Source organism: Phyllobates terribilis, unplaced genomic scaffold, assembly GCF_046119375.1.
Source record: "Phyllobates terribilis strain yellow unplaced genomic scaffold, ASM4611937v1 Scaffold_9__5_contigs__length_417890890, whole genome shotgun sequence".
Lineage (NCBI taxonomy): Eukaryota > Metazoa > Chordata > Amphibia > Anura > Dendrobatidae > Phyllobates > Phyllobates terribilis.
The window spans coordinates 112,215,226-112,496,320 of NW_027362769.1; the positions used below are offsets into that span (position 1 = coordinate 112,215,226).

A 281,095-nucleotide genomic window follows, 5' to 3' on the forward strand; every position below is an offset into this window, starting at 1 on the left:
TGAATACGAAATGTTGCGTTTTCACTGTGTCAGTAAAACGGTTACTGGCGGAATGTCCGGTTGCCATAGAGATGGAATGTTTGGATTGTTACATCATGCGGCAGTTTGTGATGCCATCGCTCACTGGTCAGAACTATTTACTAGAGGGTCGTATTCATCTCTTATTTAAAGTGCCCCTGTCTTCTAAATACATACTGTTTTTAGATGCAATCACATGTAATAATGATATATTGTATCATGTGAGGAGGAGTTTGTTGACTTTCACGCGTTCCTTCATCAAAATAATACATAATTAAACATCTATAAGACACTACTCTCCCCCTAAAATATAAAATATGGTATCTTCCACTATATGCTGGCAGCTGATTGGCCGGTGCTTTGACTGTCATAGCAACATGGAACGCGATTATTTAAAGTCCTCCCATGAAGTAACCTCTACCCTATAGACTCATCATAGAGGGACTCTTTTATTCTAATTCACCTTAATACAAAAATGAAAAAAACATGAAACATGACACCAAGAAAAGAGGCTTTTTATTACGTGGGCAGCACAGTGGCTCAGTGGTTAGCACTGCAGCCTTACAGCGCTGGGGTCCAGGGTTCAAATCACACAATGGACAACATCTGCAAAGAGTTTTTATGTTCTCCTCGTGTTTGCGTGGGTTTCCTCTGGGTTCTCTGGTTTCCTCCCACACTCCAAAGACTGATAGGGAATGTAGATTGTGCATCTTTGCTTCTGTAATGTGTGTTAGTACTCTGCTCTCAAACATGAAAAATATACATGGGCAAGCCACCAGTCACCGAAAATCATGTTTGAATCCATTTGGTTGAGGTTTCCACTTTGAGGCATCATGGGCCATAGGTTCTGCACCTCTGTTGTAAGTGGTCTGTAAAATGGTCACGTGGTGGCTCTAAGAATGGCTGCAATGAAACAAAGAGTGAAAAATTAAAGGGGTCTGAATACTTTCCGTACTCACTGTAATTCCACATTCCTTTACAGGGGTTAATGGATGAAGGACAAACCCTACACAGGGGCCACTGGGATGGAGTCATGGAGTTAGCTGCTGGCCGGTGGTGCAGGCTAGCAGACCTGGTCAGGTTCTCTAGCACCAAGCTGTGTAAGTTGTGTATGTATGGTCCACGTCTCCACTTAAACTGGGATCTTTTTATTTTTGTAATATCAATTATTTTTAATACAAAATTAAATGTGGTGTTTTAACATCCTTTTATTCTTTTATTTATTTCTGCAGCCACTAGGGCTGCCATTCTTATTTATTTATTGAGTGTGACACTTACACAGCACAAATATGGCATCCCCGGGCATAGATGTCTGCGGTCGGTGTATGAGCTACAATCTCTTCCGGTCACTGCTCACCGTGTTCAGCACGAGGAGTGACAGAAGGTGCCGGGATGCGGTGAGTATCAGGGCAGTGATCAGCAGCCTGACATTGTGCTGCTGTCAGGATACCGTGCTGTTCTCACCACTGGAGAGGTCACCGCTGCAGCGCTGCTCAAAGCGGTGAGAGCACTGCGTACAGACTTTTTACAGCAGTGAGAATGGCGCGGTAGCCGGGGATTAGGACTGCAATGTCAGGCTGACGACCACCACTTACCACTGCTGTCACCACAGTGTTCAGAGCACAGCAGTGTAGTCATCACCCTGTTGTGCTCTGAACACTGACTGAGCTCTGCAATGTCAGTGTAACGCTTCATTCAGACGTCCCTGTGTTAAAGATATCTGAAGAAGGCTTTACACTGACATAACAGAGATGAGAATCTAATCTCATCATAAATGATACAACCCACAGAGCCACGTATCTAATCCCATCATGTGTGATACAGTCCGCAGAGCCACATATCTAATTTCCATCATGTGTGATACAGCCCGCTGTGCAGCGCATATAATGCCCATCATGTGTGATGCCACCCAAAGCCGCGTATCTAATCTTATCATGTGTGATACAACCCATAGAACTGTGTATCTAATTCCATTATGTGTGATACAAACCTCAGAGCTGCGTGTCTAATCTCATCATGTGCAATACAGCCTGCAAAGCCGCGTATCTAATCCCATCATGTGTGATACAGCCCTCAGAGCCACGTATATAATCCCATCATGTGTGATACAAACCTCAGAACAACGTGTCTCACCTAGTGATGAGCGAGCATACTCGCAAGTACTCGATGCTCGGGGCTTGCCGAGTACTTGCGAGATGCTCGGGCGGATGCTCGGGTCCCTTCCCTGCATGTTTGGCGCTCTTTAGAGTGCCAATCAACATGCAGGGATTGCCTGCCACTCACTGTAATGCCGCAGCCATGTTGGTTGTGGCATTACAGTGATTGGCTGGCCGTACAGTGTCATCAGGTCTATATCAGACCTGGCGCCGCTGTGCTCATCAGTCTACCCCGCAATCAGGCAGTGTAGGGAGAGGTGCTGCTGAGCTAGAGAGAGATTTGGTTGTGTATTAGGTAGTGTAGGGAGAAAACTAGTACATTACACATATCCATCTCAACAAACTGTCCTTCTGAGGACTAATCCATCCGCAGAGATATCAGGCAGGCAGTGTTTATAGGCAGGCAGTGTATATAGCAGACTGCAGTGCATATAGCACAAGAGGCTCCATTCCAGTTCTGCCTTCTACTGCTGTTAGATATTTCTAGAAATAGGCCCAGGTCTCAGGGGCCAGGAATAATTTTTTTGGGATCTTAATCCTCATTATTTGCTTAAAAAGCAATCCAGAGAACACAGATTTTCTGCGCCGTTTGCTTGTTGGCACTGCAGAATACAGCCAGGTCCTTTCCACATTACAGCGCTAAAAATCCAGCTATTTAAAACTGTGGTTTGTCCGTCACACGGATCACATATAATTGCGCTGAAAATACTGCCATTTTTGGCCTCCATTAAAAAAAATTTTCAGTGTGTCAGCAAAGTTTTTGACACCGGTTTGCTGTTCAAAATAGTTACCTACAGGCCAGGTATTTAAAACTGTGGTTTCTCCGTCACACGGATCACATTCACATATAATTGTGGTGAAAATACTGCCACTTTTGGCCTCCATTCAAATTTTTTTTACAGCGCTAAAAATCCAGCTATTTAAAATGTGGTTTGTCCGTCACACGGATCACATATAATTGCGCTGAATGAAAATACTGCCATTTTTGGCCTCCATTAAAAAATGTTTTCGGTGTGTCACGAACGTTTTTGGCACAGGTTTGCTGTTCAAAATAGTTACCTACAAGCCAGGTATTTAAAACTGTGGTTTGTCCGTCACACGGATCACATATACGTTTTCTGAAAATTCTGCCATTTCTGGCCTCCATTCTAATTTTTTTTCAGTGTTTCAGCAAAGTTTTTGGCACCGGTTTGCTGTTCAAAATAGTTACCTACAGGCCAGGTATTTAAAACTGTGGTTTCTCCATCACACGGATTACATATAACTTCGCTCCAAATTCAGCCATTTGTAGTGAGCGTGGAAGATATTGTCCCTCATTTAAAATGGGCAAGGCGCATGGCAAGGGAACTGGACGTGATGGTGATGGCGCATGCAGAAGCCGAGGCCGTGGGCAAGCTGAAATTGTGCCACAACAAACACCCACATCTTCTCGCCCGACCTTCCTGTCCCAATTCCTAGGTGACCGCAGCACACCACTATTGAACCCAGAGCAGTGTCGAAAGGCTGTTGGTTGGATAGCGGATAATGCTTCCAGTCACTTGGCCACCACCACCCTGTCTTCCACACGGTTAAGTCTCAGTAGCCGTGAGTCTGGACCGCATATTCTTCACCCTGATCCTTCTTCCTCCCACTATGCCGAGTGCCCGGAGACAACTGATCCCACATTTGGACACTCTGAAGAGCTATTCACTTTTCCATTTATAGATTCAGGACTCTCGCCCGGTCCACTTGAAGCGGGGCAAGAGGAGATCGCATGTAGCAATGTCCAAATATTTGAGCAGCCACGGTCACACAAATGTGATGGTGGGAAAGTTTCACAAGAGGTGGACGATGATGAGACACAATTGCCAGAAAGTCAGGAGGAGGACCAGGGTGCGGAAGTGGAAGATGAGGTGGTGGATGATATAGTAACTGACCCAACCTGGCAGGAGACAATGCAGAGTGAGGACAGCAGCACACAGGGGGAGGGAGGCAGGGCACCCCAACAGACAGGAAGAAGCAGTGTGGTGGCCGCAGACAGAAGGCAGGCAACTGTTCCCCGTAACACCAAGATGAAGGAAGTTGCCAGTACAACTGTTAGGCCTTCCCGAGTCTGGTTGTTTTTTAAAGACTCTGCCGATAATCTCAAAAAGGCCATTTGCACCACCTGCCACGCCAGCATCAGCAGGGGTGGCAAAACTAGCAGCCTGACCACCACTAGCATGATCAGGCACATGGCAGCAAAGCACCCGACTTTGCGGGCCGAACCCCAGGGTCCAGGAACAATGTCTGCGGGTGGCACCATTGCTTCTTCTGCTGTTGTGCATGCAAGCCAATCCTCTGTCCATGGTGCATGCGAAGATGCCTCCTGCCCTGCACCTGTCGTTGCACACTCTCAACTAGCAGCATCAGGAAGCACGTCCACGTTCTTGTCCCAGCGCAGTGTTCAGTGGTTCATACCCCAGTCCTTGGAACGCAAGCATAAATACGCAGCCACACTACTAAATCTCCACATTTCACGACTGCTTGCGCTCGAAATGTTGCCTTTTAGGCTCGTGGAGACGGAAGCATTCCGCAACCTGATGGCGGCAGCCGTCCCTCGGTACTTGGTCCACAGCCGCCACTATTTCTCCCGGTGTGCCGTCCTCACATTACAAAAGCACGTGTCCCAAAACATTAGCCGTGCCCTCAACAACGCAGTTACCGGGAAAGTAACCACGGACACGTGCTTGTGGGCAGGGACGGTACATCTCGCTAACGGCACACTGGGTTAACATAGTGGAAGTCGGGACCCAGTCGGACCTTGAGATGGAACACATCCTCCCGATGCCAAGGATTGCGGGCCCTAGGTCAATCAGGGTTGCCCCCACAGTCTACAGCTCCTGCACCTCATCCTCCTCAGCCTCCCTCTCCTCTTCAGCCTCCATCTCCGAAATGACCACATCAGTCACAAGCTGGAAGCACTGCAGCAAAGCCTCGGCCAAGCGGCGACAGGCTGTGCTGAAGCTAATAAGCTTAGGTGACAAACCGCACAGTGCTGAAGAGTTGTGGACAGCTTTGAAAGAGCAGGCAGATATGTGGCTCACACCGCTGAACCTACAGCCAGACATGGTCGTGTGTGACAATGGCCGGAACCTGGTGGCGGCTCTGAGGCGAGGCGAGCTCACACACGTACCAAGCCTGGCCCATGTGCTTAACCTCGTGGTTCAGCAGTTTCTCAAATCCTACCCAGAGCTGCCAGATATGCTTGTTAAAGTACGCCGCCTGTGTGCCCATTTTAGAAAGTCATCTACAGCTTCCGCTGCCCTTGCCGTGTTTCAGCAGGGTTTGCAGCTTCCGGCTCAAAGACTGGTGTGTGATGTCCCCATGCGTTGAAACTCTACACTGCAGATGTTGGGAAGGATTTGTGAACAGAAGAGGGCAGTTGTTGAGTACCAGCATCAACAAGGCCATCGGTATTCAGTTCAGACTCCACACATAAGACCTCAGGAGTGGACATGGATGTCAAACATATGTACCATCCTCCAAAACTTTGAGGACTCCACCAAGATGGTGAGCGGCGATGACGCCATAATTAGCGTCACAATCCCGCTTCTCTGTCTTCTGAAATGCTCTCTGCTCACAATCAAAGAGGATGCATTGCAGGCGGAGCACGATGAGATGGAGCAAGGAACTATACAGGGTGATTACACACAGCCCAGCCTCATCTCATCCCAACGTGGATTGAGTGACAATGAGGAAGAGGAGGAGGAGGAAGAACAGGAGCTAGTTTCAAGCGCTATAGACAGTACTACCTGCACAGCTGTCATACCATCTGTTCAGCGTGGATGGCCAGAGGACAGAGAGGAGGAGGAGAGCATGGTCAATCATCCTCTTGGTGAGGACACGCAAGTCTTGCCTGTTAGCCGTCTGGCACGCATGGCTGAGTTTATGTTACGCTGCCTTTCCCATGACCCTCGCGTTCTCAAAATTTTGGGTGACAGTCATTACTGGTTGGTGACACTTCTAGACCCACGCTAAAAGGAAAACTTTCTATCTCTTATTCCTGAGGCGGACAGGTCTACGAAAATGGGGCGGTACCAGAAGGCCCTTGTTGCGGAACTATTAAAAAAAATCCCATCTGAAAACGCTGGCGGCAGAGGTCACAGTTCGTTGGACAACCGAGGAGTGTTATGTATTGCAATTTAGAACTAAGGAATAGGAGGGAAAAGTTGTCCCTGCACTAAGACTCAGCTTAACCCTACGCTGGGGTGGGTGCCCTATTCCTTGTGAATAGCCCCACCGAAACTCCTGCACTGAACTCAAACGAAGATCTGTAGGAAGGGGAAAGGGGTCCCTAAAAGATCTAAGGACTGGGAGCAAAAACAGGAGACCTTCTAACAGAAAAGTTAGTTGCAGAAGCGAAGATTAAAGGGAACAAAACTGGTGGAACAAGAAGTCCCTCGATATCAATTGTCCAAAGCAAAGAACTTAACAAGGCAACTTAGCCAGAGCACGAGCGTAACAACACTGATGTCCTGCGGGTAATGGGAGACAGGTGCTGAGTAATAAAGAGTGCAGAGATCACGTGACCAAGCCACACAGCACCAGAGGAAAAGACTAGAAGCCAGCAAACCACAACAAGATGGCCGATAGTAAAACAACATAGATTCTAACAGTACCTCCCCTTTAACGAGGATCCTCCGGATCCTCTAGGCCAAGCCTTACCAGGAAATCTCCTGTGAAAAGCCTTGATTAGCCTTGAGGCCAAGAAGTCCTCGGCCTTTCACCCAGGAATTATCCTTGGGGCCGAAACCTCTCTAGGACACAAGATACTGTAAGCTTCAATAGCCTCAGTGGACCATTGGACTGTATTAGCATTCTTCTTGGTGAGATCAGTAATGGGTTTAGCGATGACAGAGAAATTCTTTATGAATCTCCTGTAATAATTGGCAAACCCCAAAAACTTCTGTACGGACTTCAAACCATCAGGCCTCAGCCACTCCAGCACAGCCTGAACTTTCACCGGGTCCATCTCAAAACCATCACAAGAGACAAAGTAACCCAAAAAAACTAAATTTCGGGACAGCAAACTGACACTTCTCCAATTTAGCAAAGAGTGTTTTATCTCTCAGTATCTGAAGAACTTCGCGGACTCTCTGCCAATGAGAGTCAAGATCCGATGAATAAATCAAAATGTCATCCAGATAAACAATAACACTCCTACCGATCAAGGGTCTCAGAATGTCATTGATGAAATTTTGAAAAAATGCAGGGGCGTTGGTAAGCCCAAAAGGCATCGCCAAACACTCAAAATGACCTTCCAGGGTGTTAAAAGCTGTCTTCCATTAAGAATCATAGAATCATAGAATGGTAGAGTTGGAAGGGACCTCCTGGGTCATCTGGTCCAACCCCCTGCTCAAAGCAGGATTCACTAGATCATCTCAGACAGATGTCTGTCCAGCCTCTGTTTGAAGACGTCCATTGAAGGGGAACTCACCACCTCTCGTGGCAGCCTGTTCCACTCATTAATCACCCTAACTGTCAAAAAGTTTTTTCTAATATCTAATCTGTGTCTCCTCCCATTTAGTTTCATCCCATTGCTTCTAGTCTTTCCTTGTGCAAATGAGAATAAAGATGATCCTTCTACAATGTGACAGCCCTTGACATATTTGTAGACAGCTATTAAGTCTCCTCTCAGTCTTCTTTTTTGCAAGCTAAACATTCCCAAATCCTGCAACCGTTCCTCATAGGACATGGTTTGCAGACCAGTCACCATTCTGGTCGCTCTTCTCTGAACTTGCTCCAGTTTGTCTATGTCTTTTTTAAAATGTGGTGCCCAAAACTGTACACAGTATTCCAGATGAGGTCTGACCAAAGAGGAGTAAAGACCGATAATGACTTCACGTGATCTAGACTGTATGCTTCTGTTAATACATCCCAGAATTGTATTTGCCTTTTTTGCTGCTGCATCACACTGTTGACTCATGTTCAGTCTATGATCTATTAGTATACCTAAGTCTTTTTCACATGTACTGTTGCTTAGCTCTATTCCTCCCATTCTGTATATGCTTTTTTCATTTTTATTGCCCAGATGTAGTACTTTGCATTTTTCCCTGTTAAAAACCATTCTGTTGGTTGCTGCCCACTGCTCCAGTTTATTTAGGTCTTTTTGAATCCTCTCTCTCTCTTCTCTAGTATTAGCTATCCCTCCTAGCTTTGTGTCATCAGCAAATTTAATCAGTTTACCCTCAATTCATTCATCTAAATCATTGATAAAGATGTTGAACAATACAGGTCCCAGGACGGAGCCCTGTGGTACCCCACTTGAGACATTCATCCAGCTGGATGTGAAGCCATTTACAACCACCCTTTGAGTCCGATCACTAAGCCAGTTATGAATCCACCTAACAGTTGCCTGGTCCATTGCATACTTGGTCATTTTTTCAATAAGGATGATGTGAGATACTTTGTCAAATGCTTTGCTGAAGTCAAGATATACTATATCTACAGCATTTCCCTGATCCACCCAGTCAGTGATTCTGTCATAGAAGGAAATTAAGTTAGTCTGACATGACTTGTTAGTTACAAACCCATGCTGACTCTGGTTAATCACTTCATTCTTATCCATGTACTTACATACATGTTGTTTAATAATTTGTTCAAAGATCTTTCCTGGTATAGAAGTCAGACTCACCGGCCTATAGTTCCCTGGGTCCACCTTCTTCCCCTTTTTGAAGATAGGAACAACATTTGCTCTTCTCCAGTCTTCTGGGACTTCTCCTGTTCTCCAAGAATTTTCAAAGATTATGGAGAGTGGTTCTAAAATTTCTTCTACAATCTCCTTCAGTACTCTGGGGTGTAATTCATCTGGACCTGGAGACTTGAACTCATTTATGTTAGCTAAATATTCCCTCACAATCTCTCTGTTTACTGATAACTTGGATTCCTCTATTCCTTTAAAAGGACAGTGAAGATCAGTTGATGTTACATTTTCTTTCTGAGAGAAAACAGATGCAAAATAGGAATTAAAAAGTTCGGCCTTCTCAACATCCTCTCTTACCATTTCTCCATTTTCATCCTGTAAAAATCCTATAGCATCTTTGACTTTTCTTTTACTTTTGACATACCCCCAAAATCCTTTTTTATTGCTTTTGACATCTCTTGCAAGCCTTAATTCATTGTCAGCTTTAGCTAACCTGATACGTGCCCTACAGGATCTGCAGACTGCATTATAATCTACTTTAGATATGCCTCCCTCTTTCCATTTAATAAACATTTCTTTCTTTCTTTTTAGCATGTGTTTAAGTTCTGTGTTCATCCATCCTGGTTTCCTTAAATGCTTCCCATTTTTCCTACTTTTCGGGATTGTTAACGATTGTGCTTTGAGAATCTCATTTTTAAAAATTTCCCATCCTTCCTGGACATTTTTGTCCTTAAGGACATCCAGCCATTGGATCCCTCCTATTCTCTTTCTGAGTCTCTTAAAATCTGCCTTTCTAAAATCTAACCTTGAAGTTTGAGTCTTCACATGTCTTCCTCCTCTAGTTATCCAAAATTCTATAATAGCATGATCGCTGCCTCCTAGGGTCCCAGCCACCTTTACCTCCTCAACCATTTCCTCCCTGTTTATAAGAATTAGATCCAAAGTAGCAGATCCCCTTGTTTTCTCCCCTACCTTTTGGAAGATAAAGTTGTCAGCAAGAGAGGATAAGAATTTGCTTGACCTGTTAGTTTTACTTGAGAGAGATTCCCAACAAATGTCTGGATAGTTGAAATCTCCCATGACCACTACGTCATATTTTTTGGAGAACTTGGTCATTTGATACATAAAGAGTTCATCCATATCTTCAGCTTGCCCAGGTGGCCTGTAGTAAATGCCTACAATGGTGTCCTTTCCGTTGTTCTCTCCTTGTATTCTTACCCAAACAGTTTCCACAGAACTCCCAGTCTCCGAAGCTTCAATCTCTGTGCAGATATACGCTTTTCTAACATACAATGCAACACCTCCTCCTCGTTTATCAAGTCTGTTTCTTGCAAATAAGTTGTATCCTTTTAGCCTTTTATTCCAATCATGTGTATCGTCCCACCAAGTTTCAGTGATTCCAATGACATCATATTCCTTTTCCTGCATTAGTAGTTCCAATTCTCCTTGTTTGTTGCCCATGCTTTGTGCATTTGTATAAAAACATTTTAGTTTGTGATTGGTTTCTCTTCCTCCCATATTTTTATTATTTCGATTTTTTTGTCTTTGTTCTTCTTTTCCACTTCCAGTAGCAGAGATCTCAATAGTATTTGTCAGCTGTATGGCTTTTTCTGGCCTTTTGCTTCCCTTCCCACATTGTTCTAGTTTAAAGCTCTTCTGATGAGTGTAGCAAGGCGACTTCCAAATACATGTTTTCCAGTCTTCGTAAGGTGCACCCCATCTCTAGCAAGTAGTCCATCGTATAGGTAATTCATTCCGTGATCCAGAAATCCAAATCCTTGTTGACGGCACCATCGACGTAGCCAGTTGTTCACCTGTAGAATCTTATTCCACCTCATTGTTCCATGGCCATCCACTGGGAGGATGGATGAGAAGACCACCTGCGCTCCCAATTCTTTCACTTTCTTGCCTAAGTCTTCAAAGTCACTGCAGATGGTTTCCAGGTCCTTTCTTGCGGTGTCATTTGTCCCCACATGTATTAGCAGGAATGGGTAGTGATCTGTAGGTCTGAAGAGTCTTGATATCCTGTCAGACACATCTTTAATTTTAGCTCCTGGAAGACAGCACATTTCTCTTGAGGTTATGTCTGGTCTGCAGATAGCGGCCTCTGTTCCTCTTAACAGGGAATCCCCCATGACCACCACTCTCCGTTTTTTCTTCACAACATTCTTCTTTCTCCATCCAGGAGGATTCTGAGGGCTTACAAGGTTATTCATTGCTGGCAAAGTCTTATCTTGCTGTATTTCTTCATGGTTCTCCTGTGTGAGAGCCTGGTACTGGTTCCTGAGCAGTATGGGTGCTGACTGCCTCTCGATCCTCCTGCTTCTGTGGGTCACATGCTTCCATTCCTCTGTTTCGTCAGGTGCAGTTCGAATTTCTTCTCTTTCTGAATCATGAAGAGATAATTCTGCTCTGTCTAAGAACTCTTCACCTTCCTTAATGATTTTCAAGGTAGTTAACCTCTCTTCTAGATTTCGCAACTTTTCCTCCAACAGGGACACAAGCTTGCATTTCTGGCATGTGAAGTCTGGCTTTTCCACTGGCAAGTCTGTGAACATGTAGCAGGATATGCAGCTCACCAAATGGCTCCTGGACTCTTCCATGTTCTTATTGTTAATGTTCTGAAAACAGTGAAAAAAGCTTAAAAAAAAAAAGCTTCAAAATGCGCGCGCCTACCGGCGCGCGGTTTACCGATGTCCTCTTTTCAGCTCCAACAGCCAAAATCCAGTGTTCTTTGAGCTCGCGGAGACTCTTCACTTACCCCAAAATGCAGTGGGAATATGCAAATTATCTCCTCAGGACTCCTCCCCTGGTTTACCGATGTCCTCTTTTCAGCTCCAACAGCCAAAATCCAGTGTTCTTTGAGCTCGCGGAGACTCTTCACTTACCCCAAAATGCAGTGGGAATATGCAAATTATCTCCTCAGGACTCCTCCCCTGGTTTACCGATGTCCTCTTTTCAGCTCCAACAGCCAAAATCCAGTGTTCTTTGAGCTCGCGGAGACTCTTCACTTACCCCAAAATGCAGTGGGAATATGCAAATTATCTCCTCAGGACTCCTCCCCTGGTTTACCGATGTCCTCTTTTCAGCTCCAACAGCCAAAATCCAGTGTTCTTTGAGCTCGCGGAGACTCTTCACTTACCCCAAAATGCAGTGGGAATATGCAAATTATCTCCTCAGGACTCCTCCCCTGGTTTACCGATGTCCTCTTTTCAGCTCCAACAGCCAAAATCCAGTGTTCTTTGAGCTCGCGGAGACTCTTCACTTACCCCAAAATGCAGTGGGAATATGCAAATTATCTCCTCAGGACTCCTCCCCTGGTTTACCGATGTCCTCTTTTCAGCTCCAACAGCCAAAATCCAGTGTTCTTTGAGCTCGCGGAGACTCTTCACTTACCCCAGAATGCAGTGGGAATATGCAAATTATCTCCTCAGGACTCCTCCCCTGGTTTACCGATGTCCTCTTTTCAGCTCCAACAGCCAAAATCCAGTGTTCTTTGAGCTCGCGGAGACTCTTCACTTACCCCAAAATGCAGTGGGAATATGCAAATTATCTCCTCAGGACTCCTCCCCTGGTTTACCGATGTCCTCTTTTCAGCTCCAACAGCCAAAATCCAGTGTTCTTTGAGCTCGCGGAGACTCTTCACTTACCCCAAAATGCAGTGGGAATATGCAAATTATCTCCTCAGGACTCCTCCCCTGGTTTACCGATGTCCTCTTTTCAGCTCCAACAGCCAAAATCCAGTGTTCTTTGAGCTCGCGGAGACTCTTCACTTACCCCAAAATGCAGTGGGAATATGCAAATTATCTCCTCAGGACTCCTCCCCTGGTTTACCGATGTCCTCTTTTCAGCTCCAACAGCCAAAATCCAGTGTTCTTTGAGCTCGCGGAGACTCTTCACTTACCCCAAAATGCAGTGGGAATATGCAAATTATCTCCTCAGGACTCCTCCCCTGGTTTACCGATGTCCTCTTTTCAGCTCCAACAGCCAAAATCCAGTGTTCTTTGAGCTCGCGGAGACTCTTCACTTACCCCAAAATGCAGTGGGAATATGCAAATTATCTCCTCAGGACTCCTCCCCTGGTTTACCGATGTCCTCTTTTCAGCTCCAACAGCCAAAATCCAATGTTCTTTGAGCTCGCGGAGACTCTTCACTTACCCCAAAATGCAGAGGGAATATGCAAATTATCTCCTCAGGACTCCTCCCCTGGTTTACCGATGTCCTCTTTTCAGCTCCAACAGCCAAAATCCAGTGTTCTTTGAGCTCGCGGAGACTCTTCACTTACCCCAAAATGCAGTGGGAATATGCAAATTATCTCCTCAGGACTCCTCCCATCGTTCACTCGCAGCAAATTATATGCCCCACGAAGGTCAATCTTAGAAAACCTTTTAGCTATGGTCAATTGGTTAAACAAATCCGGAATAAGTGGTAACGGATAAGGATTGCGCACAGTGATCTTATTAATCTCCTGAAAATCCAGACATGACCTAAGACCCCCATCCTTCTTTTTGACAAAAAAGAACCCAACCGCCACAGGAGACTTAGAGGGTCTTATGTGACCTGCAGCTAAACTAGTCTGAAGGTACTCCTTCAAAGCCTCCCTCTCGGGAATTGTCAGATTAAACAACCGACTCTTAAGGAGCTTAACATCTGGGACGAAGTCAATAGCGCAATCGTAATCTCTATGAGGTGGTAAAGCTTTCGACTCCACCTCTGAAAAAAACCTCCAAAAATCCTGAATGGGAGGCTGGACATACTGTTATGTACTGCAACTTAGAACTAAGGAATAGGAGGGAAAAGCTGTCCCTGCACTGAGACTCAGCTTAACCCTACGCTGGGGTGGGTGCCCTATTCCTTGTGAATAGCCTCCTGAAAACAATGGGAACATTGTTTTCAGGAGGCCCTCCTCTAAGTCTCTTCAAAGGGATATTAGGGTGCGTCCAAATATTCAAAGTGGTATTGGGGTGCGTCCAAATTTTGGGCAGCCCTGCCACTCACTGCATATGCAATAACAGTATAGGAGACCTACTCTTTAGTAATGGGAACAATAAAACATAGCCGGCTGATGGCTCTCTAAGAATAGTGAGGGCCGACTGCTGGCCCTTTAAGAATAGTAAAGGCCGCCTGATGGCCCTATAAAAATAGGCTTTGTGACTTTCAGAGTCCCTCCTTCATAAATGAAACAGGATGTGTCTGATCATGTCTCACACACCACATGGCCAGATAAGGTTGTAAAATGTTAAAATGACATTTCCTGGTGAATGCATTTGTCACGGTTGAAAGCAACGCAAAAGTGAAAAAACGCATCAAAAACGCTACGTGTGAACATAGCCCAAGGTGGGAAGGAGCATTTTTGGTTTTGGTTATTTATTTTGCTTTATATAAAAGTTATTACCCTGGAAAGGATGTTCCTTAACATATTTCCCATGAAAATCCATTTTGGTTTCGTTTTTGTATGTTTTATTGTGAGTCCGTAAAAGTGGTGTAATACTCTGACAACGTTGTTGACAGAAGTGACCTGGGAGTCAAAAATGCTTCCAGGGGCCTTCTCCATGCTGTTCCCATGTCATTTGAGCACTGTTCCCATCGATTTGGCCAATTTTTAGGCCCTCTGCAGACGGCCGGGGGGAGCCGTCTAAAAAATACTCGAGTTTCCCATAGACTTACATTGGGCTCGTTGCTCGGGTCGAGCACCCGAGTATTCCAATGTGCTTGACTCGAGCATCGAGCACCCGAGCATTTTAGTGTTCGCCCATCACTAGTCTCATCCCAATATGAGTAAGGCAGCCCACAGTGCCACGTATCTAATCTCATCATGTATGATACAGCCCTCAGAGCATCTTAAATATTCCCATCATGTGTGATAAAACCCTCAGAGACGCATATCTAATCCCATCATGTGTAATGCAACCATTAGAGCCACATGTCTAATCCCATTATGTGTGATACAACCCTCAGAGCTGCGAATCCAATTCCATCATGTGTGATACAGCCCACAGAGCTGCACCATTTGCTTATCCAATGCCAGTGAGTGATGCAATCTGTGTATCCAATCCCAGTGCATGATACACTCTGAGTATTCAATGCTAGCCTGAGATTTACTCTGCATATATGATTCCAGCACGTGATACAGTCCATGTATCTAATCCCACCCTGTGTGATACAGTAAACGAATATAATCCTCCATTATTCTTTTACTAACGCCCAGAAGAGGAGTGGAGCAGACATCACACACTTGACCAGATCCCGCCCACTTTTACTGCAGTCGTAAAGTGACCCACCAGTACACTGGGTTTTCATGGCAAATTTCAACAGCTGCCCCAATAGTGTTTGAAAGTGGAAAATGTCATACCTTTTTACATTTTTTTCATATTTTTCATATCTTATACCATTAAAAAATGCAATAAAGCAAATAAAACAATAAAACTTTACATTTCTTAAATAGTTGAAAATATTTTATTGGATGGCACATTCCCTTTAACTCTGGCAGGAGCAGAGAGCAAGAGCATTGGTAAAGTTGTGTTGAGAGCAGCACAGGTAAGCAACAATAGAGATCAGCATCAGTAGGGATCGGCAGGATTATTCATAAATTAAACCGCTGCTGTAAACCACTCTGTTACCAGTGTATGGGGCCACGCTGCACAAGTCACACAGAGCATTGCGGCACACGACATTAATAGCCTAACACGTCAGTCGTCGTATTGATAATTGGAACAACTTTTAAGCAGGTAAAGAATCATCATCTCTTAGGACAGAGAATTTTTGTAGAGGAATAAAAAACACAATTCACAACCAGCAGATGGAATTTAGCTGTAGATGTGCTGGCAAGTGGAAGCTAGGCATAGTTGTTACTAGAAGGTTGTATTTAGGCGTAGATGGCAGAAAAGTTAGGTATAGTTGTTACTGGCAGGTGTAAGTTAGCCATATATGGAACTGACAGGTGTAAATCAGGTGTACATGGTACTGGCAGGTGGAAGTTATTCATAGATATTACTGGCAAGTGGAAGGTACTGGCAGGTGTAGGTTATCCGTAGATGGTACTGGCAGGTGAAAGTTAGCCGTAGATGGAGGTGCAAGTTAGCCGTAGATGGAACTGGCAAGTGAACGTTGGCCGTAGATGGTACTGGCAGATGGAAGATTGCCATAAATGGTAATTGCAGGTAGAAGTTAGGCAGTGATGGAGCTGGCATATGGAAAAAAAAAAGTGGATGGTACTGGCAGGTGGAAGTTAGCCGTAGATGGTATTGGCAGGTGAAAGTTACCCGTAGATGGTGCTGGCAGTTGCAAGTTAGCCGTAGATGATACTGGCAGGTAGTAGTTTGCCGTAGATGGTACTGGCAGAAAAGCTAGTTATAGTTGTTACTGGCAGCTGCAAATTAGCTCTAGATGGAACTGACCAGTGTAAGTTAGGTATAGATGGTACAGGCAGGTGGAAGTTATCCGTACATGGTACTGGCAGGAGGAAGTTATCCGTAGATGGTACTGGCAGGTAGAAGTTATCCGTAGATTGTACTGGCAGGTGGAAGTTATTAGTTGATGGTATTAGCAGGAGGAAGTTATCCGTAGATGGTACTGGCAGTTGGAAGTTATCCGTAGATGGTACTTGCAGGTAGAAGTTATCCGTAGATGGTACTGGCAGGTAGATGTTATCTGTAGATAGTACTGGCAGCTGGAAGTTATCTGTAGATGGTAATGGCAGATAGAAGTTATCCGTAGATGGTACTGGCAGGTTGAAGCTATTCGTAGATGGTACTGGCAGGTGGAAATTATCCGTAGATGGTACTGGCAGGTGGAAGTTATTAATTGATGGTACTGGCAGGTGGAAGTTATCTGTAGATGGTACTGGCAGTTTGAAGCGATTAGTTGATGGTACTGACAGGTGGAAGTTATCTGTAGATGGTACTGGCAGGTTGAAGCTATTCGTAGATGGTACTGGCAGGTAGAAGTTATCTGTAGATGGTAATGGCAGGTTGAAGCTATTCAGAGATGGTACTGGCAGGTGGAAGTTATCTGTAGATGGTACTGGCAGGTGGAAGTTATTAGTTGATGGTACTGGCAGGTGGAAGTTATTAGTTGATGGTACTGGCAGGTAGAAGTTATCTGTAGATGGTACTGGCAGGTTGAAGCTATTCGCTGATAGTACTGGCCGGTGGAAGTTAGCCGTAGATGATACTGGCAGGTGGTAGTTTGCCGAAAATGGTACTGGCAGAAAAGCTAGTTATAGTTGTTACTGGCAGCTGCAAATTAGCTCTAGATGGAACTGACCAGTGTAAGTTAGGTATAGATGGTACAGGCAGGTGGAAGTTATCCGTACATGGTACTGGCAGAAGGAAGTTATCCGTAGATGGTACTGGCAGGTAGAAGTTATCCGTAGATTATACTGGCAGGTGGAAGTTATTAGTTGATGGTATTAGCAGGAGGAAGTTATCCGTAGATGGTACTGGCAGTTGGAAGTTATCCGTAGATGGTACTTGCAGGTAGAAGTTATCCGTAGATGGTACTGGCAGGTAGATGTTATCTGTAGATAGTACTGGCAGCTGGAAGTTATCTGTAGATGGTAATGGCAGATAGAAGTTATCCGTAGATGGTACTGGCAGGTTGAAGCTATTCGTAGATGGTACTGGCAGGTGGAAATTATCCGTAGATGGTACTGGCAGGTGGAAGTTATTAATTGATGGTACTGGCAGGTGGAAGTTATCTGTAGATGGTACTGGCAGTTTGAAGCTATTAGTTGATGGTACTGACAGGTGGAAGTTATCTGTAGATGGTACTGGCAGGTTGAAGCTATTCGTAGATGGTACTGGCAGGTAGAAGTTATCTGTAGATGGTAATGGCAGGTTGAAGCTATTCAGAGATGGTACTGGCAGGTGGAAGTTATCTGTAGATGGTACTGGCAGGTGGAAGTTATTAGTTGATGGTACTGGCAGGTGGAAGTTATTAGTTGATGGTACTGGCAGGTAGAAGTTATCTGTAGATGGTACTGGCAGGTTGAAGCTATTCGTTGATAGTACTGGCCGGTGGAAGTTAGCCGTAGATGATACTGGCAGGTGGTAGTTTGCCGAAAATGGTACTGGCAGAAAAGCTAGTTATAGTTGTTACTGGCAGCTGCAAATTAGCTCTAGATGGAACTGACCAGTGTAAGTTAGGTATAGATGGTACAGGCAGGTGGAAGTTATCCGTACATGGTACTGGCAGGAGGAAGTTATCCGTAGATGGTACTGGCAGGTAGAAGTTATCCGTAGATTGTACTGGCAGGTGGAAGTTATTAGTTGATGGTATTAGCAGGAGGAAGTTATCCGTAGATGGTACTGGCAGTTGGAAGTTATCCGTAGATGGTACTTGCAGGTAGAAGTTATCCGTAGATGGTACTGGCAGGTAGATGTTATCTGTAGATAGTACTGGCAGCTGGAAGTTATCTGTAGATGGTAATGGCAGATAGAAGTTATCCGTAGATGGTACTGGCAGGTTGAAGCTATTCGTAGATGGTACTGGCAGGTGGAAATTATCCGTAGATGGTACTGGCAGGTGGAAGTTATTAATTGATGGTACTGGCAGGTGGAAGTTATCTGTAGATGGTACTGGCAGTTTGAAGCTATTAGTTGATGGTACTGACAGGTGGAAGTTATCTGTAGATGGTACTGGCAGGTTGAAGCTATTCGTAGATGGTACTGGCAGGTAGAAGTTATCTGTAGATGGTAATGGCAGGTTGAAGCTATTCAGAGATGGTACTGGCAGGTGGAAGTTATCTGTAGATGGTACTGGCAGGTGGAAGTTATTAGTTGATGGTACTGGCAGGTGGAAGTTATTAGTTGATGGTACTGGCAGGTAGAAGTTATCTGTAGATGGTACTGGCAGGTTGAAGCTATTCGTTGATAGTACTGGCCGGTGGAAGTTAGCCGTAGATGATACTGGCAGGTGGTAGTTTGCCGAAAATGGTACTGGCAGAAAAGCTAGTTATAGTTGTTACTGGCAACTGCAAATTAGCTCTAGATGGAACTGACCAGTGTAAGTTAGGTATAGATGGTACAGGCAGGTGGAAGTTATCCGTACATGGTACTGGCAGGAGGAAGTTATCTGTAGATGGTACTGGCAGGAGGAAGTTATCCGTAGATTGTACTGGCAGGTGGAAGTTATTAGTTGATGGTATTGGCAGGAGGAAGTTATCCGTAGATGGTACTGGCAGTTGGAAGTTATCCGTAGATGGTACTGGCAGGTAAAAGTTATCCGTAGATGGTACTGGCAGGTGGAAGCTATTAGTTGATGGTACTGGCAGGTGGAAGTTATCCGTAGATGGTACTGGCAGGTAGAAGTTATCCGTAGAAGGTACTGGCAGGTGGAAGTTATTAGCTGATGGAACTGGCAGGTGGAAGTTATCTGGAGATGGTACTGGCAGGTGGAAGTTATTAGTTGATGGTACTGGCAGGTGGAAGTTATCTGTAGATGGTACTGGCAGCTGGAAGTTATCTGTAGATGGTAATGGCAGGTAGAAGTTATCCGTAGAAGGTACTGGCAGGTTGAAGCTATTCGTAGATGGTACTGGCAGGTGGAAGTTATCCGTAGATGGTACTGGCAGGTGGAAGTTATTAATTGATGGTACTGGCAAGTGGAAGTTATCTGTAGATGGTACTGGCAGGTAGAAGTTATCTGTAGATGGTAATGGCAGGTTGAAGCTATTCATAGATGGTACTGGCAGGTGGAAGTTATCCGTAGATGGTACTGGCAGGTGGAAGTTATCCGTAGATAGTACTGGCCGGTGGAAGTTATCCGTAGATGGTACTGGCAGGTGTAAGTTAGCCGTTGATAGGACTGTCAGATAGAAGTTTTTCTTAGATGGTATTGGCAGGTGTAAGTTAGTCTTAGTTGTTACTAACAGGTGGAAGTTATCCATAGATGGTTCTGGCAGGTGGAAATTAGCCTTAGATGGAACTGGCAGGTAAAAGATAGGCATGGATGGTACGAGCAGTTGGAAGTTAGCCATAGATGGTACTGGCAGATGGATGTTTAGGCATAGATGTTACTGGCAGATTGATGTTAGTCACTTTGGTATAAAAATATAAATCTCTTATTTATAATATATACAAAATATACAAAAAGATAAATATATAAAAAAATATATAAAAATAATTGTAACTACAGTAATAAATGCTCAAAAATTAACTAAATCTAAAAATAACAATGTATGTATGAGAATAAATAGCAAACCCTATAAAAAACAGATAATATATATGCTAAATTATGGTGGTGGCTGGTGGTTGTTCTTGACATTTAGTGGCAGCTTTTCTTATTTAGGCAGAGTTGTTAATGGCAGGCGATCTTGGCTGGTGGTCATAGCTGGTGGTGCTGATGTTATGGGGCAGTCACCACCTAGAACAAGAAAACATAAAAAGAAAAACAAAGTTTAGTGAAATCTTCATTCACTGCAGACATATAATCATGGTTCTTTGTACCATTCCTGACCACTGTGATGTGTCGGCCTTTGTTACAATATGTAGCACATTGTGGTCCTCCTCTCCCTTCCCCCACGCAGAAATGAAGGCATCGGCGCTATGTGTTACCTCATCACTATTAGTTCTTTTTTGCTCTTTTCTTGGGGGGCGGCTTGCTGGTCTTATCAGCTCTTTTCCTTGAGTCGTTCTTTGGTTTTTGTGTCGTGAAAAAGGAATAAAAAATCCTGTACTTCTACATGTGTAATGGATAAGAAATAAGATCTTGAGATTCGTGCAGTGTGAGGCTGGTACCATCACTGATTGTAACTCACTGCTCAGATGTTCTGTGCTCCTCACATCTTCTTGATAGCTCAATAATCGCGAGCGCGACATCAATCTCATCTTTGTTTAGATGAGACAATGAATACATTAAGGTTAAGTGTGCATTTGGCTCAGGCGTAGCCAATCGCATTCAGACATGGACATGGGTATGACGTTAGCAAATGGGCTTGACCTTATTTTTAAGTGACCAGCATGTTCGTGGCGCCATACATTATACATGTGTAACCGATGTTAGCATGTGTAACGTGGCATGGGGCGGCAGCTGTGGGCGTGGTACTCGTGTCTTATGCCCCGGCATGTTACATGAAGGTGGGGGTCCTGGCTGGGTGTGAGGATTTGTGCTGTGAGGGCGCCATGCCTGTTCAGGCCACATTAACCGATGTTGTTGGTTGGCCAGGACCAGATGTTTTACAGTTCAAGGAGAGATACGAACAGTTCAATAATAATTTTACTAATTATTAACTTGGGAAGTGATATATACAGGAGACAGCTGGTACACTATCTTATGAACATTTCCTTTCACAACTTGGGTCCTTTTCCATGCAGTTTCAATTCCTCCCTCTTAACTTGTCCCCTGCATTCACTGCTTCTCATTACTTCACCACAACCCTTTGACCCTTTTCTCACCTTTGACTCGGCAAAAACTCTTACTGTCGCTATTATTCATTCTCGTCTGGACTACTGCAACTCTCTACTTATCGGGCTCCCTCTTACTAAACTCTCCCCTCTCCAATCCGTCCTTAACGCAGCAGCGGATCATATTCCTCGCCAACCGCTACACCGATGCCTCTTCCCTGTGCCAGTCATTGCATTGGTTACCCATCCAATATAGAGTTCAATTTAAACTTATTATGCTTACTCACAAAGCGCTCCATGCTTCAGTACCCCCCTACATCTCCTCCCTTGTCTCAGTCTACCACTCTACACGTGCCCTCCGTTCTGCCAATGACTTAAAACTTAAATCCTCCATAATCCGAACTTCCCTCTCCCGTCTCCAAGATTTCTCGCGTGCTGCGCCAATTCTTTGGAATGCATTACCCAGGACAGTTCAATTAATTCCCAATACCCACATTTCCTCATAGACTGTAAGCTTGCGAGCAGGGCCCTCACTCCTTTCGATATGAGTTATGTTTATTCTGTATTGTTGTATAAGTCCCCCCTAAAATTTGTAAAGTGCTGCGGAATATGTTGGCGCTATAAAAATAAAAATTATTATTATTATTATTATTATTAACCCAGCTCGACACTACAGTTCTGTTTAGTAAGAGTCCTTTACTCAACGAGTTCTGCGTTTTCTTACCCCTTCTGGGAATCTATGGTGCCAGTATGACCGGTACTTATCTTCTCTAATGCTGACGCTCTGGAACCCTCTCCACGGCTACTCTGTTCGTCTCGTGTACTCAGTCCTGTCTAGGCCCATTACCTCTTGGAGATTTAAACTTTGGGCCTTACTGCAAGGCATCCTCTCTCAGGACCCGTCTCTGGAAAATCACTCTGTCTCTCAGTCACTTCTGCTCTAGATCTTGTTATCTCTTTCTTTTGGTCTTCTCTCACTTAGGGACACCAAAGAATGTGGCATTGCTCACATTGAACCTTAGGTCCTTTCTCTATGCACTCCAGGCCCTATATGATGTCTCAACAGGAATCTGTTTAGTGTACCTTCAGCTTAGCCCCTCCCACTCTAGGCTAGTCTCAACCATTAACTCTTGCTTCCCTATCAACTACCTGTTGCTGGAGAGAATATAGCCTCGTCGGCAACAACAATGATCACTACACATATAAACCTCATCAACGCATTCACATTACACATTATAACAATATACTTGTTTCTTTAAGGGTGAACGTGGGCAATATATCCACCTCCTTACACATGCAGGGAGCATCTTTGGCATCCTGCACTCTTGAATGTTGTGTGGCAACTTAAAACAACTGGTAGTAAGCAAATGAGCTAATAACAATATGCTTGTAATAGAGAAGGCCTGATCGCGGATTAGTGCGATATATGCTAGACTCTGAATGCAAATTATAGAAATTTACAATGAGGGACATTTACAATACAGATGATAGCTGGATCCTCACTGTGAGCTGTCGTTGGTGAATGATCGGACTGATAGGGCAGATAATACCAGATCCCAAATGATATAAGAGCTGGGGCTTATGTGCAATCACTCTCACTGTGAGGGACAATTATTGAACACTCCGACTGAGGGGTAAAGGGGACCTCATCGTAAACGAGATGATGATCTTAGCATGCATTTGGATAATCCATGAAAATAGAGCGATTGATATATCATATGGATAGTTACACGATCAGTCCAAAGTTGTCTGATATACTATGGAGGGAGGATCACAGGGACAATAAATTGTCAGCAATTAAATTGAAAGCAGTTAATTGTAAGCAATTAATTGTAAGCAATTGTAAGCAATTAAACGTGATCTTGCCTTTAGTGCTGGTATAGTATGTAGGAGTAAAGAGGTTGAGCATATAAATGATATATTCTAGCACAACAGTAACTCTATTACCATAAGAGTTACATGATGGTCTTATGTGTTATAATAGGTCTTTGTAAATAGATGTCTCCTGATGAGTCATCTGCTAGTGAGATGACGAAACGCGTAGAGAAGTGTTCCCCTACTCCGGTCGTCCAGGTCCACCAAAAGGTCATGTTTTCAGGATTTCCTTAGTATTGCCCAGGTGATGGAGTTATTGCCTGTCCATGTGATGCAATTATCACCTGGGCAATACTAAGGAAATCCAGAAAATATGACCTGTTGGTGGCTCTTGAGGACCGGAGTTGGGGAACACTGGCGTAGAGACTAGAGACCTTTTAGGGAGAGTTATTGCTTTGATGTCCACATCCTATGAGGTTTAAGAGACGTTCGGTATTTGTATGTATTTTGTTTCTGTACGTATCAGTCATCTCCTGAGTGGCATATTGGTTAATCAGGACTTGTACTTTCCTGCTCTAATTGTAGTTATTTATTGGGTTTGTTTAATGTTTGGTGATAATAAGGTACATTTTATCCCTTTCTCAGAGAGTCTGTGTAACGGACAAGAAATAAGATAAGATGAAGTTATAGAGTCAGGCCGGTGCCATCACTGAGAGTAACTCACTGGTTCGGGATTCTTTTCTCCTCAAATTGTCTTGATAGTTCCACAAGTCCGAGCGATGCGTCAATCTCATCTCTATTTAGAATAGACAATGAATGCATTAAAAACAGCGAGATTTTGCACTTAAGATTCCTACTATCCTTGACACATGGACATAAAAGTAAATGACCCCTCTGACACAGCAGGTACAGTACTATACAAATGGTGAATTACGTTGTGTACAGTCTGCAGTCTACTTCTGTATCGGGATCTCCGATCTCAGGGAGTACGGCGGCCTGCTCCAGGAAGAATTTTAGTGTTCTTCTCTTTCTATATGTTGGTTTAGCTTGACGACCAGCTAATAGTGGAGAAAATGGGGAACATTAGGAGAATTATCTGCTTAGGAAATGATAGCAGCCGATTTCTGGTTTACATTTTACCTTGGACTTTCTTCCACAAGGTTTTCTCCCTTTATCAATAATTTCTATCTATATTAGTAGGAATATTGGTAATAATAAATATTAGCAAATATCTGTTCATCCAGCACTTTTCAGGCTGCTCTTATGCCATATTAACCCCTTAAGCCCCGCGGGTGGTTTGCACGTTAATGACTGGGCCAATTTTTACAATTCTGACCACTGTCACTTTATGAGGTAATTACTCTGGAACGCTTCAACGGATCCCCCTGATTCTGAGTGTTTTTTCGTGACATATTGTACTTCATGATTGTGGAAAAATTTCTTCGATATCACTTGCGTTTATTTGTGAAAAAAACGGAAATTTGGCGAAAATTTTGAAAATTTTGCAATTTTCAGAATTTGAATTTTTAAGCCCTGAAATCAGAGCGATATATCACACAAAAGAGTTAATAAATAACATTTCCCACATGTCTACTTTACATCAGCACAATTTTGGAACCAAAATTTTTTTTTGTTAGGGAGCTATAAGGGTTAAAAGTTGACCAGCGATTTCTCATTTTTCCAACAAAATTTACAAAACCATTTTTTTAGGGACCACATCACATTTGAAGTCACTTTGAGAGGTCTGTATGACAGAAAATACCCAAAAGTGACACCATTCTAAAAACTGCATCCCTCAAGGTGCTCAAAACCACATTCAAGAACTTTATTAACCCTTCAGGTGCTTCACAGGAATTTTTTGAATGTGGAAGAAAAAAATGAACATTTAACTTTTTTCACAAAAATGTTACTTTAGACCCAATTTTTTTTATTTTCACAGGGGTAACAAGAAAAAGTGGACCCCAAAATTTGTTGTGCAATTTCCCCTGGGCACGCAGATACCCAATATTTGGGGAAAAAACACTGTTTAGGCGCACGGCAGGGCTCGGAAGGGAAGGAGCGCCATTTGACTTTTTGATTGTAAAATTTGCTTGAATAATTAGCGGACGCCATGTTGTGTTTGGAGAGCCCATGTGTGCCCAAACTTTGGAGCTCCCCCACAAGTGACCCCATTTTGGAAACTAGACCCCCCAAGGCACCTTTCTAGATGCATAGTGAGCACTTGGAACCCCCAGGTGCTTCACAAATTGATTCGTAACAATGAAAAAGTGAAAAAAAAAAACACTTTTTCATTTTTATGAATCAATTTGTGAAGCACCTGAGGGTTCCAAGTGCTCACAATGCATCTAGATAGGTGCCTTGGGTGGTCTAGTTTCCAAAATGGGGTCACTTGTGGGGGAGCTCCAATATTTGGGCACACAGCAGCTCTCTAAATGCAACATGGTGTCCGCTAACAAATTTAATGCAAAATTGGCTCAAATTGTTAGCGACACCATGTTGCGTTTGGAGAGCCGCTGTGTGCCCAAACATTGGAGCTCCCCCACAAGTGACCCCATTTTGGAAACTAGACCCCCCAAGGCACCTATCTAGATGCATCGTGAGCACTTGGAACCCCCAGGTGCTTCACAAATTGATTCGTAACAATGAAAAAGTGAAAAAAAAAACACTTTTTCATTTTTATGAATCAATTTGTGAAGCACCGGGGGGTTCCAACTGCTCACTATGCATCTAGATAGGTGCCTTGGGGGGTCTAGTTTCCAAAATGGGGTCACTTGTGGGGGAGCTCCAATGTTTGGGCACACAGGGACTCTCTAAATGCAATATGGTATCCGCTAACAAATTGAATGGAAAATCGGCTCAAATTGTTAGCGGACACCACATTGCGTTTGGAGAGCCCCTCTGTGCCCAAACTTTGGAGCTCCCCCACAAGTGACCCCATTTTGGAAACTAGACCCCCCAAGGCACCTTTCTAGATGCATAGTGAGCACTTGGAACCCCCAGGTGCTTCACAAATTGATTCGTAATAATGAAAAAGTGAAGAAAAAAAACACTTTTTCATTTTTACGAATCAATTTGTGAAGCACCTAGGGGTTCCAAGTGCTCACTATGCATCTAGATAGGTGCCTTGGGGGGTCTAGTTTCCAAAATGGGGTCACTTGTGGGGGAGCTCCAATGTTTGGGCACACAGGGACTCTCTAAATGCAACATGGTATCCGCTAACAAATTGAATGGAAAATCGGCTCAAATTGTTAGCGGACGCCACATTGCGTTTGGAGAGCCCCTCTGTGCCCAAACTTTGGAGCTCCCCCACAAGTGACCCCATTTTGGAAACTAGACCCCCCAAGGCACCTTTCTAGATGCATAGTGAGCACTTGGAACCCCCAGGTGCTTCACAAATTGATTCGTAACAATGAAAAAGTGAAAAAAAAAAACACTTTTTCATTTTTATGAATCAATTTGTGAAGCACCTGGGGTTCCAAGTGCTCACTATGCATCTAGATAGGTGCCTTGGGGGGTCTAGTTTCCAAAATGGGGTCACTTGTGGGGGAGCTCCAATGTTTGGGCACACAGGGACTCTCCAAATGCAACATGATATCCGCTAACAATTTGAGCCAACAATTTGTTAGCGGATATCATGTTGCATTTGGAGAGTCCCTGTGTGCCCAAACATTGGAGCTCCCCCACAAGTGACCCCATTTTGGAAACTAGACCCCCCAAGGCACCTATCTAGATTCATAGTGAGCACTTGGAACCCCAGGTGCTTCACAAATTGATTCATAAAAATGAAAAAGTATTTTTTTTTCACTTTTTCATTTTTACGAATCAATTTGTGAAGCACCTGGGGGTTCCAAGTGCTCACTATGCATCTAGAAAGGTGCCTTGGGGAGTCTAGTTTCCAAAATGGGGTCACTTGTGGGGGAGCTCCAAAGTTTGGGCACAGAGGGGCTCTCCAAACGCAATGTGGTGTCCGCTAACAATTTGAGCCGATTTTCCATTCAATTTGTTAGCGGATACCATGTTGCATTTAGAGAGTCCCTGTGTGCCCAAACATTGGAGCTCCCCCACAAGTGACCCCATTTTGGAAACTAGACCCCCCAAGGCACCTATCTAGATTCATAGTGAGCACTTGGAACCCCAGGTGCTTCACAAATTGATTCATAAAAATGAAAAAGTTTTTTTTTTTTCACTTTTTCATTTTTACGAATCAATTTGTGAAGCACCTGGGGGTTCCAAGTGCTCACTATGCATCTAGAAAGGTGCCTTGGGGGGTCTAGTTTCCAAAATGGGGTCACTTGTGGGGGAGCTCCAAAGTTTGGGCACAGAGGGGCTCTCCAAACGCAATGTGGTGTCCGCTAACAATTTGAGCCGATTTTCCATTCAATTTGTTAGCGGATACCATGTTGCATTTAGAGAGTCCCTGTGTGCCCAAACATTGGAGCTCCCCCACAAGTGACCCCATTTTGGAAACTAGACCCCCCAAGGCACCTATCTAGATTCATAGTGAGCACTTGGAACCCCAGGTGCTTCACAAATTGATTCATAAAAATGAAAAAGTTTTTTTTTTTTCACTTTTTCATTTTTACGAATCAATTTGTGAAGCACCTGGGGGTTCCAAGTGCTCACTATGCATCTAGAAAGGTGCCTTGGGGGGTCTAGTTTCCAAAATGGGGTCACTTGTGGGGGAGCTCCAAAGTTTGGGCACAGAGGGGCTCTCCAAACGCAATGTGGTGTCCGCTAACAATTTGAGCCGATTTTCCATTCAATTTGTTAGCGGATACCATGTTGCATTTAGAGAGTCCCTGTGTGCCCAAACATTGGAGCTCCCCCACAAGTGACCCCATTTTGGAAACTAGACCCCCCAAGGCACCTATCTAGATTCATAGTGAGCACTTGGAACCCCAGGTGCTTCACAAATTGATTCATAAAAATGAAAAAGTGTTTTTTTTTTTCACTTTTTCATTGTTACGAATCAATTTGTGAAGCACCTGGGGGTTCCAAGTGCTCACTATGCATCTAGAAAGGTGCCTTGGGGGGTCTAGTTTCCAAAATGGGGTCACTTGTGGGGGAGCTCCAAAGTTTGGGCACAGAGGGGCTCTCCAAACGCAATGTGGTGTCCGCTAACAATTTGAGCCGATTTTCCATTCAATTTGTTAGCGGACACCATGTCGCGTTTGGAGAGCCCGTGATGTGCCTAAACAGTGGAGCTCCCCCACAAGTGTCCCCATTTTGGAAACTATACCCCTCAAGGATTTTATTAAGGTGTATAGTGAACATTTTGAACCCAGAGGTACGGCACATTATTTGTTTACATTAGGTCATCATATTGAATAAGTTGTCATTATTCTTGAGCGCAAGTGCTCGCTACTTGAGTTTGCATCGGGTACTCAGGTATGCACCATGTACAGCGTGTGCTCGAGTGACATGCTCGAGTCCCTGCTCCGCATGTTTCACGGTTATTAGACACCCAAAAAAAAAACATGCGGGGATCGCTCGTGCATGGCAGGCAATCCCCGTAAAGTTTTTTGGCCGCGAAGCATATGGGGCAGAGACTCGAGCATGTCACTCAAATACCCACGATACTCAATGCATACCAGAGCACCCGATGCAAACTCAAGTAGCGAGCACTTGCTCTCAACACTAGTCGCCATATCGTCATCTTTTTTTCTTACTTTTGAAAAAAATCACAACCCCAGCCCTAACCCTAGCACAACCCTAGCCCCAGCACAACCCTAGCCCCAGCACAACCCTAGCCCCAGCACAACCCTAGCCCCAGCACAACCCTATCCCCAAACCCAGCCCTAACCCTAGCCCAATCCTAACCCAAGAGTTTATTTTTGACGCCGTTCCTTGTGCGGTATAAGTGATTAGACGACTTTATTCTTCGGGTCGGTGTGATTACAGCAATGCCAGAATCATATGGGGTTTTTATGACTGACAGCTGTCACACACTAAAAGACGCATTTTTTGTAAAATCTAATTTTTGCATCGCCATATTTTGAGAGCTATAATTTTTCCAGATTTTGGCAGACAGTCATGTGACGGCTCGTTTTTTGCGGGATGACTTGACGTTGTTATTGGTGCCATTTTCAGGCACGTGACATTTTTTGATCGCTTTCTATTCCGATTTTTGGGAGGCAGAATAAACAAAAACCAACAATTCAGGAATTGTTTTTTTTTTTTTTTTTTTATTCTGTTCCGCGTGTGGTAAAATTGATGAGGTAGCTTTATTCTTCGGGTCAGTACGTTTACAGCGGTACCACATTTGTATCATTTTTCTATGTTTTGGCGCTTATACACTATAAAAGCTATTTTATAGAAAAAAATATTTTTTAGTATCGCTTTATTCTGAGAGCTATAACTTTTTTAATTTTCGGCTGATGGAGCTGTATGGTGGCTTGTTTTTTGCGGGACGAGATGACGTTTTCAGCGGTATCATTTTTATTTATATGCGTCATTTTGATCGCGTGTTATTCCACTTTTTGTTTGGCGGTATGGTGATAAAGCATTGTTTTTTGCTTCGTTTTTTTTTTTTTTTTTTTACCGTGTTCACTGAAGGGGTTAACTAGTGGGACAGTTTTATAGGTCAGGTTGTTGCGGACGCGGCGATACCAAATATGTGTACTTTTATTGTTTTTTTTTAATTTTTTTTATAATAATATTTATTGATGGGTACATTATATTTTTATTTTTGGTGTATTATTATTTTTTTTTTTTTATAATATTTTTGCACATTTTTTATTTTTTTTTTTTCCACTTTCACACAGTTTATACACTTTATTACTTTGTCCCACTCTGGGACTTTCACTTTTTTTTTTCTGATCGCCTGCATGGCACAGGAATGGAGCACCATCCCTATGCCATGAAGGCTGTCAGAAGTGCACAGTGTGAAGATTGCTTGGAGATGCACTGCGCATGTCCAAGCAATCTTCCTGCTCTCTGGTGACCCGGATGTTGTCATGACGACATCGGGTTGTCATGGCAACACCCGGGAAGCCTTTGCAGACTGCGCTGGAAGCCGGAAGAGGAGGTGAGTATCGCCGATCACCTCCCCTTGCCCCCGCAATGCCGCGATCGACTTCGATCGACTTCGATCGCAGCATCGCGGGGGTTAATGTGCTGGGAGCGGTGCAGGACCGCTCCCTGCACATAGTACCGGGTGTCAGCTGTGACAATCAGCTGACACCCGGCGGCGATCGCGCCCGCACAGCCTGTATGCGCGCGCGATCGCCATGACGTACTAATACGGGTCTGGGTATTAAGTCCCAGGGCACAGACGCGTATTAGTACGTCAGATGTCAGTAAGGGGTTAAAGGGAGCCTGTCACTCAATTCATCGCAGCCAGGTGTTTTTTCTAACTATTCTCTGGCATTTCAGAGTAAATATATTTTAAATAGCCGTTCGTCTCCCTTCCACCATCTGGTGACCATCACGGCTTCTCCCTGCCTCTCTCCAGGTGATTGACAGATTTCTTCCTATGTTCACACTTGAAAGATCTGTCAATCAATTAGAGTGGTGTGAGGAAAAGCCGCCGGAGCATTTCAGAAAAAAACACACCTGTCAGCAATCAAGCAGCCAAAGTCTCATTCATGTTTCCCGTAGTTCGGGCAACATTTACAGTGCCTTGAAAAATTATTCACACCCTGTGAACTTTTCCACATATTTTCACTTTACACCTACAAGCTTAAATGTATTTTATAGGGATTTTATGTGACACTGTAGTATGAAGTCTTTGTGATGTGTGTAGTGCCGGCGTCCCTGCCCTCTGCTAGGCAGGGACGCTGCTCCTCTCACCGCTCTGCTCCGTGCCCGGCTTCCTCCCCCCGCTCTGCTGTCAGCGCGCGCTCCGTCCCGGCGTCCTCCTCCTGCTCTGCTCTCAGCGCGCGCTCCTTCCCGGCCCCTGTGCTTAGGGCGCGCGCGCGCGCGCTCCCCTCCTCTTAAAGGGGCCGCGCGCGCCGCCCTAAAGAGTCCCCGGCCAATGGCCGGAGGACTTCATCATATATAAGGCACCTCCTCCAAAATGGAGGTGCCCGAGCAATGTTGTTTGCACCTGTGTCTCACCTGTGCTTCAGCCCTCAGGTCCCGTTGCCAGTTACCTGCCAGTTACCTGCCAGTTTCCTGCCAGTTTCCTGCTAGTTACCTGCCAGTACCTGCCAGTTTCCTGCCTGATTCCTGCCTGAATACTTGTTACCTGTCTGCCAGTCTGAGGTCCGACGGTCTGCCTTACTACTCCTGTCAGTCTGTCTAAAGGACCAGCCTGCCCGCTCACCTGGGAGCGCATATCAGCTACCTGCCTGCTTGCCTGAGGTCCGACGGTCTGCCTTACTACTCCGGACAGTCTGTCTATGGACCAGCTTGCCCGCTCACCTGGGAGCGCTTCTCCGTTATCTGCCTGCTTGCCACGCCGGAGGCTCCGTTGTCACGTGCTGTGACCACCAGCTACTCCAGACTCTTGCCCGCTCACCTGGGAGCGCATCTCCGTTACCTGCCTGCTTGCCAGCCCGGAGGTCCCGTTGTCACGTGCAGTGACCATCAGCTATTCCAGAGACTCTTGCCCGCTCACCTGGGAGCGCTTCTCCGTTACCTACCTGCCTGCCAGCCCGGAGGTTCCGCCGTCACGTGCCGTGACCACCTGCTATTCCAGAGACTCTCGCTTGCTCACCTGGGAGCACACATCTACCACCTGCCTGCTAGCCTACCCGGAGGCTCTGCCATCACAGGTCGTACCTACCCCTTACCCAGAGACTGCCCTGATCACTTGCCGTAACTCCCTGTCCGTTCACCCAGAGACTGCCACCCGCTCCCTTACAAGGGCCGCCCCCTTGTATAGTAGCTCAGAGGTTCCGCCTCCCGGACCCGTTACAGTCCGCCTCCCGGACCCGTTACAGTTTGCTCGGGCCATGGAACCCGGTGGCACCCAAGCTCCCTCGCTCTCGGACCTCGGTCTTGAACTGTCCCGTCAGAGGTCCCAACAGGAGGCCATCCTGGGTCACCTGCGGAATGTTAATACTCGCCTGAACACTCTGTCTGATCCACCAACAACCTCCGCCAGTGCCATATCTTGCAATCCGGCGGCTCCGCTGCTCACTAATACTATGGTATCCTACCCCGGACCCCGGCTTTCTGCACCTCCTCGCTTCGGAGGCGACCCCGTCCAGGCTCGGGGCTTCTTGAATCAGTGCACCCTGCATTTTGAACTTTTGTCCTACCAGTTTAACTCCGACCGGGCCAAAATTGCCTTCATCATGTCCCATCTCACCGGGGAGGCCCTGGCCTGGCTGAATCCTCTATGGGAGAGAGGAGACCCCCTGGTGTCCAACTTGCCTGCTTTTCTCACGGCTTTCCGGAAAGTCTTCGACGAACCCGGACGGAAGACCTCATCTGCATCATCGTTGCTACGCCTCCGTCAGGGGAGTCTCACCGTGGGCCAATATGCCATACGGTTCCGTACCCTTGCCTCGGAGCTGGCCTGGGATAACGACGCTCTGGTTTCCGTCTTCTGGGAGGGTCTGTCCGGCCGTATTAAAGATGAACTTGCCGGTCGGGACATTCCTACCACTCTCGATGACTTAATAACTCTTGCCACCCGAATTGACCTACGGTTTCAGGAGCGTGCCAAAGAGGTCACCCGTGAGAGAAGGATTCCACGTTTAGCTCCTACTTTCCAGAAACCCGTCATTCCCTCCATCTCTCCCCAGGTACACTCTCCTGAGCCTATGCAGGTCGACCAGACCAAGATGGTCAAAACCCGTCAGGACTCACGCCGTGCCGAGGGGAGCTGCTTCTACTGTGGCAGTAAGGAGCACCGGATCCGTGCCTGCCCGGAGAGGTCGGGAAACGCCTGTGTCTAGGTTCGCTCAGAGAGGTCCACCTAGACAAGAATAAATCCTCTCCATCCCTGCTGTTGTCAGTTTCGATCATCTACGGGGAGAACCGTTATTTCGAACTAGCCCAACTTGACTCTGGAGCAGCCGGGAACCTTATTTCACAGTCCCTGGTTGAGAAATACCGCATCCCCACCAAACCTCTGGCTGTACCCTTGTCTGTCGCTGCCGTGGATGGGGGCCTCTTACCTCGCCCCATTCAACTCATCACCGAATCCATTACCCTGCAGGTGGGAATGCTGCATTCTGAAAGTATCTCCTTTCATGTTCTGCCTGGACTCTCTCACGCCCTCTTGCTAGGTCTGCCCTGGCTCCAGAGACATGCACCCGTGCTAGACTGGCAAACCGGAGAGGTCCTTCGCTGGGGACAAGACTGTCATAAAACCTGCCTGGTTCCCGTCCATCCCGTCCGTCCCTCTCCTACCCCAGCTAATCTACCTGGACTTCCGATTCCTTATTGGTCTTATGCAGATGTCTTTAATAAAAAGGAGGCAGAGACATTACCACCACATAGACCATACGACTGTCCCATCGATCTGCTACCCGGTACTACTCCTCCCCGTGGGCGTATCTATCCTTTATCCGCTGCTGAGACCCGGTCAATGTCCGAATATATTGAGGAGAATCTGGCCAGAGGATTCATCCGGAAATCTACCTCCCCGGCGGGAGCAGGCTTCTTTTTCGTCAAAAAGAAGGACGGCTCTCTCCGTCCCTGTATAGACTATAGAGGCCTAAACCTGATCACGGTGAAGAATAAGTACCCCCTTCCGCTCATTCCAGAATTATTTGATCGTCTGAGGGGGGCTAGGATCTTCACCAAACTGGACCTTCGTGGGGCGTACAACCTGGTTCGTATTCGTCAGGGGGATGAATGGAAGACGGCATTCAACACCCGGGACGGCCACTATGAATACCTGGTAATGCCCTTTGGTCTCTGTAACGCTCCTGCCGTCTTTCAAGAGTTGGTCAATGACATCTTCCGGGACCTTCTCTACTCCTGCGTAGTGGTGTACCTGGACGACATCTTGGTCTTCTCTCCGGATCTCCAGACTCACCGGAGGGACGTTCGTCAGGTCCTGCTCAGGCTAAGGCAGAACCATCTCTACGCTAAATTTGAGAAGTGCCTCTTTGAGCAGACCTCGCTTCCGTTTCTGGGCTACATTATCTCTCAGACCGGCCTTCAAATGGATCCTGAGAAACTGTCTGCCATCGAGAAATGGCCCCGACCGGAGGGGTTGAAGGCCATTCAGCGTTTCCTGGGCTTCGCCAACTACTACCGCCTCTTCATACCACACTTCTCTTCCCGGACGGCCCCAATTTCTGCGCTCACCCGTAAAGGTACTAATCCCAAAGAGTGGCCACCCGAAGCAGAGGAGGCCTTTCTTTCCCTTAAACAGGCCTTCTCTTCCGCCCCGGTGCTGCATCGCCCAGATGGCAACAAGCAGTTCTTCCTGGAAGTTGACGCCTCCTCCTCTGGAGCCGGAGCGGTACTTACTCAAAAATCATCTTCCGGGAGGATGGTAACTTGTGGCTTCTTCTCTAAACTCTTCTCCTCCTCTGAGCGCAACTATTCCATAGGAGACCGAGAGTTATTGGCCATCAAACTGGCATTGGAGGAGTGGCGTTACCTGCTCGAGGGGGCTCTTCACCCGGTAATAATTTACACTGACCACAAGAACTTGGCTTACCTCCAGCATGCCCAGAGACTTAACCCGCGCCAAGCCCGGTGGTCCTTGTTTTTTGCTCGTTTTGATTTTGTCCTTCATTTTCGCCCGGCTGACAAAAACGTCAAGGCGGATGCCTTGTCTCGATCCTTTCTGGTGTCTGATCTCGAGGAGGATCCGAAACATATCATCGATCCCGCCAGAGTAATGCAGGTGGCTCCCGTGAGTCTAAATCGTCTTCCTCCTGGTAAGACGTTCGTACCAGTACCTGATCGGGAGAAGATTCTACACTGGGGTCATTCGTCTAAACTAGCTGGCCACGCCGGTCAGAAAAAGACCCTCCAGCTTATTACCCGGCACTACTGGTGGCCTAACCTGCACAAGGATGTAATAGACTTTGTTTCTGCCTGTGTGTCCTGCGCCCGCAACAAAGTTCCGAGACACCTGCCGGCCGGCCGCCTCCTACCTCTGCCAGTACCTGCTGCCCCCTGGCAGCATATAGCGATGGACTTCATTACTGATCTGCCCGTCTCTGCCAGTTGTACGGTCATTTGGGTGGTCGCTGACCGCTTCTCCAAGATGGCTCACTTCATTCCACTGCCAGGTCTTCCGTCTGCACCCGAGCTGGCTAAAGACTTTATCCGCCACATCTTCCGTCTTCATGGCCTGCCCCGTCACATCGTGTCGGATCGTGGGGTACAGTTCACTTCCCGTTTCTGGAGAGCCACTTGTAAATTGCTGGACGTCACCCTGGACTTCTCCTCCGCTTACCACCCACAGTCTAATGGTCAAGTGGAGCGGATCAATCAGAACCTGACCAGTTACCTTCGGCACTTCGTTAATGCCCACCATTCTGACTGGGTGGATCTCCTGCCATGGGCCGAATTCTCGTACAACAATCACGAGAGCGAGTCTTCCTCCAAATCCCCGTTTTTTGTAGTCTACGGTCAGCATCCTCGGATCCCGTTTCCCGTCTCCACCTCGGCGGACAATCCGGCTGCGGAATCTCTTGTTAACAAATTTTCCTCCATATGGGAGAGTACCCGGTCCGCACTCCTTCTGTCATCCGAGCGTATGAAAAGACACGCTGACAAAAAACGTCTGGACCCTCCTCAATTCCGCCCTGGGGATAAAGTCTGGCTCTCGTCCAAATATGTCCGGCTCAAGATCCCTTCCTATAAGTTAGGGCCTCTGTTCATCGGCCCACTGGAGGTCATCAGTCAGATCAACCCGGTGGCCTATAAATTGAAACTCCCGGCCAACTTACGGATCCCTAACTCGTTCCATGTGTCTCTCCTCAAACCTGTGGTACTTAACTCTTTTTCCAAGTCTACAGGTACGCCTCCTGCTCCGGTTTCTGCTGAGGACGAGTTTGAGGTAGAGAACATTCTTGCCACCAAAAGGGTAAGAGGAAAGACCTTTTTCCTGGTAGATTGGAAGGGGTTTGGTCCTGAGGAGAGAACGTGGGAGCCCCGGGAGAACATCCATGCCCCTCTCATCCTAGCTAAATTTCTGTCTGGCCTAAAAAAGGGGGGGCCTAAAGGGGGGGGGTACTGTAGTGCCGGCGTCCCTGCCCTCTGCTAGGCAGGGACGCTGCTCCTCTCACCGCTCTGCTCCGTGCCCGGCTTCCTCCCCCCGCTCTGCTGTCAGCGCGCGCTCCGTCCCGGCGTCCTCCTCCTGCTCTGCTCTCAGCGCGCGCTCCTTCCCGGCCCCTGTGCTTAGGGCGCGCGCGCGCGCGCTCCCCTCCTCTTAAAGGGGCCGCGCGCGCCGCCCTAAAGAGTCCCCGGCCAATGGCCGGAGGACTTCATCATATATAAGGCACCTCCTCCAAAATGGAGGTGCCCGAGCAATGTTGTTTGCACCTGTGTCTCACCTGTGCTTCAGCCCTCAGGTCCCGTTGCCAGTTACCTGCCAGTTACCTGCCAGTTTCCTGCCAGTTTCCTGCTAGTTACCTGCCAGTACCTGCCAGTTTCCTGCCTGATTCCTGCCTGAATACTTGTTACCTGTCTGCCAGTCTGAGGTCCGACGGTCTGCCTTACTACTCCTGTCAGTCTGTCTAAAGGACCAGCCTGCCCGCTCACCTGGGAGCGCATATCAGCTACCTGCCTGCTTGCCTGAGGTCCGACGGTCTGCCTTACTACTCCGGACAGTCTGTCTATGGACCAGCTTGCCCGCTCACCTGGGAGCGCTTCTCCGTTATCTGCCTGCTTGCCAGCCCGGAGGCTCCGTTGTCACGTGCTGTGACCACCAGCTACTCCAGACTCTTGCCCGCTCACCTGGGAGCGCATCTCCGTTACCTGCCTGCTTGCCAGCCCGGAGGTCCCGTTGTCACGTGCGGTGACCATCAGCTATTCCAGAGACTCTTGCCCGCTCACCTGGGAGCGCTTCTCCGTTACCTACCTGCCTGCCAGCCCGGAGGTTCCGCCGTCACGTGCCGTGACCACCTGCTATTCCAGAGACTCTCGCTTGCTCACCTGGGAGCACACATCTACCACCTGCCTGCTAGCCTACCCGGAGGCTCTGCCATCACAGGTCGTACCTACCCCTTACCCAGAGACTGCCCTGATCACTTGCCGTAACTCCCTGTCCGTTCACCCAGAGACTGCCACCCGCTCCCTTACAAGGGCCGCCCCCTTGTATAGTAGCTCAGAGGTTCCGCCTCCCGGACCCGTTACAGTCCGCCTCCCGGACCCGTTACAATGTGTAAAGGAAATGATACATGATATTCTAATTATTTGGTCAATATGTACACTACCGTTAAAAAGTTTGGGGTCATTTAGAAATTTCATTATTTTTTAAAGAAAAGCACATCTTTTTTCAATGAAGCTAACATTAAATGAATCAGAAATACACTCTATACATTGTTAATGTGGTAAATGACTATTCTAGCTGTAAAAGTCTTGTTTTTATTGCAATATCTGCATAGGTGTATAGAGGCCCATTTCCAACAACCACCACTCCAGTGTTTTAATGGTACATTGTGTTTGCTAACTGTGTAAAAGGCTAATGCATGTTTAGAAAACCCTAGAAAACCCTTGCACAAGTATGTTAGCCCAGCTGAAAATGGTTTGGCTGATTTGAGAAGCTATAAAATTGACCTTCCTTTGAGCTAGTTGAGAATCTGGAGCATTACATTTGTTTGTTCTACGAAACTCTCAAAATGGCCAGAAAAAGAGAACTTTCATGTGAAGCTCGACAGTCTAGTCTTGTTCTTAGAAATGAAGGCTATTCCATGCGAGACATTGCCAAGAAACTGAAGATTTCCTACAACGGTGAGTACTACTCCCTTCAGAAGAGAGCACAAACAGCCTCTAACCAGAGTAGAAAGAGAAGTGGGAGGCCCCGCTGCACAACTGAGCAACAAGACAAGTACATTAGAGTCTCTAGTTTGAGAAATCTACGCCTCACAGCTCCTCAACTGGCAGCTTCATTAAATAGTACACGCAAAACGCCAGTGTCAACGTCTACAGTGAAGAGGCGACTCCGGGATGCTGGCTTTCAGGGCAAAGTGGCAAAGAAAAAGCCATATCTGAGACAGGCTAATCAAAGGAAAAGATTAATATGGGCAAAAGAACACAGACATTGGACAGAGGAAGATTGGAAAAAAGCTTTATGGACAGACGAATCAAAGTTTGAAGTGAGGTGTTTGGATCACACAGAAGAACATTTGTGAGACGCAGAACAACTGAAAGGATGCTGGAAGAGTGCCTGACGCCATCTGTCAAGCATAGTGGAGGTAATGTGATGGTCTGGGGTTGCTTTTGTGCTGGTAAAGTGGGAGATTTGGTCAAGGTAAATGGGATTTTGAATAAGGAAGGCTATCACTCCATTTTTCCATGCCATGCCATACCCTGTGGACAGAGCTTGATTGGAGCCAATTTCATCCTACAACAGGACAATGACCCAAAGCACACCTCCAAATTATGCATGAACTATAGGGAAGAAGCAGGCAGCTGGTATTCTATCTGTAATGGAGTGGCCAGCGCAGTCACCAGATCTCAACCCCATTGAGCTGTTGTGGGAGCAGCTTGACCTTATGGTACGAAAAAAGTGCCCATCAAGCCAATCCAACTTGTGGGAGGACTTCAGGAAGCATGGGGTGAAATTTCTCAAGATTACCTCCTCAAATAACCAGCTAGAATGCCAAAGGTCTGCAATGCTGTAATTGCTGCAATGGGAGCATTCTGTGACGAAAGCCAAGTTTGAAGGAGAAAATTATTCTTTCTAATAAAAATCATTATTTCTAACCTTGTCAATGTCTGGACTATATTTTCTAAACATTTTGCAACTCATTTGATAAATAAAAGTATGAGTTTTCATGAAAAACACAAAATTGTCTGGGTGACCCCAAACTTTTGAAAGGTAGTGTATCTGAAAATTGTAATGTGCATTTGTATACAGCCCCCCTGTAGGCTGATACCCCTAGATAAAATCTTGATAAAATCTTGAGTGACCATTTGCATCTAGAAGTCACATAATTAGTAAACTGAGTCCACTTGTGTGTAAATTATTCACAGTATAACCACAGCTGTTCTGTGAAGGCCTCAGAGATGTGTTTGAGAACATTAGGAATCAAACAGCATCATGAAAACCAAGGAACACACCAGACAGGTCAGGGATAAAATTGTGGCGAAAAGAAATGCAGGGTTAGGTTCTAAAAAAATAGCCCAAGCAAAGAACATATCACGGAGCTCAAGTGGGAGAATCTGTCCATAGAATTTTATACTCCAGAAATCTGGCCTTTATGGGAGAGTGGCATGAAGAAATTTTTTTTTTATAGGAAGCCGTAAGAAGTCCCATTGCAATTTGTAAAAAGCCATATAGTGGGTCACAACAAACATGTGGAAGAAGGTACTCTGGTCAGATGAGACCAAAGGAGAAATTTTGGGCTAAATGCAAATCGCAGCTAAAAACACCATCCACACCATCACATATGGTGGTGGTGGCAGCATCATGCTGGAGGGAAGCTTTTCTTAAGACAGGGAAGCTGGTCAGAGTTGATGGAAAGATAGATGGCTCCAAATACAGGGCAATCCTGGAGGAATACATGTTAGAGATTGGGGTGTAGGTTCACCTTCCAGCAAGACAACGACCCTAAAGATACTGTCAGAGATACAATGGATGATTTAGATCAAAGCATATTCATGTCTGTGAATGTACCAGTCACAGTCCAGACCTAAATCCCATTGAGAATCTGTGGCAAGATTTGAAAATTGCTGTTCACAGACGCCTCCATCCAATCTCACTGATCTAGAGCGAGTGTGGAGAATGGGCAGAAATGTCAGTCTCTAGATGTGACAGCTAGTGGAGACAGACCCCTAAAGACTTGCAGCAGTAATTGCAGCAGTAGTTGGTTCTACAAAGTATTGTATCAGGGGGACAGAATACAAATGCACGTCACAATGTTCAGATTTATATTTTTTAAATATTTTAATAAATGTGTATCATTTCCTTTACACTTCACAAATACTTGCTAATTTGTGTTGGTATCACATAAAATCCAAATAAAAAAACATTTAAGTTTGTGGGTGTCACGTGAAAAAATGTTGAAAAAATATTCATTCCTCGTGAACTTTTTCAGTCACTGTATGTTTCTAATTAACGGGTTCCCATAAAGGAATTTTATTATACAATTATTTTACGTCTTCATTTCACACTTACGTGGTTTTTCCTTTTCCCAGAAAAAGTTGAGCAGGCCATCAGCTACATATTCCTTGTATCTGGCCCCTTTATTTGCTCTGGTAGACCTTCTTTCAGTTATTATTGCAGACAGCAATTTCAACAGAAAGTGAATATGAAATGTCGCGTTTTCACTGTGTCAGTAAAACTGTTACTTGCAGAAGCGTCAGTTGCCGCTGGGCAAAACTACTTCCTGCAGCGTCGTATTCACTTCTTATTTAAAGTGCAAGTGTCTTCAAAATCTTGTTTTTGGATGTAGTCACATATGATAATGATATATTGTATCATTTGAAAATGAATTTATTGACTTTCACATGTTTCTTCTTCAAAATAATACATAATTAATCATCTATAAGACACTCCCCTCCCCCTATAATGTATAATATGGTATCTTCCACTGCATGTTGGCAGTTGATTTGCCGCTCGTTTGAATGTCATAGCAACATGGATCGCGATTATTTAAATCCCTCCCCTGCAGTTACCTTCACCCCATAGACTCAGACAGACACTTTTATTCTAATTCATCTTATTTAAAACAAAATGTTAAAAAGCCTGACACCAATGAAAAGTGGTCTGAGAGGCTCTTTATAGTCTGTACAAATGTCACCGATCAGCTTGTTATGGTGAGAAAGTATCTGAATGTGTTACATGGGAATGTGCTGCTTCCTCCTCTCTGATGCCGCTCGCTACATTTCTGTGTGTATCACTTTAGCGAGTGGCGGCTACAGTGTGCCCTCCTCTGACTCCTGCATAGTAAGTGGGCACGCGCAGCGCTGCGGTTGGGATTCAGGCAGCGCTCTCTTTGGCCAAACGAGTGCTATCAATCAGTGTCAGGGGAACTGCTCAAAATACAAATTGAGGGAGCGAAAAGGTGCACCGAGCTTTTGGCCGCACAAAGGGTCCACCCAACCCCCCTCATTTGCATATGGACTAAAATAAGTTTTAAAAGTAATTACAGCAATGAAATATAGTGGGGAAAATAAGTATTTGATACACTGCCAAGAACTTGAGAACACCCCATTACACATTACATATTGTTTTTATTTGTGCACAAATTAACAAGCATAAATTCTGATGGATAATGCTATGCATCAAACTAGTACATCTAAGTTTAATCCCATAGTAATCTATGTATTTAAATCATTCCCAGCCACAGGCTCTGTATAGCACAGGGATTAATATACTGAATTAAAGGCAGTTATACTTAATTCCACTAACATTATAAAAAAGCACTGTCATTTCCCAATAGATAACAATACTGCATTATATAATACCCTAATCAGCAGACTTGTGGTACAGAAACCACAGGCTCACACAACAGGTAGTATCTAGAAAGGAGCGGGTCTAAAAATCTTTTTGTAACTGTTCTCATGTTAGATTTTTTAGCATTTTATTGTAGCTGTTAGAACCCTCCTGTTTGTTTTTTCCATCTTGTGTTTTGCGGTCATGTGACCATCTGCCTTTATATTCCAGCTCCGCCCTTCTGGCTGTGCTGGACTTCAGTGTTTGACTGTTTCTCTAGCCAGGTGCTTCAGTGCCTATCTCTGTCAGTTCGCTTTGTCCTTCTGGGGCCTCTAGTACCTTTTTCTTTGTTTGTTTTTTGTGTGTTCTGCAACAACTTCTCTGTTTAGGAGGTGTCCCATTTTTATTCCAGTCCTTAGTTCATTTAGGGACCCTCCCCTTATGCTATAGGTCTTCGTTCAGACTAGCCGAGGACAAAGGCGGGTCTGTTCGCTAGGAACAGGCAGCCCTCTACATCGTAGGGATTCAGCTTAGTCTTACTGAAGGGACAGCTTTCCCCTATCTTTCCTTAGTACTTGTTGCAGATCATAACAGTAAGTCCAGCCCAAAAAAAAAAAAAACTAAAGGAAAGAAATTCGGGGATCAGTATGGCTTCCGTCCAAGTTTTGGCTCAACACTTGCAGGGATTGTCTCTGAAGGTGGCCGAGCTCCAGCAACTCGTGAGTAGCTGTTCTGGAGCGCATTTTGTGGAACCCAAAGGTAGGACTGCCTGATGTTTTTTATGGTAAACAGCAAGATTTTTTTCCTTTAAAAATGCTTGTTTGTTATATTTTCGTTTGAGACCAAGGTCCTCTGGGAATGAATCACAGCGCATTGGTTTTATTATGTCACTTTTGCGCAAAGAACCACAGGGGTGGGCCTTTCTCTCCAACCTAATGATCCATGCTTAAGGTCTATAGAAGAATTTTTTTCGGCTATGGGTTTATTATATGATGATCCTGATCGAATCTCATCTGCTGAGGCAGAACTCAGGCATTTGAATCAGGGGTCAGGTGATGTTGAAAATTATTGCACACACTTTAGAAGATGGGCTTCAGAAGTCAAATGGAATGATCCTGCTCTGAAATGTCTATTTCTTGCTGGTCTGAGTGAAAGGGTTAAGGATTAGCTAATTGCATTCCCCGCACCTGAGACTCTACAGGATGCCATGCAATTAGCTGTTCATGTGGACAGGAGGCTGAGATTTAGGCAGAATGAGGTAAAGACTCCTGTAATGCCAGGTCCTAGTCCCCAGAAAATCTGCTCTGACGGCAGAGAACCGATGGAGGTTGGGGCGAAGTCGCTCTCCTCTCAGGAAAGAGACCGGAGGTTCGCCGAGGGATTGTGTTTTTATTGTGGTAAAACTGACCATTTGATTAAGAATTGTGAGCTTCGTTTAAGTAAAGAAAAAAAAGAGGTAGGTGCGCCCGTATAGCTTGTTTACGCTCTGCAGTAGTATTTCTTTCAGGGAGTACTACTTTGCAGGAAAATTTGATTGAATTTCAGGTATTTGTGGATTGTGGTTCAACACTTAATGTGATTGATAAAGGGTTTTTGGAAAAACTTAAATTGAAATCCAAACCTTTGTCATCACCTATTTCTGTGATTGCAATTAATTACACTCCCTTGAAATGTATTACTCACAAGGTTGCTGCATTTCCCCTCACTATGAATGTACTTCACCAAGAAATTTTGGACTTGGTTGTATTAGATAATTTACCCTCTCCGGTCTTTCTAGGCTTGCCTTGGTTAAAACTGCACAATCCTTTGCTGGACTGGTGTACTAATGTGATTAAGTCTTGGAATCCGAAGTGCTATGATAAATGTTGTAATGGTCGCATTGCAGCTGTGGAAAAAGGGGAATTACCGGTACCAATTCAAGATTTTTGGGGTTTTTTTTCGGAGGAGAAGTCGCAAATTTTACCTCCTCATAGGGATTATGATTGCGCCATTGAGTTTGTTCAGGGAGCTACTCTTCCCAAGAGTCGCTTGTTTAATCTGAATATCCCTGAAAGAAAGGCCTTGGAGGAGTACATACAGACTAGCCTGGCTGCTGGTCACATTAGACCTTCTAAGTCGCCTGTGGCAGTTGGATTTTTCTTTGTTAAAAAAAAGGACGGGGGTTTACATCCATGTCTGGATTTTTGTGAAATTAATAAGATTACCATACGCAATTCCTACCCATTGCCGTTAATTCCTGACTTGTTTAACCAGTTAGTGGGGGCCAAGTGGTTCTCTAAAATTGATCTCAATTTGTTTGAGTGAAGGAGGGTGATGAATGGAAAACTGCTTTTAACACTCCGGTAGGTCATTTTGAGAATCTGGTGATGCCTTTTGGTCTTACCAATGCACCTACATTTTTTCAGAACCTTATTAATGACATCCTGAGACCTTTGATTGGTAAGAATGTGATTGTGTATTTGGATGACATTTTGATTTATTCACCAGATCTGGAGTCCCATTGGCAGAGTGTACGTGAAGTTTTGCAGTTATTGAGTGTTAATTCATTCTTTGCTAAGCTGGAGAAATGTGAGTTCGCTGTGCAGAGAATTAGTTTTTTGGGCTACATTGTCTCCAGCGAGGGCTTTGAGATGGACCCGGTGAAGGTTCAGGCTGTGCAGGAACGGCCTAGGCCTATTGGTGTGAAATGTATACAGAGATTTTTGGGTTTTGCCAATTATTACAGGAAATTCATTAAGAATTTTTCTGTAATTGTTAAGCCTGTAACCGATCTCAGCAGGAAAGGTGCGAATACGGTCCAGTGGACTACTGAGGCCATTGAAGCGTTTGAGTATCTCAAAGAGAGGTTCAGTTCTGCCCCTAACCTTATGCAGCCTGATGAGACCAAGCCTTTTTTGGTCGAGGTCGATGCTTCATCGGTGGGGGTTGGAGCAGTTTTGTCTCAGGAGAACAGGGATGGAGTACATCCTTGTGCCTTCTTTTTGAAAAAATTTTCGGAAACCGAACTGAATTATGATGTTGGAAATCGGGAGTTGCTGGCTATTAAACTCGCGTTTGAACATTGGAGTCATTTTTTGGAAGGCGCTAGATTTCCTATTCAGGTTTTCACAGATCATAAGAATTTGATCTATCTGGATGCTACCAAGCGCTTGAATACCCGTCAAGCTAGGTGGGCACTTTTTTTTTCTCGGTTTCATTTTTCTGTTACCTGTATCCCTGGTACTAAGAATGTTAAAGCCGATGCTTTATCTCGCAGCTTCTCTCCTATGGTCAGTGCCGAGGAGGAGGAGAGCATTTTACAGAAAGGAGTTGTGGTGGCGGCATTGGACTCCGTTTTGGAGAATGGGATTCTGAAAGCTCAAGATGATGCCCCATCTAACACTCCCCATGGGAGGTTGTTTGTGCCTAGAACCTTTAGGAGAGATTTGTTTGTGCAGTGTCATGAGTCTCGGTTTGGCAGGTCATCCAGGAATTTCGGAGACTAAGAGACTGATCAGTCGCAGTTTTTGGTGGCCTGGATGGCAGAAGGAAGTCATCAAGTGGGTGCGTCAGTGTACTGTGTGTGCTAGGTCAAACGCTTCACATACTCCTGCTGCGGTGTTGCTTTGCCCTCTGGAGGTTCCTAGTGCGCCTTGGACGCATCTCACAATGGATTTTATTACTGATCTTCCTGTGTCCGAGGGTTTTACTGTCATCTGGGTGGTCGTGGACTGTTTTAGTAAGATGTGTCATTTGGTTCCAAATAAAGACCTTCATTTAAAAACTGCATTTTTTGTTTACGTGGGTTATCTTACTCTAGTATTTAAATTTGTTTTGTGATCTGAAACAAATGTGATAAACATGCAAAAGAATAAGAAATCAGGAAGGGGGCAAACACTTTTTCACACCATTGTATATACTCAGGGGAGCAGCGGAAATAAAATAAGAGCAAAAACTGTCCTCTTTTGACCTGGTGACAGGTGCTCTTTACAATCCAAGTAACTGAGCTGTGTATTTGTGTGGTCATCTCATGAACAGGACAGATTTTTATCCATTAGTAAACATTGAAGGTCTTTATTTTATGACTACAAGCACGGATCTTGAAAACCATTAGGAATTGGTGTAGAAAATACAGTTTATTGGAAAATTGTATAATTGAAATTGTTAACCAACTCTGTAATATTCCTTTAGTGCTGCATCTTCCACCTTGAATATTTGTGAATTCCCACAATATCATGTTTGCATTCCATGTAAATGAGACGTGCAGAGCGTTGAGAGAAAGTCAATCCTAAAACCAGTTTTACCACTTGCTTCAATGTCTTGCACAAAGCTTCTATTTAGATGAACTTAAGAATGTTGTCTTAACCTTGCACCTGAAAAGTTAGCCATGAGAGCGAAAATAGGTTGAAAACTTAGGACTAAAGTCACCTACTCTGTTTTATTTGCTTCTATACATTGTATTATTCCTTACCTGTAGAGAAAAATTGCATTCAACACAACTCAAACCTTTTTTGCTTGTTTGTTGTTTTCATTGTGGCATTTAAATAAGCAAATAATTTAATGTCATTGTCATTGGTTGTGACAATTAAAGTTTTTTCCTATTTTAATCAAGGCTAGAAAACTGAAATTGAAATAGTGGAATAATCCAGTAATTATATGCAATAATATTCACCTGCAACTTGCTACATAAGATGTCTTTTATCTACAGACCATAACAAGGGACTTGGTTTAGGCGTGGCGTCTTTCTTGTTATTTTTACTTGTCAGGAGGTAGGAGACTGTATAGCAGTCCCTTGTATATAACAGACTTAAGATCTGTTCTTTTGTTATTATGGACAATTGGAAGCTTTAGGTAAGATTAGTTACACACAGGCGTATGAAAAATTGTCCAAATTTCATCCACAAAACTCGGAAGATTTTTATCTAATTTTCATCCATGTGCCATCTATGTGTCTGTTTTTTACGTCCATGTTCAAATACAGTTTCCTACGTTAATAATATACGGTAAATGTATCAGTAAGAATCAGATACAGGTGTTCTAAGTGGGATCCGATTTTTTTCAGCCCTCAATCAGAATTACATGGGTGAGTCTCATCTGATACAGTATATGCAAGAAAGTAATGCATGCTGTGAATTGTTTCTCAAGGACAGTCGGACTGAGAGAAAAATCATTCATCCGAACAGACCTAATGAATGACATGGGTCGGTGTACTGTCTGTGTGCTATCCGATCACAAATCCAACAGCACATGTCGTCCGCATGAGCCCTTAGGCTCAAGAGAGAAGGGGAACATTTAACAATATATATTTAATATTGAAAGTTTCTACTTCTGGGAATGTTCACATGAGGTGGATACACTGTAGAGTTTCCAACTGGATTTTTCTGTTGGAAAATTCACAGTATATTACAGTAGCAATAAAGTAAATGAGATTTTACCAAATTTCCTCCAGTCGCAGAAAAAATGTGCAGTAGAAATCAATCAGCAGCAGCACCACTAACTGACTAAGGCTACGTTCACACTATCAGTATTTGGTCAGTATTTTCCATCATTATTTATAAGCCAAAACCAGGTGAGGAACAATCAGAGGAAAAGTATAATAGAAACACGTCACCACTTCTGTATTTTTCATCCATTCCTGGTTTTGGTTTACAAATACTGATGTAAAATACTGACCAAATAGTGAACGTGTGAACGTGGCCTTACAGATATTAAAGGAGAAATAATGAGTTTTTATATGGCCTTTAGCACAATGTGATTTACTATTACAAAGAATGAGGGTATATGGCCTCGATGCAGATTTGAAGCAGAAATTTCCTGAGTGTTTTTTCCTCTCCCTGGCAGAAAAAATGCATGTGGATTTTACATGTGTTTTTTAAGCGTTTTTACATGCGTTTATGCATGCGTTTTTTCAAGCGGTTTTCCAAGCGATTTTGAGCATCACTCAAATGCATTTGGAAAAGGGCTTGACAATATAAATTGGTCACACAATATAAATCCATGCAACTCGCATGGATTTATATTGTGTGATTAACTTATGAGGAGAGTTCTGCTTTCAAATGGTGCATCTATACTAAAAAAAAGAATTAAAAAGTAAAAAGAAAAAAAAAACCTTATACTCACCTCTCCGGAGAGGCGAGTATGAATATTTTTTTATTTTTTTACTTTATAACTTGCGGGTACGATGGTACCCGGGTCAGATGAGAGTCTCCTCTTCTCCAGACCCGGGTACCATCCGCGCATTGAACCGCATAAAATCCGCATGTATAAATCTATAAATGCGGATGTTATGTGGTTCAATCGCGCCCAAATTGGATGTGCGGCGGATTTTTCCGCAATGATAATCCACAGCGGAAATTTCCGCAGCATGTGCACAGCACATGCGGATTATCATTGGGAAACATGGCAGAATACTTAACAAGTGATTTTAATGCGTTTCCGCGGCGGAAATGCCGCTGTGGAAACGCATTAAATCCTCATCGTGGGCACACAGCCTCTCTGTAGCCTCTCATAGCGGTGAGAGTTTTCTGATCAGTACTGGCTTTACATCTTAAGGGCCTGTGCATAGATTGCATAGCTCCTTAAACTCTGGGCACATAGAGAAAATACTTTTCTTTTTTTTAACAATCATTTTTTTTATTGAAATTTTCATTTAAAACAACTCCAAGAACAAAAACAATATGATAAATACACTGATACGACAACAAATGAAACAGCATAATACACCTCCCCACCCCCTTTACCATTCTTTCCCAGGTATCTAAAACATCGCTTGTTGTTTTTAATGTAAGATACATAGTTTCTCCATACAGGAGGCGTCTTGAAGCTGTCATCACCAACGAAGACTTTTGTACGAAGTATTAATTAAATTTCGGTAAGCATGATCAATACTTTATCCCTGTGACATTTCCCATTATTAGACATAATTTATGGACATGTATGGTTTGATTTCTTTGCCTGTGCGGATTGGATGGGTTGTTACCGACATTTAGCGAGAATTTCATGTCAATAGAACCTTTAGAAATATATTTACTTAGATAATTGGTGACGTGTCCAATACTTATTTCACCCGCTGGAGATAACGTTCACATACTATAACCGAATTAAATTCCCTTTTTGCAGGCGGTGATGATTGAACCCAGTGTAATGCAATTAACTTGCAAGCTATATATAATAAGCGCACAATAGCAATTTTACCAAAGGTGTCTGTTATTAATTATTCTACATAACAAAGTATACATGTCTTAGGGTCTCTAGTTATTGTTATGGGGTTGTGAGGACTCCCACAACATGTGGATCAGGTCTGGTGGATCCATAAAGAAATAAGGATATTTGGCATCTGACCTGCAGCCACTATTTTTGGGGTCCTATAGACCCTGTGTAAAATATAGATTTGTGAGAGTCTAGCACCCACAATCAGAGACAATTCTTGTATGGTTTTGAGAATATCATTCTATTGTTCAGTTGTTATTTCTCCTATATTACTTTCCCATTTATGTATATTTACCAGCATATATTTGTCTATGTAGTTGTAAGGATGTAGACAGTGACTGTCGTGTTCCTGCCCCTGAAGACAACATTCGCACAAAGTGAATAGTGTCATGTGTTTTTGTACATATGTGAAGTGTGAACTATGTCATGTGGTTTTAGGAATGTAATGTGTAATAATGCATAGTGTTTTAGGTAATAATGCGGCTGTGTGGGTACTATAAAGGTAGTACCTAGTGTGAGTAATGTACACTCCAGCAGGAGCACAGGGTAAGCACAGGATGAGACATAGAATAAGATTTAGGACATAAGATAGAATGTGATTGTCATTGTAAGTGTAATATGCTTAGTGTATACTGTTAGAAGATAGTGACTGTAGTTAAGTAGGTGAAAGGTTAATTCTGCCCAGCAACAGACTACTGGGGCAGACAGTAAAGAGACAGTTAATGATACATCTAAACCACAGTGGTAGGGGTTAAGGCCAGGAAAAGGGAACCAGTTCCTGATTTCGTCAGTCAGTGAGAAAGTTCGTTGGTGACAGTGATAAGGTCAAGTTCAAAGACCAGTGGGCCTACAGCGAGAGGAGTACATTTGGTGTTGGGTGGTATGAGACCTTACAAGAATTCTTGGGACATTCCTGCAATGTCCGGAGCCTGTGGCTCGATACAGATGCAATGGAGAGTACCTTAACTCCTTCCGTACAGAGGAAGATGGACGTAGAACCGGGTGTAGGAAAGGTAGTGGATCTCGACAATACTGCGGGGCCAGATGGTAAAATCCCTAGTGCTGAAGGAACCAGTAAGCGTAGGGGTAGTCCAGGCAGGACTAAAAGTGAAGCAGGAAATGTACTGTGTTAATGAAACAAGAATCATAGGGTGCTGTACCTGATACTGCGTGTTAAAGACTGATGTACTTAAACTGTCCAGTAAAGTTGAACTTCTAAAAACGAACCTGGTGTCCCCTGACGTGTATGCAGCTGTTCCTGGAACCGAAGATGTGGAGACAGCGAAGGCCTCCGGCCTGCATGTGAGTACAATGCAATGTACACAGCACAACATAATGGGCTGGGACATGATATTCTTGTAATGTGCCAGAGCGTTACAGAGCAGCAGCTCGCCCACGGCTACCGTCCTGGGCACCTCACATAGTTGCAGAGCAGGAGTTTATATAGCTCTTACACTGTGTGCCGAATTATTAGGCAAATAAGTATTTTGATCACATGATACTTTTTATACATGTTGTCCTACTCCAAGCTGCATAGGCTTGAGAGCCAACTACCAATTAAGTAAATCTGGTGATGTGCATCTCTGTAATGAGGAGGGGTGCTGACTAATGACCCTATATAAGGTGTGCTTAATTATTAGGCAACTTCCTTTCCTTTGGCAAAATGGGTCAGAAGAGAGATTTGACGGGCTCTGAAAAGTCCAAAATTGTGAGATGTCTTGCAGAGGGATGCAGCAGTCTTGACATATCCAAACTTTTGAAGCGTGATCACCAAACAATCAAGCGTTTCATGGCTAATAGCCAACAGGGTCGCCAGAAGCGTGCTGGCCAAAAAAGGCGCAAAATAACTGCCCGTGAATTGAGGAAAATCAAGCGTGAAGCTGCCAAGATGCCATTCGCCACCAGTTTTACCATATTTCAGAGCTGCAACGTTACTGGAGTATCAAAAAAGCACAAGGTGTGCAATACTCAGGGACATGGCCAAGGTAAGGAAGGCTGAAAAATGACCACCTTTGAACAAGAAACATAAAATAAAACGTCAAGAATGGGCCAAGAAATATCTTAAGACTGATTTTTCAAAGGTTTTATGGACTGATGAAATGAGAGTGACTCTTGATGGGCCAGAGGCTGGGTCAGTAAAGGGCAGAGAGCTCCACTCCGACTCAGACGCCAGCAAGGTTGAGGTGGGGTACTGGTATGGGCTGGTATCATCAAAGATGAACTTGTGGGACCTTTTTGGGTTGAGGATGGAGTGAAGTTCAACTCCCAGACCTACTGCCAGTTTCTAGAAGACAACTTCTTCAAGCAGTGGTACAGGAAGAAGTCGGTATCGTTCAAGAAAAACATGATTTTCATGCAGGACAATGCTCCATCACATGCATCCAACTACTCCACAGCGTGGCTGGCCAGTAAAGGTCTAAAAGAAGAAAAAATAATGACATGGCCCCCTTGTTCACCTGATCTGAACCCCATAGAGAACCTGTGGTCCATCATAAAATGTGAGATCTACAGGGAGGGAAAACAGTACACCTCTCGGAACAGTGTCTGGGAGGCTGTGGTGGCTGCTGCACGCAATGTTGATCGAAAACAGATCAAGCAACTGACAGAATCTATGGATGGAAGGCTGTTGAGTGTCATCATAAAGAAAGGTGGCTATACTGATCACTAATTTTTTTGGTTTTTGTTTTTGCATGTCAGAAATGTTTATTTCTGAATTTTGTGCACTGATATTGGTTTACCTGGTGAAAATAAAAAAGTGAGATGGGATTATATTTGGTTTTTATTAAGTTGCCTAATAATTTAGCACAGTAATAGTTACCTGCACAAACAGATATCCTCCTAAGATAGCCAAATCTAAAAAAAACCACTCCAACTTCCAAAAATATTACGCTTGGATATTTATGAGTCTTTTGGGTTGATTGAGAACATAGTTGTTGATCAATAATAAAAATAATCCACTAAAATCCAACTTGCCTAATAATTCTGCACACAGTGTAAATAATCCCTACCTTATGTCCTTATGGTCGCTATAATAAAGAGCATGGCATCCTTTGGCAGACTTATAGGTTTGCTTCTATGCTGAGTATCAAATGCATCTAGGACCTGTAGATATTGATAGAATGTTTTGTCTGGTAGATGAAACTGCTCTTGTAATTAACTAAATGATTTAAAGGTGTTATTTGACAGTAATATAGACAACACTTTAAGGCAACCTTTTGATAGTAGGACATTTAAGGCGTTGTCCCATTACAGAAATTGGTGCCATATAGATAGGATATGCCATGACTTTCTGATTGTAGGGGGACACCTGCTACAAATCTGGTCAGGAGAACAACAGCAAAGGTTTATTAAATAAAACCCAAAATAAAGAAGAGTTTGCTTCTCTCACTAACTAGCATCCTATATATCCCTCTGTATGTTCCTCCATGCGTCTCCTACTATTATTCCCACAGTAGTGTGTGTGCCCCTCACAAATACACAATTGTTAATGTAGAGCTGGCTGTTTAGTTCCCAAATCATTTCCGAGATTGAATACAATAGTAGCAAATTCTAAACTCTGAGAAGTATTAGATTTACACAAATTTTTAGCTTCAGGGCATAAGGGCAGCACGGTGGTTCAGTGGTCAGCATGGTGGCTCAGTGGTCAGCACGCTGGCTCAGTGGTTAGCACTGTTGCTGGGGACCTGGGTTCAAATCCCACCAAGGACAACATCTGCAAGGAGTTTGCATATTAAGGCTATGTGCCCACGTTGCGGAAATGAAGCAGAAAATTTCTGCTTCATTTCCGCATGTCCTCTCCCGGAAAAACACATGCGGAATTCCACACGTGCTTATCGTGTGTTTTCCACATGTGGAATTGCCTTGCATTTTTAATGCATTGCACAAGGCAATTCCGCATACGGAAACGCAAAATTAATGGACATGCTGCGGATTTATAAACGCTGCGGAAAAATCCGCAGCATGGGCATAGAACTTGCGGATTCTCATTGGGGACAATGGGATGCGGATTACCAAGCGTTTTACAAGCGTTTCCGCTGCGGAAAATCCGCAGCAAAAACGCTTGTAATCCGCAACGTGGGCACGCAGCCTTAAAGAGGTTGCATGGAATTAAAAGAAATCCCAGTGCACTGTTGTTCCCTGCTGGTCTTTGTTTACTTTCTTGCAGCGATGACGTGTAAGTATCACCTCTGACGTCAGTGATTGGCTGCAGAGGTCACGTGGATGCATACATCAAACAAATCAGTGCAGGAAAGTAAACCAAAACAAGGACCACCAGAGCATCGGCACTGCAGTGGCAAAGAATTTACCATGTCAAAATAGGTTATTTTTTTTAGTGGTCCCATTTCCTGTCATTATTCTAATTATTTTTGAAATGACAGAAAGGGCTTTTAATCTGCCTTCAGTAATAATAACAACAATAATAGGGATAATAATAATAATCAGCAATACCTGGAAACACAGGACATATTTCTGGCACACATGCACATCGCACATTTCTGCATAGTTTCCTATTGTAAAACTTAAAAATAAAAGCTAAACAACATTCCTGCGATTACTGAGGAATTTCCAGATAATGATTAACTTGGAAATTGTTGTTACATGGTAAATGGTTAACTCAGCTTTATTAATATCTATAGGTATCTACTCTGACCGGTTTTATTCTTGCCATTACACCTACTAAGATGGAAGAGAATGAAATAGATGCTGACCAACTTGAACTCAAAGTTAAAACAACCTCTTAATGAGCTCCATCCTCCCACATGCCTGGCCTTTCTTAGACACATCTCAAATAAACTAAAGAACAAAAGATATTCTGCTCAGTTTAATATAGACTTTTTAGGCAGTTTCATAAATCCTGTATCGTCATTTTCAGCCATGTTAACAAATATGGTAATTCATAGATTGCCTTTAATTTCCTTCTTCCATCACTCCATATCACCCATCAACATAACGGGATTCTTGCCCAATAATGTCCAAATGACAGTGAGGATCACTTTCTTGTATTTGTTCACGCAATCACAGCCGCATTTTCTTCTTGGAACATTTTTGCCTCTTTTACGTTCTACTTGAAGACAAGAATGACATTACCATAGAGCCAGTTCTTGCTTACTTCGATTGAGAATATTGCACTTACTGAAAAGGCCTTTGTAGGTTTACAATACCATTTATGTGTAGTTGTCTTAAAGGGGTTGTCCACTACTAGGGTAACCGCTTCTGAAACTAAATGTTCGGCCCCGATAAAATTAAAAAAACTATACTCACCTACCGTGCCGGCTCCGTTCCAGCGGTGTCGGTACTCGCGGTCACAGGGCTGTGATGTGGCGGAATGACACGTGATGCCCGGTGCTCAATCAGCGCTGGCAGAAACGCTCACTCCTGTGTTACCTTAAGCAGGGAAATGTGTTACCTTAGAAATCAGTAGAAGTTAGCCCCTGCTGTGTAATCTGAATACTCATTTATCATAATTGACTTATGCTACCACTTCTCCTTGGTCAGGAGCTGTGGTATGAACTGGAGCAGCTCTGCATGGTCCACACCAAATTTTCACCAAGAATTCTACTTTATTCTTAATCATTTTTGAGGTGGTCATGCACATTATACTGAAACTGATAAAAATGGCCAAATTCAACCAAAACAATTATTTGTTAGGTCGAATTTAACCACAAATTATCATTTTAGCCAAACAATTACAGAGTGTCATCATGTGGGAAGAAGTTAACCATGTTCAAACTTTTCATTCAAAAGTCCCTAGCCCACAAAAAAATATTTCTATGAAAGAATGTTCCCAAAAAATTGTGGAAGTGTAGCACACGTCACTAGAACTAGGGGTGCCCTAGTCTATTCCTTTTCATCCGGATTACTCCTCAAGGTGGAGATGCCAGATTCACGTGCCTTGCTATGCTCCAATACTACCCTTATCTGTCCCCTCCCCCACTCTGGGAGGTGGGAAGCCGAAGTGTATAGGAAAACAATAACCAGACAAACAAGGAAGACAGAAATAAATGAAAATAACAATCATACAAAATACACTTAACAAACAACAGTGTGGAACACAGGGGAGTTAAAGAATGGAGAAACCAAAATAGGAGAGGATGAGGATGTGCACACAAACAAAACTCCAAGCAACATACTCCTGAACAAATCTCCAAACGTCAACTCCAACTACGAACTACACCTCCAACTCCAAACCAGGCAGTAGAACTAACACTGGTAATTCCTAAGTGCCAGTGGCGAGCATATGTAGCAGAGGGGAGAGGCCAATATTGAACAGCTGAGACAATCCAGGTAGGAAAGCTCCAGGAGCTTCAACTGAACAGATTAACCCTTGTACTGCTAGCAAGGAAAAAATCTGCACTGTTTTCAAAGATGGTAAAGTACTTCTAACCAATGCAGGAGTTCGTGAAACCATTATACTCTGGCTCCGCTCTGTCGCGGTATCCCAGTGACAGGAAGGCTTGGGTGACCCCAGCGTTCCTGTGTATGGGGGAGTCGGGGGAGATAGCTATCAGCTGAACGATCATTCTACCAACAATTATCTAATGTGTATGGTTAGTTTTAGCTGAAAAATTAATTTTTAACATTTAACTGCCTAGTTAGTACATGCGATAAAGAATCACTAAAGTGCTATAATACTGATTGGTAGGGAAGCTATGTGTCAGAAATTCACTGATCACACATTGATCACCTGTCCTATAAATGATTAGTGCATTTTATATATTTCTAGAGTTTCCCTTTTAAGCCAACAGCGTTTGCTGCAGCTCATAACTGTAGACAGATGGCAAAGAACATAAAATGTTTACATGTCTTCATTTCAGTTAAAAAAAAACCCTCTTCTAAGCACAAAAAGCAAAACTCATGTGTGAAAGACATTGCATTCTCTCCCTTGAAAGTGATGTAAATGTATTATTACAATGACTCACTCCATCTGCCAAAATTTACTGTACGCGGCAATTTAGAGAATATTTTTTTGCTAGGGTAAACTATGTGACAGCACTTTCTTGTTCTTTATAACATTTAATTTTATGTTTGGTATCAGAATAAAAATTATACTAAAATAACATTTTGGGTCCTTGTGACATCAGATCACGTTGTTTTTAATGTAAGGAACTCCAAGGTTGATACATATTTTCAGATTCATTATACAATCAGAAGATCCTAAGCTTTAGGCTATGTTCAGATATTGTGTTTTTTCATCGTTTTTTTTTTCTGCAGCAAAACCTGATCTCTTGGCAGGAAAGAAGCTGCATCAAAAGCGCAGTTTTTGGTGCGTTTTTTTGGTGTATTTTTGCAGCGTTCTTCAGGATCCCAAAGTTCAGATTTGCTTCCACCACAGAAGCATTGAACACAGGTCACCATTGCAAGACATATGTGAAACAATATTAACCAAAGTTTCAAATGAAACAGTGGGGGAGGTGAATTGTTCAAGAATAATTTACATAAGACACTGGCAGTGCATTGAGTTTGTAGGACACTATTTATTTTCACACTATGGTCTGCCATTCAGTTGCTCAAGCATTGTTCAATTTCACACCTCCCTGGGTCAAAGGTATTGTTCACATCACTAATTCTGTTCTAATCCAAGATGCCATCTCAAGAAAAGATTGTAAAATCACAAAAATAAATGAGTTTCACATATTGTTATAACACCTCACCACCTGTAAACTTGACCCAATCCCGTCCCACCTCATCCCAAACCTTACCACTATCTTCATCCCAGCCCTAGCCCACCTCTTCAACCTGTCACTAACAACTGGTGTCTTCCCCTCATGCTTCAAACATGCCTCAATCACACCCATCCTCAAAAAGCCCTCCCTTGACCCATCCTCTCTGACTAGCTATTGCCCCATATCACTTCTCCCCTATGCCTCAAAACTACTGGAACAACACGTCCATTCTGAGCTGTCCTCCCACCTCTCCTCCTGCTCCCTCTTCGACCTCCTACAATCTGGTTTCCGACCATACCATTCTACTGAAACTGCACTGACTAAAGTCACCAACGACCTACTAACCACCAAATCTAAGTGACACTACTCTGTCCTCCTCCTCCTAGACCTGTCATCTGCCTTCGACACAGTGGACCATTCCCTCTTACTACAAACGCTCTCATCTCTCGGCATCACAGACTTGGCCCTATCCTGAATCTCCTCATACCTAACAGACAGGACATTCAGTGTCTCCCACTCACACACCACCTCTTCATCTCGCCCCCTATCTGTCAGTGTCCCCCAAGGTTCAGTTCTAGGACCCCTGCTCTTCTCCATCTACACCTTAGGCCTGGGACAGCTCATAGAGTCTCATGGCTTTCATTATCACCTCTATGCTGATGACACACAGATCTACCTCTCTGGACCCAATATCACCTTCTTACTAACCAAAATCCCACAATGTCTGTCCGCTATTTCATCCTTCTTCTCTGCTAGATTTCTAAAACTTAACATGGACAAAACAGAATTCATCATCTTTCCGCCATCTCATTTAACCCCTCCAACTGACCTATCTATCAACGTCAATGGCTGTCCACTCTCGCCAGTCCCTCAAGCTCGCTGCCTTGGGGTAACCCTGGACTCGGAACTCTCCTTCAAACCACATATCCAAGCCCTTTCCACTTCCTGCCGACTCCAACTCAAAAATATCTCCCGCATCCGCACATTCCTCAACCATGAATCTGCAAAAACACTAGTGCACGCCCTCATCATCTCCCGCCTTGACTACTGCAACCTCCTGCTCTGTGGCCTCCCTTCCAACACTCTCGCACCCCTCCAATCTATCCTAAACTCTGCTGCCCGACTAATCCACCTGTCCCCCTGCTATTCCCCGGCCTCTCCTCTCTGTCAATCTCTTCACTGGCTCCCATTGCTCAGAGACTCCAGTTCAAAACCCTAACCCTGGCATACAAAGCCATCCACAACCTGTGTCCCCCATACATCTGTGACCTAGTTTCCCGTTACATACCCGCACGCAACCTCCGATCCTCACAAGATCTCCTTCTCTATTCCCCTCTTATCTCCTCTTCCCACAATCGCATACAAGATTTCTCCCATGGTTCCCCCCTACTCTGGAACTCTCTACCCCAACACATCAGACTCTCGTCGACAGTGGAAACTTTCAAAAGTACCTGAAGACCCACCTCTTCCGACAAGCCTACAACCTGCAGTAACCACCGCTCCACCATACCGCTGCACGACCAGCTCTACCCTCACCTACTGTATCCTCACCCATCCCTTGTAGATTGTGAGCCCTCGCGGGCAGGGTCCTCGCTCCTCCTGTACCAGTCGCTGTCACATTGTGTTCAAGATTATTGTAATTGTTCTTGTAGGTATACCCCTTTTTCACATGTAAAGCGCCATGGAATAAATGGCGCTATAATAATAAATAATAATAATATTGTTGTACTTACTTTTTTTCCGTAAAACGCAGCAAAACCTGATAGCTATGTTCACACTAGGCGTTTTTTTTCAGTGTTTTTTCACTACCAATTACTTTGAATGGGTGAAAAATGCTGAAGAAACGCAGAAAAAACTCTGAAAGAAGTGACATGCTCTATTCTGCAAAAAAAAAACACGTAAAGCACAAAATACTGATCAAACAAAAAACAAGGTGTGTACATAAGATTTCTGGAATCTCATAGACTTTGCTGGTACTGGAAAACACAGCTGAAAATTTGCATAAAAAACGCAATGTGTGAACATAGCCTTAGAGTAAAATCCCTTTCATCTTATTACATAGTATAACATTTATACAATGGAAAAATACCAGGAAATTCTTGCTTTCCTTACTTATAGACAATTTGAAACACCAACAAGCTCGATCATTACAATGAACGATTTTTAACTGTAGTGTTTCAGAAAACACAATGGCTGAGATTTAACAAGCTAAATGCAAATTCTGGTGCAATTTGTGTAAAAAAAAACTAAAAACTGTTTTTCATGACATCATCCATATTAATTATTTGGAAATGGGGTGTGGCTTAGCAGTTAGGGGTGTGTGCAACAAAAAAATGCACCAAAGTTTTACTGCAAAATCCATGCGGTAAGCCAACTAATAAGTGGTATAAATTTAAACTATACCATCTAAAGATGTGCCAGGTTCATCAAACACAATAAACTACTAAGATAAATCTGTAGCATTTTAAAAGGAAAGTGTCAGCAGGTTTTAGCTATGTAATCCAAGGACAGAATGATGTAGGGGCTAAGACACCGAATTCAGGGATGTATCACTTATTAGGCTGTATGCTGTTATTTCCATACAATGAATGTTTTATCACCAGGAGATTATCACTGTCTGGACTACAGTGCACGAGAGCCCTGGTCCGACCACGCCCCCTTCTCTGATATCCAAATTGCTGTCAATATACGATGTACACAAAAGCTGTGATGAGGGCAGGGTCAGCTTTCTAAGCCCTGCTACATGGTAATCTAAAAACTCTGATTGTGTCAAAGGTTATGAATAACCTTGCCATTGTTAATACTGTTTAAAGGAAATCCGTCAGCAGGTTTTTGCTATTTAATTTGAGGGCAGCTTGAGATGGGGGCTAAGACACTGATTTCAGCGATGTTCCCTTATTAGGCTGTGTACTGTTCTTTCAATATAATGAATGTTTTATCAGCAGGAGATTACCATTGCTGGACTAGGTGCCCACATGCATCCTTGTCCAACCTCTCCTCACCCACTGATTAGCTGCTTATTGTCCATATAAAATGTACACAGAAAGCTGCTAATCAGGGGTATGGGCAGGGTTAGCTTTCTCAGCTCTGCTACATGCTACATCTAAAAACTCTGATTGTATGACAGCTGCTGCACCCAGTAAACTAAGTGATACATTTCTGGAATCAGGGTCTCTTTTCCTACATTATACTGCTATCAGAGGAGGTAGCAAAAACCGGGTGACAGATTCCCTTTAAGACTATCTAAGAATTAGACAGTATTGATAAATATGTCCCACAGTTCTTAAAGAAACAGGCAAGGGGAGAAGAGTCCGCTAGGCAGCTCTCTTTCTGCTTTTCGGGACTTTTTTGTTACATTATTGATTAACATTTATTCAACTTTATTGAGTGAGCAGATTTCCAATACCCGAGATCTATTAAAGTGGGCTGGCAAAATTGGCTCTAACTGATACAGTAGCAATGCACACAACAATGACACCAGATGAGAAGGAGGGTGTACTATTAACAGAGGGATCTCTAATACAGACACCAGATCTCAGATATGTGGGATGACAGCACTGCTTTCTGCCGTGTAATCTAGTTTTCCCATGATGTAAACACAACTTCCCAAGAAGTAATCAGATTGTGCTCAATTGACAACATCAGGCCTCGGCAATACAGATATTACTGGCAGAAGTTAAAACATGGATCGGTTTAAATGAATAAAACAACTGTAAATCATTTCTGTTTTGCATTGTGAAATCCCAATTCATTAAGTTGTATCTGTTCCAAATCTGTTTATGTTATTGTGTTTATAGTTTGGAGAGAAAGTAAAAGTGAGAAGTTAATATCCCAGTGTTTAACTTGTTGTTTAGCCTTACGCATTAACCACAGGATAAATACATAATGAGGCTTTTGATAAGTTGAAACCATAGTGATTGAAACCACAAAACCACATGAATCTTTATTAGTTTCCGTCCTTGTATTAAAAAGGCTCCTTCAGTCTCAGATCTTATGCTTCAAGTGAATTATTAATACAATAATTATAGTGAAGTTTTTATATTTTGTACACTATTATAGACTCTTCAGTGACATCAGTTCAGGAAAAAAGATTGTAGGCTTTCCTGTGTGCCCAAGTTGACCTTGGGAACTAGGTTCCCAAGGTCAACTTTCCTGACCAACATGGATGGGTTTTTGCAATTCCTCTGAATCAACTGAGGTTTGTAAGTAGGATAGATTGAATTTGATACATTTTCTTCTTAAAGGAATCTGTCAGCAGATTTTTGTTGTGTAATCTGGGAGCAGCATAGTATTGAGACTGAGACCCTGATTCCAGCGATGTATCACTTACTAGTCTGTGTTTTGCTGTTTAAGTACAATCAGTGTTTTATCACCAGGAGATTATCATTACAGGACAAGCTACCTTGTGACTCCTGGTCCAACCCCGCCCTCGGCACTGATTAGCAACTTCCTGTCAATATACAGTGTACAGAGAAAGCAGCCAATCAGTGGTGTGGGCGGGGTTATAAACAGCTCAGCATTCAGAGCTCTGTTAGATCTGCAGAAGAAAAAACTATGATTCTATCACAACTGCAGCACCCAGTAAACTAAGTGATCCATCGCTGGAATCAGCATCTCTGTCCCTATCTCTGTCAGATTACATAGCAAAAACCTGCTGACAGATTCCTTTCAAACAAGTCTATTGTATCCAATTTTTTAAAATATTTTTACAATGTATCTTTCTTTAAATGGTCTTAATTAAAATATTGTTAAGTGTATACAGCTATTAAACAGTCCAATGTGCCCATGATCACAAATTAAAAAAAAGGTGAATTCTGATTTCAAATTACCTTTTATTTGTTCCCTTTTTCTTTCTTACCTACATAACAAATATAATGTACAGTACAGACCAAAAGTTTGGACACACCTTCTCATTAAAAGATTTTTCTGTATTTTCATGACTTTGAAAATTGTACATTCACACTGAAGGCATCAAAACTATGAATTAACACATGTGGAATTATATACTTAACAAAAAAGTGTGAAACAACTGAAAATATGTCTTATATTCTAGGTTCTTCAAAGTAGCCACCTTTTGCTTTGATGACTGCTTTGCACACTCTTGGCATTCTCTTGATGAGCTTCAAGAGGTAGTCACTGGAAATGTCTTTCACTTCACAGGTGTGCCCTGTCAGGTTTAAGAAGTGGGATTTCTTGCCTTATAAATGGGGTTGGGACCATCAGTTGTGTTGTGCAGAAGTCAGGTGGATACACAGCTGATAGTCCTACTGAATAGACTGTTAGAATTTGTATTATGGAAAAAAGCAGCTAAGTAAAGAAAAAGGAGTGGCCATCACTACTTTAAGAAATGAAGGTCAGTCAGTCCAAAAAATTGGGCAAACTTTGAAAGTGTCCTCAAGTGCAGTTGCAAAAAACATCAAGCGCTACAAAGAAACTGGCTCACATGAGGACCGCCCCAGGAAAGGAAGACCAAGAGTCACCTCTGCTTCTGAGGATAAGTTTATCCGAGTCACCAGCCTCAGAAATCGCAGGTTAACAGCAGCTCAGATTAGAGACCAGGTCAATGCCACACAGAGTTCTAGCAGCAGACACATCTCTACAACAACTGTTAAGAGGAGACTTTGTGCAGCAGGCCTTCATGGTAAAATAGCTGCTAGGAAACCACTGCTAAGGACAGGCAACAAGCAGAAGAGACTTGTTTGGGCTAAAGAACACAAGTAATGGACATTAGACCAGTGGAAATCTGTGCTTTGGTCTGATGAGTCCAAATTTGAGATTTTTTGTTCCAACCACCGTGTCTTTGTGCGACGCAGAAAAGGTGAACGGATGGACTCTACATGCCTGGTTCCCACCGTGAAGCATGGAGGAGGAGGTGTGATGGTGTGGGGGTGCTTTGCTGGTGACACTGTTGGGGATTTATTCAAAATTGAAGGCATACTGAACCAGCATGGCTACCACAGCATCTTGCAGCGGCATGCTATTCCACCCGGTTTGCGTTTAGTTGGACCATCATTTATTTTTCAACAGGACAATGACCCCAAACACACCTCCAGGCTGTGTAAGGGCTATTTGACCAAGAAGGAGAGTGATGGGGTGCTACGCCAGATGACCTGGACTCCACAGTCACCAGACCTGAACCCAATCGAGATGGTTTGGGGTGAGCTGGACCGCAGAGTGAAGGCAAAAGGGCCAACAAGTGCTAAGCATCTCTGGGAACCCCTTCAAAATTGTTGGAAGACCATTTCCGGTGACTACCTCTTGAAGCTCATCAAGAGAATGCCAAGAGTGTGCAAAGCAGTCATCAAAGCAAAAGGTGGCTACTTTGAAGAACCTAGAATATAAGACATATTTTCAGTTGTTTCACACTTTTTTGTTAAGTATATAATTCCACATGTGTTAATTCATAGTTTTGATGCCTTCAGTGTGAATGTACAATTTTCATAGTCATGAAAATACAGAAAAATCTTTAAATAAGAAGGTGAGTCCAAACTTTTGGTCTGTACTGTATATGTTTGTATATTGGCCACGTAGCGTATTTGTGTACCTGTATATTAATTTAATACTCAAGGTGTGCAGGTCCTATTTTTCTTTTTTGCTGTACATTTCGGGGTTGTGGCCTCCTCCAGGGCTCAGCACCCTTATCCAGCCATCTTTCCCATACAAGGTTTTAATAGTGAGCTATGCCTGGTATCATTTTCACTCCCCATTCATATGAGGCTAGTTTGGCACATGGAGATGTAGGACATTTAGTAGTTAGGGGCCATCTATATTAAAAGGTCACCTTGACATGTGGTTGGATGTCTTTTGCACTCTTTGATCAAAAAACACTAAGTAAGTACTTTACATTTTTAACATTTGCAGCAATATTGGAATCTGTGTATTCATTAGTCGCAGAGTGCTGACATATCATGTATGTAGAGTTTGCACATGATATGACCGCCCTTGCGATAGAGCATGTCACTTTCTTCTACTGGATTTATTTAGAATCATAAAAAAACAACACTCTTTTATTCCATAAAAGTCTATGGGCACCATATTATGACTCTTTTGAACGCTGAGATCACAATACACCAATATACAGTACAGACCAAAAGTTTGGACACACCTTCTCATTTAAAGATTTTTCTGTATTTTCATTACTATGAAAATTGTACATTCACACTGAAGGCATCAAAACTATGAATTAACACATGTGGAATTATATACTTAACAAAAAAAGTGTCAAACAACTGAAAATATGTCTTATATTCTAGGTTCTTCAAAGTAGCCACCTTTTGCTTTGATGACTGCTTTGCACACTCTTGCCATTCTCTTGATGAGCTTCAAGAGGTAGTCACCGGAAATGGTTTTCACTTCACAGATGTGCCCTGTCAGGTTTAATAAGTGGGATTTCTTGTCTTATAAATGGGGTTGGAACCATCAGTTGTGTTGTGCAGAAGTCAGGTGGATACACAGCTGATAGTCCTACTGAATAGACTGTTAGAATTTGTATTATGGCAAGAAAAAAGCAGCTAAGTAAAGAAAAATGAGTGGCCATCATTACTTTAAGAAATGAAGGTCAGTCAGTCCGAAAAATTGGGAAAACTTTGAAAGTGTCCCCAAGTGCAGTTGCAAAACCATCAAGCGCTACAAAGAAACTGGCTCACATGAGGACTGCCCCAGGAAAGGAAGACCAAGAGTCACCTCTGCTTCTGAGGATAAGTTTATCCGAGTCACCAGCCTCAGAAATCGCAGGTTAACAGCAGCTCAGATTAGAGACCAGGTCAATGCCACACAGAGTTCTAGCAGCAGACACATCTCTACAACAAGTGTTAAGAAGAGACTTTGTGCAGCAGGCCTTCATGGTAAAATAGCTGCTAGGAAACCACTGCCACTGCTAAGGACAGGCAACAAGCAGAAGAGACTTGTTTGGGCTAAAGAACACAAGAAATGGACATTAGACCAGTGGAAATCTGTGCTTTGGTCTGATGAGTCCAAATTTGAGATCTTTGGTTCCAACCACCGTGTCTTTGTGTGATGCAGAAAAGGTGAACGGATGGACTCTACATGCCTGGTTCCCACCGTGAAGCATGGAGGAGGAGGTGTGATGGTGTGGGGGTGCTTTGCTGGTGACACTGTTGGGGATTTATTCAAAATTGAAGGCATACTGAACCAGCATGGCTACCACAGCATCTTGCAGCGGCATGCTATTCCATCCGGTTTGCGTTTAGTTGGACCATCATTTATTTTTCAACAGGACAATGACCCCAAACACACCTCCAGGCTGTGTAAGGGCTATTTGACCAAGAGGGAGAGTGATGGGGTGCTACGCCAGATGACCTGGACTCCACAGTCACCAGACCTGAACCCAATTGAAATGGTTTGGGGTGAGCTGGACCGCAGAGTGAAGGCAAAAGGGCCAACAAGTGCTAAGCATCTCTGGGAACTCCTTCAAGATTGTTGGAAGACCATTTTTGGTGACTACGTCTTGAAGCTCATCAAGAGAATGCCAAGAGTGTGCAAAGCAGTCATCAAAGCAAAAGGTGGCTACTTTGAAGAACCTAGAATATAAGACATATTTTCAGTTGTTTCACACTTTTTTGTTAAGTATATAATTCCACATGTGTTAATTCATAGTTTTGATGCCTTCAGTGTGAATGTACAATTTTCATAGTTATGAAAATACAGAAAAATCTTTAATTGAGAAGATGTGTCCAAACTTTTGGTCTGTACTGTATACCAACTCAAACTCCAGCTCAATGTGTGTGATTTTTCTATTTTTGTAGTACAATGTGCAACCTATTCTGCTGCAAATGGGCACTGAAGATAAGCGGAGACATCGCCACCTTAAAAGCAGATTCCTAGTGTCTGTTAGATTACACGGAAAGACCAACGAATCTGAAAGCTCATAATTACTAATGTAGAGCAATAGATAGATGACGGGGGTGTTCTATAATGAGCTATAGGAGATCCAGGGATTAGGAATGAGTGAACCCAAACTGTAAAGTTTGGGATTCGTACTGGACACTAGGTGCTGAACCCCGAACATGGACTTCTCTTAGAAGTCTGTTTTATAGTTCGGGAGTTCAAGGAGGAGAGAGAGAGATTTTCCAGCTCCAAAGTTCGGGTCGCCATTGATTTCTATGGGGTTCGGGTTCAGGTTCAAGTTCGGGTACAGTTCTGGTATCCGAACCGAACTTTGGACTAAAGTTCAGTCGAAGCCGACAAACTTGAACTTCCACGTGTCTGCTCATCCTCACCAGGGATCCCTATAGTGTTCCTGCACAAGAACCCTCTGGTGCAGGGTCGGACTGGGGTGCCTAGGGCCCACCAGGGGAACTGACTCTAGGTGCCCACACTACAGCCCACCATAAACGGTTTTATTACTTGTTATGCTTGTCTATAATGCACTATAGTTACATGATTGGCTGCGCTGTGGAGCACTGAGCGGCAGGACTTTGTTCGAACAGTCATTCCGTACTGCCAGAGTCCCTTTAATGGTAACTTGTCACCTTGAAAAACGCTATTAATCTGCAGATATAGGGGTAATCTGCAGGTAAATAGGGTTTAAAGCCTGGTTAGACGGCTTAATGGAAAAGCGTTGGCTACACGGAGAAAATTACGTTTTATTCTCCCTGCCGCCACTCGCTTCCTGTCATAGGATCGGTGCAAGGAGGGAGACATTACAGTCACTGCGAACTACAAAGTGAGGGTGCTGCAATAACGTCAGGCACCTGGATTGTGACATTTCCATGGAGGCCAACCTCAGGCTGAGCTTCATTGAACGACTAACATGGCAGCAGCACCTGGTAACTAGTGCTGAGCGAGAATGGTCAGATAAGGTGTGATCCCAGCATGCTCAGGTGTTATCCAGGTATCTTGTAGTGCTCTGCTAATATGCTAGAGTCCCCAGGGTAGCATGTTTTGCGGCGGTAGACAGACGCAACACATGCAGGAATTGCCTGTTTGTTAGGTAATCCTTGCATATGTTTCTTCTGTCTACCGCCGCAAAACATGTTACCGCAGGGACTCGAGCATATTAGCAGAGCACTACAAGATACCTGGATAACACCCGAGCATGCTGGGATAACACCTTATCCGATCACGCTCACTCAGCACTACTGGCAACCCATCAGCAACCTGCAACTGCGTCACAGGGGGCTGAAGAGAACAGGTGACTGCATGCACCGGCCATCGTGCTAGCTAAATGCTGCTGTCAGTGATTGACAAGGGCACTTAAATACTCAAAACAGCAGCAATCAAGGCGAGCTCTGATCACTGCTGTTACAGGCAGACGCCGGCTATGTAACACAGCCGACATCTGCCTGGTATGGAGCAGGCTCAGCTCCTGAACCCGCTCCATACAAGTACAACCCTATGGTTATGACAAGGTTAGCAAATTTCACTTGTCTGTTCCTAAATGTGGAAAGACAAATGGAATTCCCTAACACATGTGAGTGAGTCCTAATAGATTTAGTAAAGGTGCCTCAAGCATATGAATGTTATTACACACCACAATGGACTCTTACATACACGCATCTTACAAAAATACATATTATTCCAGATACGTAGACGCGCACAAACACGCAGAAGCGCACACACACGCAGACGCGCACAAACTCATCAGTACATGAATACATCATCTGAACCACCATCATTTGTAATGTCAGGTCAGCCCCATATATCTTTGTATCACATAAACCTACAACTCCCAGTATGTAACTAACAATAGAGATACTGGGAGTTGTTATCAGTCATCATCAGACTGCGGACCATACAGGAACCACAGTACTGATGAGACACAGGCAGGATCACAAATGAACATTTACATCCAGGTATCTTACCTGAGACGTCTTCTCTGATTAGAGTCGTTCTCTCTCTTTTCGTCTCCCTCTTGTCCAGTCTCCATGATGACTTTTCTCATCCACAGCTCGTCTCTGCAGACTTCCATCTTCTCCAGTCTTCTGCAGCTCATCCCCACACGATGCCCTTAAAGATAGCAGTGTCATTATAATGCTCCCGAATAAAAATATCTACACTGAGCCCCTGAATAAACCTAACTCTTACAATGCTCCCTGCACAAAACATGACATACACTCTACCCCTCTTATGGTACCTGCTCTCCACACTGTCCTCTCCTTACCATACTGGGCCCCCTCTTCACATTGTCCTCTCACACGGTGTCCCCCCTATACTGCCCAGTCTCTATACTGTGCCCCTTCATCACACTCCCCCTCCTCAGCACACTGTTCCCTCCTTTCTGTGCCCTCACACTGTTTCCCCCATACTGCCGCATCTCTATACCTTCCCCCACACTACCTAGTCTCTGTGCTGTGTCACCTCACACTTTTCTCCCCCCATACTGTCTCCTCACACTATTCCCCCACTCTCCATACTGTCTTATACATCCCTTCCCCATTCTGTTCCCGCACCCATTCCCACCCCTCCCCTAGTTCACCATACTGTTTCTTCACACATCTCTCCATTCTGTCTCCTAAAATTTCTCTCCCATCTCTCTCCAAATATAATAAATCTTCGGAAGAGCACACAGACATGCAGAAGCACGCTTACACACACAAAAGCGCACACACACACATACTAAGGGCTCTTTCACACGTCAGTACATGCGGTGACCGTTTCCACACGTACCAGAGACACTGACACACGTAGACCCATTCACATGAATGCGTATGTGCTCATGTCAGTGTGTTTCCACTTTCTACAGACCATGTGGTGTCCGTGGGCAAAACACGCTGGCATGTCTGTTTTTTACCTGCTGTCCAGACCGCAAAAAGTCCCGCACACTGATGACAGTTAGTACCCGGTGCTTGGGAAGAGCGCTGAGCGCTGCCCTCATCATAGATCCCTGCAGGCGCTGCGATCAGTACCAGCAGGGTCAATGATGAGAGTAATAGTCTATACAAGCTGTGTCCAACTGTAAAAAGAATAAAATAAAAAAATCCTTATACTAACCTCTACTAAGTGTCACCCACTGTAATCCGTGCGAGCGCTCACGCCGAGGAGAATGTCTCCTGCAGCGAGTGGGCTCCGGAGCTGCGCTCAACAAGCGGTGCCCTGTCATTCACTAAGCGCAGCTCTGGAGCAAGCTCGCTGCAGGAGTCATTCTCCTCGGCGTGAGCGCTCGCACGGATTACAGCAGGTGACACTTAGGAGAGGTGAGTATAAGGATTTTTTTATTTTATTCTTATTTTTACAGTTGGACACGGACACGGTGGGAGTAGACTACTACTCTCATCATTGACCCCAATGCTGCTGATCACAGCGCCTGCAGGGATCTATGATGAGGGCAGCGCTCAGCACCCGGCTCTTGGGAACAGCGCTAACTGTATACTGATTCCCAAGCGCCAGTATGAGTCACTAAGGATGACACACAGGTGGACACGGATATCTCCAGTCCCGTAAATATCAGGACATGTGAAAGAGCCCTAATATACACACGCAGATACACATGCTCACAGAAATGGGGACAAGTACACACACAGGCAAGCACACACAGAAATGCACAGACACACTCAGACAATCACACACAAAAATGCAGACACGCAGGGAAGCACACACACACGTATGTGTGAAGACACATAAACACACAGGCATACACAATGGACACACACAGGCATATACACACACACCGGCATATACACACACAGGCATATACACACACACACATACAGGCATATATACACACACACACACACACACCGGCATATACACACACAGGCATATAAACACACACACATACAGGCATATATACACACACACACACACACAGGCATATACACACACTGTACACACACAGGCATATACACACACTGTACACACACACAGGAATATAAACACACACACAGGCATATAAACACACTGTACACACACACACAGGTATATACACACACACAGGCATATACACACACTGTACACACACAGGCATATACACACACTGTACACACACAGGCATATACACACACTGTACACACACAGGCATATACATACACTGTACACACAGGCACACAGGCACACAGGTATATACACACTGTACACACACACAGGCATATACACACACACTGTACACACACAGGCATATACACACACACTGTACACACACACATGCAGGCAGCATATACATAAAAATCCATACAAACACACAAATATTACAGTACTTTGGCTTGTCTCCAGCCCATACAGTGTACAGACACGCTCCTAATGTGGGAGACTGCAGTGCAGGGCGCGCTGTGACGTCACTTTTAGCAGACGTGCTTCCCTGTCTGCTGAGTGTGACGCTGCAGTGCAGCCCCTGCTCTCCTGCTCCCAGGCCCCTCCCGCTACTGTCCTGGGCATCGCGTCGGTGAAAGTGCGTGCGCGCGCCCTTAAAGGGCCCACGACCACTTTTTTTTTTTAAATTCTTCAGTTCCCTCTGAATGGGGCCCGGGGCCCGGGGCCCACCGGGAAATTTCCCGGCGCCCCGCCAGGCCAGACCGAGCCTGCTCTGGTGCCTGCATCCACCCCTTGGAATCCATATTACACGGGTATTTATTCTAGCGTTGCTATACATTCTTCTAATTCAAGGACTGTATCATTTTCAGGTCTAGCATCAGAAACCTCATCATTGTATTTTTCCATATTTCTCTATTTCCTAATCATTATATTCACTTATCTCCAATAAAAATAATGTTTGACATGCCTGTTCTATAGAGAAGAAATATCTTCTGAGTCTGGATCAGCGCAGGCAGGATTCTTCATTAACAGATACATTCTTTTCCTTTATTGCCACGTGTCTCTTTGCCACATCTACAAATAACATTTGCAAAGATTTATTACGTCTTGGATAATATTATACAACGAAAGCTACAGGCTAACAATTATTTCACAAACGTTTCTCCAACTTTATTAAATGCATGTCAAGGGGCCAAAATCAAGCATGAACTCTAAGTCTGGGGACATGAATTTAAGCCCAAGATGTTGCCAAGTTCAGACGTTGTTTTACTCTAGATAACTTTTTTTCTTAGACTGTTTTCACATCTGTAATTTGTTAAAGATCCTTTAAACCTTTCCAAGCTCGTGAAAGTGAATTTTTTGCACTTGTGTTTAGAAATAGATGAACACGGAATGGCTTCATCTAATAAATAGTTAAAGAGGACTTTGAGCTACTACCAAAATAACATCCCTCATAGTATCCAAAGTTCACACATGGATGTACATTCCTTCTCTGATGGCAGCCATCTGACACAAAAGGGAACAGACTTTTTTAGTTACATCAGGGGATGTTGACTATGTTCCCCCTTTGAAAAAGAATCTGTCACCAGGTTTTTGCCATCTAATCTGAGGGCAGCAGGCCCTGATTCCAGCGATTTGTCATTTACTAGGCTGCTTGCTGTAGTTTTAATAAAATCACAGTTTTATAAGCAGGAAACAATCTCAAGAGGATTAGTAAACCTGTTGCCATGTAGTCCTCCATATTCATGAGATCTGTATAACCCTGCAGCCACCACTGGTTGGCAGCTTTCTGCCTATGCACAGTGTACACAGAAAGCCGCCAATCAGTGGTGTGGGTGGGGTTATACAGAGCTCAGCATTCAGAGAACTGCTAGACATCCAGGTGATAAAACAGGGATTTTATCAAAACTTCAACAAGTGACACATCACTGGAATCAGGGTCTCTGCCCCTACATTATACTGCTCTCAGATAGGGTAGCAAAACCCAGTGAAACATTTCCTTGAAATATTTTGGTACAGACACAGACTGAAATGCAACACCGATTGTCAGCTCTAAAGGTGACTTTAGAGCTATAATAGCTGCCAGCTATTTGTGCATTTGGCCTACAAGTAATCCTCACGACTCTCCCATATACTGTACATGCACGCTCAGCGAGACAAGCCTGTGTTTTTAATGGTACATGGAAATAAGACTCCTCTGATACATGACTTTCTCCTTTGGGAACAAATGAAGTCAACATATCTTATCCTGCTTTCCTCCGACATCAGCCATTGGGACAGCTCCATATCCATTATAATAGTCGGCTGATCGCGGTTTGGGTGATTTTTCTCCGATGTGTATGGGCAGCTTTAAAGTTTTAAGGGATTGTCTAGGATTTTTAAAAGGGTGGAAAAATGTACTGAAATTATAAAGTAAGCATTACTCACTTAATCAATTACCTGCCGTTCTGGTACTGACATACTGGCGCTCCGTGGTTCCCACTGGTCCTGTAGCAATGATGACATGAACATCGTTTATGTGACATCTGCAGACAAGTGAAGAACAAAGGAGGTCTTGTGAGGATCGGGGACTACTTGTGGGGACATATCTGTAGATATAGAGATATATGGGGGAGAAAGTTTAAGGATAACCTTGTAAATCATCGTTAATACTGTTAAATGTAACTTTTGGTCTACAGGTTAAAACTTGGATGCTATTTGTTTATCATCCAAGTGCTGTTGATTTTTTACTGTCTAATGGGTAGGAGAAGTTTGGAAGTTTTTGGACACAAAGAACCAAAAAAAAAATTTATGAATTAATGAATATTGGATCCAGCAAACTGATCAACATTGATCAGTTTCTCTCCTACACAGAAAAGTAATGCGAGACCAAAGACATGGGCTGGAACATAAGTTGGCATATATGCAATGTGTAGGTGCACGTTCACACTGTGGACATTTCACAGATAAAACCCAAGAAAAAAAAACAAAATGAGCATATACCCTGCTGTAAGTAAATAAATATATAGTAGTAGTACATGTAAATAACATAGGGGACTTGGTTAACACTATTTTGAAGAAAAAAGCATAAAAGCCATCCTACCACGACAAGGTGTACCCAATTGGGACAGTCCTATCTCTAGTATTAAAACCTTACCTTGTGTCAACCGACCACAATATAGATAAGGGCAGAGCAGGACCTAGGCCTGACTGTTCAGACACCTGTCCATGTGAAGCTATACAGATGAAATATGTAGCTCAAAAAGGGGGAGCCACGTCCCTGTTTGTACAAAGTACAAGAAACTACTGCAAAACCAAAGAAATGATCCGGAACATAAATTGGTATACATGCAATGTGTAGGAGCATGTTCATACTCACTTTGTACAAACAGGGGTGTGGCCCCTCTTTTGAGCTAGGCATTTCATCTACAGTATATAGCTTTCCATGGACAGGAGTCTGAACAGTCCAGTCTGCTCTATCTATATTGAGGTTGGCTGACACAAGCTGAGCTTTTAATACTAGGGATAGGACCGTCCCGATTGGGTACACCTTGTTGTGGTGGGATGGATTTTACGCTCTTCTGATCAAAATAGTGTTAACTAAGTAACCTATTGTATTTACATGTACTATTATTATTTACGTACTACAGGGTATATGTTCGTTTTGCTTTTTTTCCTGTGTTTTGACAAAAAAGTAATGGATGTGTGAGGCCTGATTTGTAAAAGAGAGCAAATAAAAATGATGGAAATTTAGAAAATGTGTGCATCAGATGAATGCGGTGGGACATCTTTACTGCTGTTTGGCTGTTTCCATGGTAGACGAAATCAGACACAGCTGCACTCTGTGTTTTAAAGAAGCACTCTCAACAAAATTGTTATCCTCTTAATATATTGCAGTCATCATATTATATAGCACGGTGTACTTACAATTGCTCATTTTGCCTTTCTACCCAGCTAATTCTTCTCTTTTCCATTAGGTCTATGACATTACATGATTAAAAACTGACTAGCTGAATCCTTCTAAGCTCTATGTAGAAACAGGAGGTCAATTTTCCCTGTATGACTCATAAGTCTCAGAAAAAGTCAATGGCAGGTGGGAGGAGTGGAGTAGCTGGGTCAAAAGTTGAAGAGGGGAATGATTTCTTCAGGGACAAGAGACTTCCTGTTTCTACATAGAGCAGAGAAAAGAGAAGAATTAGCTGGTAGAAAGACAAAATGAGCAATTGTAAGTACAAAGTGCTATATAATATGATGATTGTAATATAGTAAGAGGATAAAAGCTTTGATGGGAGGAGTGCTTTTTTAATTACAACGACTGTATAGGATTTTCCTTGCTACAGAGGACTCCGGGCGGCTTTAAATCAGAGGATTAGGTTAAATATAAGCAAATGTTCAGAGATCTGGGGAGGTATCATGCCCAATGTTGAAGTAATGATCTGACTGTACGAGAAATATGACAGTGCTATTTGCAAAACATAAATAAATCAATAGTTACAGAAGAATATGCATTGCCTGCATTCCCACAAGCTGTTCGCCAAAATTTGTAGTAAATACATGGCATTAAGGAAACCACACCTAGGTAAAAGAATAGAGAACATGGGAAACGTTAAGGGTGTGATCTGCTGTGTTGTGACACACAATCAAAAGGTAAAAAAAAGATAGATTTTCTGGTAGGTGACAGGTATTAAACTGGATTCAAGAAACATTTCCGCAATAAGACAAATAGGAAATCTGAAATAACAATTGTGCTAATAAAACAGCAGTGGATTTATGCAGAGTTCAGCAAACTAGGAGAATAACTTTACAGTCTTGTTCAAAAGTCCACGGAGTGAAGTCTGGTAATGGACTTGGTTGTTGTAACAAAGCGCTAAAACGCCCAACCTTTTTGCTCAACTAAATGTTATGCAAAAATGATTGACTTTTATACGTCTGTTTAATTGCAAAAACTGAATGATGAATTCCTCCTCCTATTTCTATGTATGCTCAGACCCTGAACGATGTTCAGACTGTCTACGCAGACTTGTATATTATAGTTATAGGCTGCCAAATGGTGACACAGCAAGTCCTTGTATTCTCCTAGTAAAATTGTGCCTGATAATCTGATTTCCTAGCAACTTTAATTTTTGGCTAAAAGTGATAACTCAGAATCTTCGGCTTCATGCACACTGGTTCCATGCGGCCATTAACAGAAAAAAAAATTATAGCATTCTCCATCTGATATATATCATATACAGTGTATATAGGACTTTTCTCTCCTAGAAACAATGCTCTATGCATACACCACATAACATAGAATGCTAAATCCTTTAAAAGGGTTTTCCAGCCTTAAGCCACGGTCCCACTATCAGTATTCGGTCAGTATTTTTTCTCGGGAGTGGGAGCCAAAACCAGGTGAGGAACAATCAGAGAAAAGATATAATAGAAACAAGTCACCAATTTTGCATTTATCACCCACTCCTGGTTTTGGTTCCCGCTCCTGAGAAAAAATACTGACCAAATGCTGATGGTGGGGCAGTGGTCTTAGGCTACACGTCTGTAGTCACTCACATCACATGCACTACACACTGGGAGGATTCTCCGGTGCCGGCGGGCACGTGATTGCAAGTATGTGATTTGCATACATGCGGTCACTTGCCGACTAGATGGGCACGGCCAGACAAAGTCTAGTCGGAATGTGGCCAGAAGTATTCAAATCGCATACTAACGGTCACATGGCCACCTGTTCCTAGCGCCTAGAACCTTCACAATATGCAGTGTGTGCAACTGAGGATTCAAATGCCTTCAGTCACATAGAGTAAGGCAGGACAAACCCCTTTAAGGCTCCATTGTAAAGAGCCACACAGGACTCTGCATGGTCTCTCTACTACGTACATGAGGCCTGCAGCTGGCCATACATATTACATAAGTGTCATCTATTCCTGTTTGCAAATCAAGTTTACAGATGCAGGAACACTAACAAATAACGCCAGGTCTGAGTAAAAGTCTGGTGGCTATTGTCGATTTGAGCAGCTATCTACGTGTTACTGCTCCTCTACATTTTAGAACTAAAGTGTCAAATAAGGGGCATCTGAATACCTTTATAAGGCAGGGATACAGCCACATTAACACGTTCTAAGAAGAGATATCGGATAAGACTGCATGAGACAAAATTGGAAAATTGTATTCTAATACAGTAAAACTGTGTACCATCCCAGCATATTGCTTTGGCAAATTAATTATACAATATAGAAAAATGCTTTGAAGAGGACGTTTACCAAATTTTTCATGTTGAACTGGACACACAATGCAATAGTGGCTGAAAAACGAAGTAATTACTTTTTTTTTTCGCCTCCCTGTTGCAAAGATACTGACAAAGTATTTGGCACCTAATGAATTAACTTTTGTTACGTCCAAGTAGGTGTTATCAGATATTTTTCACTGAGGGCGTGTACTTCTTCTCCCTGTATGAGTCAATGAGCCAATCATTAGAAGTCAGCAAAACAGGAGAAAAAGAACACGCCCCCTCCATAGCTTAGGTTTCTCCTTGTGTGAGATGTAAGGATACAGCTCCGATCTCCTGGTCTAACCTTGTACATAATTACGAACTGCTGGGAGATAAGAGCACAGATGAGGTCCCTGTGAGGGGAAGCAGCAGTACAGCAGAGTTTAACTGCGTTTGTTTTAAAAAAAAATTCATAAACTAATAATACACATGAAAATAAGCAACTTTCTATTATATCTCATGAGATAAACTTGTTTCTCCCTCTGGATTGATCTTTCTCTCTCATTTCATTTGCAAAAACTGTTAAATCTTTTTTCAGCGAAGGCAGATTTTCCCATTACTGAGATAGGAGATGGCAGTTGGTGCTTTTAAAACACTATAGAGAGGGAGGAGCTAGAGACAGGCACAGACATTCTGCTGCAAGTTCTCCTGAAATGACAGTTACACTCTCTGTAGAACTTTATGAGCACCAACTGTCATCTCCTCCTGTGAAGACAAATTTTACCCATGAATTGAGAAATTTGAGAATGAATGATACGTCCAGGAGGAGAAAGAAGCAGATAGATTACAAAGTTTCTTACTTTCATGTGAACTATTGATTTATGGTAAAAAAAAATGAAAATGACAGTTACTCTTAAAATAAATGTGATGTAATAAAAACTTTCAAAAAGAAAACAAATAAAAAAAAATAATGTGCTTAGTTGTTTTTTCTTGTGTCCAGGAAATGAAGTCAGTCACCCATTGCGAATATTACGATTTAGTTTTTTACACACGACGACCAGAAGGAGGCATAATAAATAAATTATGGAAATTACATGTCCGTCATAGTCCTGTAACAAGCTTCACAGCTGTCTGGGATTTCAGAAGAATATGCATGAAATTATTTAAACAGTCTCAGGGAAAAGAAAACTCTTTCACTGGTTGTAAGTGTCAATTCAAGTAAATATTTCCACTATTGGGGAGCTGTTCCACCAGGCAATTAGTATGAATAAACTGCGCTGCTGAAGGACATACCCCCCCATGACCATATTACTGCTCCGATAATAATACTCACAACTAACATCTTGACCTTCAGGCTTTTTTAAGATAGGAAATTGGAAATGGCTTAAAGGAAGGGTTAACCATTGCGACCTAACTTTTTCTTGACCCAAAATATCTAAAGTTACAGTAAAAATCTATTTTATAAACAATCTCCTAAAGTTTTGTGTCTGCAGCTCCTATGCAGAGCTATATTTTTCCATAGTACCAGACTACAAACAAAGCTTTTATAGTCTAATCCTGTAACCAAACTCTCTTCCTATTGGTCTTAAGGCTCTTTCAGACATTAGTGTTTCGTGTACGAGTTTTATCTGTGTTCTTCATGGATAGCGCTCATATGTAGGATAGTCTATACGGACCAAGTTGTACTTGCAAAATTGTGCACACGTGTTCGATACGTCATATCAAAATCGACAATGCAAGTCTATTGGTCGGTAAAAAAATTGTACAGCACTAAGATGCATCCAAGTCCTGTCCGTTTTTCTCAGACTGCTAGATAGAAGGCGAGAAACTTTTTTTATTTTTTTTTTATTAGAGAAAACTTGATGAAACTAGGACAATTTTTCTCATACATGAAAATAAAAACAGACATCTCAATGAGGCCCTATAAACATTCATTTGTTAAGTTAGCAAGAGGTCGGGGGCTAAATGAGCTCATCTTAGTCCATTTAAAGGGAATCTGTCAGCAGGTTTTTGCTACCTCATCTGAAAGCAGCCTAATGTAGGCAAAGAGAAGCTGAATCCAACGATGTATCACTTAGATTACTGGGTGCAGCCGTTCTCACACAATCAGAGCTTTTAGATTTAGCAATGAAGCAGAGCTGAGAAAGCTAGCCCTGCCCACACCAGGCTCTGTATCTACAACGTCCATAGACAGTGAGCTGCTTATCACAGGAGGGAGTGTGTCGGACCAGAAGGCTGGCACTGCTGGGTCAGAGTAATGATAAGCTCCTGGTGCTAAGACAATTATTGCAGGCAAACAAAACCACAGAGCTTGATTAGAGAGGCATCACTGAAATCTGTGTTTTAACCCCTACCTCATGCTGTCTTTAGCTTACATAGCAAAAACCTGCAGACAGATTCCCTTTAAGTCAAACATATTAATATTAAAACTAGAAGGTGAAACCAGCTGTATCAGTATCAGTAGTTAATACCCACACATTCATTATTTGTTGTTATGATTGTCATCATACTTATTATTATAGCATTATGCAGCACAGTTGGATTATGGAACACAATTAATTAGTATAATGCAAAGTTATTTGTTTGCCAAATTACAATTATGTACATGCACACTTTTATTTTAGATTCCAGTAGGTTTTGTTAGTGCTGCCAAACTGTTCTTGCCATTGTTGAAAAGCTTCTGTGTGTGGGTGGTTGTGCAAGAACATAGTATTTTTAGCAGTTGGTAGCATATTCCTTCCATTTAGATGGATTAGGTAAAGTTATACTAATTAGTTTTATATCATTTTAGGATAACGTTTTTACCTAATTTACAGGCAGTTTTTCCAATTTAGTACGTTCATGAGAAATGTGATAAAGGTGTGATTGGTGAGCATCTAACTGAAGGGTCTGCCACTAATCCTATGAACACAGGTGTCTAGTCTTTATACCTGGCAGTGAAGAGCAGCCACACATGCATAGTCTCTCTCCCTTAAAGGAAATTTGTCAGCAGTATTTCACCCCCCAAACTATTTATATATTTATATGTGCATGTAGACTTTTTCAAAGACAAGTCCAGCAATCCCTTTACATGGCCAGTCCGTTCCTCTGTTACTGAGAAATCAGCGCTTGAATTTATATACAAATGAAGCAAAAGGACTATAGTAGATCTGAAACCTCTGTCACTCCAGCTCTATTCCCCACCCAGTGCTGCCTTCTCCTGCTTGACTGATGACTCCCTTCCTGAAGTCACACAGCATAGAGGCAATCAGACAAGCAGGAGGAGGCGACGCTGGGTGGGGAATAGAGCTGGAGTGACAGAGGCTTCAGATCTACCATAGTTCTTCAGCTTCATTTGCATATCAATTCAAACGCTGATACCTCAGTAACGGAGGAACGGACTGTCCTTGTAAAGGTATTGCTGGACTTTTCTTTGAAAGAGCTACATGTGCATATAAATATGGGAGAGGGAAAGCCTGCTGACAGATTCAGCTATACTGCTATTATTTTGCCGTACCCAGTATCTGGTGATGTACCAATTATACAGTTAATGCCCACAGTGATGTCAGTGCACAAGAGTAATGTTAATCTGAAACCATGCTGCATAAACAATGGAGAATGTGATGTCACGCTACAGTGATAATGCAAACAATAATGTCATATTAGTATGCATGATGTGCAAATTTGGATAATTCACATATAAGAAAGAGGGATTATGCACAAAGTGATGCTATAATACAGATATAATGCAGCTAGTCACAAAACTGTATCCACAGTGATGTCACAGTGCAATTATTTACACAGAAACGCCTTTTGCCATTGGTCATCTAAGGGCTGGGGATCTGAGTTATCTCCATTCCCGGCTGTTACAACAGGATCATGGTGTGTAATACACCCAGCTTCTGCTTTAAATGCCTCAAGCTCAGCAACTGTAAATACATTTCTGGCACCAGCAATGTAAATGTACGGCAGATGGCGTCAAGAGGTTAATTGTTAAAGGGAATCTATCACCCCCTGGCACTTATCAGACCTCTAATATGGGCATACAGGTGATAGAAATGTAAATCTATACCTACCTGTATGGCCTATATTAGAGGTCTGCTTGCTTTGACATATCTTTTCATAAAATCCGTTTTCCTAGGCTTGGTGTCCGGGGGGACGCCAAGAAATCCCCGCCTACCTACTTAATTTAAATATCCCCCCCCTCCCCTGCACGTCACAGGGCCCTGTGAGGTGCAGTCTAGATCTGCAGATAACACGTATGCACAATGCGCCTATAACTCAAGGTGCTTTTTTTTTTCTCTCGGCCCTATTTTACACTGCCGGGCTCTAGAGCGCAGACGCCGGGGAGTCACTGTGACTTCCGCTCCAGTGACCTCCAGCGTGCGTAACAATAAGGTTTGGTCACCACTTCCTCCCGGCATCCTGATAGTTAGGAACTATATTGTATATATGTATATTGTATATACGTGGCAAATCAACTATAAAGCTGTAGTAGGCTGCTGGGCGATGAAGACTTCGAGTCAAGAAGGGGTTCTTTAGTTCTCTGATAAATGTTATATATGTTTATAAGGTTATTTATTTGATAAAGTGTTTGCTGTGAAATCCCTATGGCCATTATTGTATCCGGTTCTCCATAGGCTCTGCCTAAGGCCGCCCCTGGAATTCGGGAGGTCTGCCCAGAGGGGAACCATACAATAGATAGGGATTTAGTTACACCCCCCTCTTAGACACTAGAGAGTTAAGACAGGGGTTTACATCATCTACTGGGAGGGGTTTAGAGTTGTTTTATAGAAAACTAATTCCGGGTTGCAGACAGTAGGGGAGAGAGTGAGTAGTGAGGAGCAGTAGTCAGAGCGTGACTAGGCAGAGTGAGACTGCCATTAGGGGAGGCCTGTGTCAGGCCACCTCATTCCTCGGTTCAAGACCCGATTGCACAGGACTGGTGTAGGTTCTGTCCCATGTACAGAGAGAGAGAGACAGAGTGTGGAGGAAGACTGAGCAGATAGGAAAGCAGACTCCATCAGCAGTAGCAGCAGCGAAGAAGTGTTTTACTAGTGCAAGTTATCAGAACAGAATGAGGACACATTTGAGATGGAATCTGGACGCCGGCACAGTCCTAGGCTCATGGCCTGTCAGAGGTGCTCAAGGCGAGGCCTCTATATCCCTAGAGGTGAGATTCTCAGCTGGGTCGCAGAAGAAGTGGATGATGTTGGGTCTCAGGACAGGACGAGAACGGACGCTGGAAAGGCACATAACCAAGGGTACTTCAGTAACCAAAGAACTTGTCTTGATCTGTATACTGCAGCGGTGTATGGAAGACTTGCACAGTAAAAGTGAGTCTGTTAACGATCTCCTGTCTTGCTTGAAGTCAATGTCGGTTCCATGAAAGGTGTAACAGTGAGTACAGCAAATCCTCCCTTGCAGCACACACTCCTGTCTCAGTCCTTAATAGTAGAGGGGGCATTGGGCAAAGAGAATAGAGTTTCGGCACACAGCGTGATGGTAACAGCCATGGGTGTCCCCCTCTACAAAGCCACTGGGCAAGGTCTTCAAATTGAGGAACATTTCACTGGCGAAGAAGACACGACTCATACATAGTTCGGTGTGTTCTATGGTAACAAACGAATGTGAAACCTGGATGCTAAAGAAACAAGACAGAAGAATTGACACCTTCGAAATATGGTGCCGGAGAAGGATGTTTTCAATATGGGCAGCATGGTGGCTCAGTGGTTAGCACTGTTGCTTTGCAGCGCTGGGGTCCTGGGTTCAAATCCCATCAAGGACAACATCTGCAAAGAGTTTGTATGTTCTCTCTGTGTTTGCAAGGGTTTCCTCCAGGTTCTTGGGTTTCCTCCCACATTTCAAAGACATACTGATAGGGAATTTAGATTGTGAGCCCCAATGGTGACAGCAATGATAATGTCTGTAAAGCACTGTGGAATCAATGGTGCTATATAACTGAGTAAAATAAATAAATACATAAATACCATGGATGGGAAGAAGAACATCAATTTTGGAACAAATCAAGCCAGACATGTCACTCGAAGCAAGAATCACCAAGCTTCAATTTGCTTACTTTTGACACATCATAAAAAGAGAGCAATCATAAAATGAGAAGGACATCATGGTCAGAAGAATAGAAGGGATAAGGCCAAGGGGAAGACCAGCAACCCGTTTGCTTGATACTTTCAAGATAACGGCAGAGAAGACCCTGGTGGCCCTGTCTAGGCTTGCACAAGATCGATCTTCCTACAGATCGGTCATCCATCAAGTAGCCACGGCTCGAGATCAAACCAAAGGCTGTTACAAAAAAAATGCTAAACCGAATCTGGCGTTTCATGTGATTGTTCAGAATAAGCTAGTGTGTACATGAGGAATATCACTATTTCTGGCCATTATAGGTCTTGTATCCTGCATTTTTTCACTAATTTTCTCCTCCGCAGGTCCATTCTCTACTTTATGGTTATCTCTGAGCTGGTGGGTGGAGTATAGCTGCTATGATTTCTCTAATACAGAGAGGGATTCTTGTAGAGATTAGGGTCTTGTAGAGATTCAGAGGACCCGGGTCCAGCAGCCATGCCAGTATCTCATGGCTACTGGACGGGAGCCCTGTAAACTGCCTCCTACCTGCTGACATACCCCGCTCCTCTTTTGATTAGCTGGCATGGCATAATGTCATTGTTACTGGGTGAAAAAAAGGAGCCGGCGATGTCGGCAAGTAGGAGGCTGTTTGTATGGGCTCCTTTCCAACTGTCACAGAATGTCAAATAGGAATAATATTAATTTATTTGCTCATTTCTATATTCCGGTTCTCCTATCTGTAAGTAGAACACCTTTAGGCTGAGATCAGACTAGTGTATTTCATGGTCTGTATATAGCCTGCATTGTTCGGTCTGGAGGGGGGTCTATAATCCTAGACTTATAGCCTCATATGTGTCTATAAGGCTGTAAGCTTGCATTGGAAGAGCTGTGCGAGCATTGTGGTCCGTAGACAGACCATGAAATATGCTCATGTCAACCCGGCCTTAGAATCAGAAGCATTGAGTAAATTATACAGCAATACTTAGCAGTGTGAATGTGAATTCAGCACTTGGATGAGATAAAACACTTACACAGTGTTACGCTCGCGCCTGGACTGACTGGCGTGAGCGTGATCCCACTGTACCATGAGCTGAGGAGTGCCTGGAGGGGCGTAACTAAGTATCAACCCGATCCGACCAAGGTCGCACGGCGGCGACTCCGCGGACCAAGGAGGAACCGAGCAGAGGGACCAGGTGCGACTCCAGGTCAGACCCCGGTCACAGTTGTTGACTCACACCGGGGAATGCAGGAACAGGCAGGTTAGACTGGCATACAGGCAGGTGGGTATTGGCAAGTACGGCTGGTATGCAAACAGATGGGCACTGGCAAGCACGGCTGGTATGCAGACAGGTGGACACTGGCAAGCACGGCTGGTATGCAGACAGGTGGGCACTGGCAAGCACGGCTGGAGTGCAGACAGGGAGGTACTAGCAGGTTGGAGCGCAGGCTGGTTAGGGTCCAGTAAAGCATGGGAGACGGGTTCAGAGCCGCAGATGCGGTAGTCAAGCAGAACAAAGCGAGACCACAGGTGCGGTGGACAAGGCTGAGCTGAGCGAAACCGCAGGTGCGGTGGACAAGGCTGAGCAGAGCGAAACCGCAAGTGCGGTGGACAAGGCTGAGCAGAGCGAAACCGCAGGTGCGGTGGACAAGGCTGAGCAGAGCGAAACCGCAGGTGCAGTGGACAAGGCTGAGCAGAGCGAAACCGCAGGTGCGGTGGACAAGGCTGAGCAGAGCGAAACTGCAAGTGCGGTGGACAAGGCTGAGCAGAGCGAAACCGCAGGTGCGGTGGACAAGGCTGAGCAGAGCGAAACCGCAGTTGCGGTGGACAAGGCTGAGCAGAGCGAAACCGCAGGTGTGGTGGACAAGGCTGAGCAGAGCGAAACCGCAGGTGCGGTGGACAAGGTTGAGCAGAGCGAAACCGCAGGTGCGGTGGACAAGGCTGAGCAGAGCGAAACCGCAAGTGCGGTGAACAAGGCTGAGCAGAGCGAAACCGCAGGTGCGGTGGACAAGGCTGAGCAGAGCGAAACCGCAGTTGCGGTGCACAAGGCTGAGCAGAGCGAAACCTCAGGTGCGGTGCACAAGGCTGAGCAGAGCGAAACCGCAGGTGCGGTGGACAAGGCAGAGAGGACAGGGCTCTGTTCACATGGAACAGACAGGAAAATGCAGGAAGATGGCTAGAACACAGGGGGAAGATACGGAGGAAGGGAATAGGGACAAGCAGAACCAGATACACACAAGGTACTACACATGAAGTAGCGAGTGGACACAAAACTCACAAACAGAAGTACAGAGACAACGAGTTGGCGTTAGGTGCAGGTTCAGATACTGCAGGAAAAGGGAAGGTACGGACATAGAGACAAACAGGCTAGGAGAGTGTTCAGACAGGAACTGACACTGCAACAAGATACAGGAGCGAGTCTGGGTATATGGCCCCTAGAGAGGCGGACAAACAGGCTAGGAGAGTGTTCAGACAGGAACTGACACTGCAACAAGATACAGGAGCGAGTCTCGGAATACGGCCCCCAGATAGGCGGACAAACAGGCTAAGAGATGGTTCAGACAGGCCTGGGAATACAGCCCCCAGGTTGGCGGACAGGCAAGAAACAGAACGGAACCCGGCACATCAGAGGCAAGGAGCCCTCTGAAGGTAAGAGTTGCTCAGGCATCTCCTACAGGGTGGAGTGGGTTTAAATATCCAGTGACTCACAGCAATAGGCTGAGGATGCATTAGGAGTGTGCCCACAGCAGCTATAAGAAACAGGAAGTAACCGGGCCGCCGCCCTAAGCAGTCAGACCAGAGCATGCACACAGTAGAACAGGAGCACGGCTTACAAACTGGACTGAAGGTTAAGATGCGATCTTGCATAGTGGAAGATGGTGCACTATGCAAGCACGCCGCCAGGTATGTTACAGTACCCCCCCCTTTACGCCCCCTCTTCTTCAAGCCTGCAAGGGTCTTCCGCAGAGAATTTGGAGGCCAATCCTTCTCTTCAAGAGGATTACCTCTTCTGTCCACTAGAGGAAACGAAACTGGTCTCATCATCTTGGTAACTAGGATGCTTCCTCCCATCAAGCCATCCTCAGCAACAGATGAAGTGGGTGAAGTACCAGGAACAGCACACAGGAAAGTCTCTCTCCATTTGTTATCATATAGCACCCCGGAGGATTCAGGAGACAACTGGAGGTCCTCCGCCTGGTTGGAGGGGTGCAGAGACTCAGGGGTAACCATCGCCTTGACGTACACTTTGCCAAGCTTACTGGATGAAGTGGGCGGCGTACCAAGTACAGGGTGTAGGAAAGTCTCTCTTCCTTTGTTATCAGGTAGCACCCCGGAGGGGATTCAGGAGACAACTGGAGGTCCCCCGCCCAGTTGGATGAGTACAGAGACTCGGGGGTAACCACTGCTCCGAAGTATACTTTGTCACGCTCACTGGATGAAGTGGGCGAGGTATCAGGTACAGGGTGTAGGAAAGCCTCTCTCCATTTGTTATCAGGTAGCACCCCGGAGGATTCAGGAGGCAACTGGAGGTCCTCCGCCTGGTTGGAGGGGTGCAGAGACTTGGAGGCATCCAATGCCTTGATGGACATAAGGCCAGATTTATTAGAGATGTAGGGTCCATGCTTTGGGACCATCTTAAGTCTGGTTTCAGAGATGACATGTCTGTGAGGCGGGAAGGTACCCGAAGCCAGATCATTGGTACAATCGTCGAGACTGTGTGGGGACATTGCCTCCGCTTCTCTTCCTTCGGAGACTTCAGTGCACAGCGAGTCAGCAACTAGCAGATCTGGTGAAGAAGAAGAAGAAACTGCTAACTGTCCTGATGATATGGGAACTGGACACCCCTTGTACCTTAGCAGTCCCCCAGGATACACCATGCAGGGTCTCCAGACCTGAGCGGGCACTAGATCTCTTGGCTCTGGACGACTTGTGGGTAAACTAGTCAGCACCTGGAATGTAAGCTTCTTCATGTGTAATGCTCCAATCTGGAGCTTAATTTGTACAGACATATTTTGACTGTTTCTGAGTAGGGCTCGTCCTTCCGCTGACAATGCCCAAACCGGCTTCTGGAGTTCTCGGACGGGAATCAAACACTGACTCTTCAAGGCTTTAAGCCCGAAACTTCCGGTTAATCCGAGGCTTTTACTTGCCACGGAGACAGTCATGGTCATCTGTGGAGAGGAAACACTAAGGCCAAGGGCAGCCTCTCCTACAGGCCTAATGTCTTGGGATTCTCCAACCTTTGCTGGACAAGGACCGTCAGGGGGTCCCAAACAACAGCAGCGGGACCGCAATCCGATTTTGTGACTGAGTTCTGGCCTCTGCTTTGCCTGACGAACATGGTCAACCTTCATGGATTCAGTGCGGGTAGCTGCTTCTTCAGGCTGGGGAACAGGAGGTCTTTGGGAGGACAGAACCTGGCGTATGGTTTGCCTCTACGCCTTGCACGTCTGGACTGCCTCTTGAGGTTGGGAAGAGACTTATTCTGCCGAGCGTAGTCATCCTGTGTGGATTCTGAGTGGGCAGCAGTCTCTTCAGGCTGGAGAACTGGTGAGCTACCCACACACATTACCCATCGGGGCTGCTCCGGGATATTGGGAAGGGAAGCTTAAGCAGAGGCTTCAGGATTAGGGTCATCGAAGACCATTAGAAAGGCCACCAGGAAGGCCTGCAGGTCAGAGACGATAGGATCCCATGCTTCCCATAGGGGGGTGAACCATTTCAATGCGTCACCCGCTAGGTAGGACATCATAAATGCCACTTTAACCTGATCGGTAGGAAAATAGTGAGCATAGAACTTGAAATGCAGCATGCATTGCTCCACAAATGCACGGCTTCGTTTTGGATCCCCATAGTACCATGGTGGATCTGCAGGAACGAGTGCTGATAGATCCATTTGGGCTGATGCATAAATCGCCTGGGCCATAGCTTGAGAAAATTTTTTTTCCTGGTGCACGTATTCGCCAGACAAGGATTCAAAATGTCTCTGAGAGCGAAAGGCCGTGGGGCTCAACGGGAACCATGGCCTGAGCAAACTGTTATGCTCACGCCTGGACTGACTGGCGTGAGCGTGATTAGTGATCCCACTGTACCATGAACCAAGGGGTGCCTGGAGAGGCGTAACTAAGTATCAACCCGATCCGACCAAGGTCGCACAGCGGCTTAGTCGACTCTGTGGACCAAGTAGGAACTGAGCAGAGGGTCCAGGTGCGACTCCAGGTCAGACCCCAGTCACAGTTGTTGACCCACACCGGGGAATGCAGGAACAGGCAGGTTAGACTGGCAGACAGGCAGGTGGGTATTGGCAAGTACGGCTGGTATGCAAACAGGTGGGCACTGGCAAGCACGGCTGGTATGCAGACAGGTGGACACTGGCAAGCATGGCTGGTATGCAGACAGGTGGGCACTGGCAAGCACGGCTGGGGTGCAGACAGGGAGGTACTAGCAGTTTGGAGCGCAGGCTGGTTAGGGTCCAGTACAGACTGGGAGACGGGTTCAGAGCCGCAGATGCGGTAGTCAAGCAGAGCAAAGCGAAACCGCAGGTGCGGTGGACAAGGCTGAGCTGAGCGAAACCGCAGGTGCGGTGGACAAGGCTGAGCAGAGCGAAACCGCAGGTGCGGTGGACAAGGCTGAGCAGAGCGAAACCGCAGGTGTGGTGGACAAGGCTGAGCAGAGTGAAACCGCAGGTGCGGTGGACAAGGCTGAGCAGAGCGAAACCGCAGGTGCGGTGGACAAGGCTGAGCAGAGCGAAACCGCAGGTGCGGTGGACAAGGCTGAGCAGAGCGAAACCGTAGGTGCGGTGCACAAGGCTGAGCTGAGCGAAACCGCAGGTGCGGTGGACAAGGCTGAGCAGAGCGAAACCGCAGGTGCGGTGGACAAGGCTGAGCAGAGCGAAACCACAGGTGCGGTGGACAAGGCAGAGAGGACAGGGCTCTGTTCACATGGAACAGACAGGAAAATGCAGGAAGATGGCTAGAACACAGGAGGAAGATACGGAGGAAGGGAAAAGGGACAAGCAGAACCAGATACACACAAGGTACTACACATGAAGTAGCGATTGGACACAAAACTCACAAACAGAAGTACAGAGACAACAAGTTGGAGTTAGGTGCAGGTTCAGATACTGCAGGAAAAGGGAAGGTACGGACATAGAGACAAACAGGCTAGGAGAGTGTTCAGACAGGAACTGACACTGCAACTAGATACAGGAGCGAGTCTGGGTATACGGCCCCCAGAGAGGCAGACAAACAGGCTAGGAGAGTGTTCAGACAGGAACTCACACTGCAACAAGATACAGGAGCGAGTCTGGGTATACGGCAACCAGATAGGCGGACAAACAGGCTAAGAGATAGTTCAGACAGGCCTGGGAATACAGCCCCCAGGTTGGCGGACAGGCAAGAAACAGAACGGGACCTGGCACATCAGAGGCAAGGAGCCCTCTGAATGTAAGAGTTGCTCAGGCATCTCCTACAGGGTGGAGTGGGTTTAAATATCCAGTGACTCACAGCAATAGGCTGGGGATGCATTAGGAGTGTGCCCACAGCAGCTATAAGAAACAGGAAGTAACCGGGCCGCCGCCCTAAGCAGTCAGACCAGAGCATGCACACAGTAGAACAGGAGCACGGCTTACAAACTGGACTGAAGGTTAAGATGCGATCTTGCATAGTGGGAGATGGTGCACTATGCAAGCACGGCGCCAGGTATGTTACACACAGACTGTGCTGCTGCTTTATAGCAAGTTTTTCTTAGGCCACGCTCAGTATTTGGTCAGTATTTTACATCAGTATTTGTAAGCCAAAATCAGGAATGGAACAATTAGAGAAAAAGTATAATAGAAACACGTCACCCCTTCAGTATTTTTCACCCGCTCTTGATTTTGGCTTACAAATACTGATGTGTGAAATACTGACCAAATACTGAACTTGTCAACGTGGCCTTACTCTGACCCTCCTTTGTCCTCTCCCCACTTCATAGACTTCAATAGGCAGCTGTAACCAGATCCCTCAGCCGGCAGCAGTCCATTTTGTTTTGAGCTAGTCAGAAATTAGCTGTAGTTCTAAGTAAATGAGTTCAGGCGGGAGAGGAAGTGTAGCACCCTGAGGATTCGGCTGCTACAGGGGTATTGCACCTCAACCCAGAGGTGTGATATTCCACTCCCGGGTAAGGATGGAGTGTGGAACTGAGCTCGGTAGGCTGCATGCACTACACACATCCCATTTCCGAGGAGCAGACCGACGGTACTCCCACTTAGAAATGTGCAGGTACGACCGAGTCTGTTCCTGGCTGGAGTGGGAGGGGGGTGGTACATCCCAAGTAGTGTAGGGGCAGATAGGGGGAGCAGCCTGGGTAAAGTTAAGAGCTCATTGGGTGCTGGTCACCTGAGCTCACACATAGAGGGTGTATATAAGGTGGGCACCAACTAAGAACAGGGTCAGTTGCAGAGAGAAAGTCAGCGAGCGGAGGAGAAGAGAGACCCAGAGTGAGAGAGGAGAGAGAGAGACCCAGAGGGGGAAACAGAAGAAAAGGACTCTAAGAACCCAAAGTCCAGCAGCGGGTGAAGAGTCGGCACAGGGTACCGGAACCCAAGCTGGTGGGGGCAAAAACACACCCCAGCCAGAGACCGGAGGCCGTGGGCAGCGTCTGCCACGGCCACCCACCACATCCACCCCGAAGGCATACCACGTGGAGGGTCAGGGAACCCAAGGCCAAGGGTCTCCCAACAGAAGGCCCGAGGGAGCTGGACCTGGGTGGATCTCTAGTGGGGACGGCCAGAGGAAAGGACAGAAGGAGAGCTCAGGGTCACGCTCCGGACTTATTTGGGGGTTGGCTGGATCCAGAACCTGGTGGACGCAGCACGGCTCGGGAGGTCACTTGAAGCTGGAGTGACCGGAACATCAGCAGTGAGTAAACATCCTAAACTGCATAACCCGACTCTGTCTCTGATTGCCGTCTACACTGCATCACCACAACCCCCATCCTCTGCACCTGATCCCCCTGAGGCTATACCCCTCCCGTTGGGGGTTATCCTATCAAGCTGCACCAACACCACCAGCCTCAGCGGACCCTGCTGCAGCGGCGGCCACAGTGACCGCAACACAACGGGTGGCGTAGTCGACATTAAGAACTTAATAACATCTGTAGGACTGCCACATACAACTGAGTTTGACACCCTGGGCACGGACCGGGTCACAGCCACTCGGAAGACTACAACCCCCATCTGATCCGGCTCCGGGTATTCCCCTGAAAGAAAGGAATATGTCCCAGGGGGTGCGTCAACTTTGGCGTAGTCGGCAGGATTACGTGCCCGCAACACCCGGGTACTGCGTGCCTGAAGAAAAGAACATCGTTACCTCAGAAAGAAGTCTCCTGCCGGTTCCGGAGGGTCCCCGCCATCGGACCCCATCACCAGTCGATTCCAGCCGGTTGTCCGCCATTAACAGCATTTTCCCGCCATCTGCAGAGTTTCCCGCCACTGGGAAGCGATTCCCGCCATTTCCAAAGGTTTCCCGCCTTGGAAGAGCGGACGCCATTATGGGCGTGCCAGAGGGTGGTAGGAGGCCGCCTCCCATCGTGGGCCAGGACCGAAAATGGCGCCAAAAGTGGAAACCGCCCCCACCAACAGAGACTGTGATGCTGGAGGTGTCGGTCAGCGTGAAAGAACCGCCCCTGGAGCTGACAATCACCAAGTGGCCCCGGGACCGCCCTCGAAGTGGGAGGAGACGAAAGGAGAGAGCAAAGATGGGTGTCGCTTGGAGCAGTCTGGAGCGAGCGCACCCGGAGGCAAGAAGCCTGGAGAAGAGTAGCGGAGGAGCTCACCCGGAGATGGCGAGAGAGCAGAGCAGCACCGGCCCGCTGGCCAGGAGCCTGCTGGAAGAGGAGCAGAGCAGCACCGACCCGTTGGTCAGGAGCCTGCTGGAAACCACGACCCCACTAGGCCTAGTGGAGGTCCTTGCACAGCTCCCCCGAGACCGGGAGTGTGCACAGACTGCCCTGGAGGGCCTCGCACGGAGGATGGCCCGGGTACAGCGAGAGACATTGGCGGAGTGGAGCCGAGAGATGGCCCAGCAAACCAAGACCCGGAGCACGCCAGCCAAGATGAGGAGACAGACCGCCTCTGAGGATGGCGCGGGAGGACCCAAGGCCGGAGACGGCGCCGAGAAGGGAGCCGAACGCATGGAGGCAGGTAAAGGGGACGTCTATACCCCAAACCGGGACACCGCTTACCTGCCCCAGCTCCCCGTCGCAGAGCCCGAAAGTCCCCCTGCTGTGCCCGAAAACGCCATGTCACCGACGCAGACTAGGCCCCAACCGGAAGCCGCCGCCGCGACCCCTGTGACGCCATGCGCACCGACCCCGAGCGTGGCAAAACAGGAAGTAACACCAGCCTGGTCGCAGGGCCTAGAATTCCCGGGCGTCGCATCACCAACAGCGCCCCCTACCTCCGCGGAGCCTCCGGCCTGGCCGCAAGGCCAGGTAGCCCAGGGCGCCGCCGTCCTAACGGTGCCCTTCACCTTCCAGGTGCCCCAGGCCTGGCCGCAAGGCCTGGGCAACCCGGGCGCCACCACCACCGCGCCCGCACCCGTAAAACCAAGGGTGCCGCGTCTGGGAGAGGACTTGTTTGCCCAGCACACGTGGCCGGACGGGCAGCCTTTCATCTGGCCCCAGAAATATTATGAACTGGAGCACCAGAGGAGAGTTGGGGCCATGTGTGCACCCCTGATTCCGGCTCCGAAGCCCGTGATAAGGATCTCGCCCCCGCTTGAAGAGACCCAATTTGAGTGGGACCCCACCGGAGAAGACCTAATGGGGTTCACTCAAGAAACCAGGGCAGCTGCTGCGGAGCGTGCTGAGTGCTGCCGACAGCAGCTCGAGGAGTTTGCGAGGGAGCGGAGAGAGAGGCGGGTCCGGGAACAACAGGCCCAAATAAGGAGCGCCGAGCAGAAGAGCCGAACCAGGAGGGACCCCCGTGCAGCGCACAGTCCCCGCACCACCGGGACTGTAATTAAGTTCAACATGCAGCATGGGTGGGGCTTCATCAGAGACCACAACACCCCCGGCGACGTCTTTGTCACGCGCAGAGATGTGGAGTTCCATCTGCCGGAGGGGCACAGAGGTCGTGACCTTTATATCGGGGACGAGGTCACCTTTACCCGGCACAAGTGTGCCAAAGGACCTTACGCCCTCCATGCGCATCGCCTGACAGAGGAGGAGCTGCGATGTGAGGAGGAAGAGCAAGAGGATCCGGACGGGTCTGAAGCTGAGATCCCCAAAGAAGGAGCAGGAGGAAGACGTTGTTGAGTACAGCGGAGCAGGTGCTGTAAATAGTTACCCGACCGGGGTACAAAGAAACTGTTACTGCAAATATAGTCCCCGTTGGGACCAGCTGAGTGAACTGTTCACCCGTTTACCCTTAATCCCACAGGCTGAGGACTGTGAGCAGCCATTCCCTTTCCCTCCTTAACTGGCCGAGGACTGAGAGCGGCCATACCCTTGTATATAGTTGCGCGTCCTAAAGCGCCCCCTACTGGTTTTACTGTTAAATCATCTTAAAGAAAGGAACTGTCGCACCTTGCCCGGTCAACAGTTGCCCAGTGACCGGAGGAGGAACAAGAGACGACGAGAATGTTTAATGCTGCTAAATTATATAAAGTTTTATATGTTTTATATGTTTATGTTTATATGAAAAATTTTGTATGTTTTGTGATGTTTTTGTCTTACAGCCCGAGGACGTGCTGTGATTTACCAGGGGGGAATGTAGCACCCTGAGGATTCGGCTGCTACAGGGGTATTGCACCTCAACCCAGAGGTGTGATATTCCACTCCCGGGTAAGGATGGAGTGTGGAACTGAGCTCGGTAGGCTGCATGCACTACACACATCCCATTTCCGAGGAGCAGACCGACGGTACTCCCACTTAGAAATGTGCAGGTACGACCGAGTCTGTTCCTGGCTGGAGTGGGAGGGGGGTGGTACATCCCAAGTAGTGTAGGGGCAGATAGGGGGAGCAGCCTGGGTAAAGTTAGGAGCTCATTGGGTGCTGGTCACCTGAGCTCACACATAGAGGGTGTATATAAGGTGGGCACCAACTAAGAACAGGGTCAGTTGCAGAGAGAAAGTCAGCGAGCGGAGGAGAAGAGAGACCCAGAGTGAGAGAGGAGAGAGAGAGACCCAGAGGGGGAAACAGAAGAAAAGGACTCTAAGAACCCAAAGTCCAGCAGCGGGTGAAGAGTCGGCACAGGGTACCGGAACCCAAGCTGGTGGGGGCAAAAACACACCCCAGCCAGAGACCGGAGGCCGTGGGCAGCGTCTGCCACGGCCACCCACCACATCCACCCCGAAGGCATACCACGTGGAGGGTCAGGGAACCCAAGGCCAAGGGTCTCCCAACAGAAGGCCCGAGGGAGCTGGACCTGGGTGGATCTCTAGTGGGGACGGCCAGAGGAAAGGACAGAAGGAGAGCTCAGGGTCACGCTCCGGACTTATTTGGGGGTTGGCTGGATCCAGAACCTGGTGGACGCAGCACGGCTCGGGAGGTCACTTGAAGCTGGAGTGACCGGAACATCAGCAGTGAGTAAACATCCTAAACTGCATAACCCGACTCTGTCTCTGATTGCCGTCTACACTGCATCACCACAACCCCCATCCTCTGCACCTGATCCCCCTGAGGCTATACCCCTCCCGTTGGGGGTTATCCTATCAAGCTGCACCAACACCACCAGCCTCAGCGGACCCTGCTGCAGCGGCGGCCACAGTGACCGCAACACAACGGGTGGCGTAGTCGACATTAAGAACTTAATAACATCTGTAGGACTGCCACATACAACTGAGTTTGACACCCTGGGCACGGACCGGGTCACAGCCACTCGGAAGACTACAACCCCCATCTGATCCGGCTCCGGGTATTCCCCTGAAAGAAAGGAATATGTCCCAGGGGGTGCGTCAGAAGTGGCTCATAAATGGAGAAAGAAGATTCTTCTAGTTTCTTGCACTATTAATTTATGCAAAGTTTGTTGAAATGAAGGTGACCATTTAACTTATCTTTCTCCTTTTACAATATGTACTTCTCTATCTTTTTTACTTACCTTCACTGTTTCTCTCTGTAAAAATCCCAATAAACTTATGTTTTGAAAAAGAATTTAGCAAAGTAAAGCTGTTACCATTGATATTTATTTTAGGATGTTTTTTTTTTTTTTAGTACAGTTATTTGTTAATAAAAAATATATTTTTATAAATAATATATAATTTTTTTTTTTGTATCGTTTTTCTTCTCTCCTATTTATATATGTATTATCTATAGAGGTATAAGGAAATGTTCACAGTATCGTTTTTGCATGTCTATCATGATTTTTGGTATTTTTAGCAGTAGGAATAGCATATTTTTCAGAATCTTTCTAGCAGTTAATAAAATCTGCACCCCTGACAGATAGCAATCATTATTTTCTTTATACCTTGCCCACATTATGACCAGATCCCGGTACACCATTGTATATACAATTTGTACACTCTGGTGTATATATATTATTTTTATTATAACTGTGTGTTGTTTGTAACTTTTCCTTTTCCAGGCTTTTACCTTCTATTTTGCATTTTAAATGCCTGAAGCAATGAACAGACATGTATAGGAATGTGTCGCTTCCTCTTTCCAGAATGTGAAGCAATGTAATATGTCCAATACACATGACGCATCACAGCATTGCTTATTCAAACATGTTACATGAAGCAGCTTGCTTAGAAAAAATAAATAAGAATCTTCATTTATTATGAATATTGCAAAGCAAACACCAGGAACAGACCTTTAAAGGCGCAGTCATATAATTCCAGTGCTTTTAAACAGTTATATAAATATGATGTCAGACATCATCGGTGTTCAACCTGTCTGGACATGCGGGGAAAAGCCCGAGATTGAAGAACTGATAGTCTGTGATGAAAAAATTACGGTATGTAGCAGTCTTGTCCGTTTTGTGGAAAATATAGTGCAAGCTTTATCCCCTTGGTGACATTTACAGTGGATGTCTACACTTATTCTCAGGATACAGTGCAGGTGCCGGCTGCATTATACAGCCGGCACCCAGAGAATAACTCCTGCAATTGGAGCTAGCTCCGATTTGCAACACTTTAACCTCTTAGATACCACTATCAATCGTTACAAGCAGCATTTAGGAGGTTAGGAACGGACATGTCCCTTCTGATCCCGATCTGTGCCTATCCACTTCATGGCATTTTTTTTGGGGTGCTGTTGGGTTGTAACATCAGTCAGGGTCCTACTGATGAGCTTCATAAGAGATTAGTAACTCTAAAATAGACAGTGCATTGTGTAGGTGATCAAGTGGCCCAAGATTCTAGTCCCCTATGGGGACCAATAAAAAAATGTAAAAAAAAAAAAAAAAACCTTGAAGAAATATTTATTAAAAAAAGATCCCCTTTTTTTTTACATATATGGTATCAAAGCATGTATAATTATGCACACTAATAAAATATAAAAATATTTATCTGATACCATAATCACCGAAAAATTGGAATAAAAAAAGATCAGAAAGCTGTAAGGATGCCAATATGGTACCAATAATAGAAGGTTTCACTCTGGTGGATGTGGCCCATCACTGTACTACATGGTTAGCAATTTATTTCAATGTCCAGCATGTAATACTGCATTTCCATTCAGCAGAAACACTGCGAATGGTTACAGAGGCCAGACCCATGGAAATGAGCTGATCACTTGCCCAATCTTCATGAGAAAGCTAGAAACAGAAAAAAACTGACGGCACTTCCAATACAAGAAATAGGTGTGAACAGGTGCTTACTAAGGGGAGCTACCTCCATATACAATTAACAAACAAAGTAGCACTCTGTAACGCTTAGTATATAATTATGAAGTATGAAATATCAATATCATTACTGCTGTAGAAACTAGAAATAAATGAGAAATTTTAGCGCATGTAAATATGAAATATGAATAGCATTACTGCTGTGGAATATAGAAATAAATGAGAAATCTTAGCGCATAAATTGGCCAATTCATGTGTATCTGGTAGCCGCGATAAGGCGTTTCTCGATGTCAGGACCCTACCAATGTGAATACCTCTCTAAGGGACATCCGTCTGCTTATAAGTGGGAAAGTAAGATCCTACTGCAATTAAAACCACCTGCGGCATCAGGGTGGAGTGCTCAGACAAAGCTTAAACATAGAAACAGAAATTTAATGTTGTTGAAAAAAAGCAGATCACAGACATGGCACAAAACTAACTCATTTCGAATGGCCACTTTAGGGCTTTAAGAAACACTAAAAGAAACCAAGAAAAAATGTGGTACTCAGTAAGGGTAATTTTTTTCAGACCAAGCAGAGGGAAAAAAATTATGGAATCACTCAATTCTGAGGGAAAAAATATGGAATCACCCTGTAAATTTTCATTTCCAAAACTAACACCTGCATCAAATTAGATCTGCTCGTTAGTCTGCATCTAAAAAGGAGTGATCACACCTTGGAGAGCTGTTGCACAAAGTGGACTGACATGAATCATGCCTCCAACACGAGAGATGTCAATTGAAACAAAGGAGAGGATTATCAAACTCTTAAAAGAAGGTAAATCATCACGCAATGTTGCAAAAGATGCTGGTTGTTCACAGTCAGCTGTGTCTAAAATCTGGACCAAGTACAAACAACATGGGAAGGTTGTTAAAGGCAAACATACTGATAGACCAAAGAAGTCATCAAAGCGTCAAGACCGGAAACTTAAAGCAATATGTCTCCAAAACAGGAAATGCACAACAAAACAAATGAGGAACGAATGGGAGGAAACTGGAGTCAATGTCTGGGACCGAACTGTAAGAAACCGCCTAAAGGAAATGGGATTTACATACAGAAAAGCTATTAACACCTAAACAGAAAAAAACAAGGTTACAATGAGCTAAGGAAAAGCATTCGTGGACTGTGGATGACTGGATGAAAGGCATATTCAGTGATGAATCGCGAATCTGCTTTGGGCAAGGTGATGATGCTGAAACTTTTGTTTGGTGCCGTTCCAATGAGATTTATAAAGATGACTGCATGAAGAGAACATGCAAATTTCCACAGTCATTGATGATATGGGGCTGCATGTCAGGTAAAGGCACTGAGGAGATGGCTGTCATTACATCTTCAGTAAATGCCCAAGTTTACATTGATATTTTGGACAGTTTTCTTATCCCATCAATTGAAAGGATGTTTGGGGATGATGACATCATTTTTCAAGATGATAATGCATCCTGCCATAGAGCAAAAACGGTGAAAACATTCCTTGAAAGAAGAAACATAAGGTCAATGTCATGGCCTGCAAATAGTCCGGATCTCAATCCAATTGAAAATCTTTGGTGGAAGTTGAAGAAAATGGTCCATGACAAGGCTCCAACCTGCAAAGCTGATCTGGCAACAGCAATCAGAGAAAGTTGGAGCCAGATTGATGAAGAGTACTGTTTGTCACTCATTAAGTCCATGCCTCAGAGACTGCAAGCTGCTATTAAAGCCAGAGGTGGTGCAACAAAAGACTAGTGATGTATTGGAATGTTCTTTTGTGTGTTTTTCATGATTCCATAATTTTTCCCTCAGAATTGAGTGATTCCATAATTTTTTCCCTCTGCTTGGTCTGAAAAAAATTACCCTTACTGAATGCCACATTTTTTTCTTGATTTCTTTTAGTGTTTCTTAAAGCCATAAAGTTGCCATTTGAAATGACTTTAGTTTTGTGCCATGTCTGTGATCTGCTTTTTTTCAACAACATTTAACAACTGAATGAACATCCTCCGAGCCCGGTGATTCTATAATTTTTGCCAGGGGTTGTATATTAATGAGATCACAACAGAGAACAGTTCAACCATATTCTCAGTAACTTTCACCACTGATCCATCAGACTTTATAGACACAAGTCGTGGCTAGTGCGTCATTGTGCTATTGTTATTTAACCATCATCACACTTCAAGTATTGGTCTCAAGCACAACATTGAAATAAAGTGAAGATTCTCCTTTTGAACTTAACATCCACTGCAGTAAAAAGTGCGAGTCAATTATGGGTAATCATAAAAAAACACTTTGAAATTAAGTACCGCGCCCTGTACGCCAGGAAAATACAGATCTGACTGAACACGCTCGACCTTTGTTATCAATCCTTAAGGATTACAGTGAAAAAAATCTCAACAGTAAATCTAGAAAATAAATGAAAATACAGTGTGGAGTGTATCCTAAAGTGAGAGGAAGTCAACTTAAAGAATCATACGTCACCTTAATATTTTTCTTTTTACCTTTAGGGCAGGTGTAGACGACCGTACACTCTACATCAGAGAAAAACGGTCTGATTATGCTAATCACAATCTGAACAGAGTTTGATCAGAGTAAGATCCGATTTTCTTGGATGTGGAGAATTAAAAAAAAAAAAGAAAGTTTCTCCATCTTCTCTAGTCTGTCTGATGTTTTCCACCGACCCATAGTAATGAATGGCTGAGTGCCATCTGATGTCTGAGGCAAATTGTCTATGCTGTGATTCTTTTCCTTGGACCACTCGATCCAAGCACATAATCAGACATGTGCTCGGCCTCATTGAATAATATTGGTCCTACTGCGATCTGATGTTTTGACGGGTCGCACTGTGACCGAAACTACAGCTGTCATAACAAGTCCTAAATCATTCAACAAGGTAGAGTAACATGACAAGAGATCACAAAGTCCACCAATTTCGATCAATTATCGTAGAGTGCCGATCAAGAGAAAGTCTTAGAACACCTGTAAAATAACTGTCTCATATTAACCCTTTAAGGACCAGGAAATATTATTTTTTGCGCTTTCTTTTTTTCCTTGCTTTCTTTGAAGAGCCATAACTTTTTTATTGTTATGTTGACGCAGCAGTAAGACGGGTTATCTCCTTACAATGTGCACTGACAGTGCGCTCTCTTGCTGGCTCATCACTTCTAATTAGAGCTGGCAAGGGAGCGCACTGTCACTGTGCACTGTGAATAATATTGCACAGTAAGAAAGGAGCTTGTACTGAGCATACATTGGAATTGACATTCGGTGCATGCTTAGTAGACCACAGACTAGACCAGCCTCTGAAACAGAGGTCAATGATGACGTTTAGTTTCTGGGTTGGGATAGAGGCTGCAGCAGTGCCCCCAGATGACTTCTCATTTGAGTATCCCAGCATGCACAGGGATTCTCGAACGAAGCGTCATCAAAATGTAAATGGGTAAAAAAAAAAAAGCAGTTGGATTAGAGAGGAAAGGGTAGGGACTTTTTAATTAAACCATATTAGAAAAACGTACTGTATATTATTCAAATAACCAGAGAGACATTTAGAATGAAAATCAATATTAGTTTTGGACCAACTATTTAAACTTCTATGAAGGGCAAAGAGGAGCTACAGGCATACACAGACATTCTGCTGAAAGTTTTGAAATTACAGTTATAGTTACATAGAACTTTATGAGCACCAACTGTCATCTTCTATCTCAGTAATGGAAAAATCTGTCTTCACTGAGTACATATTTTACCAGTGAATTCAGAGTTTTGAGAATAAAAGATCTGTCTAAGAGGAGAAAGAATCAGATTTCTCCAATAAGATATATTACAAAGTGGACTTTTGATTTATGAAAAAATATTAAAATGGCGGTTACTCTTTAACAGAGATTGATGGGAGACTCTTGGACCAGTGGAGCTTGAGTGTCAAGGTATTTAAAGGGTGATACATAAAGTTAAGATTTGTAGAATATTTTAAGGGATATAAGAAATATTTTTGAAATATTATTTTGAAACACTATTCTAACAATATGTTTGCTGCTAAGAATAAAAGATCACTTGGTTGTGCCGACACAATGTAATTACGGTAAAATGTAATCTGCAACACACTGCTCCATCGGAAAAGCCCCTCGGATTAGCGTTACTCTTTAAAAAAAATTCTACAGCATTTGACAGTGCATTTACCTAAAATAGCTTCATGAATTGCAAGCATATTGCAAAGTGCTTAACTCCAGCATCCCATGTCCTTAGAGAGTGCATGAATTTTTAAAGAAACGCCAAGCTTTTGAAGGTGATGTAATTAACTATTGGGTGGTTGCTGTGCAGGTCTAGCCAGGAATGGTTCTACTGTACCAATTTTGAATGTCAAAGAGCAATATAAAGCTGGAAATACTGTAGTGATAACAGAGCCTAAACTTGTCAGAAGGTCATACATTTGTCCTGTGAAAATCGTCAGGTAGACTTTCTTCTAAAGTGTATGGAGGTCTTCAGGCTTCCGTTCTGTCCCTGCATCCAACTTGTATATGAAAGTCTTCTGTAGGTCTTGTCCATGAAGCACGGGCAGAGCCAGTATCTTGCGTGCCCAAGGCAGAGTTTCAGGGTACGTGCACGCGTTTAGTATTTGTAACCAATTTTTCTGCTGCAAAACCAAGAGTGTTGGTAGGAAAAATGCTGCGTAAGATATCTGCGTTTTTGAGTGCGTTTTTTATACACTTGAATGGGTGAAAAACTGAAAAAATTGACGTTGCAGATTTGAAAAACCAGTTTGAAAGTTTAAATTTGCAGGAAAAAAAAAAGCAAAGTGCATGAGATTTCAGAGATGTCATTCACTTTGCTGGTCCTGTAAAACACTGCGTTCTTTATGTTACCAAAATGCATAGAAAAAATGTGGCAATAATGCAACATGTGAACAAGCCCTTGAGTGCTTCCTCAGCACTGGAAGCTCAGCATGCTGGCTGTTGGATAGATGGTCTGTAGGAAAGCACTGAGTGTTTGGTGCCTCCAGCACAGAGGCATAAATCGTGCCGCCTTTCCTTATTGTCACCCTAGGCATCTGCCTATTTCACCTACCCCTTTTTCAGACCCTACCAGAATGTGTTTTCCTGATGCAAAGTACCTATGTTATTGGTAAGTGCTTTCACGTTGCCTCCAAATTCTCCACTGCAAGTTAGAATGTTGTATCTCATCCCGCCTATGGGATTACTTTATATTATAGGATTCCTTTAAAGGAAATTTTGCCATAAAAAAAATTACCTTTTGTTTTTGTATTACATGTATTTAAAAAAATGGCAATATTATTTTTTTATATCACATTCTTTATTAAAAAACAAAATTAGTAATCTTGCAGTTTTCACGGTAGCCACAGGGGCTATATTAGGTTCATAATTCCTGATCTTTCAGTAGAGTTTTCAGCAGGCTCCTTATCATCAGAGGCAGGATTCCTATGACAAGTAACAACTTTATACACAGCTAATAAACAGAATCCACCAATCACAATGGGTGATGTCACAGCTCCCCTGCTCCCCCTCCCTTCACAATAACCTTTGCACACGCTCATTAGATGCTTCAATACAAAAGATCGGGTCACAGTCTGTTCATTGTGGTGAATGTACATGTGTTGTTTCCTGAAACCAGAAGTTAGAATCTAAAAAAAAGTGAAAATAACAAAACTCCCTTGTGTGCATACGAGAAACCAATACAGAGTTATATTATATGCAATCACAGTATTAAGGACTCAAAAGGTAAAAGCCAAAATAGCCAGTGCTGTGTAACTTAAAGCCCTTTAACCTCTTCAAGACATCCACCTCTCATGTATGGCCCAAGTCGGAAGCCGGTGATGGCTGTCTGTTACAGCCAGTACCTGCCCCTAACAATTGCGGGTGGAGTGGAGCTTCAAATCACCCCCATTTCACCCATTAAAAATAAAGATATTAATTTTTTTTTTTAAAAAATACACATTTGTAATAACACCGCATTCAGACAGGTCCAATTTATCAAAATATAGAAATAACCCAATCGATAAACACTGTAAAACAAAAAAAATAAATTCCTCAAAAAATATTGTAACTAGTGATCAAAACTTCACATTTATCCCAAAATGGTATCAATAAAAACATTGTCTCGCCCTGCAAAAAATAAGCCATCACACAGCTCAAAGCAAAAACAATGTTAGAATTGCATTTTTTTTGCAATTTTGACTGACTTTTTATTTTTTTTCCCACTACACTATGTGGTAAAATGAATGGTGTCATTCAAAAGAACTTGTCCGGCAAAAAAACAAGCCCTCATATGATTATGTGGGCAGAAAAATAAAAGAGTTATGGCTCTGGGAAGAAGGGGAGGAAAAAACGGAAATTGGCCCTGTTGTGAAGGGGTTAAAGTACATACAAGTGAGCAAGGAGAGAATGATATTAAATGAGTGTTCACATAATGATAATAATGCACAGTGACATGGGATACACTTTATTGATAAAAAAATGCACCCATAGACGATGTCACAGCTCCCCTGCTCCACCACCAATTACAATAACCTTTTCACACGCTCATTAGATGCGTCAATACAAAAGATAGGGTCACAGTCTGTTCATTGTGGCTGATGTACATGTGTTTCCTGAAACAGAAAGTTAGGGTCTTAAAAAGCTGAGACGGCTATGTGCTCTACCAACGTAAAGGCTATACACATTGCCTACGTCTGCGGAGGATCCAGCCTGTTCATGAATTACATAGGAAGCCTATTAATTTTAATGAGAACTGCTCTGAGGGACGTGGGTGAATGTAATTTTCACATGTTCCCGTTTTACAACCCATGTTAAAGATTGGGTGTGGAAAGAAGGACATGTTATGAGTTTTATATGACACTATGCCCGGATAGGTGCATCACTTTAGCAAAGAGAAACCCTTTATATACAATGCTATGCACGGACAATGATGCAGGGATACAAGAATACATTGCAAACTTTGCACACACAATAATATAAATATGCATAGAGTAAAATGTATGCAACAATGGCAGCTCCACAATTCATTAACACTAGTAATTAAATCACCATAGGTTTATAAGAAGGAAATATCTGATGAATATGACTTGTGCCATAAATGTCAAGTAGAGCTCATCCTGCAATATAAGGCTGTAAAATGTATCATCCATCGGGGGGGGGGGGGGGGGGACTTCTAGTTTTCTGCATTTGTAGCAGTTTGCACTTCTGGTTACCCTGGCAACTTTTATTTAAGTTTGAAAAAATGATAGGAGCAATGAACACGAGAAGCAGAACCCAACGGTAAAGTGTCATTTACATTTATTGTAACGGATTGTGAAAGAAACAAATGTTTCATTACAAAAATAAGAATAATATATAATGTGGGTACGTTTTAAAATGTGTGATTTTGCACCATACAGATAGACCAAGGGGCCCTAAAAGAGGTTGTCCAGACATATAATAATGCAGATCATCGCCTGCTGCTCTACAGTTCTCCGCAGCAGCAGCTACACTTTGCACACAGCTGTGCTGTTCAGTGCCATCTAATGTTTACATCCAGCCACGGCGGGAGCTAATAATAGCTGATCAATTGTGGTGCCAGGTGTCGGACCCCACTGTTTTGATTCTGATGACTTGTCATTAATATTATTGGCCTGGACATCTACTTTAAAATGAAGGGGTTTAACAGTGGTTGGTCAAATTCCCATTAATATTGAGCACTGAGAACCAGTGCAAGACTCTCTAGTCCCGATGAACAGCACTGTACAAAGAGGGAGGGATTGGACCTTGGAAAGAATGTGGATACATCCTTAAAGGGGTTGTCCAGGCTTGGGGTTCAACTCTGCAGTCATTTTGTTTGTGAATAATCACAGAGTGCAGGGTGAGAGTTGCCAGGAACGTGACTGCAAGTATGTGATTTGCATACATGTGGTCACGTGCCGACTAGACTGCATAGCCTCGCTTAATACAAGTGAACTGAGAGAAGTCGGGCATGTCTAGTCAGAATGTGGCTGGAAGTATGCAAATCGCATACTTGCAGTCACTTGACTGTCAGCTCCCAGACAAATGTGCCAAAAAATAAATTTAACTTACTGTGAAATGTTTAAAAAGTTGTGAAAAGTCTTATAGAGCACTCTTGAAGTTTTGAAAGATATTGGGGCGATCACAGAACCATCAAAAATTATGTTGCAAATAGTCAACTTGGTCGTAAAAAAGAGGGAAGAAAAAAAAGGTGCAGATTAACTACCAAAGATTGGAGAAGAAACATGAAGTGACCAAGAAGTCATTATCCTCCAGTGCTGTCATATTCCAGAGCGGCAAGGTGTTCGGTGCTCAGAGACATGGCCAAGGTGAGGAGGCTGAACCCGACCACGACTGAACAAGACACAGAAGTACAAGGTGTTCAGGGCTCAGAGACACGGCCGAGGTAAGGAAGGCTGAAACATGACCACCACCGAGCAAGACACAGAAACGTGAAGACTGGGCCAAGAAACATCTGAAGATGGATTATTCAAAGGTTTTATGCCCTGATGAGATGAGAGTGACTCCTAATGGACCAGATGGATGGGTCCATGGTTGGATCAGTAACGGGCAGAGAGCTCCACTTCCACTCAGACGCCAGCGTGGTTTAGGTGGGCACTACTACAGGCTGGGATTATTATAGATGAGCTAGTTGGACCTTTTAGAATTGAAGATGGACTCAAAATCAGCTCCCAAACCTACTGAGTGTTTTTAGAAGACACTTTCTTCCAGGAGTGGTACAGGAAAAAGTCTGCATCTTTCAAGAAAACCAGGATTTTTATGCAAGAAAATGCTCCATCACAACATCAAAGTCTCCACTGCTCGGTGCCAGTAAGGGCCTTACAGAAGCCTCCTGTGAAGATCTGTTTTTACTAAATCTGTGTATATATGTATGTAGTTTAGTGTGTGTTAATACCCTCACTTACAACTGCCTTCTCCGGGATCCAGCGCCATTCTGCTCTTCTCAGTGACGTCAACACTATGGCATTATATAAGAACTATATGGTGGTATTGTAAAAGCACTGGTGGCATTATATAAACAGTGTATTGTGGTATTATATAAGCACTAAATTGTGGTATTATATAAGCACTGTATAGTGGTATTATATAAGTGCTGTATGGCAATATTATATAAACACTGTAGAATGGTATTATAAGCACTGTATAGTGGTATTATATAAGCACTAAATTGTGGTATTATATAAGCACTGTATAGTGGTATTATATAAGTGCTGTATGGCGGTATTTTCTAAGCACTGTATAGTGGTATTATATAAGCACTAAATTGTGGTATTATATAAGCACTGTATAGTGGTATTATATAAGTGCTGTATGGCAATATTATATAAGCACTGTATAGTGGTATTATATAAGCACTGTATAGTGATATTATATAAGTGCTGTATGGCAATATTATATAAGCACTGTATAGTGATATTATATAAGTGCTGTATGGCAATATTATATAAGCACTGTATAGTGGTATTATAGAAGCACTAAATTGTGGTATTATATAAGCACTGTATAGTGATATTATATAAGTGTTGTATGGCAATATTATATAAGCACTGTATAGTGGTATTATAGAAGCACTAAATTGAGGTATTATCTAAGCACTGTATAGTGGTATTATATAAGTGCTGTATGGTGGTATTATATAACCACTGTATGGTGGTAGTATATAACCACTTTATAGTGGTATTATATAAGTAGTGTATAGCGGTATTATATAAGCATTATATAGCGGCATTATATAAGCACTGCATGGTGGTATATAAGTGTTGCATGGTAGTAGTATATAAGCACTGTATAGTGGTATTATATAAGTGCTGTATGGCGGTATCATATAAGCACTGTATAGTGGTATTATATAAGCACTGTATGGTGGTATTATATAAGAAGTGTATGTCGGTATTATCTAACCACTTTATGGTGGTATAGTATAAGCACTGTATAGCGGTATTATATAAGCAGTGTATGGTGGTATTATATAACCACTTTATGGTGGTATTATATAAGCAGTGTATAGCTGCACTGTGTTAGCACTGTATGGTGGTATTATATAAGCAGTATAGCGCATTGTGTAAGTGCTGTATGGCAGTATTATCTATATGCCCATATTAACGCCTGAAAATTGCCATAAACAAGCTGTAAATGGCTAATGATGACAAACAGTACTAATTGATCAGTAGAGCATTACTTCTGATGACGTGCTGTACAGAAAACGTGACCAAGGCAGAATGTAAATGCTGAGACTTCTGGTTCCGGCCGCCAGAGACGCACAGGTGGTCCGCGCTCTGCCGGGCATGCGCGCTCGTCCCCGCGCCCTGTAGGTGGCGCAGCGGGCAGCAGTCGGGGGCGCGCCTTGGGAAGTTTTCAGCCACCTCCTCCTCTCAGCCCTGAGTCAGAGGCCGGCGGGAGCGCGCTCTGCCTGGAGCCCTGGATTGGCTGAGTATCGTGGACGTGCTCGGCTGGCGTTTGGCAGTTAGTTATTTGGGAAGAACGAGGAGGAAGAAGGAACCTGAGCCCGGGGGAAGAGGGAAAAGTGATGGCGGCACAGCGAAGAGTGGCATAAGAAGCCCACGGTAGTGCGGAGCACTCTCCCCCCCAGTTCCCAGTTGGATTAGTCCTTGGCTTCATATTACTACTCGGGACGGATCCATCGCACGCTTTCTGGCGGGGATAACAGGAGTTCAGGTAACTTTGTAAAGTTTGTAGGGAGGTGGCATGGAGCCTGCAGATCTGTGGTCGTGAGCTGGGGTCGGTCCTGGAGGGTCGGGGGGCTCTGCCGGGGTCCCAGACTCCTGTGTCTGCCGCAGTGTTGTGTTTCTTCCACTTCCCCATTTGCTCCTCTGCATCCACATCCATTGTGCGCTCCTCATTGTCTGCAGGCGCTCATCCTGAGATCCCCCGGCCGGGCTGCCGGCCAGAAAGACTTGGAAGCCCTTTGTGGTGCTTGAATGGAAGTCTGAGTCCTTCTATAGTATCACAGCAAGTTCAAGAACAAAGTGTCTTCAGCAGAGAATCCCTCCTGGTTTTCATGGAGATGATGTTTGTGCCATCAGCGGACTATAATCAGGAGCTGTCCCCAGCCATTGTGCCCTATAGGGGTTGTAGTACCAGCCAGTACTGCCCGCACACCTGGCCCATGCTGCCAATCTCCTCCGTACTGGGCCGCTGCCGCTCTATATAGACGTCAGTGGAAAGTCGCCGCCGTTACATCAGTCAATCACCACAACAATGTTACATTGTAAAAGAGTAAGAAACTAAGCTGAAGTAATTTTAAAACAAAAAGCCCAAACATCCCTCAATAAATCCCCAGTAGCTCCAGGTCCGCTGAGTCTTTGTTTACTTTCCTAGACGTGACCGCTGTAGGCAATCGCTGGCCTCAACAGTCGTGTCGTACATACCAGCATCACTAATAAGGCCAGCGATTGTCTGCAGAGGTCGCTCGTTCCAGGAAAGTAAACAAATGTCATTAACGCTTGGTGGCTGAAGATTAATGTGGGTTTAGTCATCTTCTAATGTTTCCTACAGTCAGGTCCACTTCCTAGGGAGGCCATACATCTTCTATAATGTGGCCAACACCTTTAGCCGCGAACGAAAGATTGGACATATTGACTTTTAATATGCCCTATCCTTTTTTCCATGTAGACCCCATACCAGTCCTGCTGGAATGGGTGGGATTGCTTGACTGTTCTGATGGGTATGTGAGTGGGGGGGGGGGGGGGGGAGTCACATTCATAGGTAGGAGTGTTGTCACAAGTCACTCTGCATATATCTAGATAACTGTATCGGCCGGTGTCCCAATGTTGGACCTATATCTCGAATGTGCAGAGAAATTCTTCAGAAGAGGATCCTCATTTTCCACCTTTTTCTGCACATCTAATGCATATAGAGGGCTTTTAAACTTTGGAACAGCCCCCTTTAAGCGGCTTTTTTTACAGAATGCCACCTTAACTGCTGTGTACAGCGCTGTGGAATATGTTGAAGCCTTTCAGGTGCTGCCAGTGCCACATTCTTAAAGGGGTTTTCCCATAAATAACATTTTATCGCTTATTCACTGGATAGAAGAAGAAATATTTGCCTTCTGGTGGTTCACTGATCATGAAAGCAAAAGTCTCCTGTGTGAATGGGGCAGTAGTACGCATGCGTGACCATTGCTCCATCCGCCGACACTCTATAGGACTTTGGAAGACGACTAAAGGCTTTATACGTCAGTCAAATAAGAACCAAAAAAGATAAACCAAAAAAGGGCCAAATGGTATTAAAAATACATATCAAACTTTATTAGATCAAGATAAAATTTTATGCAGAGGGGGACAACCAGAATGAAGGCATTAATCAAAGATGTGCACCCATATGTAAATATATATCACAAACATATACCAGATAAAAAGAAATCAAAGGTATCAGAGTATGCTTATATTAAATAGAGAGTAAAAGACATGATGTAAGGTATTTGTAGCTATTAAAGTAAATCATGAGTATAGTGCATAGATACCTCAAGGTAGAAAAAGAAACTCCTGGCATGTACGTTAGCGCTGACTGAACCCAGTAAAAGTAAATGGTGTAAGTATTTATTAAATATATATACCTGGGTAACAGGAATCAGGGGACACACAAGCACCACCCCCGACGCGCGTTTCATCGTCAGCCTTGTGACTGCCGCTTATGTGACTGACGAATTTTACTTATGGATCTCTCAGGATGGTCCCAAATTGTTTCAGTTCCTCTGAGCTTTCGTCTGAAACAATGTGATGTGCAGATGTCTGTACAAGTGAGTCTTAAAGGGGTCGTCCGGAACTTTAACATAGGATAAGGCTATGTGCCCACGTTGCATTTATGAAGCAGAAAATTTCTGCTGCATAAATGCAAGTCCTCTCCCGGAAAAACGCATGCGGAATTCCGCACGCGTTTATCGCGCGTTTATCACGCGTTTTCCACATGCGGAATTGCCTTGCGTTTTTTATGCATTGGACAAAGGCAATTCCGCTTGCGGAAACGCAAAATTAAATGACATGCTGCGGGTTTTTGAACGCGGCATAAACGCTGCGGAAAAATCCGCAGCATGTGCATAGAACTTGCGGAATCCCATTGGGGACCATGGGGTGCGGATATACATGCGTTTTTCAAGCGTTTACGCTGAGGAAATTCCGCAGCATATACGCTTGAAAAATGCTTCGTGGGCACACAGCCTAAGTCATCAATGTCTGATCGGATTGGCAGTACCCCCCCCCCCAATCAGCTGTTCCCTGTGTCGGCTGGAATTGCGCAGTTACGGATCTGCACAGCTCCATCGATGGAATAGTGTCCGCAGCCGGGTCACTTTTCCATCAATGGAGCTGTGTTGAGCAGTTTCGGCCGCCGCTGACACTGGGAATAGCTGATCGATGGAGGTGCCGGGAGTTGCACCCCAACTGATCAGACATTGATGACCTATCCTAGGGATAGGACATCAATATTAAACTCCTGTACAACCCCTTTAAATAGCTGAGGCCTTAAATTTGTTAATTCTAGGAAAAATGATTAAGGAAATGACACTTTGTCAAGTTTTTGTTTGTAGCGGAAATGGTTTGTGCCTCTTACACACTTGGCCCGGGCAGACAGCTGTTTTGGAGTTACTGTTCCCTATATTCCCCAGTTGGCTGACTATTGGAACCTGATGTAGTTGTTGATTTTTGGAACATGTTTATTTTCTTATTGTGATTGTTTATCCCCAGATCTTGTATAAATGACCTTGGTTCCTCCTATTGTAAATATTATACAAGTACTTAGCGGCTCTTCCATATAAGTTATGAAAATCTTTTATTTAATGCAAAGCTGATGACCAAACATCATGGACCCATGTCTCGTTCCTCCCGTATGATTCTGTTCTTCTTTCCTTCAGCAGATGGTTGTCTTGTGGCAATGAAATTAGACAGACAGCTGAGCGCGGAGGGAGTGATTCACTGCTTGGGATTTCCCATGAACCCAGCGCTGCATTAATTCCTGTGATCCTCGTTTGTCCATGTGGAGAGGGGAGTGACGCTGAACATTTTCTCAAACAGGCCAATTTCGTGACAGAAAAAAAAAATGATGAAAACAGAAGGCAAAGGGGAGAGGAACCTCCGGAGTGCTTCTCCACACAGGAACGCGTATAAGTCTGATTTTCAGGCAATCAAGTGTTCATTTGATGGGGTCAAACCGGAGATCTCTCCGAAGCCCACCACTTTAAAGCTAACTGCTAATGGAGCACAGGGGGACCTTACCCGAGGCCGTGCCTCCTATGGCAATCGGGTACACAAGATCAAGAATATGTTCATGCAGATGAGCTCATCTCCTCCTGATCCAGTAGAAAGCAAACTTATAAAGCCCGAGATTTCTTCTTGTCCTTCTCCTCCTCCGACAACCACTTCTGTAAGTGTGCAAAAGAACAACGCCTTAAATATCAGCCCCGATGTGCCGTGTCCTGATAAAGTTGTCAGGACAGCGGAAGAAGTCGATTTGGACAAAGTAGCCTTAGCGGAAAAATTTTCAGAAACCAGAAAACTCTTCGAAAGAAATCTCAACCGCCAGACTACTTTTGACAGATCTTCTCCAACCAAGGAGGACAAAGTGACCAGGCTTGACCGCAGACATGGATCTATTGAAATGGAGAGTGACTCTTGCGATCGTAGCCCTAGTAGTGTTTCTGCAAAGTCCACCACTTCTTCATCGTCTGAAAATCAGTTCAACAGCCATCGGTCAACGTCTACATCATCATCATCTTCCTCCTTAAATGCAGGACCTATAAGCAGGAGATTGGAAAGTTTTCTTGCCGATAGTGACGGAGAGGAACATAAAGATTTGTCCAAGACTAATGAAATTGTAATAGAGTCTGGTAGTACTTCTGTTGTAGACGTTAATTACTCTACTGCCTTGACGGATATGGGTCTGAATAATAATGGAGGGACCCAAAAGGTTTCTGCTCAGGATCAAACGTTAGAAGAGGACCAGAGCCTGGAGAATGATCGGGCTTCAAGAAATACTTTAATCCTAGAGGAATCTACTTCTCTTCAGAATAACAATAAGCTTCCAGGTACGAAAGAGAACGATTCTGAGGCTCCAGTATTGGCCAAAACTCAGACTGAGATGGTGCGAGCCGAGTTAGTAGTGTTACAAAACGAGTCCTCTGAGAGTGAAGAAGATGCAAACTTAAAAGATGATGTATTCGAGGACATAAAGCCTCTTGGTCCAAAGCCATGTCTAAATGATAGCTTCCAGATCGCCGAGCGAAAGGGCAAGGAAGAACGTAAAAGTCCATCAGATGATGTAACAAAAGCAAGCATGGAGGTCGTCATGAAACCAACAGATGACGCCACCGAAGAGGCGGACAGTGACGAGGAGGACGGAAGTGAATTTGAAGAACAGATTGACAACAACAAAAACTTAGTACGCTATTCTGCTCAGGCTTTTGGGATTGAAAATGCAGCCTTCGATGATGATAAAGACATTGAAGGGGAACATCCTACAGCCGACAATGTCACATTCATCGTAAACGAAGATGCGGATTATGACTTCTGCAGCGATTATGAGGAAGTACCTGGCCTGTCGGAGGAAGAAGACCTAATGTCTGCCAGGAAAGTGAAGTTTTCCACAGCTCCGATTAAGGTATATAATAGTATTCCCCCCCCCCCATATTTACAGGAGTTAGTGTTTATAGCACCTATTGGTTATTTTTATTTTATTTTTTACTGTTTTTTGATTTTGTAGCCAAACTAATACATCATGAATTTCTGAATCAATCACCGAGGATAAATGCTTTTTGAGAAGTGTCAAACAACAATCATGGCTCTTTTCACACTACTTTCATAGGCCTCTATTCATGTCGTCAGCCGAAAAAATCTGAGCTTTTGGATGCCGTCAGAATTGTGAAAGTCAGTGTGTGTATATATATATATATATATATATATATATATATATATATATATATATATATATATATATATATATGTGTATATATATATATATATATATATATATATATATATATATATATATATATATATATATATATATATATATATATATATATATATACATACGTCCAAAAGTAGGTGGACGGAAAGTGTAATAAGTTTATGAAGGGGGAGATTTATGAAACACTAAATTGCAATAGATTTCAGGATTCGCATGATAGAAGCTCGTGAAATTCACAATTCCAGAGAGGCTCTTCTGTGGACTTTTTTGGACTCTGAACAAATGTTTCAGAAACAAGTTGTTTATTATCTTCTGCACAGACTGTTTTGGGTCGACCAGTTTTTGGAGCATTAAGGATTGAGCCAGTGGCATTGAATTTGTCACCAATGCGGTAAATGGTTTGTCTCTTTGGGGCTTGCGTACCAAATGTTTCAACCCAATTTGCTCTAACGGTTTAAGCATTTTGAGATTTCCGATACTCTGTTAAAATCCATTTTCTTTTATCTGTATTTAAATTATTTGCCATTATGTGTTATCTAAATTATCTGAAAAGAAAACAGATTTGGGGGAGATCTATCTGTGAAAACTAGATCTGTGAAACTGGCTCAGTTGCCCTTAGCAACCAATCAGATTCCACCTTTCATTTTCCAAAGAGTCTGTAAGGAATGAAAAGTGGAATCGGATTGGTTGCTAAGGGCAACTGAGCCAGTTTCACGTTACACCATGTTTGATAAATCTCCCCCTTCATAACCTTATTAGACTTTCTGTCCACCTACTTTTGGACCACCCTGTATATTAGCAGTCTGCTGTAGTATTCCATCCCGAAATAAACCTTTTTCTTTTTTTTTTAAAAAAGTTGGGCGACGTACGTCTTTACTGTGCCATATGTCATTGCGCCTATCATTGGAGGTAGACTTTAGTACAAACTAGCAATGTTTTCCTTCCACATAGACTGCAAGAGCCTTTTGGGTAAACTCCTAGTCTCTGATTCATTATAGTTGCTTCTCCGCTATTCTGGAGTAATTTTCTTCTTTTTAGTGACTTTAATATTTGCGGCTTATTCTCTATATGTTTTGCGCCACTTTTAAATTATCTATAATTTCTAGTTTTTATAATTTTTTTTTTTCTCTAGACAAATTTTTGCTAAATGTCACCTTTTGGCTCAGATATTTTCAGTCCCTGCCTGGAGTTTCAATTTTGGCAAATTTTTGCAACTCTTTTTTTTTTTTTTCTTAAAGATTTGTGACTTTTGGTGCCCTGTATGCCATTTTGAAGAGTTTGTCGCAAGAAAAAAGTCAGCAGATTTGAACAAGACTAAAAAAAGTAACTTCAAGAAATTGCAAATGAATCGGGCCCTTAGATATTACTGACTTTTGTATTTATGGCTGGAAAAGCTTGTTGTGCTATTCTGGCAGATGAATAGGAGTGGATTTGCAGTACTTGGCAGTGGCCACAAAACAAGTTGAGGGAGGTGTGCAGTCTGTGCAGCTGTTTACACCCTGATTGGTGGGGTGGGCGATAGTTATGACCGATTAACTAGCTCATTAAAGAAATGTCAAAAATACTATAGAAAGTCTAAAGGAAATACCAGCATGTACTGTAAAATCGGACATAAATCACAGTTATGCCACACGAGTGCTGCAGCCGATCAGTGACTGCTGATGGACTCCTTTGCTTACACTTCAGAATGGTGCCGGCAGCGAGTATGGTGTGTATTTTATTTTTTTTATATACACTGGGACTACGGCATTTAACAAGGAGTCGTCTCTATAGTGGACAACAGTGTTGACACAAAAACATTGAAACCCAGAACAAGATACCCATAGTATCCAAAATACTAACATTTTTGATAAAAGGAATTCTCGAAATAGGAAAGAACATTGCATTCTCTTAGCACTCTTGTTATACTGACAGTTTCTATGGTGATCTAATTTTATTTGTTTTGTTTTTGCTTTTTTCATTGTTTTCTTCGGGAAATGATTTTCTGCATGTTTCTTTTATACCTTTTTGTTGGTCCTTACCCAAAATGCAGGGAGCACTGCAGCATTACATACATGTGTTCTCATTCCTATAGAAGCAATATTTTTTTTGGCCATGAGAAATGTCAGTGTAAATGCATCACAGGATTACACATTCCCATCGACTGACTGGTAATTCTCAGTCTTAATAACCGGGAATGTCGGCTTGATCCAAGTCATAATTGGATTTGTTGTCATAGATGTGTTTTTGTAGTTTTGGTAACGTGATGATTAATGAAATGTTCTGGACAAAGCTGGATAAAAATGGAATATGGACAAGCAAATTATTATTATTTTTTTTTTAATTTACATACTTCTTAGCAAACATTAAGAATAGTAATAGCTGTTAGTGACCCCCTTAATTCTCTAGCCACCATAGACCAACACAGGGACATGTAAAGGCATCTATGTGGTCACCATGAAATGACTTATCATATCTTTACTCATTGACACACACACACACTCACTCACTCACTCACTCTGCTATTTCATGGACATCTTAGGCCTGATGAGGCTGCTGTACTTATCTTGGTAATCCTTTTTGAAAAAATAATAATTATATTTTAAAATGAACATTTTTTTAACAAGTTATCTCAGTCATCAGGAGTGCACCACTCCCCGGCCTCCCAACTTTCTGCTTCACGGGGGGTGGAGATGCGCTCATGATTGACAGTCAGGACCAGTGGTGTGACAAAGCCCAAGCATGTGCTGTCCAATGCTGAAAGCAGGTGCAGCATTTGAGGAGCTCGGGGGCACTGAAGCTGGTCAGATCCAGAGCATCGCATGCAAGATCTATAGCACAGAGCTTGCAAGTGCTGTGCGCCTTGCCTAGGAAACTGGTCAACTCTGATAGACTTTACAGGAGGCTGGCAACTTAGTAGTAAACTATTGAATTCTAAATCCCTCAATTCTTAAGAACAGAGAAAATTTTTAGTAAGAAGTGAGTTGCAAAGTTGTTTGATTTTTACAAAACACATTTAGGACCCCTGTAAAAGGCTCCTCTTCATGTCAGGATTATACAGACATTACAGGGGTTACTCTACGAGAGATATGAGTGATGTGAAGGTGACCGGGTGCCAAATATCCAGGCAGAACTTCTTTTCTTGCTCTGAATACGTGATCACTCCTAGTGAATAGAATTATTCTGTTTTGTTTTTTTTTGTATTTCTAAGCATCTTCCCTCTGCCCTTGCTCCCCATACATAATTATGAATGGCCCTTTCATCCTTGTATTGCCATGTTTGTTTTGTGACTTTGTCCTCTCCCAACAGTATTCCTTGTCTTTATCATGGCTCTTGTATCAGTAGCTGATTTGCTGACTTGCAGCTGTGCTTGGCATATTGCACTTTTATTTCCCTGCAAAACTTTTCTCTAAAATTCCCATGTGTGAAGATTACATCAGTCTCAGCGTTAAAAACATATGAAAGATGTTTTATTTTTCAACCAAAATCTGTTTACATGTCATAAAATTCACAAAAATAATCTCATTTGCTAAAGTGATTTTACTAAATTATAACATATTATATATAATTATACAGTACAGACCAAAAGTTTGGACGCACCTTCTCATTTAAAGATTTCTTTGTATTTTCATGACTATGAAAATTGTACATTCACACTGAAGGCATCAAAACTATGAATTAACACGTGTGGAATTATATACTTAACAAAAAAGTGTGAAGCAACTGAAAATATGTCTTATATTCTAGGTTCTTCAAAGTAGCCACCTTTTGCTTTGATAACTGCTTTGCACACTCTTGGCATTCTCTTGATGAGCTTAAAGAGGTAGTCACCGGAAATGGTCTTCCAACAATCTTGAAGGAGTTCCCAGAGATGCTTAGCACTTGTTGGCCCCTTTGCCTTCACTCTGCGGTCCAGCTCACCCCAAACCATCTCGATTGGGTTCAGGTCTGGTGACTGTGGAGGCCAGGTCTTCTGGCGTAGCACCCCATCACTCTCCCTCTTGGTCAAATAGCCCTTACACAGCCTGGAGGTGTGTTTGGGGTCATTGTCCTGTTGAAAAATAAAGGATGGTCCAACTAAACACAAACCGGATGGAATAGCATGCCGCTGCAAGATGCTGTGGTAGCCATGCTGGTTCAGTATGCCTTCAATTTTGAATAAATCCCCAACAGTGTCACCAGCAAAGCACCAACACACCATCACACCTCCTCCTCCATGATTCACGGTGGGAACCAGGCATGTAGAGTCCATCCGTTCACCTTTTCTGCGTCGCACAAAGACACGGTGGTTAGAACCAAAGATTTCAAATTTGGACTCATCAGACCAAAGCACAGATTTCCACTGGTCTAATGTCCATTCCTTGTGTTCTTTAGCCCAAACAAGTCTCTTCTGCTTGTTTCCTGTCCTTAGCAGTGGTTTCCTAGCAGCTATTTTACCATGAAGGCCTGCTGCACAAAGTCTCCTCTTAACAGTTGTTGAAGAGATGTGTCTGTTGCTAGAACTCTGTGTGGCATTGACCTGGTCTCTAATCTGAGCTGCTGTTAACCTGCGATTTCTGAGGCTGGTGACTAAGATTAACTTATCCTCAGAAGCAAAGGTGACTCTTGGTCTTCCTTTCCTGGGGCGATCCTCATGTGAGCCAGTTTCTTTGTAGCGCTTGATGGTTTTTGCAACTGCACTTGGGAACACTTTTTCAAAGTTTTCGCAATTTTTCGGACTGACTGACCTTCATTTCTTAAAGTAATGATGGCCACTCGTTTTTCTTTACTTGGCTGCTTTTTTCTTGCCATAATACAAATTCTAACAGTCTATTCAGTAGGACTATCAGCTGTGTATCCACCAGACTTCTGCACAACACAACTGATGGTCCCAACTCCATTTATAAGGCAAGAAATCCCACTTATTAAACCTGACAGGGCACACCTGTGAAGTGAAAACCATTTCCGGTGACTACCTCTTGAAGCTCATCAAGAGAATGCCAAGATTGTGCAAAGCAGTCATCAAAGCAAAAGGTGGCTACTTTGAAGAACCTAGAATATAAGACCTATTTTCAGTTGCTTCACACTTTTTTTGTTAAGTATATAATTCCACATGGGTTAATTCATAGTTTTGATGCCTTCAGTGTGAATGTACAATTTTCATAGTCATGAAAATACAGAAAAATCTTTAAATGAGGAGTGTCCAAACTTTTGGTCTGTACTGTGTGTGTATGTGTGTCTATATATAATATATATATATATATATATCAGATTTATCTAAAAAAATTCTGTTTTAACCTCTGTAAAATAACACCAAATTGGTATTTGCAGCAGAGATGTCTCATTGGGTCTTTGCTTCTGCTCTCCAGTCTGTCAAACTGCTTATGTAAATAAGAGGCAGGTTTTCAGTTCAAAAAAGCTAATTGACAATGACTGGCATAGTGCATGCTATAAAGTAAGGGAAGTTCTAGCGCCTTTAGTGCTGGCAGAATGTAGTCCACTCAAAAGGAGTACATGGCAAGCTACAGAGCATGAGGATTGGGACAGTTCCTGGACATATTAGACTAGTATGTTCACCAAAAGCAGTTTTAACTTCTTAAGGAGTACTGCAAGATTATACTTTTCTATAGGTTTTGTGTGAAAGGAACAGTTAACGCTATTAATCTTGATGATCTTTTGTACATAAATGTTTATTTTTTTTCTCTCATGAACTTCCACAATGCATTGCACTGTGGTAAGGAAAACTGCAGAAGTTTGAATTTTAACTTTTCAATTAGAAAAGCAAATTTGACTTAAAGGGTTAGTACCATCTCCAAGAACCTCTCCCAAGTCCCAATATGTAATGGGTGTAATAATAATATTAGCAAATACCGCTAATTACAAATGTAGTATAGTTTTTCTGATTCTTTATGTCTCTTTCCTCATGTGCAGGCATCGCAGGACCTTAGGTGTCTATGGTTACAACCACTAATATAGTGTTAGCTAGTGCTCGTAACCATGGATACCGAAGGCCCTGCAATGCCTGCACATGAGGAAAGAGACCTAGCGAATCAGAAGAACTATACTACATTTGTAATTGGAGATATTTGCTAATATTATTATTATTATTATTATTATTATTACACCTACAGCATATTGGGATAGGCTCTTGGATATGGGAATACCCCTTTTAAGTGTTACAAAATGAGCAATTTTGCTAATATTTTTCTTGTACCTGGGGTTTTTTTTTTTTTTTTACTATTCTCACCTAAACCTATGATAAATTCTTATTTTTCGTGAATTTTTGAAGTATGGTACTCCAGTATAGTGGATGTAGTTTTATACTACAGCTGCGTTCCGCTTTCTCTGACAGTCCCACAGACATAAATGGAGCAGGAGTGAAGCCTGTTCCTCTCTGCTCTACTCAGTACCGTCTAATCCCCAGTTTCCAGAGAGCCCAATCTCCGAATCAAGGGGGTTCCAGTGGTCAGGCCCCACACCCTCCTCCCCTTTCTCCCGAGATCAGAAAGTTGACCAGATAACTTTTTAATATTTTTGGGAATCACTCTTGAAAATCAACAACATGCAATAAAGCAAAGTAGTTTGACAAGTTTTGTCATACTTTAAAAAAAAAAAATCTATTGCTCTCCTGTGGAGATGACCAGGATGTAATAATCTGTTCCTGATTTGGCAGCTCGGGGTGTTCTGCTCGATGACGTACATGAGGAGCGTCAGCGTCTCCGGAGAATCGTTTGACAGTATGGAAAGCTGCCAGCACATGATTAATTGCTTACAGACCACTTTCTGTAGGAAAGGTAAAAGTGTTGCAACATGTCTGCTTGTCTAAAGGGACCTTCCAAAATCAATCTCAAGGGCAACTGCGGAGTCCTGCTGTTAGGAAGCCCCCACTGATGCTGAATGACTGTCCAAGTAGTCGAAGTACAAATGCGCCACTGATGCCAGATATTGGACTTGGCACAAATAAAGTGCATCTGACGATCACATATATAGGGCTAGTTACATTTGCAGTCTTTTTCCAGATTCCAGTGTTTTGGTTTTTTTTTTTTTGCATCCACAAGAGCAGTTTCATTGAACTGAACTTCGCTCTCTAAAATCCTTATGGTGCCCAAAGATGAGCATAATAAAAGTTTAGATGCCTGGACGTTGCAGCTGCAATACGACCCGGGACCACTTTGAAGTCGTATAGTAGGGGCCCTACAAGTTGGCACCCTTTTCTTCATGGGGGAAATGATTGTTTTCTTTGGCCTTCTATATTCAGTTCGTGTACTGTTTTTAGACTTTTTTTTTTTTTTGTTCAATGCTTATTGTGTAAATGGTCATTAACCATAAATAGGGGAATAAGTGATGGTGCATCACTAGGATATCGCTGGACATCAGATCTTTGGGATGAAGGGGCTGTAGTTCTGATGCCCCTTTAAGTGTTTTCTTTGCACGGGGGCATTCTCTGCCACCAGCTGCATCACTATTCCGGTTAATGGGGCCAGCTGCGGTTTCCTGGAAGCGTCACTAAGTAGTGTACTTGCAGGAGAAATCGACATCTTGTTTAATAAAGGCACTATTGTCCCACCCCTCCCAAAAAAAATGGCCAATTTTTGAAGTGTGGATCAAGCCCGCTCATTAAAAAAAAAAAATACAACAAATAGTGCTTGTACGTTTTGTGATCCAAGCCCTATGTTTTGTTGTATTTCTGTTTTTATTTATTTATTTTTTTACCACATGCAAGAAAAACAGATGCTACACTAAGGCCTAATTCAGACGTCCGATTTTTCACGTACAAGTGCCATCCATGGGTTTTGCATAGATAGCACTCAAACTGTGGGGCCGTTCACATGTTCATTATTTTTTTTTTCCTCTTGGACCGTGTAGTCCTCAGAAAATATCACCGACTTGTCCTATTTTTGATCCAAAGGTCGGATCATAATCAGCAATACAAGTCTATGGGTCCGTGGAAAAAATTAGACTGATTTTCATTAACTGTCAGAAAGGAAGTGGAGAATTTTTATTTATTTTTTATTTTTTTCTCCCCTATTCATCTACATATGAGAAAATCGGATGAGGCACATACCACACTCTAAGTCTGATCAGAATAATTTATTTAGAATAATCGGTAAAAATGGATGAAAATCGGAACCAGCACAGTGATGGAAAACAAACTAATGAATGGCTCCTTACTGAGGTTTTTGACAGAGCCTCAGAGTTTGAATGACGGGTTTGGCTGTTAGATGAGTATTTGTCTCCTTAATAGTACAAGTTGCCCTTTCTTCCTACCTCCTTGCTTAGCTAAATATTTGTTCCCTTTTCTCCCAGTTTGTTTGGCACTCCTTCCCCTACAAGAATAATCCTTATTTGAGAAATCGGTCTCCTCTCCAGCACACAGGCTTGAGAACAAACATTTTAATTTGCTTGTAAATGAAGAACGAAGCATCTAATTGTGTACTGGGAGGCACGGTGCTGCCCTCGTCCTTTTGTAGGTCTATCCAGTTTCGGGTGTGCGGTTTTGTATTTTCAGCTTTTGAAGTTTATAGGACGTTCTTGTAAAGTTTGTGTAGGAAGAACTTGTGAGAACGAGGAGGTTTAATCATTGCTCGTACTGTGTAATGGAGAGTGCAGGTAACTATTATGGATCCACGTTATACTTGTAATTGACTTTTCATATAGGAGAACTCTTGTATAAAGTCTTTTTTGTTTCTTATGCTAAGTTTGATCATCATTACCGCTCCTGTGGGGGTTGACATGTTTTCCCATTACTTCGGCAGGGATAATATTTGTGATGCTACACATATTATATTTTTTTTTATAATATGTGTGGCATCATGAGAGTGGGGATGACCTGTCTGTCCTATCTTGCCAATTGGTTGTCTGGAGTTTAAAGGGTTAAAGGGGTTTTGGAAAACCTCCAGTCCACTGACTTTTTTTTAATTTTTTTTAGATATTTTTTTTTCCTGAGCATAACTTGCCCTCCCCGGGTCCAGCACTGAGTCTGCGCCACTGCTCCCTGGGGGCTGTGATTGTCAGCAGCGCTGCAGCCAGTCACTAAGCTCAGCAGCTCTGAGCAGCTCGTGCTGTCGCCTCGAGCCCCATGATGTCAACACGGCATATAAAAAGGACCAGGAGCAGCGGCTGAGACTTTGGGTCAGTAAAGCACAATTTTTTTTTTCATTTTTATTTTTTTATATAAACATGCGACAGCCAGGAGACATGGGTCAGAGGTGCACTTCCAAATTCTGTAACAAACTCTTTCCGCTTGTAAATGCTGTGTTCTTTGACTAGGAGACTGGCCACCTCAGGTAGACTGCAGAGGTGACCCATAACCTAGGTAACAAGCCGTAAACAATAAAATTAAAAATCCCTCTGTTCTTTGGAACGGAGGAGTTTTTTTTAATATGAGGTAAATTGCATAGTTGCTTGTTATTACAATTTTACCCATTGAAGAAGATGAGACAAACCTTTAAATGGGTTATCTACTCTTAATAGCGTTGACAATGTTTAAAAGGCAAAACCGTACTCAGCTGAACAGCTGTGAATCCAGCACTTAAGTGAGAGAAAAAATGTTTCTAGGAGCGGGATCAGGATCTCGCTGTTCTGAGTGCTCTTCTTCCCTCTTCATAGAGTTTAATAAGCGCTGTAAGCTCATACTTCAGTGACTGGCAATCCTTCTTGCTTTTGACCAAGATGGATTTGAGCTGTTTTTCAGAGTCGTTGAGGGGAAGAAGTGTCTCATAAGTGGAGAAAGAAGCAGGTTTATTTGAGAAGATGCATCGCAAAGATTTTTTTTAATAGTCTTATACTATTGATTTATGTAGTTTGTTAAAACTACTGTCTGTGACTATTTAATTCCAAATTCCTGAGTTCACGTTCCTTTGACAGTCACATGAACACATCTATTTATTTATTGGGGGGGGGGGGATTTTGCATAGGAAAATAACAATTCAGCATTCATGTTTTATTTTCACATTATGCCTTAGAAATAAATCCTTCTGTGGACATTGTGGTTTCTACTTCTCTTTGATGCCTAGATGCAGACGGCACTTGTGGTAATGCTGGTTTGTGAGCGTCTGTCCACAGGGAGAAAATTACTGGGTATCTGCTGGGAGCTTGCAGCGCGCATCACCCGACGTTTATAGTGAGGCCGTAGGTTTGATCTCCAGTCCGGGATAATCTGTGTGAGTGTAAATACCTTTTACAAGAGGGAACTCACTTTAATGTTTTCTGCTTGTTACAAGTGCAAGTTTTGTATTATGTCCATGATGTAAAACTTTTATTAGCTTGTTAATTCTATTGATGTAGATCACTTTATATCTAATTAGCTGAGACTTCTATTGTTATATTAATCTGGAATATTTTAGGGTTTGTTCATGAAGTCATATCAAGTATGTACGGTGTTTGTGTGCCCTAGCAGTAGACTTCAGAGAGGTGGGTCGTCCACTTGTGGGTCGTCCACTTGTGGGTCGTCCACTTGTGGGTCGTCCACTTGTGGGTCGTCCACTTGTGGGTCGTCCACTTGTGGGTCGTCCACTTGTGGGTCATCCTCTTGTGGGTCGGAGGTGGACCAATTACCATACATTATATTAAGGCCATCTATGTCTACTAATCCCACATATTTTAACAGGTCAGGCTGACCATGTGCATGGGGCATCACCTGACTGTACCCAAAGGCATATATGGATTTTAACATGCCTTTGTTCCCCCTTTCTCTTAACCCTCCCCATATCCCTTCAAAACAGGAGATAAGCTGTTACCAGGGTATTCGGGCCTCTGGTATTCTCACCTTCCCATTAAAAATACATGAAAAACTTTAGATGTTTCAGCTCCTTCGTTAAAATCCAGAATTTATTCAGTTCATATTAAAATGTGTAAATGCTCCTGAACCGCACTCAGACAGGGGAGGTACAGCAATGTGTTTCGATCACAAGCGATCTTTACCAAACTGACACCCTTCAAATCCCACAGTCCTTTAAGCTGCACAATGACCAATCAAATTCTCCAGCCATGTCACATGACATGTTGCAGGTCCTATGTTTAACATATATATATATATATATATATATATATATATATATATATATATATATATATATATATATATATATATATATATTGAGACAAAGATTAAAAAAAAAAAACAAACATAAAACATCATAAATGTAACCGTTGCCTTGATATCAATAATGAAACATCTAATTTTGTTGCGTTTATTTAAACCATTCGACCCCCATCGTGCCAAGGTTATATATCCAAAAGGCATCGCGTGTGAGGAGACACCGCCTGATGTCTCCTTCCCTTAATGATGTCGTAACGTGTTCAATTCCACATACCTGGAGGGAAGCTATGCTACATGAGTGATTGGAGATGAAATGTCTCGCCACTCGTGAAATATTACGATTTGTGTTTGTAGTGTTTAAAATATCGTAAACATGTTCAGATATACGTGTTTTTAATTTATGGGAGATACATCCCACATATGCTTTGTTACAAGCAGAACAATTAATTTTATATATGACATTAAATGAATTACAATTCATGAATGAAGAAATCCGTATGGTGGTGGTTCTTTAATCAGCATTTAAAGTCTTGGTGTAATAAGCTTTAGGTGCATAGGGAAGCACTCTGCGTAGGGTCTTCGGTTTCTGCCCCTGCGCCTCCCTCCTGTTTGAATTGAAAGTTTGCGCTGCGGGCGTCACTTGTGCATATTAATCTCCCATCGGTCTTCAATAACCTGTTGCCGGTGGCAAATTGAGAGATCAGCTGGCGCCATTTTATTGAAAGCCGCCGGGAGATTAATCTGCACAAGCACCGCCTGGAGGCAGATGCAGACACCAGAGGAAGGCGGAGGGGTCGGGGATTACCCGAAGACCCTACCCACAGTCCCACACTTATGCACCTAAAGCTTATTACTAGTGTTGAGTGAGTATCTTCTATTAACCCTTTCGCCGAGTATGCTCGCGCCGAGCTTCAAGTATTTATAGCTGCTCGGTGATATGTTTGAATCGCTCCCGTGTGCATGATTTGCGACTGTTTGACAGCTTTATTACATGTGAGGAATGTCTATTTCTTACACATTCCTCACATGTAATAAAGCTGTCAAACAGTTGCAAATCATGCACACGGGAGCGATTCAAACATATCACCGAGCAGCTATAAATACTCGGAGCTCGGCCTGAGCATACTCGGACAGAACATACTCGCTCAACCCTACTTATTACACCAAAACTTCAAATGCTGAGTAAACACGGGGAGAACATACAAACTCCTTGCAGATGTTGTCCTTGGTGGGATTTGAACCCAGGACGCCAGCGCTGCAAGGCTGCAGTGCTAACCACTGCGCCACCGTGCCTTTTGAGCAAGTACAGCCATGAGTCTTCTTGGGAATGATGCAACAAGTTTTTCACACCTGGATTTGCGGATCCTCTGCCATTCTTCCTTGCAGATCCTCTCCAGTTCCGTCAGATTGGATGGTGAACGTTGGTGGACATCCATTTTCAGGTCTCTCCAGAGATGCTCAATTCGGTTTAGGTCAGGACTCTGGCTGGGCCAGTCAAGAATGGTCACAGAGTTGTTCTGAAGCCACTCCTTTGTTATTTTAGCTGTGTGCTTAGGGTCATTGTCTTGTTAGAAGATGAACCTTCGGCCAAGTCTGAGGTCCAGAGCACTCTGGAAGAGGTTTTCATCCAGGATATCGCTGTACTTGGCCGCATTTAGTTAAAAGTTGGTGAAGTCCATCAATTTCCTATCCTGTGTGTAGCGGCCTCCCGACTCTTCCCTAATAAATGAAGTTATGGGAGAGAAGGATCCTTTTGGATCGGCGGAGAGATAAGCCCCTGCCGTAGTGGACATAGGAATGCTCGGCCTAATTGAGTATTCCTGTGTATGGGGGGAGATGGCGCTCGTTAGGCCAGCGATCTGACTGCTATCTAATATGCATGATGAGCTTTTAATATAGTTTCCTCTTTAAAAAAATTCCATAAACATTAATAGATTCCTCATTAATACTCCGTCTGAAGTCATTCTTAGTTGCTTCAAGCCTGCAAAGTCATGCAAGTTGCAATCTGTTCCTCGTCTATAACAGAAGTCTTGCCACCCCTCTACAAACTCTTCATCACATCAACTGAGTATAGGATAATAAATACCATATATGCACCTACCTCCTGAGTGGTTTGCATAAATAGAAAAATAACTTGCGCGGTTTCTGCACCGTTCCCTTGTATACCTCTGTGCACTACAAAGTGGGGCCGGAGCTTTTAAATGCTGACTGCTTGAGTCAATGGGTCCATTCTTCTCATCTTTCGGTCTTGTAGAGCTGCGCTTCTGTATTGGATAACAAACGACAGCGAGGCTATTGTCTGATACTGTTTACTTGTTATGTGCAGCCGGATGGGAGCCAAAGTCAATTGCACTAGGTCGTACAGTACTCTATCATCACGCTAATATTCCTCATAAGCTGTAAGTAAGGAATAATGCTGCTGCATACCTACCAGGAACCATTGATGGTAAAGACTAAGATCACCTAAAATACCCACGTCGCCTGTAAGGACCTGTGGAAACCCACATTTCTTCTTTACACTACAATTAAAAAATTGTAACCCTCGTTCTACTAAAAAATGCTAACCTAGTAAATGTAATCTCTCCATCATAGGTCACTCCACTCCTCTGTCGCGTCTGTGATTGTAATAGAGTCCGGCGTATACCTGTGGTCCATAGTGACGTTACTGCAATGTGCCGGCCTACTGATGTCCACTCGGATGTTATGCCATCCACTATATTTTATTTTTACTAGTCTTAATGAAGAAATGTTTTCTTTTATAGGTATTGTCTGGTCTCCACATATTGGTAAACTATCCTGAGGATAGATCGTCATTATTGGGTCGGAGGGATTCGACTCCCTGCACCCCCACCAATCAGCTGCTAGTAATTCCGGCGCAGCTCCATTCGTTCTGTAATGACCGCTACAGGGTGGTGTAGATCAGTTGTAATACCCGAGAATAGCAGCTGTTCTGCAGTAGCCGCTAGTAGCCGCTTCACAAATTGCATGGAACTGCGAGTTGGAATAAGATTTGTTCCTACAGTGGGGAAAATAAGTATTTGATACACTGCTGATTGGAGAGGTCTGTAATTTTTATCGTCAGTACACTTCAATTGTGAGACAGAATCTTTAATAAAAAAAAAATAAAAAAATCCAGCACATCACATTGCATGATTATTACATAATTAATTTGCATTTTATTGCATGAAATAAGTATTTGATCACCTATCAACTAGCCAGAATTCTGGCTCTCACAGACCTGTTAGTTTTTCTTTAAGAATCCCTCCTACTCTGCACTCATTACCTGTATTAATTGCACCTGTTTGATTTTGTGGACAGGTGTCTTTTATACAGGTAACGAGCTCAATCACACTCCAACCTCTCCACCATGGCCAAGACCAAAGAGCTGTCTAAGGACACCAGGGACAAAATTGTAGACCTGCGCAAGGTTGGGATGGGCTAACGGACAATAGGTAAGCAACTTGGTAAGAAGCCAACAACTGTTGACACAATAATTAGAAAATGGAAGAAACACAGGATGACTGTCAATCTTTTTCGGTCTGGGACTCCATGAAAGGTGTCGTCTCATTGGGTAAGGATTATTCAGAGAAAGGTCAGGAATCAGTCCAGAACTACACAGGAGGACCTAGTCAATGACCTGAAGAGAGCTGGGACCAGAGTCTCAAACATTACCGTTAGTAGCACACTAAGCCGCCGTCATAGATTAAAATCCTGCAGGGCACGCAAGGTCCCCCCTGCTAACGCCAGCACATGTCCAGACCCGTTTGAAGTTCGCCAATGACCATCTGGATGATCCAGAGGAGGCATGGTAGAAGGTCATGTGGTCAGATGAGACCAAAATAGAACTTTTTGGTATCCACTCCACTCCCTGTGTTTGGAGGAAGAAGGATAAGTACAACCCCAAGAACATCGTCCCAACCGTGAAGCATTGTGGGGGAAACATCATACTTTGGGAGTGCTTTTCTGCAAAGGGTGCAGTCGTCATGTCCTGTTATTGAAGGGAGGATGGATGGGGTCATGTATCGCAAGATTTTAGCCAACAACCTCCTTCCCTCTGTAAGAGCATTGAAGATGGGTCGTGGCTGAGTCTTCCAGCATGATAATGACCCTAAACACACAGCCAGGGCATCTAAGGAGTGGCTCCATAACCAGCATTTCAAGGTCCTGGAGTGGCCTAGCCAGTTTTCAGACCTGAATCCAATAGAAAAATCTTTCGAGGGAGATGAAACTCAATATTACCCAGCGACCGCTCCAAAACATGAAAGATCTGGAGAAGATCTGTATGGAGGAGTGGGCCAAAATTCCTGCTGCAGTGTGTGCAAACTTGGTCAAGAACTACAGGAAACGTCTGACCTCTGTAATTGCAAACAAAGGTTTCTGTACCAAATATTAAGTTCTGTTTTTCTATTGTATCAAATACTTATTTCATGCAATAAAAAGCAAATTAATTATGTAAAAATCATACAATGTGATTTTCTGTTTTTTTAATTTTAGATTTTGTCTCTCACAGTTGAAGTGTACCTACGATAATAATTACAGACCTCTCCATTCTTTGTAGGTTGGAAAACCTCCAAAATCGGCAGTGTATGAAATACTTCTTTTCCCAACGGTCCAAAATCCACTACTAAAATTTTTACTTTTAATGAATCCTATTAAAATGTGTCGTACCGATTTATGGACCACATTGTTAAATTTAAAACTCGGTGTCACAATCCGTGTAAGAAATTGTATCCGTGTATAGGTTAAGTGCTTATTATCATTATGTCTACTTCAAATGTTTTTCTCGAGATGGTACCTCTATTAGTAATGCACTAATCTTACATTAAAATCTCGATAGCCTTCCCAATATGTTTCACTGGAGCATCGGCTTCATCTGGGGGATTGAGGCTAATCCTCAACTCCCCTAAGAAGCCGATGTGCCAGGATTTAAAAAATGAATGCTTAATAGATAAGATACATTTTAATACGATTTAAGATCTGTTTTTATTAGTAGTACAGAAATGGGTAGATTCATTGTGCCATTAATGGACATAAAGGAACGGGTAATTAGAAATGTTTTTCACATCTTTACTATAGGGCGTTGATTATTCATTGGTGTAAGATGCACCAATTCATTGAGGCGTTCACCTCTTAATAAGTTTGCTTGCTCCAGCAAACAAGATGTACTCGAATCATGGACTGGACAGCTATCCAAGGCTAGATTTAAAATTTTTGTCATAATTTACACTTTCAAGGCATAAATTAGGACAAATTTGCCTGGCCGTGCTCAGCTACGTCTCCTCACCCTAAGCGTCATTCATTTTTCAAAAGCATTAATAGCGCTGGCGTAAGACTGTTCACACGCAGCGTTTTTGCTGTAGCCAAAACTTGCTCTCTTGGCAATAAAAACTCTGTGGTTTAAAAAAAAAAAAAAAAAAAAAGTAATAAAAAAATACAAAAAATTTCACTTTTTGGGGGAATATGCATTACAAGACCTCATTCAGATGTCCGTGTTGGACGTAAGTGTTCTATCAGTTTCTTTTACGGATACAACACGTATCCATTATCCTATGCTGCTATTCACATGTGCGTGTTTTTAGAAGGGTCGTGTATTTGTGCAAAGCACATGGAGACGTGTGTTTTTTTTTTTTTTCCGGCAGCACTGATGAGATGGGCCAATACAAGTCTACGGGTCCGTGAAAAACACATACAGTCCGTACTTAACATTGTAGAGTATAGGAGAAGCGTTGTAATTTTATTTATCAATTCGTGAAAAACAGTGACTGATAGTAAAATGACACACCTACCACACAATGACTGTCATCAGGACAACTTTTTCTTGAAAGGGATTGCCAGATCACCACATATTGATAACCTATCCTAAGGATAGACCATCAATATTAGATTGGAGCAGTTTGACACCCTGAACTCCCACCAATCCTCTTCTAACTCGGGCACAGCTCCATTCATTGTGTAGTGACTGCTGCCAGGTACTGCAGATTAGTTCTGTTTCAAGAGAATAGGAACTGTTCTGCAGTACTCTGCAGCGACTGCTACACAAATTCAATGTGTTTCCATCCAGCCATCGCCAGACTTTACAACAGCTGATTGCTGGCGGTACCTGGCATCAGACCCCCACTGATCTGATATTGATGACCCATCCATCTTGTGGCCTTTTAAAATGTGGAAGAAAAGGGGTATGCCATAACCATTACAAAGATACGTTGTATGGGTAGAGAGGCCAGGGACGCTGAGGCTGTAATATATTATTTCCAGCGGTCAGTGGATTCCTGTGACAAGCTGAGCATCTGCCCGGAGAGTCTAGGAAGTTTTTACAGAATAGGGAAAAGCAGTAGAGTAAAAAAATGTCACTTTATGTGGTCTCCAAAAAGAGTGAAAAGTAAAAAAAGAACACTATTGCAATGTTTTACCTTTTTAAAAATATTAATTGGAAGACACTGAAAAAAAGTCATTTTACATTTCCTTATAACATGTATGATGCTATTTTAAGGTGATTTAAAGGGAATATGTGAGCAGGTTTTTGCTATGTAATCTGAGAGCAGCATGATGTAGGAGCAGAAAGCCCGATTCCAGGGATGTTTCACTTATTAGGCTGTCTGCTGTAGTTCCAATACAATCAGTGTTTTATCATCAGGAGATTATCCGTGCAGGACTAGGTTTCACATGCACAAGCAGGCTAATCTGTGTGAACCCTTCCCCACCTCTGATTGGCAGCTTGTACAGTATACACAGGAAGCTGCCAATCATTGCTGTGGGCCGGTTTTGTACTCAGCTCAGCATTCTGAGCTCTGCTACATCTACAGCAGAGAAAACAGGGATTCTATCAAAAGTGCACCAAGCAGTGCAGTAAGTGACACATCGCTGGAATCAGGCATAAATCTGATGACAGATTCCCTTTAATGAACACTGTAAAGCAAAAAATAAAAAGTTGGGAAATGTTTTCTCTATCTAATAAAATAAACATTACTGTAACCCCCCTCAACCCCCCCCCCCCAAAAAAAAATGCTCCCAAACAAAAGAACATTTAAGGGGGAAAAAATCATAAATAATTCCACTCTAAGAGACCAATCCTTGATTATTTTATTCTTATAAAAATAACATTACATATGCTATATATTACATTTTTAAAACATTTTTTTTCTTTCAATAAAACGTTCTAATAACTCGCATTGGTCACAGTTAAAAGGAGGAAAAAAAAACACATACAAAAGCAATACATTTACAGCTGACTGTTGCAGTGACCCGCGCTGGGTCGTGGGTACCTCCAGGCATCTGGTTGTCATGGGAACGGTAAATGTTTCCAGCATAACACATGAATGCTGTAAAGCATTACTCAGTCCTCTGTGTGGAGGTGGCCGGAGCGGACCGGTGCCGATTCTGCCGTGGGCCTGTGGAATGTCTTCTCGCAGTTACCTTGTATTCTCCCCTTGTGTACTGTTCCCAGCACACAGTGACTGCAAGGACCTCCGCGGACATCTGCGCGTCCAGTTCATTTACAATAAGGTCTCGTTCCTATACTTGTAAAAGCACGCCGGCTAAACGAGAGCGTTTGGGATTTTCTTGGCCTCCCCTTTTATTAAGAGGCTTTTGGTAAAGAAAGAGGCATTGTGTGCCATAGCTGAGATATTCCTTAGCAACCACTCACATTCTTTCTGCAGATCGCTGGCAGCGCAGACTGTATATTGTAATGGCGTTACTTGTCCTCCTGGAGATAATGTCAGGGTCCTGTTCAGTAAAATATCCAATGATTTTTCTTTTTCTTTTTTTTATATATGTTTTTTTCCATACACTATTGTTGCAATTCATACACTGCTCAACATTGAAATTCAGGACCAACATGGAAAAGTCATAAAATTATGGAAATCACAGGATAGATAGACATTTTACTTTATACGCAAATGATTAAAAAATGGAAACGGTCAAAAAGCATCTTGATTTATTCAGTATTGAGTATGAGTTCCATGTGCAGAAATTCCCGTACCTACAGCCTTGGCTGCTATCAGTTGGAGTATTAAAGGTTGTCTGAGGAATGTTCTGCAGTGCTGAATGCACTCCGGCATGGAAATCATCAAGATCCGCTGCTGGCAGCTCGTAGCGGTGGATGCCGCGTTGTGATGTCCAAGCCCCCATGTGCTTCGTAGCAGTCAACTGAAGAAGGTCATTAAGACCGAAACGTTTTGTGTTATTTCTGTGTGCAGATTAAAGTTCCACAATAAATTTTCACTTACAAAGGACATTTGAGTGCCGAGGCTTTTTGAACATTTTTTAGGAGGACACCTTTTGTAAAGTAGGAAACAACTCATGGAAATGTGAACAAGGCATAACGTTATACTGATTAAACAAAATTGTATCATTTTTATATTAAAACAATTAAAAAATAGGTCATTGATCAACTTAACAAAACTGCATTGTTGGTAAATGTGAATTAGAATTACTAGTGTATAATTAATGGAATCTTTGAAAAGTTGGATTTGTTATTATTTGGATAAGAGACGAAGGGACCGGAATTCATCTGACAATTTACTGCAGAAAACTGGCACTCACAAATTTTGCGGATTTGCCATTTTTACCCCAGCTCCGCAACTATTCTGAAAAGTTGGCGCTTATTGGAAGACTACGTAGCCGCATAGATTTATTATGCAGATAATTATAACTTACAACATAGTGAGAATGTACTCGCCAAGTGTTTTCTTCTGCTTGAAATGGTAAAGAAGTTCACACGTGCCGCCCGTTGAACACCTCTGGTTGTGGCAAACATGGGAATTTTCAACATTTAGTAGTCAAACTGATCCCCATTTGAGTAAAAGTATGAACATTTCCAAAAGTAGCCAAATAAGTTCACTAATAAAGTTCATCCATAGACCAAACTCAGAGATTTAGATGTTTTCCAGTAGACCTTATTAATCACTAAACTGCATACACTGGAGTTTGGATTCATTACAGAGCATAGGCTTTCTATTGAATCTGTACTGGGGTCTACGTGCACTCTGTCAGGAGCTTGTGTTCTCTCTTCTTTTGAGCGATCATTGGGGGTCTCGACACAAATCCTCACCAATTTGTGGGCAGTTAGAATGCCGGCAAAATATAAAAGAATTGCTGAAAAGTTTAGTTACTCTTTTAAAGCATGATGGAGAGATTATAGATTATATAGAAGTTGTCTTAGTAGAGGAGGCAGGCAGAGTGATATCAAGAATACAAAAAACTCAAACTACAGTTTTTGCAAAAATTCTAATGTCTATTTGAACTTTCGCAAAATTTTTCACAACTCCTTTTATGCCGGTCTTGGCTAGTTCCGCCAACTTTTTTTAAAAAACTTTTTTTGAAACTACGACTGAAATATACTTGAGTCATTCACTGGAATGCTTGCGCTGGCGCACAATATTTGAAAGATGGAGCAAATTCATTGAGATACACTGTTAATGAATTGAGTGCATCTTACTCCAGTGCTCTGTTCATCAACATTGGAATATAAAGCACCCGTCTTGATAAATCGGGGCCATTGTGTCCAGTATATTCTTTTAGCTAATTTTTCCTTGCTAAGATTCTAGGTTCTAGTAGCCCTTACTTAGGAGGAGAGCTCCTCAAGACCATCTCTATAGTTGTGCTTGAAAGGGGCTGGCTGTCTCCTTCATTAATGTCAGCTTCCTTCTCTGTGCATCAGCGTTGACGGAGATGGTGGCTGGCTACGTTGCTGAAATGAACCAGCACCCTTCGTTGTGTCTGGGGTATGTTCCATTTTTTGCGCTGTCAAAACAAACATGAAAGTGGAACTTCTGGGACCATGACTGGGCTGAATCCAGGTTATCGCTGCGGATTTTAATAAAAAAAAATATATTCGTAAATTGAATAATAGTACATTTTATACATAATAAAGCGTATGTTTCTTCCGCTGGGCAACTCATTTAAGCTGCCAGAGGCAATTTAATGAAAGTTGAAGTATTGTTACTGTCATTTGTAAACTCAATAAAATAATTTTCTGATCCTCACTTTCTTCAATGATCCTATAAACTTGTGCTCACTTTCTGGTGTTGGCTCATGTCTCACAGGACAGAAGCATGGTGCAAAGTGCAGTAAATGGTCTCCAGCCACCTAGTAATGGACATACAATAGGTGCCTGTATTGTAGCCGGATGCTTGGCGTGTCATACCTGAGGAATGTGCTCCTCCTTATATGTCTACATTCCTGCTTTCTAGCTCATGTATTGCACACACCCTTCAGCAATTGTTGGGCAGGTGAGCGCTTCCTATGGCAATGTACACTCTTCCGGCCTTTGCTCTCCTACTACTATGAACTTTCTAGAGCTTAATAGAAGTTTTATAGGTCTTTAATCTGTGCTACTATATTTCCCAGCATCAACCGACAGCCTCCTGGTAGGAATTGTAGTTGCGGACCACTGATATTATAAGCTAGTGCAGGCGTGTTGTGTATGAAGTCCTGACCGATGGCTAGCTCTTGTGTTTGGCAGGATTTGAATCTTGGCTTTGTTCAGAAGAAGGGCGCTCTACACCCTTTGGCAGGGGCGCTCTACACCCTTGGGCAGTTCAAACGTTTCTTTGCACCCATCCATTTACGAAATACCTTTGCAGTTGTATTTCCACACCAACTGTTGCCACATGCTGTCTATGTATGCTGAGAGTTGTAGTTTAACAATTGGAGTGCCGAAGATTGTTCGTCTTTCACTACCCCCCGTTCTTGACATCATACTGTATTCATCACATCTTTTGTTGTTGGCCGTTTATTTCAGTAGAGGGGGGAAAAATAATCAAGGATCATGAACTGCTTGTGTAAACTATAACGCCTTGTTCACACGTTACGTTTTTGCCGTTGAAAAATGCAGCGTATTACAGTGCTAGCAAAGTGAATGCTGCTTATTTTTTCCTTGCAGTTTTGAACCTTCAAAGTGTTTTTTCAGATCTGCAACATGTCAATTCTTTTAGCATTTTTTTTTCACACATTCAAATGAATGGGAGAAAAAAGTTATTAAAACACATATTATTCAGTGATTTTCCTGCCAACGCACACTATTATTTGCAGCAGATTTTTCTGTTGCAAAAACAAGAAAGGTGCACATATCATGAGGACCTTTTGGAGCAGGTCTAAATTAAAAAAAAAAACAAAAAAACAAAAAAAAACCAACCCAAAAACTTCAAAAACTCTTGGAAAACTCTTCAAAGTCACTTCTGGAAACGAAACGCTCCCTAATGAGGGAGGGTTTCCAGAAACAGATTCCAACCTGGCTTGGGTCACATTCCAGTGTTGGGAGCTCGATCCCCTGTGTCACAGAAGAACACAGTATGTAGAATGATATTTAGGCATTCTGTATTCTTTGCACATGTCTTCTTTTGTTGTTCTAACATAGATACTTTTGCATTACTAATTCAGCCTAAATATCTTCTCCATTGAAGCAGTAATGACTCAGTCTTGGGCCAGCCCTCGATGCCCTAACCATTCCTTGCATGCCAGTGGTAAGAGACTACGAAAGCCCTTCTCCCCACAGCCGCCATTTACGGTAACAGGATCTGAAAAGCAGCTGCTTTAGAAATAAGTATATGAATATAATTTTAAGCGAAGCAGAACGTGCACAATGTCTTACTACCAGGAATGCAGACGCATTAAATGTTTGTGATTCTGTGGTCCCCGCTAGTATAATCCAGTTGTGTGCGCCAGAAATAAGTGATCATATTCTAGGAAACGCTCGAGCGTGTGATATACTGCATGCGCTGCTCACATTACTTGGGGCTTTCTTTTTGGCAGACCTCATTTTAAGAGGGTCTTTTTTTTTTTTTTTTTTTTTTTTTTTTTTTTTTCTTCTTCAGGTCTTCATAATTCTGAGAGTTTCAAAAGTTTATTTTTTATTCTTAGTACATATTCTATTAATAAAAATAAGAAAATTGGAGACCATACCCAATGGAAACATTTCATGGCCTGCACAAATGTGTGTACACACATATATAATATAATATTTGTACTCAAAAGTTTGACATACCCCGGCAGAATTATTCCTTTCTTGGCCTTGTTTCAGAGAATATGAATGATAACAATTTATTGTAAAACTACTGTGTTCTCTCTTTTTAACCGGTTCCCGACCGCCCACTGTAGATAAACGTCGGCGCTTGCTGGGCTCTGTGCAGCGCCGACGTTTAAAAACGGTGGGTGGTATCGCAGCGCTCAGGACCCCCAGGGTCCTGCAAGCGCTGCAATTCCAGTGCAGAGCGTTAGCTCTGACAGGGGACATCATCGGGACCTGATTGGATCAGGTCCCAGTGATGTTAACCCTTTGCTGTGTTCTATATGCCGCGATCTATAGTGATCGCGGCATATAGAAGATAGAAGGAGGAGAGGGGGTCGTCTTACTTACCTCTCCGACGACCCCTGATAGCTTCCAGGACCTGGGGTTGCTATGGCAGCTGGTGGTCACATGACCGCCTCCAGATCTGCCATATATGGTGTCCTGCCTGGCTCAGCCTGCAGCTGAAGCCAGGCAGGAGACTAACTGTGAAACAGTCAGCGAAGATCTCATGTAATGTAATACATGTCTATTACATTACGTGAGATCAGTGATCAGAAAAATAAAAATTAATGTCCCATACAGGGACTAAGTAAAAATGTAAAAAAAAAAGTTTTTAAATTGTTAAAAAAAAATCACAAAATAAATAAAAAAAAATAAAATATTAAACCAATAAATCCGTATATTTTTACAAAACCAAAAAAAGTTCACACATTTGGTATCGCCGCGTCAGAAACAACCCGAGCTATAAAACTGTCACACTAATTAACTCCTTCTGTGCACACCGTAATAAAAATAAATAAAAAACGGAGCAAAAAAATATGCTTTTTCATCATATCGCCAAACAAAAAGTGGAAAAAAATGCGATCAAAAAAACAAAATAGAAATAAAAATGGTACCGCTGAAAACGTCATCTTGTTCCGCAAAAGAAAGCCGCCATACAGCTCCATCAGCCTAAAAATAAAAAAGTTATAGCGCTCAGAATAAAGCAATGCAAAAAAAATATTTTTTTCTATAAAATTGTTTTATTGTGTAAAAGCACCAAAACATAAAAAAAATATACAGTAAGTGTAGTATCGCTGTAAACGTACTGACCCGAAGAATAACGCTGCCTGATCAATTTTACCACACGCAGAACGGCATAAAAAAACCTCAAACAATTCCTGAATTGTTTGTTTTTGTTAATTTTACCTCCCAAAAAACGGAATAGAAAGCGATCAAAAAATGTCACGTACCCAAAAATGGTACCAATAAAAATGTCAACTCGTCCCGCAAAAAACAAGCCATCACATGACTGTCGGCCGAAATATGGAAAAATTATAGCGCTCAAAATATGGTGATGCAAAAACTAGATTTTGCAAAAAAAAAGCGTCTTTTAGTGTGTGACAGCTGTCAGTCATAAAAACCCGATATAAATCTGGTATCTCTGTAATCGCACCGACCCGAAGAATAAAGTAATCTAATCAGTTATATCACACTAGGAACGGCGTAAAAAAATAAATAAAACCAATTCTTCACCTGCTACTGATTTGTTTATTATGTCTCCCAAAGATCGCAGTAAGGCTCTGCTCACATTTATCCTGCGCTCTGCGCTGAGCGCTTACACCAGAGTTTCCGTGTAAATCTCTGAAATACGTGATTCAGACCGAACCCATGACGGAAGATTCCCTGTAATGAGGCAGATATAGGCCACTGTGGATGCCGTCTGGCCTGTGATCCCACGGTGTCATTTGTTTTAGGCGTGCATAAAAGTGCGGTTGGCCACAGTTTTGTGCACTTCTGAAAAAAAGGACACCGCTAAACAGAGACCAGACGGAGTCCAGAGTAACTCTGCTGCCTCATTACAGTGAATGGATCCCGCAGGAGTTTCATCTGAATTACATCACTTGGAAATTTAGATGGAAACCCTGATGTAAGTGCTCAGCCTAGAGCGCCGGATAAATGTTACGTAAAATGTTCCCAATAAAAGCTTCAACTCAGTCCTCAAAAAAAGCTAGTCCCCACTCAGGTCCGTCATCTGTTAAAAATATAAGGGACTTCCAAGTTACTGGTAGCAGAAAGGCTCTGGAAAAGCAAAATGGCCCTTGCCCCCCAAAAGAAATTCAGAAAATTTTGTGCTCCCAAATCTAAATGCCTATTCTACAATAATTTGTTCTCCAATTGTCAAATAGCACTCCGTCCCCCCCAGATCTCGCCGTATGGCTGAGCGGTACGATACAGCTACATATGGGGTATTGCCACTTTTAGAAGAAATTGTGTGACACATTTCGGCACCATTTTTTACCCATTGCCCTGTGTGAAAATGTAAAATCTGAGGGTAAAACATTTTTTTGTGGTAAAAATATAATTATGCTTTTTTCACTGCCCAATGGTATAAATTAAAAAATGAAAAAATACTCACTACTTCCCTAGATGAATTCCTTGAGAGGTGTAGTTTACAAAATGGGGTCACTTGTGGGGGTTTCTGCTGTTTAGGCATGTCAGCGACTCTTCAAATGTGACATGGTGTCTGCTGCCTATGCCAGCCAACATAGCGCTCCTTTCTCTTCCGAACCCTGCCGTACACCAAAGCAGTGGTTTTCCCCCACATATGGGGTATCAGCGTACTCAGGAGAAATTGTACAACAAATTTCATGGTGCAATTTATCCTATTACCCTTATGATAATGCAGAATTAAGGGATGAAAAACGTTTTTGTGGGAAAAATGTGAAAATTTTATTTTTACAGCTCAATATTATAAACTTCTGTGAAGCAGCTGGGGGTGCAAGGTGCTCACCACGCATCTAGATAAGTTCCCTAAGGGGTCTAGTTTCCAAAATGGTGGCACTTGTGGGGGGTTTCCACTGTTTAGGCACATTAGGGGCTCCCCAAATGCGACATGGCATCTGCTAATTATTCAAACAAATTTTACATTCAAAAAGTCAAATGGCGCTCCTTCCCTTTCAAACCCTGCCGTGCGCCCAAACAGTAATTTGCCTCCACATATGGGGTATCGGCATGTTCAGGAGAAATTGCACAACAAATTTCATGGTGCAATTTATCCTATTACCCTTATGATAATGCAAAATTAAGGGATGAAAAATGTGAAAATTTTATTTTTACAGCTCAATATTATAAACTTCTATGAAGCACCTGGGAGTGCAAGGTGCTCACCACACATCTAGATAAGTTCCCTGAGGGGTCTATTTTCCAAAATGGTGTCACTTGTGGGGGGTTTCCACTGTTTAGGCACATCAGGAGCTCTCCAAACGCAACATGGCGTCTGCTAATTATTCAGACAAATTTTACATTCAAAAAGTCTAATGGCGCTCCTTCCCTTCCGAACCCTGCAGTGCGCCCAAACAGTGGTTTTCCCTCACATATGGGGTATCAGCACGCTCAAGAGAAATTGCACAAAAAAATTTGGGGTCCATTTTTTCCTGTTACCCCTGTGAAAATAAAAAAAATTGGGTCTAAAGTAACATTTTTGTGAAAAAAGTTAAATGTTCATTTTTTTCTTCCACATTCAAAAAATTCCTGTGAAGCACCTGAAGGGTTAATAAAGTTCTTGAATGTGGTTTTGAGCACCTTGAGGGGTGCAGTTTTTAGAATGGTGTTACTTTTGGGTATTTTCTGTCATAAAGATCCCTCAAAGTGACTTCAAATATGATGTGGTCCCTAAAAAAAATGTTTTTGTAAATTTTGTTGGAAAAATGAGAAATCGTTGGTCAACTTTTAACCCTTATAGCTCCCTAACAGAAAAAAAATTTTGGTTCCAAAATTGTGCTGATGTAAAGTAGACATGTGGGAAATGTTATTTATTAACTATTTTGTGTGACATATCTCTCTAATTTAAGGGCATGAAAATTCAAAGTTTGAAAATTGCAAAATTTTCAAAATTCTCGCCAAATTTCCGATTTTTTTCACAAATAAACGCAAGTTATATCGAAGAAATTTTGCCACGATCATGAAGTACAATATGTCATTGAAAAAACATTCTCAGAATCAGGGGAATACGTTGAAGCGTTCCAGAGTAATTACTTCATAAAGTGACAGTGGTCAGAATTGAAAAAATGGGCCCGGTCACGAAGGCAAAAACAGGCTCTGGTGCGAAGTGGTTAAATCTTAATGACAACCAAAAACATCCAAATGACCCTGATCAAAAGTTCACATACCCTGGTGATTTTGGCCTGATAACATGCACAGAATTTGACACAAATGGGTTTGAATGGATACTAAAGGTAACATCCTCACCTGTGACCAGTTTGCTTGTAATCAGTGTATGTACATAAAAGCTGAGTTGAGTTTCTGGGATCCAGACAGACTCTTGCATCTTTCATCCAGCCACTGATGTTTCTGGATTGTGAGTCATGGGGAAAGCAAAAGAATTGTCAACGGATCTACGGAAAAAGGTAGTTGAACTGTATAGGAAAGGGATACAAAAAATATCCAAGGAATTGATAATGCCAGTCAGCAGCGTTCAAACTGTGATTTAACAAAGGGCAAATCAGGGGCTCTGTAAAAACCAAACCACGGTCAGGTAGACCAACAAAGTTTTCGGCCACAACTGCCAGGAAAATTGTTCGGATGCAAAGAAAAACCCACAAATAACATCAGCTGAAATTCAGGACTCTCTGAAAACTAGCGGTGTGACTGTTCAAGATGCACAATAAGGAGGCACTTGAAGAAAAATGGGCTGCATGGTCGAGTCACCAGAAGAAAGCCGTTACTGCGCAAATGCCACAAAGTATCTTGACTATAATATGCCAAACAGCACAGAGACAAACCTCAAAACTTCTGGTACAAGGTAATTTGGAGTGATTTGACCAAAATGGAACGGTTTGGTCACAACCATAAACATTACATTTGGAGAGAAGTCAACAAGGTCTTTGATGAAAGGAACACCATTCCTACTGTAATGCATGGAGGTGAATCGCTGATGTTTTGGGGATGTCCGCTACAAATGCACAGGAAACTTGGTAAAAGTTGAAGGAAAGATCAATGCAGCACGTTATCAGCAAATACTGGAGGCAAATTTTCACTCATCAGCCCGGAAGTTGCTCCACTCTGGGGAGATCTCGCGCGCGGTTCATGCTAGACAGCCCAGGATTTTACAGGAACTAGAGGCTTTTTGCCAAGAAGAATGGGTAGCTTTACCATCTGAGAAAATAAAGAATCTTGTCCACAACTAATAGAAAAGACTTCAAGCTGTCATTGAGGTTAGAGGGGGCAATGCACAGTATTAAGAACTGGGGTATGTGAACTTTTGATCAGGGTCATTTGGATGTTTTTGGTTGTCATTAAGATTTAAAAAGAGAAAACACAGTAGTTTGACAATAAATGGCTTCACCCAACTAATAACCATGAGTGGAGAAAAAGTTTTTTGTTCTCATTCATATTATCTGAAACGAGGTCAAGAAAGGAAAAATTCTGTCGGGGTATGTAAACTTTTAACCACAACTGTATGTACAGTAGAGACCAAAAGTTTGGACACACCTTCTCATTTAAAGATTTTTTTTCTGTATTTTCATGACTTTGAAAATTGTACATTCACACTGAAGGCATCAAAACTATGAATTAACACATGTGGAATTATATACTTAACAAAAAAGTGTGAAACAACTGAAATATGTCTTATATTCTAGGTTCTTCAAAGTAGCCACCTTTTTCTTTGATGACTGCTTTGCACACTCTTGTCATTCTCTTGAGGAGCTTCAAGAGGTAGTCACCGGAAATGGTTTTCACTTCATAGGTGTGCCCTGTCAGGTTTAATAAGTGGGATTTCTTGGCTTATAAATGGGGTTGGGACCATCAGTTGTGTTGTGCAGAAGTCTGGTGGATACACAGCTGATAGTCCTACTGAATAGACTGTTAGCTGCTTTTTTCTTGCCATAATACAAATTGTAAGTAAAGAAAAACGAGTGGCCATCATTACTTTAAGAAATGAAGGTCAGTCAGTCCGAAAAATTGGGCAAACTTTGAAACTGTCCCCAAGTGCAGTTGCAAAAACCATCAAGCGCTACAAAGAAACTGGCTCACATGAGGACCGCCCCAGGAAAGGAAGACCAAGAGTCACCTCTGCTTCTGAGGATAAGTTTATCCGAGTCACCAGCCTCAGAAATCGCAGGTTAGCAGCAGCTCAGATTAGAGACCAGGTCAATGCCACACAGAGTTCTAGCAGCAGACACATCTCTTCAACAACTGTTAAGAGGAGACTTTGTGCAGCAGGCCTTCATGGTAAAATAGCTGCTAGGAAACCACTGCTAAGGACAGGCAACAAGCAGAAGAGACTTGTTTGGGCTAAAGAACACAAGGAATGGACATTAGACCAGTGGAAATCTGTGCTTTGGTCTGATGAGTCCAAATTTGAGATCTTTGGTTCCAACCACCGTGTCTTTGTGCGACGCAGAAAAGGTGAACGGATGGACTCTACATGCCTGGTTCCCACCGTGAAGCATGGAGGAGGAGGTGTGATGGTGTGGGGGTGCTTTGCTGGTGACACTGTTGGGGATTTATTCAAAATTGAACGCATACTGAACCAGCATGGCTACCACAGCATCTTGCAGCGGCATGCTATTCCATCCGGTTTGCGTTTAGTTGGACCATCATTTATTTTTCAACAGGACAATGACCCCAAACACACCTCCAGGCTGTGTAAGGGCTATTTGACCAAGAAGGAGAGTGATGGGGTGCTACGCCAGATGACCTGGCCTCCACAGTCACCAGACCTGAACCCAATTGAGATGGTTTGGGGTGAGCTGGACCGCAGAGTGAAGGCAAAGGGGCCAACAAGTGCTAAGCATCTCTGGGAACTCCTTCAAGATTGTTGGAAGACCATTTCCGGTGACTACCTCTTGAAGCTCATCAAGAGAATGCCAAGAGTGTGCAAGGCAGTCATCAAAGCAAAAGGATGCTACTTTGAAGAACCTAGAATATAAGGCATATTTTCAGTTGTTTCTCACTTTTTTTGCTAAGTATATAATTCCACATGTGTTAATTCATAGTTTTGATGCCTTCAGTGTGAATGTACATTTTTCATAGTCATGAAAATACAGAAAAATCTTTAAATGAGAAGGTGTGTCCAAACTTTTGGTCTGTACTGTATATATGTGTATATATCATATATGTGTGTGTGTGTGTATGTACAGTGCCTACAAGTAGTATTCAACCCCCTGCAGATTTAGCTGGTTTGATAAGATGCAAATAAGTTAGAGCCTTCAAACTGCAAACGAGAGTAGGTTTTATGAACAGAAGCATAAATCTTACAAACCAAAAAGTTATGTTGCTCAGTTGAATTTTATTAAATTTTAAACATAAAAGTGTGGGTCAATTATTATACAACCCCTATGTTTAATATTTTGTGGAATAACCCTTGTTTGCAATTACAGCTAATAATCGTCTTTTATAAGACCTGATCAGGCCGGCACAGGTCTGTGGAGTTATCTTGGCCCACTCCTCCATGCAGATCTTCTCCAAGTTATCTAGGTTCTTTGGGTGTCTCATGTGGACTTTATTCTTGAGCTCCTTCCACAAGTTTTCAATTGGGTTAAGGTCAGGAGACTGACTAGGCCACTCCAACAACTTGACTTTTTCCCTCTTGAACCAGGCCTTGGTTTTCTTGGCTGTGTGCTTTGGGTCGTTGTCTTGTTGGAAGATGAAATTACGACCCATCTTAAGATCCTTGATGGAGGAGCGGAGGTTCTTGGCCAAAATCTTCAGGTAGGCCGTGCTATCCATCTTCCCATGGATGCGGACCAGATGGCCAGGCCCCTTGGCTGAGAAACAGCCCCACAGCATGATGCTGCCACCACCATGCTTGACTGTAGGGATGGTATTCTTGGGGTCATATGCAGTGCCATCCAGTCTCCAAACGTCACGTGTGTGGTTGGCACCAAAGATCTCGATCTTGGTCTCATCAGACCATAGAACCTTGAACCAGTCTGTCTCAGAGTCCTCCAAGTGATCATGAGCAAACTGTAGACGAGCCTTGACATGACGCTTTGAAAGTAAAGGTACCTTACGGGCTCGTCTGGAACGGAGACCATTGCGGTGGAGTACGTTACTTATGGTATTGACTGAAACCAATGTCCCCACTGCCATGAGATCTTCCCGGAGCTCCTTCCTTGTTGTCCTTGGGTTCGCCTTGACGCTTCGGACAAGCCTGGCCTCGGCACGGGAGGACACTTTCAAAGGCTGTCCAGGCCGTGGAAGGCTAACAGTAGTTCCATAAGCCTTCCACTTACGGATGATGCTCCCAACAGTGGAGACAGGTAGGCCCAACTCATTGGAAAGGGTTTTGTACCCCTTGCCAGCCTTGTGACCCTCCACGATCTTGTCTCTGATGGCCTTGGAATGCTCCTTTGTCTTTCCCATGTTGACCATGTCTGAGTGCTGTTCACAAGCTTGGGGAGGGTCTTAAATAGTCAGAAAAGGCTGGCAAAAGAGATCTTTAATCCACACATGTGAAGCTCATTATTCTTGGTGCCTGAACTACTTCTTAATACTTTAGGGGGACCAAACAGAATTCTTGTGGTTTGAGGGGTTGAATAATAAATGACACTCTGAATTAACTTTTAACGTTTAAAAAAAAAAAAAAAAAAAAAAAAATTTGCTGCAGTGCATTTCCCACTTCCAGGCTGATCTACAGTACAAATGTCACAATGCCAAGTTAATTCCGCATGTGTCAACCAGCTAAATCAGCAGGGGGTTGAATACTACTTGTAGGCACTGTACGTACAGTTGGTACGGAAAGTATTCAGACCCCTTTAAATTTTTCGCTTTGTTTCATTGCAGTCATTTGGTAAATTCTAAAAAGTTCATTTTTTTTCTCATTAAAGTACACTCTGCACCCCATCTTGCCTGAAAAAAAACAAATGTAGAAATTTTTGCAAATTTATTAAAAAAAAGAAAACTGAAATCACATGGTCATAAGTATTCAGACCCTTTGCTCAGACACTCATATTTAAGTCACATGCTGTCCATTTCCTTGTGATCCTCCTTGAGGTGGTTCTACTCCTTCATTGGAGTCCAGCTGTGTTTAATTAAACTGATAGGACTTGATTTGGAAAGGCACACACCTGTCTATATAAGATCTCACAGCTCACAGTGCATGTCAGACCAAATGAGAATCATGAGCTCAAAGGAACTGCCCAAGGAGCTCAGAGACAGAATTGTGGCAAGGCACAGATCTGGCCAAGGTTACAAAATAATTTCTGCATTACTCAAGGTTCCTAAGAGCACAGTGGCCTCCATAATCCTTAAATGGAAGAAGTTTGGGACCACCATAAGTCTTCCTAGACCTGGCCGTCCAGTCAAACTGAGCTATTGTGGGAGAAGAGCCAATAACCCATCAATTCAAAACCAAACAGAAATATGTTAAGTTAAGCAAAAAGAGCAGCAACTACGAGAACAAGTCTCTCTACAAATAAAGCCAGGCAGAGATGAATGTTTGCACAAGGGAAGAATATGATATATATTATATTATGTTTTTCCACATTTCTCCCCTCATGACTTTATTGGTACTTTTGGATCTTCACTTGTTTTATCCTTTCATAGATCCTGTGACTGTTGTCTATATAATTGGATTGAGCAGGCCCGTGAGCTTTTGGTGCTTTTCACTTGTCCAAGGAAGCTTTGGCTTCTCCATTAGTACAACCTATGGATAAATCTAAGCTCTCTGGCACACTGGTAGGACATGGTGACAAGATTTCCCTTTTAGCCAGTGATTACTCAAAGCTTTGCCGTGTTCCATCACCCACTCGCTTGTTTACAGTTGTTATCTGTGATCTTGAACCTTACCTTGGCTCCACCATGACGTCTGATTACGATGGTGACCATAAACAAGACACTAGATGAGCCGGCGTACGTCATCTGGTGACCGATCTCCTAAATACATGGGATACGTGCGCTGTGCGGATGATGACAAACCTTTTACATGACTGTAGGTAATGTTTTATCGGATCCCTTTGACTCCTATTGTCTGCAGTTCAGGGGTTGTGGTTTCCCGAGTACAAAGAGCGGTTTGCTGTACGGCTGAGTAATTGAGAACATGTCTTGTGACCAGAATATGCCCTGATTTCTGATCAGAGCCCTCATCTATCCATGTCTGGCAGGTAATTGCAAAAAAAAAAAAAATTCCGAAAGGATTTCCGCATTCCGTATTCTTCCCTTGTACAAACATTCATCCCTGCCTGCCTTTATTTGTAGAGAGACTTGTTCTCGTAGTTGCTGCTCTTTTTGCAACTTTACATATTTCTGTTTGGTTTTGACTTGTTGGGTTATTGCAGTCGTGTCAGAACAAACTTCAATTTCCTTTTTTCTTTATCTCCAGGTAAAGTTGTAAATATTACAAGTAAATTCACTTATTGCGCAAGAGACTCATTTTATTCCGGAATCTTGCGAAATCTTAATTTAACAACAAAATGTGACTATTCTACTAAGTACGGTAAATAAATTTGTTTTCTTTGCCAGTATATGAAAACAATTGTTCTCATTATAAGAAAACTATTCCTATAGTTAGAAATACTAGTAGGATTAGAACAAATCCGTGCCATGACCCCATCTGGGTACTGGTTATTAATCGCAAAGACAGACCTATAAAGCCCTCAGTTGGTGTTTGATCAGCTTATTGTATTCTCAGGTTCTTATTTTTCCGAGTCATTAGTTAATTATGGTTTCTAAAGGCGTATGTTGAGTAATGGTCGTGTGACTGCTGCGCAGGTGTACAGCTCTTTACATGGTTTGTAGAGCTCTGTCCTGCTGCAGTTTGTCCATCACATCACAAGGAAGATTTTCAGCATCTGCCAGCAGAGATTTTTATAGCTACAAGAAATTGAGATAGAACAAGTATAACATTTATTCATAGAATGGTAGAGTTGGAAGGGACCTCCAGGGTCTTAGTGTCCAACCCGCTGCTCAATGCAGGATTCAATAAACCATCTCAGACAGATGTCTGTCTCTGTCCAGCCTCTGTTTGAAGACGTCCATTGAAGGAGAACTCTCTACCTCTCATGGTCGCCTATTCCACTCATTGATCACCCTCAGGCTATGTGCCCAACGATGCAGAAATGCTCTGGATTTTTCCTGAGCGTTTTTGCATCTCCCTGGCAGAAAAAACGCATGCGGATTGTACATGCGTTTTCCTGCCAGGGACATGCGGAAGTGAAGCGTTTTTCACATGCGATTTCGCATGCGGGTTGTCAAGCGCTTTCCAAGTAATTTTAGCATCACTTGGAAAAGTGCTCGACAACTTGGTCACACTATGTAAATCCATGCAACTGGCATGGATTTTATATAGTGTGACCAAGTTAGTTAAAATGAAGAATAAAAATGGTAAAAAAAAAAAAAACCATATACTCACCTTCCGATGGTCCCTGGTCGTCTTATCCGATGCGTCCGGTCTCCCCGGGTGTCTCGCGGTGGTCTTAAAGGACCCTCCATGACATCATTTAGTCATGTGGCCCGTCACATGACTAAATGATGTCATGGAAGGTCCTTTAAGACAATCGCTAGCTGCCGGGGAGCCAGAACGCATCGCTATGGAGACCGGGGGCCATCAGAAGGTGAGTATAATAATATATTTTTTTATTTAATTTTTTTTTTAATTTTTTTTTTTTTTTTTTACAAGTACTATGGTACCCGGGTCTGGAGGACAGCCTCCTCTTCTCTAGACCTGGGTACCATCCTCACATTGAACTGCTTAATATCCGCATGTGAACATGTAGTCATGCGGATATTAAGCGATTTCAATGCAAGTCAATGGCAGCAAAATCGCCGTGATTCCGCAAAATAATTGGTAGTGCTGCGTTTTTTTCCGTAATGATAACCCGCAGCGGAAATTTCCGCAGCATGTGCACAGCACATGCGGATTATCATTGGGGAACATGGCAGGCCTTCTACCAAGCGTTTAAGCGTTTCTGCAGCGGAATTGCCACTGCGGAAACGCTTAAACGCATAGTGGGCACACAGCCTTACTGTCAAAAAGTTTTCTCTAATATCTAATCTGTATCTTCTCCCTTTCAGTTTCATTCCATTGCTTCTCGTGTTTCCATGTGCAAATGAGAATACAGCTGATCCTTTTACAGTGTGACAGCCTTCCAGATATTTTGTAGACAGCTATTAAGTCTTTTCTCAGTCTTCTCTTTTTCAAGCTAAACATTCCCAAATCCTCTAACCGTTCCTAATAGGACATAGTTTGCAGACCGGTCACCATTCTGGTTGCTCTTCTCTGAACTTGCTCCAGTTTTTCAATGTCTTTTTTAAAATGTGGTGCCCAAAACTGGACACAGTATTTCAGATGAGGTCTGACCAAAGAGGAGTAGAAAGGGTTTTTTTTTTTTTTTTGCTGGAACCACAATTGCCATGTTAATTCTGTAATACGCTTGCTTGATATGATTTGATTGCAAATGTTTGTTAGTTTTTGGAGCCCCTTGCAATTCCAAGAACTGCTCTGGAGCTCCCGATTTGAATGCTCGAGTGTGCACCAATGTTCTGTTCACTGTCAATTCGACTGACCGAGATAGCTGTGTATCTAGGTTATGTGCGTCAGTACCATAGTCAATAAATGGTGCAGAGCATGCTCAAACTTTGCTAAAATCAGAAGGGGGACTGCAGAGCCTCTTCTCAAGATTGATTGGGATCTCGATGGTTGGATCTGCAACTTAGCACCAATCCTGTATATTAAGTTGTGATAGGGAGAAAACGCTAGAAAATGTACAAAGAGTAGAAAAGATCTCCGGACTCTTTGCTTCCTCACCCATGTTAATTCATCACTTATGATCCTATTTTATTTCTCCGATGTTTTATTAGATAGCACTCGGCCCAAGGTTATCCTATACGCCAGTGCAGACCATGAACCCATACAAGTGTATGGGTGCATGTAAAACATTGAACTGCACTCGGATGACACAGACAATAGAGAAGATGGAGAAAATCAGTTGTCCGTCTTTTCTGCATCTGTAATACGATTCTGTCATCAGAGAATCCGATCACTGTGAACTAACACTCTGATGAGAGTTTGAGTTGAGTGTCATTAACATAATCAATCCCCCTCTGATCTGTTTGCAGTTAAGGCCCCGTCACACTAAGCGACGCTACAGCGATCCCGACAACGATACGACCTGTCAGGGATCGTTGCTGCGTCGCTATGTGGTCGCTGGTGAGATGTCAAACAGTCAGATCTTCCCAACGACGCAGCAACGATGCGGCGACCCGTAGCGATCTGTATAACGATACATGCCTATGTTTTTCTGTGTCTGAGTCGTCAACAAGGTTGTTGGTAAGGTGTCAAACACACCGATACATGCTACCCAGCGGGGCCTCAACGATCAAAAAAAGGTCCAGACCATTCAGACACGACCAGCGATCTCACAGCAGGGGCCTGGTCGCTGCTAAGTGTCAAACGTAGCGAGATCGCTACTGAGGTCGCTGTTGCTTAGTGTGACTGGGCCTTTAGACAAAAGTTGTCATTTCCTCACAACCTCATCTATTTCCCAGCTGAAAATGCAGCAGAAAACTAACCCCATGTTCTCTACAGCATTGCCAGATTTAAAGATATTTCCATAATTTGCTGCTGCATTATGAGCAATTTACCTCTTGCTTTCCTTGTATAATTTATTTCTAGGTATAGTATAGTATAGCACCCTTTTAATCATTCTGCAAGTGTATTCATTGGGGTTTTTGCACGTGTAGAGTACTACAAATATCTGAAAATTTGCATTGAGATTGTGTTCTCTTGTAATTCTATGCATTCATAAGGGAATGCAAGAAAAATCGGGTGTGGAAGTATTATAAATCAGCTGGCGTTCTACCCCAAGTATAACTGCTACTTTGCTGACTTCTTTTAATATGTTGCCTTTTCCCTTCAAGGTATTTCCTACATTTTCCAATGAAGACTATGACCGACGTAATGAGGAGGTGGACCCGGTTGCTGCTTCTGCTGAGTACGAGTTGGAAAAAAGAGTGGAAAAGATGGACGTTTTCCCCGTCGAAATTGAAAAAGGTAATTTTTTTCCCACATAGATGTGAAGGAACCTGGCTGACCTTATTGATTAAACAAATCATCTGGGTCCACCGGTCACCGATGGTTATTCGTAGCTTTTTATAATGGTGGTTCTGTTTTTCTTGCTTACGTGTGATTTGTCTTTGTCCAGGTGACAGTGGCCTTGGAATCAGCATTATTGGCATGGGGGTCGGTGCAGACCAGGGCTTGGAGAAGCTGGGAATATTTGTTAAAACGATTACAGAAGGGGGAGCTGCTCAACGGGACGGACGGTAAGGAATCTTAAGTTGTTGCTCCCGGACAACTCTTTTGTCACCCACCTACTGCATAGGTGATAACTTATTGATCTGTGGGGGTCCGGTCACTAGGACTCGCACTGCTGTTCAGACTTGGCAACTTTCATCCCTGTTGGAATGGAGCAGGGTGCACGCTTGATCACCATTCCATTCTTTCTTTATGCGGCTTACGAGCTGTGCTCGGCTTTTTCAGGTAGATGTTTGGCGTTGGATCTGCCGCTCCATTTTAACAGGCATAAAAATTCCCCATTCTGACAATCTGTACTGGTTCCCATAGTTGGACACCCACCAATCAGCAAGTAATCATCTATCCATTAGATGGATAGCTTTTCACCAGACCAATCCCTTTTGATATTTATCGCTTGAACTTTTTTTTTCTCCCCAAGTTTGGATCTTTAATAATGAGAACGCGTGTTTAAAAGTTCTACAGGTGGTAGTCAATATGAAAATCTGCACTGATCAAGTAATTTGGAACCAATTTAAAGGGGACTTTATAGTCAATCCTTTGGCAAACTTCTCCGCCCCTGAGGAAGCATGTGTGAAACGCGTGTTGGGGTGTGGAACAGTTTTGCAGCGCTGCACTATGAACCTGAGTCAGTACCTGTCTTTTTGGTTGTTTTTTTATTACTTATCCCTACTACGTCATATACTGCTCTCTTTTATGGAGATATTATTTTGATATTTGTTGGCACTTGCACTTTATGTATTTATTTGACTTTGCTATCAAACAATACACTTTTCACTCTTCTTGGCCTCATTGGTCCATTTTTATCTCTCATTTGTATCAGGTTCTGACTTAATTTTTAGGTTGTATACACTGCTCAAAAAAATAAAGGGAACACTGAAATAACACATCCTAGTTCTGAATGAATGAAATATTCTCATTGAATACTTTGTTCTGTACAAAGTTGAATGTGCCGACAACAAAATCACACAAAAATCATCAATGGAAATCAAATTCATTAACCAATGGAGGCCTGGATTTGGAGTCACCCCCAAAATTAAAGTGGAAAAACATACTACAGGCTGATCCAACTTTTATGTAATGTCCTTAAAACAAGTCAAAATGAGGCTCAGTATTGTGTGTGGCCTCCACGTGCCTGTATGACCTCCCTACAACGCCTGGGCATGCTCCTGATGAGGTTGCGGATGGTCTCCTGTGGGATCTCCTCCCAGGCCTGGGACATCATGTCTCGCTCCATCCACCAACGTCACGTTGCACCACAGACTGTCCAGGAGTTGGCGGATGCTTTAGTCCAGGTCTGGGAGGAGATCCCACAGGAGACCATCCGCAACCTCATCAGGAGCATGCCCAGGCGTTGTAGGGAGGTCATACAGGCACGTGGAGGCCACACACAATACTGAGCCTCATTTTGACTTGTTTTAAGGACATTACATAAAAGTTGGATCAGCCTGTAGTATGTTTTTCCACTTTAATTTTGGGGGTGACTCCAAATCCAGGCCTCCATTGGTTAATGAATTTGATTTCCATTGATGATTTTTGTGTGATTTTGTTGTCGGCACATTCAACTTTGTACAGAACAAAGTATTCAATGAGAATATTTCATTCATTCAGATCTAGGATGTGTTATTTCAGTGTTCACTTTAGTCTTTTGAGTAGTGTATGTTTGGATGTTCTACAGTGGGGTAATTCCTTCTATTATAGGTTTGAGACTCAGGAAGAAATCTGTTAAATTAAATGAGTTTTTCTTAGAAATGTCTGGCATTTCAGTGGGAGGTTGATTGGATCATTGCTTTGCTCATGCCATTATTATCTCATGGGGGTTACGGCCACCTTGCCTTGTGGAACAGTGGACCCTCGTTTTCTCAGATCCTAAAGATAGCACCCAGACGTCTACGCTAGAAGCCAGTCCATCCAAGATTTTGTCGCCTTCCTATAATATTGTTATTACTTGTATCTGCAGGAATAATTCCGTAATCTATGGAATGATGGAGGTTATAGGTTTCTCTGGCCTTGCATTGCAGACCTCTCAGCAGATGCATGCTCCTTTTGCCTATGAGAGTACATACTGCCTGTATTTGCGGTTTCGCAGGTCATCGAGTCCTATGGGCATGATGCGGCTACTCCTAATACCATTATATTAAGGAATGTAGCCGTTGGGTCATAGCTAGACTCCCGTAGCTTGCTGTTGTTATTAATAATAAAGTAATATTCAGAAACTCTAGACGAGCAGCATCGTGTGAAGTTTTGCCAAAAATATTTTGAGTATTTTTTTCATTTCAGATTTATTAGGAGAATAAAATATAAGAGAGATAAAGGATCTCACGCTCTGAAGATGTGACCTGTAATTGTTACTCATCATCCCAACATTTATTGTCATTGCTCATTTAGAATTGTACAGAATTATCTGGCAATGATCAGAGCCTAATTGACTTAAATGGGGATTAGCAGTACCACCAGGCTGAGACACACCGGCATGCCTGGAAAACATTGACGGGACAACGACATTTCCAGGAATGGCGTATGTTCCTAACCATCAGTGTGTCTACCTGGAAAACTTCTTAAGGGAAAGCAGAAAATGACTGTTCAAACCAAGCTCAGGCGCTCGGTGCACCCTGGTTGCGGCCGAGCAGTTCAGTGCTCGGCGCACCCTGGTTGCGGCCGAGCAATTCAGCGCACCTTCTCCCTCTTTTGTTTTCCACCTCTCTCTGCCCTCTTAAGATTCCTGTAAAGCCAGAGCAGTCAATCCAGGAAGAGGAGGGTGGAGATAGCTGTAAAACAAGTAGGAGGGAAGGTGCACTGAACTACTCTGTCGCACCAAGGGTGCACTGAGTGCCCGTGCTTGGTTTGAACAGTCATTTTGTGCTCACAGACTTCCCATGAGGTTCTCCTGTTCTGGGGGCCCTTTTTCTCCACACTGACCACATTTTCTTAGATGTTTGACATTTTTTCGGCATAAACCGTTTCATAAAAAAAATACTAGTTCTAAAATTCGCTGTTTTTCTTGTCTCTTGCCAAATTTGACTGAAAAAGTGGCCATAGTTTCCAATAAGACGTCTTCTGTCATATTTATTAAGAAGAAAGTTGTAAAGCGCACCCGTTAGCAGGATTGTGCTCAGTAAACTACATACACTGTCTGGTGGGTGATATTACACTGATTAATGTGATACCTTGGTTGATGAAATCCATCTTGTGGTTCTTGTCTAAGCTTTACTTTCAGTTTGGAGATAATGATATGCTTGGGCTCCGGGGTGGCCTGTGGGGGGCGCTCTATCTGGTGCTCTGCTTACTTATTCAGCTATATGCTGTTATGACAGCTCACTGATTGTTCACTGACCTGCCTCCTATTTTACATATCTTCTAGTAGTGCAGGGCTAGGTAAAATAGGAGGCAGGTCAGTAAGCAGAGCACCAGATAGAGCGCCCCCCACAGCCCACCCCGGAGCCCAAGCATATCATTATCTCCAAACTTAAAGTAAAGATTACACAAGAACCACAGGACGGATTTCATCAACCAAAGTATCATGGGAATATAAAGGACATTCAAAATATTGAAAATAACCCTTAAATAAAATAAACTTAAATAACACGTATTAAAAGAAATACTAGACAACTGGTTGGATAAATCAAGGCCGCAGTGCTTTATTAAGGATATCATATTTCAACGAATAATAATATATAACATAACTTATAATAAACACATCAAAAACAACCGACTCAGTCCTTACTTGACTCCAGTCGGTAATCCAGTCCATTTATAAATTAATTAAAACCACACAGCCAGAAGGCTGAGTGTTAGCTCCCTTCAATAAAGCCAAGCGACAGTAGAACCTAAAGAGAAAAAGGGGTGGGTGGGACGGGGAGCTTTCAAAAAATTTTCTTCAGACAGCGCCCCTCAGTTTAAATCCAAGGGATTGGACACGCCCTGCTGTGTTAAACACCAATCAGCTGATCCTGTATGAGCAGAAGAAAGCATCACCAGGTGTGTAAATTCTGCCCAGCAAACTGTTCAGGTTTATCTTGCCGGCTTCATTAACCCTTAAATAACTCCGGCAAGAATAAAACAATAGTTAAGTAAAGCAAGCTGATAAATCACAAAAAACAGTAACTAGTCCCAATATTCCCATGAGCCTCATTTTCTCATTATCGGGGGCTTTACATTTTAATCAGTGTAATGTCTCCCACCTGACAGTGTATGTAGTTTACAGAGCACAATCCTGCTGACAGATGCGCTTTAAAAAGGCACAAATCTTCACCTGATCAGTTTTGGTTGGTAGACAAAAATTTGGCACATGTCAGTCCAACTACGAGATCTCGTTACTTACTGGTGTACATAATGTGTATGTGAGCTATAGGAGAAAGCGGAGCGCGGCTCCCCGGCTGTTTCTAACAGTCCTATGGGCTACGAATTGAGCACACATTCCTGGCCACCACTCCATCCCATCATGGAGAGAGGAAGAAACGTCTGTTCTGGTGATTATGTGGTTGGTTGATAAATGTGCATTGTGGAAACCCCCTTTAAGTGCTCACATACTTTATTTTTATCTGTGTTCTGTCCTGTTTTTTTGCTAGGTCTCTTGTGCCGAAAGTATCTTGTACTACTAGTTTGGGATGGGTCTGCACGCCGCCATCAATATTGTAAACCTTTTCATATAGACACATGGATATAAATATAATAATGATAATTATTATTTTCAAAGCTAATAGTTGTGTGCAGTCACATCCATATTTATATAAGCTTTGTGTCTATATGAAAATACTTTGACGTCGCTGGTGACTGTGTGCGGTGACCGGACTGAGGCATGTTCCCGTTCCCATAGAGAAGATATGCTGCAGATTTTCTGCCCAGAAAAAAAAAATTACCAAATCTCAAGGCTGCAGAAGAAAATCTATATGGAAACTGTTCTTAAACGGCAAATTCTGTTGCTGCGCCCCCCCCCCCATTCAGTTTTAACGGCGAAGTCTAAATCTGCCAAAAAACTTTATTTGCTGTGGATTATTGTAGACCTGAAAAAATGTTTAACTTCTTAAAGGGAGTGTCCACTAATTTTAATTTTCATGTTGATTTAAAATAAATAAATCGTACCCCTGCTACTTCTCTTTACTGCTGTCAGTGTCCCCCACCTGTCTCTTACTTTTTTGGTGTAGGATCAAATGAAGTGATTGGCTGCAGCCCCCATGTTTTGTCCATGCTGGAAGAAAGAGCTAGTAGATTGTTTGACTACAGTGGTCACCTTCCTTTTTAGCCAATCAGTGGTGGTTGATTATCTGTAATGGCCACCTAACCCTCCCCTCCAGAGGAGAAAACCATGAGATCGGCATGGGACCCTGGCAGCAGTAAAGAGGGTGAGCAGGGGTCCACTAGGGCAGGGTTCCCCAACTCCAGTCCTCAAGGCCCACCAACAGGTCATGTTTTCAGGATTTCCTTAGTATTGCACAGGTGATGGAATTATTGACTGTGCAGGTGATGCAATTATCACCTGTGTAATACTAAGGAAATCCTGAAAATATGACCTGTTGGTGGCATTGAGGACTGGAGTTGGGGAACCCTGCACTAGGGAAGTAAATGGTGGTTCATTGTTTTTTTTTGTTTTTGTTTTTTTTCGGGGCACCTTTTTAAAATAATAGTGGACAACAAGTGTAAAAACAGAAGAGAAAAGCAACTTTTTAATTAAAAAAACACTATACTTGCCTTTAATAAAACGTCTCCTTTTATCGCCTCTTACCTTTTGTGACCCCTGCTGCGATCACTTGGGCTGAGGCGTCATTGCAGGCAGAGGACTGGGCAAGGGGATCAGGGAAGCACCAGGAAAGCGGAGTATAATATGTTGTTTAGTTTCTTGTCCTACTCACAACGGTTAAATCGGCACAAAAATTACACTTTTTAGTGCGACTATGTGGCTGCAAATATTCCTGTGCTTTCTAGCAGCCTTTTTCAACAGTTCCACCCCTTGCCGCCTTCGCCACACATCAGTTATTCGCGGTCAAATGATATATCTGTATCTACCATAGTCTATGGGGGTAGTTCACATGTCCTTCTTTTTTTTTTTTCTTTTCTTGGACTTGGTGGTCACTTGTCCAAGTGTCAGATCAAACTCGCAAATAAAAGTCTGAGTCCGTGAAAAAAATCGCAGCACTCGAATGCCCTCTGTGCCTGTGCTGTCAGTCTTTCACAGACTGTTTTGACAGATGCTGGCGAAACCTCCTTTTTTTTTATTTTTATTTTTTTTATTCATACAATAAAAACTTGAATCTCTTACCAAAGACTGACAATGACCAAACTGATGAAAAGCACTGATGAAACCGTTTTTTGCCTGCAAGAAAAATCACTTATGTCTGAATGAGCCCTACAGAAGCATGATCAGTCCCACTTCAAGAAACTGATCAGCAGTGTAAAGCATAGGGGACATGACTATATTAGTGGTCAGAACGGAGTCATTTAGTCCTTCTATTATGTGGTGACTCCTGGAGAATCCTTTTACTCAGCCCGAAGTCTATAGTCACCATGGTATATGACTATAGTGTAACAGATCCCGTCCTCCCCAGGGTTGTGCACTGTATACGGGGTGCGGCGTCACTGATGTAATGTTTACCATGTCACACATTGTACACGCTATATGTGTATAAATCATTACACAGTCAGCAGGCAGGCAGCATGGTGTGTGGAGGTTTTCCTCCCTGCAGGGTGTGTTTAATGCTGGGAGTTTTGCATTAGTAAGACATATTTCTTAGTAATTATCACGTGTCACTCGCTCGTATATTTTAGTGTTCTCTATCCAGCCTGAAAATAAAGATTAGTTTTATATTGGAAGCCATTGTTAGAATATTCCCACCAGAATGCCCATGTCCTCATGCCCAGGATATGGGAGGGGGGTCACCAGGGTTTATATAGTAGTAGCAGTACTGCTCATTGAATCTGCCTCGGAATGGCTCCTAAAGGCCCCCCCCACACACATCAGAATTAAAGGGGTTGTGTCCTTTCCAAAAAGTTTTTCCTATAAGCTCCATTAGTAGTAAAAAAAACAAAACAAACAAAAAACCCCTAATAAACTGTGCCTTGCTCACCCTACCCAGGTCCATCGCTGAGTCTGCGCCGCTGTTCCTGGTGATGTTATGCTGAGGGTTTGCTGCCAATATCTGAGCTAAGCGGCTTTCCCAGAGTTGACAGCACAAGCCGCTGAGCTGACTGACTGGTTGTAGAGCTATGAACGTGATGTTACCGCTGCAGGTGATAACAGACATCGGGAGCAGCGGCGGACCGGGGTAGCATGAGTAAAGATCAGTTTATTTTGTTACTAATAATGGTGCTTATAGGAAAAGCTTTTATGAAAGGGGACAACCCTTCTAAGTTGGACAAACCCGCCAATACCTGCAGGATGTGTATGTGGGTCTCCCCACTCTTCCCTGACAGATGTGGAGGAAGAAAAGGATCCGGTCTCCTGAATTTCAGCAGCCAAACTTTTTCGTTTGTCTTGGAAATAAGCCACTGCCAGAGGGGTCTGACCGCTCCCCTCTCATAGAGAATGCAGGACGGCTGCTTATTGTCTGGAGGCCTTAGGACAGTGTTCACACATTCAGGCTTTGCTCTGGGTGTGCTGTGGATTCCGTACTGCAAATCCTAAGCAATTTACCGTATAAAACAAGCAAACAGGGTTTCTTAAAACGTCATTCGTGAAATCCCCATGAAAATGACTTTCAAAAGTGTCGCGTACTCATTCTTGTGCAGATTTTCATTGAGTATTTCAGCTTGTTCACTGATTTGTGATGGAGTAGGGTGAAGTCTGCGACAAAATCAGTGAGCGACGTGTGGATTTCGTTCACTGATTTGTGATCAGATCAGCAACGAAAACTTTCCGCAATACTGCATTCCTTCCGCAGTGGCCTCCTATAGGGAGAATTGTACGACTGGTGATCAAGCTGGACCAGCGGCAAACAGCGGAGCAGTGTGCTGGCTCCATTATTAGGAGGGGTCATCTACGTGAGAAAATCCCTCCAAAAAGAGTGTTTAAATAAAGCAATAATTTAATAATATTTGACATGAATGTACTTAAAATATATTCGGCAGTTAAGGTTTATTTGGCGCTGCTAAACTTTGCTGTTTTAGGTGAGCCGTGCTGATGACCCCGCACAGCTGCCGAGACGCTGCGAGATCGTGCACGTGTCCTATGCTAATGATCAAGACACGTGATTGATACCTGTCGGATGTGATTGTAAAACTTATAAGCTCTGGCAACGAAAGTGACAATGGTCAGATATGTAATTCAGGATTTTGGGAAAGCTGGGTGACTTCCATTTTGGGAACTGCAATGGGGGTTACAGTAACCCCCATTGCAGATCCCAAAAGGGAAGTAGTCACCCAGATTTCCCAGAATCCTGAATTTGATATCTGCCTCGTTGTACTGTGATTCTTCCGAGTTGATTGCTGCACAGCTTTCCATGAATCAGATATATCTTTTAAGTAAACTATATATACGTGCTAATTTCAACACTGACACAAAAACGAGGATACGTGTCGCGTATGAACAACCGGGCTAAAAAAATTTTGGTTTTTCATTGTTCTGAATTGTTCACCTTGTGAGGTTCATTGAATGCATAACTAACTTTTATTTTTTTTCCTTTTGCTTTTCATTCTCATCACATTTGACCTTCGGCGTAGAATTGATCACTGCAGGACACCGTAGCCACATGTCTCTCTGTCAATATTGATTCCTATTACCCAATCATGATACGTCTGTTAATGATTGACGATCGCCTCCGCTCCCGACAGACGGCTGAGCTGTTTTTATTTTTTTTGTTTTACCTTAGTTTAGTTTAGTTTTAAACTTTAGATAAATTAGCTTTTCTTTTTTCCTTAGGATTGAAGTCAATGACCAAATTGTGGAAGTCGATGGTACAAGTCTAGTTGGGGTCACACAGCTCTTTGCTGCTACGGTACTTAAAAACACCAAAGGTACAGTCAGGTGGGTACGTCCTCATATATGTATGGATGTGTAACTTTATATGAATTGGGGCCGCAGCTCATTTTTTGTCATTTTTACGCTGTCTGTATATCTGTTTCTATATACAGAAGGTTTATTTTTATTTTTTATTTTTTTTGCTGCGGTTTTATTATGATTCAACCAAAATTGGCCAATCATAGGCATCGCTACAGCAGTTTATCACATTCACTATCTGGCATTGACCATCAGGGAGGCATAGATGCTACGGGCCTGTGCACACAGAGCTTTTTTTGAAGTCAAAACCAAAGTTTTCAAGTAGAAAACACTTTTTTTTTTTTTTTAGATGTTTTTGGAGGAGTTTCTTGATTCCTGCAGCGTATTGAAAGAGTTCCCTTGCAGCCTTCTGATTGGACAGTGCCTAGATTGGAGTGGATTCCATGAATTCCAAGAAGTGACACTTTCTATTTTTCTACTAGTTTTTTTTTTTTTTTTTTCCCCAAAACTTGAAGCGAAAAAAAAAATAAAAAAATCTGAACATAGTGGTAAAGTGGTAAAAAATTAATAGAAATTTTTTTGCAGCTTTTTTTTTAAGCAGGCTCACTCCAAAAAAAGAAAGAAAACCTCCATGTGCACATAGTCTGTGTTCAGTCGGCACAAATGGTGTCAGATCTTCTTTTCTAAAAGTTACAGCATGACTTAGCAACTCCGTCTTGAGCGGCTTGGATTGCTAGACGCACTTTTTAGCAGTCACTTATTAGGCTGTGTCTGTGGTGTGGATACTGGGAAGACCCTGGAGTACTCCTATTGTCAATCACTTACTGCGCTCAGTATAGCAGTGCTTTCACATTTTCTTTTTTTCCTTTATTTCTTTTTATCACATGCCTGGCATCGTCCTTCAGCATTCATCCATAGACTCCAGCATGGCAAACTGACAAGCAGCCATATTACTTGTCCCCTTCTCAGGAGGGTAAACGTTTTTCTGACAAGGCATCAAAAAGACAAATTACCTCCAGTTGCTGAAAAGCCAATTTGCATGCAACAACCAATGTCATTTGTGAAAAAAAAAACAAAAATCAAACTGGAATTCACGTCTATAAAGGCGTTGACCTTTTTTTTTCTTAAATGCATGGATTTGGGGCCAGTTTTTCTATTGTTTTATTAAAAATGTTGCACGGTTTGCCTTCTATGGTCTCTGTGTTGTGCTGTGTATTGCTCGTTACTGGAGTTGACTGAGGATCAGTCAGTGAGTTGGGTCTGACGGAGAGTGTTTATTCTTTTATCTGTCTTTTTATGAGCTCCTCCAAGCTGATTTATCACCAAAGTTAAATGTGCAGGGAAACATAGGGCCTGTAAAAGCCAAATGGTGTGTTATATATAATTTTTAATAATAAACCCAATTGCCAATACACGGATTACTGTTTCTAGTCTTCACGTCCTGCTTGACTGTCAGTAGCTGTTTTTTTTTTGCTCTTTATTTCTTGAGGCTATAATGAAGAGCAGGGATTGCCCAGGGTGGTGAAGGGTTTCTGCGCCCGCTGAGCACTGCTGCACTGGATTCCTCCCCTGGGGGTCTGATGAAGCCTTCTTTATACATACTAAGCTCTGTGCTTATTTTGGCAGATGTCCCATTATCCCGCTGTAACCAGAATGTCTCCTCTCTGAATTTGGTGGGCATGTGGCACTAGTGGGTGCTTTCACATTGCGTTTAGGCACCTGTTCAATGGCACTGTTGGGACTCTCGTCTGAACCTCCTGCAAGACTGGATTCAGATATATGCACCATCGGGGTCATAGATTATAATGGTGCCGACAGAGCGAACATGTGCTGTCGTGCATAATTTTTGGACGTGAACCCCTACTGGAGGCGGACACTCAGACGTAGTAGACTGCATTTGGGTGCCCGCCTCCAGTAGGTGCATACGTCCAAAAATTATGCACCACAGCACATGTTCCCTCTGTCGGCACCATTATAATCTATGAAACAGTCAGTCTCCGCATGTGTTGCGTCTGTTTACCACCGGAAAGCATGCAACCGTAGGGAGACCAACAAACATATTAGCCGAGCACGTTCAAGATACTCTGATAAGACCGAGCGCTCTGGATAACATGTTATCTGAGCATGTTCACTGAACACTATTAACAACCAAATCTCTCAGATCAGGTTCCCATCTCATAACTAATACAATACACATTCACACACAAACCTCCCACATAAGATGTACACCTAAACCACAGGCTGATCCACTGAAAAATCGGCATGCGTTACGTGTGTGCAAAATTGTCACAGAATTGCTGTGGATTTTACCCTCTGCATTGAAATCAATAGTAAATCCACAGCAAAATCCAGATGTAAGGCAGGCGAATATTGTGACAGATTTGTCCATGGTGTGAAATTTTGGCTGGCGTGAATTCACACTTAAAGGTGTTGCCTTAAGACCCTGCATAAAATTAGACAATCATCTGCTAACAGTATGGGGGCCTCCCAACTCTTCTGACTTCTTGTCTCCAGGAGATGATCCGCAGTCAGGTTCTTATAGAGAAGACAGGAGCGCACAGCAATGATCTTGGTTATGGGGGACTCTGTAGAGAGCGCGGTTGGTAAGACCGTTCAGCCGACTGCCATCTGTGATGTGTGAGGGACGTTGGAGTGAATTGGATAATTGGGGCAGGTCGGCATTGTACCTTGGTGATATGTGTGCGGCTCAGCTCTTCTGCCTCCAGATGAACAAGCTCCACTTTATCTTGGTTTATTGGGTGCACTGGCTCTGCCCTTTCATGGCCTTTTGGTACCTTTATCTGGCTCTGCCCTATGATGTGCTTGTTCCTTGAGTCATATTTTGCTGCACTTCTTGGTATTTGAGATGTAAACGAGGACAGAAGTCGTTAGATTTGCTACTTACATTTTGTGGATCTGTTTCCATACATCCTGGGTTATATTGCTGTGTATTCTCTGCAGCGTTCATTGTGGTGTATAGTGCATTGACATTGGGGACTTTTTTGTTTTTGGTCTCTTTTGGATCATTTTCATTCCATTTGTCCTTATTGCTTTCTGCATACATGTATGTGTGCCGGTATAAGTGGATCTCTTAATTTTATTATTTATTTTACTCACTTACATAGCACCATTAATTCCACAGCGCTCTACAGACATTATCATCACTGTCCCCATTGGGGCTCACAATCTACCCACACAAACACGGGGAGAACATACAAACTCCTTACAGATGTCGTCCTTGGTGGGATTTAAACCCAGGACTCCAGCACTGCAAGACTGCAGTGCTAACCACTGAGCCACCGTGTATTATGTGAGCTTCCGCCTCCACTTTGCCCTCATGTCTTTTTCTTATACATGTTGAAGAAGCGGCAGTCCTCTGCTCACACTTCTCATACTCGGTCATGTCCAGTTTTGCCAGAACGTAAAGCCACTCTTTCCAGTGGTTTCCCACTCTGATTTATGAAGACCATCTAGGAGGAGATAAGGACATGGTGGCTCTGGCAAGGCAAAACCTTTTTTTTTTTTTTTTTTTGACCTCTTGCTCATCAGTGATTTTTGTTTCTTCATTGTCTACTTTTTCATTTTAGGTTCCTCATTGGGAGAGAGAAACCGGGAACCCAGAGTGAAGTGGCTCGGCTCATCAGCGAGACTCTGGAGCAGGAGAGATGTCAGCAGCATATGTATGACCAGCAATACTCGGAGGGCAGCACCGGGCAGGTAATAGAGGACGTTTTGACCCCATCCCATGATACCTTTTATGGACAAAAGTAGTGTGGAAACCTTCACATTACACCTACAGGAGCTTCTATGTCGTCCGTTTTACGTCTGTAGACATTAATATGGAGTCGGCTTTCTTCCCTTTGCAGCTATAACAGCTTCAACTCTTCTGAGAAGGTTTTCTCCAAGATTTTTAAGTTGTCTGTGGGAATTTTTTGCCACTTCATCCAGAAGAGCATTTGAGAGGTCCGACAATAATGTTGGAGGAGAGGCCGAGCTGACAGTTTCTGTTCTAGTTCATCCTCAATGGTTCGATTTGATTGAGGTCCGAGCTCTGTGTGGCCGGTCATGTTCTTCGGCACCAAATTCACCCAACCATGCCTTTATGGGTCTCACTTTGTTTACTAGTTAACAGAAAAGGGCCTTCTCTGAACTGTTCCCACATAGCTGTAACCATCAGTTGGCCAAAATGTCTTGTGCTGAAACATTTCACTTCATGGGAACCAAGGAGCCACGGCCAACTCCTGAAAAAGAGCCTCCTAACAATATCTGTCCTCCACCAAACTGTACAGTGGGCACAACGCAGTCAGGCAGGTAACCTTCTCCTGGCATTTACTAAACCCAGACCGTCAATCAGATGGCAGATAGATAAACGTGATCCATCACTGCACAGAACGTTTCCTCCAGAGTTCAGTGGTGGCAGCTTTACACCACTCCATCCGATGCTTGGCATTGTGCTTGGTGATGTAAGGTTGACATTATTCTACCTTTTTTGGCTAATAGTAGCAATCGTAGAAAATCCTTGACACTCCGTTATGAGCCCAATATATTCACGAGGGCAACTTTCACCTCTTAAAGCGCTGATTAGTAGCAGATGGCTGCGGTTTATGCGCCCAAAGCAGCAAATCGATCACTGTGTGGACAGTCCCCTATAAATTTACCGTACTTCTGGTGTTCTGTGTATTTTTTGATTTGCTTCTATTATCTAAATGGTACAATATTATTATTTTTTTTTTTGCGCCATTTTAGCTAACCGGACAGTCCCCATACCACATATTCATGTGTCACATCCACTTTAAGGTGATTCATGTGCATTTGGGAAGAAGAATAAAATGACTTTATTCCTATCGCCCTTAGTATTGTAGTCCTGTATTCTTCTTCTGGTGATTTTACATGTGCAGGACATCTGTTTTAATACTTTTGTAAGTTTATAAATGTAGAATTCTTGGCAAACCTGTGCACTTTTTTTTTCGGCAGGAAGAAGATTTCGACGAGGATGATGAGGATAATCTAGAGTCGCATCTACATGGAAATTCTGTAGAAGTGTTCGAGTTGCCAGAAAGTGACGATATAAGTTTTCCTTCAGATATGGACGCCTCTCAGCTGGCACTCAAATTTAAAGAGGTAGAGTGCTGCTGATGTGATCGGCCCTACCTTACTCAGTATTTGTACACTAGAATGTCAATGATGTTATGGGAGCTGGTCGCATTTTATGTCATTGGGCCTAAAAAGTTCCAAAAATTAACGAGTATGTGGGGGAGACCTGCATCTGTCATACATTTATTTCATATCCTTTAATTATGCCATTAATGTACGAGAAAAGAATATCCCTTTTTTTTTTTTAAACCTTATGGTCTTAAAGGGGTTGTCCAGTCCTAGGCTAGTAGTCTGCATTCTATCTGACTGCAGACCTGAGAATCCTCACATAACATGCACTGTGAGGGTTCTCCAATGCCGGCGGCGGGCGCGTGACCACAAGTATGTGATTTGTTTACATGTCTCATGCCGACTAGACGTCTACAGCCTCTCTCAATGCATGTGTATTGAGTGAGGCCGGACACAGTCTAGGCGGAATGTGGCCGTAAGTATGCAAATCATATACTTGCGGTCACATGGCTGCCCGTTTCTGACGTTAACTGCAGACTAGTACTCCGAGGCCGGACAACCCCTTTAAGTCTTTAAATACTGGTGTAGATTTCTGAACCTCATTCACTAGCATTGGGCTAAAATATTCTCTGGATTTTTAGTGCAGGATTGACACCTAAAACTGCAATAAATTTGCCATCTGAGCGTAACCTTTTACACTAGAGGTTTTACCGCTTGGGGGCACAAAAGATATTGATGTTCTAGTTGAACAGTTGTGTTGTATTTTGTGTTTTACTAACTAGGATGTCTTTTTTTTTTTATACTCAGCTTCAGTTAAAGCACGCTGTCACTAATGCTGAAGTCAACCAGCTAAAAGATCGGGTGAGTCCGCAGTGATGGGTTGTAGGATGCAATCATGCAAACTTCACAGATCTGCTCCAATTTTCTTGTCACTTCCTGCTTTTAAGATATCTATATTTTATTGGGATGTGTACCTGGTATATAAAGCTTATATAAGAGATAAGAGCGAAGTAGAAATGGGAAGGCCTGAGTCTTTGCTGCGGTGACTGTGCCGGCTGGGTATTTGACTCCCCCCTCCACCCCAAACTTGTGTGTCCTTGCATGACACTTTCCTTTTTAAAAAAAAAAAAAAAAAAAAGATTTTGTTTTGCGTTTGTGCAGCATATATGCTACTATTGAATGCCTGTATATTTGGTGCACCATACAGTGGGTACGGAAAGTATTCAGGCCCCTTTAAATTTTTCACTCTTTGTTTCATTGCAGCTATTTGGTAAATTCTAAAAAGTTAATCTTTTTTTCTCATTAAAGTACACTCTGCACCCCATCTTGACTGAAAAAAACAAATGTAGAAATTTTTGCAAATTTATTAAAAAAGAAAACTGAAATATCACATGGTCATAAGTATTCAGACACTCATATTTAAGTTACATGCTGTCCATTTCCTTGTGATCCTCCTTGAGATGGTTCTACTCCTTCATTGGAGTCCAGCTGTGTTTAATTAAACTGATAGGACTTGATTTGGAAAGGCACACACCTGTCTATATAAGATCTCACAGCTCACAGTGCATGTCAGACCAAATGAGAATCATGAGCTCAAAGGAACTGCCCAAGGAGCCCAGAGACAGAATTGTGGCAACGCACAGATCTGGCCAAGGTAACAAAAGAATTTCTGCATTACTCAAGATTCCTTAGAGCACAGTGGCCTGCGTAATCCTTAAATGGAAGAAGTTTGGGACCACCAGAAGTCTTCCTAGATCTGGCCGTCCAGCCAAACTGAGCAATCGTGAGACAAGAGCCTTGGTGAGAGAGGTAAAGAAGAACCCCAAGATCACTGTGGCTGAGCTCCAGAGATGCAGTAGGGAGAAAGTTCCACAGAGTCAACTATCACTGCAGCCCTCAACCAATCGGGCCTTTATGGCAGAGGTGCCCGATGGAAGCCTCTCCTCAGTGCAAGACATATGAAAGCCTGGATATAGTTTGCTCAAAAACACATGAAGGACTCCCAGGCTATGAGAAATAAGATAATCTGGTCTGATGAGACGAAGATAGAATTATCACCAAAAAGTTCTAAGCAGTATATGTGGAGAAAACCAGACACTGCTCATCACCTGCCCAATACAATCCCAACAGTGAAACATGGTGGTGGCATCATCATACTATGGGGGTGTTTTTCAGCTGCAGGGACAGGACGACTGGTTGCAATTGAAGGAAACATGAATGCGGTAGAGATATCCTGGATGAAAGCCCCTTCCAGAGTGTTCTGGACCGCAGACTTGGCCGAAGGTTCACCTTTCCACAAGACAATGACCCTAAGCACACAGCTAAAATAAGGAGTGGCTTCAGAACAACTCTGTGACCATTCTTGACTGGCCCAGCCAGAGCCCTGACCTAAGCCCAATTGAGCATCTCTGGATAGACCTGAAAATGGCTGTCCACCAACGTTCACCATCCAACCTGACAGAACTGGAGAGGATCTGCAAGGAAGAATGGCAGAGGATCCCCAAATCCAGGTGTGAAAAACTTGTTGCATCATTCCCAAGAAGACTCATGGCTGTACTAGCTCAAAAGGGTGTTTCTACTCAATACTGAGCAAAGAGTCTGAATACTTATGACCATGTGATATTTCAGTTTTTCTTTTTTAATAAATTTGCAAAAATGTCTACATTTCTGTTTTTTCAGTAAAGATGGGGTGCAGAGTGTACATTAATGAGGAAAAAAAATGAACTTCTTAGAATTTACCAAATGGTTGCAATGAAACAAAGTGAAAAATGTAAAGGGGTCTGAATACTTTCTGTACTCACTGTATATGAACTGTCTAAAATCTTGTCTCCTTCTTCACCCCTGTTACGGTTTCCCTAATGCAGACTACAGAGAGGAAATGAAGGCAGAGCTTGGATGAGAGAGCTGCCAGGGGGATTAAATAAATTATCATTATGTAGTTCACAGGAAGTCAGAGACTGATATCCTATCCACACATGAGACCTGATTCCCCAGGGGCAGAGAACATGATCCCAGGGATGTGTCACTCACTAGGCTGTGTGCTGTAGTTTAAGTACAATCAGTGTTTTATCAGCCGGAGATTATTAGTGTAGGACTAGTTGTCACATGCCTGCTGGTCCAACCACTCCCCAACCACTGATTGTTTACAGTGTACACAGGAAGCTGCCAATCTGCCAATCAGTGGTGTGGGCGGGGGTTATACACCACTCAGCATTCTGAGCACTGCTACATCTACAGCAGAGAAAACAGGATTTTGTCAAAACTACAGCAAGCAGCTAAGTTTGGGGACACATGGCTGGAATCAGGGTCTCTGCCCCTACATCAAGCAGATGTAGTATTCCATAGCATAACCTGCTGACAGATTCCTTTTTAAACAGCGTTAATAAATAAGTCTTTAAAAAAATTATTTGCTGGAGCATTACTTTAAGGCCAGGCTACATGGCAACTTAGGCTGTGGCACAGGTCATGTGGCCAAACAACCCTGTGTCCCTGCTGCAAGTGAATGGAGTCTCATTGTGACCCCCGAGAGTATCATGTCCAAGACAGGCAAGTCACAACAACAGCCAGGTCTGATTTCCATCCAACCTGTTTCTTGGGCATAGTCGCTGTGTAGCCCTAGCCCAAAGCCGATGTGACTTGTCTTTAGAATTCTCTGCATACACATCAATTCTTCTTAGGCTAGATTCACGCAGCGTTTTTCTGGAGGCGGAAAAATGTGACATTTTTTAAAGTGGAGCCCGCTTCAAGAAATGCCAATTTTTTGGGTGAGAAAGTTTAGTGTTTGAGGCCTCCCCCTCTCCCCTTACCTGCCACTGAAGTGGTTTTGGAGAAAAAAATTGACTTTAATTGGAGAAGATTCTACCTAAGGAAAAAAACACCCTTATGTGAACAGCAATGTGGATACTGCATTGGGATGACTCAGAATAGTATCCAAAGGATACGTGAAGCTTATTTGCTCCAAAATCTTCCTCTAGTACAGGGATATTAAACTCAAACACACGGAGGGCAAAAATGAAAAACTTGGACAAAGTCGTCGGCCAACCAGTATACAGTATAATGGGCCCCACATAGTCCTCCATACAGTATAATGGGCCCCACATAGTCCTCCATACAGTATACTGGGCCCCACATAGTCCTCCATACAGTATTTTGGGCCCCACATAGTCCTCCATACAGTATTTTGGGCCCCACATAGTCCTCCATACAGAATAATGGGCCCCACATAGTCCTCCATACAGAATAATGGGCCCCACATAGTCCTCCATACAGTATAATGGGCCCCACATAGTCCTCCATACAGTATAATGGGCCCCACAGAGTCCTCCATACAGTATAATGGCCCCACAGAGTCCTCCATACAGAATAATGGGGCCCACATAGTCCTCCATACAGAATAATGGGGCCCACATAGTCCTCCATACAGAATAATGGGGCCCACATAGTCCTCCATACAGAATAATGGGGCCCACATAGTCCTCCATACAGAATAATGGGGCCCACATAGTCCTCCATACAGAATAATGGGGCCCACATAGTCCTCCATACAGAATAATGGGGCCCACATAGTCCTCCATACAGAATAATGGGGCCCACATAGTCCTCCATACAGAATAATGGGGCCCACATAGTCCTCCATACAGAATAATGGGGCCCACATAGTCCTCCATACAGAATAATGGGGCCCACATAGTCCTCCATACAGAATAATGGGGCCCACATAGTCCTCCATACAGAATAATGGGGCCCACATAGTCCTCCATACAGAATAATGGGGCCCACATAGTCCTCCATACAGAATAATGGGGCCCACATAGTCCTCCATACAGAATAATGGGGCCCACATAGTCCTCCATACAGAATAATGGGGCCCACATAGTCCTCCATACAGAATAATGGGGCCCACATAGTCCTCCATACAGAATAATGGGGCCCACATAGTCCTCCATACAGAATAATGGGGCCCACATAGTCCTCCATACAGAATAATGGGGCCCACATAGTCCTCCATACAGAATAATGGGGCCCACATAGTCCTCCATACAGAATAATGGGGCCCACATAGTCCTCCATACAGAATAATGGGGCCCACATAGTCCTCCATACAGAATAATGGGGCCCACATAGTCCTCCATACAGAATAATGGGGCCCACATAGTCCTCCATACAGAATAATGGGGCCCACATAGTCCTCCATACAGAATAATGGGGCCCACATAGTCCTCCATACAGAATAATGGGGCCCACATAGTCCTCCATACAGAATAATGGGGCCCACATAGTCCTCCATACAGAATAATGGGCCCCGCAGTGTCCTCCATACAGAATAATGGGCCCCGCAGTGTCCTCCATACAGAATAATGGGCCCCGCAGTGTCCTCCATACAGAATAATGGGCCCCGCAGTGTCCTCCATACAGAATAATGGGCCCCGCAGTGTCCTCCATACAGAATAATGGGCCCCGCAGTGTCCTCCATACAGAATAATGGGCCCCGCAGTGTCCTCCATACAGAATAATGGGCCCCGCAGTGTCCTCCATACAGAATAATGGGCCCCGCAGTGTCCTCCATACAGAATAATGGGCCCCGCAGTGTCCTCCATACAGAATAATGGGCCCCGCAGTGTCCTCCATACAGAATAATGGGCCCCGCAGTGTCCTCCATACAGAATAATGGGCCCCGCAGTGTCCTCCATACAGAATAATGGGCCCCGCAGTGTCCTCCATACAGAATAATGGGCCCCGCAGTGTCCTCCATACAGAATAATGGGCCCCGCAGTGTCCTCCATACAGAATAATGGGCCCCGCAGTGTCCTCCATACAGAATAATGGGCCCCGCAGTGTCCTCCATACAGAATAATGGGCCCCGCAGTGTCCTCCATACAGAATAATGGGCCCCGCAGTGTCCTCCATACAGAATAATGGGCCCCGCAGTGTCCTCCATACAGAATAATGGGCCCCGCAGTGTCCTCCATACAGAATAATGGGCCCCGCAGTGTCCTCCATACAGAATAATGGGCCCCGCAGTGTCCTCCATACAGAATAATGGGCCCCGCAGTGTCCTCCATACAGAATAATGGGCCCCGCAGTGTCCTCCATACAGAATAATGGGCCCCGCAGTGTCCTCCATACAGAATAATGGGCCCCGCAGTGTCCTCCATACAGAATAATGGGCCCCGCAGTGTCCTCCATACAGAATAATGGGCCCCGCAGTGTCCTCCATACAGAATAATGGGCCCCGCAGTGTCCTCCATACAGAATAATGGGCCCCGCATAGTCCTCCATACAGAATAATGGGCCCCACAGTGTCCTCCATACAGAATAATGGGCCCCGCAGTGTCCTCCATACAGAATAATGGGCCCCGCAGTGTCCTCCATACAGAATAATGGGCCCCGCAGTGTCCTCCATACAGAATAATGGGCCCCGCATAGTCCTCCATACAGAATAATGGGCCCCGCATAGTCCTCCATACAGAATAATGGGCCCCGCATAGTCCTCCATACAGAATAATGGGCCCCGCATAGTCCTCCATACAGAATAATGGGCCCCGCATAGTCCTCCATACAGAATAATGGGCCCCGCATAGTCCTCCATACAGAATAATGGGCCCCGCATAGTCCTCCATACAGAATAATGGGCCCCGCATAGTCCTCCATACAGAATAATGGGCCCCGCATAGTCCTCCATACAGAATAATGGGCCCCGCATAGTCCTCCATACAGAATAATGGGCCCCGCATAGTCCTCCATACAGAATAATGGGCCCCGCATAGTCCTCCATACAGAATAATGGGCCCCGCATAGTCCTCCATACAGAATAATGGGCCCCGCATAGTCCTCCATACAGAATAATGGGCCCCGCATAGTCCTCCATACAGAATAATGGGCCCCGCATAGTCCTCCATACAGAATAATGGGCCCCGCATAGTCCTCCATACAGAATAATGGGCCCCGCATAGTCCTCCATACAGAATAATGGGCCCCGCATAGTCCTCCATACAGAATAATGGGCCCCGCATAGTCCTCCATACAGAATAATGGGCCCCGCATAGTCCTCCATACAGAATAATGGGCCCCGCATAGTCCTCCATACAGAATAATGGGCCCCGCATAGTCCTCCATACAGAATAATGGGCCCCGCATAGTCCTCCATACAGAATAATGGGCCCCGCATAGTCCTCCATATAGAATAATGGGCCCCGCATAGTCCTCCAAATAGAATAATGGGCCCCGCATAGTCCTCCAAACAGTATAATGGGCCCACATTAGGGGTGGTGGTTCTGGCGTTATGGGCCAAATATAATCACCCTGTGGGCCAGAGTATGACATGTAAGCTCTGGAAACTGTTTGTGAACCAGCATTGATGGAAGAGCCATCAATCACTACATATTACGAAGCGCTTTTTTTTTTCTTTGTTAGAAAATCTACCTAAGCATAAAATCTTACAATTGATATCTATTCTTTTAAAGATCAAAGCTGCAGAGAATGAGAAGCTGGACTGGGAAACAAACCGAATAAAGTACCAACAGTCTGTTGAAGAAAACAAAGAAAAAATTAAAAAGCTGGAGACTTATTGGCTGGAGGCTCAGGCGCTGTGTAAGACAGTAAATGAACATCTGAAAGAAACACAGGAACAGTACGATACCCTGGAGAAGAAATACACCAAGGCCAAGAAATTACTGAAGGATTATCAGATAAAGTAGGTTGTGTTCCTCTTTCTTTTTATAATATTATATATGAGTGGACCGGTCACTCTTTTAGCCGCTTCATGGCTTTCTCAGTCTGAAGCGTTTAGAACTAGGGACGAGCGGACACGTGGAAGTTCGGGTTCTAGTACCTGAACCAAACTTTAGTCCGAAGTTCAGTTTGGGTACCAAAACATTACCCGAACATGAACTTGAACCCCATTGAGACCTATGGGTACCCAAACTTTAGAACCTGAAAACTTTCTCTTTCTTTTTTTTTTTAGTCTCCATCTCCCTCCCCTTTACTCCCCCTCCTACTCCCACTCTGTCTCCCTCCCCCTCTCCCGCATGTGTTGCTCAGCAAGTCGTTTTGACATTGTTGTGCTCATGTTCATTATTTTTTGCAATGAGATAACATACAGACTCAAAAATGCTAATATAAGATTACAAATAGCCAAGAAATTATTTTAGGTTAAAAATAAAACTGATTTATTAAACTGATAAAACCAAAAATACGTATATGGCAAGAAAATGATGTAGCGTTGATAAATATAAGTTATCCCGACACCTTCATGCTAGAACACCCATTATAATGTCTCTTATAAGTCATCTGCTTTATGGTTCCATTGTAACTGGAAACTGTGACATTTCCTTTTTATCTATAGGGAAATAGAATTTGAGAAGAAAGAGCTGGAGCACAAGGAACTTTTAAAGGAAAAAGACCGAAAACATAATGAACAAATGGATCTTCTACATGCACGGGTATAATGCATATACTATTGTAGCTGAATACGAGCTCCCTACAGTTACTGTCCAACCTATAATAATTTTTTTTATTTTTTGTTATTTCTATACTCGTTAATTTCTTAAAGGAGTTGTCCACCTTTTGGGATCAAATTTATTTCTTTGAGGAAATCTTGTAGTAGGATCAACCCGCGTAAGTCATCTATATGGGCATGTAGGTCATAGGAAGCTGAATTAAATGATACATTGATATCTGAGATCCGATGTTTTATGCTAAAGAAATCCACATTTTTCTTAATATGTAAATGAGCTGCTAAGATCTATGGGCCGGACATAGATATTATTTTTTTAACATTTTTTTATTCCTTAAAAAAAAAAAGACAAGTGTTCCAGGTCTGATCACTGTAATGGCTAACTAGAAAAATTATATTTGCAAGCTTTAAGAGCGCATGGGGTCCCTTCATCAGGCTTGGCCAATAAAGGTATCACTCCTACAACACTTTCGATTTTTTTCGGGGGCAGAAAATTTTTTTATATATTTTTCTGGCTAATGCAGTACAACATTAGTTTTTTTTTATTGTACATCACAATATTGGATTTTGAATTAGATTGAAAATAAGGAATATCTCAGTGTGCGGAAAAGAATGAATAATGCTCCAGTTTTGTTAGTTTGCTCCAATCCTTCTATTTTGCTGCGCCATGTTCGAAAATGTGATTTTAAGAAATTGGCCAAGTACAGCAGTTGTGTAGGCAGCAAATGTTAAACTTAAAACCTCTTCACCAAGATGATGATTGATACTTTCCAAAAACATATTTAAAAACTCTCAAGTCGTTGCCGGCTGCCTTAAAATAGACGGAATTGCACACGATCTAATGGGTAAGAATGAATTCGTACAGTTATTAAAATAGTGTCTGGCAGAATGTCGTGTTGTAGAAGACTGAGGAATGTTCTCATGAGTGTACATCATCCCTCTGTAGAGATATATATATATATATATATATAACCGGGGATGCGTGTCTGTCTGAAACCTTTATAGACTGCGCATGCGTGACGCGCAGTCTGGCTCCAGACAGCAGCAGGCATCCAGCAGTTACAGGTAAGAGGAGTGTATGGCGCCGGAGATTGCAGTAGGTGTAGACACTGAACGCATACCGCGATCTCCGGCGCCATAATTACCTGACCAGGAGGAGTGTTGCCGCGGCGCCTCTCTTCGCCGGAGACTGGAGCAGGAGCGAGGCGTCGGATCGGCGCATGCGCATAGCGCTATCCGGCGCCATTTTGTCTTCAGCAAAATGGCGCCGGACCGCGGGGTATGGGCATGCGCGTACGCCGTTGCCGCACTCCTCCCCCGGCCTCCGGCAGAACAGGACACAGCAGCGCTGGAGCACAGAGAAGAAAGGTGAGTATAAGTGTTTATTTTTTTGTTTGTGTGTGCAGCGTGAAGGGGGTGAGGGGTACCACGCATACCAGGATAGGAATGCGGAGTACCATGCATACCAGGATGGGGAGCCATGCATACCAGGATGAGGGGTACCATTCATACCAGGATAAGGATGAGGGGTGCCATGCATACCAGGATAAGGATGAGGGGTGCCATGCATACTAGGATGATTGAGTGGGTGCCATGCATACCAGGTTTCTGGGATGAGGAGGCCATGTGCCATGCATACCAGGATGAGGGGTACCATACATACCAGAATAGGGATGAGAGGGGTACCATGTATACCAGGATTGGGGATGAGGAGTGCCATGTATACCAGGATTGGGGATGAGGAGTGCCATGCATACCAGGATAGGGATGAGGAGTGCCATGCATACCAGGATAGGGATGAGGAGTGCCATGCATACCAGGATAGGGATGAGGAGTGCCATGCATACCAGGATAGGGATGAGGAGTGCCATGCATACCAGGATAGGGATGAGGAGTGCCATGCATACCAGGATAGGGATGAGGAGTGCCATGCATACCAGGATAGGGATGAGGAGTGCCATGCATACCAGGATAGGGATGAGGAGTGCCATGCATACCAGGATAGGGATGAGGAGTGCCATGCATGCCAGGATAGGGATGAGGAGTGCCACGCATACCAGGATAGGGGGGTGAGGGGTGCCACGCATACCAGGATAGGGGGGTGAGGGGTGCCACGCATACCAGGATAGGGGGGTGAGGGGTGCCACGCATACCAGGATAGGGGGGTGAGGGGTGCCACGCATACCAGGATAGGGGGGTGAGGGGTGCCACGCATACCAGGATAGGGGGGTGAGGGGTGCCACGCATACCAGGATAGGGGGGTGAGGGGTGCCACGCATACCAGGATAGGGGGGTGAGGGGTGCCACGCATACCAGGATAGGGGGGTGAGGGGTGCCACGCATACCAGGATAGGGGGGTGAGGGGTGCCACGCATACCAGGATAGGGGGGTGAGGGGTGCCACGCATACCAGGATAGGGGGGTGAGGGGTGCCACGCATACCAGGATAGGGGGGTGAGGGGTGCCACGCATACCAGGATAGGGGGGTGAGGGGTGCCACGCATACCAGGATAGGGGGGTGAGGGGTGCCACGCATACCAGGATAGGGGGGTGAGGGGTGCCACGCATACCAGGATAGGGGGGTGAGGGGTGCCACGCATACCAGGATAGGGGGGTGAGGGGTGCCACGCATACCAGGATAGGGGGGTGAGGGGTGCCACGCATACCAGGATAGGGGGGTGAGGGGTGCCACGCATACCAGGATAGGGGGGTGAGGGGTGCCACGCATACCAGGATAGGGGGGTGAGGGGTGCCACGCATACCAGGATAGGGGGGTGAGGGGTGCCACGCATACCAGGATAGGGGGGTGAGGGGTGCCACGCATACCAGGATAGGGGGGTGAGGGGTGCCACGCATACCAGGATAGGGGGGTGAGGGGTGCCACGCATACCAGGATAGGGGGGTGAGGGGTGCCACGCATACCAGGATAGGGGGGTGAGGGGTGCCACGCATACCAGGATAGGGGGGTGAGGGGTGCCACGCATACCAGGATAGGGGGGTGAGGGGTGCCACGCATACCAGGATAGGGGGGTGAGGGGTGCCACGCATACCAGGATAGGGGGGTGAGGGATGTCATGCATACTAGGATGATTGATTGGGTGCCATGCATACTAGGATGATTGATTGGGTGCCATGCATACCAGGTTTCTGGGATGAGGGAGGCCATGTGCCATGCATACCAGGATGAGGGGTACCATGTATACCAGGATAGGGATGAGGAGTGCCATGCATACCAGGATTGGGGATGACGGGTGCCATGCATACCAGGATTGGGGATGAGGGGTGCCATGCATACCAGGATTGGGGATGAGGGGTGCCATGCATACCAGGATTGGGGATGAGGGGTGCCATGCATACCAGGATTGGGGATGAGGGGTGCCATGCATACCAGGATTGGGGATGAGGGGTGCCATGCATACCAGGATTGGGGATGAGGGGTGCCATGCATACCAGGATTGGGGATGAGGGGTGCCATGCATACTAGGTTTCTGGGATGAGGAGGCCATACATACCAGAATTGGGATGAGGGGTGTCATGCATACCAGGATTGGGGATGAGGGGTGTCATGCATACCAGGATTGGGGATGAGGGGTGCCATGCATACCAGGATTGGGGATGAGGAGTGCCATGCATACAAGGATTGGGGATGAGGGGTGCCATGCATACCAGGATTGGGGATGAGGGGTACCATGCATACCAAGATAAGGATGAGGGGTGCCATGCATACTAGGATGATTGATTGGGTGCCATGCATACCAGGTTTCTGGGATGAGGAGGCCATACATACCAGAATTGGGATGAGGGGTGCCATGCATACCAGAATGAGGGGTACCATACATACCAGAATAGGGATGAGGGGTACCATACATACCAGGATAGGGATGAGGGGTACCATGTATACCAGGATTGGGGATGAGATTGTCATGCATACCGGGATGGGGATGAGGAGTGCCATGCATACCGGGATGGGGATGAGGAGTGCCATGCATACCGGGATGGGGATGAGGGGTGCCACGCCTATCGGGATTGGAGATGAGGGGTGCCACGCCTATTGGGATTGGGGGTGAGGGGTTGCCACGCCTATCGAGCAATAAAAATGCTCGCCACCCGGGCATAGAACGGGTTCAATAGCTAGTATTATTTATATTAATATAATATATTTTATATATGAATGTGTGTATGTATGTATGTGTGTATGTATATGTATATATATATATATATATATATATATATATATATATATATATATATATATATATATATATAAAATGTATATTTATATAATGTAATGTCTATAGGGTCTAAAATAAAATAACATTTGCTTCCATTTTTAGATTACTGGTCTTGAAAATAAACTCTGTGCATATGAACAAAAGCTTCAGGTGATCCCTAACAACAAACACGAAAGTGAGGAATCCATGGTTCAAACTGAGACGGCTCCTGCCGAGGTGCCTGGATCAGAGGGCTCTACCCTCCTGGAGTCTTCCATATCTGGTAATTGTAAAAAAAAATTTTTTTCAATTTTTTATTGAAAAACATTGAAGTTCCATAATTTTATCAAGCAGCGTCGTGTGGCGCCCTAAATTTAAAGGGCCCAATTCATCAAGAATGACGGTGTTGTGCTGGAATCAGACGCTCCTGAATCATGAAGAGGCGTAAACCTTTTCACGAATCGGAAGCGTCGGACGAGCGGCATACACCTTGGTGTGCACCACGCCACAAACCCCTACTCCAGTCCCTGTTGGAGTAAGTAGATGGTCGCCATGTTCCGTCCCGCTCCAGCTCTGCTCATTTTGTCGGAGCTGGGCGAAAATGTTGACGCCAAAAGTTGCATAATTTTAGCACAGCTGAAACTTGCGCCAAAATTCCTCAACTTTTTCAAATTTTTTTACGCTAGAATACTGGCACAAAAGCTTTTCATGAATCGGGACCAAAGTTTCTAAACTCAGTGCTTCTAGATGTGAGTTTAACCATTTCATGTCTGGTCATCCACCCCCGCCCCGTTTTTTTTTCTCATTAAAGTACACTCTGCACGCCATCTTGACTGGAAAAAAAAACAGAAATGTAGACATTTTTGCAAATGTATTAAAAAAAAAAATGGAAATCTCATATGGTCATAAGTATTCAGACCCTTTGCTTAGTATTGAGTAGAAGCACCCTTTTGGGCTAGTACAGCCATGAGTCTTCTTGGGAATGATGCAACAAGTTTTTCACACCTGGATTTGGGGATCTTCTGCCATTCTTCCTTGCAGATCCTCTCCAGTTCTGTCAGGTTGGATGGTGAACGTTGGTGGACATCCATTTTCAGGTCTCTCCAGAGATGCTCAATTGGGTTTAGGTCAAGGCTCTGGCTGGGCCAGTCAAGAATGGTCACAGAGTTGTTCTGAAGCCACTCCTTTGTTATTTTATTTGTGTGTTTAGGGTCATTGTCTTGTTGGAAGGTGAACCTTCGGCCAGGTCTGAGGTCCAGAGGTCCAGGATATCTCTGTACTTGGCCGCATTCATGTTTCCTTCAATTGTAACCAATCGTCCTATCCCTGCAGCTGAAAAATACCCCCATAGCATGATGATATCACCACCATGTTTCACTGTTGGGATTGTATTGGGCAGATGATGAGCAGTACCTGGTTTTCTCCACAAATACCGCTTAGAATTATCACCAAAAAGTTCTATCTTCGTCTCCTCAGACTAGAGAATCTTATTTCTCATAGTCTGGGAGTCCTTCATGTGTTTTTGAGCAGACTTTATGCGAGCTTTCATATGTCTGAGGAGAGGCTTCCGTCGGGCCACTCTGCCATAAAGGCCCGACTGGTGGAGGGCTGCAGTGATAGTTGACTTTGTGGAACTTTCTCCCATCTCCCTACTGCATCTGTGGAGCTCAGTCACAGTGATCTTGGGGTTCTTCTCCCACGATTGCTCAGTTTGGCTGGACGGCCAGGTCTAGGAAGACTTCTGGTGGTCCCAAACTTCTTCCGTTTAAGGATTACGGAGGCCACTGTGTTCTTGGGAACCTTGAGTAATGCAGAAATTCTTTTGTAACCTTGGCCAGATCTCTGCCTTGCCACAATTCTGTCTCTGAGCTCCTTGGGCAGTTCCTTTTGAGCTCATGATTCTCATTTGGTCTGACATGCACTGTGAGCTGTGATGTTTTATATAGACAGGTGTGTGCCTTTCCAAATCAAGTCTTATCAGTTTAATTAAACACAGCTGGATTCCAATGAAGGAGTAGAACCATCTCAAGGAGGATCACAAGGAAATGAACAGCATGTGACTTAAATATGAGTGTCTGAGCAAAGCGTCTGAATACTTACAGTGCTGGCCAAAAGTATTGGCACCCCTGCAATTTTGTCAGATAATACTCAGTTTCTTCCTGAAAATGATTGCAATCACAAATTCTTTGGTATTATTCTCTTCATTTAATTCGCTTGCAAGGAAAAAACACAAAAGAGAATGAAGCAAAAATCAAATCATTGATCATTTCACACAAAACTCCAAAAAAGGGCCGGACAAAAGTATTGGCACCTTCAGCCTAATACTTGGTTGCACAACCTTTATCCAAAATAACTGCGAACAACCGCTTCTGGTAACCATCAATGAGTTTCTTACAATGCTCTGCTGGAATTGTAGACCATTCTTCTTTGGCAAACTGCTCCAGGTCCCTGATATTTGAAGGGTGCCTTCTCCAAACTGCCATTTTGAGATCTCTCCACAGGTGTTCTATGGGATTCAGGTCTGGACTCATTGCTGGCCACCTTAGAAGTCTCCAGTGCTTTCTCACAAACCATTTTATAGTGCTTTTGGAAGTGTGTTTTGGGTCATTGTCCTGCTGGAAGACCCATGACCTCTGAGGGAGACCCAGCTTTCTCACACTGGACCCTACATTATGCTGCAAAATTTGTTGGTAGTCTTCAGACTTCATAATGCCATGCACACAGTCAAGCAGTCCAGTGCCCGTGGCAGCAAAGCAACCCCAAAACATAAGGGAACCTCCACCATGTTTGACTGTAGGGACAGTGTTCTTTTCTTTGAATGCCTTTTTTTTTTCCTGTACACTCTGTTGATGCTTTTTCCCAAAAAGCTCTAATTTTGTCTCATCTGACCAGAGAACATTCTTCCAAAACGTTTTAGGCTTTCTCAGGTAAGTTTTGGTAAACTCCAACCTGGCTGTTTTATGTCTCGGGGTAAGAAGTGGGGTCTTCCTGGGTATCCTACCATACAGTCCCTTTTCATTCAGACGCCGACGGATAGTACGGGTTGACACTGTTGCACCCTCGGACTGCAGGGCAGCTTGAACTTGTTTGGATGTTAGTCGACGTTCTTTATCCACCATCCGCACAATCTTGCGTTGAAATCTCTCGTCAATTTTTCTTTTCCGTCCACATCTAGGGAGGTTAGCCACAGTGCCATGGGCTTTACACTTCTTGATGACACTGCACACGGAAGACACAGGAACATTCAGGTCTTTGGAGATGGACTTGTAGCTTTGAGATTGCTCATGCTTCCTCACAATTTGGTTTCTCAAGTCCTCAGACAGTTCTTTGGTCTTCTTTCTTTTCTCCATGCTCAATGTGGTACACACAAGGACACAGGACAGAGGTTGAGTCAACTTTAATCCATGTTAACTGGCTGCAAGTGTGATTTAGTTATTGCCAACACCTGTTAGGTGCCACAGGTAAGTTACAGGTGCTGTTAATGACATGAATTAGAGAAGCATCACATGATTTTTCAAAGGGTGCCAATACTTTTGTCCACCCCCCTTTTTTAGGTTTGGTGTGGAATTATATCCAATTTGGCTTTAGGACAATTCTTTTTGTGTTTTTTTTCATTGAAGACAAATTAAATGAAGATAATTATACCGAAGAATTTGTGATTGCAATCATTTTCAAGAAGAAACTGAGTATTATCTGACAGAATTGCAGGGGTGCCAATACTTTTGGCCAGCACTGTAGGACCATGTGATATTTCAGTTTTTCTTTTTTAATAAATTTGCAAAAAATTCTACATTTCTGTTTTTTTTTTTCAGTCAATATCGGGTGCAGAGTGTACTTTAATGAGAAAAAAAAAATGAACTTTTTAGAATTTACCAAATGGCTGCAATGAAACAGAGTGAAACATTTAAAGTGATCTGAATACTTTCCGTACCCACTGTAGACGTAACACATGCATATATACACACATGCATACATACACACATGCATACATACACACATGCATGCATACATACATACGCGCACACACACACTAAAATATTTACTGACTATCCCTGTAACTGAGGCTGGCATACTAACTCAAGTTACAGAGTAAATTCAGCCTCCTGGCTGCAGAGCTGGCTGTGTCAGCTAAAATCTAGCATCCCCCATTCTCTTCTGGCATTTGGAGATCTCATAATCACCAGGATGGGAGGAGAAAGCACTTTCTGGGGGATTGTTTATACACTGCGATGCACATGCGTTAATTATCGCCGACAGACAACGTGTTTACTTGTTTGTCGGGTGAAATGATCTTTTGGTTTGCACCAATGATTATCATTCTCGGCAGTGCATCGTTCTATGCAACTTTCTTGTTTTTCGGTTTCCTGATAATTATGCAGTGTAAATGGCATTTTAAGTGAAGTAATGTGGCTGTCACTTCCCAATCCTCCAGCTCAGTACACGCGCAGCTTGTCAGTAGGTGCCATCCTCCTCTTAGAGATGCCGTAGAGCCGAGCGTTTAGTCTGTAGTCAGAGATTATCATTAGAGCAGCATAATGGAGCAGTTTAACATTCCTAATTTCCATCCATGAACAGCAGATGACTTGTTTATTAGACACAGACGACATTTACCCAATCTGTGAATGTCACCTTTTTTAGATTTTGATGCATGTGTGGGAGACATCCAGCGTTTGGACACCAGCGCCCACAAAGCCAAAGCACAGCTTGCTCTTCAGGTGAAACGCCAGCGACCGTCAAGGAACAAAATAAAGGAACAAAAAGTTGTCAAGGAACTAAAACTACAGCCGGAGGTGAGACTATAAGAATGAGATGTCTTCTCTTCCTGTTTAATAGGCGTTGTAGGCTCCTCTGGTTGCATAACTTTGGCCTTGTATTAGTAGAATATTTATGATAAATCTGATAAAACACATGACCATTTTTACGAATGCACACCATAGGTGCTACCTAACATGCAGCAGTTCGGTGATGGTGGTCTGGGTCCTGAGACCCCCAACGATCACTTATAAAGCTGCTCTTCAGGTGGAAGCCCACCTGAGTGGTGTACGGAGCATATGGTTGCTCACAATGTACTTAATAAGTTTAATCACTTGCATTGAAACAACTTTGTGTGACTGGACAAACCCTGTAGAGGATGAAATTCTTACCACCTGTGGCCGCTCCTGGGGTGAGGACATTGTATGCTCAGTATACGGCTCCTAAGTGGCTCAGTCATAAATTAGTAAGATGTAAACCCCCTATGGATCCTTAAGTGGCGGCTGCAGGTGGCCAGCATTTTATCATTTTCATCCATGGCTATGTGACGGAAAGCAGGGGGATATGGACCTCTGCATCAGAAAAGCTGAGCTCCGACACCAGATCTCAACAGAATTTTCTGACTTTGTCATCGGTTATTTTATACTGCAATAGTTTTAAACTTTTGAAAGTTATACCAGTTTGGGAAATGTATCCTACTAATGTGTCCTAATAACACCGTACAGGAGGATGAAGCCGAGGAAACCCTACTACCCGAAAATGTAAGCCCTTGTGAGAAAACAGACGATTCAGAAGACCAGCTCGGCTCTCAAGATGAAGATCAAAGGATTGAAAAGTCTCGAGCGGCAGAAAGTTTAGGTAGTCTCCTGGAGTCAAACCCTTCCATTTCCACTTCCTCCTCCCCAGCCCACAGGACTAACACTGAAACCATTCTAACCTCCAGTCATTCTCCCACTGGGGAAGGGCTAGCTCACAGTTCCTCAGGAGGATACATTAGGAATACCAAGCTGAGAGAATCTAAAGGCAAAGGAAAAGTCCCCAAAGGTAAGCTCAGGCAGTAGGTCCGCTGTGTGTGTGTAGAACGGAAGCAGGTTTCAAATGGTAACTATATTGGGGCGGTGTAATAGTGTCAGTAACAGTCCTGGGTAGGTGCACAAATTGTGACTTTATTTTTATTTTACTCACTTATATAACGCCATTAATTCCATCATCACTATCCCCATTGGGGCTCACAATATACATTCCATATCAGTATATCTTTGGAGTGTGGGAGGAAACCGGAGAACCTGGAGGAAACCCACACAAACACGGGGAGAACATACAAACTCCTTGCAGATGTTGTTCTTGGTGGGATTGGAACCCAGGAACCCAGCGCTGCAAAGCAACAGTGCTAACCACTGAGCAACCGTACAGTGTTAACCACTGAGCCAGCATGCTCGCCATTTTCCTTATGATGGGGTACAGCGTATATGTTCCAACTGCAGTATCTGCAGTAGAAATGGCTTGGGCTACACAGAACATTAAAGGGAACCTTTCAGGCGATTCCTCCCTATGTGTGTGTATAAAGTGAGACCTGTCAATCAAACAGCCGATGTGCGGGGGGGGGGGGGCTATCGTGGGGGGGCCACTGCTATTTAAAATTATCCAACGTTTCAGTCTGAAAAATACATTTTTCTTTTTTATTGAATGAGCCGGACTGTGGTGCTTCTCACAGTTTGGAGCAGGATGAATCGCCTGAGAGGTTCCCCTAATACCAGATCACGTGAATGCCTGTGATTACTTAGTGGCTTTAGCACATGCCGGTGGTGAGATCTATTGGGCAGTAAGCGAACAGTCAGCTTGTGAAGCTGGTGTTTCGGAAGATGGACACACATGGAGATCTGTGCCCAATGGCTGAGCTTTTTGGGGTGTTGCCGGTATGCAGAAGTTGGTATTCAAAGTGATGCAAGAAAGAACAAGCGGAGAATGGACGACAGGGTCATAGAATGAAGCGAGCCCTGTCTGGTGCGATTCCACCGAAGTATCGTGGTAATCAGTTGGCTCTCTTCTCCTGTGGTGCATGTGGATAAGGCCACCACTCTCGGTCAGGAAATTCCCGGCACTCCCGTAATAATAGAGCGTCTCTTTATTTTGCCATAAAGTAATCCAAAGTTAGTCACATTCATCAGTGTAGCAGAAAGCATCTCAGCCCATTCTAAGGGTTTGTTGTTCCAGCCGTAAACCAGTTATTGAAGGCTTAGAATGGACTGAAACGCGTTCTGCTACGTTGGCGAATGTTACTGTCACTTTAAACTGCTTGATGGCAAAATAGAGCAGTTCTGTTTAAGGCCTCATTCATACTTCAGTTTTTTCAAATATCTGATTTTTACGGATAGAACACGTACTTCTAATAGTTTATTGCAATATAAGAAAATAAACCGCACTTCCTGGTATGGTAGCACCAAAGAAAAAGGGTACAATATATTGGTCACCTCCAGCAGTTGTACTATGGACACAACACCAAATACCCACAAGGGGGTCCTGCAGTTCTTCTGGTGCAAATTCCCAAGATCCAAAGTCCCCAATGGGAAAAGTATTGAGACAAAACGGAACATTGCCAGGAGGCACTGCAGAGGCTCAGAGAAACCATTGAGAAGCGCTTATAACAAACTCGACACCCAGTCCTGATGAAGGTGGTGTGGTGGGTTAAGACTCAACAACTCCTCAAGAGGCGCCTGTCTTCTCAGTGGTGGGGGCCTCGCCAAAAATGCTATTCCAGGCAGGAACAGGAGCAACATTTCTGGTGAAGGTCACGCCACTACAGTGGTGTAAAGTTTTTGATAAATTTGGTGGGTGTCACCATGCCCTGCCCCGTCCTTGGCACACCCACTGTGGGGGAAGGGCTAAACAGGCCTGGTGTGAAAACGCCAAGTCGCAAAACTTTTGTAAAACTTTTCATTGTGACTTTTTTCAAAATTTATTTTAAACCCAAAAAATTCCATCAAATAATTTGTATGTATATATTTCTATAAGATGTGTGTTTTATTGTTAGATTTTGTCTGGTTTTATCATTTTTTTTATTACTATTGCCACAATAATAGAAAATCCTGCCAATAAAACAACAAACATCTTGTGGAAATATATAGATAGGTACAATACTAATATAGATATATACAAATGGATATAGATGGATGGATAGAGATACAGGTGCATCTCCCTAAATTAGAATATCATCAAAAACTTAATTTATTTCAGTTCTTCAATACAAAAAGTGAAACTCATATATTATATAGAGTCATTACAAACAGAGTGATCTATTCAAAGTGTTTATTTCTGTTAATGTTGATGATTATGGCTTGCAGCCAATGAAAACACAAAAGTCATTATCTCAGTAAATTAGAATACTTTATAACAACAGCTTGAAAAATGTTTTTAAAATCCTGAAATGTTGGCCTACTGAAATGTATGTTCAGTAAATGCACTCAATACTTGGTCGGGCTCCTTTTTAATCAATTACTGCATCAATGCGGCAATGTGGCATGGAGGCGATCAGCCTGTGGCACTGCTGAGGTGTTATGGAAGCCCAGGTTGCTTTGATAGCAGCCTTCAGCTCGTCTGCATTGTTGGGTCTGGTGTCTCTCATCTTCCTCTTGACAATACCCCATAGATTCTCTATAATAGATTCTCTATGAGGTTAAGGTCAGGCGAGTTTGCTGCCAATCAAGCACAGTGATACTGTTGTTTTTACACCAGGTATTGGTACTTTTGGCAGTGTGGACGGGGGCCAAGTCCTGCTGGAGAATGACATTTCCATCTCCAAAAAGCTTGTCGGCAGAGGGAAGCATGAAGTGCGCTAAAATTTCCTGGTAGACGGCTGCGCTGACTTTGGTCTTGATAAAACACAGTGGACCTACACCAGCAGATGACATGGCTCCCCAAACCATCACTGATTGTGGAAACTTCACACTAGACCTCAAGCAGCTTGGATTGTGGCCTCTCCGCTCTTCCTCCAGACTCTGGGACCTTGATTTCCAAATGAAATGCAAAATTTACTTTCTTCTGAAAACACCACCTTGGACCACTGAGCAACAGTCCAGGTCTTTTTCTCCTTGGCCCAGGTAAGACGCTTCTGGCGTTGTCTATTGGTCATGAGTGGCTTGACACCAGGAATGCGACACTTGCAGCCCATGTCCTGGATACGTCTGTGTGTGATGACTCTTGAAGCAATGACTCCAGCAGCAGTCCACTCCTTGTGAATCTCCCCCAAATTTTTGAATGGCCTTTTCTTAACAATGCTTTCAAGGCTGCGGTTATCCCGGTTGCTTGTGCACCTTTTTCTACCACACTTTTTCCTTCCACTCGACTTTCCATTAATATGCTTGGATACAGCACTCTGTGAACAGCCAGCTTCTATAGCAATGACCTTTTGTGGCTTATTCTCCTTGTGGAGTGTGTCAATGACTGCCTTCTGGACATCTGTCAAGTCAGCAGTCTTCCCCATGATTGTGGAACCTACTGAAACAGACTAAGGGACCTTTTTAAACGCTTAGGAAGCCTTTCCAGGTGTGTTTTATTAATTATTCTAATTTACTGAGATAATGACTTTTGTGTTTTCATTGGCTGTAAGCCATAATCATCAACATTACCAGAAATAAACAGTTGAAATAGATCACTCTGTGTGTAATGACTCAATATAATATGAGTTTCACTTTTTGCATTGAAGAACTGAAATAAATTATCTTTTTGATGATATTCTAATTTTGTGAGAAGCACCTGCAGATCTATATAGATATCTAGATATAGATTTTTTTTTGTAATTTCTTGTTGGAAAAGTCTGTCTATCTTTGTTAGAATGTTTTTTTGGGGCCTGGGGATGATGACCTCAAGTCAAGGTGGAAATGCTTTGCTGTTTTGCCATAGTCTGTGTTCATTCACATTTCTGCCCATGATCAGTGACTCCTCTAGAGACGGCATTGTTACAATCTCAGTGGTTTCTCTGAGCCTCTACAGCTCCTCCTGTCACTGTTATAGTCTATGGATCTTTTCACTGACCGCAAAAAAATCCCGGAAACGTGTCTGTTTCTGATCATAATTACCGATACAAGTCTGTGGGTGCATGAAAATCACGGACAGAACATGGGTGGTATCAGTGTGCTCTGTTATTTTTGTGTACGTGAAAAATCCTGGACGTCTGAATGAGGCCTAAGCATTAGGTGAGTGCAAGGAGTTTTCTGATTGATTCCACTTAAAAGTTGAATTAATTGCTGAGAAGAGTTGATGCCGGACACCTTCAGTGGTGGAGTCCAGGCCTTGTGGGGGCAGAACTGTTTTGGCACCTACACAATATGAGGCAGATTTATTTCTGTTGATATTTCATCCATGTATCTGATGACTTTATAATATTGTGTGCAGAGTGCATTGCTACAAAAAGTCATGGAAACCCCATTCAAAGGATTTCTGTAATGATTGCTGAAATTAAATGTCATTTATTTCCTATTTTGTATAATATATAATTATACTTTTTATAGATTTAAAGGGGTATTCCCATCTCCAAGATCCTATCCCAATATATAGTAGGTGTAATAATACTATTAGCAAATACCTACAATTAGAAATATGCACTGCTCAAAAAAATAAAGGGAACACTTAAACAGCAGAGTATAACTCCAAGTAAATCAAACTTCTGTGAAATCAAACTGTCCACTTAGGAAGCAACACTGATTGACAATCAATTTCACATGCTGTTGTGCAAATGGAATAGACAATAGATGGAAATTATTGGCAATTATCAAGACACACTCAATAAAGGAGTGGTTCTGCAGGTGGGGACCACAGACCACATCTCAGTACCAATGCTTTCTGACTGATGTTTTGGTCACTTTTGAATGTTGGTTGTGCTTTCACACTCGTGGTAGCATGAGACAGACTCTACAATCCACTGAAGTTGCTCAGGTAGTGCAGCTCATCGAGGATGGCACATCAGTGCGAGCTGTGGCAAGAAGGTTTGCTGTGTCTGTCAGCGTAGTGTCCAGAGGCTGGAGGCGCTACCAGGAGACAGGCCAGTGCACCAGGAGACGTGGAGGGGGCGGTAGGAGGGCAACAACCCAGCAGCAGGACCGCTACCTCCGCCTTTGTGCAAGGAGGAACAGGAGGAGCACTGCCAGAGCCCTGCAAAATGACCTCCAGCAGGCCACAAATGTGCATGTGTCTGCACAAACGGTTAGAAACTGACTCCATGAGGGTGGTATGAGGGCCCGACGTCCACAGATGGGGGTTGTACTCACAGCCCAACACCATGCAGGATGCTTGGCATTTGCCACAGAACACCAGGATTGCAAAGTCGCCACTGGCGCCCTGTGCTCTTCACAGATGAAAGCAGGTTCACACTGAGCACATGTGACAGACGTGACAGAGTCTGGAGACGCCGTGGAGAGCAATCTGCTGCCTGCAACATCCTTCAGCATGACCGGTTTGGCAGTGGGTCAGTAACTGTGTGGGGTGGCATTTCTTTGTAGGGCCGCACAGCCCTCCATGTGCTCGCCAGAGGTAGCCTGACTGCCATTAGGTAATGAGATGAGATCCTCAGACCCATTGTGAGACCATATGCTGGTGCGGTTGGCCCTGGGTTCCTCCTAATGCAGGACAATGCCAGACCTCATGTGGCTGGAGTGTGTCAGCAGTTCCTGCAAGATGAAGGCATTGAAGCTATGGACTGGCCCGCCCGTTCCCCAGACCCGAATCCGATTGAGCACATCTGGGACATCATGTCTCACTCCATCGACCAACGTCACATTGCACCACAGACTGTCCAGGAGTTGGCGGATGCTTTAGTCCAGGTCTGGGAGGAGATCCCACAGGAGACCATCTGCAACCTCATCAGGAGCATGCCCAGGCGTTGTAGGGAGGTCATACAGGCACGTGGAGGCCACACAATACTGAGCCTCATTTTGACTTGTTTTAAGGACATTACAGCAAAGTTGGATCAGCCTGTAGTGTGTTTTTCCACTTTCATTTTGGGGGGGACTCCAAATCCAGGCCTCCATTGGTTAATAAATTTGATTTCCATTGATGATTTTTGTGTGATTTTGTTGTCAGCACATTCAACTTTGTACAGAACAAAGTATTCAATGAGAATATTTCATTCATTCAGATCTAGGATGTGTTATTTGAGTGTTCACTTTAGTCTTTTGAGCAGTGTAGTATAGTTCTTCTGATTCAGTATGTTGCTTACCCCATGTGCAGGGCATTGCAGTAGCTTAGGTATCAATGGTTATGACCACTCATATAGTGACAGTTAGTTGCTAGAGGTTGTAACCATGGATACCTAAGCTGCTTCAATGCCCTGCACATGGGGTAAGCAACACAGCATATCAGATGATATGATACTACATTTCTAATTGGAGGTATTTGCTAATATTGATATTACACTCAATGGATTTCTATTCATATTTTATAATTTAGCAGTTTGAGGTTGATTGCATGTAGTATTACCATATTTGTTGAATCTGATCATTCTGGTTTGCATTAATGTGATCCTTACTAATTGTTACCCAGTTTTTGTTTTTTACACCCCACCCACTTATTAGACCTAACTGCAGCAGATCGGAGTTTAATAAACTTTAAATTTTAGAGGAGAAAACGAAGAAGAAAACTTTGAAATTTGTCTAAATACAGTACAGACCAAAAGTTTGGACACACCTTCTCATTTAAAGATTTTTCTGTATTTTTATGACTTTGAAAATTGTACATTCACACTGAAGGCATCAAAACTATGAATTAACACATGTGGAATTATATACTTAACAAAAAAGTGTGAAACAACTGAAATATGTCTTATATTCTAGGTTCTTCAAAGTAGCCACCTTTTGCTTTGATGACTGCTTTGCACGCTCTTGGCATTCTCTTGATGAGCTTCAAGAGGTAGTCACCGGAAATGGTCTTTACTTCACAGGTGTGCCCTGTCAGGTTTAATAAGGGGGATTTCTTGCTTTATAAATGGGGTTGGGACAATCAGTTGTGTTGTGCAGAAGTCTGGTGGATACACAGCTGATAGTCCTACTGAATAGACTGTTAGCTGCTTTTTTCTTGCCATAATACAAATTCTAAGTAAAGAAAAACGAGTGGCCATCATTACTTTAAGAAATGAAGGTCAGTCAGTCCGAAAAATTGGGCAAAATTTGAATGTGTCCCCAAGTGCAGTTGCAAAAGCGCTACAAAGAAACTGGCTCACATGAGGACCGCCCCAGGAAAGGAAGACCAAGAGTCACCTCTGCTTCTGAGGATAAGTTTATCCGAGTCACCAGCCTCAGAAATCGCAGGTTAACAGCAGCTCAGATTAGAGACCAGGTCAATGCCACACAGAGCTCTAGCAGCAGACACATCTCTTCAACAACTGTTAAGAGGAGACTTTGTGCAGCATGCCTTCATGGTAAAATAGCTGCTAGGAAACCACTGCTAAGGACAGGCAACAAGCAGAAGAGACTTGTTTGGGCTAAAGAACACAAGGAATGGACATTAGACCAGTGGAAATCTGTGCTTTGGTCTGAGGAGTCCAAATTTGAGATCTTTGGTTCCAACCACCGTGTATTTGTGCGACGCAGAAAAGGTGAACGGATGGACTCTACATGCCTGGTTCCCACCGTGAAGCATGGAGGACGAGGTGTGATGGTGTGGGGGTGCTTTGCTGGTGACACTGTTGGGGATTTATTCAAAACTGAAGGCATACTGAACCAGCATGGCTACCACAGCATCTTGCAGCGGCATGCTATTCCATCCGGTTTGCGTTTAGTTGGACCATCATTTATTTTTCAACAGGACAATGACCCCAAACACACCTCCAGGCTGTGTAAGGGCTATTTGACCAAGAACGAAAGTGATGGGGTGCTACGCCAGATGACCTGGCCTCCACAGTCACCAGACCTGAACCCAATCGAGATGGTTTGGGGTGAGCTGGACCGCAGAGTGAAGGCAAAGGGGCCAACAAGTGCTAAGCATCTCTGGGAACTCCTTCAAGATTGTTGGAAGACCATTTCCGGTGACTACCTCTTACATAGTTTGTAAAGCCGAATAAAGACTTGCGTCCATCAAGTTCGACCTGTAAGTTCTGTAGTTGCTAAAGTTGATCCAGAGGAGGGCAAAAACCCCAAATGATTTAGCCAATCTTCACCTGAGGAAAAATTCCCTCCCGACTCTGAAACCAGCAGTCAGAATAAATCCCTGTATCAACCTACTATTTTATTCTATTTTTAAGTATATGCAGAAATCTGCCTGGTATCTAGAAAAGCATCCAGTCCCCGCTTGAACTGGTGTAGTGAATTCGACATTACCGTCTCCTCACTCAGTGAATTCCATATTCTCACTGCTCTTACCGTAAAGAACCCCTTCCTATGCTGGTGCTGAAACCTTTTCTCTTCCAGTCTTAGTGAGTGCCCTCTTGTTACCGTAATATCCCTCCTTTTGAACAAATCCCGGGCAAGGTCTCTATACTGTCCCCTAACATATTTGTACACATTTATTATGTCCCCCCTCAACCTTCTCTTTTCCAGGCTGAATAGTCCTAGTTTTGCCAACCTCTCTGGGTATTGCAGTCCCTCCATTCCCTTTATTAATTTTGTTGCCCTCCTTTGTACCTTTTCAAGCTCATTTATATCCTTTCTATATATTGGGGCCCATAACTGAGCACAGTATTCCAAGTGTGGTCTGACCAGTGCTTTGTACAGTGGAAGAACAATGTTCTCATCCTTTGCAGCTATACCTCTTCTGATACATCCCATTACCCTGTTTGCCCTTACAGCAGCGGCCTGACTTTGGGCACTCCAATTTAGTTTGCTATCAATCAAGATGCCCAAGTCCTTCTCCATCTCTGAATTCCCCAATGATTTCCCATTCAGTGAGTACTGGTGACTTCCATTTTTCCTTCCCATATGTATGACCTTACATTTCTCCTCGTTAAACCTCATTTGCCATTTAATGCTCCACCTACCCAGCTTATCCAAATCCCTCTGTAGGTCTTCACTATCCTCTTTTGTATTAATTGTTTTACATAACTTTGTGTCATCTGCAAATATTGATATTTTACTATTTATCCCGTTGACTATGTCGTTAATAAAGATATTAAATAACATTGGGCCTAGTACAGACCCCTGTGGTACCCCACTAGTGACGCTTACCCAATCTGAGTATATTCCATTTATAACCACCCTCTGCCTTCTATCCTTTAGCCAGTTAGCTACCCACTTGCAGACATTTTCCCCCAGCCCCATCATTCTCATTTTGTATACCAACCTATTATGTGGCACGCTATCGAACGCTTTTGAGAAGTCGAGATACACGACATCCACTGGTTCCCCCTGATCTACTCGAGAGCTAACCTCCTCGTAGAAGTCAATCAGGTTTGTTTGGCAGGAGCGATTCCTCATGAATCCATGTTGGTTCGGGGTTAATAGATTATTAGCGTCAAGATGCTCCATGATTGCCTCATTAATAAAGCCTTCAAAAATTTTGCCCACAACGGACGTCAGACTCACCGGCCGATAGTTTCCGTCGTCACTTTTTGCTCCCTTTTTGAATATTGGCACTACATTCGCCTGTCGCCAATCAAGTGGTACAGACCTAGTCTCAACAGAGTCCTTAAATATAAGATATAACGGTCTGTCTATCACATTACTTAGTTCCCTTAGTACCCGTGGGTGTATGCCATCAGGTCCTGGTCATTTGTTTATTTTAATGTTACTGAGGCGTTTCTGTACCCCAGCTTGGGTTAGATTTGTCATACTTAGTGGAGGATTAAGCTTGTCACTTCTCATTTCGCCTGTTAGTTCTTTTTCCTTTGTGAAAGTTGACGAAAAAAATTTATTTAATAGATTAGCTTTATCCTCATCTTTCTCTATGATTTTGCCTTCATCACTTTTTATCGGTCCAATATTATTCGATTTAATCCTTTTACTATTTATATACGTAAAGAACAGTTTGGGATTTGATCTACTTTCCCTAGCAATACGTCTCTCTGTTTCCTCCTTCGCTATTTTTATTTGTTTTTTACAGGTTCTCGTTTTTTCCTTGTAACACATTAGTGCCTCCTTGCTGTTTTCCTGTTTTAATCTCTTGAATGCCTCTTTTTTGCTATTTAACGCCCCTTTTACGTTCTTATTCAACCATATTGGTTTCCTCTTATTTCTGGCCCTTTTATTCCCATACGGTATATACCTCTCGCACTGAGTATTCAGAATTCTTTTGAAGGTTTCCCATTTACTATTCGTATTTCCTTGATTAAGAACTTTGTCCCAGTCTATAAGTTGAAGGTTTTCTTTCAGCTGATCAAACTTCGCCCTCCTAAAGTTTAATGTTTTAGTTGTTCCCTTATTGATAACCCTACTGAAGGGCATTTTGAAATTGATAATATTATGATCGCTATTACCTAGGTGCCCCCCTATCTGTACCTCAGTTATTCTATCAGGCCTATTAGTCAATATTAAGTCCAACACTGCCTTCCCTCTCGTTGGTTCCTGCACTAGTTGGGAGAGATAATTATCCTTGATATTTGTCAAGAACCTTTTTCCTTTCTGCGATCTACAGGTTTCTGTTTCCCAGTCAATATCCGGGTAGTTGAAGTCCCCCATTACAATCACCTCATTATGTTTTGCTACTTTGTCTATTTGTCCTAATAGCAGTTTCTCATTCTCCTCTGTTATATTGGGTGGCTTATAGCAGACCCCCAGTAATATTTTATTATTATTTTTTGCCCCCTCTATCTCTACCCACATGGACTCGACCCCCTTTTCTCCCTCTCCTATATCTTCCCTTAGTCTGGGCTTTAGACGTGACTTTACATATAAGCAGACTCCTCCGCCCTTCCCCTGTTTCCGGTCCCTTCTAAATAAACTATAATCTGTTAAATTTACCGCCCAGTCGTAGCTATCGTCTAGCCAAGTCTCTGTTATACCTACGATGTCATACCTCTCCTCCGATATAAGCGCCCGCAGCTCATCCGCCTTATTGGTCAGGCTTCTTGCGTTGGTCAGCATGCAAGATAAAACTTTGGGGTTATTTAGCATCCTATTCTTCTCTAACGATCTAACTGTACTATCCCCACCCCCCTCTCCACCCTCATTATATTCACTTCTCCCCTTCCCCCTTGCTTGCCTCACATCCCACCTATTTCCTTGGTTTCCCCCCCCCCCGTCTCTAGTTTAAAAACTCCTCCAACCTATTAGCCATCTTCTTCCCCAGCACCGCTGCACCCTCCCCATTGAGGTGCAGCCCGTCCCTACGGTAGAGCCTGTAGCCGACAGCGAAGTCGGCCCAGTTCTCCATGAACCCAAACCCTTCTGCCTTGCACCAACTCTTTAGCCACTTATTCACCTCCCTAACCTCCCGTTGGCGCTCCTGTGTGGCTCGCGGGATTGGTAGTATTTCTGAGAAAACTACCTTGGAGGTCCTTGCCCTAAGCTTCCTACCTAGATCCCTGAAATCATTTTTAAGGACCCTCCATCTACCACTCACTTTGTCATTGGTGCCAATGTGGACCATGACCGCTGGGTCTTCGCCAGCCCCACCCAGTAACCTGTCAACCCGATCCGCGATGTGCCGGACTCGAGCGCCAGGGAGGCAGCACACCGTTCGGCGATCCCGGTCTTTGTGACAGATTGCCCTGTCTGTCCCCCTAATAATAGAGTCACCCACTACCAGGACCTGTCTAGCCTGCCCTACACTTCCCCCCTCCCCCTCATTACTGGAGCATACACTCCCCCGGCGGTCAGAGGATCTGTCGTGCTCCAATAATGCCGGTTCTGAACCAGCCTTCCTATACTTCTTCCCTCTATCCCTTCTAACCGTTACCCAGCTCCCTGCCTGTTCAGCCTGCGCTTCCCCACTAAGCTCCACCCCCAGTGTTGACCCATTGAGTGTCTGCTCGGTGAGCAGCAAACTCCGTTCCATGTTGTCGATGCTCCTCAGTACCGCTATCTGAGCACTTAGATCCAGGATTTGGGCTTCCAAGTGCACGATATGCTCACATCTCTCGCAGCAGTATGGATCCCTGAGCGGTAGCTCAGGGAATGCATACATTGCGCAAGATGTACACTGCACGGCTCCGGCCAACATGGACGTCATTCTAAATATGGGGATACAGTCAGTATATATGTACAAGTACAAAACACAATTATTTATATATAGGTGTATGGACGGGGATCAATTAGGGATGTGCAAGTGTATCGATTAGATATCGGCGCGGGATCAGTTAAGTATGGACGGGGGATCAATTAAGTATCAATTAAGTATGGACGGGGGATCAGCTGAGTGGGTCAAGTGGATTAATTAAGTGTGGACGGTGTGTCAATTAACTATGGACTGGGATCAATAAGTATGGACTGGGGAAATAATTAATTGTGGACTAGGGATTCAATCAATTAATTATGGACAGGGGGTTTAATTAAATAGGATGGGGGGTAAAGCAAATAAATAGGTATGGACGGTGGGTCAATTAACTAAGGACTGGGGATCAATAAGTATCAATAATATCAATAAATATGGACTGGGGAAATAATTGTGGTCTGGGGAATCAATCAATTAATTATGGACAGGGGTTAATTAAATATGGTGAGGGATAAGGCAAATAGATAGGGACTGGGGATGAGTAAAAGTGGACAAGGGGAATCTATTAAATAGGACAAGGGGGATCAATCAATTATGGGCTGGGGGGGTCAATCATTTAAATGTGGTCAGGGGGATTACTTTAATATGGACGGGGGTGGTCGGGGATCAATTAAATGAGGACGGGGGGTCAATTTAATGTGGTCAGAGGGATCAGTTAAATATGGACGGGGGTGTTCAGGGGAATCAATTTAAATATGGACGGGGGTGATCAATTAAATATGGACGGGGGGGTAATCAATTAAATATGGACTAGGGAATACAATACAATTACAATACAGATACAAATACAATACAGTACAGTACACACTTGGGTTCAGTAGGGCCGCTTATCGCGGCCTCCTGCCCCTCACTCACCTCCTCTAGGGACGCTGCACGCTATCACAGCGCGCTTGTCCCTCCGGTCGCCTCTTACCTGTCCTCCTGATCACCTCCTGGTCACCACCACCTGGCACCCTCCGCTGGCCGGCACTGCACGCTGCCACAGCGCTCTCTTGCGCTCGTCCCTCCGGTCGCCTCCTACTGGTCCTCCCGGTCCGCTCGGTCACCTCCGCCTGGCTCTCCTCCCTTCCCAGGAGCTCTCTCCACACACAGCACAACTCTTGCAGCACACGGCAGGCTCCGCCTCCACCACTTCCTGTCAGGCCTCCTCCCACTTGAAGCTCATCAAGAGAATGCCAAGAGTGTGCAAAGCAGTCATCAAAGCAAAAGGTGGCTACTTTGAAGAACCTAGAATATAAGACATATTTTCAGTTGTTTCACACTTTTTTGTTAAGTATATAATTCCACATGTGTTAATTCATAGCTTTGATGCCTTCAGTGTGAATGTACAGTTTTCATAGTCATGAAAATACAGAAAAAGCTTTAAATGAGGTGTGTCCAAACTTTTGGTCTGTACTGTATGTCCCACATATAAGGCTTCAATTAGATGTCCTTTTTTCTTTTCTATGTGGAAAAACAAAAACCCAGACCTATTTTCATCAGTGCATCAGTTCTTACCATCTGTGATTTTTCTTCTATGAAAAAAAGAAAAAATGATTGCAAAGCTTCCCCAACCCATTACAATCTTAAAAACTGCATCCACGTGCATATAGGCTTGTATAGAAAACAGACAAGTCTTTGAATTTTTTTTTTTTTGTGGCCACGGAGTGTATAATAAAAATGGCCATGTGAACAGCTCCATAGACTATTATGAGTACGTGTTGTATCCGTGAAATATGGACGCCTGAACGAGGCCGATTTCAGATATAAAGATGACTGATTTGCTCTTTTCATAGGATTATTAAACGTCTTCTTCCTTCTCTCCTCTGGAAGAACATGATCCATTTCATAACATTATATTTGTGTTTGACCTGATTCATAAAACAGAAAATACACTTTATTTTCTCCTCGCTATAAGTAATATTGGTTTTCTGTTTGCTTACAAAATGTTTGACTTGTATTTGACTGCATAGATGACAAGAGGAGTGATGAGAAAGCTGCCGAATCAAGTGAAAATACGGGGAAGCACAGAAGAAGATTCCCTGATTTTGGGTAACTAACACTTTATAGTTAGTTCTGTCTTTTAGTAGTTTGTTGTGGGGTTTTTTTAGCATTGTTTAACTCCTTAAGGACCTTGTACGTATAGGTATGTCCAAGGTTGCCTCCCACTCTTTTGTGCAGGCTCCAGCACTGAGCGTGCACCTTTTTGGTAATGTGACCGTTGATCTGATCAGCTAACATGTGCCCCCTAACAGACGCGGGTGGAATCGCAATCCAACTGCAGCTGTTAAAATGTTAAATGCCGCTGTCAAACTCCGATAGCGGCATTTAACATGCATGCGCCGGAAGCGCTTCATTAGCTCCGCCCATCGGCGCACATGTCACATGATTGTACGTCGCCGTTGGATTGGCGGCTTGACAACCCAGGGTTTAAAAATAAAAAATAACAAACAAATTAAAAAAAAATATATAAAAGTTCACATCACTCCCCCTTTCGCCCCATTAAAAATAAAACAAAAACAATAAAAAATACACCTGTTTGGTATCACCGCGTTCAGAATCGCTTGATCTATCAATATAAAAAAAGAATTCTTCCAATCGGTAAACGGCGTAACGAGAAAAAATTAATCAAGACGCCAGAATTAAGTTTTTTTGGTCGCCGCAACATTGCATTAAAATGCAATAACGGGCGATCAAAACATTGTATCTACCCTAAAGTGCTATCTATAAAAAAAGTCAGCTCGATGCACAAAAAATAAGCCCTCACCCGGCCCCAGATCACTAAAAATGGAGACGCTAGGGTTCTCTGAATATGGCGCCACTTTTTTTTTTTTTTTTACAAACTTTGGAATTTTTTTCCACCAATTATTAAATAATAAAGAACCTATACATGTTAGGTGTCTACAAACTCTTAATGACCTGGAGAATCATCTTGGCAGTTTTAGCATTTAGTGAACATGGTTAAAAAAAAAAAAAAAAAAAAACAACAACTCAAAAACAATTGTGGAATTGCATTTTTTTTGCAATTTCAGTGCACTTGGAATTTCACTTTTTTTCCCGTTTTCCAGTACACTATATAGTAAAACCAATGGTGTCGTTCAAAAGTGCAACTCGTTCTTAAAAAAATAAGCCTTTACATGGCCATATTGAAGGAAAAATAAAAAAAAAAAGTTATGGGTCTGGGAAGAAGGAGTTAAAATATAGAGTGGAAAAAAAAATAGCCCATAATTGGTTCTGCCATCACTGTACATCCTCAGACTGATGCAGGGTGCAGTGATCATCTGCATCCTGCCACTTGTTTCTAAACACCAGCCTCTGCTATTTAAGTTGAAATTTCCTTTTAAATAATTATCAAAATTTAAAGGGAAACAGTCAAAATGTGTTGTTTTTTTTTTGTTTGTTTTTTGTAATGCCGTAAATATAAGTGAGAAGATAATAATATTGAAATCCTTGATCTTCAATCACCACTGATTTCCAGATGGAAAGGGCCAGAAAAGAGCATTAAAGGGATTTAAGTACTCTTTGGTGAGTTCGAAAGACAGGGAAGGCAGGGGGAGCGCTGCGCTCCCAAGGCAGGGGGAGAAAACCCTTTTATAGCCTTGGTATTGAAATATAACCATATCATTGATGATCTCTTAAACTGACAGTTGCCCCAGTAGTTAAGCCTCTGCAGAAGAGCTGTGTACATTGTCCTCTGATGGTTGGTTTCAATGCTTTACAATATTGTTGAAAAATGTGTTTTTATAACAGCTTTAATTGTTTTTATTTAGGGGACTGAGAAAATCTGGAGGAAAAGGCAAAAAACTGGACCGGGAGAATCAGAGGGGATCATTGGATAGTCGGTAAATAGCATATAAAGTAGTAGTTTCAAATCCCACCAAGGACAACGTCTGCAAGGAGTTTGTATGTTCTCCCCGTGTTTGTGTGGGTTTTCTCCGGGTTCTCCAGTTTCCTCCCACACTACAAAGACATACTGATGGGGAATGTAGATTGTGAGCCCCAATGGGGACAGTGATGATGACGTCTATATAGCACTGCAGAATATGATGTCACTATAAAAGCAACGTATAATAGTTTGTTTTCTTCTATGTACTATTGAATGTAAGTGGTTTCAGAAGTAAAATATATTTTTGTTACTAAAAATTCTATACCTTTGATGTTCCCAAATTTGTAGAAATCTTATATTCTGTATTTAGTAATTTGCAGAAACCACCTCTCCTCCACCAGCCTGATTGTCTGTAGTCACTTCCCTGCAGATAAGTTTCCCGTCTGCTTCTGATCAGACAGGACCATGAATTTTAGAAGAGGGTGAGGATGGTGAAAGACCGATACATGGATTTTTAGTTGAGGTTGGAGTTCCCCTTTTAAATAATACACGTTGCTCAAAATATAAAGGCAGTTCTGGACTCTCATCATACAGATTGTGATTCGGGCTCATTTCAAGGGAGGTCACGTAGTGCAGCTTTCTACACAGAATCTGTCAAATGATAATTAAAGTTGAAATTATGTGTCAAGCTTTCCTAATCTTGTTCTCTTATTTCCAGTGGATCCAGGGAGTTGCTGGATGATGCTGGAAACCAGTCCCTGTCTGATTCAGACTCCCCGGTTCCCACGTGCATGCCCTTTTCTTGGTTCGGCGAGAGCCACAAAGAATCTGCCTACAGTGGTAGCTTGTCCTTTCCCAGCTCCGACCCTCTTGATGAGCAGGAGAGGGCGCGACTGAAGGTAATGACTGAGCAGAACTTTAGATGGTCTCTAAAAACAAAGTGGAAGATGCTTGAACTTTATTTTTTTCAGGAAGTTGTTTGGGGTCCGCTGCACACGCCTAGGCCCATTTTGGCGTCTGGGATTTGTGCAGCCACTAGAGTTAAGCCAAAAGATTCACAAGACCACTTCAATAGCCCATGGCCACCAGAACAGAGCCTCTACGAACCTCCTTCTACCTTGTCAGCATCCCCAGCACTTCGTCTGATTAGTAGACCTGGTGTGAAGTCATCATTGCAACATGGCACATGTATGACATCACACCAGGCTACTAATTAGAAGATTCCCCATCAATGCCAGCTGATAGGTGAAGGTTCGCAGGGCTCCTGTCCAGCAGCCGAGGGCTACCAATGTGGCTGAAGAACATGGATCCAGCAAATCATTCTGCTCAATTCTAAAATCCACACATCACCCTTACTCTCAAGCAACTAGAGAATCGAAAGGAGATGAGTTTGATGCATTAAAGTTATCTGAAGTTTTTGAATGTACAAATCCGACACCACTTGTGCGTCCCTGTCCCCTTGTTGTGAGTTTGTGGTTTACGCTCTGCAGGAGAAGCGAATATATCAGGCCACATTAGAAGAACCAGTTTGAGTCAGCTGCTCGTCCCTTGTGAAACTACGCTAGGAGAGTCTTTAAAAATTCATGTACCCTCTACAGGCATGGAAGGCTGTGAAAACATTTTTAATGGACCGCGCTTGGAAATCAGGAAGCTATTTCAGGCCAATGCGTTAGACATCTTTAAAGCAGAACTGTTCGCTAAATAAGTTACCCTATGTAAGAAAAGCAATCCAGCTACAGGTCCTAAATCCGAGCATCCAAAACTGAGCTCTGTGTCCGGTGTAGCCATAGTTTGAGTCCGGTGTATTAATGAAGGGACTACTCTGCCCCTCGGGGGCGGGCCGTGATTTGACCGGCCGCTGAGTATACAGTGCCTACAAGTAGTATTCAACCCCCTGCAGATTTAGCTGGTTTGATAAGATGCAAATAAGTTAGAGCCTTCAAACTGCAAACGAGAGTAGGTTTTATGAACAGAAGCATAAATCTTACAAACCAAAAAGTTATGTTGCTCAGTTGAATTTTATTAAATTTTAAACATAAAAGTGTGGGTCAATTATTATACAACCCCTATGTTTAATATTTTGTGGAATAACCCTTGTTTTCAATTACAGCTAATAATCGTCTTTTATAAGACCTGATCAGGCCGGCACAGGTCTGTGGAGTTATCTTGGCCCACTCCTCCATGCAGATCTTCTCCAAGTTATCTAGGTTCTTTGGGTGTCTCATGTGGACTTTATTCTTGAGCTCCTTCCACAAGTTTTCAATTGGGTTAAGGTCAGGATACTGACTAGGCCACTCCAACACCTTGACTTTTTCCCTCTTGAACCAGGCCTTGGTTTTCTTGGCTGTGTGCTTTGGGTCGTTGTCTTGTTGGAAGATGAAATTACGACCCATCTTAAGATACTTGATGGAGGAGCGGAGGTTCTTGGCCAAAATCTCCAGGTAGGCCGTGCTTTCCATCTTCCCATGGATGCGGACCAGATGGCTAGGCCCCTTGGCTGAGAAACAGCCCCACAGCATGATGCTGCCACCACCATGCTTGACTGTAGGGATGGTATTCTTGGGGTCGTATGCAGTGCCATCCAGTCTCCAAACGTCACGTTGTGGTTGGCACCAAAGATCTCGATCTTGGTCTCATCAGACCATAGAACCTTGAACCAGTCTGTCTCAGAGTCCTGCAAGTGATCATGAACAAACTGTAGACGAGCCTTGACATGACGCTTTGAAAGTAAAGGTACCTTACGGGCTCGTCTGGAACGGAGACCATTCCGGTGGAGTACGTTACTTATGGTATTGACTGAAACCAATGTCCCCACTGCCATGAGATCTTCCCGGAGCTCCTTCCTTGTTGTCCTTGGGTTAGCCTTGACTCTTCGGACAAGCCTGGCCTCGGCACGGGAGGACACTTTCAAAGGCTGTCCAGGCCGTGGAAGGCTAACAGTAGTTCCATAAGCCTTCCACTTACGGATGATGCTCCCAACAGTGGAGACAGGTAGGCCCAACTCCTTGGAAAGGGTTTTGTACCCCTTGCCAGCCTTGTGACCCTCCACGATCTTGTCTCTGATGGCCTTGGAATGCTCCTTTGTCTTTCCCATGTTGACCATGTCTGAGTGCTGTTCTCAAGTTTGGGGAGGGTCTTAAATAGTCAGAAAAGGCTGGCAAAAGAGATCTTTAATCCACACATGTGAAGCTCATTATTCTTGGTGCCTGAACTACTTCTTAACACTTTAGGTGGACCAAACAGAATTCTTGTGGTTTGAGGGGTTGAATAATAAATGACACTCTGAATTAACTTTTTACGTTTTTAAAAAAAAAAAAAAAAAAAAATTTGCTGCAGTGGATTTCCCACTTCCAGGCTGATCTACAGTACAAATGTCACAATGCCAAGTTAATTCCGCATGTGTCAACCAGCTAAATCTGCAGGGGGTTGAATACTACTTGTAGGCACTGTAGATGTATCGTTTATCTGTGATTTGTTTGTAAATCTGCTTAGATTGTACAGGGGAGGAGAGGGGGGCTGGGCACCCTACATGTCCGCAAGCCTTGACGGACTTATTCCAGAACGGCATTGTGCAGCTAGCCAAACGTGGATAAAATTTTTAATATAACTTGGTAAAATGGGAAAAAATGCTTTATATTAAAGAAAAAAAACATGCATTTTCTGTATTTGGAACACCCTCAAATTTGTTCTTATTCATTCTTGATTTCCATAAAAACAAACTAAGCCCAAACCCCTTTAGAGAAAAATACTCAAAAATTGCACTCTTCCTGATTTTCCATTTTTTATTAGGTGTGTTTTTTTTTTTTTGTTTTTTTTTATTTCATTATATAGTACATTAAATGGCGCCAATAACCCTTTCCCAACTGACTACGGGTCTGAGTTTTCACGTTGCACTTACACTTCGGCTCCTGCAGTTTAGCTGGACGGCTCTTTTGCTGCTAGAGACAACCGGGGACCATGAGCAGAATACAGAAAGGGTTTATAACCACTTCTGTCTTCTATTTTTGCCAACTAGTGATGAAGTTGTTTTCAAGTGACTAATAACCTAAGCGATTAATACAACTGGTTTAGGGCAGAACATAAACAGTATTTCTGGCCCAGCCATTCAGGGGATTAAGTAAATATAACTTGTTCCACAAAAAAAACAATAATTTATTGCTTGTGCAGGGATGAAGAGAACATCCATGATCTTTAGTATATTATTGCTGTCCACAAGATGGTTGTCTCTTAGGCTGTGATGACGCCATGTGGTGGCTTCCATCTGTAAGTCACAGCAGTCTGACGGATCCAACCCCAGCGGACCCCATTTACCATTAGTAAGCCCTTTGGGTTCTGCTGTGACTGAGGCTCGGACCCCGATATGAGCAGAGTCTTGTATGAATATTGGATGAGTTCACTTTAAGTTTTAATGTCTCCCTTTGTAGAATGTTGAAATTATGAATTCATCGAGGAGGGAAATACATAATTATATCTTTCCTGTCTGCAAACTTGTGTAATTCTTCCAGTACAGCGCCTCAGGCCGAGCGGACGCAGACTGACTTCTTATTAACACGCTGCAATTTAATTCTAATTTATCGGTGTTTGTTTCCTTCTCTGTTAATTATCTCAGTGTATATTTGTATCATCTGAAACAAAGTCAATTGCTGGTAAACAATAATTGGAGAAAGCTCATGCTAAGCAGACAACTGTGACTTAAATGTTTGTTATCTTGGTGGATAATTCAGGTCCGTCTCCTCTATTACCAATTTTATAAAGCCATTAAGGGGACACCATGCCTGCACTGGGATATGTTACTGCAATGTGCAGCCATCACCACGGACAACACGGGACGGCTCGCGTACGCTACCGTGTCTAACCCTATTTTTATGTGCCTGTTCTAGTAGATGACCTATACAAACCTGGACTCCTGTGATCCCATTATATTCAGGCACTACGTGTCCACTTGTTTGGATTTTTCTGGGTTTGGGGAAAAAAGGGATACTTTTTATATATGTAGTCTGTGGACGCCAGACCATAGCCTTGAAAACTCCCTTCTACCTGCAGCATCCCCAACGCTTGTTCTTATTAACAGGCCACAAGACATCCTTGCGTTGCGGGCCGGCGCGCCCCTGACCTCCTTGCGTTGCGGGCCGGCGCGCCCCTGACCTCCTTGCGAGGCCTACTAATCAGAAAAGGTGCTGGGGATCCCGCAGGTAGGAGGCAGTTTGCAAGCCTCTGATCAGTCAGGCATGGACTTCCGACTTGGCTGCTAGACCAGGGACCACTCTACTTGCGTATGTAGTGTTGCATTGAATCCAGGATAAGTAAGATTTCACAAGGTATAGGGCATGTCTGGTACCTTCCATAGAAAGCAGTATTATTGTTCTGATGTATTGGTGACGCGGCTGGTATCCTTGTAGGTGAACCCCTGTACCCAGTGTTTTTCGCTCGGCGTGCCGCATGGAATAATCATTACGTGTCATAGATATAGGTCAGAAGATCGTCTTGATTTGGTCTTTGACCTTGGATCTCCGCTGATTTCTAGAATTCCTCTACAGAATGCACCAGGCTCTGTCACTGCACAGATTTCGGTCTCTGACATAATATATGTCATTTGAATGGAGCTTTGCTTACAATTTGTATTCGATTTCCAAGGGCAACTATTCTGACCAAGCAAAGACTTCAGCTATTTCATCTTCCTTCTCTAATGCATCTGTGACACGTCCAAAAAAAATAGTTGCAAAATATCTGTGTGCGAATTTACCCTAAAGGTGCATTGCTGCCTGTTTGTGTTATTTTTTTATTACTGCAAAACTCTTTTACAGTGATAGTATTCAGAATATCTGTCGGCACCTTCCGGTTTCTGGCAATCACTTACTCAAGGAACAGAAAGCCAAAGTGGCCATGCCTAGGGCAACTAACATTGTGAGAGGGACATAAAGCTAACGCCTGGCTGAGTTCTTGCTACGGACTATACGGGGAGGGGGAGGGTTATTTCCCAGATTTCAGTGGTTTTGTCAATTCTGCCTCTTGAGATGAGGGAGTAGGTCTTAAATTCTGTGCTCATTTTTTTTCTTTAACTTTTCAACGTTCATGTACAGAGCTTCAAATCCACAGCACAGATGAGTAAGTTCTGTATGCCCCATACATAGTGAACAATATAAAGAGAGAGAGAAACATTAATAGGCACAGAGAGTTAGACTTGGAGGTTTCAGTTAAAAAGTGTCCTTACTCACCCTCCCCGGGTCCAGTGCTGAGTCTCCACCGCTGCTCCGAATACAGTTCTTGTCTGCTGTGCTGACGACAGGTCCACAGCACTGCAGCCAATAATTGAACTTCGAGGTTGTGCCCAGGTTGATGGCACAAGCCGCTCAGAGCCACTTAGCTCAATTATTGGCTGTCGACATGTCAGCGCTGCAGACCATAACAGTAGTGATGAGCGAGCATGCTCGGGTGTTATGTTTGAGTCACTCAGTGTACATGATTTGTGACTGTTTAACAGCTTTAATACATGTGAGAAATGTCTAAGAAACAGGCATTCCTCACATGTATTAAAGCTGTCAGTCGCAAATCATGCGCACAGAGTGACTCCAACATAACACCCCAGCACTCTGAAGATAATCGCACACTGAAGATACTCGGAAAACACCCGAGCATGCTCGTAAATCTCGAGTAACGAGCATGCTCGCTCATCACTACATAACAGGCATCAATAGCAGAGGTGGAGATTCAGCCCTGAACCCAGGGAGGGTGAGTAAAGCACAGTTTTTTTTTTTTTTGTTGTGTTTTTTTAAAGCCAGGGGAAAAGATGTTGTGAACTTGGAAAATCCCTTTAGTAGTGTATTCCTGTAAAAACAAGGTACCCCTTATCCACAGGATATTGATAACTTGATGATCTCAATTGTGACGTCCTCCAATTGGAAGGCTGGGACTGTGCAGGGCCCCATCTAAGTGGAGTATCACTCCAGTATGTGCACCTCTGCTTCATTCATGGTCTATGAGACTGCTAGAGCCAAGCGCTGCACCCAGCTATCTCCGGCATCCTATAGACAATGATGAAGCGATGGCGCTCCTGCTCAGCGGTGGCGCTCACAGCAACTTATCACCTATCCTGGGTATCTATCGTAATCTACTGTACTATAATGAATACGAGGTTTGTGACCTAAAACCCCATGACATTCGCTCCTCTCGCCCTTATAGTAGTCTTTGCACATATATGGATGTTTTCTGTGTGATGAAGGACGGGGGTCGGATAATACAGTCTTGTTTCTACTTGTTTTCAGAGTAGAGTTTTCATAGATGATTCATACAGTCACAGCCATCGCTCTGATCTATCAGGGTTGGTGGCAGAGCCCTCCCTTTCGGGACGCTCTCACACTTTCACCTTCTCGTCTAATGAGGTGAGTGGCCGCGTTGTGTCCCTGGTGTTAGTGATGTGTGTCATCGCATGTCTATTGTGCCCTCCGCCATCTTGTAGTGGTTAACAAGTCTTTATCCATCATTACAACCTTTTCAGTGTCTGATACCGTGAGATTCGTACATCAAGAACTAGATAGAAGTAAACGTTAATGGACCAAATTGGTTTCCCTGTAAAAATAGGAAATAGGCACTGAAAATGTTACTGAAATGTTTCCTTCTTTTCATTAACCTGAATATCAATAATTAAAAAAACAAAACAAAAACGGATACTCTATTAATGCGAAACTAACGCGACATGCCCCAAGGGGTGAAGGTGGGGATAGTAGTAAGACGTGTGTCACATATGTCAGGCGCGTGCGTTACAGCTTCCGCCGCTCCTCTCCCACCTCCGGTCAGTCCCCAATATTGGGAGGATGATATGATTGCATAGAAATACTGGGGCTTGTACTGTCAGGTAAGTTCGCTCACTAGACCGCTAGTTTCGTTCTCTCCCACTTTAAGGGTGAATCCACACTATGCGTAGTTTTGCTGTGGCATTTTCAAGTGAGTGGATTTGTGGGCATAGAATCGGCTAAGTAAATGCGATTTTTAAAATTATCATTTACACGTTGCAGAAATGTTTCCCTTGGTGCGGAATATGAAATCCACAGCATCTCCGCTCCTTAACTGCGGATTTCACAAGAGTTGCGCACTAACCTGGTTCGGCTCCTGTTTGGACCAGTGCAGTCTTCACTTCTGCAGCCGTCATCCTCTGCTCGACATCTGGTGACGTCACGACATGTATCACAGAATGACGTCACAAGGATAAAGGCCCAGAGGTGCTACGGACGTCTACCACAGAAGTGAACACTGCCCTGGTCCAGCTGCTAAGGAAGACAGGGCTGGACGCATTCACCCTATGCATCCATAACAAACCTGAAAATCATCAGATTCAAAAGGAATACCAGATATAAAAGATGGACTTGTATTTTACTTCCTGCAGCCTAAAAACTAAAAAAAAAAAAAAAAAAAAAAATACATAGAAATTACATGTGCATTTTTTTTTTTTTTCCGAGTCTGGGTATAAATCTCAAGATGTCCACCCTGTTCTGTGATCCTCAAACTCCTATTTCAGCATTTTTTTTCTAACTTAAGCATTTGTTAGCTGTTAGTAATGTATGTTCAATATGTGCACTAAATTCTTCCCCATCGCTGTCGTCTGCTGTTTCCAGCGCTGCTCCGCTCCTCCGCTGCATCATATGACCGCAGCTTTTTTTTTCCTGTCTCTCCATGGATCGTTCGTTCCTCTTACGGCACATTCAGGCCGCCGTAAAAATCGGAGCGCAGTGTACGGAATGGCCGGTGGCTCTCCAGAAGAGAGCATGGCAGCTTCATGTATTCCTATTCAGCTGTCAGGCTCTGGTCGGGAGAACCGCCGGCCAGTCTGTGCACTGCGTTTTGATTTCGCTCCAATATATACTGCCATCTGACTGTGCCCTTAATGGAAGTCTATGAGAACCTTGTTCTGATACTCGTAGATGCTAAGGTGACTTGCGGTCCGCACAGAAGACTTTGTAGTGAACCAGCTGGTCACAACTGCAACCACATGATGCAGGAGAGGACCAGCGCAGCGCTGGAAACGGCAGAAGACGGCGACCCGGTAAATATTTTATTGCCCACACTGAACAAACATTAATAATAGTTAGCGGATGGGGAAGTTTAGCGCTGGAGGATCCTGCAAATGTTGTTCCCATAAAACTCAGCACATTTAATTTAGGTAAATTCTGACTGTTCTCTATGCATCTTTTAAGATTAAATTTATCATTTGTGTGAATATAGCCCCTTTCTGTACAGGAAACCTTTGTTTTCTTACCATGGATGTGCATGAAATGAGTCTGCATTGGTGAAAGTCCTTGTTTTGCACCTTTTTTTTTTATTCTGCAAAAACTCAATGATCAAACATTGAATGAAGCCGTTCTGCCTCGGCCGCAGCAGGAAATCCCAGCAGATCTCAAAGTGTTTATAAGTAGTTGCATGCAGCCAGTAAGCCAGGCTAGACTTGTTACCTTCCACGCTTTGTAGAAGAAGGCCTTGGTAAGAAAGAATTCTCTGCTCAGAACGGTAATGAATGAAAGCAAGGCTTCCAATTTTTAAACAGTTATTTCTAGGACATGTTTTCACATTGCTGGCTGTCTTCTAATAACATAGCATTCATTAGTTTGTGTATTGTGACTGTAAATACTCAAGCAGTGATCTAAAGAAATCCCTTTACATTAATGTAGATCTGTCCCAAAGTGTGTTCATAAATAGATTTTAGACCTGATGAGACTAGTACAGTTACTTTGAAAATACATGTCATAATGGCTGAATAATACTTTATGAAAGTGCAACATAATCTCCACCCACCTACACTGATTGACATATCCTCAGTGTCCCTCCTCCCTGCTGAGATCTCACACTGCTCAGTAGCAGCTGCAGCTATCAGTCAAGCTGGGTGGGCAGAGATTGAATATAAGTGGACCCTTGAGATATTTCATTCTATATCTGGACTCATAAAATTTTCTTCTTAATATCCGGATCATACAGCCATCCTGTCATATATTTTCAAAAGTAAGTACACAAGTCTCATCTGTTCTACAAGATCCATTTAATAATGTATGCCGTTAGTATTGCGAGATATGACAGATCCACCCTAAATGCTCTCACTGGCCTAACAGCATTTTGAATAGAGACGTCGGTGGCATAGCATAGCTTGTCATTTGGCACATCTCTTTGATAAATCAAATCAAGTCTTGAAGATATTACCGAGGGCTATAAGTAAGGCAGCATAATGCAATAGATTAGGAAGAAATTCACAGTTATCAAGTTGCACAAGAGACAGATCATTGACCGATTCAGCCCTTTTGTACAAGATAACCGCATTCTACAAACCAGATTATACTAAATAATACTAATATCTTTATATTGGGTCTCAAATGTTACTTTTTTTATTCTGGTTGTAGGACTTAGATCCTTAATTAAAATAAAAAATAAATATATATAATATAATATAATTATATCATTTATATTTAATTTTTTCCTTACGATGTATGGTAACTAATCATAGCAGACAAGTTCTAAAAGTTTTTTGTTTCAATGGCAATCAATATAGCAATCACAACTGCAAGAAAGGTCCTGCCAATTTCACCAAGCAATGAAATGCAGATCATTGCCATGGGCCAACTACCAATCCCCTTGGAAAATGGCGAGTTGATTATGGCAGCCATTCATAAGAATACACACTTAAAGCTGCTCTTGTATTACAAGAATGGCAGATGCTTGTATAGATTTCTTTTCAGTTCTTCATCATAAAAGGGGATCCTGAGCAGGGGACCCTCCTATATGATGATCATGTATCTTAATAGCAGGGCTGTGGAGTCGGTAAGCCAAACCTGCGTCTCCGACTCCTCAATTTCCCTTACACCGACTCCACGACTCCGACTCCCACATATATTGCTTATATTTAAGTGAAAAATGTATTGTAGTACAATGTGAACATCAGACATTTAATCATTTTTATGATACAATAATCAAGATATTTAGATAGAATATAATGATTGCAAGCTGGAGGGATAGATGAATAGATGGATGGAGGGATAGAGTGTGATAGACAGATGACAGCTACAGACAGCAAATAGTACATTGCACATATAGTTCACACACATTGTACAGAGAGCACATAATAATCACCTACAATATTAGCATTAGTTACCTTCCTGTGACAGAGATGAGCAGTAGTACTTTCACTTTCTCCAGCTCGGGGCCCAGGAATCGGATCCTATGCAGGGCAGGCACCCCTCCCCCTCCTCTCTCTGGTGAAGACTGCAGAAGACATGACTGATGAGGGGAGATTGCCCCCTGCAGTCTGGAGCCAGTGCAGGATGGGAGCACTGCAGCATACAAGTGAGTTTTGATAGGTGCGTGCCCCTGCTTCTAGGAGGCGGGGGGGGGGGGCAGCTGCCCCTCGCTGGCTACGGGCATGATTCACACAGCGTTTTTGCGGATCCGTCATTTTTTGCAGTAAAATGCAGTGACTCTGGGCATCCCAGCAAAGTCAATGGGTTTCAAGATATGACATTCAGACACATCGTTTTGTGAGGATCCGTTTTTGGGCTCAAAAACGGATCCTCACAAAGAATGAGCATGTCAGTTTGTTCGGCGTTATTCTAATCTGCTTTTGCTATTGAAAACATTATCTATGAGCTCAAAAACCTTTCAGGTGATGCGGTTTTTTAAAAAGCTGATGTGCTTTTGCAGCTGAAAAACGTATCCTCAAAAAACGCAGCAAAAACGCTGTGTGTGAATGTAGCCTTAGATCAGGAATAGAACGGCCATTTATAGGACATTTCATAACTTTCCCAAATCCCTATGAAAAAAATATTCCCCGCAAACTGCATTGAACTACTGTACCCAATTTATTATATATTTTAGGAGTCTGAGTCGGTCCATTTTATATCGACTCCGGCTCCACCAAAATGAGCACCGACTCCGACTCCACAGCTCTGCTTAATAGGGCATATGTATGGGTGATCTTTATGAGACAGCTTCGTTTTATAAGGGCTATTCAGTACTGGCCAGCCACTAATTAAAGAGACTAGCTCCACTCCAGCCGATCTGATGGTATCCGCATCCAGCAGGGGGGACATCATGTGAGCACTGCAGGCAGTCAGCATCTCCTGATCAGCTGCAGTGTTCAGTTAGTCCGAACCAGAAGAAACACTGTTTATTCGAGGATAAGTAGTATATAAAGCACATGATATACACATAAATCCAGTATACTGGGCATTTACCATGGTCGGTGATAGTAAAGGTTCCTTATGGATCAGCATTACACCGTGTGAGGCTGAGAACCTTGTCCTGTGAGTAGAGGAGTTGGGCTCCATATATATATTTTTGCATTACACCAAGCACATTGGAAATTACTACACAGTATTAGGGCTCATACAAATGTCCATTTATTTTCATGTCCGAGTTCTGTCCGAGTTCTGTCCTTTTTTCTGTCCGAGTTCTGTCCTTTTTTCTGTCCGAGTTCTGTCCTTTTTTCTGTCCGAGTTCTGTCCTTTTTTCTGTCCGAGTTCTGTCCTTTTTTCTGTCCGAGTTCTGTCCTTTTTTCTGTCCGAGTTCTGTCCTTTTTTCTGTCCGAGTTCTGTCCTTTTTTCTGTCCGAGTTCTGTCCTTTTTTCTGTCCGAGTTCTGTCCTTTTTTCTGTCCGAGTTCTGTCCTTTTTTCTGTCCGAGTTCTGTCCTTTTTTCTGTCCGAGTTCTGTCCTTTTTTCTGTCCGAGTTCTGTCCTTTTTTCTGTCCGAGTTCTGTCCTTTTTTCTGTCCGAGTTCTGTCCTTTTTTCTGTCCGAGTTCTGTCCTTTTTTCTGTCAGAGTTCTGTCCTTTTTTCTGTCAGAGTTCTGTCCTTTTTTCTGTCAGAGTTCTGTCCTTTTTTCTGTCAGAGTTCTGTCCTTTTTTCTGTCCTTTTTTCTCGTACGTGAAAAGCAAAAAAAATGTCTATTGTATAGACCCTGTAGATAAGAGGGCGCGCTTTGTATATCAGATGGACCACCATCAATACACATACGATCAAGCTGCCCACCACTAAGAGTGGCTCCCACTCTGGGTGACAATAAAGGATCATTAGCTACTGGACTTGTGACAGTCGGATTAATTGTCCATAAAATTTGATAAAGAAAAAAAACAAAACTTAATAATGGACACAGATAATTCTGATACATTATAATTATTTTTTAACTTATTAATATAAATTGAGTGACTTTCCCTTTAATAACGCTGTATAGAGATGTGTATTAATTGGCGGTCGTGTAGGTCCGAGCTGTAAAAAAGAAAACTGTCAGTGACCGACAAGTGAAAGACGAGAAACTGTTTTTCTTTTGTATATTTTTGTCACTTCATTAAGACATTAATTCTGCACCAATACCAGGAATTTGCTGTGAAGACAAGAGGCAGAATGACCAAATAAGCTGAAGCAGATCGAGCCCCAGGAGCCGCGCCAGCACTGACTGCACTGTATAGAAATGAAACGCCTAGTGCCATAATATGTTATTCCTTCCACCAGTTTTGCCCTGGAGTCCTTCCAGATATCTGTACCCAGCGGACCCCCAGCAGCATCACTGAACATTTCTCTTTTTCTAGGCTTTGGACGATGACGTCACCCCAACCGGGAAACAAAACCAATGGCATAGTCGGCCCGTGTCTGACTGGAGCTCCCAGCAAGTGTGCCACTGGCTAATGGGCATGAACATGGAGCAATACATTGAGGAGTTCACGGCCAAGAATGTGGACGGGCAGCAGTTAATGCTGCTGGACAGTGACAGACTGAAGGTAAGGGTCAATGTATCTTGCAGCAGACGGAGTAATGCGTTGCAGTCAGCCAACAGCACAGACAATATTACGCCATTGCAAGTTTCTTAGCAATGAAAATAAATAGCAACAAAACAGAGAAAAATATTAGTGATTGCTAATATCGATGTGTCTCCATTTACCCTTCATCCAGGATTGGTCGTTTAGCCTCAGGGAAAGGGTGCCACCTGCTGGTTAAATGACAATTAGCACCTTTAAAATTAGGAAATTGTGTAAATGTCAGCGTAGTTAGAGATTCATGTAATCAGCAATGGGATTAACGACCTGCGGCCACTGGGAATTTCTAGTTCCAATAGTCTGTGAAAGTTCTTGTTCCTTGGGCTACAATGAGCCTCTTCGGCACAATCGCCACCGGGCTGATCTGGAAATGGTCAGTCCAAAATGGTGAATAAAAAAAACTTTAAAAATAAAATGGTGTTCAATGGCAGACAATCACTTTAAATCATATTTATTTTTTGTTCAATTTTGATTATTAAATATAAATATGTCCAACTTTCTGTTGTAGCTGGAGGTAAATTATTCAGATACAAAGGATTAAATCCACTGCTTCCTTCCACACAGAGTTGTTTCCCACACTTACAAGTGGTGACCCATCCAGGTGATAGTTTGGGGATGAGTGGGGTTCCAACCATTGGGGACCTCATAGTTTCCAAAAATGGGAGATTCTGCGAAACCACTTTGTGACGAAGCGGTGGCCACGCGTGCGCTTCCCTCATTCTCTATAGGATTCCCGGAGATAGCAGAGTACAGCAGTCTACTTGACTGTAAACGTGTGCGCAGCCACCGCTCCAGTTCTGGGCGGCATTTCAGAGCCCCGCTCTTGGGATCCGTGGGGTGGTTCCCCAGTGATGATTGAACCCCCACTGGTCACCCATCTTCTGGATAAATTGTTCATTTTAATGAGTGGATTTTACATCTATTTTAACATGCATTTTCAAACAAAGTACACCAGTCTCATTAGGTCTAAAGCCCCCGTCTCACATAGCGAGATCGCTGCTGTGTCACGGTTTTGGTGACGCAACAGCGACCTCACCAGCGATGTCGCTATGTGTGACACTTTGCAGCGATCAGGCCCCTGCTGTGAGGTCACTGATCGCTGCAGAATGTCCTGGACCATTTTTTGATCGTTGCCCTCCCGCTGGTCAGCACACATCGCTGTGTGTGACCAGCGGGAGCAGCGATCAGGCTGGTAACTATGGTAAACATTGGGTTACTAGGGGCACACGCGCACCTAGTAACCCGTTGTTTATCATGGTTACGAGCCTGCTAAAGTGAGTGGTAACCATGATAAACAACGGGTTACTAGGAGCGCGTGTGCCCCTAGTAACCCGATGTTTACCATAGTTACCAGCCTGCTCCTGCTTCAGCAGGCTCGTAACCAGGAGCAGGACATCGTGGAAAGATTCTTTCCACGATGTCGCTGCTCCCCTGATCGTTGGTGAGCCTGCCTGTTTGACAGCTCACCAGCGATGTATCAGCGATGCAGCAACGATCCCTGACAGGTCGTATCGTTGTCGGGATCGTTGCAGCGTCGCTAAGTGTGACGGGGCCTTAAGATCTAGTTAATAATGTTTACAGTTTGCACTGTGAAATCTATTGACAGATCCCCTCTAGGTCCTATAATATAACACCAGTAAACCCCTTGTGGTGGCGCCAGGCAGCCAAATAGAAACTCCGTAATGCTGTGTGCAGAAAGCTTCTCCGCTTCCTCTTGTGGTTCCTGCAGGCCACGCTGATCACTGTGGTTTGTCCTGATGAAGACGTGACACTTCGAAACAAACCGCACTCCTGGATTCCTGACTCCTTCTCATCACTCATCTACCAGCAGCGCAGATTTAACCCATTGCACTCCAATCCTGGATCATTTTTAAGGCATTTTCTGCTTCTGGAGACTTTTTACTTTACAATCAAAGCCAATGGGAAGGCTCAGAAGCAGTTTTCGAGCAGTTTTGTCAGTGTTTTTGCTTGGAAAAGCACTAGCGCTTTCTTCATTGTTGAATGAAGTTAAGAAAATAAACAATTCTGAAAACACAAGTTAAAAAAAAAACAAAACAGAAAATGTAAAAAAAACAACAAAAAAAAGTCTTCAAAAAACTGGACAAAAAGAAACTTCAGGTTAAGAAAAATGACAGAGAAAAGGAGTTTTGTGAAGAATCTTCTGATTGAAAAACTAACACTTTTGCTCTCCTGAAAAAGTAAATGTGTGCTGATACCCAAAGGGACACATGATGCCTTACGTAAACAGACCATTGACTTGAATGGGTACTCCGTAATGCCTAACTTCCCCTGTGGTGGCGCTGCAGGTAAATTGAACACATATGGCCTGATTCATTAAGATTGGAGTTTCACATGTCAGTGTAAATGAGGGGCGTGCAGGTGTATCATGCGCCTTAGTCATTAAGAGGTCCTTATTTTATCTGGTGAAAACACCTTGATGAATCGGGCCCTTAATGTGCAGTTTCTCCACAGGTTACAGCTGATTTCTGGGGGTCTCGGCAGGGGCTGGGGAGCACTTTGTGATCATCTTATTGTCATACATCTCTTCTGACAAGTGAGATTGTGCAAAGCGGAGAACAGTTCACAACGTCTGCCATGTTGCGTCTTTTTTTTTTTTTTCTTAGCACAGTGCCTCTTTAGTACAAAGGCTGCCTGGGGTATTGCAGCTTAGTCCCAGTTCTGTACATTATTTTAAAGAAACTACAGACTGTAAAAGTTGTCACTTTCTTGATCGGAGAGGGATGCTTATAAGATGTTCAGTCACGTTCAACTTTTCTCTTCCCTTAAAGGCGCTGGGTGTTTCAAGCCAGACAGACAGAGCCACAATCAAGAAGAAAATCAAGGAAATCAGAAAAGCACAAGAGAAACTGGAAAAGCAAAAGGAAAAATATTCAAAGAAGGATCCGCAAAGAAAGAGCGGCGGTGGCGGCAGCAGCGGCAGCGGTAGCGGCGGTAAAGTGGTCACCACTGTAGAATCAAGCTGCTAAGAGACCGCACCACAATCCTTTCCAATCCACATGTTGTATATGTATATATCTGTACAATTAATATAAAAACGGCAGATCGGTAACGCCATTAGATCCCTTTACTACTCGTAGGGTCGTCTTCTGCAGGATCGGGATTTTTATCTAGCATTTTTATGAAGAGAGAATAGATACTATATTTGTACTGATTTCATGAACTGTCATTTTTTAAGTGTCTGAGGATGTGGATATTTTAGAGACTATCATTTAATTTTTCCTTACCCTGAAACAACCACTTTAATATATATATAGCATGATCACGTGTGGACCATGTATGACAACCAGAGACAAGGCTGTCTGCGTCGTCCTCGACAGTACGTGCTCTGATCTTTCCTGTGGTTAAGAGACCGCTTGGTCGTTATGTCCGGTATTGGTGAATGGCATTGATGTGAGTGTTCTGCTGCCCTTGACCTTCAGTGATGTGAACTTTAAGGTAAAATATGTGACCAGAAAAGGTCTCTGGCAGCAGGAGGTGGACATCTTTGTATAAGACCGGTGACACTAAGGAGCATGACCACTGATAGTTGAGCAATTCGAGCTGCGCTGCCTTGGTCCGGCGTTTGGTCCTTCTCTGCCCGGGATACTGGACATCTCGTGACATTATGACATGTGCCACCTAGGATGCCAGGCGTAGAAATGAAGACTGTCTGTTGTGGACGACCAGATTGGACCAGGACATCGCGACTCGAATTGCTCATCCCTACTGATTACGATATGAACAATAATTTCTTGTAAAATATAGGACATGGTTTATAGTCGTCTGCATTTATTTTTTTCCATTTTCTTTTTCCTGTTCCTTAAGCCTTGACTCCCTCCATTTCATTCTTCCTTTACCTACTCTCCTGTTTCACACACATTCTTCATATTTTCTAATTCATCCCGGAGCTTGCCCCTCCACCTGCCACTTGTATCCAACCTTGTTCACTTTATTATTTTTTTTTTTAGTATATAATCTAAATAGACCCACATTTCCTAATCTCTCTCTATTATTGTCGGAGCTCTATTTTTATAATCTAGCACCCCCCAAACCCTGCAAAGACCTAGCCGAATCATAAAACACAGTATTCAGTGAGCTCCCCCTATACGGAGGTAAGAATTGTATCACTGAGATACATGTAAGAAATAAAAACTGAGCTCCGGCCAAAATGAAGATCTGGTTGGAAATGAATCTGCACGGAATATCGCACATAAAACGTCTTGGTGTAAGATGGGTCTTTATTAATCCGACTGCTATCTCCCATTTTGATTTATCATATATGAGGATGGGTGCACCCTAGGTACAAATTCGGGAGACAAATGAGCACCTATACCTGTGGTACTCTTAGTCACACTTTCCAAAGAGAGGGATTTATATGATCTGTCCCCAAAAAACATTGCTTTATACTCAGCTGCCAATCACATATATTACTTTATCCATATACATATGACAATATTGGCTCGTGTAGGAATTCTTCGGATAGCAAAAAAACGTCAGGACAAGAAATGCACCGCATGAAAGTGTGACCGTGGCCGAAGTGAGCGACCGTGCAAGGCGATTTGATACTGTAAATTACGTCTGGATTACAGATTTTGTATTTTTTGTACTGTTTAGTGGAGACTGGGAAAGTTAATAAGATCCCGTGTGACGACCGCTACAGCCCCTTAACTCCATATTGCGGTTTATGTACCGAAGCATCAAGTACATGAGCATATAATGGCTCCATGTAAAAACCGAGCTGTTTTATGGCGCCAGGAGTGTTTTATGGCGCCCTGCTGTGCCGCCTGCTTCTCAGTTCTGTATGAATACAGCAGATGTAGTGTGCTGGGCGCCATCATATTATAGATCTGGTCTATACGGAGCACAAAGAATGGCGCAGTCCCTACGGTTGCCTTTGGGCCCGGTATGCATCAGATTAGAGTTGAGCAAAAAGATTAGCACTGTCTTGGTCTGGAGTCCAATCTGGTCCTCCACGTTGGCCAAGGCGGTCTTCATTTCTGCAGCCGGCATCTTGGGTGCATTTCTGAGGTTTCGTGCAACAGAAGTGAAGCCTGTCCTGGCTCTAAAGCTACAGAGGACCAGGCGGGATCCTGGACCAGAGGGCATAATGGAGGCACATTGTAGCAAGCAGGTAGAAACCCTACTGCCACCATGTTGGCATACTAACGTAGCTTAGTTTCTTGGACTGATATGTAAGCCTGAGGGGGGCGCCACAAGTACTATTTATTTCTGAAAGTGTCTGAAGACATCCAACGATATCTGGCAGACACATTGGGGTGGAAATGCTTCAAATCTGGTGCAACCGATCGATGATTTCCGCAATCATTATTTAGAGCCTTTTTGGAAATCTTAAAGCGGCGACCACTTTTTGCACCAGTTTTGCTACATCTCCCCAACTGCTTTCAGTTCGTCTGAAGACATCTATTCATTTTTCAGAAAATGAGTGACACTAACCATTTTAAAGGGACAGTAAAACAAAAAAAAAGGAAATCACTTGCATGTAAATTGATTTTTAGGAAGAATTTATAAACTTTCTCCCAGGAATCGTAGGCAGCTATGCATATTTACCTGTGTTCGCCTTTAGACGATGCTGTCCCTTTTATATGAGATATTGTACAGTAGTTGCAATTTTTTTTTCTTTTAAGTACAAATGGACTCTCCTTTACCACTACACGACTGTACTATAACTTCTGTGTTTTTTTTACAATCCTATACTAATTGTTTTTTTTCCCCTCCAATTGTGGACCAATATTTGCTCTAAACTTTACTTTTTCCACTAAAGGTAGCGCTTTAAAGAAAAATCATGAGAAAATAGAATTTTTTGTAAAAAAAAAGAAAGCGTTTTATATAATAAAACTGACCCATTTTCTGCATTTTTGTGTGTGTAATTTTTGACAATTTAAAGGAGTTGTCTAGCTGGATTTAAATGTACTGTATCTTTAAAGTTTAAAATAAACTTGCTTATATACCTTAATGAAGAAATTGGCAATGGTGCAGAAATTCCTGCACAAGTCCCAAATCATGGTCTGCTTTGGTAGGAGTGGTTACACTGTTGCCATATTGTACTGACAATCTGCATGGGGTTTGTAAGATTATTTTACTCACTTATATAGCGCCATTAATTCCACAGCGCTTTACAGACATTATTGTCACTGTCCCCATTGGGGCTCACAATCTAGATCCCCAATCAGTATGTTTTTGGAGTGTGGGAGGAAACCCACACAAACACGGGGAGAACATACAAACTCCTTGCAGGTGTTGTCCTTGGTGGGACCCATTCTTTGCATGGGTTTCCTCTGGTGGTATATTCACATGTGGCAGGCTTAAAGACATTTTTCAGAACTAAAATAAGCATGGATTTCTGCATTTAAGATGAAGTGAAATTTGCTGCAGAAAGTTCTGCAAATGTTTTATATAATACCCCTCATACATACTGACAGGCCCCTGACTCCCTATGAAATTGCTTCCAATTTTCCGCATCTCGGACACATTAGGATCGTGAGCGGCATTGGGGACGGGGGCTGATGTGCGCAAAAATCATATTTGTGCTTGTTAAGCAACATAAATAAAAATCCCACCTTTTAGGCCAGGGTGAAACTTAGGCCTATTATGTTATTTTTAAATCTTCTTACAAAGTTCTGCCTTCCGGCGATAATTAACTGAGCATGTTGTAGTGTTTGTGATGGTGTCATCCAGATGTCAGTCGTCCATCTGTCAGCGGCCTGGTTTTCGTTAGTCTTTTTCAGCAGACTCACCGTCTTGATTTTATGAATATCACATTTGGAGCATAGATCTCCCACAAGTTTACAGTACCTTTTTGTATTCTTCGTTAGGTACTGTAATGTGCATCTTGGTTAAGGGCACGGATATTGCCAGATGTTTGACAATATTATGGCTGCATTGTTTTGTTTTTTATGGTATTAGTAGTTTTAGGTTTAAGCAGCAATCTTCATTACTACTTTAATGTACAATTACCGCTAATTTGCTCCTAGTCTCAGACATTTCGTGTGGGATTACATCTTCCCGTGAACATGCGGTCTGTGTCCAAGATGCTGCTGTCCTCTCTGTACTAGCACAGTTCCTGCATTTTATGTCTCCCTTCTAGCCCAGAAGGGGCTGATTTTTCAACTGATGTTGAAATATGTCAATTCCCGCTCTGTTCCCTCTGCAGATTCTCTCCTCATGTCCCCTTTCTTCCTGCAGACTGTCCAGTGATTGCCTCCTTTCTTAGGTCTAAGGAGTAACGTTTCTGCTTGTGGAGAGTGACATACCGGCTCTGGCACATCAAGGTAAGGTAGGCTTATTCGCCGTGCAATGCTCCTCTGGGAAATTTAATATGCAAATAGCCTCTTCAGAGAAAAAGAGCACTTGAACTCTATAGCGCCACCTATTGAAAGCAGCAATCCTACAAGTCACAATCGACTCTTTAATGAGTCGTGCAATATGACTTAGGATAAAAGCCAAATCAGAATCTCAATTTGCAGACACGGTGTTTCGGACTGTTGGCCTTCGTCAGTGCAAAGCATGAGATCTGATTTGGCTAGATGAGAAGCTCTGGACTGAGGTCTAAGGGGTAACGTTTCTCCTTGTGGAGAGTGACTTACTGGCTCTGGCACTTCAAGGTAAGGAGGCTTATTTGCCTCCTTTCTTATCAACTCTGTACTGGATCAGTCTACATGATCTGCCCTCCATGAAGGTTAAGATGCTTTCCACTCTATAGGCCCCGTCACACTTGTCGGGATCGTTGCAGCGTCGCTAACGATACGACCTGTCAGGGATCGTTGCTGCGTCGCTATATGGTCGCTGGTGAGCTGTCAAACAGGCAGGCTCACCAACGATCAGGGGAGCAGCGACATCGTGGAAAGAATCTTTCCACGATGTCCTGGTTACCAGCCTGCTGAAGCAGGAGCAGGCTGGTAACCATGATAAACATCGGGTTACTAGGGGCACACACGCACCTAGTAACCCGTTGTTTATCATGGTTACCACTCTGCTACGGTGAGCAGGAGGTTACTGCTCACTTTAGCAGGCTCGTAGCCATGATAAACAACGGGTTACTAAGTGCGCGTGTGCCCCTAGTAACCCGATGTTTATCATGGTTACCAGCCTGATCGCTGGTCACACACAGCGGGAGGGCAACGACCAAAAAATGGTCCAGGACATTTTGCAGCGATCAGCGACCTCACCCCAGGGGCCTGATCGCTGCAAAGTGTCACACATAGCGACATCGCTGGTGAGGTCGCTGTTGCGTCACCAAAACCGTGACACAGCAGCGATCTCGCTATGTGAGACGGGGGCTTAAGATCAGCTGTATACAACTTCCTCCCTGACAGCAGAACAGCCATCTATATACAGAAGTTGCACAGACTATAGCAACCAAATATTTACTTACCTATTTACCTAAGGCTATTTAGAAAGTTAGTTAAGTTGCTTTTTAAATGCAAAATAGTTAACAATTAAGAATAAAAAGTCTTCAATTGTCTATAGTTCCTAAGACTGCAGAATTATAAATGTCTGGTTTACAACCGGTGTAACGCAAACATCAGTGTAAGATAAGTAACGAAATCTTGCCATGTTCACTTCAACATTGTAATGGGACAAGTCCACGATGCCTGGTAGCAGTAGATGTTACATCACTTGCCCTATTCACCTAGACTAGAGACCCTCACTAATTATGACAGTGGGTCCAGCATCCTCCATTTAAATACAGTGGCAGTCAATATCGCGCATTGCCTATCCATTCCATGGGTTTTGACTGCAGTGGTAGTGAGCATGCTTCAAGTACTAGACTTCAGACCTGTAAAGTACCAAGATTGTTGCTTGTCACCTATTTAAAGGGGCATTCCAGCAGGAACAAATGTATCACCAATTCACAAGATTTTCCAGTAAGCTGAAGGAAAAAGAGGCGCTCCCTCTGTGATATTGCTATCTGTAGGTGAGGGTGGACTGCACAATTAAAGTCGCTCACCTGGGTGGGTTGTGTGCGGCGCAACTCCATTAAAAGTAAATTTGGGTCCAATATAGGGCCACTGAACTCACACCTGATGTGTGGAGAAAAAGGTAAAATGGAGAGCGGCGTTGGATCCTGGGTGCTGCGGTAAGCGATTTCAAGCCATGCATTGCAGTAAAAACGCGTTGCACTAAAAAAAAAAAATAGTTTTTTTTTTTTTTTAATCCTCATGACTTGAAATCGCTTGTGGCAGCGCCCAGGATTAGTGTTGAGCGAGTATGTTCTGTCCGAGTATGCTCGGGCCGAGCTCCGAGTATTTACAGCTGCTTGGTGATAAGGTTGAATCGCTCCGGTGTGCATGATTTGCGACTGTTTGACAGCTTTATTACATGGGAGGAATGTGTAAGAAATAGACATTCCTCACATGTAGTAAAACTGTCAAACAGTTGCAAATCATGCACACGGGAGCGATTCAACCATATCTCCGAGCAGCTGTAAATACTCGGAGCTCGGCCCGAGCATACTCGGCGAAAGGGTTAATAGAACATACTCACTCAACACTACCCAGGATCCATCGCCCTTTTCCTTCTCTACAACAGTAACTAGATCACTGATAACTCATGGATTGATGAGGTGGGGTCCAACTGCATAGACACTCCCCAACCACACTGATGGTCTTCTCCATAAGACTGCGGTTGATATCCAAGCACAGCAGAGGTGACAATGGTATATTACAATAAGACAAGTTAGTGATAATAATGACTGTTCCAGAATATGAGATATTACACAGAAAATCTTCTAAGTTGTTCTAATCACCCGGCGCCTGCAATGTTCCAGATATTGTATCTGAGTAATGACTGGCGCCATCCAGCTTCTATTCCTGGATTTTGTATAGAAGATATATAAATACATTAATAGCATGTAAACAGTAAGAAGTATATACCATATCTGTATATATTAATGATAGAAAACACAGGCAAATACAGCTGCTGTCAGAATCCAAGTTTAATGAAAATCTTTAATGTGCAACAATTCTCTTCTAACAAAGGCAAATGGGACAGGCGTCAGACCGGCGATGTGAGCTGCGGACCGGCCTCTAAATCGTACACGAATCTGCCGTATACAGTGATATATAGTCACCATCAAAGCTCCACTAACAGTTATAGATGATCAGCAGTCTGGTTACATGGATATATAGCAGATCTGTAGGTGAACAGTTAAGCCGGGTTCACAAAGTAGGCAAAGGCTCTGTTCACACTAGCCTCTTATAGTTCTGACCGTTTCACTAATGAAAACCTGTTAATACATAGTATGTCCGATTCATTTCCGAATTATTACCTTTTTATAGCAGTTGCAGCCTAATTCTTTTCTTTCAGCCTTCCAAATCTTCCCCCTGGACAAAGTTAGTGCAGCCACCACCACCTGAAGGAGCCCACAGTATGAAGCGAGCTCCCTCTAGTGGTGGCTGTAGGTATTCAGCGGGTTTTATTCTTTCAACTTGTAACTGTCATTTCAGGAGAACTAGCAGTAAGTAGAATGTTGGTCTGGCTCTGGCTCCTCCCCCTCCATAGAACTCTGGCTCCTCCCCCTCCATAGAACTCTGGCTCCTCCCCCTCCATAGAACTCTGGCTCCTCCCCCTCCATAGAACTCTGGCTCCTCCCCCTCCATAGAACTCTGGCTCCTCCCCCTCCATAGAACTCTGGCTCCTCCCCCTCCATAGAACTCTGGCTCCTCCCCCTCCATAGAACTCTGATCACCAACTGTCATCTCCTTAATAGGAAAATCTGTATTCACTGGGGACATCTTACCCATGAATTAAAAATGAAAGATAAGTTCAGGAGAACAAAGCCGAATTCACTAAGATGTATTACAAAGTTTCTTATATTCATTTGTACTATTGATTTATGAAATAAAAATGTTAACGTTTACACTTTCAATTTGTCTGTGCAGGAGACTTGGAGCTATGTATCAGAAACAGGGCTCTGATTGCCACAAAGATATAATGAAAATTTAATGATAAATAGGTTTAAAACACTTAAACCAGGGGTCCTCAAACTACGGCCCGCAGGCCACATGCGGCCTGCGGAGGATTTTTATCCGGCCCGCCGAGCTGTGGGCAGAGGAGAGCTGTGCCAGCGCCCACCCCCCCCCCCCTCAGGGCCCTGGCAGCCGGATACTTACCTCTCCTCGTGCCTCCGCAGATCCGCTGTCTTCCTGGTGCATACTCCCTGTGACGTCTTTACACCGCGCCCTCTCCTGAGCCATCACAGGCAGCGCAGAGCGGGGCGACAATGGAGTACAGACCTGAGCAGCGGCAGCAGGTGAGGAGGAGGGAGGTGAGTATTGCATTTATTTTTTTTTTTATGTATGGAGGCATGCTGCATGGGGCATTATATTGGGGGGGGGGGGGGTGACATCCTGAATGGGGCATTATAACGACAGGGGAGTGATATCCTGCATGGGGCATTATATGGGGGGGGGGGGGGGTGACATGGGGCATTATATGGGGGGGGGGGGGTAACATCCTGAAAGGGGCATTATAACGACAGGGGAGTGATCCTGCGTGGCGCATTATATGGGGGGGTGACATCCAGAATGGGGCATTATAACAACAGGGGCGTGACATCCTGCATGGGGCATTATATGGGGGGTTGACATCCTGCATGGGGCATTATAAAGACAGGGGAGTGATATCTTGCATGGGGCATTATATGGTGGGAGAAAGGGACATCATGCATGGGGCATTATAAGGGGGAAATAGCCTGCCTATTGAGGACCTATGCTGCCTATTGGGGACATTTACCTGCCTATTGAAATACCGGTTTATCTAACTTTACTTGTTCTTCATTTTAAATATTGTATTTGTTCCTGTATTGTTTTTTTTACATCAAAATAAGATATGTGCAGTGTGCATAGGAATTTGTTCATAGTTTTTTAAAAAAAAACTATTTTCAGGCCCTCCAATGGTCTGAGGGACAGTGAACTGGCCCAGTGTTTAAAAAGTTTGAGGACTCCTGACTTAAACAAAACTGGTAATAGCAAAAATTTAATTTAAAAAAGGGTTTACCCAAAATTAAAATGTTTTTCTCAAAACTCCAACCGTGTTAGGAAGCATGTTTCTAACATTTATGTGGTCCCTGGTTGCCGGCACCTCCCTCTCAGACACACCAGGTATTTATACACCCAGGCCAGGGAGCTAATTAGTCAAAGGGAGGTAGCAGTTGGGTCCTAGAGACAGCCTCTAAGAAGATAAAACCAACAACACAAGCACAATACACAAAGGTAAATGGATAAATCGCAAAGTGCATAAAAAATGATAAATAATAAAGGGTATTTAGTTAACAAATTTTGATCAAAATAATGTAAAAGCCATCCCGTCACGGCAACCCTTATGGGACAGTCCTAACTCTAATATTAAAACCTTACCATTTGTCAAGTGACATACATATGGATAAGGGCAGAGAGACTGAACCCTTAGTAGAAGCATGGACCTGAGAGGCAGAATGAACCTTCCAGCTCAAAAAAAAAAAAAGGGCAGGCACACCCTTATATGCACTAATGCACATTAGACTACAAAGAAAAAACCTGGGAGTCTGAACTGAAACGTTAATTGATGTAAATGCATGTTCACATAAGGCCATTAGACAGAAAAAAAAGACAAAAGCACAATACACAAAGGTAATTGGATAATCGCAAAGTAGTCTAATGTCTTTGTAGTCTAATGTGCATTAGTGCATATAAGGGTGTGATCGCCCTGTTTCTGAGCTGGAAGGTTCATTCTGCCTCTCAGAGCCTGAACCCTTAGAAGCATGGACCTCAGTCCTTATCCATATGTATGTCACTTGACAAATGGTAAGGTTTTAATATTAGAGTTAGGACTGTTCCATAAGGGTTGCCGTGATGGTTTTTACGTTATTTTGATCAAAATTTAACTAAATACCCTTTTATTATTTATCATTATTTCTATGCACTTTGCTATTTATACATTTACCTTTCTGTATTGTGCTTTGGTCTTTGTTTTTTTTCTGTCTAATGGCCTTGTGCATGCAAAATGTAAATGCATGTTCATCAATTTACGTTTCAGTTCAGACACCCAGGTTTTTTCTTAGCCTCTAAGAAGATGTCTGTAATGCCAAACGTAGAGATCTCCTGCAACCAACTGCAGGGCGACTGTCACCTCTTAAATATAGAAACAGAAAAAACTGACAGCACTTCCAATACAAGAAATAGGTGTGAACAGGTGCTTACTAGGAGGAGCTATCTCCATATACAGTTAACAAACAGAGTAGCACTCTAACGTTCAGTATATAGTTATGAAATATGAATAGCATTACTGCTGTGGAAAATAGAGATGAATGAGAAATTTTTGCACATAAATTGGCCAATTCATGTGTACCTGACAGCCGCGATAAGGCGTTTCTCGATGTCAGGACCCTGCCAATGTGAATACCTCTCTAAGGGACATCCATCTGCTTATGTGTGGGCATCAGGGTGGAGTGCTGTGTCAAACCACACATAAGCAGACGGAAGTCCCTTAGAGAGGTATTCACATTGGTAGGGTCCTGACATCGAGAAACACCTGATCGCGGCTATCAGGTACACATGAATTGGCCAATTTATGCGCTAAGATTTCTCATTTATTTCTATATTCCACAGCAGTAATTCTATTCATATTTCATACTTCATAACTATATACTGAACGTTACAGAGTGCTACTTTGTTTGTTAATTGTCTGTCACCTCTGACACACCCGTGACACTTTCTGAGCCTGCAGCTCCAATATCGTTTCAGTGATGGGAACCTAAACTGCGCTCTCCTGGAAAGTATCACTTGCACCCCTTTCTTATATGAAAAACTAAATTTCCCATGAGCCCCCTCTGATCCACAGTACCTTCTGCACCTGCCCTCCATGCACCAGAACCTAGAGCACGGTATTGCAACACTCCACTGCCTATGCAAAAGATGTAACCAATGTCAACTCTTTATGCAAACATTGGTGGCATTTGGAAGACTTGGGAGAGTGTTGTATTACAAATGATGCAATTTGGATAATTAATATATACATATATATTACATATACTTCATTTTTTTTTTAATGCGCTATGTATTAATGCATGATGGGCATTGTGGGAATACTCAAATGGTAGTGTGAACAGAGGCTTTTCTGTACTCTTGTTGTCGCAGTGCTTTAAAAAGGGATTGTCCCAAGTTTGGAAACTTTTTTTTTTTTAAACTTCAATGTATAGATTTGGGGCTAAAAATTATTATTTTTTTATAAATTGTGTTTCAGTAAAAATTTTGCAGTTTGGTTTTTACAGGTCTTTTGATTCCCTGTACATTCTACATTCATGTGGTCTGTGATCATAAAGCAGCTGAGAGGTGCTCAGAGAGACAGATAAGAGTAACAAATTGTCCTCAGACTGCCAAAGCGGGCTGCCTGACAGATTCTCAGTTAACTCGTTCTGCAGCCAGCAATAGTACAAGAGACTCTAGAAGGCAAAATGTGCAAATTTTTTAATGAAACCCATTTCCAAAAATGATTTTTAGCTCCAACTACAACCATTAAAATAAAGAAAAAAATTCCCCAAAAGGTGGAAAACCCCTTTTAACACAGCAGTCAAAAAAGCAACAAGTGAATATAATTTTTTTTATTGCAGTGTCCACCACTTTGTCTTCAACCCAGAATTATAAATACATAATGGTATACAGCATGTATGTCTTAACACAGTCCCATAAATGCAGCCACCTGCAAGCAGTTTTTTTTTCTTGTGGGATAGTGATGCAGTTCTTTGTAATAACTCCCATGTGAACAGGGTCAATATCACAAAATAATCTGACATATCTACCATATCATAGACTTGTTCTCCCTCCCTCCCACCCCTTTTCACAGCTGCTAAAAGTAAAAGACAAAAAATATCCCAGAAATATATTTAAAAAAAAGTTAAAATACAAATAAAACAAAGCCTATTTTCATGGTCTAACAAAAGAAAATAAAGGCACAATACAGAAAGAGTTAAAAAGAAATGTGAACGTTAGAAGGCAAAGATCAGAAATCCAACAGTACAGCAATACAGTGATGGTTATTTAAAAGAAAAAACAAATGTTACCCCAAAAGGTTAAGGCTTTGTTCACTTTTGCAGTTTCTGGAGCCTTAAAGGGGTATTCCTATCTTTTACATTTATGGCATAAAAATATAGCAGATGAAAATTAAACCAATGGAACTTGCATATATCTCAAAATCTGGCTTGTAATACTCATCACTGTCAGTGGGGAGGTGGTAGAAGATACCAAATTGTGTTTACCAGTCTGTAAAGTGAAATAAATAGGTGTTCCCCCAAAAAATGCAAGTGTTACATAAGCCTCAAGCTTCGGAGAAGGGCAGCTCCGTCACCTGGACTCCCATATTTTATAGTGTATCTATCTAGAATTCTGCACTATGGAGCCATAGCTTTAAAGGGGTATGGTCATCTCCAAGATCCTAGCCCAATATGTTCTAGGTGTAATAATAGCAAACACCTCCAATTAGGAAAGTAGTACAGTTCTTTTGGTAAGCAATGTTGCTTACCCCATGTGCAGGGCATTTCAGTAGCTCATGTCTCCATAGTTACCACCACTAACTGTCACTATATGAGTGGTCATAACCTTGGATATTGGAGCTACTGCAATGCCCCGCACATGGGGTAAGCAACATAGCAAATCAGAAGAACTATACTAATGTATAATTGGAGGCATATGCTATTCTTATTACACCTACTGGGATTGGATCCTTGAGATGGGAGGACCCCTTTAAGAAGTTTTCCAACGCTTTATTTTCAGACCACTATTTAAGAAAAAAAAAAAATTTATATATATATATATATATATATATATATATATATATATATATATATATCCTCCTCTTCCATTTATTGATATGGGTAGGAATATCTCCCACCAATCTACTTGCTTACTCTTGTGGCGGGTTTGTTTACTTGACCACTGCAGCCAATCAGTGACCGTAACATGATCAACCCATCACCTCTGCAAAGACTGACAGGCTGCAGTGGTCACGTGATGTTCCCCACCAGAAAAGAAAGTGAAAAGACCAGGACAAAACATGAGCAGCATTACCAAATGTCTTGTTAATAATGCGTGTATATATAAATTTTATTAGACCACTATAGGCCCAGATTTAAAATGATAAAAAAAAGTGTGGAATATCCCTTTAAAAAATATATTTTTTCACAATGTATGGATTCACCCTTCATCCCTGTCTGAAAAAAAAAAAGTTTGTTTTAAAAGGGGTCTTTCACACTTATTTTGTGCACATACTGGAAAATTTCATAAGAGACAAGGCAGGAAACCTGGAATTGAATTCACCGTATGAATGTCACTCGTATACTTTATATAAAGCTCTGGCTCCATTGTGTAGCAAGAAAAATACAAGATTAGAACAAGAGAGACTCGCTCTCACACGCGGGTTTTTTTTTTTCTTCGCTTAATTATTAATTCACTTCATATTTCCTTAAATAAGATACATACAAATCGCAGAAAAATATCTATATGCAGAACAGGTTCTTTCAAAAGGACTGAATAGATATTTAAGAAATAAGAGTAGGATAAATTCTGCAGAAATCCAGATGTATGACATCACAAAGTACACAGGGGGGAAAAAATGTGACCCTTAAAATTCAGCATTGTAGTCCCTATAAAGTATTGCTCCTATTAAGCGTCACAGCACACCAGATACCAAAATACACACAAAAATATAATGAAAGGGCGAGGGTCAATAGTTTGCAACTGGTTACGACTTGAAATGCTGGTTTTTATTAAAGAGCATTTACCGAAATAAATTAAAAAAACCAAAACTGAACTCCTTTTAAGGATTGATTTTATCTGCTTTAAACAACTGTCTGCCCCGTTCCTGAGTCCTAGTGATCATCATAGTAGGATATCCAGACAGCAGTGCCCCCGCAGGAGAAATAAGGAATTACATGGTGCTCTTCTAAATCAATTTTCTGCCTGTGAAATAAAAGGATGAGCCAGGTCCTCCAGTGAAAAAAAAAGACAGACCCCCAATTCATCAAGACAGACTTGAATACCGCCGATCTTGAACAGGGGTCAGATGCGTATGAAGTTGCGTGCGCCTCCATGCAGGACTGAAGTAAGATTACTGGTGTAAGTACAGCTTGTCATGGATAGAGTACCACAGGTCCGCTCACCCCCATCTTTATTCCAAAGTTTGGTTTGGATACCAAAATAGTACCCGAACCCTATTGAAAACAATGGAGACCCAAACTTTGGACCTGGAGAACGGAAAACACAAACAAACAAAAAAAAAAAAACACACCTCTCTCTCTGCTGGACTTTCCCCGAAACTCTGTACATTAAAATGGACGTCCGTGTTCGGCGTTTTGCATCGGACAGAGTGTCCGGTAGAAATCCCGAACTTGTAAGTTCGGGTTCGCTCATCTCTAGTCATGATTTAGATGAGCTGTGCCGTTACTCCCCAGTTTTTGGTAAGACTGGCGTGAAAAGATCAAGTTTTTTGCACAAAAATTTCAAAGACTTATTACAAGTGTTTTAACCCTAATGAACCTGGACCGTACTCTTTATATCTACTCTAAAGGTTCTGTTGCAGGGACTCTAAGGCTATGTGCGCACATCTTTTCTAAAAAAAAAGGCACAAAAAAAAAAAAAAGTTACAAAGAATGAACATAAAGCACAATTATGAAAAATCCATTTGCTCTGCGTATGTTACTTATTTTAACTGCTTCAGGCTTCGAAAGCCGGGAAGCGGTTAACAGAAGGCGCACGATCACTCTTCTGGCTTCCGCTCGGAAGCCGCTCACTATTAAAAGTTTAAATGACAAAAAAATAATAATTCCTGTGGCGGAGCTGCCACAAAAACAATATACAGATAGGTAAGAATAGGACGACTCTTGTCTGTATAGAGACATCAGAGAGGACCCGAGTCAACTCCTGCTCCTTATATATTGGATCGTTGCACTGGTTCTGCGGGGGCATAACACTGATTGAAGAGGGTTTCAGCTGCTGTACCTGACCCAAAAAATATTTAAAGAAGGTGATGAGAATACAGAACAGCCCCTTTAAATTTTTTTTTTAATTTATTTAGGGGAAATGCTCTTTAAGATCAGTCATAGTCTGGCACTGCCTTGCTATAGTCAGACTATAGCATATGAGAATATATGTATATATGGTACATTTTCTATGTGAAATGTGGATTTCAGCTCCTCCACCGATCAGCCCGGTACACAGTGTGTTTTACAATGTGGTTTCCCTATATACCTGGCAAGGGATAAGCTTGTACAATCCATTTCATCACAGAATGCACACTTTATACCCACTGAAAAATATATGAAGGGTGCAAACCGGACAACTGTGGGACAAGCCGGGTCCAAGATGAAGCCGAGGGCCGTTCAGCTGCTGCGGAACGTGGTCATGTCTTTAGGCTCGCGGCTCGGCACGCACCAATCGTCAGCTTCATGGTTGGTTTTATAATGTTTCCATGCTGACTTATTATACACAGGGAGCCTCTCTACCGACTCCGTAGATAAAGCCTGGATATGGAGGGAAAATGCATTATTAACTGCAGCCACTGAAGAGATACACTATATGGACCAGTATTGGGACAAATCCAGGTTTACCATACAGATTAATTTACAACATCCCAATCTAAATCCATAGACCTTAACAGGAGCTGACGGTCCAACCTTTGCAGCTATAACAGCTCCCACTCTTTTGGGTAGGATTTCTATAAGTAGGAATTTTTGCCTCCTCACCCACAAGAGTATTGGGGAGGTCAGACCCAAATATGTTGGAGGAGAGGCCGGGCTCACAATTTCCATTCTAGTTCATCCCAAAGGTGTTGGATGGAGTTGAGGTCCAGGCTCTGTGCGGCCAATCATGTTCTTCCACGAAAACTCCCCCATCCACGTCTGTATGGACATTGGGTGATGGGGAACAGAAAAGGGCCTTCCCCAAACTGTTCCCACAAAGTTGGAAGCTACAAGTGTTGCCACTGCTTCAGAGTCCAGTGGTGGAGGCTTTACACCACTCTGTCTGGTGCTCGGCCTTGTGCTTGGTGATGTAAGGCTGAATGTAGCTGCTCAGCCATGAAGCTCCTGGCGGGGGCGCAGTTCTTGTGCTGATGTTAATAGCAAAGGAGGTCTGGACACTGCAGTTATGGAGTCAGCAGGGCCGTGGTGACTTCTCTGCCCTCTGCTCATCAGCACTCAGCCGCTGCCCTGTAACTTTACATGGTCTCCACTTCGTGGCTGAGTTGCTGCGGTTCCTTCCACTTCTCAATAATATCACTCACAGGTGATGGGGGAAGATTTCAGAAAGCAGGATAACCTGACTTGTTACACCGGTGGTTCCGAAAACAGGACCACGCTGAAATTGGTGAACTCTTTACTACCACCCACATTGTCATGTTAGTAGATGCAGATGGCAGGCGAGGGGCCGGATGTTATACATTGGGGGCAATGGGACTGAATGAAGAGCCTGAATTCAATGATTAAGACGTGTGCCCCAATACTTTTGTCCATATAGTACCCATTAATATAGTAAGTAATATTCAGATTATATATGACAACCGGGGGATTGCCAGAGGTACAGATTATGCTTAACTTTTCCATACCTTGATATATATGACAGCATCAGTTCCATATCCTTCTAAAGAATACAACTTCAGGTCTCCCTGGAAGTACCGTGCATACAGCTTGGATATAGGTAAGCCATAGCCGAACCCCGCCTGTTTACCATGACATGAAAGGAACAAAGATAACATTGTTAATGGGACAGAGATCCCACCAGTCACTAGAATCCAAGCCCCCCCCTCCCTGCACACCTACAGTGAGGTTTAAATGGTGTGGTGGTCACACATGTGCAGTGCTATACTATTCAATGTCTAGGGGCTGGTGAGTCGCACAGAGTGCTGTCATCGCCATCAACATTGATTTTAATATCCAAGGGGTTTTGCAGCCTCCTCTTCCTGCTGTGTACATGCATTTACAATGCCCATGTCCCAATTTGGAGAAGTATTATGGATCTGGCACAGTGCTATGACTTCCATCAAATAGATATGAAAATTGCCTCTTCAGAGAGGAAAAAGACTTGAACTATAGCGCCACCTATTGGAAGCAGCCATCCTACAAGTCAATATCGACCCTTTAACGAGCCTTACAATACGACTTAAGCCCCCGTCTCACATAGCGATCTCGCTAGCGAGATCGCTGCTGTGTCACGGTTTTGGTGACGCAACAGCGACCTCACCAGCGATGTCGCTATGTGTGACACTTTGCAGCGATCAGGCCCCTGTTGTGAGGTCGCTGATCGCTGCAAAGTGTCCTGGACCATTTTTTGGTCGTTGCCCTCCCGCTGGTCAGCACACATCACTGTGTGTGACCAGTGGGAGCAGCGATCAGGCTGGTAACCATGATAAACATAGGGTTACTAGGGGCACACACGCACCTAGTAACCCGTTGTTTATCATGGTTACCAGCCTGCTAAAGTGAGCGGTAACCTCCCGCTCACTGCAGCAGAGTGGTAACCATGATAAACAACTGGTTACTAGGTGCGCGTGTGCCCCTAGTAACCTGATGTTTACCATGGTTACCAGCCTGCTCCTGCTTCAGCAGGCTGGTAACCAGGAGCAGGAAAGATTCTTTCCACAATGTCGCTGCTCCCCTGATCGTTGGCGAGCCTGCCTGTTTGACAGCTCACCAGCGACCACATAGCGACGCAGCAACGATCCCTGACAGGTCGTATCGTTGTCGGGATCGTTGCAGCGTCGCTAAGTGTGATGGGGCCTTAAGGATAATAGCCAAATCAGAATCCCAATTTCCAGACAGTGTTTTGGGGTACTGCCCCTCATCAGTGCAAAGTATGAGATTGGATTTGGCTAGGTGAGAGGCTAAGGCTGGTAGCTAAGAGGTAAGGTTTCTCCTTCTGGAGAGTGACAAGCCAGGTATGGCATACCAGTATGAGGAGACTTAAATGCCTTTAAGTCTCCGCATACTGGCATGCCAGACCTGGCTTGTCACTCTACAGAAGAGACTTTAACCCTTAGATCATGAATAAAAGCAGTAACACCAATGTGAACATAGCCTAACCTGCACAAGGTCAAATCACCCCCAAAAAGATCTATTCCCTATATACAGTGCCTACAAGTAGTATTCAACGCCCTGCAGATTTAGCTGGTTGACACATGCGGAATTAACTTGGCATTGTGACATTTGTACTGTAGATCAGCCTGGAAGTGGGAAATGCACTGCAGCAAATTTTGTTTTTGTTTTTTTTTTGTTTGTTTTTTTAAAACGTTAAAAGTTAATTCAGAGTGTCATTTATTATTCAACCCCTCAAACCACAAGAATTCTGTTTGGTCCCCCTAAAGTATTAAGAAGTAGTTCAGGCACCAAGAATAATGAGCTTCACATGTGTGGATTAAAGATCTCTTTTGCCAGCGTTTTCTGACTATTTAAGACCCTCCCCAAACTTGTGAACAGCACTCAGACATGGTCAACATGGGAAAGACAAAGGAGCATTCCAAGGCCATCAGAGACAAGATCGTGGAGGGTCACAAGGCTGGCAAGGGGTACAAAACCCTTTCCAAGGAGTTGGGCCTACCTGTCTCCACTGTTGGGAGCATCATCCGTAAGTGGAAGGCTTATGGAACTACTGTTAGCCTTCCACGGCCTGGACAGCCTTTGAAAGTGTCCTCCCGTGCCGAGGCTAGGCTTGTCCGAAGAGTCAAGGCTAACCCAAGGACAACAAGGAAGGAGCTCCGGGAAGATCTCATGGCAGTGGGGACATTGGTTTCAGTCAATACCATAAGTAACGTACTCCACCGCAATGGTCTCCGTTCCAGATGAGCCCGTAAGGTACCTTTACTTTCAAAGCGTCATGTCAAGGCTCGTCTACAGTTTGCTCATGATCACTTGGAGGACTCTGAGACAGACTGGTTCAAGTTTCTATGGTCTGATGAGACCAAGATCGAGATCATTGGTGCCAACCACACACGTGACGTTTGGAGACTGGATGGCACTGCATACGACCCCAAGAATACCATCCCTACAGTCAAGCATGGTGGTGGCAGCATCATGCTGTGGGGCTGTTTCTCTGCCAAGGGGCCTGGCCATCTGGTCCGCATCCATGGGAAGATGGAAAGCACGGCCTACCTGGAGATTTTGGCCAAGAACCTCCGCTCCTCCATCAAGGATCTTAAGATGGGTCATAATTTCATCTTCCAACAAGACAACGACCCAAAGCACACAGCCAAGAAAACCAAGGCCTGGTTCAAGAGGGAAAAAGTCAAGGTGTTGGAGTGGCCTAGTCAGTCTCCTGACCTTAACCCAATTGAAAACTTGTGGAAGGAGCTCAAGAATAAAGTCCACATGAGACACCCAAAGAACCTAGATAACTTGGAGAAGATCTGCATAGAGGAGTGGGCCAAGATAACTCCACAGACCTGTGCCGGCCTGATCAGGTCTTATAAAAGACGATTATTAGCTGTAATTGCAAACAAGGGTTATTCCACAAAATATTAAACAGAGGGGTTGAATAATAATTGACCCACACTTTTATGTTTAAAAATTAATAAAATTCAACTGAGCAACATAACTTTTTGGTTTGTAAGATTTATGCTTCTGTTCATAAAACCTACTCTCGTTTGCAGTTTGAAGGCTCTAACTTATTTGCATCTTATCAAACCAGCTAAATCTGCAGGGGGTTGAATACTACTTGTAGGCACTGTATATTTCTATCTATCATAAGTTTTACCCTGAAATAATAAAATCCATCCCTTCAAAACCCCCAGCCGCCTCGGGAACAAGTTCCTGAGTGAACAGCATCCTTTTTTTTTCTGCACATTTCAATATCATCGTTGGTTCTAACGACAATTTAATTTCCAAATGAATAGGAAATTCTGGCAAACAAAAGTTATAAGTCTGTATCTGCTTGGATCAGATTCTACCTTAATTCACAAAAACCTCTATGTTCCTTAAGGCCACTGGGTTTACATCTTGTCTGGGTGCACACATTCATTGATTCCATCTGAACCCTCAAAAACTAGATTCAGACAATCCCCCAATTGAGCCACAGACTTCAAATTATGAGAGTCCAAAACAAGCAACTTTGAACCCGGCTTGAGCTTTTCTTGGCAGTATCTGTCCTTGAAGTGGGAAACAATAGTGTAGCCTAATGTGCTCGGATTCTGACTTCATAGATGGATCCGGCGAGAAAAAAAGCTTAAATGGAGTCCAAACTCCGTTTGATAATTGAAGTCCTTGGCTCTGTCGGGGTGCATGTCAGAATCCTGTTTTTTGGGGATTTAAAAGGGTCTTTTCCAATATATTCATGGACATGTCGCCAAAACAACATGTGAACCTGGCCAAACGCATATAAAGTATGGTAAGAGATCTAAGCTTGACATCTCCACATTTGTTGGGACGTCCTGGGACTCACCAGCGGTGTGGCACGAGAGGTCTCCATTCTTGGAAGTGGTGCAGTCGAATACATGTAGTTAAACAGTCTATCAATCTTCCTGAGCGGCACTCCACCCCCACGGTCACTGAGCTGCGATGTAAACCATTGTCGATTACAATATAAATAAATATATATATATATATATATATATATATATATATATATATATATATATATATATATATATATATATATATATATATATATATATATATATATAATACACATATATACACACACCTGACACCAGCCAGATAAAGAGATGATCTAGTGTAGTGTCTATTGTAGAAAGAAATGCTATTATCTAATATACATTCTGTATCAATCCAACCACTAGGGACAATTTTTTTTCCCCCTACTTCAAATGTATGTATGTATGTATGTATGTATGTATGTATTTATTTTGGGATAAAAAATAAATAAAAAAAAATTTTTTGCAACTGTGTGTGTCATTAAAAAGTTTGCCTTCTATAGCCTCTGTTTTGCTCTGTCTATTCCTGGCTCCAGAATGATTTAACTGAAAATCCATCAGTGAGCTCATTCTAGTTGCCTGATTTTTTTTTTTTTTTTTTTTTTTTTTTTTTTTTAAAGCTTCTCTCAGCTGATTTATAACCAGAGACGTCTTCAAAGTTGAAAGTGCCAGGAAACAAAGAGCCCGTAAAAGCCCAAACTATTAATTTTTCAAATGAAACCTAAATTGCAAAAAAGTTCTTTTTAGCCCCAAATACATGTATTTAAATAAAAATTGTCCCTAAAAGGGTGGACAACCCCTTTAAAGACCATATGAACTGCTTTTTAGGGTATAGGAGTATCTAATTTTTCATTGGGTGGAACGTTGTAACACACGAGGCTATCCTGTCCACTAAAAACAACAATAACCTGACGGATTGGAAGAAACTTATTGCAGTTGCCATTACAAAATGTAAAAAACAAAACAAAAAAAAACACAGCAGAAAGTTGCCCTGAAATCTACATGGTCACTAATAGTAATGCTTCTCCGCAGTTTATTTTTGCAGCATGGTTACGGAGGAACTTACTTTGACTGTTAAGTCTTCACTTCCCAAAGCTACTCGCACTTTCACGGGAGGATAGACGCCTTTGTCTGCGTGGAATTCCATGGTGGCACGCATTGCATTCTAAGAAGAAGAGAAAAGACCCAAACTCTGCAGTCACCGATTCCTTTTACAAGAAGGGATAGTTATCAGCAATAGAGAACACATGACACAGTATATTCGGTAGGGTCTGTGATTGACATGACCTTCATGGTACTTTTTGTGGGCCAACAACACGGTGCAAGCCTCCCGGACCATAAATCTCATAATCCATTAGATATTTAAAGATAAGAAGGGGCAGCACTCCATCAACAGGCAAAAAGTGTGGACTTTATTAACTCACGTGGCAACATTTCAGTAAGATCACAGAACCTTTCTCAAGCAAGTGAGTACAACCATCAAGTGCATGTGCACATACATGTACACACGTGTACACACATACCAGTTAATACATAATTTATATTACATTTCAAATCATCACACACCATTCCATTATAGTTCATATCGTTTGTGTAATCATATGTGACATATTACATCATGGCAAATTCACCACAAAACCATTTTGTACATACTGTGTATGTACTCTTTGCAGCTTAGGAACTCATGTCCACCATCTTGGTTGTGGGAACGTTTCCCTTCCAACATAATCTTTGTGTGCATGCTCCTGGACACCAAAACCGCCTATCTATTATGGGAAGCCCAGCGGACAAGCCCTCAATAGTGTCCCAGTACAGATATACAGCAGATAATCCTAGGTAACACATCTCAGTGTATCATATATTTGTCACAAGTTAATCTGATGGCCATCTTAAAGAAACAGGATCACTTTTCTAGTACAGTACTGATATATTACTATCCGCAGGACAGCAGGGCATGCTCCATGATGCACCATTGACTTCCTTATTTCATAATGACCCCAGAAACGCAGACATGTGTATTAAATAATTGAATATGCTGTTTGTGTGATTTACCTTTAAAAGGGGTTGTTCCGTCCAAATTGATAAGTTTGCAGTTACCCTGTGTGACTACAGACTTATGAATCCCCCCCAGTGCAAGCACTGTGCACTGTGATGATCCCGGGTCTGAAACAGTGTGTGCGCTAGGGGGGGATTCAGAAGTCTGCAGTCACACACAGTGACTGCAGACTTAGCACTTTGGACCGGACAACCCCTTTATTCTTTTGATTGTATGGGGGAGTCATTACATTAATCAATTTAGTACATATGTATCATTTAAACGATTTATGCACAAAATTAACTTTATTATAAATATACACAGTATGTAAAAATGGATTTTTGGTGAATTTGCCATGATGTAATATGTCACATATGATTACACAAACTAAATGAACCATTATGGAAAGGTCTGTGATGATTTGAAATTCTAATTCCTTTCCGACCGTATAGGTACGTCCAAGGTCGCCTCCCCCTGTTTGATGCAGGCTCTGGCGCTGAGCCCGCATCTTTTCCGGAACATGACAGCTGATCTGATCAGCTGTAATGTGCCCCTAAAAGCCGTGGGTGGAATCGCGATCCACCCACTGTTGACATGTTAAATGCCGCTGTCAAACTCCAACAGCGGCATTTAAACATGGCTGCAGCAAAAGCACGTCATAAGACCGGCGCACCCGTCACATGATCGTGGGTCGCCAAGACAACCTGGGTTGTGCAGGAGACCATGTGGTTGTCACAGACTGTCTGCTATGAACACTGCCCAGCGGTCGGCGTTCATAGCAGATGAGCATTTCTGCACTATTGAATCAAGTGAAAAAAAAATGTTTTAAAAAATATTAACAGAATAAAAAAAATATATAAAAAGTTCAAATCACCGCCCTTTCGCCCCATTCAAAATAAAACAGTTAAAAAAAAATAAAATCAATTGGAATGGCCGCATTCAGAATAGCCAGATCTAGCAATATATAAAAATAATTAATCAGATCGGTAAACTGCATAACAAGACAAAGAATTAAAATGCCAGAATTACGTTTTTTGGTCGCTGCAACATTAAAATAAAATGCAATAATGGGCGATCAAAACATCGGATCTACCCCAAAATGGTATCAATAAAAATGTCAGCTCGACAAGCAAAAAATAAGCCCTCACCCGGCCCCAGATCCCGAAAAATGGAGACGCTATGGGTCTTGGAAAATGGTGTCATTTCTTATTTTTTTCTTCTTACAAACTTCGAATTTTTCTTTCACCACTAAACTTAAAAACTTAATGAAATATAACAAAACAAAATATAGACTAGACGATAAGAAGTTAAATGTCCTCCTGATCAGTAGGATGGTGAGAACAGATCACACACCTTGAAAAGCTCAAACACCATATGGTACAGATGGGAGGGCACGTACACCACCTGGATCGGCTGTCCTGGATTCTGTGCTGGAAGATTAATAAGATACAATGGAAATTAGTACTAGTGTTGATCGAGCACTAAAATGCTCGGGTGCTCGAAGCTCAGGCCGAGCTCACCGTGATACTCGGGTGCTCGACCCGAGCAACGAGCCCAATGTTAGTCTATGGGAGACACGAGCATTTTTGCGGTGGCACCCACGGCAGTCTTTTAAAAGCCTAACAAGTGCCCAAAACGATAGTGACAGTGCTCAAATGACATGGGGACAGCATGGGCATCGCCCCGGGAAGCATTTCTGACCCCCAGGTCACTGTTGTCAACAACGTGGTCAGAGGTATTAAGCCACTTATAAGGGCTCACAACAAAACGTTCAAAAACTAAACTGAAACTGTTTTCCTGTGAAATATGTTAAGAAACATCCTTTCCAGGGTAAAGACTTGTGTATAAGGTAAAATAAATAACCCCCCCAAAAAAATACTCCTCCACACCTTGGGCTATGTTAACAAGTATCATTTTTTATGCGTTTTTGCACTTTTGTATTGCTTTCAACCGTGACAAATGCATTCACCGGGAAATGTCATTTTAACATTTTACAACCTTATCTGGCCATGTGCTGTGTGACACATGCATACAGTGCTGAAAAGACATGGGAACAGCATAGGGAAGACCCCTGGAAGCATCTCTGACACCCAGGTCACTGCCTAAAAGTGTGCCCATCAAAAGTCATCCTTGCCACATCAGAAGATGCAGACTTGCAACTATCCCCGTGCAAGTTCTTGTCCCAGGGCACTGTTCAATTGTACCTCCCCCATTCCTTGCAATGCAAGCGCAAATATGCAGCCAACCACCCACCCACCCCCAGGCTGCAATACCATACTGCTTGCTTGCACTTGAAATTGGGCCTTTTATGCATGTGGAGGCTACCACGTAATGGCTGCGTTGGCGGCCAGTAATCCATATTCAGTCCCCAGCCGCCCGGCGGCCGAGTGTCCACACTCGGTCCCCAGCCGCCAGGGGGCGGTCGGGTGTCCATACTCGGTCCCCAGCCGCCCCGCGGCCGGGTGTCCACACACGATCCCCAGCCGCCTGGGGGCAGCCGGGTTTCCATAAACGGTCCCCAGCTGCCCCTATGTCTCCTGTCAACTTCCCCCCCACACACTTTTCTTAGCCCAGCCTGCTTTAGGGCAGCATTGGACGAGACCACCAGAGAACCAGACTCCTCTGGTGGGCCCTGGCTTCTCCATCAGGGGGAGTTGAGAGTGCCAAGGTGAGGACTATGATGATGATGATACAAGTTAGCATCTGCTTTGTTTTCTTGGAATGCAAGTGCATGTATGTAGTAGCGGCTAGGCCTGAGGTGGTCAGCGTTTTGGCGCATATCCTACCTCCGCCGAGGATTGCTGGATGTTTTCCTGCTACTATCCCAGTTCTATGACTCTCGTTAAAACAAAGCTTCAGGTGATAAATGATGGATGAGGTAGTGGCAAAGGAGAAAGAGCAGGAGGAACAGGGACCATTCACATCAATATCAGGCCAGTCAACCACACATGTCTTGTAGGATATGTTTCTGTAACAAAAGGAGCGGTTCGGCTACACAGTTATAGGGCATACAGTGAGTGCAATGCCTACCAAAAATTTTGAGGCACTCCAATGCCCCTTGGAAATGACATGGAGGTCAGAGGGCCTTAACTAAACCGTTTTTTCCATTTATAGCAACTGGGTCTCCTGTACACTGTTAGCCTAAGCAGTGAATGGAAGGCTTTCCAAAAATTATGAGGAACTGCAATGCCCCTTACAAGATCCATGCAGTACAGCATATTACAAACACTATTCCCATTATTGGGGAGTGGGTCTCCCATAGTATTTGCTTATGCCTTCCAAGCAAAAGCTTCCAAAAATTAGGAGGAAATGCAATGCCCGTTCGAAGACTCGTGGAGGTGCCAGTAGCTTAACAAGACGCTTTTAATGCCCCTCAGAAGAGACGTGGAGGTCAGAGTGGTATAACAACAGGCTTTTAATGCCCCTTACAAGAGCCATACAGTACAGCATCTTAAAAATATTATTCCCATTATTGGGGAGTGGGTCTCCCACAGTCTTTGCTTATGCCTTCCAAGCAAAAGCTGACAAAAAGAAGGACGGAGGAACTTTTAATAATGGCAACACGGACCACGGTCACCCTGGTGGTATAGTGGTGGTGGAGGCTGAGGATAAGGAGAAGAAGATTAAACAGCCGAAATGAGGAAGCGTATACCCATGTGTGGTTGTGAAGCGGTGCATGGGAATACACCTCCCAATATAACACAGTGGATTTGACTTTATGTTACTCTGCTGTCATTTGGTGGTGATGAGAAGTCTGGTCCAATCCAGCCCTTGTTCATTTTGATAAGAGTCAGCTTGTCAGCATTGTCAGTTGACAGGCGAGTGCGCTTATCAGTTATAATTCCCCCAGCGGCACTAAAAACACGCTCTGATAACACGCTAGCGGCAGGGCAGGCCAGGCCAGGACCTCCAAGCCATACAGAGCGAGTTCATTCCAAGTGTCCAGCTTGGATACCCAATAATTAAAAGGCACAGAGGAATCACGGAGGATGCTGGTACGGTCGGCAAGGTACTCCCTCACCATCTTTTGAAACTTTCCACTCCTTGTGAGAGTACCCCGCGCCTCAGGGTCTGTCCGAAGGGAGGGTCTGAGAAAACTGTCCCAGAACGTTGACAGTGTTCCTCTGGCTCTGCTGGATTGGAGTTGCCTCTCTATCGCTTGTACGCTTTGGCTGGTCAACGAACTGTGACCTCTGCCGCTAGCGTGTTCAGATGGGAATTTTTTTAACAGTTCTGCAGCAAGGGCCTTCTGGTACTGCCCCATTTTTGTAGACCTCTCCACCTCAGGAATAAGAGTGAAAGTTCTCCTTGTAGCGGGGGTCTAAAAGTGTCACCAACCAGTAATGACTGTCACCCAACACTTTGACAACGCAAGGGTCATGGTTAAGGCAGCGTAACATAAAGTCAGCCATGCGTGCCAGAATGGTAACGGGCAAGACTTCCATGTCCTCACCAAGATGACGACTGACCATGCTCTCTTCCTCCTCCTCCTCCTCCCCCCTGTCCTCAGGCCACCCACGCTGAACCGACGGTATGACACTTGTACAGGTACTACCGTCTACAGCGCATGATACCAGCTCCTGTTCTTCCTCCTCCTCCTCCTGCGCTCCCTCATTGTCCCCCAATGCACGTTGGGATGAGATGAGGCTGGGCTGTGTGTAATCGCCCACTACGGCTTCTTGATCCATCTCATCATACTCTGGCTGCAATGCCTCCTCTTTAATTCTCTGCAGAGAGCGATGCAAAAGACAGACAAGTGGGATGCTGATGCTAATGATGGCGTCATCGCCACTCACCATCTTGGTGGCCTCCTCAAAGATTGTCAGGATGGTACATATGTCAGACATCCAGGTCCACTCATGAGGTCTTATGTGTGGAGTCTGACCTGAATATCAACGGCCTTGTTGCAGCTGGTAATCCACAACTGATCTCTTCTGCTCACAAATCCTTTGCAACATGTGGAGGGTAGAGTGCAAACGTGTGGGGACATCACACACCAGTCAGTGTGCCGGAAGCTGCAAACGCTGCTGCAACACAGCAAGGGCGGCGGAAGCTGTAGCCGACTTGCGAAAATGAGCTGACAGGCGGCGTACTTTCACGAGCAGATCTGGCAACTCGGGGTACGATTTAAGAAACCGCTGAACCACGAGGTTAAGCACATGAGCCAGGCATGGTACGTGTGTGATCTCGCCTCGCCTAAGAGCCGCCACCAGGTTACGGCCATTGTCACACATGACCATGCCTGGATGTAGGTTCAGCAGTCTCAGCCACAGATCTGCCTGCTCTTTCACAGCTGTCCACAACTCACAAGCAGTGTGAGGTTTATCACCTAAGCTTATGAGTTTCAGCACAGCCTGTTGACGCTTGGCTGAGGCAGTACTGCAGTGCTTCCAGCTTGTAACTGATGTGGTGATAACTGAGATGGAGGCTGAACATGAGGAGGATGATGCGCAGGAGCTGTACACTGTGGGGGCAACTCTGACTGACATAGGGCCCGCAATCCTCGATGTGGGGAGGATGTGTTCCGTCCCAAGGTCCGACTGGGTCCCGGCTTCCACTATGTTTACCCAGTGTGCCGTCAGGGAGATGTACCGTCCCTGGCCACAAGCACTTGTCCACGTGTCCGTTGTCAGGTGGACTCTCCCAGTAACTGCGTTGTTGGGGGCACGGTAGATGTTTTGGGGCACGTGCTTGTGTAGTGCGGGGATGGCACACCAGGCAAAATAGTGTCGGCTGGGGACCGAGTACCGAGGGACAGCCACCGCCATAAGGTTGTGGAAGGATTCCGTCTCCACCAGCCTAAAAGGCAGCATTTCCAACGCAAGCAGTCATGAAATGTGCGAATTTAGGACTGTGGCCTGTGGAGAGTTAGCAGCGAATTTCCGCTTTAGTTCAAAGGTCTGGGATATGGACAATTGAACGCTGCGGTGGGACGTGGACGTTGATGCTGTTTCTTGAGAAACTGGCATAACAAGTGAAGACTGAGAGGAGGGGGCATCTTTACATGCAGTATGGACAGGGGATTGCCTTGCACACACAACAGGGGGTTCTATTGCACGCACAACAGCGGAAGAAGCAGTGGTGACACCCGCTGACACTGGTCGTGGACCCTGGGGTTCGCCCCACAAAGTCGGGTGCTTTGCTGCCATGTGCCTGATCATGCTGGTGGTGGTCAGGCTGGTAGTTTTGTCACCCCTGCTGATGCTGGCATGGCAGGTGGTACAAATGGCCTTTTTGGGGTTATCAGCAGTGTCTTTAAAAAAATTCCAGACTCTGGAAGACCTACCGCTTGTACTGGCAACGTCCCTCGTGTTGGTGTTACAGGGAACGGTTGCCCGCCTTCTGTCTGCGGCCACCACACTGCTTCTTCCTGCCTGTTGGGGTACTCTGCCTCCCTCCCCCTGTGTGCTGCTGGCCTCACTCTGCATGTCCTCCTGCCACGTTGGGTCAGTTACTAGATCATCCACCACCTCCTCCACTTCCACTTGCGCACCACGATGCTCCTCCTCACTTCCTGGCAATTGTGTCTCGTCATCGTCCACCTCTTGTGACAAATTGCCAGCGTCGACTTCCTGTGGCCGTGGCTGTTCAAATATTTGGGCATCGCTACATGGGATCTCCTCTTCCACCACTTCAAGCGGAGCAGGCGAGGGGCACAAATATCGAAATGGACAAGTGAACAGCTCTTCAGAGTGTCCAAGTGTGGGATCAATTGCTGTCTGACGACACTCGGCATGGTGGGAGGAAGGAGCATCAGGGTGAGGAGGAGTATGCGGTCGAGATTCACGGCTGCTAAGACCGTGTGGAAGACAGACCGGAAGTGGTGGTGCCCAGTTAACTGGAAGTATTATCTGCTACCCAATTAATAACCTGTTCACACTGATCAGTTCGCAATACTGGTGCTGTTCTGTGCTTCCCTAGTAATTTGGTCAAGAAGTGGGAGCGAGAAGATGTGGCTGTTGGTTGTGGCACATTTTCACCTTGGCCACGGCCCCGTTCTCTGCACGCACCATTACCGGAACGTCCAGTTCCACGTCCCTTGCCACGCGCCTCGCCCATTGTAAAGGAAGTAAAATAGCTTACACTCGCACTATCAATGGAAAAAGGGTAATAAAAAGTAGATTAGAACCGTGGAAGAGGAAAACCACAGTTCTATTTCTCTGGCCTACACCCGACTCTTTTAAACAATCAGAACAATCAGGAGACACTATTACTGTTTTTCCTTACGGAAAAAATACCAAAACCTGAATAATAGAGATTTTTTACAGTGGAACAGCAAAACCAGTTTTAATTTACTGCGGTATACCAGACTTTTTACAATATATAGATTTGCAGCTGAACAGTGAGCGACACACTCAAACTGTTTTTTTTTTTTAGATAACAAAGGCCCAAAACTGGGTACTACAGAGATTTTACCCGTGGAACTGCAAAACCACACTTCTGTTTCTGTGGCCTATACCAGACTCTTTTCAACAGATATATTTGTGTCTGAAAAGTCAGAGACACACTTTTTTTTTTTTTTTTTTTTTTGGGGGGGTGGGGGACACCAATAGGTTAATAAGACGGGTATTTGTACAGTGTGTAGGAGGAAAAAAAAAAAGAGGATTTAGATGAAAAAAAGAGGATTTAGATGAAAAAAAGAGGATTTAGATGAAAAAAAGAGGATTTAGATGAAAAAAAGAGGATTTTACTGGCCCCCGAGACCTGCAGCTAAGTCCAGCAATTTCAGAAACAGGAGCACACAGGACTGTAATGCAGTGTTTGCTGGTATAACCACTGTGTCTCCTATACAGCCTGCCTGCCTGCCTGATATACCTGGGATGGATATTAGCCCTGAGAAGGACTGTTTGTTTGATCTGGCAGCCTTTACAGACCCTACACTAACTATTTTGCAGCAAAAATCTCTCCCTAGCTCAGCAGCGCTGTCCCTACACTGTCTGATCTGGAGCGTCTGTGTCCAAAATGGCGGCGCCCGGTTTTAAATACTCGAGGTGACGCTGTGTGGCCAGCCAATCACTGTAATGCCCACAAACAACATGGCTGCGGCATTACAGTGACTGGCTGGCAATCCCTGCATGTTCATTGGCTCTGTAAAGAGCGCCAAACATGCAGGGCGGAGACCCGAGCTCCCGCCCGAGTAACCCGAAAATGCTCGGTGCTCGCCGAACATCCCGAGTAGCGTGATGCTCGGGCGAGTACCGAGCAGTGTCGAGCATGCTCGCTCAACACTAATTAGTACACAAAATATCCTGCCTTTAACAGTTTCAGACAAATAGACAATCCAGGACAAGGGGCCCTTGACATTTAGTAGATCACAAGGTGGTTCCTCAGCTAGGAATCACATGGATTGCAGAAAGTGTGCAGTTGTCCTGCAGGGTAAATATATTTCAGAGTACTCACTAAAATCAGTGATCTGTTTGTGTCATACAGCCAACCAGGCTCCTACTTTGCACTGATGAGGGGCATAAAACCTGAAACGTCAGTCTGCAAGAGGAGATTCTGGTCTGGCTTTATATCCCAAGTCACGTGACAAGGCTCTTCATAGGGAGCATATTGACAGTTCTCTTCTTCTGTGAAGAGGCCATTTGAAGAGGTACTTCATCGTAGCTACTTTTGCTAATAGAAGACTTTCCTTTAGGACCCTAAAAATTCTTTATATGGGTATTAAAAACAAAACAAAAAAACACAACAGCTACAAAATGAATAAATCACTACAATATAATGTACGTGTGTATATAACACTACGGTGACAAATGTTTCGAAAAAACGTTGCACCATTTTGGTGGCACCAAGTGAGGAGAACGAAAATAATATTTGTGCTTGAAGTGTAGAGAACCAGCAGAGGTACAAGAACTCAACTCTGAAAAAATGACATCATGGAGACGACACATAAATATGATAACGTACCATTGAATTCTGCAAGCTCCAGCTCAGGAGAGCTCATGTAATATAAGTCACACAGGGTTTTTGCATTCTCATATCCATCTAGAAAACAAAATAGGAAATTAGTTAATAGACCGGGATCTACATATGGGTTTTACATCATAAAGTGTCCAACATACACTATATTCCTGGAATATGGATCTAGTGCTTCCACTCTCTGCTCTTCGGAGGCTCTGCTTAGAACATCAAATGAAGAACATGGATATAAGAGCAAAACGATAAAAGTTGGTAGTGCCTGATCTCATGACACCAACAGGGCATAATGTACCCCAGTGACTATAATGGGGTCTGCCTAGTTTCCATTACGCATATCAAAAGACTGACCGTTACTTCCAAACAGAAAACAGGTGTGCACAGGTGCTTACTAAGAGAAGTCACCTAAATATATAACTAAGAAATAAAGCAGCACTCTGTAACGCTATAGCATGCAAACATGAAATATATGAAATTGGAATTGCATTACTGCTCTAGAAAATAGGAAAAAACAAAAGATACTTAGTGTACTTACGCGCTAAGTATCTTGGTTTTTCCTCTTTTCTAGGGCAGTAATGCAATTCCAATTTCATATTTGCATGCTATAGCGTTACAGAGTGCAACTTTATTTGTTAGTTTCCATTATGTGTCAGCCATATTCCTATACCATCCATGTCAAGGAGTGTGTCAGTGCTCTGACGTGGGCTGAGGTTTGGAATGAATGGAAAAAGTTTACTGATATTTCACTCTTTTTCCAGGTCATAAAATGTGTTATTGATTAGAAAATGGTTATTCCCAACTTTAGAGATTAACCCCGTGATCTGTGTTTGGAGGGAGTAGGCCTCCTGTGTGTTGTTGCCTCCTGATGCCCCCAAGTGAGTAGAAACCTCACAAGGGGATAACTTTATGATCTGGTGTCGGGGGGGTTGGGGTGTGACTGCTGGTGCCGCCACCTATGCCAGAACAGGGCTTCATTTAGATAGAGAGGTGGAGGGGCATCTTCACCGCTGCTCCAATCATTTTATAGGGGGCTGCCCGAAAAAGCAGAGTGCTCTACTCCGCTATATCCTGCAGTCTCCCAGAAAATGATTGAAGCCTGGCCACCTCTCTTTAGGTGTTGTGATGGACCTGAAGATATCAGCAAGTTATAACCTATCCGGACTGCTGCCCCATTCATTCTGTATAGGAATTGTACAATGAAAACAATATCTTTCCAAATGAAAATTTACCCTTGTGAGATCGGTTGCAGTAATTTTATGATACATAATCAGAAGTACAGATACATTATCTAAAGATGAAATGTTTGATGCATCAGTCACCTCTAGGGGGCGCTAATGCACTTACCATATACTGTTAAATAATAAAAAAATAACAGTATGGTGCTAATCAATAGACCTTCACGTTATTGCTATGATGATTTAGATGACAAACATAACATCTCTTATATGATCATAAGCGCTCATTTCCTGGTCAAAGAAAATTGTCAATGAACATTTCACAGTTTCCAGATAAGTAGAGACCGTGGATCTGAATTATACATGAGCGTTTGGCAAGGTGCTGTAATTCATTTCTAGGTTTGGCATTGGCTCCTGCTGGAAAATCTCAGTGACTCTGACCATAACCCGGATCTTCTCCAGCACTGTAACCTAAGGCGACCTCTCTAGGAGGAAAGAAAGTCACAGCCTTATGTACGGATGAGGGACTCTATCAGAAATTCACTTCTTGCAAGAATGAAAATGTTTTCCGCTGCATATGAATGAGGTATGAAATACCCTGCTGTTCACTTACACTGGATGAAGTATGTCAGCGGATTTAAAGGGACTGTCAGCACATAGTGACTGTTTACACTATGTTCCGCCACTCGGTGCTTCATGGCGGAGCAAATCATTTATATACACCTTCCACCTGCTTGTTTTCCCTCTATCTCCACCCCCTCTTCTTTGATTGACAGCTCTGACTTCATAGAGCCAGAGAAGGGAGGAGACAGATGGAAAACAAGCAGGAAGGAAGGTGTATGTAAATGATTGGCCCCGCCATGAAGCACCGAGCACCTGTACTCAGTTTGAACAGTCATCCTGTGCTGACAGAGTCCCTTTAATGGAGACCATCAAATCATGAACATGTGAACGTAGCACAACAGAGACAGTTACAGAACAGCCATCCAGTAACTGCTGTCATTTTGCAACTGTTGGTGTGCATGGAAATACATACTTTCACATGTGATGGTTATCCAGTGAAATAGAATCATACAAACGTGTGTTTAAAAAAAAAAAAAAAAGCATTGTAACATATAAAGTTTGAAGAGTCATATGACTGTTCAAACAAAGCACAGGTGCATGGTGCAGATTTCATGTACTTGTTTTCTAATTATCCCTGGAAAGCCAGAGATGTCAATCAAGAAAAAAAGAGGGTGGAGACTGAGGGGAAAGAAGTCTGTGGGAAGGAGCGCTGAACTATTTGACCGCGGCCAAAAGGTGCAGCGAGAGTCTATGCTTGTTCTATCAGTCATTGTGCAGACAGCCTCCTTTGAAGCCAAGACTTCACAGTGACCATATGTGTGTGATGAGCATCCATGCTTGGGAAACTTATGGTATATAGCATGATGATACTTGCGACATAAGCCTACAGAATTGTATGACTGCACATGAATACATACGACAGCAACTATGAATTTGCAATTATTTTATTTATTTTCAGCTAGCATACCGTATGCGAGTGCTTGCAGCCGGTCACTGTGAATTTTATAGAATATATTATATATATTTCTTATTCTCAAACTATTGTATATCTCAGCGCCAGGAATATTGTTCCTTATTTGTTTTGAGTTACTTTGGATTAGAAAAAAAAAAAAAAGGTACCATTTACCTAAAATATGCATCAGACTCACAGTATTGTGTTTTAAGTGGACTTCTGATGTAAAAAGGGGCAGCACATCAGCGCTTACAAGGAAGAATGCCGCACTATACATGTCACAGTCCCGATGCCCAGACTATTACTAACAGTCTTGGGTAAAAGGCACTGATTGGAAACCAAGAAAGTTAGTCTCTGATTGTTTAGCTCCAAAGTGCAGCGAGTTGAAGATAGGAGTCGGGTATAAGGCAGAGTTCACATTGCAGTTTAGCCTACGGTCAGTAGCTCCATCGGGATTTAGGTCTGAAGCCCTGGAAAACGTGTGCACTGACAGGGCTATTGACTGTAATTTTGCAGGTGTAGTCGCAATGTGCTATGTTGGACATCATTTTCGGCCGTATCTGCCCATTTGAGAAAGGCTCCAAGGCACAGATACGTATGGAGTGGGCTCAGGTCCTGCGGAAAGTAACGCTAATGATTATCCCATTTCACTTACCAGACACATAACAAGTACGAACACAAACGAACAGCGACAATAGAGGCAAGGGTCCATGTATTTGACCACGATCTGTATCAGAGCAGAAGAGAACTTACCTCTCACAACGTCAACCACATTGCTTGCCGGGTCTATGCTGCCGATGTGTTTCGGATGCGCTGGATTCTCCTTCACTTTTCCACCAAATAGAAGCGCTACAATGCAAAGACAAAATTAACAGCTGTGTCAACAAGAGGAAATGTACCAACTATGTATCATTAAAATGATATATATATATATAAAAATTTTTTTTTTTTTTTTTTAATTATTTAATAATAAAATCAATGCGACACAAGGAATTCAGAGATTGGAGCGCAGGATGAATGGAAGTAATCACTGAAATTAAACAGTTTCAGCTATTTAAAGCAGTCCTGCAGTAGGACCCATTTTGTTAGACTAAAACCTAGTTTTCTTACATTTGGGAGCACGTGTCGCTCTACGATGCTCTGATAACCCTCTGATTTCATTATTCTTGCAACATATTCAAGGCCTCCAGTCCCAGAGGCATCAAAGCAGCTCCACAACAATATGGATCCTCTACCATGTGTCACTGTAGGTAGGCTGCACCATCTATAAACTTATCACTATGCATCGCCAGAGAGCTCTAGTTTGTGGTTCCATCTGTCCGTAGAACATTTTACCAGAAGGATTGTGGTTTGTCTTTTAGCAATATTGAGTTACCCTTTCTTTATGCTTTGGCCATAACCCATAGCCGCCTATTACTCGGTGTGGGGCATATGTTAAAGGTTGAAACCATCACTCCCAATGTCTTCTGTTTAGCCTGAAATGCTTTGGATGTTGTATGAAGATAATTTTGCACTTTTCGAACCAACTTTGCAAAGTTCTTGCATAATTTTTCCACTTTCCATTACGTACTCAAAGGCACTTAAAGGGAACCTGTCACCAGAAAAAAAAAACGCTATTATCCTGCAGATATGGGGTTAATCTGCAGGTTAAAGCACCAATCCAGCGTTTTTTTTTCAGCGCTGGAGTATCGCTTTAAATGTAAACCCCGTGTCCCCATTCCGGCGGCTTCTCCTTTTACCGCTACCGTCTGGCGGCACCATCTTCTGCCTGTACCTTCTGACTGGTGGAAAGCCATAAGTTACTTCACAAGAGCTCAATGCAAGTCTATGAGAGCCAGAACTAGGCTCCCATAGAGATGTATTCAAAAGTGACCTCTGGTGCACTCCGTGAAACACTGGAGCTGCCGGCAAGTGACTTTTTGACGGAGACCGATGGGAGCGATGTGGGAAAAGGATTAAAGGTGGCAGCAGGTGAGTATGAGACATGGGGCTTACATTTAAAGCACCACTCCAGTAGTGCAATAAAAAAAAAATGCTGGAGTGGTGCTTTAATAGCATCACTAACCTGCCCGACGCCCCCATTTAGCCAAATGCTATGGGGAGAAAATGAACTTTCCCCCCCCCCGGCAGCAAGTGCCATTTCCTGACATTATTTTCAAGTTTGCATGTTTTTTTGCTGCCATCCTTGGAAAACCTGCTATAGCATCTTGTCGGGGCAGATCAGAATCAGGGATGCCTTCTACTTTTCTCAGTACATACAATTAAAGATGGGGAGTTGAGTGTGTGCCACGATATCTACTGTATACAGCACTTCATTTCGATTAAACATTTTTCATTACTTGGGTTAATAAGAACCAAGGAAAAAAACAGGAATCTTATTCATACAGTGGGCAAACGCCAACATCTGCCACACCTTAATGACTCAGGACATCTACCCACAGCGGGCAGCCATGTACATGTACAAACAAGAACTGAAGATCTGAAAAAGTAATATATAACTTTCCCCAAAGGTATAGAATAAGGCTAGAAGGTTCACAGTACGCAGGGGTCATTGTGAAAGGAGGGGGAGCAGGGTCAGTTCTAATATCACCCATTATGATTGGTGGATCCTGTGTTATTATCTGTCATTGTAATCATGCCTCTGCTGATACAGAGACTGCTGAAAAGTCTTCTGCACAAGATTAAAATATTGTAAGATTCTATATATTATATCTTTTTTAAATCAGATTGTGATGTGAAAAAACTAACTATAAAACACAAGACCCCGACTTATCCAAGAGGTCATTTTCTGATGCTATATTCCCTTTGAAGGGCTTAGAGTATGCTTGCAAGAGTGAAACCCAATAGACGAGTCCCGATGCCGGTTTTCTTACTTACTGTGCTGATTCAGAAGCATCCTTATTGATATTCGGTTCATGAAGAAACGATCTAAGAAATACTGCACATTCTGAGAGGTTACTGGATCCGCTCCAAAGCTGTCTTTATACTCCACGACGCCCTGCGCCATGGTTGGGATGACATCATTGTGCCGATTTCGGATCGTTATTACCGTATCTGTGAAACTTTAGACCCCAAAAAAATAAATGAGTTTTACTAACGTGTAGGTCACGGCATAAAATCAATGACACGGGGAACACAAGAAATAATAGAGAAAAAGTATAAAATAACTTTTTTTCTAAATCTGCCCTGTATGGAGTGGGGTGTGGGGGTCAGCTCTTAATCCCATCCTATACCCCCACATGCTGACATATGTCCATCAGAAAAGCATGAAAGAGTTAAATAGCTTGTCTCACAATATCCACTGCTGGGAAAATAAAAAAGCAGCGACACAGCTTTTGAGGAAGAAAAAAAAAAAAAAAACAACATACAGTAGCATACTTACTGTCTGACTGTGTCAGGATCGTCAGTATTTCTGTCTTTAAAGTCAACTATCTCCTGGAAGCTCTGAACATACCTGCAAAACAAACATGTCTGCTAAGGAATCGTCCATATAGATCCAGAGTGCCACCTTCAATATTCTTAAGAAACTGAATTTGTGACAGCGTAAAGCATTTATATTTTAGATTTCCTACTACCCACAAGGTGAAATTTGTGATCCTAAATATCACCAACTTCTCACCTGACCATTTAGGGAGCAGAGAATGTCGTCCAAGGACATGTGATCCTGGGCATAGTCTTCAGTAAAAAGCTAAAAAAATGCAAGAAGAGCCCGGACACGGGAAAGCGGAGACCACCTGTTTCCGTTAACTTCTATTATTACATGTGGCAATGGTGTATTTATGAAGACAAACTAGTTTTACCAACACAAATGACAATTTTGGGTTACATGATGTGTCAGTAAGATGGGAGCAGATTTCCTATAGGACAAATCCATTAGAGTCAGTTTGCACGCTATTCAGGGAATATTTTGCACCCTTGAAAAATTTTGAGCTGTAATGTAATCACAGTTATGTAAATCAGTTCGGTGACAGGATAACTGAACAATATAATGTCCAGGCAATCTGTAGAAAATGGCTCCCCGCCCCACCAAAACCTGCCCTGCACAGGAACGGCTCCCCGCCCCACCAAAACCTGCCCTGCACAGGAACGGCTCCCCGCCCCAAGAAAACCTGCCCTGCACAGGAACGGCTCCCCGCCCCACCAAAACCTGCCCTGCACAGGAACGGCTCCCCGCCCCACCAAAACCTGCCCTGCACAGGAACGGCTCCCCGCCCCAACAAAACCTGCCCTGCACAGGAACGGCTCCCCGCCCCACCAAAACCTGCCCTGCACAGGAACGGCTCCCCGCCCCACCAAAACCTGCCCTGCACAGGAACGGCTCCCCGCCCCACCAAAACCTGCCCTGCACAGGAACGGCTCCCCGCCCCACCAAAACCTGCCCTGCAAAGGAACGGCTCCCCGCCCCACCAAAACCTGCCCTGCACAGGAACGGCTCCCCGCCCCACCAAAACCTGCCCTGCACAGGAACGGCTCCTGGCCCCACCAAAACCTGCCCTGCACAGGAACAGCTCCCCGCCCCACCAAAACCTGCCCTGCACAGGAACGGCTCCCCGCCCTGCACAGGAACGGCTCCCTGCCCCACCAAAACCTGCCCTGCACAGGAAGGCCTCCCTGCCCCACCAAAACCTGCCCTGCACAGGAAGGCCTCTCTGGTTTTCATTGACACTGCAAAAAAAAAGTAATTAAAAAAATATTCAAACTCACAAATCAAATGGACCCAAGTCATTGCTAGCGGCCTTTGAAGCCTGAAACAGTTAAAAGAAGCAGAAAATGTGCACAGCAAGTCATTTTGACATTACTGTGCAGATGTTAATTCTTTATTGAGCACTTTTTTCAGGCAGGTTCAAGGCAGAATAAACCTGAAAAAGATGTTGTATGCACATACCCTTAAAGAGTTTTTTTCCTGAAGCGCTTCTTGCAGCCTTTGGATGTGACAGTGCCTAATTTGGAGCAGATTCCATCAGAATCCACTTCAAAAGAAGTGTCTTACAAATCCTCTTCAGAAAGAAAGACTGATGTGAACAACAAAGTAGATTTCTCATATAACTGAATAGGAAGAGTTTTACAAATGTTTGCAAAGAGGGGTTTTATAGCAGATAAGCTTCTAAAAAATCTCATTGTGAACATAGGCTCAGGGGGCCAACATATACACAAGATGGTCGGGTGGTCTTGCCTAAATTAGACAGTTTGGCAGACTTTACACTAACTTGAAACTAATTGACACTCAGTATTCTTCCACCATCCTGATCTGACAAGAGCTTCAGTCAAATAAAATACTAAAATCATCTGTTCACACCGATGTCATGAGTTTCATTTTTACAGGAGTCCTAATCGATCCTCATGATAGATTTTGTAATGGATCCCAAGAAATCCTATCCAAGTATTATTATATTATTAATGGCCTTCAGCTCGATCTCGAGCCATGGTGACTTGATGGATGAAAGATCTGTAGGAAGATCGATCTTATGCAAACCTAGATAGGTCCACCAGGGTCTTCTCCACCGTTATCTTGATAGTATAAAGCCATCAGGTCGCTGGTCTTCCTCTTCTCCAGTGACTTCTCTCTTCGTATGAGGTGTCCAAAGTAGACAAGTTGTAGCTTGGTGATCCTTGCTTCGAGTGACATGCCTGGCTTGATTTGTTCTTCTTGCCATCCATGGTATTGATAACATCCTTCTCCAGTACCATATTTCAAAGGCGTAGATTCTTCGGTCTAGTTTCTCGTCCAGGTTTCGCATCTGTGTTACTACAGAAAAGAGCAGACTATGTACGAGTCGGGTCTTCGTTGCCATTGAAATGTTTCTCGTATTGAAGACCTTGTCCAATGACTTCATTGTTGATTTGCCCATAGCTATTCTTCTATTGACTTCCGGTGTCGTCCTTGCATCTTGAGCGATCATTGATGCAAGTAGGTTGAAGTCCTTACAACTTCCAGTTTGTCACCGTCCATCTCAAACGTTTCCCGGTCGTACCTGGCAGTAGTGAATATATTTGTCTTCCTTGTGTTGAGTAGCAGTCCCATGCTCGAGCTTTCCATCTTGACACTCTGTAATAAGTCCTTCATTCCATCTATGCTTGTTACTATCAATGTTGTATCATCTGCGTATACAAAACAATAAACCCAGGGACTAAAGAGCAGGGTCTCAAGGTTTATCTGCAGCTCCAAAGGCCATATACCCGCCTTAGAATATTTACAGGCCACTGATATTTTTCCTCCACTGCCAAATTATCAGAAAATCCAGATTACCAGGTAAAAGAATAAAAGACCTTCACAATTATAGAGCGTATGGAGAAGACGTGCCGTCTGACTGTGCCGTAGAGATCGTCTTACCAGCTCTGCACCAGTTTGATAGAAGGCATCTTCAGGAGGTTGTCAGGAAGCAAACTAATTTCTTTCATTATATTTGCCAACCGTACGGGCAGTTCTTGCCGGAGAAATATAAAGGACGTCTTTTCGCAGGCATTTACCGACCCTGCAGAGAAAGGAATTAAAAAAAATATTCAATACATAGACCAAAAATCAAATGTACCCAGGTCACTGCCTTAATGCATTCAGCTTTTACGAACGCGGAGATCTGGTTTTGTGGAAGACATAAGAGTGGTGTTGTATCAGGGGAACCACTATGTCCTCTGTGCACGTTATAGAGGGGACATCTGACACTTGGGGTCCACTCTCTACCAGCCAACATGGAGGGTCAAAGCAGAAAGTGCTTCTTGTTATAGAGCACTCAACGACAGGATATTATTTGCCCTGAATGTCACAAGTGGAAGCCTGTGGATCCCCGTGATCAGGTGCTTTTTGGGAGTCCTTCTGAACAAAAAATGTCCTGTTGGTGCAAACCCCTTTATAAAAAAAAAAAAAAGAAAAAAAAAAAGCATATGCCGCCTATGGTGAATTCGGCCACGCTATATTAAGATTCCAATATCGCAGTGCCAAGTGATAACTATCAGTGCTTGTGTTGCAATATGGAAGGTAACGCAGCCATCACGTGACCATTTCCAAAAACCCAAACCTGCCGCATCCAACGTGACCCACCGGCATTACTTGTGATGTAGCGCTGTACAATGGGAATCTTAATGATGTGTGGGCCAAGTGTGTGTCACAACATCTCACGGGCTTATGTACCCCAATGGTCCAGAGCTGAAGTTACAATTTTTCTGGTGATTGGAAACAGTCAGTAGGTTTGCGGTTAGCAGAGTCCTACATCATTACTGTACAATGTCTGGAGGAAAGATGACACTTCCCAGAAAGCAAATCATCAGACAAAGCTTTCAAATTTGGGAGATTTCGGCTCTGAAGCTTTAAATTGTGAATTAAAAAGGGGCTTCTGCATCAAGTTTTGGGAGGCGTTACTTGATTGGCACACTGTTGACAGATGCCACATCTGTCAACCTGTCCTAATAATTACAATAGGACACAAACCCCACACCTTCCGGTAACCTGGCAGACGACCGAGAGACGCCACAATGTCGCCACACTTCTCACTTCTCAACCCAAAAAGGAGAGGCGCTGAATAGTGTTGAGCAAGTATGTTCTATTAACCCTTTCAGCGAGTATGCTCGGGCCGAGCTTCGAGTATTTATAGCTGCTCGGTGATATGGTTGAATCGCTCCCATGTGCATGATTTGCAACTGTTTGACAGTTTTAATACATGTGAGGAATGTCTATTTCTTACACATTCCTCACATGTAATAAAGCTGTCAAACAGTTGCAAATCATGCACACGGGAGCGATTCAACCATATCACCGAGCAGCTGTAAATACTCGGAGCTTGGCCCGAGCATACTCGGACAGAACATACTCGCTCAACACTAGCGCTGAATAACTTCTTTGAAATAAAAAGCAGAGCCAAGTATTTGCAGAGTTTCTCCACTTCTTGAGTAGCGAGATGATGCGTCATATAGGACGGTCTAAATCCTCATTAGGCTATGTTCACACATTGCCTTTTTTTTTCCAGAGGCAAAAACCTGTTCTCTTGGCAGGAAAGAAGCTGCTTACAAAAAGCAAGTTTTGCTGTATTTTTGTCAGGGTACATTTGTCTCTTGCTGTTAAAGTTTTGGTGCATTAAAAAAACCCAACATGATTCAACTTTCTCAGGCTTTTGCAACAAAAATGCAGCAAAACCTGATACCTGTGTTTTCTGCACTTACCCATTGCCTTCTATGGGGGGGGGGGGGGTAAAAAAAAAACCACAAAAAAAAGAAAAACCTCTAAAAGAAGAAGTGCAGTTTTCCAAATCAGTCAAGAAAAAAAAAAAAAACAATGTGTGCATGAGATTTCTGTAATCTCAAAGCCTTTGCTGGTACTGTGAAGAGCAGCTTAAAATTTGCATAAAAAAACGCAACGTGTGAACATAGCCTTATTCTTATTGTCACTGTGTACTAATATTACACGCAGCACCCATGAGAAGGAGACCAGGCACAGACACTGCTGGCTTCTTGCCCTTCAGGCATGAGATGAAGGTGACACATTGCTGGCTATTTATAAGCCCGTGACCTCCTCTGCTGTATTCTGACCACAGGGGCCGGTCACACACTTCACAGCACAGAATAATAGGTGATCACATTGCAGCTCATTATGTTACTGCAGCAATGAATCAGCACAACAGGACGGTGGGTGAAGGGTCAGACTCGGGGTCCACAGTAAGAAACGCTCCGCTGAGCTGGAGGCAGGAGCAGAGCAAGAAGCTGCCTAAATAGTAACTGCAAGAGGAGACTACGAAGCTCCAGTATATGAGAATCCCACCAGCTCCGCTGTAAGGTTATACACTGGGATAGCGATACAATAGTGACCGCCATATAGAGCACTGACAAGGTCACCCACAGTGCTACCCACCTGCTCTGATGGGACAGGGGTCATTTACATTCCTCAACTGTATGAACAACGACCTTCTCCACTAGGAACAAAATAATTGTTCTTCTTAAAGGGGTCTTCCCCTATTGATGCCAAGACTGAAGACTGCTCAGCCGACCACCTGGCTGCGCAGGAGACTACAGCGGATTCCATGCACTTATAAGGAACTCCTCAGCACATTTTTATCTTTGGAAGCAGTGGTGGAGCTGTGTAAGCGCTTGTCTTGTTCCTCAATAAAAAACGCTTAGTAAAGATACGACAGTCTTACCAGTCATGTGAAAACTAGCACAGAGGACATAAGTAACTCAAGTCGGAAGTGCACTGGGGGCGTGGCAATGCACTTGGAAGAAGCAGTCCTTGGGTACTGAAGATCCTATGGAATTGGAGCTGAGCTGCAGTACTTGAGAATGGCCACTACACTACAGTACTGGTCACAATTTACATCCGGCTGCCGGTGGGCAGTGGACCCAACCATATTTGATATTGATGACCTGTCCTAATTCTGGAAAACTCTGTAAAACTCTTGCAAGGTCTACAAGACCCTTCTCTGCATTCAATGCAAATTCTGCCTTGAGCAGAGGCAGTCGGGGCCGGCACTGATTGTGAAGGAGCTGGGACTGTACTGTATAACAAAGCTGCACTGACTCCGTGATGCTAGCAGAGAAGAAGCCGGCAGAAATCACATCACGCCCGAAAATGTATCAGCTGGACACTAGTTTACTGGATGAGGTCAGATTGCTTAAAAACCAAGGAGGGACCTTGGTCTCCAGATAAATCAGCAGCTGTCAGACGTCCAGTGATGATCACCTATATAAGGCAATTGTATGTGTCCAGATTCATAGAGGAGCCGTCACCTCTTCTATCTGTCACTATCCTGCTCTATGAAATAGCAGATCTGGAGCTTTGTGTTCTTAGAACTCTGCGTCTTATTATTAATCCCTCTGTTGTTCCTCCTGGAAATGTATGACCACAATGGTAGCTTGCTGTTACATTCTCCCTCTTAATAACTAGGCTGCACAGATAGACCCTGATGTGACAGTCTTGTAGTTTAATACGACACGTCTAATTGATGAAGAATGGAGACAATGCTAGGGCGACAGGGGCTCATTCTTATTAAGAATTATCAGACTTTGCCCCATTTTTCCCCTTTAAATAATAGGGGTAATACAAGTGGCCGCCCATGACCTAGAAAGATGACATCCCCCCTACTCTGGAACTCTCTATCCCAACACATCAGACTCTCACCTACCGTGGAAACTTTCAAAAGGAGCCTGAAGACCCACCTCCTCCGACAAGCCTACAACCTGCTGTAACCCTCGCTCCACCATACCGCTGTACCACCAGCTCTACCCTCACCTACTATATCCTCACCCATCCCTTGTAGATTGTGAGCCCTCGCAGGCAGGGTCCTCTCCTCCTGTACCAGTCGCCAACTTGTATTGTGATTATTGTAATTGTTTTTATTATGTATACCCCTGTCACATGTAAAGCGCCATGGAATAAATGGCGCTATAATAATAAACAATAAGATGACAACTACGTCAAGCATCGTAATCTTCTAGATTACTGTTTCTCATATATCTGCAATGTTGTATTCCTCTGTTACTCCTCCGGGAAATGTATGAATACTTTGACAGCTGCGTGTTACCAGTTGGGGGAAAGGGAGGTGTAACCACACAGAACACTGCTGCCCAATGAGCTGCTAGAATCAGAATATGTAGGGACACATCCTTTGATGTGATGAATAGTAACGCCCAGTTCATTCATTTCCAGGAGGAATAACAGAGGAACAGAGCAGAGCTATGAGCAGAAGCTGTGGAATTGTGTCCCAGCGCTGAGTAACACGGGGGAGATGACAGATCTCTATTCTGACCACCCAGCCTGGGGCACAGCAGTGACACTGCCCCCTGTGGACAAGAAGTGAACAGGCTGCTGGATTGCCATTCCCGGGCTGCACTCGCTCTGTAGTCAGGCTCTGGCTCCAGTGCAATGAATGAACTCACCAAAATCCAGGAACTGCTTCATGGACAGGGGAGATGGGGAGAACTTGGAGTAGTAGTCCACCAGAGTGGGCGTGCTGCTGCTGGTGAGGGGGGCGCTTCTCATAAGGGCCCGGAGGAGCCGCATCTTGTGATAGGTGGGGAGATCCCGTAATATCACCTCTAAATGGCGCTGCAAGATCAAGCGTCACACACCCAGTCCGGTCACATCAATGCCCGAGCACCGGGGCCGTATCCTTCCCTCCAGAGCGCCTCCTGTGTCCTCTCCCGTTCAAGGATGCGGACTCTCCTCTCACATACACGTTTCTCCAGCGCCAGCCAATCACACAGCCAAAACTGCAGCAGGAGGCGTGACCTGGCGAATAAACAACCGGCGCCATCTTTGTCCACTCAACCAATCAAACAGACCAAAATAGGCCACGTGAGACAACGAACTACCAATCAAAACTCTCCAACCTCAGCCAATCAGAATTCCAAGAGAGGCATGGTTTCGTGATTAAACAGCCAACGCCATCTTCGTCTTCTCAACCAATCAAAAAGACTAAAAAAGGCCACGTGAGACAACGAACTACCAATCAAAACTCTCCAACACCAGCCAATCAGAGGCGTGGTTTTGTGATTAAACAACAGGCGCCATCTTTGTCCTCTCAACCAATGAAAAAGACTAAAAAAGGCCACATGAGAAAACTACCAATCAAAACTCTCCAACTCCAGCCAATCAAAGGCGTGGTTTCGTGATTAAACAACCTGCGCCATCTATGTCCTCTCAACCAATTAAAGCTATCAAAATAGGTCACGTCGGGCAACGTATTGCCAATCAAAACCCTGTATGACGTGTATTTCTATTAACAAATCATGGCGCACAGCAGGTGAGCTATCAACGAGAGCGGAGGAATCTGATAGAGAACGTCACACACTCAGCGCGAGTCAGGGCATACAGAGCATAAAGCTAGCGGGACAAGTGCAGTGGAAAAGATTTAGAGCGCCCTCAAATAAGCATGAGCAAACCAAGCTGAAAAATTTAGAGCGCCCTCTGCTGTACGAGAAAGGAAAAGCTACAAGTAGCTAAATTATTATTAATATTATTATTATTTATTATTATAGCGCCATTTATTCCATGGCGCTTTACATGTGAAAAAGGGGGTATACATTCAAGAACAATTACAATAATCTTGAACACAATATGACAGCGACTGGTACAGGAGGAGCGAGGACCGATTCATTGTAATTTAATGGATTTAAAACAGTTCTATGGAAAAAATAGAAAAAAAAAACCTTTTGTGGAGTGGAAAAAATTACCCAGCATGTTGATGCCAAATGAATTTTTATTTTTTGCGTCTTCATTTTTTCCTCCCCTTTATCAAAGAGCCACAACTTTTCTATTTTCTTGTCGACATAGTGATCTAACGGCTTGTTTATTGGGCGATGAGTTGTAGTTTTTATCCACACCATTCATTTTACTATATAATGTTGTGTAAGCCAGGAAAAAAAATTCCAAGTGCTTTGCAAAGATGAAAATAAAATCCCACAATTCAATCATTGTTTTCTGTGTTTTGTTTTTACGGCATTAATTATGCAGTAAAGATGACCTGGCAGCAGGAGTCTCCAGGTCAGTACGATTACGGTGATACCAAACATGCAGGTTTTTTTTGCTATTTCAATGACTTAAAAAATTCTTAACTTGTAGAAAAAAATATTTTGTAAATTTTTTTTTATAACTTTTTCTTATTTTCTGCCCGTGGAGCTGTGTGAGGCTTGTTTTTTTGCAGACCGAGTGGTAGATGAAATTGGTAACACTTTGGGGTACATACCACACTTTGATAAGTTTTATTACATTTTTTTTTGGTGGTGCGGTGACCAACAAACTGCAATTTTGGTATCTGGTTTATTTTTGCAACATTTCACGTACAAGACAAAGAATTTTATATTTTGATATATTAGACTTTTACAGATTTGACAATATTAAATATGCTTATTTTTTTTTAAAGGGCACCTGTCATTAAAATCATGCCGCTTGAATCATGGGCAGCCTGGATCAGAGCCTGACTGCACAATCGCAGCCTTGTATCCTATAAAATTGCTAAAAAAAATAAAGAAAAACACTTGATAATGTAATAAATATTGTAATTTTTAACGAGTTTTGTAAAAAATAATGCACATCACAAATAAGCACATAACATGGACATATTTGGTGTCCCTGTAATTGTAACGACCTGCAGAACACAGCGATCAGACTGTTTACGGGGATCAGTAAATGGCGTAAAAAAAATGGCATAATTTATATTTTTTCTATATTAAACGCATAAAAAATGTAGTAATAATAATAATAATAATTTTTATTTTTATAGCGCCAACATATTCCACAGCACTTTACAATTTTAGGGGGGACTTATACAGACAATACAGAATAAACATATCTCAAATCAAAAGGAGTGAGGGCCCTGCTCGCAAGCTTACAGTCTATGAGGAAATGGGGGAGACACAAAAGGTAAAGTGTACATATATTGTATAATGCAGCCTTGATATACTAAATAGGATAAATAATACATGGACTGGTCGCCAGCCAGTATATGTGCACAGTCCTGACCGAGGCTATTATGTGCATGGATGGTATGAACCTGAAACTGAAGAAGATTTTAATATGGGGGAAAACTGGGACAGAAAGATACAGTAGTGTGTGGAGGCGATACGCCAGTCTAAAGAAATGGGTTTTTAGGGTCTGCTTGAAACTGTGGGTATTGGGAATTAATCGAACTGTCCTGGGTAGTGCATTCCAAAGAATTGGCGCAGCACGCAAGAAATCTTGGAGACGGGAGTGGGAAGTTCAGATTATGGAGGATTTTAGTTTTAAGTCATTGGCAGAACAGAGGGCACGTGTAGGGTGGTAGACTGAGACAAGGGAGGAGATGTAGGGGGGTACTGAAGCATGGAGCGCTTTGTGGGTAAGCGTGATAAGTTTATATTGAACTCTATATTGGATGGGCAACTAATGCAATGACTGGCACAGGGAAGAGGCATCGGTGTAGCGGTTGGCGAGGAATATGATCCTGGCTGCTGCGTTAAGGACGGATTGGAGAGGGGAGAGTTTAGTAAGAGGGAGACCGATTAGTAGAGAGTTGCAATAATCGAGACGAGAATGAATAAGAGCTACAGTAAGAGTTTTTGCGGAGTCAAAGGTGAGAAAAGTCCTGATTCTTGAGATGTTTTTGAGGTGTAGATGACATGAACGAGCGAGTGATTTGATGTGAGGAGTGAAAGAAAGATCTGAATCAAAAATGACCCCAAGACAGCGGGCTTGTTGCTGGGGAGTAATGGTGGAGCCACAAACAGAAATGGCAATATCGGGCACAGGTAGGTTAGTGGAGGGAGGAAAGACGAGTAGTTCAGTTTTTGACAGATTCAGTTTTAGGTAGAGGGAGGACATAATGTTAGACACAGCAGAAAGACAATCACTTGTCTTTTGTAGTAATGCAGGGGTGATGTTCGGAGCAGAGGTGTATAAATGGGTGTCATCAGCATAGAGATGGTACTGAAAACCGAATCTGGTGATTATTTGTCCAATAGGAGCGGTGTATAAGGAGAAAAGAAGGGGGCCGAGGACTGATCCTTGAGGAACCCCGACAGTAAGGGGAAGGAGAGAGGAGGAGGAGCCGGTGAAAGACACAGTGAAGGAGCGGTCAGAGAGATAGGAGGAGAACCAGGAGAGAACAGTGTCCTTGAGGCCAATAGTGCGGAGCATAGAGAGGACGAGCTGGTGATCCACAGTGTCGAATGCTGCAGAGAGATCCAGGAGAATCAGCAGGGAGTAGTGACCATTAGATTTAGCTGTTAGTAAATCATTAGAGACTTTAGTGAGGGCAGTTTCAGTAGAATGTGAAGAGCGTAAACCAGATTGCACATGGTCAAGAAGAGAGTGGTCTGAGAGATAGCGGATTAGACGGGAATGGACCAGGCATTCCAGGAGTTTAGAGATAAATGGAAGATTGGAAACAGGTCTGTAGTTGGCTGTGCAGTTCTGGTCAAGGAATGTTTTTTTAAGTAATGGATGTATGCTGGCGTGTTTAAAAGAAAAGGGAAAGATACCAGATGAGAGGGAGAGGTTGAAAATTTTAGTTAGGTGAGTGGTGACAGCTGGAGAAAGGGACTGAAGGAGATGTGAGGGAATAGGGTCACTGGTGCAGGTAGTAGGGCGAGAAGATGCAAGGAGCCTGATCACTTCATCTTCCGTGACTGATTCGAAGTCAGAAAGTGAGCAAGATACAATGTGGTGGGGGGGAGTATGCATAACGTTTGGGGATTGGGAGAAAATCTCCTGTCGGATATGGTCAATTTTTTCTTTGAAATAATTGGCCAGATCATCAGCGCTGAGGTCGGTGGTCGGGGCCTGTGCTGTTTGATTGAGGAGAGAATGAAACGTGTCAAAGAGGCGTATAAGATTATTGGAAAGTGAGATGATGAGGTTGTTAGGCTATGTGCCCACTATGCGTTTTTCAAGCATTTTTACCGCGGAATTTCCGCAGCGAAAATGCTTAAAAAACGCTTGGTAATATGTGCCCCATGGTCCCCAATGATAATCCGCATGGGCTGTGCACATGCTGCGGAAATTTCCGCTGCGGATTATCATTGCGGAAAAATATGCAGCATGTCCATTAATTTTGCGGACACGCAGCGTAATTGCCGCCATTGACTTGCATTGAAACGCTTCATATCCGCATCACTACATGTGCACACGCGGATATGAAGCGATTCAATGTGCGGATGGTACCCGGGTTTTGAGAAGAGGAGACTCTCCTCCAGACCCCGGTACCATAGAAACTGTAAAAAAAAGAATAAAAAATAAAGATTATACTTACCTTCCAATGTCCCCCGGCCTCCTCAGCGATGCGTGCGGTGTGTTGGGTGGCTCGCGGTGGTGTGAGGACCTGACATGACGTCATTGAGTCATGTGACAGGTCACGCGACCGCTGACGTCGGCGGTCGCATGACCTGTCACATGACTCAATGACGTCATTGCAGGTCCTTAAACACTACCGCGAGACACTGGGGAGACCGGACGGAGCGGAGAAGGAGACCGGGGGCCATCGGAAGGTAAGTATAATCTTTATTTTTTACCATTCTTATTCTTTTTTTTTAACTATTACTTGGTCACACTATATAAATCCATGCCGGTTACATGGATTTATATAGTGTGACCAAGTTGTCAAGCACTTTTCCAAGTGATGCTAAAATCGCTTGGAAAAGCGCTTGATAACCCGCATGCAGAAATGCATGCAAAAACGCTTGACAAACGCTTCTACCTGGCGGGAAAAACGCATGTAAAATCCGCATGCGTTTTTCCTGCCAGGGAGAAGCGGAAAAAGTATGCAGCATTTCTGCATCGTGGGCACATAGCCTTAAAGTAGGTTTGTTTGGAGAGGTGAAGGGCAGAGTTATATGTTTTCAGAATAAATTTATAATGGAGGAAATTTTTGGGCAGATTAGATTTTCTCCACAGCCGATCAGCGCACCTGGAGCACCGCTGGAGAAGACGTGTTTGAGGCGTGTGCCATGGTTGTCGCCGTCTATGCCGAATTGTTCTTTGTGTAGGGGGTGCGACTTCATCCAGGGCACATAGCAATATTTCGTTATAATGCTTCAATGCAGAGTCGGGACATGAGAGGGAGGAGATTGGGGCCAATGATGATTGCAACTTTTTCATAAATTTCTGAGTGTTAATGGCGCGTATATTTCTATAATTGTGGAAAGTGGGGGTGTCTTGAGTAGAGTCACAGTTCTTGACAGAGAATGAAAGAAGATATAGTCAGAGAGTGGAAGGGGAGAGTTAGTAAAGTCATGTACTGAGCAAAGCCGGGAGAAGATCAGGTCCAATGTGTTCCCGTCTTCATGTGTAGGAGAATTAGCAAGCTGTGAAAGGCCGAAGGAGGAGGTTAGTGATAAAAGATGAGCGGCAGATGGGAAAAGAGAATCACCAATTGGGATGTTAAAATCTCCCATGATTATCGTGGGGATGTCGCAGGATAGAAAATTTGGAAGCCAGGCAGCAAAGTGATCCAGGAACTGATGGGAGGGACCTGGAGGGCGATAGACAACCGCCACTCGCAGGGAGAAGGGCCGGTAGAGTCTGACTGTGTGGGCCTCAAAAGAAGGGAAGATAAGGGAGGGTACTGGGGGGATAACCTGAAATGTACATTTTGTTGAAAGAAGCAGACCAACACCTCCACCTGATCTGTTGTCAGGTCTCGGGGTATGAGAGAAGTGTAGGCCACCATAGGAGAGAGCTGCAGCGGTGGTGGTGTCCGACTGCTGGATCCAGGTTTCAGTGAGAGCCAGAAGGTTGATGGAATTAGAGAGGAAAAAGTCATGGATGTAAGAGAGTTTATTACATGCTGAGCTCGTATTCCAAAGGGCACAGTTGAATGAGACAGAAGATATGCAGGAAATATTATGAGATTAGCAGGGTTTCTGAATGTAATAGGGAAAGAGTTAGTGTTATTATTACTGGAGGGTCCTGGATTAGGAGAAATATTACCTGCGACTAACAAAAGGAAGATACAGAGAGTGAGCAGAAGGTTGAGTGATTTGTGAGAGCGTTTCCTGTGTTGTATGGTGGGAATGAATGGATCTGTGTGGTATAACATTGTGAAGAGAGCATGACAGCTGTACATAGGAGAAGAGAGGAGAGAGGGGTTAATATGGATGAAGTGTGCAGAATTTGTGGGAGAACGGTGAATGTGGATGATTGTAGCAGCCAGAATATAAATGGCACAAATACAAATGGTGAATAATATTTGCAAAACAGATGACCTGGAAGCAAGTTTGTTTAATTGTCTTGCATGTCTTACCTGTCTCCTGCCCTGCCCAACTGCCATATCTAACTGCCGTGGCACTTTGATAAACTATGGCACTTCGATAAAGTATGCATAAATGCCCCCGCATAAATAAAACTGTAATGCTGAGGCCGTGTTCACATGTAGCGTTAATGTCGTGTTCTTTCTGCTTTTTTTCTGCAGGTGTCCGCACCACACGGCACAATAACAATCTTCTCTGACTATTGTGTGTTTGCTGCGTTTCTTTTATGCGTTTTCACGCTTATTTGATGCGATTTTGGGGCAGATATGAAGCAGAGTTTTTAACTCTTTTTAATAGTACAGAAAAACTTTGATTCTGCGCTTAAAAATGCAGCAGAGATTTTTTTCTTCATTCATTTTTTTCAGAAGAAGGAGAAAATGCTCTAAAACCGCAGAGTAGTGATGAGCGAGCGTGTATTGTTAACCCTTTTGGTAAGCATGCTCGGGTGCTTGCAGAGTATTTTCGGCGTGTTTGGCATCTACGTTTGAACCGCAGCGGCTGCATGTCTGTGGCGGCACTAACATATATGCAGAGCGTGCTTGCTGAAAGGGTTAACACTACACGCTCGCTCTTCAGACGCTTCTATGTGCAGCCTAAAAAAATGCAGATACTTCATTAAGTGCAAAATTAAAGCTTTTCTGTCCTATAGAAAGCACCTTAAAAACGCTTCTTCACATCTGCACCAATTCGCATCAAATAATGGTAAGAAAATTGTTCTTGTGTAGTTTGGTGCGAACATCTGCAGGACGCACAGATAGTAACATAGTAACATAGTTTTTAAGGTTGAAGGAAGACTAAGTCCATCTAGTTCAACCCATAGCCTAACATGTTGATCCAGAGGAAGGCAAAAAAAAAACATGTGGCAAACACTAAGCTCCACATTGGGGAAAAAAAATCCTTCCTGACTCCATACGACAATCAGACTACTTCCCTGGATCAACGCCCTATCAAGGAATCTAGTATATATAACCTGTAATATTATACTTTTCAAGAAAGGCATCCATGCCCTTCTTAAATCTTAGTAGTGAATCACTCATTACACCATCATGCGGCAGAGAGTTCCATAGTCTCACTGCTCTTACAGTAAAGAATCCGCGTCTGTGATTATGATTAAACCTTCTTTCCTCCAGACGTAGAAGATGCCCCCTTGTCCCCGTCTCTGGCCTCAGAGTAAAAAGATCAGTAGAAAGGTCTTTGTACTGTCCCCTCATATATTTATACATAGTTATAAGATCACCCCTAAGCCTTCGTTTTTCCAAACTAAATAACCCCAAGTGTAATAACCTGTCTTGGTATTGCAGACCCCCCAGTCCTCTAATAACCTTGGTCGCTCTTCTCTGCACCCGCTCTAGTTCAGCTATGTCTTTCTTATACACCGGAGACCAGAACTGTACACAGTATTCTAAGTGTGGTCGCACTAGTGACTTGTATAGAGGTAAAATTATGTGCTCCTCATGAGCATCTATGCCTCTTTTAATGCATCCCATTATTTTATTTGCCTTTGCAGCAGCTGCCTGACACTGGCCACCAAACGTGAGGTTGTCGTCCACCAATACACCCAGGTCTTTTTCAGTGACAGTTTTGCCCAGTGTTTTACAATTAAGCATATAATTATACATTTTATTTCCTCTGCCCAAGTGCATTACCTTACATTTATCCCCATTAAAGCTCATTTGCCATTTATCAGCCCAAGCTTCTAGTTTACATAGATCCTCCTGTATTATAAAATTGTCCTCCTCTGTATTGATTACCCTGCAGAGTTTAGTGTCTTCTGCAAATATGGAAATACTACTCTGTATGCCCCCTACAAGGTCATTAATAAATATGTTAAAAAGAAGCGGGCCCAATACTGACCCCTGTGGTACCCCACTGTTAACTGAGACCCAGTCTGAGTGTTTTCCATTAATAACCACCCTTTGTTTCCTATCACTGAGCCAATTCTTAACCCACATACATATATTTTCCCCTATCCCCATTGTTCTCATTTTATGTATCAACCTTTTGTGTGGAACCGTATCAAAAGCTTTTGAAAAGTCCATATACACAACATCCACTGCATTTCCTTGGTCCAGTCCGGAACTTGCCTCCTCATAAAAGCTGATCAGATTAGTCTGACAGGAACGGTCCCTCGTAAACCCATGTTGATATTGCATTTATGCATACTTTATCGAAGTGGCATAATTTATCAAAGTACCCTGGCAGTTAGAAAATGGCAGTTGGACAGGGCAGGAGACAGGTAAGACATGCAAGACAAACAAACAAACTTGCTTCCAGGTCATGTTTTTGGAAAACACTATTCACCATTTGTATCTGTGCCATTTATTTTCTGGTTGCTACAATCATACACATTCACCGTTCTCCCACAAATACGGAACACTTCATCCATATTAATCCCTCTCTCCTCTCTTCTCCTATGTACAGTTGTCATGCTCTCTTCACAATGTTATACCACGCAGATCCATTCATTCCCACCATACAACGCAGGAAACGCTCTCACAAATCATTCAATCATCTGCTCACTCTCTGTATCTTCCTTCTATTAGTCGCAGGTGATATTTCTCCCAACCCAGGACCCTCCAGTCATAATAACACTAACTCTTTCCCTGTTACATTCAGAAACCCTGCTAATCTCATTAATATTCCCTGCATATCTTCTGTCTCATTCAACTGTGCCCTTTGGAATGCACGCTCAGCTTGTAATAAACTCTCTTACATCCATGACTTTTTCCTCTCTAATTCCCTCAACCTTCTGGCTCTCACTGAAACCTGGATCCAGCAGTCGGACACCACCGCCGCTGCAGCTCTCTCCTATGGTGGCCTACATTTCTCTCATACCCCGCGATCTGACAACAGATCAGGTGGAGGTGTTGGTCTGCTTCTTTCAACAAAATGTACTTTTTAGGTTATCCCCCCTGTACCCTCCCTTATCTTCCCGTCCTTTGAGGCCCACACAGTCAGACTCTACCGGCCCTTCTCCCTGCGAGTGGCAGTTGTCTATCGCCCCCCAGGTCCCCCCCGTCAATTCCTGGATCACTTTGCTGCCTGGCTTCCAAATTTTCTATCCTGCGACATCCCCACGATAATCATGGGAGACTTTAACATCCCAATTGGCGATCCTCTTTCCCCATCTGCCACGCATCTTTTATCACTAACCTCCTCCTTCGGCCTTTCACAGCTTGCTAATTCTCCTACACATGAAGACGGGAACACATTGGACCTGATCTTCTCCCGGCTTTGCTCAGTACATGACTTTACTAACTCTCCCCTTCCACTCTCTGACCATAATCTTCTTTCATTCTCTGTCAAGAACTGTGACTCTACTCAAGACACTCCCACCGTCCACACTTATAGAAATTTACGCGCCATTAACACCCAGAAATTTATAAAAAGGTTGCAATCATCATTGGCCCCAATCTCCTCCCTCTCATGTCCCGACTCTGCATTGAAGCATTATAACAAAATAATGCTATGCGCCCTGGATGAAGCCGCACCTCCTACACAAAGAACAATTCGGCATAGACGGCGACAACCCTGGCACACGCCTCAAACACGTCTTCTCCAGAGGTACTCCAGGTGCGCTGAACGGCTGTGGAGAAAATCAAATCTGCCCAAAGATTTCCTCCACTATAAATTTATGCTGAAAACATATAACTCTGCCCTTCACCTCTCCAAACAAACCTACTTTAACAACCTCATAATCTCACTTTCCAATAATCCTAAACGACTCTTTGACACGTTTCATTCTCTCCTCAATCAAACAGCACAGGCCCCGACCACCGACCTCAGCGCTGACGATCTGGCCAATTATTTCAAAGAAAAAATTGACCATATCCGACAGGAAATTTTCTCCCAATCCCCAAATGTTATGCATGCTCCCCCCCGCCACATTGTATCTTGCTCATTTTCTGACTTCGAACCAGTCACGGAAGATGAAGTGATCAGGCTCCTTGCATCTTCTCGCCTTACCACCTGCACCAGTGACCCTATTCCCTCACATCTCCTTCAGTCCCTTGCTCCAGCTGTCACCACTCACCTAACTAAAATTTTCAACCTTTCCCTCTCATCTGGTATCTTTCCCTCTTCTTTTAAACACTCCAGCATACAACCATTACTTAAAAAACCATCCCTCGACCAGAACTGCATGGCCAACTACAGACCTGTTTCCAATCTTCCCTTTATCTCTAAACTCCTGGAACGTCTGGTCCATTCCCGTCTAATCCGCTATCTCTCAGACAACTCTCTTCTTGACCCTTTACAATCTGGTTTCCGCTCTTTACATTCTACTGAAACTGCCCTCACTAAAGTCTCTAATGATTTACTAACAGCTAAATCTAATGGTCACTACTCCCTGCTGATTCTCCTGGATCTCTCTGCAGCATTCGACACTGTGGATCACCAGCTCCTCCTCACTATGCTCCGCACTATTGGCCTCAAGGACACTGTTCTCTCCTGGTTCTCCTCCTATCTCTCTGACCGCTCCTTCTCTGTGTCTTTTGCCGGCTCCTCCTCCTCCCTACTTCCTCTTACTGTCGGGGTTCCTCAAGGATCAGTCCTAGGCCCCCTTCTTTTCTCCTTATACACCGCTCCTATTGGACAAACAATCAGTAGATTCGGTTTTCAGTACCATCTCTATGCTGATGACACCCAATTATACACCTCTGCTCCGGACATCACCCCTGCATTACTACAAAAGACCAGTGATTGTCTTTCTGCTGTGTCTAACACTATGTCCTCCCTCTACCTAAAACTGAATCTGTCAAAAACTGAACTACTCGTCTTTCCTCCCTCCACTAACCTACCTGTGCCCGATATTGCCATTTCTGTTTGTGGCTCCACCATTACTCCCCAGCAACAAGCCCGCTGTCTTGGGGTCATTTTTGATTCAGATCTTTCTTTCACTCCTCACATCAAATCACTCGCTCGTTCATGTCATCTACACCTCAAAAACATCTCAAGAATCAGGACTTTTCTCACCTTTGACTCGGCAAAAACTCTTACTGTAGCTCTTATTCATTCTCGTCTTGACTATTGCAACTCTCTACTAATCGGTCTCCCTCTTACTAAACTCTCCCCTCTCCAATCCGTCCTGAACGCAGCAGCCAGGATCATATTCCTCGCCAACCGCTACTCAGATGCCTCTTCCCTGTGCTAGTCATTGCATTGGTTGCCCATTCAATATAGAGTTCATTTTAAACTTATCACGCTTACCCACAAAGCGCTCCATGCTTCAGTACCCCCCTACATCTCCTCCCTCGTCTCAGTCTGCCACCCTACACGTGCCCTCCGTTCTGCAAATGACTTGAAACTAAAATCCTCCATAATCCGAACTTCCCACTCCCGTCTCCAAGATTTCTCACGTGCTGCGCCAATTCTCTGGAATGCACTACCCAGGACAGTTCGATTAATTCCCAATACCCACAGTTTCAAGCGAACCCTAAAAACACATTTCTTTAGACTGGCGTATCACCTAAACACACTCTGTCCATCCCAACTTTCCCCCATATTAAAATCTTCTTCAACTTCGGGTCCAAACCAACCATGCACATAAAAGCCTCTGTCAGGACTGCACACATACTGGCTGGCGACCAGTCCATGTATTATTATTTATCCTATTCAGTATATCAAGGCTGCATTATACAATATATGTACTTTTTACCTTTTGTGTCTCCCCCACTTCCTCATAGACTGTAAGCTCGCGAGCAGGGCCCTCACTCCTTTCGATATGAGATATGCTTATTCTGTATTGTCTGTACAAGTCCCCCCTAAAATTTGTAAAGTGCTGCGGAATATGTTGGCGCTATAAAAATAAACTATTATTATATTATTATTATATTATATTGGGTCATGAGGTTATTCTTCTTCGGATACTCTATTATAGCATCTCTTAGGAAACCCTCCAGGATTTTACCCACAGTAGAGGTTAAGCTTACCGGCCTATAATTTCCAAGTTCGGTTTTTGTCCCCTTTTTGAATATTGGCACCACATTTGCTGTACGCCTGTCCTGTGGTACAGACCCTGTTATTATGGAATCTTTAAAGATTAAAAATAATGGTCTATCTATGACGTTACTTAATTCCTGCAGTACTCGCGGGTGTATCCCATCCGGGCCCGGGGATTTGTCAACTTTAGTGATTTTTAGACGCCGCCGTACTTCCTGCTGGGTTAAGCAAGTGACATTTAATGGAGAATTTTTGTCATCACTGATCATGTTTTCTGTCATGCGATTTTCTTGTGTAAATACGGTTGAAAAAAAATCATTTAGCATATTGGCTTTTTCCTCATCCTCATCCACCATTTTACCCAGACTATTTTTAAGGGGGCCAACACTATCATTTTTTAGTTTCTTACTATTTATTTAGTTAATGAATATTTTGGGATTATCTTTACTTTCTCTGGCAATGATTCTCTCTGTCTCAATCTTTGCTGCCTTGATTTGGTTATTAGGCTGTGTGCCCACGATGCGTATTTTAAGCGTTTCTGCAGCGGCAAAAACGCTGCAGAAACGCTTAAAAAACGCATGGTAGAAGGCATGCCATGGTCCCCAATGATAATCCGCATTTGCTTTGCACATGCTGCGGAAATTTCCGCTGCGGATTATCATTGCGGGAAAAAACGCAGCACTACCAATTATTTTGCGGAAGGGCGGCGTTTTCGCTGCCATCGACTTGCATTAGAACACGTGCATTCCGCTTCACTAGATAAGCACATGCGGAATACATGCGTTCAATGTGCGGATGGTACCCAGGTCTAGAGGAGAGGAGACTCTCCTTCGGACCCGGGTACCATAGAAACTGTAAAAAAAAAAAAGAATAAAATAAAAAATAAATATTAAATTTACCTACTGATGGCCCCCGCTGCGCTCGTCCTCCCTTGCCGGCAGATCATGTGACGGGTCACGCGACGCTGACGTCGGCAGGTCCTTCAGTGTACCGCAATCTGCCGGCAGCCAGGACGGAGCGAAGCAAGACTGCGGGGGCCATCGGAAGGTAAGTATAGATTTATTTTTTTATTTTTAACATTCTTTCAGTCACACTATATAAATCCATACTGGTTGCATGGATTTATATAGTGTGACCAAGTTGACAAGCACTTTCCAAGTGATGCTAAAATCGCTTGGTGTAGCATCGGCGTCTCTGCCTCCTGCCCGGCAGAGACGCTGTCCCCCTTACCGCTGCGGTCCTGCTCCGGTGTCTTCTGGCCTCCCTGCAGCTGCTGCTGGTGCACGCATGCTTCCATGGCCCTGTGCTTAGGGCGCGCGCGCGCTTCTGCCCTCTTAAAGGGGCCGCGCACCGTCCTAAAAAGTCCCCGGCCAATGGCCGGAGGACTTCCACTATAAAAGGCACCTCCTCCAATATGGAGGTGCCCGTGCAAGGTTGTAGCTTTGTGTGTGATACTCTGCTTCAGCCCTCAGGTCCCGCTGCTAGCCTGACTACCAGTCCAGCCCGCCAGCCAGACAACAAGTCCAGCTCGCCAGCCAGACTACAAGTCCAGCCCGCCAGCTTGACTACAAGTCCAGTCCACCATCCGGACTACTAGTCCAGTCCGTCTGCTTGTCTACTCTCCAGCCTGACAGTCTGCCTACTGCCAGTCCACCAGTCTGACTATGGGCTCTGCCTGCCTGCTTACCTGGAAGCACCTGCCCGTTACCTGCCGTGCCTGCCAGCCAGCAATCCTAAGGAATGGCCGTCCGAAGCAGAGGAGGCCTTCCTCTCTTTAAAACAAGCCTTCTCTTCTGCCCCTGTGCTGCACCGTCCGGATAACAACAAACAATTCTTTCTGGAGGTTGATGCTTCTTCTTCCGGAGCCGGTGCTCACCCAGAAATCTCCATCCGGGAGAATGGTAACCTGCGGCTTCTTCTCCAAGCTCTTCTCCTCATCTGAGCGCAACTACTCCATAGGAGACCGAGAACTGCTAGCCATCAAATTGGCGCTGGAGGAGTGGCGTTACCTGCTCGAGGGGACTCTGCACCCGGTGTTCATCTATACTGACCACAAAAACTTGACTCATCTTCAGAACGCCCAAAGACTCAATCCGCGTCAGGCCCGGTGCTCTTTGTTCTTCGCCCGCTTTAACTTTAGTCTACATTACCGCCCGGTGGACAAGAACGTTAAAGCTGACGCCTTGTCCCGATCCTTCCTGTTTTCCGATCAAGAGGAGGAGCCTATGCATATCATCGATTCCTCTAAAGTGATGAATGTGGCCCCTTTGGATCTGTCTCGTCTTCCACCCGGTAAGACGTTTGTAGCGGTTCCGGATCGTAAGAAGGTTCTTCACTGGGGTCATTCATCTAAACTAGCCGGCCATGCTGGCCAGAAGAAGACCTTCCTGCTCATTTCCCGGCATTACTGGTGGCCTACCCTGCGCCAGGATGTGGTGGACTTCGTCACGGCCTGTTCGTCCTGTGCCCGCAACAAGGTTCCCAGACATCTTCCTGCCAGCCGTCTCCTGCCTCTTCCCGTACCTGCTGCCCCATGGCAACACATTGCTATGGACTTTATTACGGATCTCCCTGTTTCTGCCGGTTGTACGATCATTTGGGTGGTCGCTGACCGCTTCTCTAAAATCGCCCACTTCATTCCTCTGCCTGGTCTCCTGTCTGCATCTGTGCTGGCTAACGACTTCATCCATCATATCTTTCGCCTCCACGGCCTGCCCCTGAACATTGTGTCTGATCGAGGGGTCCAGTTCACTTCGCGCTTCTGGAGAGCTACGTGTAAGCTGCTGGATGTCACCCTGGATTTCTCCTCCGCTTACCATCCACAGTCCAATGGCCAAGTGGAGCATATCAACTAGATCCTTACCAGCTACCTCCGGCACTTCGTCAACGCTCACCATACCGATTGGGTGGAGCTCCTACCTTTGGCCGAGTTCTCCTACAGCAACCATGAGAGTGAATCTTCTTCCAAGTCCCCGTTCTTTGTGGTTTACAGTCAACATCCCCGGATTCCGTTTCCTGTTTCCGCTTCTGTGGACAACCCGGCCGCGGAGTCTCTGGTCAGCGAATTTTCCACTATTTGGGAGGACACTAGATCCGCACTTCTTCAATCCTCCGAGCGGATGAAGAAGCATGCTGATAAGAGAAGATCCACCTCAATTCCGTCCGGGAGACAAGGTTTGGCTCTCCTCCAAACATGTTCGTCTCAAAATACCCTCCTATAAGTTGGGTCCACGGTTCATCGGCCCATTTGAAGTCCTCAAGCTAATCAACCCAGTAGCCTACAAGTTAAAACTCCCGGCCACCTTACGGATTCCCAACTCCTTCCACGTATCTCTCCTCAAACCAGTTGTGCTTAATTCTTTTTCCGACAATCCAGGTACCTCCCCAGCTCCGGTCTCCGCTGAGGACGTCTATGAGGTAGAGAACATTCTGGCCACCAGGAGGGTAAGAGGAAAAACCTTTTTTCTGGTGGATTGGAAGGGGTTTGGCCCAGAGGAGAGAACTTGGGAACCCAGGGAGAACATCCACGCCCCGCTTCTCCTTAAAAAATTTCTTGCTGGCCTGAAAAAGAGGGGGCGTAAAGGGGGGGGGGTACTGTAGCATCGGCGTCTCTGCCTCCTGCCCGGCAGAGACGCCGTCCCCCTTACCACCGCCGTCCTGCTCCAGCGTCTTCTGGCCTCCCTGCAGCTGCTGCTGGTGCACGCAGCTTCCCTGGCCCTGTGCTTAGGGCGCGCGTGCGCTCCCGCCCTCTTAAAAGGGCCGCGCGCGCCGTCCTAAAAAGTCCCCGGCCAATGGCCGGAGGACTTCCCCTATAAAGGGCACCTCCTCCAATATGGAGGTGCCCGTGCAAGGTTGTAGCTTTGTGTGTGATACTCTGCTTCAGCCCTCTTTACCCGCTGCTAGCCTGACTACCAGTCCAGCCCGCCAGCCAGACTGCAAGTCCAGCCCGCCAGCCAGACTACAAGTCCAGCCCGCCAGCCTGACTACAAGTCCAGTCCGCCATCCGGACTACTAGTCCAGTCCGTCTGCTTGTCTACTCTCCAGCCCGACAGTCTGCCTACTGCCAGTCCGCCAGTCTGTTTATGGGCTCTGCCCGCCTGCTTACCTGGAAGCACCTGCCTGTTACCTGCCAGCCAGCCGACCTGGAGGCTCCTGCCCGTTACCTGCCGTACCTGCCAGACAGCCTACCTAGAGGCTCCTGCCTGTTACCTGCCGTGCCTGCCAGCCAGCCTACCTGAAGGCTCCTGCCTGTTACCTGCCGTGCCTACCAGCCAGCCTACCTGGAGGCTCCTGCCTGTTACCTGCCGTGCCTGCCAGTCCGTCTTCCCGGATCATCCATCAGCCTGCCTGCCGTGCTCATCTGCTGTACCGGTCAGTCCCTGCCTTCTGACCCGTGGGAGTCACCTGCTCTCATACAAGGTCGGTCCCCAGAGTAGCACCTGGTCCCTCTGCTCGGTCCCTCCCTGGTCACGGAGTCGATTGAGCCACCGTACGACCTTGGTCGGTCCGAGTTGATACCTAGTTACGCCCCTCTGGTCCCTCCTTGCACCGCAGCACAGAGGTTCCACCACCCGGATCCGTAACACTTGGAAAGCGCTTGTCAACCGGCATGCGGAAATGGATGTGAAGAACACTTCACATCCGCATGTCCCTGGCAGGAAAAACGCATGTACAATCCGCATGCGTTTTTTTCTGCCAGGGAGATGCAGAAACGCTCAGGAAAAATCCGGAGCATTTCTGCATCGTGGGCCCATAGCCTTACAGAATTTATTTAATTTTCTGCATTTATTTAATGCCTCATCACTACCTCTTGCTTTAGCTCTCTAAATGCTTTCTTTTTTTTCACTTATTGCGCCCTTTACAGCTCTATTTAGCCATAGTGGTTTCCTCCTATTTCTAGCATGTTTATTCCCATAGGGTATATATTGTGCACAGGTCCTATTCAGGATGCTAATAAATGTCTCCCATTTGCTTTGTGTAGTTTTATGTCTCAGGATATCATCTCAGTTTATTGCACTAAGGCTATGTGCCCACGATGCAGAAATGCTGCATATTTTTTCTGCTTCTCCCTGGCAGGAAAAATGCATGCAGATTTTACATGCGTTTTTTCCGCTAGGTAGAAGCGTTTGTCAAGCGTTTTTGCATGCATTTCTGCATGGGGGTTATCAAGCGCTTTTCCAAGCGATTTTAGCATCACTTGGAAAAGTGCTTGACAACTTGTTCACACTATATAAATCCATGCAACCGGCATGGATATATATAGTGTGACCAAGTAATAGTTTAAAAAAAGAATAAGAATGGTAAAAAATAAAGATTATACTTACCTTCCGATGGCCCCCGGCCTCTTCAGCGATGCGTCCGGCCTCTTGTACGGCTTGCGGTGGTGTGAAGGACCTGCGATGACGTCATTGAGTCATGTGACACATGACTAAATGACGTCATGGCAGGTCCTCACACCACCGCGACCCATACAAAAGACTGGACGCATCGCTGAGGAGACCGGGGGCCATCGGAAGGTAAGTATAATCTTTATTTTAAATTCTTTTTTTTTACAGGTTCTATGGTACCCCGCTCTGGAGGAGAGTCTCCTCTTCTCCAGACCCGGGTACCATCCGCACATAGAATCGCTTAATATCCGTGTGTGCAAATGTGCTGACACGGATATTAAGCGTTTCAATGCAAGTCAATGGCGTCAATTACGCTGCGTGCCCGCAAAATTAATGGACACGCTGTGTATTTTTCCGCAATGATAATCCGCAGCGGAAAATTTAAGCAGCATGTGCACAGCACATGCGGATTATCATTGGGGACCATGGGGCACGTATTACCAAGCGTTTTTTAAGCATTTTCGCTGTGGAAATTCCGCGGCAAAAACGCTTGAAAAACGCATAGTGAGCACGCAGCCTAAGATCATCTCTTAACCGTTGGAAATTTGACTTCCTGAAGTTTAGTGTCCTTGTAACCCCTCTACTACACATCTTATTAAAGGATACATGAAAACTTATTATTTTGTGATCACTATTACCCAAGTGACCCCCAACTCGTATATTTGATATGCGGTCTGGCCTGTTGGTTAATATTATGTCTAGCAGTGCCCCCCTTCTTGTTGGGTCCTGAACCAGTTGCGAAAGGTAATTGTCTCTCATAGTTGTTAAAAACCTATTACCTTTGCTTGAACTACAGGTTTCTGTTCCCCAATGTATTTCAGGGTAGTTAAAGTTGCCCATAATAATGACTTCTCCTTGAGTCGCTGCTTCATCTATTTGCTTAATGAGGATATTATCCGCTGCTTCCATTATTTTTGGAGACTTATAACAAACCCCTATCAGTAATTTATTATTTTTCCCCCTCCCCTTATCTCCACCCACAGGGACTCTACATTTTCATTAGATTCACATATATCCTCCCGCGAGATGGGTTTTAAGGATGATTTTACATATAAACACACACCCCCCCCATCGCTTGTTTGTACGGTTATTTCTGAACAGACTATAGACCTGTAAATTAACTGCCCAGTTATGGCTCTCGTCCAGCCATGTCTCAGATATCCCCACCATGTCATAATTATTTTCCAACAAAATTAATTCTAATTCCTCCATTTTGTTGGTGAGGCTTCTGGCATTAGTGTACATGCATTTTATGTATCTCTCTGTACCTCTATTCCTTCTTACTATATTGACTGTTCTAACCCCATCCCCAATTTCTTTATTTGTGCCCAAGTCACTATCTGCACTATAAAATGAATACAAGATGAATGAATGAATATAAGATGGCATCGCGCTGCCCCAGAAGATAAAAGATTCATGGCCTCTCATCCACCCACCAGGTGGCACTGACCTGGTTGCTGGCCCAGAGACCCAGGAATCCATCTGCTTATCTTTAGTCCCAACTGTCCCTGATAAAGTGGACAGTCCCGGACTTGGGTCTACACCCTGCAGTCTCAGGAGTTTGCTGAATTTTCCTCACTACCAGCGTCCCTCTGACAACTCTTCCTGCGGGGGGAAAAGATAATGGTAAATGGGCGTGGATTGGAGTGTGGCCAAAATTTGCCGTGGCTTTCTGTTCTTCAACAGTTGGGAGGTATGAGTATGTGGAACTCCAAGGCTCAGTGGTATAGAGAATAACGCTTTGCAACTCTGAGAATGTGGCTCTGCTGCATTGTACTGACTGTAGTACAGGTGCATGTGTGGCCTCTGCTCCATTGTCTATGGGGCTGCTAATCCCTGTGTTCAGCTATTTCCGGCAGTCCCATAGATGAATTATGTTTAGGCATCTGCACCTCCACTTCATCCGGGACAGGGCTGCAGAGTCCCATTCTCAGGGTTCCAGAGCTCCAATCCCAATAATCTAATTTAAGAAAGCCTCTTGAGGATTAGGCACATGGCAGCTCCTTTAATGGCTGGGTGCATTTATATAAGGGAAGGTTGAAGAGTTTAATCACTGGTTGGGGCAGAGTGCAGATGTGGACTTTAAGTAGGTCAGAGACAATAGATTTGGAAGGACACTTTGGTTGCATACTTATGAAGATACTGATCCTCCTTGTGGAGATTTAGCTGTGTAAGCAGTCTTACAGGTAATGCTCCTCGAGAAAATATGCCATTTTGCACCCCCCCAGAAGGAAGGAATCTGCATCTCTAGCGCCAGCTATTGGTAGCTACTAGTGATGAGCGAGCATGCTCGTTACTCGAGATTTACGAGCATGCTCGGGCGAACACCGAGTATCTTCAGCGTGCTCGGTGTTATGTTTGAATCATTCCCATAAGCATTATTTGCGACTGTTTAACAGCTTTAATACCTGTGAGGAATGCCAAAGAAACAGGCATTCCTCACATGCATTAAAGCTGTCAAACAGTCGCAAATCATGCACACAGGAGTGATTCAAACATAACACCGAGCATGCTGAAGATACCAGGTGTTCGCCCGAGCATGCTCGCCGAAAGGGTTAACAGAACATACTCACTCATCACTAGTAGCTACTATACAGACTTTTTCATACTTGACAACGGTCTGGATTTTACAGGGATGACCCACAAAAGGCCCCAGAGTGGATGATTTGGGGGGTGTTCCTGGACCTTTTGTAGAGCTCATGGTGGGATTTTCAGTATCTTGATTTTAAGAATTAAACTATTGGTAGGTATGCTATCTTCAAACTAAGGTTCCAACAAATGTATGAACAGTTCTAGTGCAAATGTAGGTGTGCCAGAAAATAAAGCCAGTATTTTGGATCTCCAGATCCTTCACTCAGACCTTTAGTTTCACAGTTGCTCCTCTGGACCCCACCAGCATAACTGCCCTTCCCATTGCTTCACCATTGCCTACAACCCACTAGTGCACTCTGCGGTGACTGTATGAGCCCAATTTTCTCACACTCTGGGCAGGCTCCTCTGGCACATCACACCGTCTTACATAAGAGGGGTAGGAATGAGAGATACTTCCCTTTACAAAGGAGCCAATACAAATAAGGACTGTCCCTTTTTTCTGGGGATTGTCATCAATGTACAACTAATTGCACTGCAATCAGAACTGGACCTTTGACTATGAAGGTTTCTGATATTCCCAATCAATGAGCAAAGTCTTTTAGGGACTTTTGAGCGATGATTTGGGACATACCTTGCATATTTCTTTGCCAGTTCATTCACGTGATGGCAACATATCCTTAACCAATTACCGCAACTTGGTATTTCAGTTATTTTTTTTTTTTTTATTAATGGGTTATTTCTCATATTGTTGTCTGATGGGTTTTCTACCGTAAAGACGATCACCAATTCCGAGAACAGGGATCTGAATTGTCCCATTGGGCTCAACTGGTGGTCGCTCATGTATGCCTCTGCTCCATAAATTTTTTACGGGACTGCAGGAGATATCTGAGTTTTGCTCTTGGCTCAGTCCCATAGACCATAAATGATGCGATGGAAGGACGCATGCACGGCCACCGCTCCATTCCATCGTGAATTTCACATAGTCCTTCTCAGGATTGATGGAGGTCTCAGAACTCAAATTCCCATGGACCAGGATCGTGGACAGGTGAAACCTTGCATTATTGGGAATAACACTTTAAGACCAACAGCAAAGACCATACAAACAACTGAAGCATAGACTAATCCAAGAACTATTCAAGGGACATTGACGACAAGTGAATAAGTTGTTGGTCATCACTATGGGATGGAGTTATTTAACCTACCAGTGATTCAACTTTGCAACACTTACCACATTAAAATGTACAATTGTCTAGGAGTAGAAAAACTTTCTTCCGAAACCATCTCCATACCTTTTTACCTTTTCATGACCCACTTTTACTTGTCTTTCTAAATGTATAATTTAATAATTTCTCACTTTTCTTTTTTAAAAAAAACATCTTTATTTCACGTTTTATTTTACACATATCCACAGGTATGTATATTCACTGTATAGAATTGTTCAACATTTCTAGTTAGTACAAAATGAATTGCAAATAGAAATAAAATGTGACATAGAAACCTGGGTTTAACACTGTACATCTCATGGAAAAGCAACATGTGAATTTGGTACAAGTGCTGGAAAACAACAATACAATATTAAAAAAATGAAATCAGAAAAATGTAATACTACAAGCCATGTAATGTATACTGCCCCTGCTGGACACTTAACTGTAGTGAATGAGTTATTAATTGACTTCCCCAAAGCTGTAGTTCTTCAGTAAAGTGATAGCTCACATTGTTTTCATTGCAAAGTCTTTATTAATTGGATTTTAGATTGAATATTATAATATGTCCTGATTAATTTTAAAATATATATTTTTTATAGGTCTAAACTTCCTTCTAGTTGCCTGAAGTACTAGGTTCGAAGTCAGCTTAGGAGCATACTTTATATTGTATTATTCAGCTCAATGTATACATTATAGGCGCGCCCTAGTGATGGATACAGACAGACAGAATTTTACCATTGAACTTTATGTCTTTGCAAAGGATTTGGAGATTATTTCAAATATTAAAAAATTAATCCACACAGATTTATGCGTCTTTGAGAGAATTGACAATATAATATATTCAGCA

The 281,095-nt window shown here is 43.6% G+C and overlaps 2 protein-coding genes and 2 long non-coding RNA genes across 8 annotated transcripts; 1 reads left to right on the plus strand and 3 right to left on the minus strand.

Moving 5' to 3' along the window:
• Positions 1-497: 497 nt before the first annotated feature.
• Positions 498-69,633, minus strand: LOC141160867 (uncharacterized). 2 transcript variants are annotated; one of them, XR_012250551.1, is made up of 4 exons: positions 69,470-69,633; positions 67,139-67,283; positions 23,722-23,793; positions 498-921 (listed from the first exon to the last, which is right to left on the minus strand). It is a non-coding gene; the product is annotated as an uncharacterized lncRNA (long non-coding RNA). The 2 variants fall into 2 exon arrangements; XR_012250550.1 differs by lacking the exon at positions 498-921 and adding an exon at positions 19,381-20,202.
• A 333-nt stretch (positions 69,634-69,966) lies between these two features.
• LOC141161712 (uncharacterized) lies at positions 69,967-124,197 on the minus strand. The gene is made up of 3 exons (XR_012250677.1): positions 124,062-124,197; positions 71,451-71,548; positions 69,967-70,097 (listed from the first exon to the last, which is right to left on the minus strand). It is a non-coding gene; the product is annotated as an uncharacterized lncRNA (long non-coding RNA).
• LOC141161711 (neurabin-1-like) lies at positions 105,418-216,243 on the plus strand. Of its 4 annotated transcripts, none has more exons than XM_073646936.1 (19): positions 105,418-105,717; positions 108,911-110,652; positions 147,813-147,945; positions 148,097-148,217; positions 157,058-157,162; positions 160,723-160,852; positions 162,110-162,256; positions 163,046-163,099; positions 169,702-169,931; positions 170,583-170,679; positions 175,027-175,186; positions 179,542-179,693; positions 180,381-180,699; positions 194,739-194,817; positions 196,536-196,607; positions 197,310-197,490; positions 203,854-203,970; positions 210,146-210,334; positions 213,160-216,243. In XM_073646936.1, the coding sequence occupies exons 2-19, from the start codon at positions 109,096-109,098 to the stop codon at positions 213,355-213,357; spliced, it is 4,041 nt and encodes a 1,346-aa protein (XP_073503037.1). In that variant the 5' UTR covers positions 105,418-105,717; positions 108,911-109,095; the 3' UTR covers positions 213,358-216,243. The 4 variants fall into 4 exon arrangements, with proteins under 4 accessions (XP_073503037.1, XP_073503040.1, XP_073503038.1 ...); XM_073646939.1 differs by having other exon boundaries at positions 180,381-180,513; XM_073646937.1 differs by having other exon boundaries at positions 108,914-110,652.
• An 8,991-nt stretch (positions 216,244-225,234) lies between these two features.
• PDK1 (pyruvate dehydrogenase kinase 1) lies at positions 225,235-258,622 on the minus strand. Its single transcript, XM_073646940.1, has 11 exons — positions 258,279-258,622; positions 253,753-253,894; positions 250,804-250,875; positions 250,299-250,483; positions 248,175-248,270; positions 244,722-244,799; positions 237,168-237,244; positions 234,846-234,944; positions 233,788-233,898; positions 229,964-230,077; positions 225,235-228,881 (listed from the first exon to the last, which is right to left on the minus strand). The coding sequence occupies exons 1-11, from the start codon at positions 258,400-258,402 to the stop codon at positions 228,741-228,743; spliced, it is 1,239 nt and encodes a 412-aa protein (XP_073503041.1). The 5' UTR covers positions 258,403-258,622; the 3' UTR covers positions 225,235-228,740.
• Positions 258,623-281,095: the final 22,473 nt, after the last annotated feature.

Coding starts and splice junctions, on each gene's coding strand:
- LOC141161711 (XM_073646936.1), top strand. CDS start 109,096: ATGATGAAAACAGAAGGCAAAGGGGAGAGGAACCTCCGGAGTGCTTCT. Junction 110,653..147,812: donor TTTCCACAGCTCCGATTAAG/GTATATAATAGT, acceptor TTTCCCTTCAAG/GTATTTCCTACATTTTCCAA. Junction 180,700..194,738: donor CAAAGGAAAAGTCCCCAAAG/GTAAGCTCAGGC, acceptor TTGACTGCATAG/ATGACAAGAGGAGTGATGAG.
- PDK1 (XM_073646940.1), bottom strand. CDS start 258,402: ATGCGGCTCCTCCGGGCCCTTATGAGAAGCGCCCCCCTCACCAGCAGC. Junction 250,484..250,803: donor GATCCTGACACAGTCAGACA/GTAAGTATGCTA, acceptor TGGGGTCTAAAG/TTTCACAGATACGGTAATAA. Junction 233,899..234,845: donor GTGAAGACTTAACAGTCAAA/GTAAGTTCCTCC, acceptor TTTACATCGCAG/CTCAGTGACCGTGGGGGTGG.